Source organism: Podarcis vaucheri (genome assembly GCF_965113315.1).
Source record: "Podarcis vaucheri genome assembly, chromosome: 16".
NCBI lineage: Eukaryota > Metazoa > Chordata > Lepidosauria > Squamata > Lacertidae > Podarcis > Podarcis vaucheri.
Window position 1 is genome coordinate 22,991,043 of NC_138754.1, and position 286,290 is coordinate 23,277,332.

The following is a 286,290-nucleotide window of genomic DNA, read 5'->3' on the forward strand; positions in this document are numbered from 1 at the left end:
CACAACACCTAAGATAGGCTGGACTTGTCCGGAAAAACAGGTTGAAAATACTTATGTACGTATATACATACAATATAGGATATTACCCAGGAGTTGGCCATTACTTATTATGTCCTATCTTTTTTTAGTTAACAATGCGGTTTTAGTTCACCTACGTGGGGCAAAGAACGAGCAATGCTGGGGCTTCACCCCATTCCAGCAACATCTAGCAGCCCAAAGGTTCCTTATCTCCAATTTACACATTCCTCCCTTGGTTTTCTGCTCAAGGGAGTAAGAGGCCCAGGGCAAAACTACTCTTTGATCTGCAAAATTGCAGATCATTCCAAGTTTCCTGAGCTGGAAAAAAAATTCTGAAAGCCTTGTTACTTCAGATCAGGGAGGGCTAGAATTGTAGAAGGAAGTGGTCCCCTGAATTGTGGAAGGGAGAGGTCACTGACTGTGGACCAGGCATGCATTCAGTTGCATAGCCCTGCATTTATAACAGGTGGAGGGTCATAACCACTGAAGGAGAGAAGTTGATAGTTCCCCCTAGCAGAGGACTAACCAAGAATGATAATGCGACATGGGTGTGTAGAGAAGTACTTTTATTTTATTGTTTCATTCTGCTCCGATTGATTGGCAACAAAACTCTGAAAGTTAGTCGAAGAGACCGAATCCCATGTCTTCGTCAGACTCTTCAGACTCCTCCTTGGCCTCCACCTTGGCTGGGGCTGCTGCAGCGGGAGCTGCAACCTCAGCTGCCACAGGGGCAGCAGTCACAAAAGCAGAAGGGTCAGCCAGGAAGGCCTTTACCTGTGGAGAAATTAAAAAAAAAAAGCAAGGTCAGCTTCATACATCCCCCACTGGCACTTTGTGCCATGAATGGTTTCTGCTGGCAGGAATGTGTCACTTGAACTCGGATCATGTTTGCCTGGATGGAGAGGGGTGCACAAGTGTGTGTAGAAACTAATGTACTGCAAAGGAAGGTAAAATCTGCATTTGTTGCTCTACCTACTTTTGTCTCTTGCCCTTCCTACCACTGGTATGTGCACCACCATCAGAAGCAAATATAGCCCTACAGGTGAAAAGGGTTCCCCACCCCGATTCAAAAATAGACTTATGCTCAACTCTAAACAATCTCCCTATTTATGTTAGATCATGTTTGAAGGTGTGGGGAACTATTGACCCTCCAGGTGTGTCTGAACTACAACTCCTATCATCCCTAACCCACGCTTGATGGGGTTAATGGAATTTTGGTGCCTAAAACAGCTTGGGGGGGGGGAGGTTTGGAGGAACCAAAGAGTGATTAACTTGTGGTAGAATTTTCCCGTGGGCTTCTCCAAACTTTCTGCAAAACCTGCCTCAAAGACTACAATCACAAGAAACCAGATTAAGTTGCAGTTCACACATAAGGTTTAGTGTGGAATACTACAACTTCCACACCTGTGAATTTCAGAATCTTAAGCTGTCTGGTGTTAAACTGACAACAGAGAATTCAAGGACTTCGGGGTTTGCAGACTTATTACTATACCTTATAATTTCAAAACGAACAATATAATTGTAGCAGAGCACCTGATGTGCTTAGGTGTTAGGTAATGTTTCGAAGTTGTGCCTTGATGCACGCTAGTTAGCTTGCTCTCTATTATGTTTATATGTGAAATTGAGATAATATATGCACACATACAAAAAAGGAAAGCTGTAGCCACTGGAACCACTCTTGCCAATTCAACATTATGCACTCATCATCCAGTTCAACATATCATCATCCTTACCTTGTCAGCTAATGGGAAAGAGTAATCAGTCTCTACAGCCACAGCCAGGACTCGTTTGTACCCATTGATGATGGAGTGGGGCACAGAGGCAACTGTCGGGTAGCCAATTTGCAGGCAAACACTGGCAACATTGCGAACACCCTGGTAGGAGAAAAAGTGCACGTCTTTACTCCTGTTCATCCCAAGGCAATTCCAAAATGTTTTAGGCGCTCCCTGTACTCTCCCAAATTCACAATGCAAAATGAACAACTTCTGGCATTTTTACTTCCCAACTGTAGTCTAGTGACTTCAAACTAGGTACACATCCATACAAAGGAAGCAATTTTCAGAGTTGCTTCTGGAACACTCACAGCACAATCCTATACATGCCTTTTGAGAAGTAAAGGTAAAGGTAAAGGCACCCCTGCCCGTACGGGCCAATCGTGTCCGACTCTAGGGTTGTGTGCCCATCTCACTTAAGAGGCCGGGGGCCAGCGCTGTCCGGAGACACTTCCGGGTCACGTGGCTAGCGTGACGAAGCTGCTCTGGCGAGCCGGCACCAGCGCAGCACGCAGAAACGCCGTTTACCTTCCTGCTATAAAGCGGTACCTATTTATCTACTTGCACTTAAGGGTGCTTTCGAACTGCTAGGTGGGCAGGAGCTGGGACCGAAAGACGGGAGTTCGAACCGCCGACCATGCGATCGGCAAGCCCTAGGCGCTGAGGTTTTACCCACAGCGCCACCCGCGTAAGTCCTATCAAATTCAGTGGGGCTTACTCCTAGGATAAGTGGCTATGGGATGGCCCACTTCAGGCAAAACAAAGCTGCCTGCCACTGAATCAGACCACACCAAGCAAGGCAGACCACTTGTCCATGCAAATCAAAAGAGGCATCACTTACTTCCAAGAAGCGCCCATGCAGGGTCTCTTCAGTGATGTCCAGGACTTCAGGGCTGTAAATGCTGCCATTATCAAACACCTGCTGGATGACGAGCCCAAAGGAGAAGGGGGAGATGTTCAACATGTTCAGCAAGGTGGCTTCGCTGGCACCCACTTTGTCTCCGGTCTTGATCAACTGCACATCACTCTGAGAAAGAAGAGGGGGAGAAAAACCAGCAAATTCAACAGCAACTTCTTAACAAGAATTGTACACCATCTCATCAAGGTGATGTATGTTTAGTCCAGTTGAGTCAGAAGTGCTGAAAGGAGAAAACAAGACGCTCGCCTGCCAGGCTGGCTAAGGCCAAGTCCCTCTTGGTCCCTCTGCTTCATTCATTTCAAACAGTGAGTCATTTCAAGTCCTTTTGCAGAAAGTTGAGTATCATTCACACACACCACTTATATTTTGAAAAATTAACAAAAGGAAAGAAACAATCAGCTCATGTTATCAATAAAAACAATAAATCATTCCTGGCTTATTATTTTACACTTACATATTGCCCTTCATTCAAGGAACACAGGGTGGTTTACAATATAGAAACACAAAAATATATCACGTAATTACAAACAAAACAATAACCCCCTATACACACTTAAGACAATTCATTAATATAAGCTGCCCTACAAGCCAAACAAGATTGACAATGGTTAAGATACACGTTCAAACGTAGAAAGGTCAGTGAGATCTTCAGACCACCAAATGGGTGTTTATCCTTCCAGCCTTGGGAGTATACATTACTATTAGTGCTCCTTGTCCTGCCACCCCTTACAACTTGCCCTTCTTCTCATGACAACCTAGGGTAGCTATTTTTTAAAAAAGCAATAGAAGTGTAAGCACAATCACCATAGACAGCCACTAAGAACTCACCAGAATTTCAATGGTGCCTCTGGAGATCTTGGTGGTGATGCCCAAAGCCTGGAAAAAGGAGGTCTTCTCAGGGCCAAGGCCGGTGTTTTGAGCTGGCACAGTGACCTCACAGGGGGCAATAGCACCTGCACGAGCAGCAGCTGGTACCTGAGGGAGGGGAAAAAACCAAGTCATCCTTGGCATTGAATGTTGGGAGGATTCAGGACTGAAGAAAGTACTTCTTCAAAGAGGTGAAATTAACTATGGAATTTCGCTCCCACAGGAGGCAGTGATGGTCCCCAACGTGGGAGGCTTTTAAACACAATTTAATAAATTAATGGATAAGGCTATTAATGGCTATATGCCAGAGTGGCTGCTGTTCTTCCACTGCTGGAAACCACAGGAGGGGAGTATCCTTGCACTCAAGTCCCACTTGAGCATCTGGTTGGCAACTGTAAGAACAGGACACTGGACTATATGGGCCTAATCCAGCAAGCTCTTATTATTTCCTTATCACTGAGGTCCAGCTCCAATGGCCTTCTGGTGCTTCCATCACTGTGAGAAGTGAGGTTACAGGGAACCAGGCAGAGGGTCTTCTCAATGGTGGCGCCCACCCTGTAGAACGCCCTCCCATCAGATGTCAAGGAAATAAACAACTATCTGACCTTTAGAAGACATCTGAAGGCAGCCCTGTTTAGGGAAGTTTTTAATGACTGATGTTTTAATGTATTAATATTTTGTTGGCAGCCGCCCAGTGTGGCTGGGGAAACCCAGCCAGATGGCCGGGGTATAAATAATAAATTGTTGTTGTTATATCAGATGTACTCTACAACATCTGGAGACCACAAGGTTGGGGCAATTTGGGTGAAAAGAGCCACTCTCTTCCTCCTAAGTGGTTACCACTTACCTTGTTGGCCAACAACATGTCCCTGATTTCAGTCAGATCCTCCTTGGTGAACACGAAGCCCACATTACCACGGATATGAGGCAGAAGCCTAATGAGAAACAAGGCATGTTCTATTAGCGACATCCAATTTCTAACAATAAACAAACAAAAATTATAGGTGGGTAACAATAACATCCAGCTGTAGAATTAACAAATGTTTTACATACATGCTCTGAGACTGATAGAGGGTCATCTAGTGAATTTGCAGCTCAAGCACACTTTGAACAAAGGACTTATTGGCTCAATGTTATTTTAAAAATGTGTGTTTTTTACTGCCAATGCAAAGAAGCCTAGGAAATGCTGCATCACTAACTTTTCCAGAGCAGGGTTGTTTTCCAGATGTCCCCGGATTGCCTTGCGCATCATGGTGTTCTTCCCCATCAGGACCACGGCCTTCCCACGCAAGGACATGCGGATTTGCTGCATCTGCTTGGAACCGACATTGTCTGCTCCCACAATGAAGCATTTTGGATAGTCGTCCAAGAGTTGCTGTGGAAAGAAAGCAAACCCTGAGAGAAACTTTTCAAACTTAGGGCTGGCACACTGTCTGCTTGCATTAAGATGCAGATATCAAACAGGGGCAACATTTAAATTAAAAAATTAACTCCGAACAGAAAGTGCTGGCTTTCTCTGTGGCACACAATCAAGTTAACACATACAAATCGCTTTGAACACTTACAAAATTCTGCATATAGCCTAATTAGTAACAGTAACAATACTTAGCATTTTTGTGCATTCAGTGTTTCATATACATTATCTTGCCCATTATTACACCATTCCTGTAGACCAGGCACGTCCAAATCCCAAGAGACTGTGGTCTACTCCCAGTATAAAAAAACTGGCAGTGATCCACCCATTGCCTTGGAGGGAGGAGTGTGCATGGGGCAGGTGGATTGCCCAGTTATTGAGCTTTTTGGGGGGTAGAATTGCCCAGAGTTCTTCAGTTTTTATTTGTTAACTTTTGGTAAACTTAATTTAATCCTACGATCGATAGGGGTCCCACGATCAGCCGGGGATCTACCAGTAGATCACGATCTACTGTTTGGACATGCCTGCTGTAGACAAATTTATACTGATTATGATCTATGGGCCAACTGTGGTCACCCTTTACTGTACATGCTCAGAGGGACCATCAGATTCCTGCTTCTCATATTATGATCTCGGATACTGCAATATGATAGTATAATCTGAGCCCTGCTCCAACCATGCATCACTGAAAGGGTCTGGCTACTATACTACATTATTCTGTATGCACTGAGAGATCCTTATTCTTAAGACTCCAACATTCCAGACTTGAGCCGATGCTGCAACACAGGGACAGAGCTGTATGGTGTGTTGAGCCCACAGAATTTGCTAGACTATTCAGTGATGGCCACCAACTTTGGCTGTTTTAAATGGGGAATAAACAGATTCATGGAGAATAAGGCTAACAGCGGCCACTAATAATGGAGACAGTATCATTCAGAATAACACGTGGGCAGAGTTGTGCTTGTGTCCTGCATGCAGGCTTCCCATTAGCATCTGGCTGACCAGTATGAAAACAGTATTTTGGACAGATGGGCCTTCGGTCTTACCCAGCAGGTTTGGTCTTATACATGCAACTTAAAATAGAAAAGCATCCTGTACATACAGAAGTGTTTTTTAATTGTGTATTGTTATTCCTGCTGCTGCTTTTGAAACTTAAGTTTTTTGCAGAATATACAAAAAGGATTACTTTCACCAGAGTACTGTACTGCTTTGTGATCACTGTACTGCTTTGTGATTACAATAATTTATTACTTTTTTAAAAAGTGTTCTCTACCTGGTGGAAAGAAGCCTTCAATGAATCTCCTACTGCTTATTACTTTCTCAACTTAATATCTGTGCCCAATAGCTTTCAGGGCAAATCATACAATGTACTTATAATCATAGGCATCTCTCTTGGAATTAATTACATGATTCCTGCAAGGTGTAATGTAAGGTGCTTATGCTTATGCTCTGCCTCCAGAGTCTGAGGAAGCAATACAAATACGAGTTGTTGTAAACCACACAAGGGAAAAGGGCTGTTGTGCTCAAATCCTGCTTGAGGGTTTCATGCTTAACTAAGATGGAACATTGGCCTTCTCCAGCAAGGCTCTTTTTATGTTAGACCTATTGATGATGTCTTATCACTGTTTTAAGGGTTGTCGCTGTTTTAAAAATCAAGCACGAGATAAATTCCATGAAGTGATTAATAATAATAGCGAGCCAGTGATCTTAAATCTTATTTTATTATTCTACACGGCGCCCAAAGGATTTATTTTATGAGGCACCTAATGGGTGCTAGGAACTAATGGTACTTTGTACATGCTCAGAGAAACCCTCGCCGGCATCACTTTTTTGTCTTGTTTTTCATTTGTGCCACGGAGAAAAGGTTTCCAACGGGAGAAATAATAACATCAGCCCTGCTCCCCCTCGCCCAAGCCATCAGAAGGACTCACGATGATCTTGAGGAAGTAGTTTGACTTCCACGTGGCTCGGTCTTCCCTGGGCATCGCGGTGACCCAAGGATCGCACGGCAGCGGTTTAAAGACTCCGGTGTTTCTCTACAGAGTACAAGACAAAAGAGGCTCCGGTTAGGCCCGGCCCCACCTAGGCCTCAAAGGCCTCCCCGGCCCGCCGCCAGCAACACACCTACCTCACGAGGCCTCCGTGGAGCAAAAGAACTAGCCCCGCCCCCGCCCCACGCTTTTATAACCTCCCCGAGCGCCGCGGCCAATCGGCGGAGAGCAACAGCTTCCTCCTCCCCCTTCCTCTCGCTGCGGATTGGACAGGTCTGTCGATGACGAAAAGAAGCGGCGGGAGAGCGTGGGGAGGGGGGGACGAGAAGAGCTATTCTCAGCTCTCATTGGCGTAAAAAGCCATCCTTCCAAATACCCAGAAACTTCCTCTCCCGCCTTTTAAAGGGAGAGGAAGCTTTCGTAGCTGTGCAGGCTAAGAGAGGCATGCTCCCCCTGCTGGGGCAGAAGCGCACATAGATGTAGAGAGAAAGATATAGGCCAGTGGTTTTCAGCCAGGGTGCCTTGAATGGTCAGGGGTGCTGCGGGCAACACTGGCCTCTGTCCTTCTTTCTTTCCCTCCCTTCCTCTGATGCCCTCTTGCATCTCTGCCTCTCAAAGGCTTGCATGGCTGTGTGATAGGAATTTTGAGGTCTTAAAGGTAAAGGGTCTGTTGTAAACAAAAATCTGCCCTTTTTCCCTTATGGGGTATCCAAGAGCCCATATAAAGTCCTTACGTAGCTTCCCTGTTGGTAGGAGAAAATAACAGAGGCCAACCAGAGAATATTGAGAAGCAAAGCAGCTAGTAAGCCTGATCTTTATTGATCTGTTGCAACAGGGTCCTCACTCACCACACACGAGGTCCAGTCGTGACTGACTCTGGGGTTGCGGCGCTCATCTCGCTTTACTGGCTGAGGGAGCCGGCGTACAGCTTCCAGGTCACGTGGCCAGCATGACTAAGCTGCTTCTGGCGAACCAGAGCAGCACACAGAAATGCTGTTTACCTTCCTGCCGGAGCGATACCTATGCACTTTGACGTGCTTTCGAACTGCTAGATTGGCAGGAGCAGGGACCGAGCAACGGGAGCTCACCCCGTTGTGGGGATTTGAACCGCTGACCTTCTGATCAGCAAGTCCTAGGCTCTGTGGTTTAACCCACAACGCCACCCGCGTCCCTATTTTGAGGTCTTAGATATATGTTAAATGTTCATAAGTGTACCAACCAAGCACATAGATAGATCAGCACAGGAAGACCGACCTGGAACCATTTTTTCTTCCCAAACTGTCCCAAACTGACCAAATGTTTTCTCTGCAAGGTCAAAGGAAAATGGAAAAGCCTCCCCATTGACTTTTCCTTCACAAATCCTGTCTTAAGGTTTGAATAAGGTGAGCCTGTGACCTGACTCAGGAACTAAGTATTTATCATTACAAAGTATTTATCATTACAAAAGACTGGCCAGGCTTCCCAGGGTATCCAATCAAATAAGCAGGGCATCCAATCAAGTAACCTGCCAGACAGGAGATAAACAACATTCAAATTTCTGTTTTAGATCGCCTTTTCTGTGATGTAGATACGATGTATCAGGGGTAGTGGTCTTGATCTACAGCAGGGGTGTCAAACTCAAATTCATCGGGGGCCGCACAAGCAGTTTGGTCACCCTCAAAGGGCCGGTTGTATCTGTGGACTATGTGTCCACTCTTTATTATCACTTTCCCATCCCTCCTGAAATTGCCTTCCCTCTGCATCAGCTCCGCCTCCGCCACTTCCACCGCGCCCCCCCCCCAGGCCTGGTCGCTCTTCTTGCGCTTGTACTTGTCCTTGTACATCTTGTTGCGGTGCCTCTTGAACATCCAGGGCTTGCGCTGCTTGGCCACTTGTGTGGTGGTCTCGCTGCAGCCTTTGTAGGTGCAGCTCTTGCAGCCACCGCCTCCTCCCCCTCCCCCCGACTGGGCGCCGCCCTCCTCCCTGTCGTCCAGATCCTCCAGGCCTCCGCCGGAGCTGCCGGCGCTGTTGCCTCCGCCCCCGTCGCCGTCCGCGTTGCCCCCCGCCACCGGGCCCAGCTCGTAGAAGACCATGAGGCCCGAGGGCGCCTCCGAGGCCCCCTGCAACGGTGGCTGCAGGAAGGCGCCCACCGCCTCCCCGCCCCCGCCGCAGGGCTGCATCACCAGCAGCGTGAGTGGCTGCGGCGGGGAGGGGGAAGGCGACGAGGAGGAGAAAGCGGCCGAGCTGCCACTCGTGTTCCCAGAAGGCTCTGTCCTCCGGCAGGCCTCGCAGCCAGGGCCTCTCACAGGGCCCCTCGGCTTCCACAGCAATGGCAAACGGGTGCCACGGGCCGGGCGCTGACAGGTTGCCAGCTATTATGCACGCGCGGGGAAGGCGGCACGCACGCGACCTCCGCCTCCTTTCCCCAGAAGCTCACTTAAGCGTGCAAGCGCAGAGGCGGCGACAGCGGGGCTTTCCCCCCAATCCTTCCTGCCTGCGCATGCGCGTTGCACGCCCGACGTCGCGCATGCTCAAATAAGGCCGCTAGGGTAAGCAATCTCCTTTATGATATTGGCGTTAGCGGGAGAAATCGTCGCACGCATGCGCCGCCGCATTAGCAGCCTGCTCGATGGGCGGGTGGGAAGCGACTGGGCTTCTAATAGTGGGCTGGGGCTACACGGGCCACATGATGAGGTCTGGCGGGCCGGATTCGGCCCGCGGGCCTTGTGTTTGACACCCGTGATCTACAGGGTGGCAATTTCAAAATGTCTATATAAGGCCTTGTGCGCCATTGTTCTGGGTTCCTCCTCCCTCATGTGTGTGGTGAGTGAGGACCCTGTTGCAAGAGATCAATAAAGATCAGGCTTACTAGCTGCTTTGCTTCTCAATATTCTCTGGTTGGCCTCTGTTATTTTCTCCTACCAATAGGGAACCTACGTAAGGACTCTATATGGGCTCTTGGATACTCCATAAGGGGAAAAGGGCAGATTTTTGTTTACAACAGAGCATGGCTGTTTGTTGCAGCAGTCCTGGCTACAAACTTCCCAGGCGAATGGTGCCTCTGGGGCTGGCGTGGGAGGGCTTCCCAGGCCCTTGTGCGGCAGTGTGAGGAAGCACCTCTCTTTGCGGTGGGGGACAGCTTAGAGACCAGGGGCAGCAACTGTGGCTGTCCAGAGAACTTCCAAGGAGAGGGGAGAGGAGAGGAGGATGAGAGAACACTCCACAAGGGGAGGGTGTTCGAAAAAGGATGAGGGACTGCCAGCTCTGCAGGCAAGGGGTGACATAACTGGGCTCCCAAGTCCCACAGGGGTACCACAGAAAGAATATAGTTTGGTCACGGGAGCCATGGACCCCAAAAGGCTACTCTGTTGCTCTGATCTAGGCTACTCTGTTGCACAGTGAAGGGCCTCCCCTACAATATTGCTTGTATATGTAGGATTGAATATTGAATTCCCCAAGGCCAGTAAGTGAGCCCAAAGGAAAGATTTGAATTCAGTAAGCCACAACTTATGCAGAGTTAACTTGTGCCCATTTACAGGCTTGGCAAAAAAGTGCTTAAAAAATGGAAAGGGGGTGGAAGTACAAGAAATAAGACTTTGGCAATCCTATCCTCCATTGAACCCAATTTTGGCTTTAGGTGTGATCCCTGGAACGTAGCCCCTGTGTAAGTTGCTGGCTGGCTTTACCCCTTCCACCCAATGCAGAAATAAAATGGTAAAGTATTTTATGGTGCAACAACATCATGGGAGAGGTGTTTCCAGCTCTCCCAGCCCCATGCCTTTCAAAGCCTTGTAGGCAGCTTCAGGAGAGGGATTGGAAGCAACATCATGAGAAGGGTGTTTCTAGGTCCAAAGTGAAACTGTCAAGCCCCTTGCCAGGAGGTGCAACATAATTAATGTTATATTTACAGTACTGAAATGTTGTGGGGGTTTGTATGCTGTTATAATTGCTGTTTTATTATGAAAGTGGGGTGTTTTTTTTTACTGTTTATTTAAGAAAGGCCACAACCAATGACACTGAAAATTATCATAAAATTTATTAGCATCATCACAGGAATTTTAAAAGTGGGGTAAAAAACCAGCAGAGTTAGAAGTTTACAAAAGGGGAAAACAGGAAGAGGGGAGAGAAATGTCATTCCACAGGAGAATCTCTCCTCCTCCTCCTTCCCAGAAGATCTGTTGAAGCTTTAATAGAGACCCACTTCATTCTGATGCATTTTAAAAAGTTAAACAAAAGAAAGAAAGAAAGAAACCACGCCCCAGGCCTAAAATGTCACAAAGCTACGGTAGCGAGTGGATATTTTCAGAAAAACAATGGTGTATCTTCACCTGACACCCATCAGAGGCAGCACCAGGCCATTCCATCAGATTGCAATACCTCCTTGTGCCCAGATTCAGAAAAAAAGCAACATCCCAGACTTCCAAAAGGCCCAACTTCACACAATCCTTTATAACCTGAGCAGCCTGGTACCAGCAAAACAATGCAGGCTTTCCTCTCCCACAAAACTGAAAGACCCACTCGGCCGCTCTCAGAATCACTTTGCCAGCTGACAGACTTTTTGTCCAATATTGTTTTTCATCATTCCCCAACCAAGGCCAGCTCCGGTCGCAAAGGACAAAAAAGTGCCGCATCCCATTCCAGATAAAAAAAAGCTGACCAGAGTGGCAGCTGAATCAGACTTCAACGCTGGTGAGCGGGCGCATCTGCTGCTGCAGTTGAGGGCAGCAGGCTAGCTTATGGGATGTGGAGCTGGTGGCCCAGCACATCCAGCTCAGTCCATCCCCACCTCTCACTGTCCTCTGCCTGAGATCCTGTTCTCCACCCCCATGGGAAATTCCCAGTTTACAGAGGCAAGCAGGTGCAGAAAAGTTATGGAGACAGCTATACAAAATCATGGCTCTTCCCTGCCTGCCCCTAGTAGTTCGAGAAAAGCTCAATGTTACTTTGGCTTGCCTGGGTGCTTGGCATGGTTATGTGGTGGCGAAGCAAGCACATGTGCATAGAAGTTGAGTGATCCAGACATGAGCTTTCAGGACAGCCTGCTGGTGCCAGTGTACAAATGGCCAGCTTGCAGCGGTGGAGGGGACCACATGCAAGAGAGGCAATAGGAACTGATGGCACTCCTGGGCTGGAGTATGAGGATCCACAGGCCTGGCTACAGAGCCTCCAGCCCGCCAGGCCTCCCTCATTCATCCTACCAACCCACACCCACAGGGCAGGTAAAGGCGCACTGGGGCCAAAGGGGGTTTGCAGTGCAAAGCACAGTTGGCAGCGCTTTGAAAAATGCTGGCATCAGCAGATTGTCAGGGCTTGCAAAGCATCGCACGTGGAGTTACACATGGCCCAGAAGATCGGCAGAGACAAAAGGGTGTTTCTGCCAACACCTCCCATGCCATACTGCTGCCTGCTCCCTGGCTCAGTAGACAAGAGGTAAAGGCACCAGAGGACACATAGGTACAGCAGTGTGTGCACATACACACTGTGGAATACACTAGCACAGCAGTCTCACACTGCAAAGTTGAGTAATGGCACACTTGGGCAAAAAAAAAGGCTGGTCAACTATGTTAACAATATGTATGGGAGGGCTAAGACCACAGGCTCAGCGTCAGCTTCTGAAACAGATTATGAAGCTTGACGCCAAACGTGTAAGATTTGAGCTCTTTCTCCCTGCTGGAGTAACTTAAGACTCGCTTCAAAAAAAAATCTGCAGCTCTGATTTTGAGAGAAAGGCAAACAATTCCAAATACAGCAGTTTACAAGTTATTTTTTAAAAAAGAAATCTGTTCCAGTTGAGCTCTGATCAATAGAAAAGCTACTTAATAAGCAAAAATGAAATAAAACCACACATACACGCTCCTTGCACATTCCCCCTCTCCCGCCCCAGTTTTAAAAAGACAATACTTGTCATGTTAATAGTTGTGTTTAACAAAGCACCAAAGGCTTGCGGGTGCAGGAACCAGCACAACCAGGGCCCTGCCCAGACATTGTCAGGTATGAAAGTCATCTGTTGAAAATCATTTCAAAAAACTAAAATTTTCAATACAAGAGATTTAAAAGTCATTTTGTTATGAATTCAAGACTCAATGTAGAAATCAGCATCTCCCCCAGACACACAGTATTCAGTTTGATAGCAAAAGTCATTCGCGCTCTCTCTCTCTCACACAGACATAAAAACCACGAGAGGCAAGAAGAGAGAAAGAACACCCACACCCACACTGAGAAACTTACTATGTCAATAGAAAAAGAATTATTGCTCAGAACTGTGTTTCTCTAGGACATATTTCACATGAGTGAGAGATGTGCTTGTGATTGCAAGAGAGAGAGACAGGCAAAAGAAGTCAATGCTGTTAAATGAAGCTTCTCTTGCCTTTTGGGAGAAAATCACAACACAGGCTACATCCCTGCCTAAAACCTGGTAAGGCTGGGACGCCTTGCTTCTCTGGATTGTCATATAAAACAAAGACCACTTCCGCCCCACTGAGCACACTTTCACTCTCATGATTTCTCAGGAGTGGATGGCAGCAATGGTGGCGAAATTAACATCCCCAAATGGGGAGATGTCCTATTTGAAAAGGGTAGAAGTACAAACAAGAGTCAGCGATCCACTCTGTACATGCAGGTGGTGATAAAAAGGGGTGTTGGGCATTCTTCCAGTATCATTTGAACCTCATCTCCCTGGAGGGGGATGCAGACAGGAAGGAAGTTGCTCACCCAGTCCTAAGAGTCTTGCACAGATCAGTATCTGCCAATGTGGCCCTTGCCATGTGGAAGTGCAAGATGAGCTCTCTGCTCTCTTTTGACCCTTCACGGTGTTCTTGGGAGAGGCAACTTAGGAAAACGGGAACCTGCCTTATACTGTCAGACCATTGGTCTATCAAGCTCAGTACTGTCCACACTGACTGGCAGCAGCTCTCTATGTTTTCGGACAGGGAGTCTCTCCCAGCTCTACCTGGAGATGCCAGGGACTGAACCTGGGGCCTTCTGCATGCAAAGCAGATGCTCTACCACTGAGCTACAGCCCTTCCCATTCCCCATTTCTAAGTAGAATCCATATTGGGGTTCTCAGCCCTCCTGACTATTTTAGCATTCTTGGGGAAGAGAATTAAATTCCACTGCCCCCAAGCTGAAACCCAAACCATTTTTATTTGACTGCCTGAACCTTTGCTACCAATGCAACCAAACAACTGATCAACCAACCACCACAACCAAACAGAGCCTCCCACTCAAACCGCCTTGACTTGGCTAAGCTGTCCATCTGGTGCATCAATGGAAGTCTTAGCATCTCCTTGCTAAAGTACAGCTTCTAAGTGAATGGTCCAATGTGATTTGTTCTCTGGATTTACAACTTTTCCAGAGCAGTGGTAAGCATCTCATCCTGCCCCATCCCATCCCACCCCACCCTGACACTGACACACACACACACACACACACTCCTCCTCTTCTCCTAGAATAGCCCACCAAGGCCACAGGTTGCCAAATTGTGGCAATGTCCAAAGAGTCAAGGTTTCCTGGAAAGGCAACAAAAACGATGCTGAATGTTGGCCTTAGCAGAAGAGTTTCACGAAGCAGTTCTGACAGTAGGGCTTGTCGTTCTGCTCCTTGAAGGTTCCTTTGTTGAGCTGCTTGAGACAGAAGGCACAGACGAAGTGCTCAGGGTGAAATTTCTTGGCCATCGCAGTGATGCAGCGGCCTGTGATGGGCTTCTGGCAGCCGGAGCACAGTGAGCCACGGCGCTCGTGGTAATGCACCTCGCAGTACGGCTGCCCGTCGTGTTCAAAGAAGCTGCCATTAATGAATGGAGTAAAACATTCCTGTGGAGGAGGAGGAGAAGCAAGACCGCAATCAGGTATCAGAGATGGAAAAACATGGTGCTAGTAGCTAAGGGCAGCTCCAGATCTCAGCTCTGGAAAACCGCTCATGATAAGAGCACGACAAGAAAACATCTATAACAAAATTAAGAACAGTTGTAACAAAATAGGTCATCCAAAACAGAATAGTTTTCATCAGGCATCTGTCTAAAAGAATACAATGATGGTGGCTGCATTATATCAATAAGAAGAAGAAGAGAAGAAGAGTTTGGATTTGATATCCCGCTTTATCACTACCCGAAGGAGACTCAAAGCGGCTAACATTCTCCTTTCCCTTCCTCCCCCACAAACACTCTGTGAGGTGGGTGGGGCTGAGACACTTCAGAGAAGTGTGACTAGCCCAAGGTCACCCAGCAGCTGCATGTGGAGGAGTGGAGACGCAAACCCGGTTCACCAGATTACGAGTCTATTGCTCTTAACCACTACACCACAAGGCGTTCCAAAGTACAGTACTGTCACACTGATGGAATAAGGTATCATTTTTGCTGTTACAGATAGGCACTTGTGGATGCACTCATCCTCCTGCTTCAGAGCCCTCTAGGGTCGCCAATCTTTCCAACCCCCCAGGCATATTTCCAAACTGGAGAAACTGTTGTGAGCATCATGCAAACACTGCAAACATGCACACAAACATGCACACTCAATGCAACCATGCACGCTCATCTTCTCCCACTGCCAGGAATTAAGTTTTTTTAAAGCCTCCTATTGTCTACAATGAAAGGCTTCTTACAAGCATAATTTCAGCAGGAGAAAGAAGGAACCCTGTAGGCACCAAGAAAGGCCGTCGCTGGCACTTGTGTGCCTGAGAGCACTGCATTGGTGACCCATAAATTACACCAAGACTGGTCAGGATGATAGATGTCCTCAGCTGGCTGAATTGAAAGGAAGGGAAATGAATTACTGAAGTGCTCTTACCCGACAGACAAAACATTCAGGGTGCCAAAGGGTATTCAAGGCAGAGATATAGTTTTCCAAGATAGCCCGGGCACAGCCTCCACACTTAGGAGCAAACATATCAAAGTAATCCTTGCGACAGTAGGCCTTGCCGTCCTTCTCATGAAAACCTGCCAGGGCAGAAGGGTAAGCAGCAAAAAAAGAAAGAAGAAAATTAGTATCTGCCTGGCCTTTTTATTTTAGGAATTTATAAAATGTTTTTCCAAATCTGAATGTGGCACTCAAAAAACATAGAATTCCATTAAAATGAACAAATTTACACCCCAGAATTACTGCTGTCATAAACAGAAACAGCAGTTTAAAAATTACAAATATTTGTATGTAATAAAAAGTTGGTGGGGGGACAGAAAGGGGGGAAAGTAGAAAAATAATAATAAACAAAAATAAAAGCCTAAACATAAAAGAAAGGCATCACCAAAAGATTCTAAGAAATGGAGAGGACCATCAAAGCAGGCAAATGCAAATGCGCAATCTGGTGAGCATTTCCCTGGGAGTAAGCCCTGCTGAATGGGGTTGGGCTTGCTTCCACGTAAACATGATTGCCTGTGCTAAGCTTATTTATGCATGCCCATTACTGCCAGTGTCTGCAACATGAAGTAATGACTTGCATGGGAGAAATGGCAAATCTGAACTGAAATTCCACTCGTAGCACTTGCATGTCAGCTCACAAGACCTCAAGCTGAACACCTTGGAGACAGTTTATACATCTGAAAATAAGCAAGCCATGCAAGCCGTGGATCAGCCCTCAGGGACCATACCTTCTGGGCCGAAGAATGCTCCGCACTGGGCACAGAAGAAATGCTCGGGGTGCCATGTCCTATCCAGCGCCGTCACCACTTTCTGATATAAAGAAACCATAAACCATGAATGAGTAGCCAAAACTTTATTCTAACAAAAATTGCAAGGAAACACGGTGAGGGGATACGGATAGTAGATAAGACAAGAAGTGCATTTCAAGGAGAGGAAGGGAGGAATCCTCTGACCCCGGGAAACTGGACTACTAACATCCCAGTACAGTGGTACCTCGGGTTAAGTACATAATTCGTTCCGGAGGTCTATTCTTAACCTGAAACTGTTCTTAACCTGAAGCACCACTTTAGCTAATGGGGCCTCCTGCTGCTTCCGTGCCACCGGAGCACGATTTCTGTTCTCATCCTGAAGCAAAGTTCTTAACCCAAGGTACTATTTCTGGGTTTGTGGAGTCTGTAACCTGAAGTGTCTGTAACCCGAGGTACCACTGTAATGTGATCTCTGGGGTGGATTAAGCCCAGAATTTCATGAACATGCATTTCCGATCTCGATCTCTCTCCTGTTGCCTTTGGAAGGTCAATGAACTCCCCAGCAGACAGATAGACACCCTGGGACGTGTACAGAGATTAACTGGCTGATTGCTGTGGTATGTCTGCTCAATGGGCCCCACCCATGTAGAAAGCAAACGGATGAAACAGTACACTAAGGCATAAATGAGGATAAAACTAAGAAAAAGAGAATGGAGTGTGAAGATGTAGGTGAACAAAGCTCTTCTCCTCCCTTCAAGCACAAAATTGGGAATATAATTGATCCCTCTCCTTATCCCGCTGCAGTTTTTCAATACATCAGTTGTTGTGTTTAAAGTGGCATCTAAAATCTGCAAATATGGCCAAGGATACAATCAAAGCCTGTTGTTACGAATCAGTTCTAGTCTTCCATATTTTGCACACCCTTGGGCAAAATATGTCCGAATTACAGCCTAAGAAGTTGCAAGGGAACCCTTTACTTTTTACCCTGGATTGATCCTGAGATTCCTCAGGATCTTCCTGCCTGCTTTCCTGTCAAGCTATGCCACTCCCTCCACCAAGACTGGTTTCTGACAAACCGAAGGGCATGAGCATCACCACTAGGAATGTAGAGAATTGCATCTTGCAAGCAGGTGAGGGATGTGGCAATTTAACTAAGCGGCATCTTCTGTGCAGTGTCCACTCTGAACCCTAGTTCAGTGCCAGTAAAATTGGCAGTCATAAGGGAGAGGGGGCCTTTTCCATAGCTCAGTGGCAGAGCACCAGTTTTGAACTCAAGAGTGCACAAGTTCGATCCCTGGTCAGGAAGTGCTGAAAGTATCCCCTGCCTGAAACTCTGGAGAGCTGCTGCCAGTCGGTGTAGCAGTGCTGAGCTAGATGAACCAGTGGTTTGACCTAGCATAAGGCTCCTATGCGCCTTCTGATGAGACTGGCGGGTGAGGTGGGGAGAGAGACATATATGGGATTCTATGGTTATTTAATCTCACTTCCCTCACTTCGTTTTGATGGATCATCTCAATTTATTATATTCACAGAATCCAGCTGCTTCACATACAGTAGTACCTCGAATGCCTCCATTAACGAACATTTCGGAACCGAACGCCAAAAACCCGGAAGCAAATTCTTCCATTTTCAAACGCGCCTCGGAAGTCGAACGGCTTCTGCTGTGTGTTTTTCAATTTTCTCAACTGAATTTGCAGGTACCCCTTTGCGCCTCGGTTTTCAAATGTTTCAAAACTCGAAAGGTCTTCCGGAACGAATTACGTTCGAGAACCGAGGACAATGAGGGGGGATCTCATTGCTAACACCCAAGCTAACACTAGAATGGTGTCACTCAACCTGCCACATGGGGGCGTCTAACTCCTAGACTCGCTGTTCCCAATGTGTGTGTTGCCAGTCTCTAGTTGTGTCCGACTAGAGCATTCAATATAATACAAAAAGTAGCCACGTGTAAATAAATGTGGAAACTGGTGTAGCAGTGTTGATAACATGAACCCATGAGGTTGCTAGGAGCTCACTGACCATTTTAAGGGAATCCCATGCATGTATACAGGCAAAGGTGGAAAGTTCCACCCTCCCAGCAGCCCAAAGGCCATATTTCCTTGGGGAAAGTAGCCAGGGGCTGTATGTATAATGATACAAGCACATCCACATGCACACCCGCCCTCCCCATTCATTCACACACCCAGTTCACTTCATTTCTGTGCTGTGCAATGAGAAAGAGGCAGTAACAGTAGCACTGTATTTACTACGGAATGAAAATTTTGTATTGTATTTTTTCAAATGTTATTTTTGTTGGGATGTGGACAGGTATTTTGGTTGAAATATAAAGCATTATAAAAGTTAAACAGATAAATGATACACAGCAAGCAACCCATTAAGAAAGCAATCTCTTCCTCCATGCGCAGCTCACTCCACCAGTCAGTGCACTGCCTTGGTTAGAGTGTAGAACTAAGACTAGAGTTCAAATCCTCACTCAGCCATGAAGGCAACTGGGTGACCTTGGGCCAGTCATGCGGTCACAGTCTAACCCAAGGGTCAGCAAACTTACAGCGTCTTGGGCCGGCGTCTCCAGCGCTAATCACGCGGCAGGCCAGAGGGCAGGGAACCACGTGCCCATATGCGTGCACACACGCTATTTCCAGCGTACTTCTGGGTCGGAGGAGCACCGGAAATAGCTTGTGCACATGTGCACGGGCCTCCTCCGACCCAGATGTGCACCGGAAATAACGCTTGTGCATGCGCACAAGCTATTTCCGGTGCTCCTCCGACCCGGAAGTGGGCAGCCACGCAGCGCCAGTAACAGCGGGCAGCGGGGGTCGCTGCGGGCCAGATAAATGAGTCCCTCGGGCCTTATCCAGCCCGTGGGCCTTAGTTTGGGGACCCCTGGTCTAACCTACCTCACACAATTGTTTTAAGGACAGGAGGGAGAGAATTGTGTATGCCACCTTAAACTCCTTGGAGGAAAGGTTGGGGTAGAAAAGTAGTAATAAAATAAATACTCTAAACCTTCTCCCTTGTGATCTTATATGCACACAAAGATCAGAATTTACAAGATTGCAGCTCAGCAATGGAGAAATTAATCCCTGATCAGATGGCCAGCACAAGGTTTGGGGGAAGACTATGAGGAAGGGAGGTTTAAATGTATCCTCCCCCGTGAACCCCAACCCCACTACTCGCTGATTAGAAACTGCAGTTCAGCAGCATGGGGGTATGGGCAGGGCCTGTGGAGAGGTTGTTGGGCTGGATGCAGAGGAGACCTACATGCTGGAGGTGGGCCGAAACCCCCCACTGTGATTTAATTTTCTAAAAACTCTGCAGTCTCAATTTGTCTCCTTCTTGCTCCAAAATCTCCCAATATTTTGGCCATTTGGCCTCCATATTGGGCCTTTTCTGAGCCTTCGCCTCCATTGGTGACAACCACCTTGGGATTTTATTTTCAAGTAATTCCTTATACCTTGTCCAAACATTAAACAGTGCTCTCCTGACAATATGGTTTTTAAATGCTTTATGAGCTTTAACCCTGCCGTACCACAAGTATGCGTGCCACCCAAAAACATTATTAAATGTGGAGAGGTTGTTGGGCTGGATGCAGAGGAGACCTACATGCTGGAGGTGGGCCGAAACCCCCCACTGTGATTTAATTTTCTAAACCACAGTGACTAGGGTGGGATTACTGGCATCCACTGCACAAGCAAATGAAATGTGTGCATAGCTATGGGATCGGTAAGGTAGAAAGTGTAAGGCTGGACAGCCAGAGGAATAAGACGGCATAAACGCCATGGACTCACATCCAGGATAGGACCGTTGCAGTAGTAGCAGCGCGGAGAGAAGAGGTTGTGATAGTCCTTCTCGCAGTAGGGCTGGCCGTCACGCTCAAAGAAGTTACGTGATCCTATCTCCTCCTGGCAGTGGGTGCAGACAAAGTGTTCAGGGTGCCAAGTCTTCCCCATCGCCGTGACAACCTGGGAAAGAGAGAGGAAAAAACGGTCCTGGCTCCAGCAGATGCTCCACCTCTCAAGTATGGGCATGATATGTGTGACAAAGACATCAAAAAGCACGGAGTCTAGAACAAATGAGAGAGAACGTTCTACTAACAGGTGGATCCCTGGACTGGGGTAGCATGAAAACTGAATTACCTATCATTTCAGAAGAGGGCAGTCCCTCATGGGCAGGGTAGAGGTCACTGGAGGAGCTTACAGCGTACCTAGCCAGTGGATAAATAGAGTACTTCAGTTTCTTCAGCATCGCCAGTCCGTTCATCCATATGATTTTTTAAAGCCCTCCCAGTTGTAGCTTGAGACTCTCAACAAGTGGGGGTTGTCCTTCACACTCACCTGTCCAGCAATTGGCTTCTTGCAGGCTCCACATACACCTTTGGCAACTGTTGCTACCCCGAGTTTATGCAAGTCTGACTGGAGGCTTCCGAGCATGCTATCCAACTGGCTGCCGGGCTTTGGAGAAGTCGTGGATGGGTAGTTGTTCCCACCTTTCCCTTGGGACATGAACTGCAACAACAGAGAGTCAAAGCAGAGACTATTAAAGTTAAGAACCATGCTAGAGTTCTTCTCTACCTGTGGAAGTTCGCTGAGCCACCTCCTGCCTCCATTAACATATAACAGGAAGGACAGTGTAATTGCAGAAGCTGGTGAAGGGATCACAGTGAAGGCTAGGATGAATGGTTTCCAGCAGTTTTGTGAGAGCAAGTCTCCTCGAATCAACAGACCCATGGATTAGGTAGTCACAAGAAAAGGCTCTTCCCATAGGCAGATTAAAGAAAATGGGAAGGCTGTTTGAGCTCAGAGCATGCTTTCAAGTTTCCCAAGGTAAACACAACAAAACTGTATTCCTAAATTAGATTTCTCCGCCAGTGCCAGAATATGCAAGACATCCACACAATGACAATTCCAGCTCTAACATCAGCCCAAGGAATGTGTGACTTGGTTTAAGATCGTGAGATGTTACACCACAGTGTACTTTTGATTATAACACAGTCTATTGATGGACCACTTCCCTTCCTGCCACTCAGCACTGGGCCATCTTGCTTCTGATCTCTCACCATGGCGGCACCTCTTGACCAAGCTATTGGCATGCTGGTTGTCACCTTCCACAATTAGGATGGCGATAAGAACGCCCTAAGCAAGAAGGAATTGAAGGAGCTGATACAGAAGGAGCTCACCATTGGACCGAAACTGCAGGATGCAGAGATATATGCATTAATGAAAGATCTGGACCGCAATAGGGACCAAGTGGTGAACTTCCAGGAATACGTCACTTTCCTGGGTGCCCTGGCAATGATTTACAATGAAGCTTTGAGTTCGTAAATGTATACCCCGGTGGGGTGGGGTGTCGTGGTTCGGGATTATACCTCTGTAGGCGGTTTCATGTCAAAAAAAAAAAGTTTTGCAAAAAAACAAAACATGGTCTATTGCTGTAAATCTGTTCCAATTAACACATGGGGTGCAGGGAGGCTTGGCAGATGGGAAGCGTGTGCTATTCTACAAGTCACACCTCACACTTACAAGAGCCTTTGATCCTCGCACATGTACACACTAACTTCGCTCTGCGTTTCTAGGGTTAAAGCAGAGATGGGGAAGCTTTGGGCCCTCCAGATGCTATTGAGCTACAACTCCCATCATCTCTTAAATTTGCTTCTGATGTTTTATCGTTTTTACCAATTTTTAAATTTGGTTTTATTTTATTTTAAATTGTATTCTTATTACGGAAAGGGTTTGCCACTTCGGAGGAAAGGGCAGCGTATAAATTTAATAAAACAAATAAATTAATCAAGCATCTAGAGAACATCAGGTTGGTGAAGGCTGCTCTGTGTGATGCCAAAGGACACAGAGCCGGTATTAGTCATGTACCCAGCGGAACTTTTATTTAATACATTTGTCTTCCACATTTATTATTTATTGACTATGTTGGCTATCTAACTTTGCCTCCAGCGAGCTCAAGGTACGACATGCATCCCCTGCCCCATTTTATACTCACAATAACCCTGTGAGGTAGTGTCAGGGAACTGCCATCGGAGCTAGAGGCGGAGGGAAGGCTCCAGAGGGATGCCGGAGAGGGTCCCAGTAGGGAGAGGGGCAGCCCATTTGCTGGGGAAGGAAATCAGCGTGACACCAGTGGAGAAGGGGGGCAGATGGGGGAATCGGAGAGGAGGCTCCAAGACTCCTCGCCGGAGACCAGCGGATAGAGTACGGGTCCTCCGCTGCCCACACCCTCCCTGCGCAGAAGGCTTCCGCGCAGGGAGACTAGGCGGAGACTAGGCGTCAAAGAATTTTTGTGCTGGAAGAAGTTCAAGAAACGCCCACTGACGGATTCTGCCAGCGACTGAGACAGTCACGATGCTGGAGGCTGTTCAGTCAGAAAGGGTTCAACCAGGTAACCTAGCCAGGAGTGGCGGCAACTTACGCACAAGCAACCCCTAAACCCATTACAGGTAGGTTAGGCTAAGAAATTGTGACAGGCCAACAGTCACGCAGTGAGCTTCATGAGTGGGTGGGGATTTCAACCCAGGTCTGCCAGGTCCTAGCCCAACACTCTAACCACTACACCATATTCTTCCATGAATGAAATCAAGGTGCTGTAAATACAAGTCTCCCATCAATACACTGAATGGGCTCAGACCTGCTTAGCTCCAAAAAGGTTGCTGTATAAAATGTTTTCAAACTATTCCCCCTGGACTTTTTACTGACTTGGTTAGAATGACAGGTTTACATGCAAGTCTGCAAATATTAGTAGTCTGTTTGTTTATTTCTTACTAGCCCACCTGATCACACATGTTAGTTAGTCATGGCCTGAAAAGAGAGAGTAAGCCAGATTTTGCACATCTTTTCCTGCTTGGTTAACCTGTGGTCAGTTTTTACTCGCCATAGGTGACTGGTGATTGATAAGACTGGGGCGCAGCATGCAGTTCTCCCAGAAAATGATTCTACTTTATTCTTGTGATATACATATGTTCAAGCAACACGGCAAAAAATAAAGGACAAGTCCTAACAAACATATATTCTCTTCCCTGGGATTGTTAAATATATTTGAGCATTTGATACCTTGTTTAAAAATGCCTCGCTCAATACATGCTGGGAAGACATTCATACTTTTTACTTGGTTAACTGCATGAACATTTGTTGCTTCTTCTCCATTCTCCAGCCACTAAACTCACATCCTTGAACAGGTCATGCCACAAGCTCTCAAAAATCATGCTGGTTTCAAGAGACCTACTGTTGCTTCCCCGTACTAATTAGAAACAAGCAGGCTGAGCCTTAGGAAAAAGCACAAAATTGCATTTCTGCGGAAAACTTGCAATTCTACCAATGCAAGAATCAAATCTATGCCAAGAGAAGTGTTTCCCACACACCATGCTACAGAAAAAAAGAGAGAGAGGATTCCCTGCCTTCTCAGGAGTGGGAGGACGAACGGCAAGAACTTGGGAGCCCCAGTCCGGAGGTGGAGCATACGAGACCTGAAAAGCATAATTCACAGTGAGTCCTAGCAGGCTGAAAGCTGCAGTGATGTGAGAAAGCCAGCAGAAAGGCCACTGGACGTGGATTCAGGGAAAATCCTGCACCCCAGTCCTAGCTAAGTCATGAAGGGCTAAAGAGTCCAAACCTTCACATCTGTGACATAGAAATAATGGCTGTCCATTAAATGTATTACAAAGGTGTGTGAGATAAGGAAAGTCTATCTCGGCTTTATACATAAGGTGGGTTTACCACACATAACCTGTGTGCAGCCTTTTTTCTACAGTGAACTGGAACTGATCATTGCCACTTGATGGAGAAAGTTGAGCACTCAGCTATGTCGCATACAGGTGGTTCTGCAGCGCTTTTAAAAATAAAAACACCAGCATGGAGCAAGTATGCAACCATACTAAAACCGTGGAGCATGAGGATTTGTAGGAAAAGCTCAGGTGCTCCCAAAAACCCTTGAACAGCTCACGAAGGCAATAAGTTTCTACGAGCCACAGAGAGACACATAGTAAGCTGCCTTACACAGACCGCTTCGTGCATCTAGCTCAGTCTTCACCCAACCGCTGCCCGCAATGTGGGCCATGCACTATTCCATTTGTGGCACTACTCCCAACTCCGCACACATGGCAGAGTAGACTCATGTGTTCTTAGCACCACTATGAAAGCTAAAATGTGTTTTCTGTCCTGAGCATCCAAATAGTTGCTCTTCCCTGTGAGCTCAGAATAAGCTTACGCCCAAACATTCAGTCTAAGAGGAGGACCCCCCCCCCAAATGAACAACCTTGTATCTGCTGGGCTCACATTGGCACTATTCTAGTAAGTCAGGAGCCCAAAGAAAGGAGACCATGCCTGTTCTGGTGGGAAGAATGAATCTTCATCCGTTTGACAACCAACTGACACCACCATCTTGGGATGAGAGGCCAATTCAACTGGTTCTGCTGGGATCTGTGCCTGGGAAGGGGGGCATTCCTCCAGAAGCATTTCCCACTGGAGCAGAGGGTGAGGAGGTGGAGCTGATGGCACATAGCGCAGCTGGGGGACGTGCACAGATGGCGGTGGTGGCGGCGGCAAGGGAGGAGGTGGCGGCGGAGGGTGAGGGAGAGGAGGAGAGAAGGCAGCCTTGACAGAGGCAGCCTTTGAAACATCTTTAGGAAACTGTGGTGGGGGAGAGGGTGGAACAGCAATTGTCCTTCTTAGAGGGAGGGGTGACTCTGCAGGAATTATAACCTAGGAAGGAAGCAGGAAGAAAATATAAACAAGTCCAGAGGCACTTAGTCCAGAGGGATTGCATAGACCAAGGGGGAGAAAACATGAAATGAAAGAAGTGACTCACTCCTGAGTGTAGAGCCTTAGTCTGGACGCAAAACAAGCAGAAATTATAAAAAACTAATCCAATAATCAAGTATAATCAAACGTGAGGGGGAATAATAGCCAGAATCCGCCTTTATGGACTTTCAATCTGCAGAAACCTATGTGGCAATGAAATCATGTTTCATTTAGTAACAAATTGGAATATTGTTCTACTTCTGAGTGTGCCATACCTACAGAACAAAAATTAATAAATCCAGGGTCCCACACTCCTCATTTAAAATGCCTTCCAGTGAAAACAGGCAAGTTCCCATGTTCAAATAGAGGGATCTAGGTTACAAGCCAGCATGGAAAAACAGTAAGGGTGATCTGAGTCATCTAGACAAAAAGTAACTCTCCAGTAGGTTTCCAGCAGGTTTAACACTCAAGACACACTAAGACATTGCTGTTAATCATCTGGCCAACAAACCCATCTTGAATCCCCTTGCTTTCTCCTGGTGTTCAACGAAACAGTGGTGGTCAGGGGCAGATTCTTATTCATATAAGCATTCTGATGGCACATCTGTACTTTTCTCATTTCAGGAATTGCATGTGCTCATCTGCTACTCCAGAAGCTTGAGCTTGAGCTAGTCCCTGAGCATCCAGCATGGTTGATGCACACAGTAAGCTGTGAAGCTTACACAGCTGGCTGCTTCTCTTGGACCAAGAGGGTGAAAGGTAATTCCTGAGCATCTCGGTGATGTGGATTACCTCTCCACACTTGGAATGCTAACAAGTGCTGTACAGATGTGTTCTAAGCCATTTTCAATATACCAAATAGGAGACTCCTGGAGGAGAGACAAGAAAACCCACAAGGCATTACGCTCTCTACCTTTTCTACCTGCTGACTACCATCTTGCTCTTTCTTCTGTGGCCTGGAGATAATGATGACTCCCTCGGTCATCCAGTTGTCTGGGCTTCTCCACTCCTCCTGTTCAGGTTTGCTGATGCCCAACCTGTCTTGCAGTTCCTCAATCAAGCGGTCTTGGGAGACCGTCTTGTGAAATATGGCTGGGCCCAGCTTGCGCCGTGGCGAGAGATCGCGGCACATCGGGTGCACGTGGGAAGTCTCTTTTGTCTGCTTGATTACAGATTTTATCTTAACAGGAGGGAAATGGCAGTTTCAGTACAAGAGCTGCAGTGGTAACAAAAACACAGGATGCACACGCTTCAAGCTCAAGAACGGTTAGTGACCAGGAGCAGGAAAAACAGCAGCCATTGCCTCTTCGAGGGGAGGGATGAAAACAACAACAAATCCTTTTGGCCCATCCCCAAGCAGCAAGTCAACCTTGAGAAAGGTCTTCCAAGGTCAGCCATGTCAGCTGAACAAACAGAACTGATTACAGAGAGCAAATAATTTGTTGCAGTAGGGGAAGGGCCATGGCTCAGTAGTTTACATGCTCTGCATGCAAAAAGGTCCCTGGTTCAATCCCCAGCATATCCAGGTAGGGCTGGAAAAGCCTGACACCCTGAAGAGCTGCTCTTGCTAGACAGCATGGACAATACTGAGCCAACTGGACCAATGGCCTGACTCATTGTAAGGTGGCGTCGTATGTTCCAAGGCCAAATGTGCTAGATCAAGTGTTAGGAACAGCTTTAAAACACCACAACCAATGGCAGTATCTTCATGCACAGAGCACTGTAAATTCATGGAGGTGCTGGACTATCCCGCCCTGCCAGCTCAGTGAGAGCATCAAGGTGTACAGATTCATCAAGGTGTGAACCTCCCTGAGACCTGCGGGTATAGGGCAGGATACAAATTTAATAATTAATAATATTCATAATAATTCCATAGGTAGGAGAACAGATGCAGCATCAAAACAGTCTAGTTTATGGTGGTTTGATTTTCTTGTAGCTTGACCTTTTATAGGTAATGTTCCACCACACCAGTTGTGCAAAACAATCTAGCAAGTGGGTGGCTGTTAGGAAGAGATCCATTGAGCTCTAATTGTTATAAGCTTCCAAGGCCCTCTCTCTCTCCAGGCCACACTTTCCACTACTAAGAGGGATGAAAGTGGCTGGTATGTCTTCACAACGCTATGGGAGCATGGGGGCCAACGTGCAAAGGGTTGCCACGAAAGTTGTTTCCCTGCAGCATTTTCCCAGTTCACAGTCCCGTGCAGCTGCTACTAAGTCTCACTTCAGAGAAGCATGCAAAGCAGCTTAATTCAGAGGGCTCAAAAGCACACCATGCACAGCCAAATGAGATGCACCGGCAGAAGAAATCCACACTAGCTCACTCGCCACAACATGCACTTTGATGCCTGCCTGGCCTGACGTAGAAATCCTCTCCACAGGAATCTTGCAAGAAGGAATCAGATCCATTTCCTCTTTCCAGGTATTTCCCGTCGACCCTGGAGCAGCTGCTACGCAGGAGAGTGGCTCTTTCCATTCACCCGTTGGAGCATTCTGAAGGCTGTTTTTCCTAGGCATCCTCTCTGGACCTTGCCTCTTCTCAGCAACATCAGGACAGCTGCTTGCCCTGACTGGATCTTGGACTTCAGCACCATGCAGAATGTTCTGGCCCAAGTGGCTTCTGGTACCTGGACAGTTCTCCCATTGATCAACACTCAAAGGACCAGGTCTGTGCATTGTTGGCACGACGCCATCTCCCTCAGATTGTAGTCTTGGTGCAAAGTGAGGTGTTTTAGAGTTGTTCAGATCATCCAAAGCTCCTTTGTTGATGCCAATCCCTTTGTGAGCATCAGCTGTTGGCTCAAACACAGGTTCCAACTCTTGTGGCACTGGCACTTTCACCTTGCTACTTATGCAGGAGTTTGAAACAAGCATTGTTGCAGCCTGGGTTTCATCTCTCGGCTCATCCCTCCAAGGTCCTTTTGGCTCTGCAAGCCTCTGATTCAGGGTTCCTACATCAGAATGAAGGGGCAATGATTCCACCTTGGAAAATGAGAGAAGTTTCACATTGGAAATGGACTCTCTGCTTGGTCCGTCTGAGCTTGTGAGAGTAGCAGAGGTCTCTGGGTGCAGTGGCTCAGTCCAGAGTCTGGAAGGGGTGATGAGAGATTGCTCTTGAATCACAGCAGTGACTGGGCTGTTGCTTTCCTCTTCAATATGGAGCACCTCCAATGGGAGAGGTGCCAGAGGGAACAGAACACCCTCAGAATGGCCCATGGCTTGCTGCTTTGAGGTAGTCAGGAAAGATATACTAGGAAGCACATGGGCTGCATCTGAGCCAACTGGGCCAGGAAGTAGCTCCAGGGAGGGTTCAGAGATCAATGATATGGTAGAAGAGGTCTGTGAGAAGATAAAGAAATGTGGGAGGGGAGAAAGGATGGAAACAGAATTGAAGGAAGAGGAAGAAGAGGAAAGGAGGAGTAGGGAAGTGATGGGGAAAAGGAAAATGGCTCTAACCTAAGGCTAGCCAGAAGGAACAAGAAGGCAGAATGGAAATCTGGAAAGGGTGCTGCGATTTCTTACAATAGGCAGCCAGCAAGCACTGTTTTGTCTCTGTCCTCCCCTCTTCACAGAACTAGGTCACCCAAGTCGGTTATACCAGAAACCAACCCGGAAGCCAACAATCACTTGACATAACTGTGACACATGAGCCGCAAGCTTGCTCAAGAAGCCACCATCCCACCACACACAGACACACCACTGCTTGCTCAGGTAGCAATGAAAGTGAAGGCTTGGAGGACCTGCAACAGAAGATTCTAGGGACATGCTCATCCTCATGCAACTGGATCCACAAGAAAAGAGATACGGGCCAGAGACTGCATCCCTTTAAACCAAACAACAATGCTCTGTTCTGAATCCACATGTTCAGTCTCACGTGCACAACAAACTTTAGAGGGAATAATGAATGCCCATCATTCAGGAAGGGGAAGATCTGACAAACTTATTGACTGCAATTCAACCATTTCTTTAACTAGTACTGCATGTTTGCTGTCATCTCCACAAGCACAGAGAAAAAGGGCTAGAGATGTACAGTTCAGCTTCTCAAAAATAATTGCTTACACAGGGGCGGGGAGAGAGATATTTTTAGCTTTTAGGTTTGCAGTTATGGGTTATTTTGTATCTTATTTTGTTTGCAATTATGGACTATTTTATATCTTATTTTAATTTTGCTAGTTATGCTGAATTTCTTGTGACAATCAAGTGGGCTACAATTATCATTCTTTTAAGTTGAAATATCTGTTTTTACTGTTAGTGTTGCTGTTGCATTTTCTAAATCTGAAGGGGGAGTGTCACAGAGGACAGCAGCAACCAAACTAATCTATCAACAAAATGGGCATCTCTTTTTTTGAAAAGAAGAACAAGAAAAAGCACCAAGCTGTTCCAGCTGTTCTTCTACGGTAGTTGCAAGACACACAAGAGCACAGAAAAACATAACTGTGAGCTGTCAGAGTGATTAGCATGGGGAAGCAGCAGGGTTGTAGCTAGGGGGTGGTGAGGTGGGCCCCCGCCAGGGGCGCAGATGAGGGTTGGGTACAAAATCGGCTTTAAAATATGTCTATAAATAAAACTATTGATTACTGCCTCATAAGAAAAGGTTTTTAATAGAGGGTGAATTGAATGGGTTGGGGTTGGAGGAGAGGCGGAAAGAAGAGCTTGTCTAAGGCTAGGGGGTGCAATCTGGATGGTTATTCCAGGGACGCAAAATCACCTAGCTATGGCTCTGGGAAGCAGTTGAGTTTCTTGCAAAAATACTACTACTTATATATTTTACTTCATGTCTCAGGGTTCCATAAATGATAGAAGCTCACTCTTTTTTAAATAAAATAAAAACTGAAAGCTGGGGATCTGGCGATTATGGTTCATCTCTGCAGGTGCTCAAATCCTGAACCTCACCACTCTCCTCTGTATTCACACTTTCACAATCTCTCACCCATGTTCTCTCCTTGTGTTCTGCACCTCTACCTACCTAAAAAGGTAAAGGTATCCCTGACCATTAGGTCCAGCCGTGACCGACTCTGGGGTTGTGGCGCTCACCTCGCTTTATTGGCCAAGGGATATAGCTTCCGGGTCATGTGGCCCACATGACTAAGCCGCTTCTGGCGAACCAGAGCAGCACACGGAAACGGCGTTTACCTTCCTGCTGGAGCGGTACCTATTTATCTACTTGCACTTTGACGTGCTTTTGAACTGCTAGGTTGGCAGGAGCAGGGACCTAGCAACGGGAGCTCACCCCATTGTGCTGATTCGAACCACCGACCTTCTGATCAGCAAGTCCTAGGCTCTGTGGTTTAACCCACAGCACCACCCGCTTCCCCTAGCCTACTGCTTTTTCTTTTACAGCATCAAATGAAGCTCACACTACTCTCACCAAAGAAGGGGTCCTTCTCATGGTATTATTCTTGAAGCCTGAACCTATCCTCTTCTCTCTGTGTGTGTGTGTGTGGCTTCTCCCCCACCCCTTATCCAACAGGCATGTCTGTCTCTTCTGCTACTTCTCAGGCTGTCTCCTCTATGTTGTTCTTGGCAAGGGGCCATTCCATCCCAAAAGCTGCAAGTTCCTATATGACATGTGTTGTAGTTCTTGCCCCCTATTTGCTGGGTAAAATGTGAATTTAACACCTCATAACTTTACTTGTAATAAGTTGTTTTTCATCAATACAGAAAAGGACAATGCTGCTATGACTTCCTTGGATTTTTCACTGAATTTTAATCAGCAAAAAAGGAAGAACTGGAGGTTTGCTACATGCACACGGAAAAGATCACAAACAGGTGAAAACTGCACATATTGAAACTGTTCTATCCCAGACTTTTCTTAACAGGTTCTTTTGGACACTCAACAGAATGCTCCCACAACGGCATTATCATGGTTTTGTGTTGAACTTCGCATGTGAAAGGTTGCCATCTACTCCCTCACCCTTGTGAACTTGTGAATAGGAGAGATTAAAAATACCATTCTTAGTGGTATCTTCTTAACATATATTTTAATCTATTTTTAGTTTATCACTGATTTTATTTTTCGAAATATTTTAAACACTTGTTTTTAAACTGTTTTTACCAATTGTTTTATTATTTTAAAAATGACTTCCTGGTTGTTGGTTTTTTTGCAATCAAGCACTGCGTAAATTACACACACAATTCTGGTTTTGCATTAACGCACTTGCTCAGAATTTCTTCTCTCCCATCCTGTCTTTTGGGTTTATTTGGGGGGGGCAGGGGGCAGGGCTGAGTGTTCCTGCATATTTAGCAAGGTATGCATGAGATGTGCAAACTAGTATACGGTATGTGTGACTGAAGAAACTGTATTTCCTTGAATAGACAGCTCAGTTCTTAAATCAGTAGAAGAAAAAGATTGTGCTGTGTACAGCTTGTGAGGCATGCCACATGAGGGCAAGAATGGATCCATGAATCACAGACCCAAAAGTCCAGGGTCTTAATAGATGTGCCGCCAGTGTAGAGCTCGCTATAAGACACAAACACCAAAAGGAGGAATGGGGGTGGTCCTATATGCAGCAGGGTGAGGAGAGGGGTTCAGGAAAATAAAAGTGGAGGCGACAAACTGACAAGTGAGTGGGAAAGGAATGAATGGTATTGACTGGGTACCTTGAAGTCAGAAAGTGAAGCCATCAGCTCATCCAGTTCTCTTGTGGCTGATGAAGCAGATATGCGAGTCTGTTGCTGGCTGGAGGTGACCCGCTGGGGGCTGCTCATCTCACCCTGATTCACAGTGATAGCTGGACTAAGGGAAAGACGGAAGACAGTCACACACTGCTAAGAAGAGGGAGGTGGCCATTTCTTCCCAAGGACACTCAGCAAGGCTTCCTCCCTGCCTCCCACCGAACTGTTTTATCCGCAATCTTCCTGCTTGTATCTGGCTCTTGTCACACAGAAGATAAAAACTGTGGATCCTTTTGGAGACAGGTACACTCTCCTGTTGAGGCATGCATGGGCACAACTATCTATTACGTTCAGATCTGGTTGAACCTGGGCCTGGTTTGAGGATACACAAAGCTGCCTTATACCAAGTCAAACCATTGGGTTCATTTAACTCAGTAGTTAGTTCATCTAACATGGATTGGCAGTGGGTTTTAGATGAGGTTTTCTCCCAGCCCTACCTGTAGATGCCAATGGTTGAACATGGGACCTTCTGCATGCAAATCAGCAGCTCTATCACTGAGCTATGGCCCCTTCCCTTTCATGGGAGGCTGCCTTGTACAGAGTCAGACCATGGGTCCATCTAGCCCAGTACTCTCTCCAGCTACTGGCAGCAGCTCTCCAAGTTCTCTCCGAACCCTAACTGGAGATGCTGGAAGTTGAAAGAGAGCTACTGCATATAACTGAAACAGAGCTACTCTCTCTCAAACACAGTGCCTTCTAAGAGACACTTCCATTGTTTCCTCTGCCCTCAAGCCTCTGCCTCCTGATCTTTTAATTAATTAAAAATTAATTAATTAAAAATTAATTAATTAACATTTTCTCTCTCTTTAATTAAAAATTCTCTTTTTCTTTCTTTCTCCCTCTCTCTCAACAGTCATAGCTGCGGAACCTTGTTGCTTTCAGCTCTGTAACATGTACAAAGCCCACCTTTTTCTTCTTCCTGAATGATGTAATGCTCTCGAGCACACTCATTATTTGCTTGCAGTGATTACTGCAACACTTCTCAGCTTTCCGGTTTCCTCTCAGAAACCTCTTTCCTCCCCCTTGAATTCTACAGCTTACTTAACCCATTCTGCTGACACAATATGCTCCCCTTTCCTCTACACTGGCTTCCTTTTTCCTCTCTCTAGTTAAGCTTCCACTATTGACCTCTAAATGTCGTCAGTCTCTTTATCCTTTTTCTCAGACCCACTCTTGTAAACTGCAAAATCACACCAATCCGTTCCCTGGTTGTGTTTTTTCACCCTTGCTGCTCCTGCTCATGAAAGCACTTCACCTCTTGGTGAAATTTGTTGACCCTTGACACAACCCATGGGCCCCAGTTTTCCATTTCTTCTTTGGAAAGAAGTTCCCCTTCTCTTTTGAGGAACCAGAAACTGGCCCATGTTGCATTCTCTGACGTGAGACACCACTGCTTCCTGCACCACCCTGGGAGCCCCCGCATTATAGTGGGAAGGGAGAAAGTGGTCAAGTTGTTACTCACACTGGACTGGGCACAGAGCTTTCCAGTTCATCCAAAAGGCTCTCCACGCTAGGGCACACGTCCTCAATGCCGTGCCCTCCATTCCGCTTGGGCTTCTCCTTCGGTGGGGTTGCTGATTGTGTGTTCAAAGAGGTAGTGTTCTCTGGGACACCGTAGTGAGATCCAGTCCCACCAGGCAATGAAGGGCTCCTAGTGGCTTCATCTTATAAGCAGAAAGACACAGGCAAATGGTTTTATTCATTTTATTTATTCAAAAGGAAATGCATGCATGCATGCTTGCTTGCTTGCTTGCTTGTAATAGAACCAACCTCTAAATGTTTTACAAGAAAAATTATCGAGGGGGGAAACAACCACCTTAAAAAACAAGCAATCAAAGAAGATATCTAAAAGATAATTCAGATCAAGAGTAAATTTTAGGGAGATTAAAGAACATGTCAGCATTTTCTGTGTCTGGATAGGCTTTGCTTAAAGAAAATGTTTTCAGTAGGCAGCAAAAAAATTACAATAAAAGCATCTGCCTGGTGTAAATAGGCAGGGAGCTCCGAATTATAGGTACTGTCATGCTAAAAGACCCATTTGCTACAAGTGCAGAATGAATATAATTCCTCAAATTATAACTTAAGGACAACTTGGGGACCACCAAAATGTGTGTCTTCTCCAAGTCTGCAGGCATCTCAGTTACACTGGGAGTCAGAGCGCAGCATGTGCATGGGGCAGGCAACAGATCCAGGATCAGGGGACAGGAATTTGACTCCCGCCATCCAATTTACCTATGATTGTCCTGTACTGCCAGAGCTATTGCTTCCTACCTGGTGCATAGCCGCTGGGAGGGTTGTGCTGAACGGCATTCAGTTCCAGTAGCAGTCGGTCCAGTTCTGACAGGTTATTGCCTAGCGAAGAGCTCATCAGGGTGGGAGATGGTTCTGCAGACTTCTGCTTGTTGGGGAAACTGGTGTTCAAGGGATGAAAAGGAAAGCGAATTGATCACAAATCTTCTTATTAAACCTTGTTAAGCTACTTGCATTATAGGTTTGCAGGGATGGCTGCTGCTGTTTTTACTTCTATATAAAAGCAATTCCAAGTCATCAAAAGTGATAAACCCCAAATGGCTTATTTGCATCCCATTTGTGGTTTTACTGTTGAGTTGGCAACAACGAGGGCTGATGCATCTAGAGTTCCACATGCAAAGCATGGGCTCCACCACAAAGTTATAGCCCTTCCCCAGAATATACCTGATGTGGAGCCCTCTCTTATTTCTCTCCTCAAAACCTATTGGGGGTTAGGGAACGTACAGCTTAATTCACTTGTATTTATGGTACAAGGGAATTAAAACCTAAGTACATGTAATTGTTCTTGCCGGCATCCATCCAAGCTCCTCCCCATCACCTTTGCTTGCATTGCACCTTAAAGAGCCACTCTAGCCTCTAAGAACCATCACCATGGAGCTGCAGTTAGCTGCATATTCCTGAACTCACACACACAGAGCTTCGATTTATGATGCAGTCTGAGATGCCTTGGTGGCATTTTGCTAGATTGGCTTAAATAGTGTTTTTGTTTTATAGATTTTAAAATAACTTTGATTGGGAATGACAGCCACCCAAATCTCCATTTTACAGCTGGAGACACAGTGATCAAAACCCGATTACCGAAGGCAGATCGAAAATGAATGGCAAAGCAGAAAATAAAAATCCTGATCTCTTAACTCCGCTGTGCTAGAGAAAGTTAACTACATTTCACCACCTCAAAATCCTGTTTATGGAATGTTATTCCACAAAGGCAGTAGGAAAAGATCTCCAAGAACTAGCTCTGAAGTGAAACAGGAAGTGGTATCAACATGGGTGCCCAATATTTTTGCGACCACCACAAGCGAACCAGCTCCTGGCTTCACCATAAGCTTCTGAGTGTAGGAAGGATTTGGGAGAGTAAGCATGGGAATAGTGGGCTACCTGTAGACGTGCTCCTCTTCGCTTACACGTGAAGGAGAGATGGCACACTCTCTGGACACCGAAGTGCTGGAGCTGCACACAGGAGACTGGGACTGTGGCTGCAGAAAGAACCATTTGCACATTTCATTTAAATTTATTAGGAGAGAGACAGAGAGAGTGTATATGAGTCAAAACCTCTGTTCCAGAACCAGCTCTGTGCAAGAGACTTTCACCCAACTACTGTGCTGCCCATGGATCTTAGCACAAGTCTGTAGTCCTTTTTCAAATTCAAAGCACTGAATGAGGGCTGAGGAACCTTTTTCAACCCGAGGGCCACATGTACAACTTTCTGAGGGCCTCAAGTCAGTGGTGGACAGAGCCAGAGTCAAAAGTGGGGACAGCAACAAATGTCAATTTTACCTCTGCACAGTAGGCTACTTTCTACACACACTGTACACAACCTCTCTATATTTCTTCCAGACAAGCAAAAGGCAGAGGAGGGGATGGGTGTGGCCTAGGGAGAGTTCCAAGGGCCAGACAGAGAGACCTGGAGAGCCACTGTCAGCCCCTGGTATGAGGTTCCCCACCCCCATCCTATAAAATTGTCACATTAACACACAAAACTAAATCAAAATGAGAAGGCTGAACTTGCAGACAACCCTCCTCCTGTGTCTTTGCGCCTCCCTTCCTGTTATATGAGCACTCAGACACTATGGTCAGAACAAGCCAGGATATGAAGCCACAGTTTGAAACTGGCTTAAAACCTGAATTTGTTTGGAAGCCACTGACCATAGTTTCCAGATCTGAACATAATGGGAAGATGGCTAAGATCTGAGTCTCGGATTTATGGCTTAGCACTGCAATGGAAACACAACCAATGTCACCGTAATCTTCACAGCAAGCCACCATTAAAATCCCTAGTACAGATGATGGCGAGGGAAAGGTTGGCAGGTAGTGGACTGCTAAAGGTCAGCTAGTATGTTCATGGCCAATGATGAATTTGGGTGGCTGACAGCTCACCGTCAGAGTAAAAACCAGATTTTATATGGAGCTCTTCCTGACATTTTTTTAAAAAATGAAAAGCAGCCACTGAAGACTGAAATCAAAGGCCAAGGAATGGCAAGTAACCCTTTCCCTGTCGGTTGCTGCCTCTCTCAGAATATTCTTCTCCCAAGTGCTCTTCCCACCCCCACGAAAAGCAGCTTGAGGAGAGACCGTCTAGGGGCGGGCAAGGGGGGGGCAAAGCAGAATAAGCTGGAAAGGAATAAGCAGCCCCCTTTTGAGCTCCCAAATGCAGCCCCCAGATGTTGCTTTTCCTTCAACCGTCAGGAGAGAGATACATGGAGCTCCACATAATGCACACTTTATTCTTTAGTTGTACTATAAAGCAAGGCTGGGGAACCTTTAGCCCTCCAGATGTTGTTGGACTTCAACTCTCATCAGCTCCCACCAGTGTAGGCAATGGATGAGGGATGATGGAAACTGTAGTCCGACAATGTCTGGAGGCCAAGGGTTACCCAGCCTTGCTGTAAACAAGCAAAACAAAAACAATTCAGGGTGCATGCAAAGCAATGTGGTTCAGTTAAATCTGCTGGTCTTAGCATTTGGGAGATCAGGGTTTGCAGATTAGTCTGAGCTGCAGCTTAACCCCAAGAACCCATTGTGAATTCAGCCTTTGGAACATGCAAAGTAACAAGGAAGCAAATCACAGTTTACCCCTAACACACAGGCTTCCAGATCAAACCCTAGCACCTTTTATTTTATAAAGTAGCAATAGTTACAGTTCACTTATTTCCTCAGGAATATACACAAATTAGATGGCCATGAGCCCAACTTGTACAGCTGTTAGAATACAGTGGTTCCTCGCAAGACGAAAATAATTCGTTCCGCGAGTCTTTTCGTCTTGCGATGTTTTTCGTCTTGCGAAGCACGGAACTGCGCCTCTTCAAGCGGCTTTAAGAAAAAAGCGCAAGACGTTTTCATCTTGCGAAGCAAGCCCATAGGGAAATTCGTCTAGCAAAGCAACGCAAAACCGAAAAACCCTTTCGTCTAGCGAGTTTTTCGTCTTGCGAGGCAATCGTCTTGCGGGGCACCACTGTAGTGACTTTCCTCCAGAACTGATCTAAACAAAAATCAGATCCTGCAAGAAAACTACTCTCCCCCACTCCCCAGTTTTACAAAAAGTTGCCACTTCCACATTTGCACAGGCCCAAACAGTTTTGAGAGCTCACCCTCTACTTACATGCAATGCATGACTGGGATCTTGGAATGTGGAACAAACAGGATGCAACCTGGTAACAAATTGTTCTCCCTAGAGCTAGCCTTCACCCCCCTCCAGAAACACATTTCATGCTTCCTCCAATCTGATCTATGGCTCATATACCTGTGATCTACAAAACTACAATCTCTTTTTCAAAAGCCCTAAGGTGACTGATTAAGATCTGCATCATTCCACTGTGGCTTCAGACAGGGCACTGGTGAGGAGACTGTGAGTAGTGTTTTAAGGGCGTGAACCTTCAGGTCTAGCTTTACAGACCAAAGAAAAATTGAGCAATCTTCACATTATGCTGCCAGCTAAAGCTGAGTACTGCCATGTTTACTCAGAGCTATGTGGGGAGGGGAGAGTCAGGTCCATGTAAGCATTAAAACTGAGCTGGTAACAAGCACAATGTGAAGCCAGAGGAGGTTTCTTCCAATTAAACGAGGAAGCGTCCAATCCCAATTAGAAGCATTAAACAATCAATAGCCATTTATTTTCAGTTCTTGGCAGTAAAGTTTTCATGTTATGTTATTAGAGCAAATGCTTTTATTAATGTGGCCATAAACCAGCTCTGAGCGGAAATATGGGATACAAATATTTTAACAGACAGTAAGTTGCTCCACAACACACCAGCAACTGGCTCCCTCAGTTCCATGAGCATAACTAAGACAGACAAGCAAAATTACCTGCTGGTGAATATTTCTGGGGATGCTGAGCTGCCACTGGTCTAAAGGTTCACTTACAGTCCCATTCAAGGCCTCAGTAGAAGGAGGGGGTGGCACCGGAGGAGGTATAGTGATTTCCTGGTACGTATGATTTCCAGTTGGATACGAGTAAGATGTTTCCTCTGACAGGAAGACTGGTCGCTTGGAGATGTGAGAGGTAGTGGATTCCAGGTCTGCTAACAATGCGTCTGCACAGAAGACATACAAGAGGAGAATTAGAAAAGGAGGGTTTTGTCTATATTAGGGGTAGAGAACCTCATGTCTGGGGGCCAAACAAAGCCCTCTAGGCCTCTTTATCTGACTCTCAGGACCAACCTGGCCATGTCCCAATTCCAAGCCACACACCTTATTGGCCCTGTTCCAAGCCCTTCTCTGGTGCTTTTGCTGGCTAGAATGCATACTTGAATGGTGATAATGCATCTTGCTCACCAGGAGTGAAAGGTACATGCATGTGTGATTTGGGCAGGGGTGTGTGTGTGTACGCAGAAACCTGATTTTTTGCATGGCTAGAACGAAGCCTTCTATTGCTCTGTCTTGCCTGCAGCCCTGCCCACCACTGCAGCCCCCACAAGGTCTCCTAGAAGGGAATGCAGCCCTCAGACTGAAAAACATTCCTCTGGGCCTACACACTTTCTTTCACTCCTCCCAGCCAAGTCAACAGGCATTGCTGTCCTGAATGAAGCACTTCAACGAGCTTCACTATACTGTCGGAAACGAAGTCTCTAGAAACCTGCTGTTCTTTCCAGCACAGCACCAACACAATTAATAAAACCTTCCTTACCTTTACAAAAAAGTAAACAGACCAAGACACTACAGCAGGTGATAGCAACAACAAAGCACCCTGAAGATCCAAAGAAAAGCTAGATAGTAATGACTCCTCAGCCCCTGCAGCTTTGCTAAAGAGGAACCTAAGCAAGCCTCTCTCTGAGACAAACCCACCAAAGTCTGAAGCAGACTAATTACTAGTTCTGTGTCATGAACTCATTCAAAACGTGGCCACAAGCACTGCCTTGTGCAAAGCAGAGATCTCGGGAAAGATTTTTCTTCGTCAAAATCCAAAGACATCTAGGAAAGGACTCTGTCGGCCCACAAACTTGCTTCCCAGGTGCAAAGAGTTAACACGAAATCAGTTCCCTGCCAGGTAAATGCAATTGTGCCTCCTGCAAATAGCTTTCAACATGCTGAGTCAGATCGCAAATTCCTGAAGGGGAGGAAAAGCCTCTCCCAGATAAAAATGCACCTTCAAAAAAAGGCAGAGGCAAAGTGGGGCAGGGAGAAATCTGGATACTTAAGCTAGCACAGCCTGTCCTTGCTTAGTAAGGGAGGAAGAAAAGTGCAAGAAGCGAAACTGTGCAACAGATGAGAGGTTTTGTCTGCAGCATAACAAGCTACAGCAACTTGCAGTGTATCCCAGCCAGAGTCGCTGTAAAAAGACGCTTCAAGGAAAAGAACAATGGATGACATTTGCCAAGTCAGGCTACTCTCAAAGAGAAATGGAGCACAGGAAAGGTTGAAGGCAAACCAGACAATACGCTATCAATAGACCAGTTAAGGTTTCAAAAAGAGAAGTAAGCTTTTGAGTCACACAAAGCTCATTTTCCAGCTGTGTTTCTAGGCCAGTGTCTGCCTAACTATCAATGGCATGTGGTGATTTTTTTTGTAGGATCAGAGGTGCCAGCTGGCGAGGGCGATGGGGGTGGGGAGCCACATCATGCCTGTGAGTATCACCTCCCTCCCTAAGCTTCCCAGGCTTTTGGAAGAAGGCACCAGGCCCCTGACAGGATACTGGAGCCCTCCTGCCTCCTTCCCAAAGCTTCCTGGGCTTTGGGAAGGTGGAGGGAGGGTTCTTAGACCCATCGGAGCATTGCACCTTCCTTCCTAAGCCGAGCAGAAGCTTCCCAGGCTTTGAGAAGGAAGTCCTAGGGAACAATTAGGGGACTCTTAGGGTTACCACACGCCCCCGTTTCCCGGGGACAGTCCCAGGATTTGCAAATAAGTCCCCAGACAAATTGCATCCCCGGAATGTCCCCGGATTTCATCTAATGTCCCTGGGAAACGCAGCAGCGGCAGTCTCAGCAACCCGGAGCAGTTCACTCTGGCTGGCTTCAGAAGCTGCTCGGAAGTCCCCATATGAACTCAAATTTCTGGACATTTTGATTATGAACTCCCTCTTATGTTGCTATCACAGCCATAAAGGAAACTATGGGCACAAAACTGCATGTGATGTCGGCATACACGTATTTTGCTGTACATAGCAGATGGAAAGTCTTCATGTTCATCACTTGTTAAGGTCTATGTGCAATTTCCTATGCAGAAATAGCACCTATTAACGAAAGATGTTGTGCATAAAGCAATCTTTAGATGTTCAGAGTTGGGAGAAAAAACATTATTGCCCTCTTAGGTTACTCTTCACCCAATTATGAAGACGATACTCAGCATACACACACCTACGTGGCCCGATCAGGAGAGTGCCTCAACACTGCATACCCATGTCTCTGTACTGCATACAAAACTGAACACTCAGACAAGGAGATTTTGCAATGGGGTATCTGCTTCTGCATGCTTTATTTATCTCCCTTGGCTCTCTCTAAAAGAGATTTCAATAAACAAGTAAGTTGATGGTTGGAGGACCCTGCAACCTACGGATTCATTTCTAGGTGAATAACACATTGGTGAATAAATATACCAGCTCGTCTGATGAAGCTGTCACAGGTTATTAAATTCTTCTTTAAAGTATACACCAACTCAAGGCTTCAGCCCACATATAAAATCTTGCCATGTATAGCGAAGAGTGGTGAAGTAACGTCTGAGCACCTTGCATGTCTTTCAAGACAAGGATGTTGTAGGCGTTGTTTTAATTAGATTACTAAAAGAGTGCCTCCAGGGACACAGTAGAACGCTCCCTTCGGGAGTAAGGAGTACTGCCTGTATAAACCACACGCTGCATGTGTGTGAAGGAAAAAATCAGAAATACAGTGGTACCTCAGGTTAAGAACTTAATTCATTCCGGAGGTCCGTTCTTAACCTGAAACTGTTATTAACCTGAGATACCACTTTAGCTAATGGGGCCTCCCACTGCCACTGCGCTGCCGCCATGCAATTTCTGTTCTCATCCTGAAGCAAAGTTCTTAACCCGAGGTACTATTTCTGGGTTAGCAGAGACTGTAACCTGAAGTGTCTGTAACCCGAGGTACCACTGTACACAGGCATTTTTACATGTTGGTGTCAATGTGTTTGTCTATAAGACAAACAAAGGAAACAGTCATAAACAGAGTCCAATATTAGTTGATCAACTATCAGACTTGTCTACACTGACTGGCAGAGGTTCTCTGGGGGTTCAGATGGGAGACATGCACAGCCCTACTTGGAGATGCCAGAGAATGGACCTGAGATCTTCTGCATGCAAAGCAGATGCTCTACCACTGAGCCACAGTCCTTCCCCACAAGAGGTCATCTCAGTACACAACATACCTTTCAAACAACCAGGCTAACACGATTACTGCCATCCTCATATTAACGACAAGTGAACATAACCTAAGCCTAAAGGGGCTCCAAGTTATTTAGAAGAACTCTAAGGTCATCTGTGAACCCCTCAGTTCCCTCAGGGTACATAACTGGAAAACAGCCTAGAAAGAGGACTTGTTTTTAAGGAACACGATATGCAGCAAGGATTCCCAAGGCGCAGAATACATACCTCAGAGAAGAGGGCAAGAAGCTGCAGTTGTTCTAATACTGTTGCTCTTTGAATGTGTGACTATGTGTACACAGTTTATGATTCAAGCTCTATCAGAGAAGGTGTGGCTCTGAATGACAAAAACTTTCCTCGTGAAATGATTATCAAATCATGTTTTCTTGCGCTCATGCTCTCTCTCACACGCACACCCCACTCTGTGAATTACCGAAGGAGGAATTCTCGATTGCAAAGGTCAACAGTCCAGAGAAAGAGGGGAATGGAGTTGCCTGGCCTGTATGCAGTCTTGTTGATGCAGGCACATTTTCCCACTCCACTGCCCTTTTCCCTTATTTTTTAAACAAATGCTTAATATTGTCTCTGAAAAGGATGAAACTTAGTTCCCAGTGAGTGTTTGTTCACATTGTTAGGTTTCTGCTGCAGCTACAGCTGGACACACCTCTATGGCAGTTTATGCACTGTTTCCTTCTAGGGTGCCTGAAAGATAAGAATTCTGGAATAAACTGCAATTATTTCTGTCTTCCTGGGCATAAGATACTGTAGTCAGATGGAGTGCCCTTTTCAAATACAATATCCCACATATTCAACACAAGTCCTCATTATTGGATAGTTGCTTTTCTTCCCTTTTCAGTCAGAGGTAAATCAAAGAGGAACAGCTGTCTTAGCAGTAAAAACAGCCAACATCTGTTGAGACCATGGTCACAACACCATACATTTGAAGCATGCATGCTCACCACCACCCCCAAAGAATCCTGGGAACTGTTTTTCTTAAGGGTGCTGGGAACTGTGGCTCTGTAAGATGTCCACTACAGCACCCAGGATTCGGGGGGGGGGGGGAGCCATTTGCTTTAAATGTATGGCACGGATGTGACCCAAGCTCTTACTAAGAAGTACTTGACATATGATGAACTCTGGCGATTGACACTGCTTTGCTTTGACCTTTTTAGTGATTAATGACTCTGTAATACGTCACACAGGCTTGCTTGGAACTGGAAGTGATGCACAATAGACAATTTGCTTGACTCCCTAACTTTTTTTCAAAAAGTTACTTACCAAGTTTTTCACATTTGTTCATGAATGATTTCTGAAGGGTGCAGTGCCTTATCAATAGCTTTGGGTGATACTGCTGCAATTCTCAGAGTCCAAAGGGTAAGGTAGGCTAGACGTATAATGTTTTCCCCCCAGTATAGACAATTAGAATTTACTGCTTAAGTTAATGTGGCGGGCAAGAAATGACTATTGCTTAAAAGGCAGTTGTGAACATGCATTATATAGTAAAAGTTAGGGGGCACAGCTGTGTCCCTTAAGAGGCACCATCTCTAAACAGGCATCCTGTGTAGGTAGGTAGGTAAGCTCCAAGATCAACAGATGAGGCCCTCCTGGTGGTTCCTCCTCAGTACAGTATAAAGTAAGTAGTGTGGGGGCCTGGGAAGCAGCTTTTTAAGTTGCAGCTTAAAAAGGAGGGAACTTCCTCCCTACTGACACATCTTTTATACTTTAAGGTAGCTAGTGAAGGCAATTCTCTAAGCAGTGGTTTGGAACAGAAGGCCTGACTGCTAATGCTATTAGTAACTGTTCTTCAGTGATTTGTTATTAGTTTGAAGGATTGTTTTATTTTATTGGATTTATATAATTTAAATGTAAATGACTTGTGCAAATGAATATATATATATATATATATATATATATATATATATATATATATATATGTGGTTGCTTCCAAGTAAGTTTTATTCAGACTTGACTTATTGAGATTGGTGGATCTAATTTTGTAAAGTCCATTAATCTCGCTGGATGTACTTTATGTATGGCTATTATTGGATGCAACTCTATGTAAATAAAAAAGTACTGTAGAGGGTTTTTGGTGTAGTAGGATTTAGGCCACATGGCAACCTAGACTAGTTTGTGTTCCAAGCAGCTGTCTCTAGGTTTTCATTCATTTTATGATACAACTTACTTTCTCCTCCAGCAAGCAGATCTTCTATATAAATGCATTATATATAACATTATAAACAAATGCAAAGTAATGGTCTTCAGCCAGAAACAAAGCTAGATCTGCAATCTCAGCCAGTAGAAAAGTGTGGTGAGCAAAGATGGATTCTTAAGCAACATGTTTTCCACTGAAGAGAAAATCTCCTTCCTTTGGTCTTGGCAATCTGGCACGCAGGCAAAGTAAAGCAGGAGAGGTTTCTAAGTGAACACTGAAAGCCCAGCCTATGAAACAGTTAAGTGGCGGAGATCACAGGTTTATTCATTAACTTCCTCCACCCCACATCCTTTGCCTTCCTGACTTTAGCAGCATGCTCCACTGTTAAGGAATAGGAAGTAAAAGAGGACAGAAGAAATACTGGGTGCTGATCTCTCACGTGGGATCTGATCAAAAGGGCTAGTGACAAATTATGCTGAAGCATAACCAGTGACTGCAATGTTAATAGTCCTGAAGGAGCCAACTGATACAGTCTGTGTTCACTATGAGAAGAAAATATGCGGCACGGCAGCTGAAGGACAGACAACCAGTGCCAACAGGGGCAAATTACCTGGATCAAATGCAAATTCTAGCTATGCTAGGTCATAGGCTGCAGCCAAACCTTTCCAAAAAAAACACAAAACCACAACATCAGCCATGTATGGATTCACAAATGACAAAGTTAGGCTAACTCTGAAAATGCTTGTAGGGAATGCAGACCAGTTTGCTTAACCAAATAAAGAGTTCTGTGCATTTGCACATTTTTCAGCACAATATAGATTGGTTTGGTGATGATATCCCCCATTTATTTTGAAAGCGTTTATATTTCCCATATCATTAAAGCAATAATGGCTTAGAGGTTTTCCTGATAAAAGGTTTTGATGAGCAAAATATCCCCAAAAATATGCCTCTGCCCAAGCATCTAGACCTTAATTTATCCCACCATTATGAAATTAATCTTTTATTGCAGCAATAATTTCTATATAATTTTTTTGCATGGGAAATATATTAAATACAGTTCCTATTTATTCTCATAACCCCAAGGTGGGTCAGTGGTTTTTTTCTCTTTTACAGAGAGAGAGAACTGACCATGAGAGGCAGTGATAGACAAAAGGTAATCCAGAGCATTACATGACTGACTGAGCATGGAGCCTGGCGCCCTTGTTTAAAGTCTTAGTTTATTTGTTCTTGCCAGCTCCTAGTCTTTGAACCGGATGTTGCTCAACTGTACAAAATCAATATGCAATTGAGCTACCTCCAGATAATATCCAGGTAATGCTAGGGCTCTGGTAGCAGGTGCAATATATGTTTCATGTACCATGAAGCAGATTCTACCATTGTTTTAGAACAATGTATCTGGCTGATCATACAGTGGGAAAGTTGTGAAATAGTGCTGCGCCTGGCATAAAACCATCCCTATATTAAGACGAGGGCATGTTACAAAAATGTGGGGGAACAAGTTTCAGGTGAAGTAAGAGGTGCCTTACTTAAACTCAACAAGTGACCCCAAGTTATACAGTAAACATTCCTTCACTATGTTCCTAGTTGCACACATTCCCTCATATCAGACAGGGGAAGAGCTCATTCATTCTAGGCACTTCGCTGCAGGCTTTTCAGTAATCCTTGCATGTTGGTTCTTGCCAGCCAAGAATGCAGGCACCTTAGGCAGAATAAGCAAGGAAAAGGCGTTTTCCTACATTTCCCAGATTTCTCTATAAAAGCAGTGAAGCCAAACACAGAGAAAAATAGTGCCAATGATAGCTATTTCATTTCTAACAAATTATTAGCAGCATTTACAGACCAGTTCTCTGAAGAATGACCGTATGCAGCATGCAAGAGACACACACAGTGTATTGTATTCTGTGAATGTAGAGGAATTACATGAAGGTTAATAAAAAGATAAAGAAAGAAATTCAAGGACTTGTTGCCCTCCTCTCATCTTACCTTTATAGATATACAGTGGTACCTCGGTTTAAGAACAGCCCTGTTTACGAACTATTCGGTTTACGAACTCCGCAAAACCGGAAGTAGTGTCCTGGTTTACAAACTTTACCTTGGTCTAAGAATGGAAGCCGAACGGTGGAAGGGCACCGGCGGCGGGAGGTCTCATTAGGGAAAGGGTGCCTCAGTTTAAGAACAGTTTCGGTTTAAAAACAGACTTCCAGAACAGATTAAGTTTGTAAACTGAGGTACCACTGTATATGTGTTTGTGTATATGGGAGGCTCCCAGAATGTAGTGACTACCTTTTGAATGGCGCCTTCTACAGGACTCAAAAGGGAGAGCCAATGAGAAGGGACAGTGATGCTTGGTCCAGGCACACAAGACAGCTCCCTGCAGGGCAGCCACAGAAGATCCTCTACTGAAAGTTTTAACATATGGGTAGGCACGTAGTTGCCCTGGTCCTAAGCCATGAACAGCTTTAAAGACCAAGACCAGCACTCAGAATTGAACTAAGAAACAGAGAACCACTGCAGCTGGTATAGCACATGTGTGATATAATTGCAATATTCTGTCCCAGTTAGTAATCTAGATAGCCAATGCATTCTGCATTAGCTGCTGTTTCTAGACTATTTTCATGGATAACTGACTCCAGGCTACGTGGGCCCTTTCAGATAATTACGTAATTATGTTTCTCCAGGAGCCTTGAGTTGAAACACTACTACAGTGGTACCTTGGGTTACATACGCCTCAGGTTACATACACTTCAGGTTACAGACTCCGCTAACCCAGAAATAGTACCTCGGGTTAAGAACTTTGCTTCAGGATGAGAACAGAAATCGTGCTCCAGCAGCGCGGCGGCAGCAGGAGGCCCCATTAGCTAAAGTGGTGCTTCAGGTTAAGAACAGTTTCAGGTTAAGAACGGACCTCCGGAACGAATTAAGTACTTAACCCGTGGTACCACTGTACAGTGGAACCTCATGTTACGGACGGGATCCATTCCGGAGGCCCGTCCATAACATGGAACTGACGCAAGCTGAAGCGCTGCATCTGTGCACGCGTGCAGTGCGATTTTGCACTTCTGCGCATGCACGAGCGGCGAAACCCAGAAGTAACCCGTTCCGGTACTTCTGGGTTGCTGCAGGACGCAACACGAAAACACATAACCTGAAGCGGACGCAACATGAGGCATGACTGTAACGGGGTGGTTTGCCTTTATGCTGACACACAGCTTGAAGGCTGTACTTGCTACAGTGTTTTAAACTCCCGCCCCAGAGCAGAAACCTCCTATGCATCCTTGGAATGCCCTTGCTAGAAGGACAAGATGAGTGCAATGAAGGAGCATAATGGAGCCCACCCTACACTGCACAGGCTCAGCCAGCATAAATAATAAGCTGTCTGCCTCCTACCCACTCAGCTGGCTTATAACATAAAGCCATTGTCTTACTCACACAAAAATGCTGGAAATTGCCCCCTCCCACGTTAACCATATTCCTCCACCCATCATTTATAGAAACAGATCAGAGGAGTTTCAGGCTGTGTGCATACCTAGCTGTCAACTCAATTCACTCCAACAATTATTTTGTTAACACTCCAGGAAGAGCCCCACACATTATCAAAGGATATGCCTGGAGGGGTGGGAGGAGAATGGATGATGTCAACCCAAACCCCAGTGAGACCAGAACACATGACTGGAGGCCACACGATTCACATGCATAGTGTAGCGTTGTCCACTTGTGGTGGGTAGATGGTGATATCCACCAGACTTGGATTGCTTTAAAAGCTTCAGAGACAAATTCATGGAGAAGAAGTCTATTAATGGCAGTGGTCATTATACTATATGCGACCTCTAGGTTTGGAGACAATATACCACTGAAGACCAGTAGCTGGAAGAGTGCTCTTGTGTTTGGGTCCTGCTTGCAGGTTTCTCACAGGTATCTGAGTGGCTACTGTGAGAACAGGATGCAGTACTAGATGGGCCTAATCCAGCAGACTCTTCTTATGTTCTCACCAGTTGCTGGGGAGCAACAGCATGAAAAGGCTATTGTCCTCATGTCCTGCTTATGGGATTCCCAGAAGCATCTAACTGGACAGTGTGGCAAACAAGTAGAGCTAGGCGATATCTGGTTTTCAACATTGTGATATATCACCAGCTAAATATACCAATATATCACAATAACTGAAATAAGGATGGAGCTATGTAGAGCATAGCTGTCAACGTTTCCCTTTTATTAAGGGAAATTCCCTTATTCCAAATAGGATTCCTTGCAAGAAAAGGGAAAAGTTGACAGCTATGTATGTAGAGGCATTGGCTGGTTTCACAGTTTTCCCCACATCGTGATTTGTTCCAGTACCTGCTCTTGTGATTCACTGCCCACTGCAGGAAGTAGGGGATTGCAGAGCCAGCAGTGTTAACAGAGGCTGCAGAAGCACTGGCTGCCTTCATCTTTTTTTCACACATTGTGATTTTTGTATACGATTTGCAATATTTTGCCAGGTCAAAAATTATGAAACCAATATTATGATATGGACTTCAAGCTGGTTTAGGACAACATATCCATATATCACCCAGCCCTACCAACAAGCATTTGATTGATCTGTAGTCTGATCCAATAGGGTTCTTCTTATGTGTTGTGGAATACAGGAGGAACAGAAAGTGGAAATATACCAGGCTTCTACAAGTTTGTCTGTAACATGTGAAGCAGAATCTGTGCATCTAACTGCAGTGAGGGGAAAAAGGAATGCTCACAATATATATGCCCCCACCCCACAAAAAAGAATGGCTGAAGAATTGTCTGCACTATAGATTCATTCATTACAGGCTTAACAGAATGAATGCAAACAGCTTTCTACAGCTTCAACTCCCAACACTTAGCACAAGTCCTGAAAGCACAGAAGCATTTAGAATGGCATCTTTTTGGTAGACTGAATTTAAGAAGTCCTTGTGAGCAAAGAAGAGACCCTCAGACAGAAATAGACCCTCACATTAAAAAAGGCAGACTCCATCAGCCTACTCCCCACCCCTTTTGCACAAAGTAAATTGGCCCTCCCCAGCTCTCACTACTCATTTAAGGAGGACACAATCCCAGGCAGTAACCCAATCCCCGGCAAGACAGTTTTACTTGGTGAGCAACTGTTCAGGAATGGGAGGCGTGGGTATATTTATCACTTTAAGCATTCGTTCAGGACGGACACTTGCTGCCTCTGCTAAAAGAACCAACCCAGATGAAGAGATGCTGGATCCTCTCCTACCTGAAAGGAGTAGGCTTGCCCAGAGAGGATTACTCAAATCAGAATGGAAACCTAGGACCCTGGGATAGAATGAAAGTAGAAAGGGACAGTAGCTATCCAAACCAAGTTGGAAGCTGAATTTCCACATGGAAAAGTAGTAGCAGTCATCTCTATATATAAACCAACCAGTTCTAAACATTGTCTCTTTGTCATGTCCTTGAGCTCTCACAAAAAGAAAAACAGAGAGAGAGAGAGAATTCAGGGAACTAACAAGGCCTCCTCCAACACAGAAGAGGAGTGAAGTTAACTCAGACAGCAGCATAGCTAGTGGTGGGGCGCACTGGGTGCCAGTTACCCAGGGGGCGGCACTTACCACAGGACCTGCAGCACGCCTGAGCCACGCGCCACTGGGTAACGCAAGAAGGCTGTGGATTAAAAAATAAAAAGTGTGTTCCCTGCCAAACTGTAGAGCCAGTGATGAAATGGTGCTTTTCACCAGGTGGCACAGCAACATGATGGATACAGCACACAGTTCTTTCCTCAATGCCTATGCTTCACAGCAAACCCAGCTAGGGCAGCTCTCACCTGGAGTTAATAGCAATCAAGAAGCAGACTGTAATTTATAGAAGGAAGTGACAACGCCTGAGTTAGGAACTTTAATTTGCATCAAAAATCACCCTGAAAGCCAGTGTAGAGTACAGTGGTACGTCGGGTTAAGTACTTAATTCATTCCGGAAGTCTGTTCTTAACCTGAAACTGTTCTTAACCTGAAGTACCACTTTTTTCTGCTGCTGCTGCGCCGCCAGACCACGGTTTCTGTTCTCATCCTGAAGCAAAGTTCTTAACCTGAGTTACTATTTCTGGGTTAGCAGAGTCTGTAACCTGAAGCATATGTAACCGAGGTACCACTGTAGTAGTTAGAGTCCTGGACTAGGACCTGGGAAACCAGAGTTCAAATCCTCACTCAGCCATGAAGCTTATTGGGTGACCTCGGGCCAGTCACTGTCTCCCAGCTTAACCTACTTCACAGGGTTATTGTGAGGATAAAATGGAGAGGGGAAGACGCACGAGCGCCACCACGAGCACTTTGGATAAAAGGTGGGATATAAATGTAATAATAAAAATAAATGAAAAATATCCCCAATCTACTGAAAGCCTGACTGTGAGTGAGATAACTTTCTCCAACTCTGGGACATCTGAAAGGATCAACAAGCTGATGTGAGAAAAGTTCCCTTGTCCTGCTCCTCTTTCCACACAGTTGCTGTCTGTCCCCCACCCTCTTCATCCTTGCTTAAAGGAAGTCCAGTTTGCACCCTCCCCTTCTTACCTCAGCACTTCCTTCCTGCACAAAAACAGAGTTATCCCCAACAAGCAACAGCAATAAACTGCAGCAGCCCTCCCATTTCCTGCACACTTTCTGCCTTGCTCAGTTCACTCTGTAAAGAAGACGTTCTACATACACACAAACAAGGGCTCGTGAGACAGGCAGGGAATCAGGGCTTTACATTGCATCCCAGGGAGAGCTGAGAGCTAATGCCCCCCCCCCCGAATATTAACAGCAACTGTCATATTCACACAGCAGCCACTGGTAATCACCACTGGGAACTAGGCAGTTACACAGAAAAATAAACAACCAGTTGCCAACATCCAGTTGCACTGAGCTAACAAGGCAAAGATGAATTCTGTGCAGGTAAGGTCAGGTCCCTTCCAGTCTAACAATCTCACTCCATGGCAGATTCCAGATAATGCCCCAGTTCTTAAGGAGTTAAAGAGAGAAAAGTGAGGGATGTTTGGAATAGAATCTACCTGCCATGCCATGACAAAGGGTGTCCTTGCAATCATAGGTGATGTTACAGAGATGCTCTTGGACCACATGTGGAGTATTATTTAAAACAGAGTTGCACATTAACTTGCCCTGGATATCATAACTATGTATATTCCACTAGCCCTGCTATTGTTAAAGTAGCTTGAAACTTGTCTTAAGAAGCAATTGCTTGACTCAAGTTAACATTTCTAACATGGCATTCTATCCCTACTAAAAAAACAAAACAGCCTGCACCTGCTACTTCATTAGCCCTGGATAAACTTTCTAATTCTTGTTAATGAAGAAACAAATATGCTTCTGTCATCATTTTTAATATAAATTATTGTAATGTAAGAATAATGCCTGAGATTAAATTTTTTTCCTGTATCTGAAAGGATGCTCACTACCATCTTTTTGATCTGCTTAACTTTAAAAGTTTGAAGCTTTTAAATTTAGAATATTTACCCACTTATAGAAAGGTCAACACTGGGTAGCACTCTTGGTTCAGCATCAGAAGGTCTCTAGTTTATTTCTAAGCACAAGGAACTGTATTGTGGGATACAGTTAAGAGGACTGGCTGTACCAATGCAGCTGCAGCAGACGTGGCTTTTTGCCCAAAGTCATGCTGGGGTTCTGCCAGGTCTGCTGAAAGGATGTGTTGCACTGGTTACAGCCAACCCTTGCAAAGTGAGGCCAGAAATACAAAACAGGTAAAACAGTAGCCACATCCAGTCCCTCGTACTGACACTGTCAAGTGCATAGAGAGGGACCCCCCCCAAAAAAACCCCAGAGCTTTCTCCCTCTCCTGCCAAACCTTGACCAGGAACACAATGTGCCCAGGGCATGGCAGCGTACATCACTATTACCTTGAAGGGGGACCCTGCAATAAAATAACAAGCAATGCATCCTCTTCATGCTCATAATACGAGAAACACTCAGGATTATTCAACAAAGCTGAACGTTGGAAGAGCCAAAACAGACAAAAGGAAGGACTTATTCACTTCCATAAGATGTAGTGATGACTATCACCTTGGAAGGCTTCAAAAGAGGGTAAGATACATTCATAAAGCAGAATAAAGGTACCAGCAGCTACTAAACATGATGACTATGTTCTTGCTCCACTGTGGGAGGCAGTCAGCCTCAGTTGTAAGAAATTGCAGGTGAGAAGAGTGCTGATGAGCTCAGGTCCTGCTGGCAGGTTTCCCATTGGGGCATCTGGCTGGCAACTGTGAGAATATAATGCTGGATTGGATCGGCCTCTGGCCTGATCCAACAGAGCTTTTATTAAGCTCTTCTCCTAGGAGAAGTGTTCCTGCCAGCCATACTTTTCTCCAAGATACTATAATCTGTAAGGAGCTCTAGGTCATTCTACTTCTGCTCTCCTTACGATAAATTCCTTACGATAAACTGATGTTCAACATTCCATGGCTACTGAGCATACTCAGCCCCCTCTGTGGAACTTTATTTTGGTGGGGGGAAGCCCTCTTAGATTTCCAGGCGGTGGTAGTTTCTTCCTTCTGAAACCTCAGGACTTCCCTGAGCATTACTACCTCAGCAGCCCCCTTTGGCTCCATTTCTCTTGGCACTCTCCACCTGAATTAAGTTTTGTCCGCATGCCCCACAAGGTTCAATCCCTCCACTGCTTCACAGGGCTGTGTGCTCACTTACAAGAAACAAAATGTTTGTTTATTCTACTAGGTTCTTTTGGACAGAGATTTATAAACAAAATGTGCCCAGGAAACAGTTTCAAGACCCACCTCTTGCACAGAAACATTATTTAGTCTTGCAGAAAGACACCTCTCTCCAAGAGCTGGTGCTCATTTCTCACTCAATAGATGGAGGCCATCTAATATAGTTGAGGGGGACATCAGGTCCCAGGGTTGAATGCGGCCAACTAGGTCTCCCTATCTGGCCCCTGTGAGTCTATAAACAAACATTAGTTCCTCATTTGTAAAATCAGAACCATTATCTTACCCCACAGTTTTTACCGAAGACTTTAATTGCAGGTTGCTGTGCCAGTCTAATAGGACAGGGGAATATAAATGTAGCCATAGTACAATACTTTTTTTAGGACCACCTAAAACATCACAGAGGAAGCTTGTGAGTCCCCTGTAACATTAGACCAGTGTTTCCCAACCTTTTTTGGGCAACGGCACACCTGTTTAATGAAAAAAAATCTTGCGGCACACCACCATTACAGCCCCGTGACGTCAGCGCGCAGCGTCACGCCGGGAGGGAAGCACGAAAGTGAAAGTTTTTTCCCTCCCCCTTGCCGGGGAACCTCCAAGCTTTGGGGGTGGGAGGAGGCAGCAGAGCGAGGGACTGAGGGACGGCGGCAACTGAGGCGGCGGCGGCTGTTGTGGTGGTGGCGGCGATAGCGGGCGGAGGAGGGGGCGGCGGCGGGGCTTGAGGAGCCGTCGCCGGGAGTTGCTGCTGCTGTTGTTGCTGCTGCTGCCCGGACATGCCGGCCTCCTCCTCCTCCGCTGTCTCGCGCTCCTCCCTTTTGCACGCGCTGCCCTGCCGCTCGGCGGCACCACCGCGGAGCCGCCCCCGGCTCGACGCGGATCCTCGCCACCGCCGCCTCTCACCGCCCGACTCGCCCGCCTCCCTCCCACGGCACACCAGCCAACGTCTCACGGCACAGTAGTGTGCCGCGGAACACCGGTTGGGAAACACTGCATTAGACAGTATACCAAACCAAAAGACTTTTTGACATCCTAAGGACTAGCACATTAACAGAAATATACTGCGTGTGCACACACATGCTCACAAGGATTTCCACATGAGCACCGGCAGGATAGATTCAAAGGTTTGCAGGGGGAGTGGGCGATGTTTAAGCAGTGAAAAATGCTGGTTTAAATGTCAAAAACCCTCTGTTTTTCTTGGCTGGAAATCTCCTGCTCTTTAGCCTACATTAGTCTCAAAGACTCTTAAAAATTGACACATATTTTTAGACCGACTACTTTACCAATGCAAGTCGATAAGGATTACAACAGGTTGTCTGAGTAAAGGTTGCCTTTGATCAGTAAAGTAGGGTCATCAAATGTTAGGCCACCAACAGGGTAACTAGTGTTTTGTGGGCTGCATTGTTCTGTATTCTGTGAATGGTTTCTTAGTTTTCAGCATATTAACAGGGAATGCAATGAAATTTTAACTTTGTTATTTTAATGACAGTGATTTGACAATTTTGATTTAAAAGAGCATTATACAGAATCATTTCAAATAAGGCTATCAGTGGCCTCACAATAATCACATGTTACCTTCAACATCAAAGGCTTGGAATACCAGATGCCGAGATTAAGATGGAGAGTGTGTTCTCATACCTGCTGGTAGGCTTCCCAGAGGGATCTGTTCCTGGCAAACCTGAGATCATTGGCTGAAAGTTTGTAGCCGTTTTTTAAAAAACTGGTTTTATTACAGATACATTTGCTGCCCTGGGCTCCTTTGGGAGGAAGGGCGGATATAAATTTAATACATCTACTACTACATCATCATCATCATCATCAGGCTGGCTGGTGCTGGACTAGATGGGCCTTTTGATCTGATCCAGCTGCACTCTGCTTAAGCTCTTAACAATACATGAACCTTAAAGCACGCACATAGCCCCTGTAAAAGCTAGGGGGAAGCTGTGTAAAAAGGGGAAAGTGTTCTCATTTAAGGGAAAGTCTGCACCTCCTCTTTTCCTTTCTGTCCAGCCTCACTAAGAGGAAGGCAAGGGCTCACCACAGATCTCCATCCCACCCAATGAACAAATGGCAGGAAGCAACAGTACAGAAAGTCATCGACAAAACTGTGGCTTCATAAGCAGTACTTAGTTCGAAATTGGGAAACAGAGTTCAAGAAGTCACAGCTCACACCATATCCTGCAAAAACAACATTTGGTCAGGAAAAGTGGCTCTCTCTCTCTCTGCCTCCCCATAAATGCCGGGTGTTTCACTGGCAGCAAAGAACATGTAAGGAAGTGACCTTAGAGTCATACAGGGACTCTGAATGAAAAGCAGTGGATTTGGGGCAAAGATTGGGCATGTGCTATATTTTGTAAGTGGAATATTCATCCATATTTCACAAGCAGAGAAGAAGCTTTTTTAAAAAAAAATTCAAGCAATTATATAAAAATCTACTTGAAGTAACATGACAGTACAAAGTAAATCAGGGTGTCCAGGCAAGTTAGACTCAAAACGCAGCTCACAGCCAGGAAAAGTACCATCTCAAGTTCCCTGCCTTTTTGTAGTTTCCCCCAACATGTTCTTTATGCTAAATTTTATATGTGGGCCACAGAAAAATAAGCACACCAGTCGACTCTCACATTATGACATCACAATTCTTTGGGCCTCCTCTTGACATGCGTCTTAAGAAAACACATAAAAAGTGTCTGAAGAAGGTTCTCTCTGTTCTTAATCTGTAACAAGGGCATTACAATAACATCACTAATAGGTGTTGTTGTTAGGATAAAAGGAACATTGAAACATTACCAGAACATAAGCCATTTCACACAAATGGCACAGGGTGTTTATTTATCTATTTAGCGCATTTGTAGCCTACCCTTCATCCAAAAAATTCTCTCAGAGTGACTTACCGTATTTTTTGCTCTATAAGACTCACTTTTTCCCTCCTAAAAAGTAAGGGGAAATGTGTGTGCGTCTTATGGAGCGAATGCAGGCTGCGCAGCTATCCCAGAAGCCAGAACAGCAAAAGGGATCGCTGCTTTCGCTGCGCAGCAATCCCTCTTGTTGTTCTGGCTTCTGAGATTCAGAATATTTTTTTTCTTGTTTTCCTCCTCCAAAAATTGGGTGCGTCTTATGGTCTGGTACGTCTTATAGAGCGAAAAATACGGTACACAAAAACAGTTAAACCAAGACCTGCTTACAATCTAAAGAACAAGACACACAAGGTGGATGGGACAGGGAGGGAAGAAGAAAAAAGCAAGCTCAGGCTCAGGCACCAATTCTTAAATAGTAGTTCGTATAACGATCAGCTGGCACAGAAACCATTCAGGGGTATGAGGTGCTTGATGGAGCTGGTCTTTTGGCAGAGCTGATAGAACGTATTTTTAATATTTTGTTGGAAGCCACCCTGAGTGGCTGGGGAAACCCAGTCAGATGGGCGGGGGTATAAATAATAATAATATATTATTATTATTATTATTATTATTATTATTATTATTATTATTATTATTATCATCCCTCCCATTGAGGGAAAGGCTGCTGTCAGGTGCCAAGTGAAGAGGGGAGGTCTGATAGAGCTAGTCTATGAAACACAAACCTTAAATTAGACCTTTGCTATACATGGAACACTTCAGGGATGTTTCCTGGACCAAGGAAAACATTAGCTACCTTTATAGGGGTGTTATAACAACAAATATTATTTCTTTCTGCCTCTAGGCACAGCAGAAGACTACGGAGCCACAAGCATTCTCAGACCTTCTTGAGGAGAAGCAGGCCACCAACACAAGACACAGAAATCTCCAAAAGGGGCTTCATGAAGCAACCAAAATTCATTGGACAGCATTATGAAGGATTAGCAAAGGTGGAATTATTAGGCTATACAGATAAGAATTACAAACAGCATCTATTGCTTTCAGAAATTAGCAGGGTAGTCAGCATTTGAGTAAAGGAAAATCATACCAACCATTAACCATAGATTAATACACACACACAAACACACACACACACACACACACACACACACACACACACATGAAATGCAAGAATCCATTGGTAAAAAATAAGAATCAGATGCACTATTAATAGCTCAAAGCAAGAATTCAAACCACCTCTATAAATAAAGATGAGCAGTATTTCCTGAAATCATAAAGAGGAGAACCAAAAAGAGATGTGCATGGTCTATAATTTTAGAGCCATTTTTTTCATTACATTCTTGTAAGAATATCTATTTATAATATGAAATATACATGTATATTTCAGCTGCACTGCAAGGAAATCCATGTGCCAGAAAGGTATCTGAAATACACTCAAGTTGCAGTCTTAAATACATTTATCTGGAACTAAGTCCCATTCAACACAACAACTGTTATGGGGTGGGGCGGAATTGGGTGGAAATTTGGATTTATGGACCAAAGATCACACTTTGAAAGAGATTTATTAGAGAATAATGAAAAACTATTATCTAAAATGTATAAGTTATTATTAGAATGGGAAACAAAAGATGAGCTGGTAAAAAGCCTCAATGATACAAGTGACATTGGGCATAATATAGAATTTGATCTCTGGGAGAAATTGTAGAAGGATCTGAAATTCACTGCATGCTGCACCCTGAAGGAAAACTATATGAAAATGATGCACAGATGCATAAACCAAGTAGATTAGCTAGGATGTATAAATCTGAAATGTAAGGAAAATGAAGGAACCTTTTTCCACATGTGGTGGGCATGCAAATAAGTCAAGGAGTACTGGGAAATGGTTTATAACGAGATGAAAAAAATGTTCAAACTACCCTTCCCAAAGAACCCAGATGCATTCCTGTTAGGAATATTTCAGACAGAGGTACCCAGAAGTCAGAAAACATTATTTATGTATGCGATAACAGCAGCTTGGATCCTCTTAGCCAAAAAAGGAGGATTGGCAACTTAAGATGCAGAGGTTGCAGGCCTAATAAGTAGGGTAAGAGACCAAGAGGAACGAGTATTCAAAGAAGAGTGGAATTTTTTTGTTGAATATGTAGAAAATAATTGTACACAGATGAAAACGCTGGCAGCATTAAGGTAAATTCAACAGTATAACATATCTAAAGGATATAATAAAGGGGGGAAATTGAATCAAATGGATATATAAGAATATGCAGGAACTGTGGTTAAATTAAAGGTGCCTTGGGAGGGGAAGAAGGGAAGTCATTGAATGCATTGGTATACTGAAATACTTCAATATGGAAATGTATATCTGAAAATGTTTTGTCAGGGAACTGACATCGGAGCTAGAGGCGGAGGGAAGGCTCTCCAATGATGCTGGAGAAGGGCCCAGCAGGGAGAGAGGCAGCTCCGCAGATGGGGAAGCAAATCAGCGCAACACCAGGGATATAGAGGAGCTGATGGGGGAATCGGTGAGAGGGCTCCAGGACTCTTCACCGGACACCAGCGGGGAGAGCACGGGTCCTCCGCTACCCACGCCCACCCTGCGCAGAGAGACTTCCGAGCAGAGAGAGTAGGAGGAGACTGGGTGTCAAACAACTTTTATGTTGGAAAAGATTTAAGAAACGCCCACTGATGGATTCTGCTAGCGACTGAGGCAGCCACGAAGTGAAGGGCTGCCCAGACTGAAAGGTTTAGCAAGGCAACAAAGCCTGGAGAGGCGGCAACCTACGCACGAGCAACCCATACACATTACACGTTTCAATAAAAATAGTTATTTAAAAACCTGTTATGCTTTGTTTGCAATACTAATTAGTACAAGTAGATTATGGTTAAATTCCTTAGAATTTTGTTTATATTTAGCTGGTATTTGTATAAGGCTCTTTCCAACAGAAGTGATTGAACGCTAAGAGAGCACAGCAACTGTTGTGTTTTTTTTATTTATACCCTGCCCATCTGGCTAGGTTTCCCCAGCCACTCTGGGTGGCTTCCAGCAGAATACAAAAACATAATAAAACGTCAAATGTTAAAAACTTCCCAATACAGGACTGCCTTTCACTTTGCAAAGTGAAATTAACCACACACAAAGCTTTAAGAGAGACCACTTTTGTTAACCATAGACTGCAAAGCAAAAAAAAATTTGGACAGAGAAGGGAAGCTTTTTAAAAACAAAAAGATTAAACAATTTATAAGTAATCATCAGACAAGAAACTGGCACTGGATAAGAAGGATGTGGTTTTTAAAAGCGTTAAAGCTCTATGATTATTGGACAGATTAAAAGTGGTCATTTTGAAAAGCTGAGAATTGTAACCACTGAAATCGGGGCCAGCAACCATCAGCCTGGATGGACCGAGATAATCAAAGTCCCAACAACTAGCAGGATATGGCGGAAATAAGATACATTCTTGTGACCTCAGTTGCATAAAATTGTTATGTTCCAGACTTTATCCCCATGACCCAGCATGCCCGCTAGTTAAGAGAACACCTCTGAATGGAGGGCAAAAGCCTAAACCTGAGTGCACAATGGAGATAAATAACCTCCGGCCCTCTCGATGCTGTTGGGACTTGGACTCCCATCAGTGTTAGGGAAGGTGTGAGCTGTTTTTAAGTCCCTACAGCAGGGTTGGTGCTTTTTATTTTACAATGCTGGTGCGTTTGAGCTTTAACACACGTTGCCTCTTAAGCATATGGTGTTGCTGCTTTTTGTAGCATTGCGGTTTTATTTATCAAACTTTTATAATGTGACCTTCAGCTCTGTATGCTACACAGAATCGGCTGAGTGGGACAGTAGACCCACTGTTCATATGATGCATAAAATCTCCCTGCACCACAAATACTTTTAAGCAGCTTTTCTCAACCTCTTGTCCTGCCTGTCTACGATCACGTTTCTCCACAACACCGAGGGCATGCAGCTTGCTAATCTTTTAAATGAAAAATGGAAATTCTCAAGAGCTGAAGACTCACTTTCCATGGATCTCCTCCTCACTACAACCCTGAGAGATAGTATATGCAGTGTGTGTGGCTGATGACTCAAGAGAGCTTTGTGTCTGAATGAGCCTAGGTCTTCCCAATCCTAGCCTGGCACTATTACACCACCCTGACTCTCTCCAGCTCTTCGGAACAGAATACATGTCCTTTCCTCATTACTGCCTAGCCCTCTTCTGTTGTACTCCCTTCCCTGAAACACATGTCCAAATCTCACCACTTGGAGAACAAACAAGAACGTACCCAGATCCAAAATCTAACAAGCGGGAGGAGGGAACATGGTTATTTCTGCTAAGCAAGCCCTGGACTATGCTGCATTCCATTTGATTAAAACAATTACCAGAAAGGCAGCCAAGAATTACATAAAACTTCCTCTCTGCACCACCCCAGCTCCTTTCCTCCACCCGCATATTTCATACTGTTTTCCAGCCCTATTTGTACCATGCACAGATTATGCACGCCACCCTATGAAAACAGGGCTGAAGGAGGCAACACAAGGCCCTTTAAGCGTCAAATGCAGAAAAATATATAAAGCAACCAGGATGTGAAATGCAGGCATGCCTTACTGACCCAAGAATCCTAGGCAACAACCAAGAGTAGTGTAAACGAGGGTGGGGTTGCCCCTGAATACTGCTTCCATGGGTGCAGTTGTTCATTTCCTTGTGCCTGTATCTCTACATCATGGATATGCCTCTCTTGTCCCCCATTACAGGTAATGTGGCTCAATGTAGACAATGCACAGCAGCATACATCCATTAAGTACCACGGGAGGGGAGAGTGCTCTTGTGTTTGAGTTGCGCTTGTAGATTTCCCACAGGCATCTGGTTGGCCACTGTGAGAACAGGATGTTGGACCAAATGGTTCAACAAGCAGGTTCATGTGTTATTGAGGTGGGGAAAGCTCTTCATTTTGTCAAGCTACATTCTCTGCTTGACTTCTGACTTGAGCACATAAGTAATGGACCAACACCCAGGGTTAGCACTCAGAATCACCAGGGCGATAACTAATTACAGTGGTACCTCAGGTTACATATGCTTCAGGTTACATACACTTCAGGTTACAGACTCCGCAGAAATAGTGCTTCAGGTTAAGAACTTTGATTCAGGATGAGAACGGAAATCTTGCTCCAGCGGCACAGCAGCAGCAGGAGGCCCCATTAGCTAAAGTGGTGCTTCAGGTTAAGAACAGTTTCAGGTTAAGAACAGACCTCCGGAACGAATTAAGTACTTAACCGGAGATACCACTGTTCTTCAGCATTTGAGGAAGTTTCCTCTAATGTCGACCCCACTTCCAAGAATCAGTAGCAAGGCAAGTTAAGAATAGTGGTGAATCTTTGACAGCAGCACTGCTGAAATGCCAAGCCCCCACAGCTCCAACAACTGAACCTATTTAATTTTAAATATTTTATTCATTAATTCCATTTATATATCCCGCCCTTCCTATTTTGTAAAAAATCTGACAGCTGATGTTGTCCAATGTCATTATTTCTCCAGTTTTCTCCTTCTCCACTAGAATGGCTGGAACTTTTTTGTGTGCTGCAGGGCACAGGGCTAATGAGAAGGTGCTATAGTACAACTCTGCGTGGCCTGTTGGCACTCCTCAATACCTTGCCTCTGAGCAGGCTAGCATCTGGCTTCTCATCTAACACCTTGAAAACTTGCTTAATTATTCCATTCTGAAAACAAAATGTTACATAATACAACCTGCTTTTAATAAATCAGGACTTGATACCTTCCTGCTTGCAGCAGAGATCTGAACGTAGGGAGCTGCTATACACCAAGTCAAACCCTTGATCCATCAGTTCAATCAACACTAACTGGCAGCAGCTCTCTAAAATTTTCAGCCCTTTCTGGAGATGCTGGAAATTTATAACCTAAGAACTTTTGCATGCAGACCTTGTGCTCTGCCAGTGAGCTACAGTTGCAGAGCCCTTATCAGCTACACAAAAGAAAACCCTAAAAGAAACACTAGTTAAAGGAGCATGTCCATCAAAAAGCAGTTCCAGCCCTTGAATTAAAATTATCCAATTGTAGGACAATGACTGTCTTCGGTTTGACTGGCAGACGAGACTTTCTTGCATTTTACAGGAGTGAAAAGAGACCAGTTGTCCTTGGTTATGCCTTACCCACGTGCACAACTGGAGGCACTGATAAGAGATGATATGATGTCAAAGAGATGGTATTTCTTCCCCTCCTACTCCTTATGCAGAGTTTCTTTTGAAATGCCAGAGAGACCTGCAGCTAGTAGGAACAGCTCCAGCTTTATAAATGCCAAGGACCATGAAGCCCACACAGCAGGAAAAGGAAACAGAGGCCCTGGGGCCAAATCTAGCCCTCCAATCAACGTGCTAAACATCCATTTGCCAACTTGAGGACAAGAGAGATGGTGTCAGGGACGTGGCTGTGGCAATGGGACTTGCTTGAAGTTTATTAAGGGCAGGGATAGGGAACCTGCGACCCTCCATATGCTGTTGGAACTACAGCTCCCATCATCCCTGACCACTGACTGTGGCCGATGGGAGTTGAAATCCCCCCATCTCAGATTTAGGGGCTGGTAAGTGGGCCCCTGGCTCAACCCCTCTCCTTCAACCCGCCTCAAAGTGGCCCTCCCATAAAACGACCTGCCACCAGATGTACCAGAACAATAAGATCTCCTGTCCCTTTTCTATTCCCCCACCCCTCAAATCTGCTCTGGAGGGGAGGGAGAACACCTACAACAGATCTGGAGGTAGGCAAAGAAAGAGGAAGACCTGTTGCATAGGGAAAAGTCATTGTGTTAACAGGACAGCTTTGTTAGATACAACCCAGTCTCCTGAGTCTATTCATTGCTTAGACAAGCTCAGCAGTTAATTTCTAAAATAAGAGCGAATTGCCACATCTCTGAACCATAAAGTGCTTTCACCAATCATAGACTTGTGTGAAGTAGACAGCTATGGTTTCTTAGTGGCATGGGAAAGGCACACCGTGCATTTATTAGATAAATTCATGGAGGATAATGCTATCAATGGCTACTAACAATGCTGGCAATGTTCTACATCTGCTGTCAGAGGCAGTATGTCCCTGAATGCCAGTTCCTGGGAATCACACGTGGGTAGACCACATATCCTTCCCACTGATCAAAATCAGGATGCTAGGGTTTTGGTCCCAAGTTCTAGCGGGAGCCAGCTGATTCAAATGACACCAAAAAAGAGTGTCTTTTGGTCTGGTATTCTGACATGAGTCAGCTGATTTGTGTGTGAGCGCAAGACCCCCCAAAAGAGCATGTTTTGGTTCTGTGCTCTGGTGCGAGCCAGCTAATTTGTACCAGAGCGTGAGACCAAAACACCGGATGGCTTCTGTAATTCTGGGATATTTCACATAAACTGGGACTGTTGAAGGATATGAGAGTGCTGTTGCACTCTCAGATACCGTATTTTTCCGTGTATAAAATGCCCCCATGTATAACACGACCCCTATTTTTTGGGACTCCAAATAAAGAAATCCCCCATATGCACTATCCGTGTTTAAAACGACCCCCAATTTTAAACTTGAAAAAATAGGGGGGAAATATAGTCTTATACATGGAAAAACACGGTACTTCTTTTGGTTGGACCCTGTGAAAACAGGATGAAGGGACTAGATGGGCCACTGGTCTTTTTTTAAAAGGCACTAGTTACAGACAGCTTAAGCCCTTGTGCTTTAAATATGTTACCAAGCTCAGTTCTGAGCTCTGGCTCAGACTAAAGCTTGTTTGGGGCCATCAGGTGTGCGTTTCTTTGGATGAAAAGGAATTTAAGGACACAATGTTGAGATACAAGCTTTCTAAATGGACCACAGGGACGTGAGTCTGAGGGTTTTTTTCTCTCTGAGAAGACTAAGTACCCACTTGATACTCCCACTTGTGCTATTTGTTCATGCCAGACAGAACTGCAATCTCAAATCGCATTAAGGTTTGGTACACCATGGTATTTGTCTACTAAAATCCTTCATTAAAAACAAAACAAAACCTTTTGTAGTCATCCCAGCGCCGTGTTTACACAGTCGGTTATTGTGCTGCAATAAACACCCCTGTAATCACTTCAGCCTGATTTGTTTACATGTTCAAAGGACGAATTTGAGGTTGAAGTAAGCAGACAGCCTACCATCCCTCATGACAGCAGGGAGACTCCTAACTCACCCTGCATTAATCCTGGGGTTCCAGGTGAACAATAATTCAAGTTAGCATCTCCAGTGGGTGGAATTCCTATTTTCCCTGCAGGGAAAGGCAATGACCCGAAAAAGAACCAACAGAGTCAGCAAAGGGTGACGGGGTGGGAAAGCCGAACAGTGTCTGCCCTGTTCACATTTAAAGCAGGGAGGAGCATCTATTTTTATTTTTTACACAGAAAGGAGTGGGAAGATCAGGATCGCTAAACGCTCCCCCTCTTCCTAGTGGTGCAGCAACAAACCTACTAGCACATTTGCGAAGCTAAGCAGGGTCCGGTATGGTTTCAAACTGGATGGAAGACTGTGTTATGAGGTTCCTGCATTGCAGGGGGTTGGACTAGATTACCCTTGGGGTCCCAACTCTACAATTCTATTATTTCAGCTTACCTCCATTCTTCAAATAACTTTCGTCCCAAATAAAATTCAGTAAAGAGCCAGCTAGGGAGAAAACCACTTAAAGCAATAAAGCATGGCCTGGGGGTGAGGGGGAGCGAATTGTTACCTTCATCTGCATGCTCTTTTTCTTATTTTTATTTTTTTGAAGGACTGTATTCCCCTGTGTTATATGTCAACAGCACAGTCATGTACATAAATGACCACTGTGAGAACAGGATGCTGGAATAGATTGGCCATTGACCCAATCAAGCCAGCTCTTCGTATGTTCTTATAAACATGCATCTGCCCCCATCACATCTAGAAGAGTACTGAAATACTATGGAATTCATGAACCATGAATAATACCAGGACAGAAGATAACCACTTGGATTCCTAGCTGCTTGGATTCCTAGCTGTGTCAACAAGTGGGGTAGAAGTGGAAAGAAGTGGGGTAGAAGTGGAAGGATCATTAGGCACGAGTGATCATGCTCTTCTGAAGTTTACTATACAGCGGAAAGGAGCAGCCAAGCATACTAGGACTCAATTTCTTGACTTTAAGAAAGCCGACTTCATAAAACTTAGGGAAGTGCTGGGTGAGATCCCATGGTCAGTAATACTAAAAGGAAAGGGAGTTCATGATGGCTGGGAGTTTGTTAAGAGGGAGATAGTAAAAGCACAATGTCAGGCAATACCAATGAGACGGAAACATGGAAGGTGCCTAAAGAAGCCAGGGTGGCTATCTAAAGAACTTTTAACTGAGTTAAGATTAAAAAAGGATGTGTACAAAAAATGGGAAGGGGGGGAACCACCAAAGAGGAATTCAAACAAATAGCCAGCATGTGTAGACACAAAGTCAGAAAAGCTAAAGCACAGAATGAACTCAGGCTTGCTAGAGAGGTTAAAAGCAACAAAAATGGCTTTTATGGGTATGTTCGTAGCAAAAGGAAGAACACAGAAACAGTGGGGTCACTCAGAGGAGAAGATGGTGAAATGCAAACAGGGGACACAGAAAGGGCTGAACTCCTCAATGCCTTCTTTGCCTCAGTCTTCTCCGATAAAGAAAACAATGCCCGACCTGAAGAATTTGAAGCAAATGATTCAGCAAAGGAAACACAGCCCAGAATAACTAAGGAGATAGTACAAGAATACTTGGCTAGTTTAGATGTATTCAAGTCTCCAGGGCCAGATGAACTGCATCCAAGAGTATTAAAAGAACTGGCAGATGTGATCTCAGAACCACTGGCAGTCATCTTTGAGAATTCCTGGAGAACAGGCGAAGTCCTGGCAGACTGGAGGAGGGCAAATGTTGTCCCTATTTTCAAAAAGGGGAAAAGAGAGGACCCAAATAATTACCGCCCAGTCAGTCTGACATCAATACCAGGGAAGATTCTGGAGCAGATCATTAAGAAAACAGTCTGTGAGCACCTAGAAAGAAATGCTGTGATCACCAATAGTCAGCATGGATTTCTGAAAAATAAGTCATGTCAGACTAACCTGATCTCATTTTTTGACAGAATTACAAGCCTGGTAGATGAAGGGAACGAAGTGGATGTAGCCTATCTTGATTTCAGCAAGGCATTTGACAAGGTGCCCCATGATATTCTTGTAAAGAAGCTGGTAAAATGCGGTCTTGACTATGCTACCACTCAGTGGATTTGTGACTGGCTGACTGACCGAACCCAAAGGGTGCTCATCAATGGTTCCTCTTCATCCTGGAGAAGAGTAACAAGTAGGGTGCCACAGGGTTCTGTCTTGGGCCCGGTCTTATTCAACATCTTTATCAACGACTTGGATGATGGACTCAAGGGCATCCTGATCAAATTTGCAGATGACACCAAACTGGGAGGGGTGGCTAACACCCCAGAGGACAGGATCACACTTCAAAACGACCTAGACAGATTACAGAACTGGGCCAAAACAAACAAGATGAATTTTAGCAGGGAGAAATGTAAAGTATTGCACTTGGGCAAAAAAAAATGAGAGGCACAAATACAAGATGGGTGACATCTGGCTTGAGAGCAGTACATGTGAAAAGGATCTAGGAGTCTTGGTTGACCACAAACTTGACATGAGCCAACAGTGTGACGCGGCAGCTAAAAGAGCCAATGCAATTCTGGGCCTCATCAATAGGAGTATAGCATCTAGATCAAGGGAAGTAATAGTGCCACTGTATTCTGCTCTGGTCAGACCTCACCTGGAGTACTGTGTCCAGTTCTGGGCACCACAGTTCAAGAAGGACACTGACAAACTGGAACGTGTCCAGAGGAGGGCAACCAAAATGGTCAAAGGCCTGGAAACGATACCTTATGAGGAACGGCTAAGGGAGCTGGGCATGTTTAGCCTGGAGAAGAGGAGGTTAAGGGGTGATATGATAGCCATGTTCAAATATATAAAAGGATGTCACATAGAGGAGGGAGAAAGGTTGCTTTCTGCTGCTCCAGAGAAGCGGACACGGAGCAATGGATCCAAACTACAAGAAAGAAGATTCCACCTAAACATTAGGAAGAACTTCCTGACAGTAAGAGCTGTTCAATAGTGGAATTTGCTGCCAAGGAGTGTGGTGGAGTCTCCTACTTTGGAGGTCTTTAAGCAGAGGCTTGACAACCATATGTCAGGAGTGCTCTGATGCTGTTTCCTGCTTGGCAGGGGGTTGGACTCGATGGCCCTTGTGGTCTCTTCCAACTCTATGACAAGCCTACATTCCACCCTCTGCTTATGTTCCTAGCATTCAGGGTTGCAGAAGTTCACATCTGTAGGAATTATGGTGTTATTGGCTCTGAATGACAGAGCCAAGTGAATTACATAGCCAATACAAAATGTGAGCTGCAGTCCTTGCGCCGGCTGTATGTGCACCCACACCCTGCCCTGCCTCCAATGCTACAGTAGCTAAAGAGATCCAAGCATAGCACAATAGCTTCAGGTCTCACACGCCATCAGAGTTCAGGAAAGCCATAAAGGCACCATTGTGAATTCCAAATTACATGGATGCTGGCTAAATGTCTACGCTTAAAGAGCAAACTTGTGAGCAGCGAAGCAGGCAAAGTCAGAGGAAAGCATTAAAGAAATCTGGAAGCAATTCTTCCTAGGGCTTCCCAAGGCTGTTAACTTTCCTCTTTAAATGTGCATTAAATGTGCATTCTGTAGTAGACCTCATTTGTAATGTTTTATTTTGAAATCTTTAAGATAATATTTTAAGGTTCCTATTAATTATGTTAGTTTGAATATATACTTTATATTTGACTTGTAATCTTTTATTCTGGATTGCTTTACTAGATGTATTAATTTAGGATGTAAACCGCTTTGAGATTTTTTTCTTAAAATTAGAAAAATGAAATGAATAGCAACAAATGAAATGAAATAAATAACAACAACAACAATAAATCTGAGGTTTAACTGTCCCCTAGGAGCGATGTCCTGGAGTAAGCCACACAACTCCAGAAAAGGAATGGGAAGCCTCTGAAGGACAAGGCAGAATGTATACTCCTTTCGCTTTGAAATATTCTGTCTAGCTTCATGGAGAGAAATAGGTGATGTAACAGAAAGCTAGAAGGACATGGAGAAAGCGAGCATGGGATATATATATCATGAGAGACAGAGACAGAGACAGAGACAGAGAGAGAGAGAGAGATTATTGCTCTAGGGAGAGCAGACACTTGCATACTCTGAGACACAAAGGAGTTAAAAAGTATCTGCAGAGTCCTGACTTTCCATGGAAATGCTACAGAAAGGGGGCAAGGGGGGGGGGTTGCATCACACACTGCTTCAGGCACAGGACTTCGTCCAAGTCCTGCAAGACAATAGCACCTCTGTTTTACAAGGGAATTGAAGCACTTAAGGAGGAAGGCAGTAGGAAGGGGAGAATCACTCTTCACTCTGGTGGGGTTACAGACCAATTTACATACATACCCCAGTTGGGGCAACACTTGCAGGAACCTCAGCAAGCAGAAAAACAAAGCAAAACAAAAACCCAACATTCCAAACTAAAGCCATTTCCTGGTTGTAGCTCACAAGGAGGGTGTTTCAACAACAGTCAGTTAAGTCCAGAAACAGATCACCATTCAAGCACTGCAGTGCATCTAACAATAATGAAGCCTGTGCAGACAAAGCCCACTCTCAAACAAGCAGAATGGCTTCACAGGCAGAAGATAGAGCTCTTTCTCTCTCTTTTTTCTAAGAGAAAACAGACGTATGTGAGTGTAGGTGCTCTACTTCAGACCCAAAAGAGCTCCAATCAAAGTCAACAGGCAAAGGTATTGCTGCCTTCTACAGGAGCAGGGAAAAATTCCCTACCAGGAGAGAAACCAAAATTCAAAACATACAGTAAGATTCTTTGGTGGAGAGGGAAAAGATGTTTTAAGGTGAACCACAGCACATCTACATCTGTCAGAGTACAGTGGTACCCCGCAAGACGAATGCCTCGCGAGACGAAAAACTCGCAAAACGAAAGGTTTTTTCGTTTTCGAGTTGCCTCGCAAGACGAATTTCCCTATGGGCTTGCTTCGCAAAACGAAGCTTGCCCCGGGGACAGCGGGTCTTCTCTTTTGAAGCAAGGGGCTGCGGGGAGATCGCTTCTCCCCACCGCCCCTTGCTTCAAAAGAGGTCCGGGGGCAGCGGGAAGCGACACGCTTCTTCCCCGCTTCCCCCGACGTCTTTTGCAGCAAGGGGCTGCAGGGAGATCGTCTTTTGCAGCAAGGGGCTGCTGCTGCTGGCGGAGAGGTCCGCGAAGCCTGGGAGCGCTGATGTCAGCGCGCGCAGGCTTCGGCATGGCGGCAACCCTCCGCCAGCAGCGGCAGCGCTGCCGCTGCTGGCGGAGAGGTCCACGAAGCCTTGGCCGGACAGCTTTTGAAGGCAGGCGGGGGGGAGCAAAGACTTTCGCCCCCGCCAGCCTTCAGAAGAGGTCCAGGACCTCTTCTGAAGGCTGGCGGGGGGCAAAAGTCTTTGTCCCCCCTGCCTGCCTTCCCAGGGGCTTTTAAATCGCCCCGGACAGCAGAGAAGTCCTCCGCTGTCCCTGGGCGATTTTAAAATGCCGCCCGCCAGCATTTTAAGATCGCCCCGGACAGCGGAGAAGTCCTCCGCTGTCCCAGGGTTTTTTAAAATGCTGGGGGTGGGAAGAAAAGTCCTTCCCCCCCCCCAGCCTTCAGAAGAGGTCCGGGGACAGACTGTCCCCGGACCTGGTCTGAAGGCGGTTTCCCTAGGAACGCATTAATTGATTTTCAATGCATTCCTATGGGAAACCGTGCATCGCAAGACGAAAAAACCGCAAGACGAAGAGACTTGCGGAACGAATTAATTTCGTCTTGCGAGGCACCACTGTATCTCTTCCGCCATTCTAGCTTCCCACTTCACAAGGAAGTGCTCTACCACAAGTCCGACTGATATAAATAGAAGCAGTCACAAGAGCATTGAACCCCCAAATACAGGAACGAGGAACTTGCGGACCTTCATATGGCATGGGGCCAGAACTCACAACAGCCCAAGCCAGCATAGTCAATGGTCAAGGATAATGGAATTCAATCCCAACTCAGCCATAAAACTCACTGGGTGACCCTGGATCAATCACCATCTCTCAGAATAGCCTACTTCACAAGGTTGTTGTGAGGCTAAAAATGTGGGGGCACCTTAGAAGAAATATGCAAGATAAATGTAGTAAGTAATGAATGAAGAGAGAAGCATAGGAAGCAGTGCTTGTGAACATGGTGCCTTGCAGCCTGACAGCGCTTTCCCTGTCTGCTGTGTGGGCAAGTAATCAGCAAAGGATCAGCTGGGTAGTAGGTGACCAAGTACACCAACTGAGAGCACTCACGATGCAATTAAGAAGATAAAATGTCATGTCATGTCCCAAGAATGCATTGTGTGAAATTACTACAGGTGATCACATCCATCCAAAAGTAAGTGTTGAAACTCATCTGCTTCTCTGCTATTTAGATTTTTATATTCGGATTTTCTGAATCTGAAGCTGTGGACATAGAAAAAGAAGTTTGTGGCTTTCCTAGAGGAGAAGTATTGTCCCTGAATAAAAATGAAACTCTCAGTTTCCTTTTTTGCTTGCTTCAATCATGAAATATACAGTGGTACCTCGGGTTACAAATTTAATTCGTTCTGGAGGTCCATTCTTAACCCAAAACCGTTCTTAACCTGAGGCATGCTTTTGCTAATGGGGCCTCCTGTTGCCACTGTGCCACCAGTGCACAATTTCCGTTCTCATCCTGGGGCAAAGTTCTCAACCCGAGGTACGACTTCCAGGTTAGCGGAGTTTGGAAGCCGAAGTGTTTGTAACCTGAAGCGTTTGTAACCCAAGGTACCACTGTAATATCATGTACTTTCAGAGAACCAAATGCTTTACACATGTCAGCCACAAAGTGGGGGTTTTCTCACTCTCATTTACAGATAAGGAAGTGAAAGCAGGAGCAAGAAAACTTGTGGGTGGGCTAGATGGAAGCAGGCCTATGCTAGATATCAATCTTTTCAAACACATAAGTTCATAGTTTTAACTACTACATGCTTAATCTAAGTGTGTAACAAACAGCAGGAAAAAGGGAACAATTTCAATCATCTCTCCTATGTTTTCATTGATACCACCAACCAACAAACAAGTCTAGTAATACAACTGGAAATAAATCATTTCAAATACTGCAAGTTAACAATACACATGACAAACCTACAAAAAGAAAAGAAAGAAACAGATTAAGCATCCCTCTATGGAGAATAGTCACTGGTGCAGCAGTACACCATCTGACCAGATGGCAGAGTCACAAATACCTCAGTGAATTTATGGAATGCAACAGCTGTAGCTTGTATATTTCAATACCCATGATCTTAGCACATACTGGAAAGTTTCTCTGCTCATTTCATAAACGTCATCAAATTGTGTGTGCTTAGCTAGAGAACCTCTCACGGAAAGTTGAAAACTGTTCACAAAAATGGATTGCAATTATGGGAAAACTTTTAAATCTTGGAGTTAAGAGCCCAAAGGACCCTTCAGACAGAACCACATATGCCAAGACCACATCCACACGTTTTAAGCAGTGCCATACCACTTCAAACTGTCATTGCTTCCCCAAAATAATCCTGGGAATTGTAGTTTAAGATGCTGGCAGCTATTAGGAGACACACACCCCATTTCCTCTCATGTAACTACAATTTCCACAGTTCTCTGTGGAGAAAAATTGATTGTAAAATTGTAGCTTGGAACTGTAGCTCTGTGAGGGGAATAGGGGTCTCCTACAACTCTCAGCACCCTTAAACTACAGGTCCCAAGATTCTTTGGAGGGAAACATGACTGTTAATGTGGTATGATTACCCTTCATACGTATGGAGCAGATGTGGTCTAAGATATACCCAGTCAGGGCCAACCCAAAGTATTTTACTTTCTTAGGAAGGACAAGCCCCTCCCCCCACCGCCTCACTCCACAAATTCCATCTACAGAAGCCAACCCAACTGGCAACTGACATTTCAGTGGTGGTAAAGGGGTAGCATTCTCCCATTGCCTCTAAAAACAGCAGGTTTTTAGAGCAGGGTGGTCCAAATTTTCATACCAAGTGGGTCACAAGAGTACTTTGACATGGTGACAGAACCTGTGGGCCACAGTCTTGTCGCAGTGTGAGGGCTAGAGAGAGTCCAAAATTTTACGCCTCTCCCCCTAGCCCTCACGCTGCCTTCCCAAATCAGCTGAGCAAGACACCTGTATTTGGGAAGGAGGTGTGAGCCCTCCCAGCTCCTTCTCAAAGCTGGGAAAGTGCTTAATAAGCTTTGGGAAGAAGGAAGGATTCTCATTCCCAAAGCCCAGCACCTCGCTTACTCAACTTTGGGAAGGCAACGTAAGAGTGGCAGGGCGAGTGTTGAATGTTGCCAAGGGCCATGAAAAGGCCTCAAGAGCCACATGTGGCCCTCGGGCTTTGCGTTAGACTACCCTGAGTTAAAGGGAAGGTGTGTGACACTTGCACACAAAGGACTGTCCTCTGAAACCTTGCAGCCACTTCCCTTCCCCTGCTCCTCTCTGATGCTAGGGATGTGTCAATCAGTCAATTTTGGCTTCTCTCAGTTTCTCATTTGTCTAATCTTAAAATCAGCTCTCCATATTTCCACATAAACTTGCAATTTACAAAAAAAATCAGCACTTTAGTGCAAATTTATTTTAATCTACACGTTTGCATGCAATTTTGCCTAATGCACACATTTTTGCAAAGCAATGTTCCCCAACATCATGCATTTTTATGTTATTTTCACTAATCTATGCATTTTAATGAACACTTTGCCTCCAGCATATGCATTTTTGTACACATTACTCGTCTGGAGAACTGCACTGCAAAGTTTGGACAAGTGTGAATGCCAGAGGATGACTGGGTTTTGATTCACATATTGTTTCAGACAGTGCAAATTAGGTAGCTTTTAAATACAAACTGAATCAAATTTCTCCTCCCTCCTGCCTAAGGCAGTCACCTCAGTCTGCCTACCAAAGGGGCTGGCCTTACAACCCAACAGGTTCTCGGGAAGGAGAAATACATCAGAGGAAAACATGGACTTCTATACTCCAATGAGAACTTAACTTTTTTGAGAATTGTTTTATCACATTACTGAGATTCTCAGTCATTTTAAGCAGTCTGCACCCTCCCATATGAAGGGTGCAGAGCATAGTCTCAGGTAGTCAGCTGGCTGATGGACACAGTGTCTTGGTGCATTTGTCACAGGCTCAGTTTAGACTTCCTCTTCTGTAGGTGTTATTGCCGAATTTAAATTAGCACGGTAATTGAATACTCTAAGTCTAGTAATAAAACAGAGATTTTCTTGGAGCACATCTGAACAGAACATTTGGTTGCTATTAGAGGAACGATGAAGATGCCATAAATGGATCTTAGGTTACTTGTGATAGAGATTATTTCTCCAATGAGAGTTGTAGGGAGCAAATACTTTCCAGGGCCCTTCACTCAAAGAGTTTTTTCAACTCTTGTTCAAACCTGAGGAGCTGAAGATGACTTGAGAAGGGCACTCAGAATCCATGCATTGGGAGAAAGGATGACATGGTAGTAGGAGCCTCCAACGTCAACATGGTTGTATTTTAGTTTTGTTGTAAAATCAGATGGCTCATTTCAGGTCCAAGGGGATCATTTTACAAATGCAAAAATGACAAGCCAAAACTAAATATAGGAGCCAGGTCTTGTTAATATCAGCGCCAAGAAAAGGCAATGTGTGATGCCTAGAAGTCTAATGGTATAAATGGAATTGCAGGGCTGAAACAAAAAGTTCCAGACAGGCTATGAATGGAAAGTGTGGCTGGATAAGAGGATAAATCCATTTCAGAAACTGATGCATGTGACTCAGGTGGTTATTATTATAGGTGAGAGAATCCTAGAAGAATAAGGCTGAAATTCTAACCTCACTTCCCTGGGGAAACATAGGAACTGTTGCAGACCAAGTCTGATCAATGGTGAATCTAGCACAGCATTTTTTAAACTGCAGTGGCTCTTTGGGATTTCATGCAGGGGACAAGCACAGCTCTACCTGGAGATGCCAGGGACTGAGCCAAGGACCTTCTGCATTCAAATCAAGTGCCCTACTAATGAGCTCTGTTCCCTCCCCTAGGGAGAATTCAGCTTAATTCCACAGAATGTCTGAGCAGCTATTTTGGATTGTGCTATAAGCATACATGGTAAGCACCCTTCCCAGCCTGCCTTTGAATATTCACATCAAGTACATAGAATTATCAGCAACTTTCCACACATGAACCATAAGAAAGAAGACAGGCAGTCAACTTAGGGCAGAAAGCAAGAAAAATGGAGTACAAAAAGAATAGCATGTATGCCATCTCAGGTTGCACCAGATGTTGCTGCTGGTAAAAGGATGTGTGCTAGAAAACAATAAAGTAAACAGGCTATAACATGAAGGGAACTCAACAGTCAATATAAGCCCACATCCATATCCAAACAATGAATAATTCAGGGTTGAACGAGGAAATTGGAAAGCAGGTATGTTACATATATATTATACCACATACGACATGCAGATGTTTGGGGGAGCATGCAGTGATCTTAAACAAGCACATGGCAACAGGAATCAATAACATGGAGGGATAGGTTAGGTAAGGGAGCAGCTCAATAAGAAATGTGGTTTGATGGGGTAGAGATGGAGGATTCGTAAGTAGAATATTATCAGAAAGCAGTGTGCCTGGTTTTTACAGTAGATATGATATGCAGAAGATATGATATGGATTTCCACTAGGTTCTGAGCATACAGGAGACAGTCAATAATCACACACAGGCTTCATACATGCCATACATTTAAACTACATTAATTCCACCCATAGGATTCTGGGAAGTGTAGTTTACCCCTCACAAACCTACAATTCCCAGCACCCTTAAAAAAATACAGTTCACAAGGTTCTTTAAGTGCTTTAAATGTATTCTGGTGAACAAAGCCTATAATTTGGTGTGGGGCCGTCAATATGTAGAAAGCATAAGGTGTGCAAAGATAACAGTAAATGCAGTAACCATTTTACGAGTATAAGCTTTGGTTGCCTTGCCAACTTCTTGCCACTCCCACATAAAAATGTGACATTTACTGCAACATGTGCAGGTAGCAGAAACATTTAAACAAATCTTATAAGAAACTGAAAATATACTGTGACATTCAGGTTATGACTTGGGCACATTTTCAGTTATCCCAACCAAGAATTTCCCCTCCATGGGGTGGGGGGTGGGGGGTGGGGAATGCAGCCAACAAAGGGAAATGATCAACCAAGAGTCTGATGCAGGAAGAGCCATGAGAAAAACTTGGCCCATACAGAGGCTATGAAAGGATGAAGCAGCAAGGAAAAGAGGCTAGGTGAATTGTAACCTAGACTGGGAAAGGGTAGCTAGAATGCAAGTGAAAGCTGGAAAACTGGAGAGGAACCAAGAAAATCAGGTGATTGGAAGTTTTAACTTTTAAAAAGCCTAACTTATACTTATTGCTTATTTTTGTACAGAAAACAAAAAACCTGAGTTCCTAAAAATGCTATATTGAGACATGTGACAAATGGAAGCATATTTATGTTAAAATAAATAAAAGCCCAGAACAACATGAAAAAACATCATCAGAAGAGTCCTGCTAACTGAGAAGACATGCAAAATAATATGTTAAAGACAAGGGGTTGTATCCCCTGTTGGTCATACTCAAAGTAGACCTAAATTAAAGGACATGACTGATTGAAGTCCCTTAGTGTCAATGGGTCTCCTTTGAGGTGATTTTAGTTGGCAATAACCCAAGCTGCATAGCTTAAATATAGCTGAGGTGTAACACTGCGATCCTAAACATGCTTACGCAATTGCCCAAGGAACTGTGCAGACTTAATCACAGACTTAATATCCAAAGGGGCAGCCAGGCTTTACACAACTTTCACAGTCAGCAAAACCTATAAATAAAATAAAACCTCAAAGCAACAGGAAGAGTTTGAATACCTTTATTAAGACTAAAAAGGATGCACAAAGTAGGACACAAGCTCACAACTTCCCTTGCACACTTCTTCAGGCTGTTTTGTAAAGCAAAACATTTGTGCTTTGGGATGTTTAAAAAGTTTGTCAACTACTTTGTGTGGCATTTTAGCAGGCATAATAATAAAATGCTGCGTGCTGCTGCTGCTGAGCTTTGGGGTTTTCTTAGTGGACAGAAACAGCTCCCTGCCTTTCTTGTGCACATGCAAGATTCAGAAAAGGACGACCTCCAAATTGTATCTGAATGTACTTGAAGGTACACTTGTGTCAAGCACTTCTCTCAAATATGGCCAGAAAATTGGGGTGGGAGATTGCTTCCTTACTGACTTCTGAGAGAGACTCAAGTGGGGTGTGTGAAGAAGTTAAAGACACCACTTAGAGAAGGGGAGAAGCAGAGAGAACACAGAAGGTGCACAGGGTGAAGAGGAGATATAGCAAATAGGTGAGGGTTTCGCAGGGAGGGAGCAAGAAAGAATCGATTCAACAACAAAAGGAATAGAAAGAATCAATTTAACAACAAAAGGAATTTATGCAAAGTGAGAGGAAGGAGGCGTGAAGTTAGGCTTAGCAGAGAGGCTTTTATGGAGGGTGATGTTACAATATAGAAATTCATTTTTGGGGGGGGGGGAGGAAATGGCAAGAGCCCAGTTAAGGTGGAGAGGAAGCTGGTAGGGAGGGAAGGGGAAAAAGCTGGAGGAGAGAAGGGGAAGAAGTTGGAGGATGCAACAGTTAGGGACCAGCGGGGACTCACCCCCCCAAAAAAGCCAGCAATGGAAGCACATAATAAACTACTGGGACCCTTCCTACCCCACGAAAAGGAAAGATAATGGATCCGTGGGACTCCCTCCCAAGACCTCCGGGTATAGGGCTGTACTGTATATAAATTCAAAAAATAATAAAAATCTCAAAATGGGCCAGTGATAGATCCCCACCAGACACCTCCCACACACCCCAAGTACAGTAAAGGTAAATCAAAGTAGACCAGCGGGCCCCGCCAAACAAGCAAAGGGGGACCTCCCAAAAAAGGAACAACAAGGGGGGGCATAACGGACCTACACGCCTCTTTCCCCCCACCCTAAAAAAAAAATCCCTGAACGGTGTTGAGAGGACATAATGGAAGGCACCATTGGGGGTCCCGCCCCCAAAGAAAAAGTAAAGAAAGGTGAAGTTGTGAGAAAGGGGGGGGGGGTAGTGTCCGAAGAGGAAAAGGGAGACAAAATTGTGAGGGAAATTGGCGGCGGTTTGGGGAGGGAGTCCGACCCTGAGGGGAAGGGGAAGTTGCCCCATGTCGGACCTCCTGCCTGCCTGCCTGCCTCCTTCCCTCCCTCGCCCTCCCGCCCTTCAAGCTCACCGAGGTCGTCCATGTTGCCGCCTGGCCGCCACTCCCCGCTCGACTGGAGGGAAGCGCAGCCGCAACTTTCCCCTCTTCTTCTTCCCTTCGCTCGCGCAGGCAGCGCGTCCCGGAGAAGCCCCGCTCGCTTCTCTCTCTCTCTCTCTCTCTCTCTCTCTCTCTCTCTCTCTCTCTCGCGCGCGCGCACACACACACAAACCGCCCTCCCGCCGCCGCCGTAGCAGCAGCAAACCACCTCACGCGGGCGCGAGCTCGAACTCAGGTACGCGCACGCCTCCCCCCCCCCCCGCCACACTCCCAACCAACCCGCGACATAAATCTATACAGAGAGAGGGAGAGAAAGAGAGACCCCCGAATAGGCTTAGAAGCGCCACCGCCTCCTAGCGGCCACCCGCGGGATGTGTGTGAGGCTAATATTCGACCCTCCGGGGTAGGAAGAAAGGAACGCACGCCGTCATTAGGCTGGGTCATACAGTCACAAGCTCGCCTACCTCGCAGGGTTGTTGTGGGGATGATTTTTGCGGTTTTATGTTTTGATTTTGCTCTGCGAAGCGCCCTGAGGCCTCTGGGTGTAGGGCGGTATATAAATTCTAATTCTAATAATAATAAAATGGGAGACGTGGGGGTCATGGCGCTGTCCATGAGCTCCGGGATTGGAAGGTGGGATATAAATGTAAATAATGGGACAGCTCCTTCCATTCCAGCATAACTTTTTAAAAATGTATTTTTATTAAAGGTTTTCTTGATTTTCTTGATTTACAAAAGTATATGCAATGTCTCTCTCTCGTGTCCCCCCCCCCCATGTAACATTTTTACAATTTCAGTTGTTGAGACATTAGGAAGTAAAGGGGGAAAGAGGTGGGGGTGGGGTCGGGTGGCGATGTTTCTATTTTACTTAATATATGTAGGGTTTGGTGTCGGTGTTGCTCGTGCAGGTTCTTTGCTGTTCACTTGCGTTTCTTTGGTGGTGAGAGCAGTGGCGTAGCGTGGGTTGTCAGCACCCAGGGCAAGGCAAGTAATTTGTGCCCCCTAACCCGTGGATTTGCGCCCCCTAACCCTAACCCCCAGATGTTGCGCCCGGTACGGCCGGCCCCCCCTGCACCCCCCACGCTACGCCACTGGGTGAGAGAGGTTGAAGGGACCTCTTGAAATGTGTGCCTGCCATCCCCCATCCCCCCCACTTCAGATATCCTTGTTGTTTACTGGGAGGTCAACCATCACAAGAGCCCTGGCCATGTGTTCTTAAGTGTTATAACATACCTTCCGAATAACTCAGCTGGGTGGCTGCTGATAACCCTGAGGTTGCAGGTTCGATCCCTGTGTGGGACAGCTGCATATTCCTGCGTTGCTGGGGGTTGAACTAGATGGTCCTCAGGATCATTTCCAACTGTACAGTTCTATAATTTGTATTCCGGCCTTCCTCAAGGTGACTTACATTATTCTCCCCCTCCCTGTTTTAATCTTCGCTGCAGCCCCTATGTGGTAGGTTAGGCTGAGAGATGGGCGTCTGCTCCAAGGTCAGCCAGTGAGCTCCTCATGGTGCCTGAGAGGAGCCTTGAACTCCCAAGGCCTTCATTCGACACTCAGCACAACTTCCGCAGTACGCTGTCACTCATAGCTCAGTGGTGCAGCATCTGCTTTGAATGCAGAAGGTCCCAGGTTCAATCCCCAGCTACTCTGGGTAAGGATGGGAATGTAGGTAAAGGTAAAGGGACCCCTGACCATTAGGTCCAGTCGTGGCCGACTCTGGGGCTGCGGCGCTCATCTCGCTTTATTGGCCGAGGGAGCCGGCGTACAGCTTTCGGGTCATGTGACCAGCATGACTAAACCACTTCTGGCGAACCAGAGCAGCGCATGGAAACGCCGTTTACCTTCCCGCCGGAGCGGTACCTGTTTATCTACTTGCACTTTGACGTGCTTTTGAACTGCTAGGTTGTCAGGAGCAGGGACCGAGCAACGGGAGCTCACCCCGTCACGGGGATTCGAACCGCCAACCTCCTGATCGGCAAGTCCTAGGCTCTGTGGTTTAACCCACAGCGCCACCCACGTCCCTTAAGGATGGGAATGTATCCCATCTGAAAACCTGGAGAGCCACTGCCAGACAATACTGAGCTAGATGAACTCGTGGTCTGACTTGGTACTACACACAAAAATACAAGAAACTACGTATGTGCAAATCTAGAGTGGAGGCCCTAAGATGGTCGGGTGGAATCTTGTACGCTTCCCTCTGGCAGCTCCAGCAGCCAAGCTGGTGCCAAACGTATTGCTCTGGTTTCCTTTGGACCACAACAGCAAGGCCGAGACCCCCCTCTTAGTCTTGTCGTCTGGGCAGCCCAGGACTTCCATACACACCGCCCAGGCTTGAGCCCTGGAGAGGTCACCTCAGGCGCTGTGACGGTTTGACTTGGCTCCCAAGACAGACTGATGCCAACAAACAGACAACCAATTTATATATAGAACCGCAGAGTTGGAAGGGAACAGGAGGGACATCTAGTCCAATCCCCTGCAATGCAGGAATTACATATTTACAGTCAGAAAATGCCACTTTATCAGTATTTCCTTCTACAACTCTATTATCCTAAAACTGAGCCAACATCTATACAACAAATGCTTTGCATCTGCCTCTTCCACCCAGGAAATATAACCCTCCAAATATTTGGGCTACAACTCCCATTATCTCTCACCTGGAGCCGTGATCCAAAACAAACAGGGGTTGGAAAAAATCTACTTCCTTTGTATGATTACCTTTTTTTCAGGATTTTACAAAACTTTTTTCTTAAGAATACTCAGCTACAACTTTAAACCTAAAGCACAAACCAGCACACTAAACAGAAAGCAATACTACATTGATAATTAAAGAGCACTACATCTTCTTATACCACAAGACTCGCAACTAAAGAGAAACTAAATTAATCTATTTTTACACCAGAAAATTCAGTCTCCGTAGAGACTGTCAAAAATTGCCATTGCCGACTATATTTCAAGTCGTCATGGCGGGGTATTGGGAAAAGTTTTCAATTAGCAATAATCGCGCCTCGGATTAACCTCATTGGCTACGATACTGCCACTGCGCAAAGCTAACGTTCGTCTGCAAGGCCCTTCGGCCCCCAAGCAAGCAACAATTAATCAGACTATGGTGAGCAGCCAACCAGGCAAAAGATGGGGTGCCGATCAGTTGATACCCTGCATCTCAAAATATCCACAGCCACACTTTCATTCAATGGGGCGGGGGTTCCCCCTTTTCTTAGTTACAAAGCTGACATGCAGTCGCAAAGGCTTCTGGTTGCCTTATGTTAATCGCCTGTGATGTCATACGCGGAAGTCTGAGCAGTTTTCGAGAAAAGAGGTGGGTGCAACGATTCTTTGACTGGCTTCGCTACTCCTATTACAATATAATTCAATTGAGAAGGAGTGTGGTTTAAAGATTTTTTATTTTTATTTTTTACATAAACGGTGAACTGCTCTCAATAGAACAGCTAACAACAGGCATTGGGGATTTGGATGGCTACAAACAGTCTGTGTCACCTTTTGTGGGATTAGGGACTGAAAGCACAGGCATACAGATCACTAAAGTGGTGAGAAGGCACAAATGTTGAAAAAAAATGATCCTTTACACAGCACTTTAATCTAACCATAGTCTTATCACGAGCCCTTCTGATGTACACGCTTGCCCAGATACAAATTGAACTGTTGAAGGCAATGGAGCTGAGCGTAAATACATTGGAGAGAGGATGCTTTCAGAACACTGTTCCAAAAAGCAAAGACAATGGACCAAGTCTGCCTTGGAAACCCGCGTCTTTCTAGACCACCCTGACAGCCATTCCCTCCGACCCAAAACTTGTTTAGGATAGTTGGGGCAGTGACAATGAGCATTCATCCTGATTTCTTTCTTTTGTGGCTATGTTTTCCCATTTATCATTTATCCCCCACTTTTCAGTGCATTTCCCCCATGCAAAATCTGTTGCTGTTTAGTTTTATTTTTTAAGCAAATTTGTTGCACTGGGGTGACAGAGCACTTTGACTGGGCAAACACAAAATAGTGAGAGTCTGGAGGCAACTTGAGTCCCACTTTTATCTCTGTGTGGCCAGTCATCAGGCCTAAAACTTGGTAGCAGGGCACTAAGGTTCTCAAAAACATTGGTTCTCAAACACCGAAAACCCGGAAGTAAGTGTTCCGGTTTTTGAAGGTTTTTCGGAAGCCAAATGGCCGTTGCAGTTGTCAGCTATTGTTTCCAGGGCACCTGCACCAATCAGAAGCTGCGCCTTGGTTTTTGAACATTTCGGAAGTCAAACGGACTTCCAGAATGGATTAAGTTTGGCACTTTTGTTTTTGCTATTTATTTTGCGTTTTTGTTTCTGAGGCTTTTCTGGTTAATTTGTTTTTGTGACTGTGTGGATGATGATTTTTATCATCTACAATACTGCCTTATTTATTTTATAGTACATAGATTTTTTTTTCATTTTATGGATCAATGGTGTCGTTAGATAGTAAAATTCATGTTAAATTGCTGTTTTAGGAAAAGTCTGGAATGGATTAATCTGTTTTGCATTACAGTCATACCTCATGTTACGACCGCTTCAGGTTACGTGTTTTTGGGTTGCGGACCATGGGAAACCCGGAGTACCGGACCGGGTTACTTCCGGGTTTCGCCGCTCACGCAGAAGCACTAAACCACGCTTCGCGCATGTGCAGAAGCACCAAATCACATCTGCGCAGAAGCGGTGCTTCAGGATGCGAATGCTGCGGGTTGCGGGTGTGCCTCCATCACGGATTATGTCTGCAACCCGAGGTTCCACTGTACTTTCAATGTACTTGGTTTGGAACACATTGGTTTTGGAAAAGACTTCCGGAACTGATTAAGTTTGAGAACCAAGGTACCACTGTACAACTCTCAACCCTTAACAGACTACAATTCCCAGGATTTTTTGGGGAAAACAATAACTGTTCAAAGTGGTATTACAGGGCTTTAAATGCATGTTGTGAATGTGGCCACTGTCAGTAGGAGCTGTCAGTGTATGACGTGCCCCTGCCTCATCCCGGCCCCCATAGTGATCCCACTTTAGAAGATGTGGGTACCGATGTAGCCTTTGGCTTCAGGACCTGTTTTTGAAATGCTGGTCTTGATGAGCCATTGGCCTGATCCAGCAGACTCTTCTTATGTTCTCAGGAGCGCAGTGTCATGATGGTTCATCCCACCTTGACTGGCAGCTCCCTGATGTGGTGAAGTGAAGGCACTCTGCACACCCTCAGGGGCACTCTCCCCTCCGCACACTATACAGTTAACAGAGTTTCCAGAAGCTACGTTCGGTGAACTAGATCCTGTCAAGACGCTCTCTTACCCCTGTCAGGGAAACCTGTCAGGTGAGCTGACAGAGGCGTCCGCAGGCGGCGCATGCGCAAGATGCCAACCCACTCTCCTTGCCGCTTGCCATTAGGTGACTCCCCCCCCCCCTGCACCCGCTTCCCGTTCCGTGCGCACGCGTATTAATACGCCGAGCAAGAAAGAAGTACGGGAATGGTCGCTCCGGCCGCCATGTCGAGCAAGGGCAGAGGAAGCGAATGAGAGCGAGGTAAGGGGAGGAAGAAGAAAGGAAGCGGCAGGGCAGGGCCAAAGGGGGCGGAGCCGCGCGTGCGCTGCGAGCCGCGCTCGAGCAGCTGGCGGTTTTTCCAGCTGCCCGGGCGGCGCGGCGCGCATGCGCCTTGGTGCGGAAGAGCGAGACGGCGGACTAAGGGGAGGGGGCGGGTGTCGCCGTCGCTTGCTTTGCCGCCGCTTCTGTCAGTTCCGGCTGCTGGGTCGGCTTCGTGAGGAGGAGGCGCCGCTGTTGCCGCTGCCGCTGCCGCCGCCGCCTGAGGAGAACTCGGCCTTCCCGCGACGGCACCAGGGGCGCCCGGCGGTCCTCCCCTCCCCCAGCCTCGCCGGCCATGGCCCGGGACTACGACCACCTCTTCAAGCTCCTCATCATCGGCGACAGCGGTGAGGCAGAGTGGGGGAGGGGGAGAGGGAGAGGAGGGGGCGGGGCACGGGCCGGGGGTGGGAGGTAGGGTAGGAAGTTCGGCCCGGCCCGCGCGGAGGGAGGGAGCGGAAGAGCCTCGAAGGAAGGAAAAGCGGAGAGGAGGATGTGTGAGGCGGAAGAGCCGGGGGGGCATCTGGGCAAAGGGGGGGGCGGCATCAGCTTTGGGGAGAGTGGGGAAGTCAGGGAAGGGGAGAGGGGGTTTATTTATTGCATTGCATTTTGTATACCGCCCTTTTTCTCCAAGGAGCTCAAGGTGGCGTGCGTAACTTCTCCCCATTTGATCCTCACAACAGCCCCCTGAGGTAGGCTAGCCTGAGAGGGAGCGTGCCTGGCCCAAGGTCATCCAGTGAGCTTCATCGTGGCCGAGTAGGGATTTGATCCCCAAGGGGTGGGGGAAGTGAGAATAATAATATCTGTTTACCCCCTCCCCCTCTTCATTTTCTATTTATTAATGTATGTATCTGTACCCTGGAGCTTTTAAGAGTATTGTTTGTAAGGTGCGGGGGGGACCCCAGAGGTTTCTTTGAGGAAGCAGGGTGACTCTAGAGCTAGTGTTTCCTAGTGGTTAAAGCACTCTGAATGCTGTTGGACTACAGCTCCCATCAACCCCATCCAGCAAGGGTGGGAGATGTAAAACATCTGGAGAACCAAAGTTTCCCATCCCTGGGACAGAACACAGTATAAGAAACAATGAGCTAGTATAGTAGGAATACAGTAGTTGGCCGGGATTGATAGGAGTTGTAGTTCAACAACATCTGGAGGGTGCCAGGTTGGCTACAGCTGGGTTAGGACCTGAGGTGGTCAGGTTTCAAATCCCCTGTTCAGTCAGGGTGAGACTCAATCAGTGACCTTGGGTCAGTCATTGTACCTCTCAGCCTAACTTACCTTGCAAGGTTGTTGTGAGGATAAACTGTTGGGGGTGGGAAGCTACAAACTCCAACTTGAGTTCCTTGGATGAAAAGTTGGATATAAATGTTCGTAATTAATTAATAAAGAAACTGGAATGGGAAGAGCTAGCCTGTGGAAGATTGGAGGGGGCATGTCAGAGAAATGAATGTATGTTTCTACTGCAAAACAATATTCTATTTATGTATGTGTGTATTTCCTGGAGCTCTTGTTTGGAATGTCAAGGAGAGGTAGCAGAGTATTTCTTTGTAAAGCAGCAATCTATTATTATTATTATTATTATTATGCTTATTCTGTTCCTCCTTTATGTTATTTGTTTCTAAGCAAAGGGTAGGTAACCGTAATACAAAAATACAGTACAGTTTTAGAATCAGTTAAAACAGTTGCCTCCTTCTGTCCTCTGTTCTAACTGCTCAGCCCCTCTCTGTGGGCTCTGCTGCCTAGTAAACAGAGGCCTGAAGGACAATGCCATGGAAGCCCAAGGATGAGGGCAGGCAATGCCACTCAAATAATCTTGGCACCCTAGAGGGAACCATACTATTTCTTTTCCTGATACCAGACTTGATTATTTTTATGAGAAACTTTTCTAAATTGCTTTGAGAGCTGCTCAGGCCCATAAAGCAGAATATAAGTATTGTAAATAAATAAATGTTACATTTTTATATCCCCCCCTTTTCCCCCAAGGAGGTCAGTGTGGCATGCATATTTATATCTTGTCTGCTGTATTCTCACAGCAATCTTGTGAGGTAGCTTAGACAAAGTGACCTGCCCTATGTCACTTAGCGGGTGAATGAAGACTTGGAGCTCTGATAGCTCTTGTATTTGACTGTCTAATCCCAATGTGGCATCCTCCAGATGTTTTGGACTACAACTCCCATCAGCCCCATCCAATGGTAGAGGATTATAGGAGTTGTAGACCAAAACATTTGAAGGGCACATTGTTGACTATTCCTGGACCACTACACCACACAGACTCTGGTTACCTCGTGCATGGTCTTGTTGTAACAGTCTTGAAAGGTAGGTCAGTGGTATCTCCAAGTTGCAAGTCTTAAAGAAAGGAAACAGCTTGCCTTAGGTTACCTAGTGTGTTTGTGGTAGAGGATACATTCTGAACCAAGAGCTTCCTGATTTGTAAATGAGGTTTCAATCCTATGATTACTTTCCTCTGAGTAAGACCCTTCAAAAACAGTGGGGCATGTATGAGTAAACTGCTGGGCTACAACTCTCTTAGACGCTATGCCATGCCAGCTGTCTGCATGTTGTCGAACATCTCATGGGTGAAAACAAGGATACTTGAACACAGGTGTAGTTCAAGACAGGTTTTCACTGGGTTCATCCCCACTTGCCACTGGTGAGAAGTCTACTGCATAGCTTGAGCCAGTTGTGCTCTTAACCCTCAGCATACTTTCAAGGCTTGTGGTGAGAATAAAATAGGCGCAGGGGAGACTGTTATTTATTATGCCCTGAGCTCCTTGGAGGGAGAGGGTAGATTTGAATGTGAGGAATAATAATTAATGAAAGACTGTAAAATATTTTGCAGATTTTTTAAAAAAGTATCTTATAGATGTTATAAGAGGAGACCAAGTAACTGGAAATAACAAGTAAATTTTAAATACGCTTCCTCCTAATCTCCATGGCCACCAAACATTTACCCAAAGGTTAGAATCGCCTACGCGTTGTCATTTCTATTCATGGAGCACCATTCATATACACGACACCTTAGAGCGTGGTGTTGCAAAAAGGATAGGTCTCTGTCCCAGCTAGATTGCATTTTAAATGCTGAAATGGTGGAGACTTTGGAGGACAAGCACAGGTGACAAGGTCCAAGTACTGGCAGCGACGTTACATGTAATTTGGCTTAATATCGATTGTTTCCTGCCCTTCCTCCCAAAGAGCTTAGAGTAGTGGCCTCACAATAATTGAGCTGAGCAGGTTGGAGGGAAAGGGAATTATTTTCTCTGTGAGTTTCAAAACTGAATGTGGATTTGAGCACCGGCTTCCCAAGCAAGCAGCCCTTCAACCACAACTAGCTTAAAAACCAGGAAGGTCTTGCCCTGCCTCTGAACTATTTTCAGTTTGGTGGTCCTTCAGAGAAAGGACATTCTATAAAACTGGAACAGCCTATGAGAATTCTCTCTGTAATGATTGCACGACATACAGTTTGCATTGTGAATGTAAGGTACCTGGTTGATGGGATGGGGAAGGAGGCAACTGTGAAATGTAGGTGTTTAGATTTGTAGGCCATCCTATGAGAGCTTAGAGACCTCTGGTGTTGGTTAATTAAAAGCAATTCTCTGTTCCCAGAGCTAACATTTGTAAGAGCTGTTTTACATTTCCCCGTTCCTTTTGTGTCTAGACTTACTTAGACTGTAAACCCAAGGGCAGAGCCTGCCCCCCTTTTCTTCTTCTTTTGCATACAGTTTATAAATGCCTCTAGAAAACATTTTAAGGATTTAATATTAGCAATAGTAGCTGTGTATGAGCCAGGAAATGCTCCTTTGCAATCTCACCTAAACCACAAACTCACTAGGGGGCTAGAGGCAAGATTATATTATTTCAGCCCACTCCTCACCTGCTGTATACAGATAATACTAGCCTACCTCCTCAGATAGTTGTTGGGATTACTGAGATAATGTACGTGAAAGGTTTTGAATGCTTGACATGTGCTGTGTAAAATGCTTCACGCTGTTTAATTCATACATGAAAATGCTGCCTGTGTAGGGAATGCATAATGTATGAAGTGGCACTAATCTGTGCAAGTTTTCCATCTGCTCCCTTGGCTCTGCGGTGGGAGATCTTTCTGCAGTTTACAGTTTAGCCACTCTTCATCCATTTTCTGCTCTAAAATGTCTTAAAAACTGGTGCATCTAGATGACCAGTTACCAAATGGTAGCTTAGCACAGAGCCCATGCAACACTGTAGTAAAACAGTTGTCTGTATTGCCCCACCAAGCACTGGAACGCTATTATAACAGCATCTGGCATTTCCAGTTACAAAAGGATCAGACAGTGGGTGATGACAACATACCTCTGAGAGCTGCTGCCAGCCATCATTGTTGTTGTTGTTGTTAATAATAATAATATTAATAATTGTATTTATATACCTCCCTATATCTGGAGGTCTCAGGGTGGTTCACAGAATATAATCAAAATACAAAACCACAAAATACATAATAAAAATAAAAACAACCCAATAATCCACCCCAACCCCAAATTTTAAAAGGGCAAAGGCCTGGTTGGGATAGACCATTTTGGGCTAGATCAACTAATGGCCTGACAGGATAAGGCAGCTTCATATGCCCATGTTCATTTTTTCCAGGCTTCTGCACAAAAAATTGAAAGATGACAGAAAAGCAGGAGGCTTCTTTTCAGTGCTTGCAGGAGCTTTTCAGGGGTGGCTCCTTGCATGTGAGACTCCCTTCATGATGAAGTGCATCTGGCCTCAGTTCCTTGCCAGTTAGTTAAGACATAATTTTTTGTGTGGACCATTTGGGGACCCAATGAGACAAATGAATTAGTTGTTGCCACTATTTAGTAATTGTTGTTTAGTGATTTGTTACGAATGGTGGTGGTTTGAAGGATTGTGTTGTTTATGGATTTTATGTACTATTATATTATTTGATTTTATTGTAAACTTCCCCCGCCCCCGTGGCTTGTGCAAAGGGTGGTATGACGGGCTTCCCAAATCATTACAGGTACAGTGGTTAGGTAGTATTCAGTGGTTGGTCATTATCTGGCAAAATGTAATCCAGTATTAGAAATTCCATTTAATCCCAATTAGGTAAAAACAAAAGGTGTACCATTTAATCCCAATATTAATGTTACCAGTTCTCTTGAAAAAATGGTTTGTAGGCCTTAGGAACACATGCTTATGTAATGTACATTGTATGCTGCTTGTCCTAGTCCACAGAAACTATACACTTCTTATCTTGTTTATCCTTTGCAATCGATCCTGTAAGGGGTAAACCTTCTGAACCAGAAAAGGTAACATGGAGAGATTTCCATGATATAATGAGGACTCGTATGTGGTTCCTGCATGAACTATAGCAGCTATTCTTCCTGTCCCTTCCCACCCCAGTAATGCTGTTCATTTATTCATTTAGAATGTTTTTTTGCATTGCTCTTCAAGACTCCAGTCTTGCCAAGGTAGCTTATAAATAGAAAATAGTATATATAACAAAACTTTAATTACAAGAGTTAAAATGAATCATTCATTGAGCCTCTGTCCTGAGTTCTTCACTTTTTCCTTTTTTGTTGGCAACATACAATGTCATTAAGAACCAGCTCATATAATGATATCCTAGTGGCCCCTTCCCATGGCTTTTTAGCCAACCATTATTCATAGACACTACCCAGTTCCCTCCCCTATCTGGCACCTGCAGAGGACTCAAGTTAGAGATCTGCTCATTTGTGTTGGGGGCTTGTATGATGTAGGGGATTGGTAGAATCTGTCCTGCTGCTTAAGAAGGATTCCTGTTTCTTAATCTTCTCCAAACTGTAGCCAAATAAGAGCTCCTGGGTGTGATTATCTATGTTACCTGCTCACCAGAAAACCTAAAGCATTTGCCTCTAGTAAGCAGATTTGGGTACACCTAAGAGATAAATAGATACTGCTCCGGCGGGAAGGTAAACGGCATTTCCATGAGCTGCTCTGGTTCGCCAGAAGCGACTTAGTCACGCTGGCCATGTCTGTGGACAAAAGCCAGCTCCCTCGGCCTATAGAGCGAGATGAGCACGCAACCCCAGAGTCTTCCGCAACTGGACCTAACGGTCAGGGGTACCTTTACCTTTAAAAGTCCCAGATATGTGAAGCTACTGTTGCTAGATGTATCCCAACAAAAAGAGCATTACATGCTTTGTGTTCTAAAGTGGTTGAAATAAAGCATAAAATACACTACTCTGGTTCAGTTTGCATCCTTGAGCATTCCCTCTTTTCTCTTTCAGGTGTTGGCAAGAGCAGTCTGCTGCTACGTTTTGCAGACAACACTTTCTCAGGTAAGCTGGCTCCAGAACAACTCCAGAGGAGCTTTCCATCCAAGGAGCCCCAGAAGAGAAGGGGGCTTGAAGGCAGGGAAGCCGGTGGCAAGTCACCTTGCTCATCACCCTAGATCCTGGGGATAACAGGTCAAGTGGGACAAGGATGCCCCCCCCCATTTGCCCATACATACTCACAGAACTAATAATAATAATAAATATTTCAACTTGTTAGCTGCTTGTTACTTGAAGGTCTCCAAGTGACTTGCAACACATTTCTCTCTCTCTCTCTCTCTCTCACACACACACACACACACACACACACACACACATATATATATATATATGTAAAAGTTCTGAATGTCATGCTTTAAAGTCTTTTAGGGAGAAGGTTTCCATTCAAAATAGTGCATGAGCTCAACACAATTTTCTTCTCCCTGTTAAATGCTCTTGGGTTTGCAGTCTTTATTTCTGAACAAAACATAAAGTTTTATTTTCATTTTTCGGGGTTTGAAGCTTGAATGTTTTCTGGTGAGAAAACAGGGCCCTCCCTTTCGTTGGCCGTTGAAGTTCTGTATGTACAGCTGAGCTTATTAGCTTGACTGCTTCTTGTTTGTGCTGCTTCCCTCAACAGGCAGCTACATCACCACAATTGGAGTAGACTTCAAAATCCGAACAGTTGAGATTAATGGAGAAAAGGTCAAGCTGCAGATCTGGGATACTGCTGGACAGGAGCGCTTCCGGACCATCACGTCTACGTGAGTTTATTTCAGTAGGATTGTCAGTTGACCTAAGGACTTGATTTCATCCTGTCTTTTAATGATTAGTTGCTTAAATAAGTTTGCCTATTATTAGCTAAGGTACCTTTCCACAATACCAGAAGAAGTATATGAGAACTTGCCACCTAATAAACACATGGTGCTATTTAATAACAACAATAACAGTAATATTTATTTTTATTGCTACTACTACCTAGCTTTTCTGCCAAGATTGTCTTCCAAAGCATTTGACAGTTAAGATACACAGAAAGGTATATTATAAGGGTATGAGGATTCTGTGATTCTACTCCAGAGGTTGCTAACCTGTGGCCTGTGAGATGTTGCTGTGCTGTGTGGTGGTTAGACCAAGGTGATGCCCTCCAGATTCTTTGGACTCCAACTCCCATCATCCTTGACCATTGGTCCTGCTGGGTGGGGCTGATGGAGTTTGGAACTCAACATCATCTAGAGCAGTGTTTCTCAACCTGTGGGTCCCCAGATGTTGTTGGACTACAACTCCCATAATTCCTAGACAGCATGACCAGTGGTCAGAGATGATGGGAGTTGTAGTCCAACAACATCTGGGGACCCACAGGTTGAGAACCGCTGATCTAGAAGGTTGCCAGTTCCTTACCCCTCCCAACATGATCTAATGTTAAGAGTATAGGCTGGAATCGCAGCTTGGTAGGAGGGTTGTCTTTCTGTTGGTCCCAGTTCCTTTTTGCACTTGTTCTGTTCTTGAGGATGTCGTCATAGCATTCTGGCAGGACTTGCTCACAAAAAGAAATGTGTGGCTAGCTGCAAATAGGCGTATGCTTGAGAAGAGGAAGTGCCCTACAGAAGTAATTTGGATGACTTGAGTCCAGATTCTGTGTGTATTTTGAATGGGGATTATTTGCCTGCCAGCTTTTAGTCTTTAAATTCCTGTTGTCTGTTGTCTCAAGTGGGTTGTTTACTATAGAGCAAGGAAGGGTGTACTGCCACCTCATGACTTGAACTACTTCAGTAGTCCTACCCTCCCCCCAAGGAATCCTGGGAAGTGTGTAAGGCAGATAAGGATCACTGACAGAAAATCCCCAGCACCTTTTGCAAACTACAGTTCCCAGGATTCTTTGAGGTAAGCCATGGCAGTTAGTGGCATTAAACCAATACAGTGGTACCTCGAGTTACATATGCTTCAGGTTACACACGCTTCAGGTTACACACTCCGCTAACCTAGAAATAGTGCTTCAGGTTAAGAACTTTGCTTCAGGATGAGAACAGAAACTGTGCTCCGGCGGTGCGGAAGCAGCAGGAGGCCCCATTAGCTAAAGTGGTGCTTCAGGTTAAGAACAGTTTCAGGTTAAGTACGGACCACCGGAACAAATTAAGTACTTAACCCGAGGTACCACTGAATAAGTTTGCAGTGTTGATAAGCCTTTAATGCGTAGTGTGTATACAAGACGACGGCTTTTCTTCAACCAATGGGTGCTTAAAAAAAATATTGGCTGAAGGGCTTTGCACTGCCCAGAACACAGGAGGCGTGCTTGTTCACAGAACAGGAGCAAATCAGGGCAGGAAATCAGCTTTGCTTTATTAGGCTGATTCCATGTCTGCTGTTTTTTCAGGGCAGAGGAAGAGGTTAATGTTGGCATGTTACTTAGATTATAATATGAGATTTGCAGATGAAATTCATTTTACATAAAGCGTATCTGCAGGGGAAATCAATTATTGTTCAAATACAAATATTTTGGAAATGAGACAAATGCATGTCTTAACTAGACGGTATACCTTGAGGTGCAGTGGGGGTCTCCCCAATTGACATGAAAGCCTGTTTGGAAACTGCTATCTTGCATTTCTTTATCGCTGCAGGAAGTAGTATGTACAGCAAGCTTTCAGCATGCTGCTTGAACTGGCCCCTGACTTCCTTCAAGTCCTGAGGCATATCCTCTGAGGGTTGTGCTGCGTGGGCCAGATTCATACAGGAAAATGTGTTGGGGGTAAAACAGCCAGGCACTGCGGAATATCTGGTAAATGGGCAGTGTGGGTCAGCTGCAGCATGTCTCACTGGTGCTGTGTCAGCAGAGCTCTTCCTGTGTGTGATTGTGTGAGTGTGCATGTGTGTGTGCGCGCACGCGCAAACACACCACATTGTGACTTGGACTTAGGGCTCTTTTGGAATTGAACCAGTACCCTGTGTGGAATACCCAGAAGAAGATGTCGGGTGCAAACAAGAAAAGTTGCTGAATGCCTTTGCCCCTAATCCACTTGGTAAATAAAGGGCAATGCCCAGGACTGGGTGTGTGCACTCAAGTTCCTCAGAATTGCACAGGGAAGCCATCCAATGTGGTATTCCGTTCCCTCAGAATCTCAGCTTTTTGCATAAAGACTGGGTTGAGCAAGAGGAAATCTCAGAAGTCAGAGGAAATGCTGAACAAGACATTGCAGGATCAGAGAGTGGGGCTTCAGGGCTCTGTACGTCACTTGGCCCCTCCCAGTGGCATGCAAGCTCAGCCAAAATAATGCACATGAGCAGAGTTCAGGTTGCAGCATTTAGTTGGTATTGTTCCAGGATTTGTGTGCACTCGTGCATCTGTGTGTTGCACCCTGAAGAGGGACTGAAGGCTTAAATGCTGCAGGCCGCATAGTAGGTTTGAACCAGCATGTGAGATACACTTGCTGATTTACAATTGTCTAGTTCTGTGTTTTGTTATTCTATTTGTTACAACAAAGAAACATAGTTGTGTGGTCCAGTTGATGTTCTTAAGACTGTATCTGGTAAATTCTACTGAAATGGAACCAAGGGAGTGTGCAGGGTGACGTCAGGTGACCAGTCCAGATGCTGTTTAATGCACAATAAGCTTATTAACATTTAAAGCCGACTTCTATTCCTACCCTTTCCCCCTTTTGTGCCATTTGCTTGGTGGTAAGCCTGCCTACAGGTTGCTCTTGCTTTTACTACACCATCTAATGTTCATGGCAGCAAATAAACAGGTCCCTGCCCAAAGGTCTTACAACCCATCTTTTAGCACATCAGGTTGACTTACACACCATTTGAGACTATTAGTTTATCTGGTGGTGGATTGTCTTCCTCCAGGGTGGGGAACCTTTGATCCTGCAAATGTTGTTGGGTTGCAGTTCCTGCCAACCCTGACTATTGGCCATGCTGGCTGGGGCTGATAGGATATGTGGTTCAGCAGTATCTGAAGGGCTAAAGGTTTCCCCGTCCTGGTCTACACTGACTGACAGGCAGAGAATTTTTTCCCACCCAGACATGTTGGGGTTTGCACCTGGGACCTTCTGCGTGCCAGGCCTTAATGTTGAACTGTGGTCCCTTCCCCACAAAATAGCAGCTGTGAATGCCACAATCGTTCCACCAAAAAAGCTGTCCATCAAATCTTTCCATGGGCCTTGCATGTCTCAGTTCTGTTGGATTCCTATCATGCTCGGAAACTTCCTACCCAAGTATGGCTTCCTGGCCGGTAACATTACTGGTTCAGCAAACATCATTCCTTCTGTAACATCTTCCTCTTGTTCCAGTAGTAGATAGGTAGCCGTGTTGGTCTGCCATAGTCAAAATAAAAAAAAAAATTTCTTCCAGTAGCACCTTAAAGACCAACTAAGTTAGTTCTTGGTATGAGCTTTCGTGTGTATCTGAAGAAGTGTGCATGCACACGAAAGCTCATACCAAGAACTAACTTAGTTGGTCTTTAAGGTGCTACTGGAAGAAAAAAATTTTTTTATCTTCCTCTTGTGTTCATCTCTCTTTTCTGAATTTCTAATCCATTTCAAGCTCATGGTGACAGCAGTTGTCCATGGCTCACAGAGTCTTCTCCATGGTAATCTGAGATTCTGAACCATCTCTGCCAACACTGCATCCCACAGAATCTTGCTTCTACTTCCTGCATCATGTGCTTCCCCCACAGTGCTGAAGCCTAGGCAGCCTATCATTGTCTGTTTGTGTGGTTCCCCTCTCCCCACTTCAAAGGCTCCAGTTTTTGCCCTTATATTCCTATCACAATTTCTATTTGCCCAGTCCAAGCAGTTAAAGGCAACCCCAAGCCTTTCACAGCCATCTTGCTTGCTTCAGGTATACTGGTGTTCTCTCTCCTTGTCACCCCCTCCCCCCCAATAAGCAAGCATGTGAAGCATCTCAAAGTGTCACAGACACATGCCTTAACACACCTCTTTCTCTCCGCAGGTACTACAGAGGGACACACGGGGTTATTGTGGTTTATGATGTTACGAGCGCTGAGTCCTTTGTGAACGTCAAGCGGTGGTTGCATGAAATAAACCAGAATTGCGACGATGTGTGCCGGATATTAGGTAAGCTGCCTGGTTTGAGCAGCCTTTGAGTCATGTTAGTGTGGCCAGCTGTTGGCTGATTCATAGGACTGCACTTTCCCATGGTAGCTAAAGAATCCTAGTGGCAGATTGAGCTGTGAACCAGCTTAAATTTCTCAGTTTAAGTCCCAGTTGATGTCACACTTCAGCCATGAGCTTTTCAGGTGGTCTTACGCAAGCAAGATTCTGTCTCTCAGCCTCTGTCTATTCCCCACCCCAGCCTACAACGTGGGCATCATCATATGGCTCTACCTCATAAGGCTGTTGTCTGAATTACTGAGAATATGAAGGGTTTGATCACCTTGAAGAGCTGTATAAATGCTAAATATGACTTCTTGGTACTTGCAGTTGGTAATAAGAATGATGACCCAGAACGGAAAGTGGTGGAGACGGAAGACGCCTATAAATTTGCTGGGCAGATGGGGATCCAACTGTTTGAGACCAGCGCCAAAGAGAATATTAATGTGGAAGAAGTAAGTGATAACCAAGGAAAAGATGGGAGGTGGCGGCTTACGTTTAATCCCACAGGGGACATGTTGCTTCTGATGAGCACATTGCTGATCCCTTGACTGTTCTAGGCTACATACCAAAGAAGGCGTTGACATGGTTGTGAAGAAAGCATCCCTCTCTCTGCTGAGTGCCTGATATGTAGGAAGTAGAAAGCAATAGACTTGCTTCTGGAGGCTGGTGAAGAGAGTCCTTTGGCATAACCAGCGGGGCCGATGGTCAGGGGGATGGGAGTTGCAGCCCTACAGCATGTGAAAGGCCACATATTTCCTTTCCTTACCTTGGGGGCTGATGGGAGTTGTGGTTCAAAAGTTACCTCTTATTCTGGTCCCCTCCCCATTTAGTATCCTTAAGGCTTTTATCCAGAACCACGTCACTTGCCCCTCGCAGCTTGTTTAAAGCAGGTTAGGGCCTTCCACGGGTTGGACTACCCCTTCCCTTGTCTCCCTTGATCATTGGCCCTGGGGCTGGGGCTGATGGGAATCTGTCAACATCTGGAGCTTCTGCATCCCTGTTCTTAAAGCTTGTTCAATAGCACCCATCAATTTGTGTTCAGCAGGGACAACATTGTTCAGCTGCCATGCTGAACAAGAGGGGCGAGAGGGGTGAGGAGCTTGGGACGGAACATGTGATCCCATTATCCAAGCTCTTAACTCTAGTTAGTGGCCAGCTAACATAATGTCTTCAGTACCCCTGATTCTAGAACTGGCCACTTCTGGTGTAGCCAGAGACTGCTGCTGGTCTGCTTTCCGGCGTGTTGCTTATTGTTGTTCAGAGTTCTCCACTCTCATCTTGCATTTTTCTTTTTCAGATGTTCAACTGCATCACAGAGTTGGTTCTGCGAGCCAAAAAAGACAACCTAGCGAAGCAGCAGCAGCAGCAACAGAACGATGTGGTGAAGCTAACGAAGAACAGTAAACGGAAGAAGGCCCGGTGTTGCTAATGCCCTTTTCTTTTGCGGCAGAGACTGCACCCTCAGACAGCTCAGCCCTTCCAGCCAGATGCAGGCGGCGATTCCACTGGGCTAGGCCACGGGAGGACTCTTCCCTGCCCCCCCGCACACCCCTCAGTTTGTGCCGTTATTTAAATGAGTTCTCTCCACATTTTTTTTCGGTCAGGAGGCACCTTACCACAATAGTGCCAAGGAGGTATTGGATGGAGGTGATTCTGCCCCCTCTTTCCTACCTTATTCCCCCCCCCCAAGAACATCTTGTAGACAAAAATGACTTTGCCTACCAAGTGGACTTTTGATCTCAAGAGTTTTGTACATAATGTATATTGTGCTTTAACCAGCTGCGCCTCCCTCGTTGTCGCTTCTGCCTTCTTAATTATCGACCAATCATGACTTCTTCAGAGTTCACCATTTTTTCTCTCCCTCCAAAGAGTACAGTACAATGTCCTTAAGTGAAGCTGCCCCTTGTTGGCATTCATTCCTCTTCAGCCTTTGTTAACCTTCAGGCTAGGATGGAGGCCTTAGCTACTTTTTCAGGCTGTGTGGGCAACCTTCCGAGATTCCTTTTTCCCCAGTCTCCAGAATAGCCAATGTTGCTGGAGCTTTGTCACTTCTTGGAATAGCCGTGCTCTCTTTCTTCTCCACACTCCCTGGCAGGGGGTGAGAGAGGCTTCCCCCACCCCCATCCCAATTTAACTTCTCTGGCCAGTTGAAATGAAATTTTTGGCAATTAGATGTGAGACTTAAAACTAGTATTATCCCCACCCCGGTGGAATCTCTCTCCCATTACATTGTTAAGAGCTACCAAAGTGTAAATCTCTCAAAAACTATTCCCCACCCCTGCACTCATCATTCTGCACACAGTTACGTGATGTGCATTTCTCAAAAGTGCATTTCTGGCTGCCAACATTCTCTGTGACTCTTGCTTTGTTCCCTTTTCCCACAAATTAAGAGCTGAAGGGGTATCTGGCTCTTCCAAATGGTGCTTGCACCCAACAGGTGTCAACAGGCTATTTTCTGTGTCCTTTATCAGACCCAGAGGTGGTCTCTTAGGTATTGGATGGGGCTTCTTGCTGTGGTTTGTGCAGTTTTGACTGGATTTCTGATCTGGTTATGCTGAAAGTAAAAGGTTTTTATCCCCCTTGTTCTTTTTTAAATGGCTATGGTGGGCTTTAGGAGGGAAATAACCAGAGGCTTACCTCCTCATTGTTTCAAAATGAGCTCACCTAGCATATTAAGATGGCTCAAGCTATAGGAGAGCACATGTTTTTCAACCAAAATGATTCCTTCCTCCCCCTGAATATGAAATTGATAGGAGGCTCTCCAGCGTCACTGACCCTTTGGACATTGAATTATGCAAGAAGGGCTAAGTTGAAAACCCTTATTGTTTTGCTTGCCTTGAATAACAAAAATCAACAATTATGGTTGCATAAAGCCCTCGTGCAATCGCATTGCAAGTAGTCTGACTGCAGGCTTTTCCCACGCAAGCGGCGAATGTGACAGGTTTCGGCCGGTGAAATTGTTCTCAAAGACAACATCCATCCCAGCTGCCCATCTTCCACAGCTGTCTGCTCTGTGCGTCTCTTGTAAGTTAACTTCTCACTAATTCCAGAATTGAGAATGTGAGCTGAGCAAACCAATTGGGAAGGAATGGCTAGCGTTAAGAGGCCCGCAGAAAATGATGGAACGTGCTGTTTTGGAACTCACGGGCTGAAGCAACGGTGGATCCTCATTGTGTGACAGGGAGGGGGGATGGTTCTCATATTGCAGTGGTCTTTTGTGAAGGGGGGGGGCGTGGGTGTGAGCTTTGCCAATGCAGCAGTCCTGGTTTCCAATGTTGAAGCATGGGATGCTTCTCCCAAGGATGCCGTTAGCAGCACCTCTCCCGGTTCTTGTCTTTTCTCAGTGCTGCTGCATAAATCCAGTCGTTAAAGGATGCTTCACGGTGGTAGATTTACTTGGTGGACAGTGCTAGTGGGTGGTGCCTGTGGAGTATTAAATGGGGGGGGGAGAGCTGCGTTTTTAGCGGTGCTGATGTCAAGCGGTGGAATGTCTAACTGGTTTGCTAGGACTATTTCTGTATATTGAAACTTTCTAATTATGCTTTTTAAATAATTTTAAAAAACTAAAAATAAAGGTGCCAAGCTGCCAAATCTTCCTTTGAGGCTCCTGTCTTTTGCTTCTCCCCCAATACCAGGTGTGCACATTTCTTCTCTGGCTTCCTTGACTCTTCCCCCCCCCCCCCCAGTTAGGCTCCATATGCCCGTCAGAAAAATGTATTGTATGCAGATGTCTTGTATGTAGCCTCTTTTGGAAAGGGATCTGCTAGATTATATTTCTTCACAAAGTGGAGGGGAGAGACTTGTTGGGCCCGCCAACTTCATTGGGGCCAACCAAAATTCCCTAAATGTGGCAGGTTTCTGAGTTGTCTAGAACTCTTCATTGGACTAGATGTTACACAAAGCAGGGGGCAAGAGGGTAGAGTACAAAAATGTGGTTATACACTTAAGATTTTTGGATAAAAAGCAATGGCTGCTCCTCATCTCTAGGAAAATGAAAGCTGGTTTATAATCCAGAAGAGACACATCTGGGATGGAGTCTACAAGCTGAACAGTTCAGTAAGCCGCCCTGAGTGTCAGCATCACCATCAGGTACTAGGTTAGGACATTTTTATTCTCCTAGGTGCTTTAAATAGAAATCCTATGGAAAATGAAGGTGTTTTTTTTTAAATAGCACAATTGGATCATTCATTCTGTCTGAATTGGTTTTGGAGCTGTTGAGAAGTGCTTTTGTTTTTAACCTGTAGTATTTCAATTATGTAATTGGCATTGTGAACAACTGGCATATATTTGTATAAAGAGCACTAAACGAACACCACAAATTATTATTTTTAACATGCTACTATCGTTTGAAGTCGGGAACAGGGAAACCAGTGGGCCTCCAGATGTTGCTGGACTCCCAACTCCCATCATGCCTGGCCACTGGCTGTGCTGGCTGGAGGCTGATGGGCGTTGGAGTCCAACAATGTCAGTATGCCAAGCAGTTCTCCAGTACTGGCTTAAATGCAGCAAGGGAGTGCTTTTCCCTGTTGGAACTCCCAAAGAAGGTCTCCCCCCCCCGCCTGCAATGTTGCTGGACTCCAACTCCCATCAGCCTCAGCCAACATGACCAGTGGTCAAGGCTGATGGGAGTTGGAGTCTAGCAATGTTTGCAGGGTACAGCTTCTCTTCTTCCCCTCTACAACAGTGAGCAATTCACAGTACCCATAGAAAGACAGTACCCATAGAAAGGACCCATTTTATTCTGACGAGAACTATTTACAAAAGAAGCAGTAGAGCGGCGTTTTCTACTAAAATATGCCTTTATAGAATATCTTATATATATTTATATAAAAAGTACATTTATTTACATTACTGCTACATACAAAAATTACTGCACTGTGTAATATGTACATATACCTCTATAGATACATTCTGTCTGTTCATCCCTGCTGTGTGCTTGGTTTCCAAGGGCTTTGGGCAGGGTGGGGGAAGCCTATTGATGCAGCTCCCAGGCACATCTCGCTTTACTTTTGGGTAAGCGGTTTGAGCTGCTGAAGTGGAGAACGCTGACAGATCCAGATCCAAGGGCCTCTGGAGGTGCGAACTTTCCCCAGAACCTGCCATGGTTTGTGGGAATACTCATTGCTAGTAGGTTCCTAGTTCCCTTATGGTGGGCTGGGCAACCTCTGGCCCTCCAGCTGTTGTTAGACTCCAGTTCCCATTAGCCCCACCAGCATGGCCAGTGGGTGACGGATGATGGGCACTGAGACTCCAGAAACGTCTGAAGGACTGTAGGCTTGCCCCAGCTCTGGCTTACAGCTTAGATCAAATCGTGTGTGAAAAAGGCTGGTTGGCTACCGTGAGAACAGGATACTGGAAGAGATGGGCCTGATTCGGCAAGAAGGTTCTTCCAATGTTCTTAAAAAGGCTATGTACTGCTCACTTCCTGGTCTATATTACTTCGGGCTCTATAATGGGGAATTGAGCGACTGCAGTGGCGTAGCGTGGGGGGTGCAGGGGGGGCCGGCCGCACTGGGCGCAACATCTGGGGGTTAGGGTTAGGGTGCGCAAATCCACGGGTTAGGGGGCACAAATCCACGGGTTAGGGGGCGCAAATTCATGGGTTAGGGGGCGCAAATTACTTGCCTTGCCCCAGGTGCTGACAACCCACGCTACACCACTGAGCGACTGAATGCTCCTTATTTCTCTTCTTATTAATTGCACATAAAATAAAACTTGCAGAAATGTTCTAGAATTGCTGCCTTTCTTGGTAGGCAAGTTTTTGATGTGCAGGGATTTATTTTATTACAGACAGGCATTCACCCATGCAATCTCTCTTGCCCTCCTCCAAATGGTAAAAATGAGGATCAGTTTTGCCATGTGGAACTGGGCCTCTCTGGATCCTGATGTGCCCCCCCCCATTACTTTCTTTTTTGCTATAGGCAATAGACTTGGTGGCCCATTGCACCTCCCATGTGAAGTGTACCCATGGGACTTGCTAGCTCTGCTTCCTTCTTGACAATGCTGAGCCTGCCCAACCCACAGCCAGAGAAAGCTGAAAAGGATCCCAGATAGCCAAACACAGGGAAAGCAGGAGCTGTGGGCCATCTCTGTCCTGCCACTGTTTTACTGTAGCTTTCTTTGCTCCTCCTAAGGAAAGGTTAGCTACTTGGCAGTGATCAATGATGGAGGGAGCCAGAGGCTCTACAAGTGCCCCTCTTGCATTATCAGTCTGCCTCTTGCTTACAGGCAAAACGCACGTCAGGCTGTAAAACACAGGGGCAGGGACTGCAGCCCTTGGGCTGTTGTTGGACTCCAGCTGGATCACATTGGCTGAGGCTGACGGGAGTCGCAGTCCCCAGAATGGGGGTGGCGGGTGGAAGAGGACACAGTTTTCCCTTTCCTGTTCCAAAATATACCATGGTGTACTTTTAGGTGCAAGAATTAACTGAATGAATCTGTGCAATGTTTTGTCTGGTCTGATCTTTAGGTAGTGATACCACTACTGATGCCCCTAGTGAGGATTCTCAGCTAATGCGGGGAGGGGGGAGATAAAACGGGCAGTGTGGCTCCTTGCAATTGCTCTGCAGCCACCGGCTTCTCCCAAATTAATGGAGCTCCCCACTCCTGTCACGAAGCTCCATCACCCCTGGCTGTGTAGTTCAATAATATCACAATATGATGTGGCTGGAGGTGGGGGGGGGCATGGAGCTGTGCTGTTATGACAGATGGCAATGCTCCACAGAGAGCGTGGGTGGGGGACTGGCAACTCCTGGAAACAGTCTACAAGTGTGGCTGTCAGGTTTCTCAAGGCGGGGGGGGGGGGAGAGAGAGACCAGCCCTCCCTGTTCTCTCGTTATTGCTTTCAGTTCACTATCCCATAATGCAATGGGCAGCAGCTAACCTTTCAGGAGAAGGCGGCAAAATATGGTGTATCACATTTTAGGAAAGACGCTGCTTTCCTCCCCCCCCCCCTAAGATTTCAGCCTCACCCTATGCATGGTTTTACTCAAAAGGAAGACCCACAGTGCTCAAGGATGCTGTCTGCCAAACCAGTGTATGGATATAGATAACAGGTTCTGTTACACACTATTTTAACCAGAATACCTTTATGAATGTTGCCACTCATGTTCTGTTGCAGACTGGTGTAATGCAGGGATCAGGAACCTATGGGCACTCTAGATATTGCTGAAGTACAACGCCTATCATCCCCTGACCATTGGCCAGGCTGGCTAGGGGCAGATGGGATTCCAGTAACAACAGGTTCCCCACCCCTGGTGTAATAGAACTCACAGCGCAGGGATTCCTTTCTACATAAACCAGAGCTATCTGTCCCATGGTCCTCCAAATGTTGGACTGCCATGCCCATCAACCCCAGACTACAGGTTCCCCATCCTTTTCATAAGCAATTGTCTTTCCCTTGCAAGCAATCTGCTCTAACAGCCAGTTACCAGATTAAGGCTATAACACACTATATCTTTAAAATACATTCTTTCCCTTAAATAATTCTGGGCACTGTAGTTTATCCCTTACAGAGTTACAATTCCCAGCAACTCTTAACAAACTTTAGTGCCCAGAATTTTAAGGGGGAAATGTGCTTCAAATGTATAGTGTGCACTAAGTCTAAATCTATATGGGACAAGTTTATTTCTGCTGGCTGTTCCAGCTGTGAAGGGCATCTGCAGCAGGTGCAAGAGTTGGGTTCCTGTTTTTGGGGGGCCAAGAGAAGATATAACAGCAGACTGGGCGTTCATACACCACCTACTGTCTATGGTTGGAAAAGGATTTGTTCCCATAGAGTCCACCTGCATCTCAGCTCTGCCACTTCTAGATTGGAGCTCCCCCAAACCTTCCTCCAATTCGAAGAGGAATAGCTAAATGTGCTGCCCTGCACCTGTTGATGGATTCTCAACAGGCCCAATAGTCAAGATGTTGGGTGTCCAACAGCAACCACAGGGCATCATGTTGGCTACCCCTAGCCTAGAACACTACCATGCCAAGAAAAGATGGAATCTGGTTTAACCTATGCTGGGATGAGGAACATGTGACCCCAACTCCTAGTATCCCAGACCACTGACCATGCTGGTTGGGAGTCAGTGAGAATCAAGCTGAAGTCTCGGCAGCTCCTGCATCTACCCCTTTGTGAAAATGCCACGCTCCTGTCATTTCTATTCTTCCATGAGCCTCACTCCCAATTTAACCTCACAATAGCAGCAATGGGGAGGGGTTTAGCACCTAGGCAGGGATAGCCAACATCAGGGCTGGTGGGGTGCGGCCACTGCCTCAGAGAAGCAGCACAGGCATTGGTGCTGATTTCAGAATTACATGCAAGATTTCTCCCAAAATGGGCACCCGCCGAGGGTGGAGCCGCTTCTCCGTCACTGGCGGGGCAGGGTGGTGCCCTCCAGATCTTGTTGGACTCCCATCAGCCCCTGCCAGCATGGCCAAAGGTTCATGATAGTGGGAACTGTAGTCCAACAAGATCTGGACGGCACCACGTAGCCAGTCCTGGCCTAAGGTTTAGAAGACAGCAAGTGGTCTCATTTTGCTGGAGGACAAACTTGGGAGGGGAGGTGGGGGAATACTGTGAATTCCGAGGATTTGCAAAAACCTGGGCTCTGGTTCTCACAAGCAGAGGCAGCAGGATTTGTCCAGGGATTCTTCTGCTTGTTGGGTATGGTGCTTGTTTAGGCACAGGAGCAGCTGCCCCTCTTAGACTCTTGCTGCAGCATACTTGCAACTTCCAGCTGGCTAGAGACTTGCCCATTTCCTTGCAGCCACAACCTCTGGGAAAGGAGAGCAGGGGAACAGAGCTGACGCGGAAGCTGAACTGCCTTCAGCGTGCTTACATTTTTGCTTAGTCACCCACCCTGAGAGAGACCAGGACAGAGAACAAACACTCCTCCGTCTGTTGAGTTCTGTCTGGCTCTGCCCAAACCAGGAGCCACGACTGCTCTCTCTCTCTCTCTCTCTCTCTCTCTCTCTCTCTTGAGAAATGGACAGATAAGCATGACCCGCCTTTGCCAACCTGGTGCCCTCTGGTCTGATGAAAAGAATGGAAACTCAGCCAATAAAATGAATGGGTATTTTCCCCTTTCTCTCTCTTCCCCATCTCCCCCCCCCCCGGCCCCCGGCCCTTCCTTGGCTCCTACATCTCAACTGGTCCTTTAAAGTTTCCTCTTTTTGCAGAAGAGAATGACTTTTAAGACATCTGGATTACTCACAGCAGAAACAGAGTGGACCTAACAAGAGACCCTGAAGGTTGTGTGTTTTCTTATCATGTTGCTTTAAGGTATCAAAGAGTGTCCTTTTCAATTGCTATCGCGCAGAAGACCGGCGATTGGACTATGACGCATGTAAACATTGAGTTCAGACCACGCAGCCTGCAAGATTAGTGCAGTGTTCTTAAGGGTGGGGGACGGGACTCCTTGCCCCCCTTTTTTTCTTTTCTTTTTTGGCGGCTTCTGTGACCGGAATTGGAGACCGTCATCCATCACAAGCTGGGCTTGCTGAATCTCTCTCCAGCATCCTTCATCTCAAAAAATAAAATAAAAAAAGGAAAAAGGAAGGGGGAAAAAAGGAATTGAGAGTGGTTGCTCTTGTCCAATTAATTTTTCTTGAAAAAAGAAAAGAGGCGGTTGCCTTCTGCCCCACTGGGCTCTGACCCCTGCTGCTCTGGCCTCAGCAAGGGGGAGGGTCTAGTGCGCCGCTTTGCCCCGTGACCGCTGGAGAAGGAATAGGTGGGCTGGCTCCACTCCTTTGGATGTTTGTCCATCAGCTGCTGGTCAATGACCCTCTGCATGTCATCCTGCAGCAGGAAGGAAAGAAGGAACGCTGTTAACAGGAAGGACAAAGAGAGAGCAGGAGGGATAAAACAAACATAAAGGGGCCAAATTCTTGGACGGTTGAGAAGCAGCAAAACCTGGGCCATCCTCAGGCTCTGGGGTCCCCCTCTCCCTTCAGTCATGCTGCCAAAAATGTTATTTTTTACTCCCTCCCACCCATATAAATAAATGGCTGTGCCAGCTTCTGCAAACAAAGTCACAAACGCAGAATAGCAGGCAGCCCAGCCTCCACAAACACAGCGCTCCTGTAGGCAGAGAGCTCACCAGGAGAGGGAGAGATCGGACTCTGTACATTGGCTCAACTGAAAACCAGCAACTTTTGCCTCCTCTGCCAATTTTATTTCCCATTACTCTTCCCGTTGCAAAATATCTGTAACTAATAACTAGGGCCTGAGCCTGCTTTTTTCCTCTCCCCTCCCTAACTCGTTTTCCTCTTGTGTCATGAATTCTTAGATTGTGAGAACATGTCTTCCCACTGATTATTTGTAAGCTGCTCTGGGAGCCTTTATTGGCTGAAGAGTGGGATAAAAATGTCTAATAATAAAAAGTAGTAGTAGAAGAAGTACTAGTGGTAGCAGTATTATACACAGATAGGCATACTAAGTTCTGCCTCTGCACAGAAACACATTCCTTGTGCATCATGGCAAAGGGCAATTTGGGTACCATTATTTAAACTGTAGTGCCTGTAGATCACTTAAATGCTAAATTGAGGTGAAATAGCTCCAAGAATCTTGCCATGAGTTCTCTCTCAGCCATCAAAGCTTTTTGCACTCGGGGCTTATGTAATGGGAGGAATGAGCTGCATGACAAGCAGACTCTGGCACTAAAAGGAGGGTTGGGGGGAATCATTATTAACCAGAAATCAGTGAAGCCAAGAGGAAAGAAACAAGAATTTCCATCTGACACATGGATTATCATCACAGCAAGGGCTCGGTTGCTAGGAACAACCATCAAATGCACATGGACACAGCGAAGACGTCTGTGCACTCATGCAGAAACACACACACTTCACTCCTACCATATCACCGCCAGCATCAGTAAAACAGACATAGCCAGTCACCTAGCTCTGAGGCCTCATCTTACACCAGCAGAGAGGATGGTCCATTAGGCTGACCAGGGCATTATCCCACCAATCTCAGCCTGCCCTTTGCCAGCCCTCACCTGCCTTCTTACTTGCACCCAGTCCAGGGGATGTCTTTGCCTGCCTCCTCTGTCTCTCTGTTGCCCTTGTACAACTCAGCAGGGAGGAGGATGGGAACAAACCTAGAACTAGTTGGTTCTGCCCATCATTGGCTCTGGCGCCACCTACTGTCAGGCTCCCTGCCTGCCGCTCCACCAGTCTCAAAGGGCACCAGCCACCACTGTTTTACATGTCTGGTAAGCAGCCAGTTGGCTATCATCTATATCAGGGGGCGGCCAGGTTTACCTGGCCTGGGCTGGTTCACTCCAGCAGAGATCCCTCTGTGCGCTGGATTGCACGTGTGAGCGAGCATGACTGTGATTTCCTGTGTCTGCACAGACGTGATTTCCGGCGCCGCGGAAGGGAGTCCCAATGGCGCGCTGCACCGGTTTAGCGCAGAGCGCGGGGACTCACTAAGCGGGCGGCTCAGTTTGGGGGTGGCTCATGGGCTGGTTAAACGACCCCCATGGGCCACCTGTGGCCCATGGGCCTTAGGTTGCCAACCCCTGATCTATAGTCATACCTCGGGTTGAAGTAGCTTTGGGTTGAGCGTTTTCGGGTTGCGCTCTGCGGCGACCCGGAAGTAACGGAACGCGTTACTTCCGGGTTTTGCCACTCGAGCATGCGCAGACGCTCAAAATGACATCATGCACATGCACGGAAGTGGTGAATTGTGACCCGCGCATGCACAGACGTGGGCTGCTTTTGCTTCAGGATGCGAACGGGGCTCAGGAACGGATCCAGAGGTACCACTGTATATGCAAATCCCCTTTGGCCTAGCAATTTCAAAGAGCATGCCAAGGAAGGGGTCATTTCTAGAATACCCCTGCCCCCCCCCCCAAGAATAATGGAAGTGATTTATTTTTAAAAAAAGAACGCACACAAAAGCTATTTCAGGCTTTAACATCAGGGATGTGGAACCTGTGGACCTCCCAAGGTTGTGGGACTACCATTCCCACCATCCCTGATGATGGCTGGTGATGATGGAAGTTGGAAGCCAACAACCTCTGCATTCCTTCCAACTTTTTCTGATGCAAAACCAAGACATGCATCTTCCGGGACGCATTCCCAGGGGAGTCATGTGACCTGCACCTCACTCGCTCTCCAAAAAAGTGCTTTTTCGAGGCAAGAGCGCAGCACGAGAGCATGCAAGATCGCAGCACCCAAAATGGCTACCGAGATCTCGCAAGAGAAAACGAGATGCCCCTTTTTTCCAGGTCACTTGAAAGGTATGCCTCTGGATAATGGGTAGGCAAACTAAGGGCCGGATCCAGTCCAATCACCTTCTAAATCCGGCCCACGGATGGTCCGGGAATCAGCATGTTTTTACATGAGTAGAATGTGTCCTTTTATAGTGGTACGTTGGGTTAAGTACTTAATTCGTTCCAGAGGTCCGTACTTAACCTGAAACTGTTCTTAACCTGAAGCACCACTTTAGCTAATGGGGCCTCCTGCTGCTGCTGCGCCGCCAGAGCACGATTTCTGTTCTCATCCTAAAGCAAAGTTCTTAACCTGAAGCACTATTTCTGGGTTAGCAGAGTCTGTAACCTGAAGCGTATGTAACCTGGTGCGTATGTAACCTGAGGTACCACTGTATTTAAAATGCATCTCTGGGTTATTTGTGGGGCATAGGAATTCGTTCCATTTTTTTCATCAAAATATCATCTGGTCCCCCACAAGGTCTGAGGGACATTGGACCAGCCCCCTGCTGAAAAAGTTTGCTGACCCCTGCTCTGGAGGGTCACAGATTCCCCATCCCTGCGTTAAAGCAAGTTGTTTTGGTCATGGGAGCAGGCCTGGCTGTTCTCATTTCTACTGAGCGATTGAGTCAGAAGTGAGGGCTGGAGAAGGCAAGACAAGCTGGGGAGAGAAAGAGGAGACAGGAAATTCAAATGGAAGAGACTGGAGGGGTTGCTTATAGGAAGGGGTGCACAGGAATAGAAATATACCAAGCACGGCGGACCACCCGTGAGGTGGGGTGATGCAGCTGCCTCAGGCAGCAGAAACCAAAGAAGCAGAGACCCCATGTATACTCTCTGCCACTTGTGCTGACCAAGAAGCAGTGCTGGCTTCCGGTGAGATCTTGCAGAGAGCACAAGGTCTCGCTGGAACCCGCCATCACCTCCATTTTGTAGCCACCACCAAGCAACCCAGCTAAGTAAGGCTACAGCACAGCATGCTCCCATTTCGCCTCAGGGGGGAAACGGGACTCCTGACACCAAGTCGGATCACTGGTCTATCTGGCCCAGTACTGTCCGCCGTATCTTTCCAGGGTTTCAAAGAAGGGGGGCTTTTTCCATCAGTACCTGCTCTCCCACTGAGCTACAGGCCAGTGTTCATATAAGCAGCAATGGGCAGCAGCTCTCCAGGGATTCTGGCAGGAGTCTATCCCAGCCTTACCTAGAGATGCTGGGGACTGAAACCTGGGAGTTTCTGCATGCAAAGCAGATGCTTGACCCGTTTGCTTTGGCCTTTACACTGAAAGTAAAGATCCCCGTCGTCATGGCTGTGAATAAAGGGCTGATCTAAACAGGAAGACAGGGAGCGGTTTGAAGTTCTCCATTCCACGTTCTTCTTATACAATGTTTTCAGCTTGTGATTATGAGTCATCTTGCTGGGGAGAGGGGCACATGGGGCCAAAACAAAACAACATGCATCTCTCTGCCAGCTGAGCAAAGTGCTCCACAGCACCAGGGCAGTGTAGTGGTTAGGGTGTTAAACTGGGTCCAGGGAGGTAAAGGGACCCCTGACCATTAGGTCCAGTCGTGGCCGACTCTGGGGTTGCGGCGCTCTTCACGCTTTATTGGCCGAGGGAGCCCAGCGTACAGCTTCTGGGTCATGTGGCCAGCATGACTAAGCTGCTTCTGGCGAACCAGAGCAGCGCACAGAAATGCCGTTTGCCTTCCCACTGGAGTGGTACCTATTTATCTACTTGCACTTTGAGGTGCTTTCGAACTGCTAGGTTGGCAGGAGCAGGGTCCGAGCAACAGGAGCTCACCCCATTGCGGGGATTCGAACCACCGACCTTCTGATCAGCAAGTCCTAGGCTCTGTGGTTTAACCTGCAGCGCCACCCGCATCCCTGGGACCAGGGAGACCACGGTTCAAATGCCTGCTCTGCTCACTGGCTGACCCCAGGCCAATCACAGTCAGTGGCAGAGCTTCATGCTCCGGCACCGGGGAGGGGGCGCAGAGTGCGGTTGGGGGTGGGGCTGGTGCGCATCCCAGAGGCGTGACACGCCTCCCACAGGGGCATGACAGGCGTCCTGGGGGTGTGGCAAGCCGCCTGGGGGCAGGCGGGGGGGGCAGCCACGATAGCACCCTACTGGGATTGAGCTGCCCCCACACTCCTCTTCCTCCATCACAGTCCCTCAGCCTAAGCTACCTCACAGGGCTGTTGTGAGATATTAAAGGGAAGAGCCATATGCACCACTGAGAGGTCTTTGGAGGAAAAATCATCATTGGTCCATGAAGTTCAATATTATCAACACTGACTGGCAGCAGCTCTCTAGGATATAGGGCAGGCTTCCTCAACCTCGGCCCTCCAGATTTTTTTGAGACTACAATTCCCATCATCCCTGACCACTGGTCCTGCGAGCTAGGGATCATGGGAGTTGTAGGCCAAAAACATCTGGAGGGCCAAGGTTGAGGAAGCCTTTCCCTACCTGGAGAGGCCGGGGATTGAACCAGGGACCTTCTGCATGGAAATCAAGAGCTCCCCACCCTGGAACTATATGTGCTCAGTGATTTAGTTCTAAACAGTGCTTGGAATGAACTAGGGTGGTTTAACAAAGTTTACTGAATTAGTTTTGAAAAGCTATGTTCCCCCCACCATTTCCAGATGAACTGAATGTGAATTAAATTCATGAGCAATTTCTAGTTCATTTTCAAGTTCATTCTATGGCACTCCCCCACCCTCTTTAGACTCTTTGGGCCTTTTGGGCCAGGACAGATTTTGAAAAAGGAGCTTCTTCACACAGTGCGCAGTTAAACTAGGGACCTCGCGCAGGATGCAGGAATGGCCACCAGCTTGGATGGCTTTAAAGGAGGATCAGATAACCTCGCTGAGGAGAACAAGGCCAGGGCTCAGTTCCGGTACTTCTCAGGTGGGCCCCATTGCCATTCTAAGAGAACGAGGGAGACATTCGTGGTGAGTTCTGGCACCTCTTTTTCTAGAAAAATAGCACTAGATAAGGCTATCAATGGCTACTAGCCATGATGGCTACGCTAGACCTCCACCTTTGAAGGTATCGATGCTTCTGCATTCTAATTGCTGGAATAAGAATAATAATGCAAGATATTTGTTATGTACAGAGTTGAATAGGATCCAAAATGCAGCAGTCTGATTGGTCCTAGAACAATAGGATCCAAAATGCAGCAGTCTGATTGGTCCTAGAACAATGCAGCAGTCTGATTGGTCCGCAGGAGCCACCCAATCCAGCTCCAGGTGGAAATGAATCCGCAACCTGATTGGCCTACAGGAGAATCCAGGAATTAGCCAATCATGTGCGGCCCATTGTGTAAATAATGTACCGTATTTTTCGCCCCATAGGGCGCACCGCCCCATAGGACGCACCTAGGTTTTTGAGGGGGGGGGGAAATAAAGAAAAAAAATTTTATTCCCCCCCCGGTGCGGGGCTGGCACGGGGGAAGCCCGAGCTTCCCCCAACCCCAGCCCCGAGAACAGCCTGCTATCTGCAAGCCTAGGGAGCCCGGCGAGAAGTCAACTTCGTGCCGGGCTCCCTAGGGTTGCGCAGAGCTGCGCAAAGCCCGGGGCTGCAGGCAGCTCTGTGCAACCCTCGGGAGACCGACGTGAAGTCGCGCCGGCCTCCCTAGGGTTGCGCAGAGCTGCCTGAAGCCTGGAGAGCGAGAGGGGTCGGTGCGCACTGACCCCTCTCGCTCTCCAGGCTTCAGCGAAAGCCTGCATTCACCCCATAGGATGCACACACATTTCCCCTCCATTTTTGGATGGGAAAAAGTGTGTCCTATAGGGTGAAAAATACGGTATATAAAGCAAATATTTTGGGGAAACTTTCATTCCTCACTACTATGAGCTGAATAAAGAGCATGAAATCCACACTCGACTCCGAGTATATTTCAATGTTACTACAAGTCCATGCTCTGGAAAGGAAAGCATGTGTTTAAAAAGAGAGACACTAGTCCACAAGACAGGCAAGCAAATTCAGAAAGGTACTTTTGAGAAGAGAGAGAGAGAGAGAAACTGTGACATGCTCATGGAAGATGAGAAGAGTGACGTGCCCACAGAGTTGATTCTGTGGGTGCCTATGAGATGCTCACATTCTCCCCCCCCCCCCGAGGATGAAGTGAGACTGAACTGGGATGAGATGAAGCAGGATGAGGTGGGTAAGGAGAGAGGTGGGTGGGCGCTCACCTTAAAGGCAGGAGGGGTGTACGACTAAAGCTGTTGTTACGGGAACTGAGAAAGGCCACACTAGATCAGAAACCAAAGGAGCCATATTGTAAAAAGGCCTGAGGAAGCAAACTGGAAGCAGAGGAGAGAAGAGAGAGAGAGAAAGAGAGAGGAGAAGACGGAGAAGTTGAAAACTGGGGTGGGAAAAGGTCAACCAGGGGGAGGTTTCTGTCGATCACAGGGAAGTAGGAAAATCAGGCCTAGTTCAATAACACATGCATGTATGTCACCGCTGTGCAAGGTTTAGGCAAGTGAATCAGGATGAGTGCACAAAAAAGGGACTTCTGGTGGAATCCGCAAAGCATTTCTGACTTAAGATCATCGGGGCTGGGGAGGAGGGCTCTGTGCTGCTACTCCACACTCCCCTTTCCCTCTTACCTGCCACGCCTCCAGCTGCTGCGAAAGGTTCAGCTTCTGCTGAATAGCATCCAAGAGCTGACTATTCAGTGACATCATGTCCATCTTGCATTTGGCTAGCTCCATTTCGACAGCGTTCTTCCTGAAAAGCAAAAGCAGAAGACGGTCATTTCTCGGGAGACCCTCTGCCATTGCTTGCTTTTTGGATTTAGAAACAGCCCGAGCAACGTGGCAATTCATGGACAATAAAGGACGGTCCATGTGTGAACAGAGAGGAAGGCAATATGGTGCCCCCCGGATGTCATTGCACGCCAACTCCCATCACCCCTAACCATTGGTCATGCTGGCTGAGTCTCATGGAAGTTGGGAGTCCAACTGGCATTCTGCCAGCTTTTGAAGATGTGACTGTTATTTTCCGTTGATCTCTTCCTATTTTAATTATGGCATGTATTGTTTTTATTTATTTATTTTTCTCCATGGTAAATCTTTATTGGTTTAAAATACAAATATACAACGAAGATAAGTATAGAAGAGTTAAATACAAAAAAAAGAAAACATCAAGACATAAAAGTAAGAAATTTTACTTTTTTACTTAATTACGGCATGTTTTAATGGGGTTGTTTTATCATGTACTTTAATTAGGGAGGTTTATATATTCACACGTGTAATCAATTTTTATACATGTAAACTGCTTGGAAGCCGAAGTTGGCAGTAAGAGATAGACAGACAGACAGACAGACAGATAGATAGATAGATAGATAGATAGATAACATAACATCAGCTAACCCCACCAAACAAATCAGAATGAATGCCACTGCGGTCAAATCTTCTTGCAAACCAATCAGGACAAGTGCTCAATAAACAGGTAATCTGGAAGCACCCCGAGTCACCAGATGGCCCTCTACAAATTGGGGATGAGGCTGCCTGGAAAGACCTCTTCCACCCACCCACTGATCTGGCTGAAAAGAGTTCAAAACACCGCAGAAGCAGAACAGCAGAAGGACTGAAAGGGGGAAGGAAGGCTGGGAGCCTTAATAAGGACTGTGCTAACAAAAGTGGCCCAGGGAGTCAGGGGAGGTGATCATTATACAGTGGTACCTCTGGTTACGAACTTAATTCGTTCCAGAGGTCCGTTCTTAACCTGAAACCGTTCTTAACCTGAGGTACCACTTTAGCTAATGGGGCCTCCCACAGCTGCCAGGACACGATTTCTGTTCTCATCCTGAGGTAAAGTTCTTAACCTGAGGTACTACTTCCGGGTTAGCAGAGTCTGTAACCCGAAGTGTTTGTAACCCAAGGTGTTTGCAACCCGAAGTACCACTGTACTGGACTGTATGAAATACAAGAGGGTGAACTTGCGTACAGTGGTGTCTGGGGTTAAGAACTTAATTCGTTCTGGAGGTCTGTTCTTAACCTGAGGTACCACTTTAGCTAATGGGGCCTCCTGCCGCTGCACGATTTCTGTTCTCACCTTGAAGCAAAGTTCTTAAACCAAGGTACTATTTCTGGGTTAGCGGAGTCTGTAACCTGAAGCGTCTGTAACCTGAAGTGTCAGTAACCTGAGGTACCACTGTACATGGCATTTCACAGAATCATAGAGATGTAAGAGATCCTCAAAGGTAATCAAGTCCAACCCCCCAGTCAATGCAGGAATTCCATTATTATAGCATTTCTGATAGGTGGCAACACAGCTATCTGCTTGATAAAAGGAAAGCTCTGCTGGACCAGGCCAGTGGCCCATCTAGTCCAGCCTTCTGTTCACACAGTGGCCCACCGGATGCATACAGAAAGTCTGCAAGCAGGATTTGAGTGCAGCAGGATTTGAAGGAACTTGGGACCTTCTACATGCCAAGCAGCTGCTCTATCACTGAGTTACAGATCTTCCCCTATGTGGAACAGCACTGGAATCAAAGCTAAACCTGTCTGCTGCCTTGAACCATCCCAGAGCCTGGAAAGAGGGATAGGTAAAGGTAAAGGGACCCCTGACCATTAGGCCCAGTCGTGGCCGACTCTGGGGTTGCGGCGCTCATCTCGCTTTACTGGCCGAGGGAGCCGGCGTACAGCCTCCGGGTCATGTGGCCAGCATGACTAAGCCGCTTCTGGCGAACAAGAGCAGCACACGGAAACGCCGTTTACCTTCCCGCTGGAGTGGTACCTATTTATCTACTTGCACTTTGACGTGCTTTCAAACTGCTAGGCTGCAGGAGCAGGGACCGAGCAATGGGAGCTCACCCCGTCGCAGGGATTCGAACCGCCGACCTTCTGATCGGCAAGTCCTAGGCTCTGTGGTTTAACCCACAGCGCCACCCACGTCCCTGGAAAGAGGGATAGGTTTGTTTAAATTAATATATCCGTATTTTAAGATGTATCACGGATCACGTTTCAGCAAAATATACCTGCGGCTTCCAAGATAGACGACCAGAACAAGTAAGTCCTGCACTGCATAATCCCCTTACTGCTGAATGAATATTAAAAACACTGGGACTCGTACAGCCCCAGAACGGCAGCTGGTTTCCATGGATACAGGAGAGCCAGTAACCCACACACATACTAAAATATCAAAAGCTGCCTTTTGCATCCAAAACTCAGCAGTTGGCAGTTCCTTCCCTTAGCCAACAGGTGGCAGCGCTACAATGGCTCTTTAAACAGAGATCTGTATGCTTCCTGTTCTACGTGCTAAAAAGGTCCCCTTGAGTGATGATGGTGACAGAGTCCTTGAAGATAAGGAGATTGAGCCATTGCATAGCTTCCCCCAATACAAATCTGGTTGTGTCCCCGTTTTTGGCAAATATAAGAAATGATTTATATTTGGGGAAGTATAAATATATTTATATAAGAAATAATTTATATTTTGGGAAAGGACCATAGCTCCATGGGAGAGCATCTGCTTTGCATACAGAAAGTCCCAGGATCAATTCATACCCTCTCCAGGTAGGGACAGGAGAGAGACACCTCTGAAATCCTGGAGGACCACTAAAAAGGTAAAGGGACCCCTGACCATTAGGTCCAGTCGTGGCCGACTCTGGGGTTGTGGCGCTCATCTCGCTTTATTGGCCGAGGGAGCCAGCATACAGCTTCCGGGTCATGTGGCCAGCATGACTAAGCTGCTTCTGGCGAACCAGAGCAGCACACGGAAACGCTGTTTACCTTCCCGCCGGAGCGGTACCTATTTATCTACTTGCACCTTGACATGCTTTCAAACTGCTAGGTTGGCAGGAGCAACGGGAGCTCACCCCGTTGCAGGGATTCGAACCACCGACCTTCTGATTGGCAAGTCCTAGGGGAGGATCACTACCAGTTGGTATAAACAAAACTAAGCTAGGTGGACCCATGATCTGACTCAGAATAAGACAGCTTCCTATGTTCGTAACTGGCAAGGAGGCTAAATCACCACTGAGTGGCAATTAGGATAATGGATCAATAATTTTAAAAAGACAGATTTAACAATATCGCTTTGGCATTCCTACCAGTGCTCTGTAACGACAGCTATACATCAGTGTGGGTGGTCCAGAGGCAAAATGGCTGAAGACCTGGCAAAAAGCCTGTTGATAAGCTGCTGTTGTTGGCATCCATCTGTCTCAGACAATGGAGTGTGCCTCCGGGGGTGAAGTCAAGCCAAACATGACTTCTCTGGGGTGCAAAACCTGGGCAGTGTGTATGGAGGTCCTGGGCCATACAGTGGTACCTCGGGTTAAGAACTTAATTCATTCTGGAGGTCCGTTCTTAACCTGAAACTGTTCTTAACCTGAAGCACCACTTTAGCTAATGGGGCCTCCTGCTGCTGCCACGCCACTGGAGCACGATTTCTGTTCTCATCCTGAAGCAAAGTTCTTAACCTGAGGTACTATTTCTGGGTTAGCGGAGTCTGTAACCTGAAGCATCTGTAACCCGTGGTACCACTGTACAGACGATAAGAGCCCTCTCTCAGTATACAAGGCACCACCCAACTGTCTCAGGGACTCCACTCTAGATTTTTTTTCTCCCCAAAATATCCCATAAGGCAGCAGAGGATTAGGATTAGAGTTTTCCTTCTCCTAGATGGGCTCCTTTCCCAGGCTGTTGAGCCCCATCTGCCTCTCATCTCCCTCTATGGCAAGTGCAGAAACCACCTTCTTGACTGTTGGAGAAACTATTGGTATCGTCCGCTCAATCTGCCAGAGCCTGTCTGTGCATGCAAAGGAAGTCCCTAACTAACAACAAGGGTTTGAGACCCAGATAAACTGTAATATTCTGTAAATGGGAAGGGTGGTGGCTCAGTGGTAGAACATCTGCTTTGTATGTAGAAAGTCTCTTGTTTCGATTCCTGGCATCTCCAGGTAGGGCTGGGAATGTCCCGCATTTGAAACTCTAAATAGCTGCTACCAATAAGCTGGACAATACAATAAGCTGAGTTAGATGGACCAATGGCATTTGTTGTTTAGACTTTTAGTCGTGTCCAACTCTTCGTGACCCCATGGATCAGAGCAGGCTAGGCACTCCTGTCTTCCACTGCCTCCCGCAGTTTGGTCAGACTCATGCTGGTAGCTTCGAGAACACTGTCCAACCATCTCGTCCTCTGTCGTCCCCTTCTCCTTGTGCCCTCCATCTTTCCCAATGGAATAAGGTGTAAATATAAGGCAGTTTGCTATGACTCCAGCTCCCTGACCATTGGCTGCGCTGGCTGGGCCTTATGGAAGCTGCAGCCAAAAACATCTAGAGGGGACCTAGCTAAGGAAGGCTGCCATAATCAAACTAAGCAGCAGATTAATTTTGGTGCATTTTGGGGTTTTGATTTCGCCCTTCTCCATGGATTCAAAACAATACACATTCACATGCATGATGGAGGTTTTGCATCTGCTTGACGTACACTGTTTCTGACAACCTGCTACATTCCCCAGCTCTGCAGGATTGCAAATTAATTGTTCTATATAGAAAAGAACAGGGATGCGGGTGGCGCTGTGGGTTAAACCACAGAGCCTAGGACTTGCCGATCAGAAGGTCAGCGGTTCGAATCCCCGCGACGGGGTGAGCTCCTGTTGCTCGGTCCCTGCTCCTGCCAACCTAGCAGTTGGAAAGCACCTCAAAGTGCAAGTAGATAAATAGGTACCGCTCCAGCAGGAAGGTAAACGGCATTTCCGTTCGCTGCTCTCGTTCACCAGAAGCAGCTTAGTCATGCTGGCCACATGACCTGGAAGCTGTACGCCAGCTCCCTCAGCCAATAAAACAAGATGAGCGCCGCAACCCCAGAGTCGGTCACTGGACTGGACCTAATGGTCAGGGGTCCCTTTACCTTTCTAGAAAAGAACAGTGATGTTTTTGCAGGACACCTGGGGAGCCTGTGGCCCTCCAGGATTCCAAGGTACAATTCCAATCACCCCAACCGTTGATCATGCTGGCTGGGGATGATGGGAGTTGGAGTCCAATGACGTTTGAAGAGCCACTGGTTCTCCACCCCTGGCTGACTTTTCACTGAGCTTCTTGTCACACACAAAGCCATCACGATGCAGCTGCCCCTTTCCCTGGGTGTCACAACCCCACACGTCTTTAAAAAATAATCCATCTTACTTGGCGATTGCTTCATCCCGATCCCTGATAGCCTTCAAGAGTTGTTCGCTCATATCCTTATCATCTACTGATCCCCGGAGTCTGTCCCGTTCCTCTTTCAGGGAAGTCATCTCTACACTCAGTAGCGTCACCTGATAAGAAGCAGAAGAAAAATTAACCTTTGATTGCCACTCATTGAATGGCAAGAATAAGGGACTGGACTGACGCTCTGGAGGTGCCGCAAGGAAAAGATTGTGGATAGGGAACTGTGCTTGTCATATCACAACCACAGTTATAAATGGGGTATTTTGAGGGGGGAGACAGGAACAAAAATGGTCGCAATCTTGAGACACTGCATTCTGGAGGTTTTATGTAAGCCAGATCACATGGCTGTAGGAATAAATATTAAAACCTTAAATTCCTAAAAAGAACCTACAGCGGAGAAAAACTTGAAAAAGCCACCATGCTGGTTTTCAAACCTCATGTTTTTAAACCAGACTGGTGGTCCTCCAAATGTTTTGGACTACATCTCTCTTCGGTGCTGGGCTAACAATCTGGAAGGCACCAGGTTAGAGTGAGGCTGTTTTAAGTAATTCCCATCAGTGAAAGGAACCACATTAGGATTTTTGAACATTTCAAGGTCACTAATACAGAATTCGTGGTTACCACAGCTAGCTGAAACACTATAAAAAATCATGTCCTCAGCACCACCCTTCAGTTACAAGAGAAATTGAAAATTGGCCACTGCAGAGTTTTGAGGACCACATAGCTTTGCTTACTTTTTGCAGCTAGTCTTCTCCATATATTTAGGGCTTATCTCCTACAATTAGGCTCAGCAAATATAACAGCAGCTTAATTTAACATGGATTAAGTTTGTGCGCGCACACACGTGTCCATGTTCCTTAAGGATTTACAATCAATCAATTAAAAAAACACCACGTAAATGGATCCAGACGGAAAAAGTATAGCTGGGGAGGGGAAGAGGGGAGTGGGTTTTAAACCCATTTAATATATAGAGATAACTCAAGAAAAACAATAAAGTCCGCCACATATAGAGAATGATCAGTTCACAGGAACATGGGGAAGCGGATTACAGTGGTACCTCGGGCTACATACACTTCAGGTTACAGACTCCGCTAACCCAGAAATAGTACCTCGGGTTAAGAACTTTGCTTCAGGATGAGAACAGAAATCGTGCTCTGGCGGCGCGGCGGCAGCAGGAGGCCCCATTAGCTAAAGTGGTGCTTCAGGTTAAGAACAGTTTCAGGTTAAGAATGGACCTCCTGAACGAATTAAGTACGTAACCAGAGGTACCACTGTATAGGATTCAGGACTGGGCACACATACCAGTGCATTTGCTTGCTGGCCTCCCTCCTCAGGCTCCAGGGGCAGCTGGCACCCATTGGGACTGGTGTGGGAGAAGGCAAGGATGCCCAACAGTAGGTGGTGCCAGAGCCAATGAAAGACAGAGTCAACCAAATCTACTTTTGTCTCCATCTTGCTCCCTGCTGTGCCACAGAAGGGCAACACTGAGACTAAGCGGATGGAAGATGGAGCAAGGTTGTTTTCTGCTGCTGCAAAAGCTCAGACTCGAACCAGTGGATTCAAAATACAAGAAATGAGATTCCAACTAAACATTAGGAGGGACTTTCTGATGGTAAGAGCTGTCTGATGGTGGAACAGACTCCCTCAGAAAGTGGTGCCCTCTCCCTCTTTGGAGGTTTATAAACAGAGGCTGGACAGCCATCTGTCAGGAATTCTTCAGTTGTGATTCCTGCATTGCGGAGAGTTGGACTAGATTCCTCTTTAGTGACTTCCTCTTGGGTGAGAAAATAGGCAGGTGAGCCTGGCTGAGGGCAGAATGAGCTTGATGGGACAGACCCCCATTCACCCTAATGGGCAATCATTCAATGGCAGGCCCTCTCTCAGAGGCCTGATGCTTATCAGTTTTTATAGTCTGCCTTTCCAGGCCGACTCTTTTTTTATTAATATACTTGTGCCCAGCTCTGCTTGGAAATTCTAAGAAACAAACAAACATCAGTGGAGTTTTGAAATCAGAAGTTAAAACGATTGTGCTTTAGAAAGGTTCAGTCCACCATTCAAAATGGTGTCCAACTGCATCCAAATATAGAGGGAAAACCTGTTCCTCAATCTCAGCAACCAAAACTGGTGTACAATATCCCCAAACAAAAATTAACAATTAAACAAAAATTAAACCAAGGGTGGGAAACCTCTGGCCCTTCAGATGTTCTTGGCCAAGGTATCAGGAGGAATTTTGAGAGTTATAGTCCAGCAATACTGAAACAGCCACAAGCCTCTCCTCCCTTTAACTGGACAGTAAGATTGAAACGATGTAAACAAGCTACGTAATTCCATGACAACTCAAACCAGCAACAGAAAACAAATGAGCTCAAAGGAGTTTAGTCAGGGTAGTATGCAACTGAATTGCTGGGAAGCGCCAACGAAAGAGGAATGGCAGACAAAATTAATGGACAAGGCAGAATTGGATAAAATGGCAGGAAGGATTTGAAACCTGCGGGACCAGAGATTTACAGAAGATTGGAAGAAATATACAAACTATTTGAAGAGCAACTGTAATCAACAAATTACGCTAGTAGGACTACAAGAAGTTTTGTAAGGAGAAATATATGAAATATTGCAAAGTAGAGAAAGAATAGAGATATTAGTTATGCGATTTAAATGTAATAGTGAAAGTAAGAAATGTAAATTAAGTGAAAATTTTCAGATGTGATTGATGGAAGTAAAAGAATTGTATAAGATATAAAAGTATGTTTAATTATGGTTGAAAATGATATGTTAAAAAAGCTAATAAAAATTTATATAGTAAAAAAAAGAATTGCTGGGAAGTGCTGGTGAGGGTAGTGTTGCTGTGGTCAGATCTTGTTTCGGTTTCTCATTGGCATATGACTGGCCAGAGTGAAAAGAGGTTGCTGGGATAGATAGACCTTTGGATAGTCAGAGGTGCATGCTTACCTGGCTATGGAGCTGCTGCAGCTCTTCCAGGCTCTGCCTCAGTTTCCCCCTTTCGCCTTCCATCAACTCCCTCAAGGCTCTCGAATCTTCGCTCGTCTGCTTGATCTGTTCTTCTAAGGCATCATCATCACTTCGCCGTGAGCTCTGGGAACCATAATGAAACAAAGAAAGAAAAGTGAAATCAGCAGAGGTTTGGCAGTGGAAGAAAGGAGAGATCCAGGAGGGACCACACAAAGTTCAGTTAGGGACAGGTGACTCTGAAGGTTAATTCTTCTCAGTTTCACCTTTTCCCAGTTTTAAGTCTGGTTCTCCACATTTCCACACCAGTTTGCAAATTTTTAATAGAAGTCCTCATAGAAACTCATCAGCATTTTAGCGCCAATTTCTTCCCATATACAGTGGGACCTTGGTTCTCAAACTTAATCCGTTCCAGAAGTCCAAAACAAAGGCCTGCTTTCCCTTAGAAAGTAATGTAAAACTGAACAATCCATTCCAGACTTTTAAAAAGAACCCCTAAAACAGCAATTTGACATGAATTTGACTATCTAACAAGACCGTTGATCCATAAAATGAAAGCGATAAACAATGTACTTCAGGCACACAATCAATCAATCAATCAATCAATCAATCAGTAACTGAACAGGATTCCACACAGTCACAAAAACAAAAATGAGCTGCAAATACAAAAATGCAAAAAAAGAAGAAGCAAAAACAGACAGACCTCAGCGTAACACTCAAAACAGAAGCGTGGCACTCAAACTGGAGAACGTTCAGCTTCCAAAAATAGTTCGCAAACCGGAAAACTTACTTCCGGGTTTGCAGTGTTTGGGTTCCAAGTTGTTTGAGTACCAAGGCGTTTGAGAACCAAGGTACCACTGTACACAGTTTTGCAAAGCAACTTTCTCTGCTATAATGCACCTGTATGCTATTTCTATGCACACTATACCCTTGTATGTGCATTTTTATCCCATTAGTTGGCAGCATTGCAAAATTTAGAGAAGTGCAAATTGGGATGGCAGTGTTTGGGTTGGGTGTTTCATTCTGGAAAGTGCAAATTAGGTACTGTGGCGATCACACAGGGTCCCCGGACGTTTGACGGTCTACTGATCCCTGTGCCATCACTGTGATTGCTTCCCCGCTGCCACCAACCCGTTTCTCTCGGGTACACACGGAGTCCAGACAGTTGTTAACATTAACAAATAATCAAGTTTATTTTATAGGCATGAACAAGCTTGTGGTTTCAGTTAATTTTTCTTGGCAGTTTCTTAATGTTAGTTTCTTTACTGACCTATACGTTCCTAACAACTTCAAACTTCAACTATCTATCTGATTCCACCTAACAGTTCCTCTCACTCTCTCACAACACAACTTGACCAACCCACAGACTTATCCTCCCTCTTCCTTCTCCAACTCCCAACTCTCAACTGACTTTCACACAACTCTAACTCCTCCCCTTGGGTTCCCACTGGCCAATCACTTCACCCTCATTTAACCCTTTCCTTATGACCCACCTAGGAGGGCAAACACCACAGGTACATTTGCTTCAAATGTGAGCTTCAAATCTCTCCCCCTTACCGTGGAGTCTGTGCCATCTATAACACTTTGGATCAGCCTCTTCAACTCGCTGAGGGCAGCCCGCAAACTACCAGCCGGCACATCTTTGGCCGAGGAGGTTTCCGATGACTCGTCCATGGAAGAGTCCGTGGACACCGCAGAATCCGCACTGTCGTTTCCTCGAAGGTGAGTGCACAAGTATCGGACCTGGCAGTAGGCCTCCCAGAGCTGGAGTCTGAGCTGTGATGAGAATGCAGAAAGGACTGTTCTAGGGAGTTGTGACAGGTGCTGATTGGGACTAATAGGGTGGAAAGCAGGGAGTCCAACAGTAGGTGGCGCCAGAGCCAATGGCAGGCAGCGCCAAAGAACCCTACTCTTGCCCCCATCTTCCTCCCTGCTGAGTTCTAGAAGGACAACACTGAGTCTAAGGAAGAGGCAAGCAATTGGGGCCGGCTGAGGACAGACTGAGGTTGGTGGGGCAGTACCCCTGTTTCCCTAATGGACCAAGTCTCCATTTGACCTGGGGTGGCACTTTTCCATATATTTCGAACAAAGAAGCACACTTGGGGCCAAGCTAGGCATGACTTTTGACACATAGCTTGTCCTTGTGGAATTGATTACCCTTCTGCCCCCAGCAAATAAATTATTAGTATTAAATATTATTGTGTGCCAACCATAAAAGAGCAAATCGTGAGAAATCAAGTTGATGACTGGATGTCAAATGCAGATCAGGAACATTCAGGGAACACCGGAGTATTCGGAGAATGTGCAACACAAACGTTTGCGGACGGAGGATTTTAGGAAGGAAGTCCACTATGGTTCTACCACACACATTTAAACACACCTGTGCTGCACCCAATTCTTCTGGAGCCAAGAGTTTTGATGCTACCTGTTCTCTCTCTTGCTCCAGTTCCTCGGCCTCCATGCTCTGCTCAATCTCTGACAGCAAAGACGTGCTGGTAGAGTTGAAATTCTGGAGGCTTCTCTCCTCGCTGAGTTCATCTACCTTTAGCTGCAGTTGCCGATAAGACAGTCTCACCTCCTGAAGTTCTAACTGGTTCTGATGCAACTGGCACAAGAAATTATAAAGATATATTTTTCATTTATATATTATTATTAATCATCATCATCATCCTCCACCCTTCACCATAAGGTCACAGAGCAGGCTTCAGCAATATAAAATACAAGATAAAAAACAGTTAAAACAATTTACAATCAGAAGAATAGGGTGGGTCTTAAAATATATATGTGCATTTCATGAAAACTGCATTGTGAATGTGCCAGACACACCTCTGTGGGGAGGGATTCCCACAGCTTCACATGCCTGCATGATGCCAGTATTTTATTAGTTAAAATTAGCATGCCTTTACACCTGTTCACTGTATTCACAACATTGTGTTTTTGTTTTTAGGTAAACAATTAAAAAAACATAAATGAGGCTTTTACAACACAATCCTACATGTCTTTTAAAAACATTGTGCAGCTCCAAAACAGCTCAAATGCCGTTTATTTCAGTCTGTTTTCTATTCACTGTTTTTATTCATTGCTAATGTTTTAACAGCTATTGTTCATGTTTAAGGGAGAATAATGTGGTTTTAACTGGATGATCATACCCTTTTGTTTAATCATCATTATTGTATTTTACAAAGATTTAAGCTGTATCCAGTTAATCTTACTCAGAGTAGACTCATTAAAAATAATGGGCATGGCTGCCTTGGATCCATTAATTTCAGCGAGTCCCACTTAGGTTGGATAGAAAGCTTTGAATGCTGCTTCGAAGGGACAATTAAACACTAAGAGACAGAAAATACCATATTTTTCTGTGTATGACTAGCCTTTTCCCCTAAAAATAATGACAAAAATTAGGGGGTGTCTTATACACAGATACATCTCCCCCCATTTTCTTAAACCTGAGTCCCCCAAAATATACATGGGGGCGTCTTATAGACGAAAAAATACAGTAAATTGGGCACATAAACAAATCAATGCTACCCATAATAAATATAACTCAATACAATTTTAATGCATATTTTATATTCTCTGTAAACCACTTTAGAGGTTATAGTTACTGTTCAGTGGCATACACGTTTTTGTTAAGTATAATAATAAACTAAAATACATGTTTTCTGAACAGGAAGTCCCACTGAATTCAATGGGGCTCACTACCAGGGAAGCAGGTCTAGGATTGCAGCAGCAGCTTTCGAGAATATGCAGCAGGGAAGGGGAATCTGTAGCCCTCCAGATTTCATTGGAGTTCAGCTCCCATTAACTCTGACCCACATGGTGAATGGTCAAGAATGATGGGAGCTGTAGTCCAGGGACATCCGGCGGGCCATGGGCTCCCCTTTCCTCCCACTGACGACATACTGGTTCCTAGTGTTAACGGAGAAATCTGAGGGCTCCCTTGGACAAAAAACAAGGACACCAGCCAGGAATACCAGAGCAAAACAGCAGCCAGTAGGCTTAGTCTTTATTGAAGATTGTCGCAGCAGGACTCCCACCTGCCACAAGGTGGTACAAGATGGAAGCCCTGAACAAAAGAGCCCCCAAACTTTTATTAGTTGCTAATCCCCATGTTACACCCCCCCAAACTACATCACTCATACATCACTGTTACATCATGGAAGGGGAGGTCTGGTGGCAGTAATCTGAGCATCCTGGACCCTGCCTCATGTTCCCCTTGCCCCCCACCAAACACCCATCAAATGTAACAAAAAAGATATTTACATTTCCCTGTAAATTAATCAAGTCAATCACACCCTTTTGCCTTCATCTGGGTTTGTTAATTCTGGAATGGCTACCTGTCTGGCACTCGGGTATCAGGATGCCAGGGATTATGCCAGGCAGAGGGGCTGCTGAGTAGCTGAGCTCACGTGTCTATATGAGTTTCCGAAGTTTTCCCAGTGAGCCAGTACATAGAGACATTTATCAGTGAATTGTTACATTTGGTATCGTGCAGCAAAGGCCCTTTGAATAGATAGGAAGAAACTGTGATGAAGTGTTTTGTAGGGACAAATCACAAAAGTCACAAAAGTGATTGTGCTGGTTTTGGTAGTGGGCTGCATGTGCATGATATCTGCTGGAGGGGCAACCCCCCCCACCTATACATAAATTCCTGAAACACTAGTAAAAGTCCAATATTCAGGTTGCTCAAGCCTCACAATGTTACCTTCCTGTTCCCAAACTGGTGATCTGGCAGCATCGCTCAATCATCATCATAATATTTTAAATCAGTCCCTTCCTTCCAGCTGTCTCCCCCTTTCCCCAAGCCCCTGTTCCCCCATACCTGCAGGTCCTTCTCGTGACTCTGCCGCTCCAAAATCAACACGCGATCTTGAAGCTCCTCCACCGTCCCCTGAAGAAGGTTGTTTTCTTCCATCATGGCACTCAGCCGACGCTCCAGCTCATGCTTCCTATCCGTAAGCATCTTAATCTGAAAGCGGAGGAGGGGGGGGAGGAAAAGGAACCCCCAAAGTAAGTCTCAAGAGTTTGTGATTTCCCAGCCTGGAGAGAATGAGAACTCCGCCAGGTGTAGAGAAGGAGAGAAATGAATGCAAAATCTACCTGCACCTGTAGTCAAAAGGGGAGTCCGCTTTCCCCCTGGCCAGAAACTTGTCTGGAGAGGCAAGAAAGAGAGAGTGTGGGGGAGGAATTTAAACTCTTAGAGAGCTGGAATGTGGGTTGCCAGGCAAAGGAGGAGGGAGGGAAGGAGGGAAGCCAGGCCGCTGTGTTCTCTGGAATTCCCAAGAGAGATAAAAACGCCAGGAAAGGACGCCTTGCCCCTCTCTCAGTCTGCCCACGGAGCACCTTGCTTACACCTTCAAAGCACAAACAGATTTGTTTATGCAACTGCTTTCCACACTGGGCCTTTCCCCCTTTTTCTTTTAGGTAGTCAAATGTGGGGGAATTTCCATGGTCTGGATTACAGGTACCTAAACAGCCCCGTCAGATTTGGGGAAGAGGCCTTCTTGCTGCTTCAGGCCAAAGACTGTTGCTTCTTTTCTTTTACTTTTACGCCAATATCTATTTGAACTCCTCCAAGGACTTTAATGGAGTTCAAATAGATATTGAACTCCACCAAGGACTTTTAAGGGACGCGGGTGGCGCTGTGGGCTAAACCACAGAGCCTAGGACTTGCCGATCAGAAGGTCGGTGGTTCGAATCCCCGCAACGGGGTGAGCTCCCGTTGCTCGGTCCCTGCTCCTGCCAACCTACCAGTTCGAAAGCACATCAAAGTGCAAGTAGATAAATAGGTACCGCTCTGGCGGGAAGGTAAACGGCGTTTACATGCGCTGCTCTGGTTCGTCAGAAGCGGCTTAGTCATGCTGGCCACATGACCTGGAAGCTGTACGCCGGCTCCCTCGGCCAATAAAGCGAGATGAGTGCCGCAACCCCAGAGTCGGTCACGACCGGACCTAATGGTCAGGGGTCCCTTTACCTTTACCTTTACCTTTACCTTTAAGGACTTTAAAGTACAGTGGTACCTCGGGTTAAGTACTTAATTCATTCCGGAGGTTTGTTCTTAACCTGAAACTGTTCTTAACCTGAGGTACCACTTTAGCTAATGGGGCCTCCCGCCGCTGCCGCCCGATTTCTGTTCTCATCCTGAAGCAAAGTTCTTAACCTGAGGTATTGTTTCTGGATTAGCGGAGTCTGTAACCTGAAGCATCTGTAACCCGAGGTACCACTGTAGTGTGCATGGTTCACCCCTCCCCCTTTTCCCCATTGTGTCTTGACAACAACCCTGTGAGGTCGGTTAGACTGAAAGATTGACTGGTTCAAAGTCACCCATGGAGTGGAGATTTGAGCTCTCCTTTTCTCCAAGCGATTCAAAACAGAGAACACATTTCTCCCCTACCCAAATCAAATTCTCAGAGGTTCCGTACAATAAAATCCCCCATCAAAACCTGCAGCTAACACTTAAGTTAATGCTGTATAATGTTCACGAATCCTCACTGTGTGTTGCAGAAACTCATTTTTATATCCATAGAAGCTGAGAGGGAAGGCGTTTGGCCCAAGGTCAATCGGTGAGGTTCACAGCTGTGTGGGGATTTGAACCTGGGTCCCCCCAGTCCATGGCCAGCACTTCAACTGAGGGGTAGCCATTGTGGTGCCCTCCAGATTTTCCCACTCTGTAACTTCTGTTAAGTTGTGGGTGAACATATCAGACGACACAGCGATTCTTCAAACAGCTCTTGTTTATTCACAGGTCAGACCAGAACTGAACTGAAGGGTTCAGCCAGCCTGCTTATATAGAGCTCCACTACAACGCAACTGTAACCACTTTCTGTAACTATCCAATCACTGAACGTCACTTTCAATCCCTTATTTGCATATGTGGACCTGAGTGATAACTATCTACAATATCCCCCTGCTGGCCCAGGGTGAGAACTTCAGTACATAACAACTCCCATAATATCTGACCATTGGCCATGCTGGCTGGGGTTGATGGGAGCTGGAGTCCAACAACATCTGGAGGGCACCAGGTTGGCTACCCGTGTTCTATCCATTACATTACCCTGGCTCATTTACCAGCAACAGCCACCAAGTTGCCTCTGGAAGCTCACCAGGCGGACCCCTTTCTTCTATTTGTCCCCAAGCACCCAGTATTCAGAGATTCTAGTGTGGTACAGAAACATTTATAGATCTCACATAAATCCATAACATTAATTTAGGTATAATACAGTCTATTTATTTTCTTTGAACAAATTACACTGAGATTTACTATTGATTGTTATTCAGTTTCCCCCCCTCTAAATGTATATTATTATTTATTTTACTATTATTATATAAAAGAATAATTTTTTTTTAAAAAAAGTAAAACTCAGTACTGTAAAAAAAGAGAGAAAAGATCCCTCTCTCTGTTAAAAAGCTTTAATTTAATGTTTAAATTGTCAATGGTTTGTAGTGGAATGATTGCATTTTGTGACTGTTGCAGCTAAGTCAGCTTGGAAATCCCAATATGTGTCTGTGTGCACCATATTCAATCAAAGCCCAGAACCTGAACCAGTTCTGGGCAATTCCTAGTCAAATTTGGCTGGGTTGGGTTGACACAACCCCAGATCACTCCCATGGGGGCACCTGGTTGGTCACTGTGAGAAAAAGATGCTGGAGTAGTTTGTTCTCATCCAGCAAGGCTATTCCTATGTAGATATGCTCCGACAGGCACATGACGTGAAGGAATTTCCTTTGTCAAAACAATGAAGTCTTGTGGCATCTTAAAAACTACTTTGAATATTTTTTTTTTGTTCAAGGATGGTATACCTCAAGGTCAGTCACAGGGTGTTCTTCGAAAGTTTCAATGTCCCCACACTGGTTTGGGGCTATTGCTGTTTCTAAAATAAAATTTGGGTCCATTTATTCTGTTGCATAAAAGGGACGCGGGTGGCGCTGTGGGTTCGAATCCCCGCAACGGGGTGAGCTCCCATTGCTCGGTCCCTGCTCCTGCCAACCTAGCAGTTTGAAAGCATGTCAAAGAGCAAGTAGATAAATAGGTACCACTCCAGCGGGAAGGTAAACAGTGTTTCCGTGCGTTGCTCTAGTTCGCCATAAGCGGCTTAGTCATGCTGGCCACATGACCTGGAAGCTGTTCGCCGGCTCCCTCAGCCAATAAAGTGAGATGAGCGCTGCAACCCCAGAGTCGTCCACGACTGGATCTAATGGTCAGGGGTCCCTTTACCTATTCTGTTGCATAGAAGAGTCTGGCCTATTTGTCCTAATGCAGAAGGCGCTTCTGGCAGATGACAGCATATATACCACATTGAAAGATGAGCAGCGAAGGAGCCCCTAATGTTGTAAGTGATATTATTAGGTTCTGTGACAGTCCTGGCAGAGTTGGGATCTGGGCCTGTCCCTGTAACTCTGTTCTTTATTTATTGATAAAAGTGTTTTCATTCTGCCATATAATAAAGTACTAGGATAGTGCTGAACGTTGAAACATAAAACATCACTGACAAAAATAAAAATGCAGATAACCATTGAGGTAACTGGCTAATCCAAAAACAAAAATTAGGCAGCTACAAAGGCCTGCTAGCATAGAAAGGAGATGCGTAGAAGTCACAGGGTGCGTGCCAAATCTCTGCTGGAAGAGCATTCCACAGCATGGGACCCGCAGTACTAAATGCCCGCAGTACTAAATGCCTGATCTATATACAGTGGTGCCCCGCAAGACGAATGCCTCGCAAGACGGAAAACTCGCTAGACGAAAGAGTTTTCCATTTTGGAGGTGCTTCGCAAAACGAATTTCCTATGGGCTTGCTTCGCAAGACGACAATGTCTTGCGAGTTCCTGCTGGGGTTTTTTCCTCCCCCCCCTTTTTCTAAACCGCTAAGCCGCTTATCAGCTGATCCGATCAGCAGATAAGCCGCGAAAAGCCGCTAATAGCGCTAATCCGCTAATCCTTCAATGGGCTTGCTTCGCAAGACGAAAAAACCGCTAGACGAAGAGAATCACAGAACGGATTCTTTTCGTCTTGCGAGGCACCACTGTACAACGAACAGCACTCCTCTACATGATCTCAGAGACCAAGCAGGGGTGTGATGGTATCGATCCCCAAACCGTGGGTTACTTGGTTTGTGTATTTTGAGTAGCAGCTCAATGCCTGCTTAAGGCTCTCTCGAGGTGCATCTATACACATAGTGTCTTGTACCTCTGTAGAAAATGGGATCAGAGAATAAGGGCCTGTGCAATGCAGCATTGGAGAAAGTTGCCACTCAAACGCCTGCACCTTCTCCAGTTTGTTAATGGTGATGACAGCTCCTCCTTTCTCAACCTCCATTTTGTTTCTCAGGCTATGGACGGCAGTGCACTCTGTGTGGCTGAGATTGTGAGGAATGCTGCGGTTTCCTGAGGACCTCTGCTTGGGCACGGAGCATGCCAGTCTTGTCTAATTGACCTCCCATCAATTAGGCCTGCTGGATGATCACCACATTTTGTGCTAGCCTTCTCCCAAACTGGTGCATTCCAGATGTTTCAGAAGACAATTCTTATCAACCACAGCACTATGTGGCGGTGCTGTTTGAGGCCGATGGAAACTGTAGTCCAAAACATCTGGAGGCATCAAGTTGGGAAAGGCTGTTTAACACTCACACTTGTTTTAACTGAGGTAATTACTTCTGATTCTACAGAAACTATTTTGCTTTATCAGCAAAACACAATTACTCCCTGTTTGCATTCCCTGCCACCCCCTCTTTCCTCCCACTGGGTACCACATATGACTCATATACTATTTTGCTCTGAGATAAGGACAAATCAGAGGAGAATGACCACACTGAGGAGTATCCTCTGTTGACTTTGATAAAATTGCCTTCTGCAATGGATCAAGAGAATCAAGAATGGAGAAACCACCCTCTCTTTTGGGCTCGGTAGAAACAGAAGTAGTTCATAGGGACAGTCAATGTGCCAAGGGAAGGGTTTAAAAACCATTAGAAGCATAAGAAGCTTATACTGATTTAGACCAGCGATGTCCAACCAGTAGATCGCGATCTACCAGTAGATCCCCCGGCTGATCCTGGCAGATCATGGGATCCTTATCATGTACAAAAAGTTACGGGGGGGAGGTAAAAAACTCTGGGCAATCCTTCCCCCAAAAAACTCAACAACTCTGGGCAATCCACCCACCCCACGCACACTCCTCCCTCCAATGACAATGGGTAGATCACTGCACAATGGATAGATCACTGTCAGTTTTTTTTAATACTGGGAGTAGATCACAGTCTCTTGGGAGTTGGACATGCCTGACTACTGGTCCATCTAGCTCAGAATTGTCTATGCCAGGGGTCAGCAACCTTTTCCAGCCATGGGCCGGTCCACTGTCCCTCAGACCACGTGGTGGGCTGGACTATATTGGGGGCGGGGGGGGGGGAATGAACGAATTCCTATGCCCCACAAATAACCCAGAGATGCATTTTAAATAAAAGGACACATTCTACTCATGTAAAAACACGCTGATTCCCAAACCTTCCATGGGCAGGATTGAGAAGGCGATTGGGCCGCATCTGGCCCCCGGGCCTTAGGTTGCCTACCCCTGGTCTACGCTGCCTGGTAGTGGTTCTCCAGGGATTCAGGCAACTGTCTTTCCTTGCAGTACCTGGAGATGCCTGGGATTGTATCTGGGGCCTTCTACATCCAAAGCAGATGCTCTGCCACTGAGCTATGTCCTTATTGGAGTTGTTGGGGTTAAACACCTCTCTTTGCTTGAACTACTCTTGAGACGATGACTTCTAGTCCACACAAAAGTGCTCTCTAGCTTACATTAGTTCTTGTTTAAACATTTTTGGCCATTCTGTTGATCGCTTGGGAATTTCTGCTTACAAAAGAGCTGCTCTACCAGTGAGCTACTGCCCTTTCCCTTGACATCAGTAACGGTCCTGGCCATGATCTGAAGGCACATCTGAGGGTACCACCTTAACAAAGCTAAGCAGCTCTGGCCAGGGCCTGGATGGAGGACTGCCTGGAAACCACATGGTATGATGCCTGGGTTCCATGGTGAGAAAGACAGGATGAAGAAGCAAGAAAATAAATTTTAAAATAATTAATGTTTAAGGAAGGCAATTAAAAACAGCAGCTTTCAGAGAACAAGTAGTGTTATGTACTGAAGTTCTCACCCTTGGGCCAGCAGGGGGATACTGTAGATAGTTATGCAAATAAGGGATCGAAAGTGACGTTCTGTGATTGGATAGTTTTAGAAAATTGTTACAGTTACGTTGTACTGGAGCTCTATATAAGCAGGCTGACTGAACCCTTCAGTTCAGTTCTGTCCTGGCCTGTGAATAAACAAGAGCTATTTGAAGAATTGCTTTTTCGTCTGATATGTCCACCCACAACTTAACAAGTAGGATTCAACTGATGTTGATATGGGCCCATTGGGACTGGTAGGGCAGTAGCCAAGGAGCCCAACAGTAGGTGGCGCCAGAGCTGATGACAGGCAATGGCAACACATGCTAATTTTGTTCCCATCCTCCAACTCCCTGCTGAGCTTTACAAGGGCAACCCTGAGACTAAGGAGGAGGAACTTGACAGCCAGGGCTGATTATAAGAAGGTAGGCAAGTAGGGGCTGTGGCTGAAGGCAGACTGAGATTAGTGGGGCAGTGCCCTATTTGCCCCAATGGATCAGTCTCCACTTTCTTGATGTTTCCTGTTGAGACCCTTTTCTGTCTGTGCAACCTCCACCAGAGGCAGGTAAACAAAACCCTGTCCCAGCAAATATGCTGCAAGTGGACGCCAGACTTTTTAAAGCAAAGGTCCGAGAGTAGCGTTCTCAGTACCCGTGGGGGAGTGTTAGGGAAATTTTCAGCATCCCCCAAGGTGCCACTGAAGGGATTTTCTGCCCGTACGTTTTATGTTTTCTTACTCACATCCGTCCTGTGGTCTGTAATTCTTTAGTACACAAATATCAGTTCACCAGTTCCAGACCTTTCCCGTTATCCAGTCTGTTTCTCACACAAGAAGGTCAAAAGGCCCCATAAAGAATTTTTTTAAAAAAACCCTCAGAAATATGTAAGTCTGAGAAAGGCTAGGTGCAATATAGAGTGCAGACATGCTTTAAAAGAACCTAAAAAATGTTTTGAGACATTCGGAGCTCTTCTTCAGCAGAAAGAAAAACCCAATTTCTAGATACACAAGGTGTACAGCAACTGTGAAAAAGGCGTCTTCCATGTTAGAGATCATTAGGAAAGGGATCAAAAATAAAATCAGCTGAGTTTTAGATGTCTAGTTAAAACTGTTTTATTTCAGGTCTTTGAACGGTGTTCTGATTTTTTAAATAAACAATCTTATATTTTATGTTTACATTTCCGAGATTTCCAATTTCGGAGAATTAGGTTTAATTTATATTTTAAATTTTGAATGTTTTCTTTTTTTATCACTGTAAGCCACTGTGAGACTTAAGACAATGAAAAGTGGTATATAAAATTGCAAATTAGATAAATTCAATTTTATGGTGCAACCACACTTGGAATGCTGTGTACAGCAGGGGTCATACTATGTACGCGCACCCGCCAACCACCTCAGATCACCACAACATCAGTAGAAACATTTTCCTTTGCCAGCGTGGTTTGATTTCAAATCACACAGGCAAAGGAGGTGGGATTTGTAGTCATCACTGATGAGCAGCTCCCAAGTGGAACCAATCCGAGTGAGGCATGCATTTGTTGCCAGATTCAAGCCTCTCCTTGCCAAGGAACTATTAAGAGGGCACTTAAAGCTCCCAGTTGCTCCTTGGCAGCCGTGTGGGAAAGAGGTGCAACTTGGGTTTGGTGGTCTCAGAAGCCAAATTAGGTCCCCTGCAGGGCGTAATGAGACCTGTGGACTAGAGGTTCCCCATTACTGCGGTACCTCAGTTGACAAACAGTCCTGTTTATGAACTATTCGGTTTACGAATTCCGCAAAACTGGAAGTAGTGTGCTGGTTTGTGAACTTTACCTCGGTCTAAGAACGGAATCCGAACGGTGGAAGGGCACTGGCGGCGGGAGGCCTCATTAGGGAAAGCACGCCTCAGTTTAAGAACAGTTTCGCTTTAAGAACGGACTTCCAGAATGGATTAAGTTCGTAAACGGAGGTACCACTGTACTGATGTACAATTCTGGTTTTAAAAAGGTTTAGAAAAGGGCAGTCAAAATGATCCTATGAGGAAAGGCTACCACGTTTGGGGCTTTTTAGTTTTGAAAGAAGGCAAGTAAGGGGGGATATTATAGAGATGTAGAAAACTACTGCATTTTTTGCTCTATAAGACGCACCTTTTCCCTCCTAAAAAGTAAGGGGAAATGTGTGTGCGTCTTATGGAGCTAATGCAGGCTGTGCGGCTAAACCAGAAACCAGAACTTGCTGTTCTAGCTTCTGGCTTAGCCACGCAAAGCCTCCACAGGGCATGGGGAGCCTTCATCCCGCTGCCCTGTGGAGGCTGCGCATGGCTATCTCTGGCTTTTGTGGGAGGTGGGGGAGGGACAGAGCACGCGGCTCTGTTCCTTCCCCCACCTCCCACAGAAGCCGCACTCCCTTTAAAGGGCTGCGTGGAGCGTGTGTGTGGCTCTTGGGGGCTTTTCCCTGAGGAGGGAGAAGGGCAGACCATCAGTGAAGGGCTGCCCTTCTCCATCCTCGGTGAAAAGCCCCCAAGAGCCACACACACGCTCCACGCAGCTTGTGAAAGGGAGCACTGAGCAGAGCCTGGGATGCAGACAGGCTCTGCTCAGCACTCCCTTTAAAGAATATTTTTTTCTTGCATTCCCCCTCTAAAAACTAGGTGTGTCTTATGGTCAGGTGTGTCTTATGGAGCCAAAAATACTGTATGTCCCCTTCATGGATGACTGCCTTGTCGTGGTGAAGAAACTATGCCGTGCAGGGCCACCCAAGACGGACAGGTCATAGCTGAGAGTTTAGACTAAATGTGATCCACCTGGAGAAGGAACTGCCAGACCACTCCAGTATTTTGCCAAGAAAACTCCATGGACATAAAAAAGGAGAAGCTTTGAGAAGAAAGGGAGAGCTTCTAAGACATGCTCTGGTTCATGGGGTCACGGAGAGTCGAATACGACTAAGACGGCTAAACAACAAAGAAAACTCTGTATAAAAAGATATATGAAATAGCTTTATCCAGCCTGGCAATTTTTAATGGCAGGGGTGGGAACCAGTGACCAGCGAGATGTTATTGGATTTCAACTCCCATTAGCCCCAGCAGCCAACATGATCAGGGATGGTGGCAGGTGGAGTCAAGCAACACCCTGGGTTTTCCTGCCATTGTCTTAAGGTCTTTGGAAGAGAGAAATATCAACACAGATACCAAGACTTAAAAGCAATGCATATGTCAATGATGAAAGCATCCTTTATCAATGAATGATTGTACCCAGTGGTGGCTGGTGCCCATTGGGACTGGTGGGGCAGAAGGAAGGGAGACCAACAGTAGGTGGTGCTAGAGTCAATAAGAGGCAGAGCCAACCAATTCTAGTTTTGTCCCCATCCTCCCCCCTGCTAAGTTCTATGGGGGCAACATTGAGACTAAGGAGGAGGAGGAAACTGATAGGCAGTGCCACCCTCTGGACTGGATACAAGTCAGAAGCCAGGCAGAAGGGAGCTGACTGAAGGTAGACTGGGATTCGTGAGTAGTGGACCAGCCTCCACTGAGGGTACCAAATCCCCAACTCTTCTTGCAGACCAGCAGAGACAAGAAGATGGAGGAAGCCAAGAACCCAGAGAGCTAGAGACATGAAGAGCATCACAAGCATGGCATGCAAGAAATGGAGGTAGTGGACCAGCCCTAACGGACCAGCCTCCACTGAGGGTACCAACTCCCCAACTCTTCTTGCAGACCAGCAGAGACAAGAAAAAGATGAAGCCAAGAACCCAGAGAGCTAGAGACATGAAGAGCATCACAAGCATGGCATGCAAGACGTGGAGGCTGATGGACATGCATTTCGCACCCTAGGACCACTTCTGTACTTACTTCAAGGATTTGCTGCTCCACAGTCAAGTAGGAAGGGAACGGGGAAGGAGAGAAAGGGGACAAGTCAGGATTGACGAGGAGAAACCAAGAAACCTAAAAGCTCAAGGTGAGGAGGGGAAACCTTTTCTAAAACAAGAAAACAAAATGATTATCCCAGCCCTCCAACCTTTTTTTTAATAAACAGAGTGGGGCGGGAGCCTGTGGCCCTCTATACTATTGGACTCTAACATTCTCAGCAAGGGCTACTATAGCAGATGTTGAGTTTTAATGTTGTACAACAGGGGTCAGCAAACTTTTTCCACAGGGGGCCAGTCCACTGTCCCTCAGACCTTGTGGGGTGCCAGACTATATTGGGGGGGAATCCCCCCCACGACTCTCTCCACAGCGCCAGATGAGCCCCGGTGGCTGCTTACCTGTGCCTTGTGAGCAGCAGGGGCTGGCGGCGGCAAACGGATGATGAGCGGAACAAAAGGGCTGGTTCCAGAGAGGGGCTGCTTAAAATGGCACTCAGCCAACCCTGGCTCAACAAAGCCCAGCCCCCTTCCTCCTCTATGCAGGGCAGGAAGAAGCCAGGAGGAGGGAGGAAGGAGGCGCTGTCGCGGCGTGGGGGAGGAATGGCACAGCCCGAATGATCAGAATCCCCATGCCGATTCACGCAGCGATTCCCGGACCATCCATGGACCAAATCCAGAAGGCAATCGGGCCAAATCTGCCTCCCGGGCCTTAGTTTGCCAACCCATGTTGTACAAGGTTGCACTAGCAGAAGCTATTTACACAAAGCTACCAGCAACCTGCCTATGCATTTGGTTGCACAACCTTCCTTCGGCACAAAACAGTTCACCTGCAGAACAAATATACTGATGCGTGACTTCAGCTTAGCCCCACTGCAGGTGCAATCATGGTACAAAGCACAAATTATAGACAAAACCATCTCTGCATTTATGCCAATGATGGCCAACCTACTTGGCCAGGAGGATCAAGTAGGGCAAGACAAAGAGACATTTTTGCTGCCCCAGGAAGAGTGGGGAAATAATTCTATGCTAGAAATGGCAGACACTCACCCCCACAAGTGGAATAAATTATGCAAAATGCAACAAATATTTATCCACTTCGTTTCACTTTGCTCCAATATTGGACGGTTTTGTAGCTTTTTTGTTTTGTTTAGTAAGAGGGAAAGGGAAGAAAGACAAGGACAGAAAATAATAGACACATGGGTCATTGGGAAAACAGGAGTCTCAACATGGTGGGCAGGATCTGGGGGCCCAAAGGAAGCTAAAAGAGAAGAGAGAAATATAGAAGCTTCTGTTCCTGCTCAAAGTTGCATTGATCCAGCCTCTGGGTTCTTTGAGCAGGTATTTTATATTTGCCTGTGCCATATGTTATTTCTATAACCGTAAGGCCTAGAAACATGAATTAAAGAGGAAATCTGGAGAATTTTGCCAATGGAGCAAGAACTCCAAATCTAGTTCTACAAACACCCACATCTTACGTTTAAAGCACATTCAACACACATTGAAAGCATGTGGCAAACCCCCAAAGAATAGTAGGAACTGTATTTTTTATCCTTCACAAAGCTACACTTCCAGCACCCTTAACAAACTACAGTTCCCATGTTTCCTTGCCATTGGTGGGAACCAATGGGCTTTAAATGTATGGTGTGAATGTGTCCTCAGAATCCAGAAAGCAGCAGGCTGGATGTCAATAATAATAATAATAATAATAATAATAATAATACATAATAATAATAATAATAATAAATTTATATCCCGCCCATCTGGCTGGGTTTCCCCCCAACTAAAAATACTCCCTGTACATTCATGAAAACTCCAACTCTAAGTGGTCTAGAAGGAAGATTCAATCTATTTTAAGCTTTCCCCCATCATTCTATGTAAAGGGAGTTATTCCACCCCAGCCAGCAAGGCTGACATGGAACATTCCAGAAAGAGCTTCACCATTTAATGGTGCTAAATGCATAATTGGTCTTAATTGCAATGGTGGCCTCGCCATTTCTGGAATCCTTGCAAAATGGACCATAGACCGGGGTTTGTGGATGATTCCCCCCCCCCCAATTGAAGAACATATTACTTCAGGGGGTATCAATTAGGGGATGAAATCAATGGTGGGAGGTGTTTGGAGGATTGCATAGCACTCCCTGCACCACCTCATTATCTCTCACACCCTCATACACACACACACACACACACACACACACACACATACACTTTGCAGATAAAGCAAACAATTCTTAGAGGAATGCAGTCCAATTATGGGACGCGGGTGGCACTGTGGTCTAAACCACAGAGCCTAGGGCTTGCCGATCAGAAGGTTGGCAGTTCAAATCCCCACGATGGGGTAAGCGCCCATTGCTCTGTCCCAGCTCCTGCCAACCTAGCAGTTCAAAAGCACGTCAAAGTGCAAGTAGATAAATAGGTACCGCTCTGGCAGGAAGGGAAACGGCGTTTCCGTGCGCTGCTCTGGTTCGCCAGAAGTGGCTTAGTCATGCTGGCCACATGACCCAGAAGCTGTATGCTGGCTCCCTCGGCCAATAAAGCAAGATGAGCACCACAACCCCAGAGTCATCCGTGACTGGACCTAATGGTCAGGGGCCCCTTTACCTTTTTTATAGTCCAATTCTTAATGGGGTAGAGGAAATATGGGCCTGCTGTGTCAGGGTAGGGCGTGTGTGTTTGCCTGCAGCCTTTGGACCGACTTAGGAGCATAGGAAGCTGCCTTATACTGAATAAGACCAGTGGATCCATCTAGCCCAGTACTGTTCACACTGACTGGCAACGGCTCTCCAGCGGCTCTTCCCAGCCCTACCTGGAGATGCCATTGGGAACTGAACCTTGGACCCTCTACCATTTTGCTATGAGCCTTCCCCTCCAGCTTCTCTACCACTGCCATAGACCATTCCAGCCATGGGGGGAACTCACCTCTGCTTGAAGGCTCTCGAGTCGTACAATGTGCTGGCTGGTCGATGACTTCTTCTCCCTGAAGTCCTCTTGGAGGACATGAACCTGCATAGAGAGCTGTTTTTCCACCTCCGATGCCTGCAAAAGATGGAAGGGCTGGGCAATCAATCAATCATCGAAGGCACCAACAGTTTTAATGTAGAACTCTGCCTTGTTTTGGTCTCGCCACTGAACACTGGTGTCTCTCTGCTGGCAGAATGGCTCTGTCATCATAGCTGGGCAGCTTCATGTAGGACAGTGACAAATCCCACGTTCCACCAGGTTAGCATTTCCAAAAAATACAACTGGGATTCATGATGTGCTTAAATAAGTAATTCCATCGGATGCTAGAACTTACTACACCTTATCGATATGTGCTGCTATAGATGGGGAATTAATGCTCTTCCATTGGGCAATGATCAAAAATCTTATAGCTGTAAACAGGTGAGCTTTCAGATCTGTACTCAAAGCAGGCACATGCAGTTGGTGTAAGTCACCTAACAATACCACCAGAGGACAAAAGAGAACAGCATAATTTGTGATGGAGCAGGTGGAGGACCTGTAGCTCTCCAACTGCCCTCAGCCCTGGCAAGCATAGGACAGATGGGAGTTGTAGTGCCATAGGTTCCTCATTCCTACTGTAATGGAAGTGTCTTCCAAATTCTAAGTTCCCTTGGCTGACTGATCTAAAGTACAGGGTTGCATCCTAATTTCAGTTTACCATTGGGTCTGTCTAACTCTAATTGTGCATTAGACGAGGTGTGGGGAACCTCGTCTAATGCACAATTCGCGTCGTCTCCCGGGCGAAAAGGGGCGAGCCGAGGGCTGCCCCGACCTTAAGTGGCCTTTCTAAGGCCCGCCCCTGCCGCCAGCCGATTGGCTGGCGCCAAGGGGATGTTAATTGGGGGAATCCCGGCGGCCTCCCGCGAGGCTGGCACCAGCCTCGCGAGGGCGAGTGTGGGTGGTGTCGTGATCCCGCAACCCCCCCTCCTCCTGACGATCGGAAGGGGCATTGTGCATTAGACGAGGTGTGGGGAACCTCTGACCCGCAAGGTATTGCTGGACTACAATTCCCATCAGCACCAGCAAGTGTGGGCAATGGCCAGGGATGATGGGAGTTGTAGTTCAGCAATATTTGGAGGGCTAAAGCTTCCTCACATCTGCATTAGACACTTAAGCAACCTATCACACTTGATAAACACATGTGGAGAAATGTCTTCCACCTCAGAGTGCAGAAGCAATGAAGTCCCCCAATGTTGGAGGTTCACAGGAATAAAGCTTCAGGGATAGCCACTTTCCTGCAAGGCTGATGTTGCTTTTTAAAAAGGAAACAAAAAGTGAGACCGGGAATTGGTTCCAGTTATTCACAAATTGCCCTAGGATGTTCCCAAAGGAAATCATTACCATTCTGTTTTGCAAAAAGTAAAAATAGACCTCGTTTAGTGCCAGAGGCACCCATCTCCCAGCAACTGAAAATGAGATCTGCTGAATGAAGGAGGAAGCCTGGGCATTTGAAATAATCCATTGATAAAGAGTTGCCTGCTATATATTTTAAAGAAAAGGCATTCCCACATCAAACATGGAACCAGCCTCATAGCTGCAGAAGGCTACCCAGTGTGTTTATAGCTAGGTAACATTTCAGCTGGGACATCAGGTTAAAAGCTTACATTTTTTATCTGGTACAGTGGTGGTGGGGAGAACCTCAGGCATGAGGTTGCTCATTACTCCCCCACTTGCCCCAATTTGCAAAAACACACTTTCTTTATTGTTTTTGACTAGCTGAAGGGCGTGTGAGAGTGCGTGGAAATCGGCCTACTGCACAAAAGTAGAATTTACACTCAATGCTCTGCCTGCTTTTTCCCCTGGCTCCTCCTGCCACTGGTATGTAGTCCCAGAAGGCTGCTCAGTAGGGAATACAGTTCTTGAGCTGAAAAAGATTCAGAATCCTGAGGGTACTATTTCCCTTGCTGGAACTAATTCCCACTTCCTGCCCACAAACATAGGATGCTTTGCAGTAGGGAAAGTGACAGGAAAGAGTGGGAGAAACTATTGCTTGGCGCAACATCCTATAACTGTCTGGCAAACAAATCAGAATGGCTGCTCAAAAAAACAGCTGATGATGTCGCATAACCTCCCCACAAACTTTGTGCAAGCAAATCAAGATGAATACTCAATGCGCAGGTCATCTGGAAGTGACCTTGCTCAGTATTGTCTAAACTTTCTCTTCCACTTATCCTTTCTGGAGATGATGATAATGATGATGATGATGATATTATTATTATTATTATTATTATTATTATTATTATTATTATTATTATTTATTTATATCCTGCCCTCCCCAGCCAAACTGTGCTCAGGGCGGCTAACATCAAAGTATATAATACATTAAAACATAAAATCCAGCAATCGACTGAAATACAGATTAAAATCAGATTAAAATCAGAATAAATCAGATGCCTCAGATGCCAACCCAAAATTTATAACTATAACTGTAAGGGTTGGAGATTGAAGCTGCAGATGATCTACCACTGAATTATGCCATTCCTCCACACCACAGATCCTGCAGTGACATTTAAAGCACTCTTATATAGTGGTACCTTGGGTTAAGAACTTAATTCGTTCTGGAGGTCTGTCCTTAACCTGAAACTGTTCTTAACCTGAGGTACCACTTTAGCTAATGGGGGCTCCCGCTGCCACTGCACCGCCGGAGCACGATTTCTGTTCTTAACCCGAAGTACCACTGTAAGGTGTGGAGTGTGACCTGTGCTTCTTAAATTGGTGTGCATGCAGTGCTCCCCCTGCTGGCAACAAAAATGCATTGCAGCAAGAACTGAGGATGTGCACTGTGCTACTAAGGAGGGCAAGGCATGGGGCCTGGAAAAGAGCTTCACTCTGACCCCAGGAAAGTGGCTTATGCACAAGTGACCTCAGTGGCTTTGTTTGTTGTACTGCAGGCAGGTGGGGGAGAGAGAGTGCCATGTGTCATGATGATGAGCTAAGTGACCATCTGCTTGCTTCTTGTGTAGATGCCAGTGTGAGTGTGCAGGTCTGTGCAGACTCAGAGTTAATAAGATTATGGTCCTGATACAGGGCTACGTCTAAGCCATCTACCATCTGTCCTCTGACACCTTAAAGAAGAATCTCTGTTCCCATTTAGATGGGATATAGATATAGGATATAGGATATAGGATATAGGATATAGGATATAGGATATAGGATATAGGATATAGGATATACACTACTGGGTCAGGTATCAAGGTTCTTTTCTCATCTTGGCTGTGAGCCCTGGAAGACCTGTTCCTTGTCTTGTAGGCCTTTTCCCACCTGGCTTTGGAGGGTGGGGCCCGGACTGACTCCAGCTACGAAAGCTGAAGCTGCTGAATAAACTATTGGGTTGGGGTATTCTTTAAGGGTTTTGTTGCAGGCAGGGTTGTTGCTGTTTTTGATTTATTTATTTTTGCAACTTCATTTTAGATCTTATGATTTATGTGTTAATTGTTTAATTTGGTTGTGTTTAGGGAAGTTTTTAATGACTGATGTTTTTATGTATTTTTAATCTTTTGTTGCAAGCTGCCCAGAGTGGCTGGGGAAACCCAGCCAGATGGGCAGGGTATAAGTTGTTGTTGTTGTTGTTGTTGTTGTTGTTGTTGTTGTTGTTGTTTACTTACTTTTTGATGTTTTATATATTGTTTATGGCCATTTTGTTATGCTGGTAATTAAGTATTTTTTTCATGTTGTAAGCCCCCTTGAGCATAGTTTTAACTATGGAAAGGCAGCATACAAATAAAATTATGTATGTGTGTATGAAATTTACAAGGTCATTAAGAATTTGGTTCCAGGATACCTCAAGGGCAGCCTGATTCCTTATATCCTTGCCTGATCACTGAAGTCTTCAGGGGAGGCACCGCTCTGATTTTTAATGCCCATACAGCCTGGGACTGAGATATCTACCTTTGGCTATATAAACCTTTATAGGAAAGGCCATAGTTCAATGGCAGAACATCTGCTCTGCATGCAGAAAATTTAATCCCCAGCTCTCCAAGTAGGGTTGGGGTTGTCACCTGCCCCAAACCTTGGAGAGCCCCTGCCATTGTGTAGAAAATACTGAGCTAGATGGACTAAGAGTCTGTCTCGGTATAAGGTAGCTTCTGCTGTTCCTATGAAAATTGGGACATATGCTATAAAATAATAATAATAATAATAATAATAGTAGTAGTAGTAATAATAATAATAATTATTATTATTATTATTATTATTATTATTATTATTATTATTATTATTTATACCCCACCCTCCCCGGCCAAGACCGGGCTCAGGGCGGCTAACACCAAATATAAAATACAGTAAAAACATTTCAGACAAACAAACAGTTAATTAAAATATAGGTTAAAATACAGTTTAAAATACAGCTTGAAATACAGCCTCGTTTTAGTGGTAGCCCATAAATCAAGTCCATAAGGGGGGGAAACGTCAAATATTCACCAGGGCCAACTATCCGTGCTGGTCCTACATGGGCCAGCAAAAAGAGCCGAGGGAAAATTTATATACAAAATCCCATATAAGGGGTTCCATCAAAAAATAAATAAAAAATGAGAGGGGGGTCAGACTGAGTCCAGCCCAAAGGCCAGGCGGAACTGCTCCATCTTGCATTATGCATTATGCATTATGATATTCTGTGAAGGCTGTTTTATGCATCCTACCTAAATTCGAATGTCTGAATGCAAGGTACTTATGAGCAACTCCAAGACCACTTCCTGTTCTTAGGATTCCTCATCTTAAAAAAACAACTTGGGACCAGGTGGCCTTTCAAACAGAGGAAAGTAGGTTTTCTAGATCTGCCTCACTCCCCAGCAGCCTTCTGCTACTTGCTGAAGCTCTTCGTTTAGACAGGTATTTACGAAGCATCCTGACCTCTTAATTTTAATTCTATTGGTGTGTGAAACCTTGGGTTTAAGCCATCGATTGTCCATCTTCCTTTTAAAACTATCACTGCTGATTATTGATTTGCCTTTTGTTGCAATTTAAGAGTGCGGGTTGAGCTGCCGTGGAACATTTTATCGGGAAAGTGAGATGATAAATAAATAAATGCAATTTCCCCACAAGACAGGAACAGTACACTTGAGCCTCTCAGGCAGTATTTTAATTTGCCACTTCTGGGATTGTTGGGAAAGCAGAAGGCACTGTGATAACCCATTCAAGCCAATGTAGGCTTTGTAGTTGCACCGCAACACCCACACAGCAGCATTTAGCAACTCTTGTGTGATACCGGCCTGTGCCACAGCCAGACCCACAAGTGATAATGTTGGGGGCCCCCTGTGGCGATCACACAGGATCCCCGGACGTTTGACGGTCTACTGATCCCTGTGCCACCACTGTGATTGCTTCCCCGCTGCCACCAACCCGTTTCTCTCGGGTACACACGGAGTCCAGACAGCTGTTAACATTAAACCAAATAAACAAGTTTATTTTATAAGCCTTAACAAGTTTATGGTTTCAGGTAATTTTTCTTGTCAGTTTCTTAATCTAAGTTTCTTTACTGACCTATACCTTCCTAATAACTCCTGATTATCCCAACTGTCTATCTGACTCCTCCTAACAGTTTCTCTCTCACACACACATCAAAACTAGACCAAACCACAGACTTATCCTCCCTCTCCCTTCTCCAACTCCCAACTGACTTCCAAACAATTCCAACTCTTAACTCTAACTCCTCCCCTTGGTTCCCACTGGCCAATCACTTCATACTCATTTAACCCTTTCCTTATGACCCACCTAAGAGGGCAAACACCACACCCCCATACAAGTGTTCAAAGTAGTTTCCCCCACATAATGGGTGGTGCCCATTGGGACTGGTAGAGTGGAAGGTAGGTGGGGCCGGAGACAATGACAGAGAGGGCCAACGGATTCTTGCCTCCATCCTACTGAGTTCCACAGAGGAAATGCAGAGACTGTGGAAAAGGAAGTTGATGGCCAGGGCTAAACCCTGTCCTGGTTGTAAGCAAAAAGGTCAAGTGGGACTGAGGTTGGTGGGGCAGTGCCCCATTCTTCCCAGCGGACCAGCCTCCATGGCTACACAGTGTGCCACTCATGGCATCCAGACCACAAGTAAGCCCAACCGCCTTGTTGCTTGCGAAAGAAAAACAAAACCATTGAACCAATTCCACTGGGGGACATAGCCTCACTGTTCCATAATAACCCCCGACTGTGTGCTAAAGCTATTTTAAAACAGGATTACTTGCAAGGTAAGCTGTTCATTGAACAGCCTTTTGTGGATTGCCAAGATAGTGGAATATACAGTGGATGCTCGGGTTGCGAACGTGATCCGTGCAGGATGCACATTCGCAACCCACAGTGTCCCCAACCTGCAGCGGCACATCTGCGCACATGAGGGTTGTGATTCGGTACTTCTGCACATGCGCAAAGCATAATTAACCAAAAAAATGCAACCTGAAGCGTCTGTAACCTAAGGTATGACTGTACAGTGGTACCTCGGGTTAAGTACTTAATTCGTTCCGGAGGTCTGTTCTTAACCTGAAACTGTTCTTGACCTGAAGACCACTTTAGCTAATGGGGCCTCCTGCTGCTGCCGCGCCGCTGGAGCCTGATTTCTGTTCTTATCCTGAAGCAAAGTTCTTAACCTGAAGCACTATTTCTGGGTTAGCAGAGTCTGTAACCTGAAGCATATGTAACCTGAAGCATATGTAACCCGAGGTACCACTGTATCCTCAAACCAAAAACACCAGGTATTGAGTTTACAAGAAGGCTTTCAGAAACAGCCCTGTTGTTTCATGGCTGCCAGAGCATCCATGGAGAGAATGGTTTCAGTGTTTATTTTTATCCAAAGGGCATGCTAAGGATCAGAGTTGTAGTGGGGGTTTTTAAAGTAATGTTCTCAACGAGGTAGGCCCCAAGAAGGGCAGCCACATCCAGGAATCGCAACTGGGTCCTGTAATGAAAAGTTGCTGCATGTTTTATACTTGTGCAAACCCCTGGATCACCCCAAACCTGCCAGTAGCTCCCCATCATATACAAATTGTGCATTTCATCTAAGGTATCATTCCTGTGCTTGATAATGGGAAATTATTTAAATAGCCAATCATCTGTATGTTCGTGTAAAGTTGCCTAAAAGAAAAGGTGAGCAATGGTGGAATGTGTGCATAAAATTATGCATTGTGAAGGTGTGGAGAAAATGCTAGAACTCATTAGTCATCTGTTGAAGCTGAATGTTAGGAGATACAAGACAGACAACAGAAAGTACCGTATTTTTCGCTCTATAGGACGCACCAGACCACAAGACGCACCTAGTTTTTGGAGGAGGAAAACAAGAAAAAAAATATTCTTAATCTCAGAAGCCAGAACAGCAAGAGGGATCGCTGCGCAGTGAAAGCAGCAATCCCTCTTGTTGTTCTGGCTTCTGGGATAGCTGTGCAGCCTGCATTCGCTCCATAAGACACACACACATTTCCCCTTACTTTTTAGGAAGGAAAAAGTGAGTCTTATAGAGCAAAAAATATGGTACTTCTTCCCACAGCGCAAAGTTATATGCAGTTCACTCCCTTATGAGGTAGTGATGGCCAACAACTGGGCTGGCTTTAAAAGATTAGACAAATTCATGCAGGATAAGACTATCAAACGCTTTTAGCCATGATGGCTTCTTTCTGCCTCTCTCTCCATTGTCAGAGGCAGTATGCCTCAGAATACCAGTTGCTGAAAATCACAATGTGGGAGAGGGCTGTTGTGCTCAGGTCCTGATTGTGGGATTGTTTTATTAATCTGTATTTTATTATGATGTTTTTAAATATTGGAAGCTACCTTGAATCCCAGCTTTTGAGACAGGTGGGGTATAAATACATTAAATAAATAATAATAATAGATAATCTAATAAAGCAGAGTGATGTGTAGATGATCCAGGATAAGCCCACCATTAATGCACTATTATTGCTTCAATGACTTGTTGCAGAATAGCCCCCTCCAACCAAAACAGGTGACCCTGTGACTATATGGACACCTCGCTTCTGAAAAACATCACAAAATGATATGTGCTCAAACAGCTGAATTTGCTTTTGCTGTTGTTCCAAAATAATAAAAATATAGGGTAAAAAAGGTCTGTTCCCTGTAACATCCCTACTGCGCAACACCTATTTCTTTTTAAAAGGACATTCGCTGAGCCCCCAGTGGCCACTTGCAGACGTCACTGCCGTGTCTCCCACGGTATCTGCAGCCTCACGGTAACAGAATTGCAGGGGGGGAAATCCAGGAACTACCATACTTGTTTCCGTGGCAACACCAGCCGACTGGGACACTGTGATATACAGTCGCCTAGCAACCAGCGACAAGAGCTCCTGAGCCGCTCTGGAAATTGCAAATAAGCCATCCAGGCTGAGATTGATCGTCCTGAAGCAAAGGAGGGGTGAGGCACATTGCTGTGCAAGCCGCAGCGCTGACTGTTCTGGTACAAGAATGATGAGGGGAAATGCACACGTCATCCCCGGCTTCTGGGGACAGGAGGGATACGGGAGCTGAAGGAAGGGGATGTATGCCTTCCGAAGCAGCAAGAAGAGCCAAAGATAGGAAACTACCTTATACTGAGACACATCAGTGGTCCTTTTAACTCAATATTGTCTACACTGTCTGGCCACAGCTCTCCAGGGTTTAAGCTAAGGAGTCTATCCCAGCAATACATGGAGATGTTGGGAATTGAATGTGGAACCGTCTACAGTGGTAGCTCAGGTTAAGTACTTAATTCGTTCCGGATGCCCGTACCTAACCTGAAACTGTTCTTAACCTGAAGCACCACTTTAGCTAATGGGGCCTCCTGCTGCCGCCACGCCGCCGGAATACAATTTCTGTTCTCATCCTGAAGCAAAGTTCTTAACCTGAAACACTATTTCTGGGTTACTGGAGTCTGTAACCTGAAGCGTCTGTAACCTGAAGCATATGTAACCTGAAGCGTACGTAACCCGAGGTACCACTGTACATGCAAAACAGATGCTGTACAACAGGCATGTCCAACTCCCCAGAGACTGTGATCTACTCCCCATATTAAAAAAAAACTGGCAGTGATCTATCCATGGTCATTGGATGGAGGAGGAGCATGCATGAGGTGGGTGGATTGCCTAGAGTTCTTTAGCTTTTTTGTGGAGGATTGGCCAGAGTTCTTCAGCTTTTATTTGTTAACTTCCGGTAAACTTTATTTAATCCCACGATCAATAAGGGTCCCACAATCTACCAGGATCAGCCAGGGATCTCCCAGTAGATCGTGATCTACTGGTTGGACATGCCTGCTGTACATGGTTCTTCACTATACTGAGTCAGAACATTGGTCCATCTAACTCAATATTGTCAGAGGTCAACAAACCTTTTCAGCAGGGGGCTGGTCCACTGTCCCTCAAACCTTGTGAGGGGCCGGACAATATTTTGAAGGGGGAAAAATAACAATTTCCTATGCCTCACAAATAACCCAGTTTTAATAAAAGCACATATTCTACTCATGTGAAAACACCAGGCAGGCCCCACAAATAACCCAGAGATGCATTTTAAATAAAAGGACACATTCTACTCATGTGAAAACATGCTGATTCCCGGACTGTCCACGGGCCGGATTTAGAAGGCGATTGGGCCAGATCCAGCCCCCGGGCCTTAGTTTGCCTACCCATGGTCTACACCAGGGGTTGTCAACCTGGTCCCTACCACCCACTAGTGGGCATTGCAGGATTCTAGGTGGGCGGCGGAGGGTTCTACGGCACAAGCTGAAATCCTCCTTCCATCGAGGACTGGTGGGCAGTAAGGAAATTTTACCATCAAGAAAGATGCATCAGTGGGCAGTAGGTATTAAAAGGTTGACTACCCCTGGTCTACGTTGCCTGGCAGTAGCTCTTCAGGGCTTCAGATAGGGGGTCTCTCTCCCAGCCCTGCCTGATGTTAGGGATTGAACCTGCAACCTTATGAATACAAAACAGATGTTCCAGCACTGAGCCGCAGTCCTTTCCAAGAAGACATTTTCAGGCAACCTTTCCAGTTTGTGTTAACTTCAAGAACCTCATGCTGAATAATGAGATCCTTCTCAGGTCTCATTGTTCATTTGCAAAGCAGACATAGCAAAAGTATAAATGCACACAGAGAAGGGCTGCAATTAGGGATGGAGGAGTGTCAACCTACCTAATGAGCAGCTTCTGAAACACAGCTAACCTTTGATATTTGCCCTTTTTCAAAAATTGTGATTCAGCTCTCCAACCAAATTAGCATGACCCTAAATGCAACTATTAGGGGGAAGAATGCCTAAAATGCATATATTATATGTGGAAATAATATGCAAAAACCAGCTTGCAGAATGGTGGATATAACAGGGGAAATGACGTACAAAAACGTGTCAGTTGGGGAAAGCTTGCACTAAAATGCTGGCAAATTTTCACTTGCAAAAATGTACGTTAGGCAAAACTGCACACAAACATGTGAATGCTAGAAATTTGACAGAAAAACTGGTGAATATTTTTAAATATTTTAAAATTTTAAATAATAAAAAATCGTGAACTGATGCAAAAATGCAGAGAGTTGAACATAAGACTGGAAAAACGAGAAACAGAGAAAAAAGTGAAATTGACATAGGAAGGTTGGGAAAGGATGAGGTTTTCTTCAGGTATTTGGGTCCCAAGACATTTAGGTCTTTGACAGAGCCGTAGCTACGGGGGGGGGGGGTTGCCCCAGGTGAAGCCTCCAGAGGGGCGCTACTCAGAGGGGTCCTACTCAGAGTAGTCCCACTGAAATGATCAGACATGACTAATTCAGGTACATTCATCTTAATGGCCTACACAGAGTAGGATTAACACTGGATGCAACTCTCTGCATGGAAGAAGAGCCTATTGGAACAGGCCAATAGCCCATCTAGGCCAGCATCCTGTTCTCACAGTGGCCAAGCAGATGCCTTGAAAGGAAATTCGCACGCAGGACTCAAGCTCCACACCATTCTAGCCTCCTCTGGAATTTTGATTGTGGAGGTAGAGCATAGCCATCATGGCTAGCAACCATTGACAACCTTATACTCCATGAATTTGTCTAATCCTCTTTTAAAGCCATCTAAGTTGGTGGCCATCAAAGCCTCCTTTGGGAGCGAGTTCTGCAGTTTATATGTTATATGAAAAGTCCTTTTTTAAACTTCCAACACTGAGCTTAATTGGATGTCCACGAGTTCTACTGTTCAGAGAGATGGGGAAAAGCTTTTCTCTATCCACTTTTTCCATGACATGCAAAATTTTATAAACTTCGAGCATCTCACCTCTCACTCATCTTTTCTCTAAACCCTTTTCTTAATCTTTTCCAACTCTGCAATATCCTAATAAAAAAAAAAAATTCCTTCCAGTAGCACCTTAGAGACCAACTAAGTTTGTTATTGGTATGAGCTTCCGTGTGCATGCACACTTCTTCAGATACAGTGGTACCTCAGGTTACATACGCTTCAGGTTACATACACTTCAGGTTACAGACTCCGCTAACCCAGAAATAGTACCTTGGGTTAAGAACTTTGCTTCAGGATGAGAACAGAAATCGTGCTCCGGCGGCAGTGGCAGCAGGAGGCCCCATTAACTAAAGTGGTGCTTCAGGTTAATAACATTTTCAGGTTAAGAACGGACCTCCGGAACGAATTAAGTACTTAACCCAAGGTACCACTGTACTGATTGTTCAGATTTGCTGATCAGCCAGACGCCCATTCCCACCACCCTTCTGAGTAATACCCCTCCCCACCCTCTCACTATATATAAGGGTCTGGTGACTTCTGTTTCAGTGTATCTGAAGAAGTGTGCATGCACATGAAAGTTCATACCAATAACAAACTTAGTTGGTCTCTAAGGTGCTACTGGAAGAATTTTTTGTTTTGTTTTGACTATGGCAGACCAACATGGCTACCTACCTGTATCTACAATATCCTTTGTGAGGTGATGTGACCAGAATTGTACACAACAGATGTGTATAACAGCACTTTTAACAGGGATGATATCAGCAATTTTATTTTCAATTCCTTTCCTAATGATCATTAGCATGTAATTTGCCCTTTTCACAGCTGCTGCACACATCTTAACTGAGCTATCTACTATAATCCCAGCCAAGGCCTTTTTCCTGGTGTGTCACATGAATCAAACCCCCTGAAAGTATATATAAAATTAAGATTTTTTTTGTCTCAACATGCATCGCTTTATACTTTGCTCTGTCATACATCACTCTGATTTTTGTGTGGCTGGAATGCAGCCTTGCCTACAAAGAGTAACATCTGTTGCCCTGTCCACATTCCCCTCTAGTCCCACCCACCATCGCGTGGCCCCCAAAATCCTGCTTGCAAAGTAATGTGGCCCCCATGCTGAAAACAGCTCCAAATCACTAAACTCCACTTACACACATCAGAACCAAAGAGAAAACGAAGCAATGTCAGGTGAAGGAGCATGGACTTCAAAAGAAATATTGAGCTGTTTGAGCAGTTCTGACAACCACGGGAGACTCACTCACCCTGCTGAGCTGATCTAAGAGTCTTTGGTTCTGTTCAGAGAGTTCCTGGACTGCCCGCGTTTTCTCTCGATCAGCTTCTCGGAGGTGAACCTGTTGCTTCTCCAGCTCATCCTGGAGTTGCTTCACATCGCTTTCCAGTTCCGACACTCGTCCTTCCCATTCTCCTTCTTTGTTCTCAAACCGTCGCCTTAGTTCATGCTTCTCTTGTTCCAAGTGCTGTGTAACAGGGGAGAGGGAGGGGAAAAGGGTCAAAATGTCACTGTTCCAACCCTTCGCGCTTTCCTGCTGCCATGCACGTTTTTTAATTTTAAAAATGCACGACTTAAGTCACATCAATTCCAGCCAGGGCTGTCCAAAGACATTTTGCTTCTCTGGGGGTCAAGTACTAGATGGTGCCCTTTCTCAGTCCCACGTAAGGAAGCCAGAAAAACTTCTGTATTTTTCTCTCTATAAGACACACCAGACCACAAGACGCACCTAGTTTTTGGAGGAGGAAAACAAGAAAAAAAATTTTCTGAATCTCAGAAGCCAGAACAGCAAGAGGGATCGCTGCGCAGTGAAAGCAGCAATCTCTCTTGCTGTTCTGGCTTCTGGGATAGCTGCACAGCCTGCATTCGCCCCATAAGACGCACACACATTTCCCCTTACTTTTTAGGAGGGAAAAAGTGAGTCTTATAGAGCAACAAATACGGTTGTTATCTGAATCCTCTTCGAGGCATCTCGAGATTGTAAGCATCTTCCAGCAGCAATTCAACTGCATTCCAGAACTTTGGTTTGCACCTAAAGTTGTTATTATCATTATTGTGCATTCATGATTATTTGTACTCATTGTGGTTTTGTGGCAGTGAGGTGGGATCCTGCTTTTTAATACTCTTTGGGCCTGCAAAGGTTTTGGGGCAGACATACAGCTTCATTTCCAATCAGTGCATGTCCGATAAATTCCCTCTGATAAACCCAGTGCAGACTGATTCATTATTTTTTTTTAAGATTTTTATTGATACAGCAAGAAAAAAGAAAAAAACACAAATACCAAATTACACACATAGCCACATAATTTTCTTAGCAAACAATAAAACATATATTGGTCTTAACACTAAAGACCCAACCTCCCGTCTATTCCATATTTCAATTTCATATTACTTATTGCCAATACACACTTTTATCATAATTAAACTTTTTCTTAATATATCTAATTTCTTATACCTACCTTGCGACTATTACTGAAGTTCCTTAAGTGCTGCAACAGAATTTAAACTACTATATTTATTTTTCAGATACTCTTTGAAAACCTCCCATTGTGAAAAAAATGCCTGTTTCGATTTATTCTTTATTTTTTTCTGATAGACCACGGATCCAAAACCTGACAGAATATGCCAAATTAGATGGTCTAGCAGACTGATTCATTTTGGCAAATGGGGTACTGCCCCACCAACCTTGGTCTGCCCTCAACCAGCCCCCAACTCCCTGCCTTCCTACTCACATTCAGCCCACGGAGTGGCACTGCCTGTCAGCGTCCTTCTCTTTAGTCTTATTGTTGCCTTTGTAGGACTCAACAATGAGAAAAATGGGGACAAATCTAGAATTACAGGCCGGATTCGGCTAAATATTATACTTGTGGAAGTCTGTGCAAGGATACCCACTAGCACAACAGAGCTTTATAACTTCTTCTCCCCTGTGCTCCCCCAAATTGGCTCCAGGGAATTAATAATAATAATACTAATACTAATAATAACAATTTATTATTTATACCCTGCCCATCTGGCTGGGCTTCCCCAGCCACTCTGGGTGGCTTCCAACAAATTATTAAAATACAGTAATGCACCAAACATTAAAAGCTTTCCTAAACAGGGCTGCCTTCAGATGTCTTCTAAAAGTCTGGTAGTTGTTGTTCTCTGACATCTGGTGGGAGGGCGTTCCACAGGGTGGGTGCCACTACCGAGAAGGCCCTCTGCCTAATTCCCTGTAACTTGGCTTCTTGCAGTGAGGGAACCGCCAGAAGGCCCTCGGCGCTGGGCCTCAGTGTCCAGGTAAAACGATGGGGGTGGAGGCGCTCCTTCAGATATACTGGGCCGAGGCTGTTTAGGGCTTTAAAGGTCAGCACCAACACTTTGAATTGTGCTGGGAAACGTACTGGGAGCCAATGTAGCTCTTTCAAGACGGGTGTTATGTGGTCTCGGCGTCCGCTCCCAGTCACCAAGGGGATTTGAGGAGTGCAGAGGGAGACGAGGAGAGATAATTCTATCAGGAATGACATGCTTGTGCTGACATCATTATTGTAATAGCATGGTGCTGAATTCCACCCTACCGGTCCCATGGGCATCAGCCACCAGTGTGATATCCTGTAAGTTTTTATACCACTAATGTCCTGGTGTATGTGTCCTACTTTGCTGCATTATAGCACACAGCATCACAGAAAAATTAATAAAGAGGAATTATGTGCAGAAACTGTAGTGTAAATCTACCACTAATCCACTATTATTGCATCAATGACAATTTGCTGAATATCCCCACAAAAAGATCCATCTTGCTGAATGCTGTTGACACTGACTGGCAGCAGTTCTCAGTGTTTCAGACGGAAACCTGTCTAAGCCTTTGGAGAGCTGCTGCCAGTCAGTGTCAACAGTTCTGTGGTTCAAATGAACAACCACACCCTAGGCCAGAGGTCAGCAAACTTTTTCAGCAGGGAGCCGGTCCACTGTCCTTCAGACCTTGCGGCGGGCCGGACTATATTGTGAAGGAAAAAAATGAACGAATTTCTATTCCCCACAAATAACCCAGAGATGCATTTTAAATAAAAGCACACATTCTACTCAGGTAAAAACATGCTGATTCCTGGACCATCCGCGGGCCAGATTTCGAAGGCGATTGGGCCGGATCCGGCCCCCGGGCCTTGGTTTGCCTACCCCTGCCCTAGGCTAACCCCAACCTCTCTCACCACCAAAGGAACACAAGTGAACAGCAGAGAACCTGCACAAGCAACGCTGACACCAAACCCCACATATATTATTAAAATAGAAACATCGCCACCCGACCCCACCCCCACCATCTTCCCCCCCCTCCACCTCTTTCCCCCTTTGCTTCCTAATGTCTCAACAAATGAAACCGATTTGTAAAAAATGTTACATGGGGGGGGGGAATAAGAGAAGCATTGCACATACTTTTGTAAATAATTTATTTAATAAAAATACATTAAAAAAAACAGTTCTGTGGTAAATAGATCAAGGGTTCAGCCCAGTGTAAAGCAGCTTTCTATGCTTCTCATGGATTTTAGGCAGGGGGTGTTCCCAGCCCTACCTGCAGACGCCAACAATTGAACCTGGGATATTCTGCATGCAAAGCAGTTGCCCCACCACTGTGCTTTGACCCTTCTCCTAAAAGTAAACATCTCTGTCCTCATGGTTGGGAACAAAGGGTTAACTTAAACGGGAAAATGGAGCAGCTTTATACCAAGTCAGTATTGTCGGTGGGATTCAATCACATACCAGCAAATTCAGGTCACACAATTATGGCTAATTAGGAGGCCTTTTGCAGCATACCTGCTTCTTGCAAAAGACGAGACATTCCGAGCTAAGGAAAGCATTGGGACAATGCTGTGAAAAGTATGGAATAACACCTGCTTTGATGCAATGTCATCTAACCTCCCTGCAAACAAATCAGAATGAATGCTCATTAAATAGCCACCGTTGTCCAGTCTCACTGAAAACAAATCAAGATGAATCTTTCTTTCGCCAAACCTTTATTATGCATTACAGGTACAGACCATCTAAAAACATCCATATACAATCATACACACACACACACACAGCCATATAAGATATATAGTAACAAAAATTATCATTAGGATTGTCTTTCATTCTTTTATCAAGATGAATGCTCAATAAACAGATAATCTGGGACAACACCCAAAGTTCCGTGTTCTCTTACATAAAAACATAAGAATAGCATGCTGGATCAGGCCAGCAGGCAGAGCATAGCCACCATGGCTAGCAGTCACTGATATCCTTATCCTTAACTGCCATTCCTCCCTTGCTTTCACCTCTGCCTAAAACCATTCCCTACAACACCTGTACGATAGCATCTCTCCTTCCTTCAAATTCCTCCTGATGAACAAAGGAAGTTGATTTATACCAAGTCAGACTCATTGGTCAATCTAGCTCAGTGTGGTCCACACTGACTGGCAGTCACTCTCTAGAGTTTCAGATAGTGATTTGTCCCAGCCTTTCCTGGAGACCTTCTGAATGCATCTACCACACAGTAAGCTTTTAAAGCATCCTTATTACATTTTTAGCGCCTCATCTCCAAGTAGATTCAAGGATAAAAAAATGCATAGCATTTATACAATTCTGATTGTCCAAAGTGCTTCAGGCACACGATTTTAGCATGACCATGCTGCCTGAGATTTGTAATCAAAATATCTGGAGGGCATCAGGCCACTTGCATTATTATTATTATTATTATTATTATTATTATTATTATTATTATTATTTACCCACCCTTCACCCTAAGGTCCCAGGGCAGGTTACAGCATTGAAACACAATATAAAAACTATTTAGCATTAGTTTGGTTTTTTTACTGCAGAGGGACTGAGTGAGTTCATATCTCAGGTCATAACTCAGGTCATATCTCTGAGTTTATATCGGAGGCAAGAGTTGAACAAAGGGATTCTAGATTCAGGCTCCATCTCTCAGGTTGCCATGCTGTGTGCCTTTAGAGGGGGAAAAAGGCCATAGTGTTCAATGGGCCTTACTCCCAAGAAAGTCTGTGAGTGCATACAGGATTGAAGCTATTGAATCTAGTGCAGTTGCAATCGAGACAACTGAGAGCTCAATGACTACATATTGTCACGGAAATAAACTCATGAAGGGCCAGAGACCAGTGTGGCCTACATATTTGTGGAAGGTGAGAGAAACTTGAAATATGGGGAAGCAGAAGATGGTGCCCAGTGGGGAACTGCTGTAGCTTAGTGGTAGAGCACCTGCTCTGCATGCAGAATGTCTTAGGGCTGGAGTGACCGCTGCCCCAAATCCTGGAAAGGTACTGCCAGTCAGGATAGAAAATACTGAGCTAGATGGACCAATAGTGTGACTCAATATAGTGAAGGGCCATAGCTCAGTGGTAGACCACCTGCTTAGCATGCAGGAAATCCCAGGTTCAGCTACTGGCATCTCCAGGAAGAGTTGGGAACATTCCCTGTGTGGAATCCATAAGGAAGCATAGGAAGCTGCTTTATACTGAGCTGAACTCCTGATCCATCTTGCTGTTCAGGGATGCAGGAGGGGATATATTGTTTGGTTATAGCCTTTCCAGCTTGTGTTAACAAGTTCACAATTTAGCAGAGTAACATTCCCCCTTTTAAACTCACAGCAGAGGCGTTTGCTCAGGCTCACTAAAGCCTCTTTAATAGCTGCTCTGGTATTTTCCCCTTATTCCCTCATAAAAGATAAGACACGACACAGTCTTCTATAAAAGTATTAAAAAAAATTTACTCACTCACATTCTGTTCACAATCAGATCCCAGAAGGCAGACTTAGCTTAGAAAAGTAACATACACCTCTAAACTATCTCATAAGGAGACAGTTCCTTTGTCCTCTCTTGGCTGAAAGCATCTTTGGCTAAGCAGATGTTGCTTCTTCGATGAAAATAGTCATAGAGAGAGAGTTGACTGTCCTGCCCTGTGCTTTTGTCGTTACCTGCACAGGTGAGGCCACACCCACCTCTAGTCACATGCAGAGGAAGTCTGTCCCAGCCCAGAGGGAAACAGGAAGTTTACCTGCTGGCTGGACAAACATTCCTCCCATGTGTAAACATGTTCACTCTAGGAATGTTGTACTTGACTGCTCTTGTGTTTCACACCCCACACTTGCTGAGTACAGTGGTACCTCGGGTTAAGTACTTAATTCGTTCCGGAGGTCCATTCTTAACCTGAAGCACCACTTTAGCTAATGGAGCCTCCCGCTGCCGCTGTGCCACCAGAGCCCGATTTCTGTTCTTATCCTGAAGCAAAGTTCTTAACCTGAAGCACTATTTTTGGCTTAGTGGAGTGTGTAACCTGAAGCGTATGTAACCTGAAGTGTATGTAACCTGAGGTACCACTGTACTATTGACACTGACTGGTGGCAGCAGCTCTCCAAAGGTTTCTGTCTGAAACTCTGGAGAACTGCTGCCAGTCAGCGTCAACAGCACTCAGGAGGGTGGAGCATGGGTCAGACTCAAGACAAGGCAGCTTTCTATGTTCTTCATTGGCCTTTAAGAAAAAGGTTGTTGCTAGATGTATGCAAAGCAGTTTAGACTAGAAGCAATTTATAGAATGCTCCATCACTCCTGGATATATAAAGGGTCTCTCAGTGGTTTCCTTGTGTTTCCTAAAGCATTAATGCTGGAGGTCATGAAAAGCTCATTTGGAGGATTTAGTGCAGTCATTTCCAGGCATGGAAGAATTAAGGTCATTTTATATAGAAAGAGGGTGGGGGAGAATACAGCACCACACTAGGGCTAATAGATGGAATTTCAGGAAAATGGTCATTTTGTGCTTTTTTTCATAGACGTTACAGACTAGAGACAGAACACTCTCCCTGTCTAAGAGTCAAAAGCAGTTTGAAAGCGGAATTGATGATGTGGTGAATATTTATTTATTTTATTTATATCCCACCTTCCCTTCAATGAGCTCAAGGTGGCATCCACGGCTGTCCCCCTCCCCAGGGTGGCTGATCTCATCCCACCTCACTGTCTAGGGCCAGCAGGGGCTGATGGAAGTTGTAGTCAAAAATATCAGCAGGGCACGAGGACAGCTGCTGTAAACTCTATAGTATTGAATTGCCTCTACCTGCTCTGGAGGCTAGGAGCCGAACCAATGGATTCAAGTTACAATAAAGAAGATTCTGACTAAACATCAGGAAGAATTTTCTGACAGTAAGAGCTATTCAACAGTGGAACAGACTTCTGCAAGAGATGGTAAACCGTGGGTCAGCAAACTAAGGCCCTGGGGTCAGATCCGGCCCAACGGCCTTCTAAATCTGGCCTGTGAACGGTCTGGGAATCTGCATGTTTTTACATGAGTAGAATGTGTGCTTTTATTTAAAATGCATCTCTGGGTTATTTGTGGAGCATAGGAATTCATTCATTTTTTTCCTTCAAAATATAGTCCGCCCCCCCCCCCCAAGGTCTGAGAGGCAGTGGAAAAAGTTTGCTGACCTCTGTGGTGGACTCTCCTTTCTTGGAGGTTTTTAAGTACAGTATATAAATCAAACTCAAAACAGCCTAGTAGGTATCTGTATTAAAGTTGTTTGCAATGTGCTCTAAGTGGGGCATCCCTTGGGGCTTAACTTGGAAACTACAGCTGGTATAGAATGCAGCAACTAGGTTGTTGACTGGGGCATTTCTTTAACACCGTATGACACCTCTGAGAGTACTGCACTGGCTGCCAATATGCTACCAGGAACATTTCTCTTTGTAAACTACTTTGAGGGTTTTTTTAAACAGTCAACTGGTGTATCAATTTTATGAAATGAAAAGGAACATTTAAAGGTTTCTACTTTTAGCATTGGGACCAACTTACCTAAGGGACCGCCTCACCCAATATATACCTGCCTAGCAGCTGCAATTCTCAGATAGGCACTCTTGAGGGTATGCTTAGCTTGCCCTAGAAACTAGGATTTCAGGATTGTAAGTCCAGCCCTCTGCAATCAATTACCAGCCAGAATTGCACAGGTGCATCACATCATGTTGTTTAGCTCCCTAATTAATACCTTTTTAGGCTTTCCTTGATGGCTGACCCAGTCACTTACACAATACTGATTGCCTATTTGCAAAAACAGTTTTGTTGTTTTCTAGAATTGGTAAGATAGGGTTTTAGAGATGGGTTTTGTGTTTTATCCTGTACACTGCTCCGGTGGCTTCTGTTAACTAAGTAACTAAATGCTTAGTGGGAAGGAGAGAATGTAGATTAAGGACCTAGCCAGACATCCTTGTTACTGAGCATTCATTATCATTCGGTGCTCATGGCAATATCAGGGAAGTTATATATGATCCTGCCTTCAGTATTGTTTACACCTGCAGAACTCTTGGGGCAAGTGTCCTGTTTTGTTTTGTCCTGCTTTTGTTGCGCTATTGAGCAAGGGTGTTCCTCTGGACGACAAAATGCAGTAACACTGGGAAAGTTTCACAGAGAATATAATAAAATAGAATGGTACGTGAACGGTCCAGTATAAACCTATACTCTTAAACCATGGTGCCCAGAATTAGTTCAAGGAAAGAATGTGCTTGAACGTGCTTTAATGATATATAGTGTGTACACAGCATAGCTGTCAACGTTTCTATTTGGAATAAGGGAATTTCCCTTAAAAAAAGGGGATTCCTCACAAGAGAAGGGAAAAGTTGACAGCTGTGGTACACAGCCTACATGGGACGCGGGTGGCGTTGTGGGTTAAACCACAGAGCCTAGGACTTGCTGATCAGAAGGTCAGCGGTTCGAATCCCCGCGACGGGGTGAGCTCCCGTTGCTCGGTCCCTGCTCCTGCCAACCTAGCAGTTCGAAAGCACCTCAAAGTGCAAGTAGATAAATAGGTACCACTCCGGCGGGAAGGTAAACGGTGTTTCTGTGCGCTGCTCTGGTTCGCCAGAAACGGCTTAGTCATGCTGGCCACATGACCCGGAAGCTGTACGCTGGCTCCCTCGGCCAATAAAGCGAGATGAGCGCCGCAACCCCAGAGTCAGCCACAACTGGACCTAATGGTCAGGGGTCCCTTTACCTTTACCTTTACACAGCCTACAGTTTCATCATCCCTGATCATTGGCTGCACTGGCTAAGCCTGGTGGGACCAGGAGTCAGACAACTTTTGAAGTGTTACTTGAACCACACCCCTGCCCTAAAGGGAAGAAATCCACAGAAATAAAAAAGGCATCAAGAAAGCGTGAGTGGTGACAGGGATATTACACCCATTCTCCCCCAGATCTGTCAGCCTCAGCACTGTAGGATGCCAGTGTCATTCAGGGCACACTGATTGGAGAGTGCATAGGCTAGCATGCTGTCTCCTCATCCAATCAGCATGCCCAAAGAACTAGGCTAGGAAGGGCCTACTGTGGCATTTTATCCCTCCCCCTGACAACTGCCTGTGCTTGTTTAGGGAGGCCCTCTCACTCTGAGAATCAAGGCTTCAAAATAAGTTATGAAACCATGGAAAGTGCAAGTGGGACAGAGCATCGTCCTTAGAGCACGGCATAACTGCTGCTGATCATCTGGGCAACTGTGAGCATGTTGCTTCCTGCAAACTTATCCTCCTATTTGCAAAATTTGCTTTTTGTGTGTGTGTGTGTGTGTGTGTGTGTGTAAACAAAAATGACACAGTCCAAATACTAACAGGAAAAGACCAAGGAGTTACACGTGGAGCCTACCCAGGGTAAGACCACACGGAACTCCAACTCTCATGTACATAAAAAGTGAGAAACCCGTGGACCTCCAAATGTCGTTGGACTAAAGTTCCAACAATCCCTGACAATTGCCCATACTGGCTGGGGCTGGTGGAACTTGCAGCCCAAGAACATCTAAAACAGGGAAGGGGAACCTGTGTCTCTCTAGATGCAACCCAATGCCATGTCCCATCACATCATCAATGGTCGGGGATTATGGAAGCTGGAACACAGCCACCTCTGGAGGGTTACAGGTTAGCCCCACACACTCCCTGATGTGCAGGATAGTTAACCTGCTCTCATCTCTACTGCTTAGGTGGCAATCCTTGGTCTCTCTCCCCCATGCCATTCTTTCTCAACTCCCTTTGAATGGGTAAAAGTAAGAGACCTATAGAGGGGCTAGGAAATCTTTTTTCAGTGCAAGGGCCACACGCCCTTGCAGGGAGTCGCCTGCTGTTGGTGGGTGGGGTCAGAGGCAAAAGCAGATGGAACAATGTATGTTAATGTGCCTTTGTACAGTGGGTTAGATTCTCTGCACACCTCTCCGTCTCTAGACTCCATCGAGACAAGCAAGAGGCATTACCAGAGTTTAAGGACATGTTTCCATCAGCCCTAGCTAGCATGGCCATGCTGGCTGGGGATGATGGGAGCTGTGGTACAGGACATTTGGAAGGACACCAAGTTGAAGACTGTTTTCTGTTGTATTTTAACGATTTTTTCCCCCACCTTTCATATGCTACTGTGATTTTAAAATAACTGTAAGCCACACTGAGCATTACATAGGCCCTAGAAATGGAGAATACACATTTCTTTCTTTATGAAAATTCCAGACAGACAACAACACTCACAAGGGTGCAAAGCAGGGCCAGAAAGAGTTGTGGCTTGGGAAGAGTGGGTGTGGCACAGGAGAGTCCCAAGGGCCAGACAGAGAGGCCTGGAGGTCCTCAGGCTTCCCTGACTCTGAGCTTACCACAAATAGGGGCAATATGTTGATGGGGCTCCCAGTGCTAGAGCCTGGTCAGACGAAGGACATTTCTATGTTGGGTGCATGTAGTTTCTATATTTCATCCCATGCTGGCACTAAATATGTCTTCTGTAGCATTAGAAATGATTAAGGGACATCTGGCAAATGTACAGGGCCTTCCCCTCTCCTCTCAGGACTGCACCTTTCAGATACTTCAGGTTAGTTCGATATTACACAGAAGTTCTGCTCTTCCTCTGCTCCACTGCTCAAACCTTCTCTGTGGCCTTAGCTAGAGCCACCATGACTTGCTAGGCCCTGGCAGCACAATCTATTTGCCAGTACCCTGAATTCAGTCCTCTCAAATGAGGTTAGGTTCCCACAAATGGCAGTCCTGAGCATGGGCAGAATACTTCCCCCCACACTACAAACAGGAGATCCCGAGACCCAAACCTGAAGTCATAAACCCTTATTAGCAATGACAAATTAGAAAGTCACAATCCAAGATGCAAGGGGGAAAGAAAGGGGGCGGCTGGAGTTAGCTGATGGGAGAGGCTCTCTGCACATGCTCAGAAACTCTTCATCATCCCCAAAAGATGTTCTCTGCACATGGTCAGATGCCCTTTGGTTGAATATTCACACCCAGGGCCTAGACTGTAGACCCAAAAACACACACATACACACAAAAATGTGTTTTGGAACCTGCCACCTTGGTTCTGGGTCGAGGCCTTCTGTAAACCCGAGTTCACATTAACTGTCCCCTGCTTGCCCATCTGGGGTTATGGGGTAGGAGGAAGCTCCTCGGCCCCAATCTCCGGGCAGGCCACCTGAGTCATAGACACGCAGCTCTCTCCCTTCCAGAATCAGCCCCAGCGAGGGGCGGCTTCCCCTTCCCCTCCCCTCCTCGCCCTCTTCGCCCGGGCCGCCTCACCTCCAGCTTATCCGTCAGCTCCTTGTGCATCCTCTCGTACTGGCGGCTCATATCCTGGTTGCGCTCCAGCAGCGCCTTCCCGAGCCGAGCGGCTAACAGCAAATCCTTCTCCTTCTGCCTCATCAGAGAGAGCAGCTCCGGCTGCGGAGCCGCCTCCGCCGGGCCCATGGACTCGGGCTCCCCGGGCGCAGCATCCCCGGCGGCGGCTAGCAGAGCCAGCTCTTCCTCCAGCTCCAGCTCTCCTTCCGAGCCGCCCACCTCGAAGGCCGAGGAAGAGGAAGAGGAAGCGGCGGCGGCGGGCCCGGCTGTGGGCGAGCTCCGGCTGTCCTTGGCTCCCCCCTCCGACGTCGACTGGGGCGGCCCTTGCAGTTCCATGCGGCAGGCGCTGTCCAGTTCCGATGGTGCTGAAACGGGCCCCAAGCAGAAAGCGGACATGGCCGGGCCCCGGGCCACTCCAGGCTACGAAAGCCAGCGGAGCAGGGAGCCCGGAGCCCGCAGCGGGGAGGGAGCCGCGTTTCTCCTCTCCTGCCTCTTCCGTGCGCCCCTGCGCGGAGGCGAGCCGAGCCGCCCTGGGCTTGCGCGCGGGGGCCGCCGCCGCCGCCGCCTACTCTGTCTCGCCGCCCCGCTGGAGCCGCGCGCTCTCAAGGCGATCGGGACGTCCCTCCCTCGGCCGAGTTAAAGCAGCAGCAGCAGTCGTCGTCGTCGTCGTCGTGGCTTTTCTTCCTGCTGCTGCCGCCGGCCCAGCTTTGCAGCGCCGCTCCCCGAGCCCCATCTCCGCCGAGGCGCCTGCAAAACATCGCGCGGCCCCGGGAAGCTCGCGGAAGGCCGCCGCCGCCGGCTGCTGCTGCACAAACAGCCAGCCGACTCGCAAGCCCGGCCCCGCCGCCCCGCCCCTCGCCCCTGACGGCAGCAAACACCTGTTTGGCGGCCTGCTCTGATTCGCTTAGCCCGGTAGCTCCACACAAACTGGCCCACAGGTGCGGCCCCCTCCCCACCTCCCCGCACCCCTGCCTTGACTTAACCCCCTGCATGCCCGGGAACTTTCCCTTCGCTCTTCTTGGCCTGGGCTGGCGCTGGGCCCAATTGTTTGATTTGCTAAGAAATTATCTCTTGCAGCTTCTGCCTTCTGGAAGAAGGTACTGTACAGGGTTATAAAGACTAGGACTAGCCGCCTGAGAAACAGTTTCTATCCAAATGCGATTTTGGTTTGAAATGCAGTGTACTCTCTGTGGGAGTATACTGTATTTAAAAATGGGGTATCAGAGTTTTTAGGGGGCTAACCCGGTTGGGATAGCTGGCATAGCAGGTTTTTGAATGTCTTATGTAGATTTTTTTCAATTTCGTTGTTCTGTATGGGACAATGACAATAAAGATTATCGTATCATATTTGTAGGCAGCTGCATCAAACAGCACATCTCTAAGGGCATTGCTCTTCTGCTCTCGCCAGCAGACTCTGTGTTCAGGAATCCGGCATGTTGGAGCCGACCCCTATAAAACGTCTCCTCAGAAGTAAGGCCCATGCAGTTCAATTACGTCCCAGGTGGGTGGTGATAGCCTCTGGCTGCAATCCTAAAGGCGCTGGTTGGAGAGTAAGTCCGATTGAATTTGGCAGGATTTACTTCTCAGTAAACTGAGCTTTGGTTTGTGGTGTTAAATAGCTTCCCTCCCACACCTTCTTCACAGCCACTATAACGAATTAGCAGATCCTCCCTGAATTCAAGGAAGGGTCCCCTGGCAACTTAAAGACTTCAGTGTTGTAGCAAACTAAGTTCTATTCAGAGTAGACCGGCTGAAATTAATTGGATCAAAGTTGCTGTTTTTACTACTACTACTAATAATAATAATAATTATAATACTACTAATAATTATACTAATTATTGGGATGCGGGTGGCGCTGTGAGTTAAACCACAGAGCCTAGGACTTGCCGATCAGAAGGCCGGCAGTTCGAATTCCCGCGACGGGGTGAGCTCCCGTTGCTCGGTCCCTGCTCCTGCCAACCTAGCAGTTTGAAAGCACGTCAGAGTGCAGGTAGATAAATAGGTACCGCTCTGGCGGGAAGGTAAACGGCGTTTCCGTGCACTGCTCTGGTTCACCAGAAGCGGCTTAGTCATGCTGGCCACATGACCCGGAAGCTGTACGCCGGCTCCCTTGGCCAGTAAAGCAAGATGAGCGCCGCAACCCCAGAGTCAGTCATGACAACCTAATTACCTTTTACTAATAATTATTATTTTATTTATTGGGACGCGGGTGGCGCTGTGGGTAAAGGTAAACGGCGTTCCGTGTGCTGCTCTGGTGCCGGTTCGCCAGAGCAGCTTCATCACGCTGGCCACGTGACCTGGAAGTGTCTGCAGACAGCGCTGGCTCCCAGCCTCTAGAGTGAGATGAGCGCACAACCCTAGAGTCTGTCAAGAATGGCCCGTACGGGCAGGGGTACCTTTACCTTTACCTTTTTTATTATTATTTATACTCCATCCATCTGGCTGGGTTGCCCCAGAGACAAATTTGATCTGTTAGTTACTCAGAGGTCTCCAAGCAACTTACAGTACTGTTAAAACACAATCAGAAAAAAAACAACACAACAGTCACAGGAAACTTTAGTAGCACACTATTAACAATGTCAGAAATTAATAAACATAACTCCCTCTGAGGGAGGCTCAGAGGGTGGCGGTGACCCTGAAGCAGAGCGGGGCGGGCATTTTTCAGTTGTGGCTTTCCATTTGCAGAATGTATTCCCCAGAGAGGAGGTGCCTTCTTTGAAATCTTTTCTGGCACAAGTTCCTCTTGCACACCCTTTTCTCCAGCAGGCTCCCGAGGGGCAGAGAGATCAATTAGCAGCACTTATTGTATGCCCTTGGGCACCTCCATTTTGTCCTCTACAGCAGTCTCCCAGGAAGTGGTGAAATCAATGTGAAGCAGCTCTGCCTGCCAGCCCTTCTTGTCTTGTACACCCTTTCCCACAGCAGGCTCCCTGGAAGTAGGAAGATTGATCAGTAGCCCCTCAGCTCTAGATCTCTTTGGCTACCTTCTTCATCTGGATGCCTGGAAGCTGGGCTTCTAGGTCATTTCGAACCCATTGCAAGGTGATCACCTCACATGGAGTCTCACTTTGCTCTCCACTGAGGCTTCTCACTCTGCTCATCCACTCTGGTTGTGGTTATTCTGTTATGTTGAACAGCTGTCTCTACTATTTATGTGACTGCAGAAGCTGCTCCAGCCTTTGCTCCAGCCTTAAGGGAGCTGGGCATGTTTAGCCTGGAGAAGAGGAGGATAAGGGGTGATATGATAGCCATGTTCAAATATATAAAAGGATGTCACATAGAGGAGGGAGAAAGGTTGTTTTCTGCTGCTCCAGAGAAGCGGACACGGAGCAATGGATCCAAACTACAAGAAAGAAGATTCCACCTAAACATTAGGAAGAACTTCCTGACAGTAAGAGCTGTTCGACAGTGGAATTTGCTGCCAAGGAGTGTGGTGGAGTCTCCTTCTTTGGAGGTCTTTAAGCAGAGGCTTGACAACCATATGTCAGGAGTGCTCTGATGGTGTTTCCTGCTTGGCAGGGGGTTGGACTCGACGGCCCTTGTGGTCTATTCCAACTCTGTGATTCTATGATTCTATGGTTACTTCGCTGCCTATACTGCTCCATTTGCCGATTGTGGTCTCCTTCACCCACTTGAACTGCTCAAGGGGTGCTGCTGCTTCTCCCTCCATTTTGACTTCAGGCACACTTTGCTTCTTGGCCCTTTCCACCAGGGAACACAGATCCCACTACTGACACCAGTGTTACGAAGGTTGAATGCCACTTCCAATCTCTTCCAATCTTGTAGTAGCGAGATTTCAGGAGGTTTCACATGCTTACCCAGGGTTGTGTTTCCATTGGGAGTCAACACATGGCCAAGACTGTGGTGTCTTAAAGAAGTATGATTTACACCTGGGTGTAGATGGAGCGAGTGCAGGGTTTACAGCATTCAAATCTCAAAAGGGGCTTGTTCCCCACAAGCTGTGCAGCATCAGATTCCAAGACATCTCCATGCCTCTGTCCCGGTCTCTCTTCAGCCAGCCCACCAAGATGGTTCTGACTCTCAGTCCCTGCATGGAATTCTACTGATTTCCTCCTCCTTGTTCCCAGAACATCTTGCTCCAATCTTCTGTGTGGAAGGGCACTTTTTTCTCTGTGGGCACAGCCTGCTCCTGTCTGTTTTCAGTCCTAACCCTTTTTCTGCCCATGCTAGCAATGCCAACTCTGTTTTGCACAGACCCAAGGATCCTTCTCTGATGTGTAGATTACTGGCCATTGTCTCAGAATGGTTCACATTCAACCAGCTGGAAGAGACTAGATTGCATAGGCTAAATCCAGGAATCTTTCAGGAGAACTGCTGCACCCTTTATTTTCCCTTCAATATCCCCAATATTATCTAAATTCTACCATTTTACTAATTTCTAGCATTCACTACTTCTAGATCTGCAAAATAATAATTTGAGTCATCCTCCAACTCGCCCTGTCAGAAGTCTGGCCACAGCATCATAGGCCAGTTGCAGTTTCTGAATTCTGTTCCAGAGCAACCCCATGTAAAGCCCCAATAATTCAGCCTACAGTAATTCACACACTCCAGCCACTGCTCTCGAAGTGAAAGATTTCCCCACATTGATTTTCTATGTCTGTAGACTCTGAAGCAGCCACAGACAGTTTGTTCTGCTCGAACTCAATTTGTCTTTCACAGAGCCTATGAGATTGTTTCCAGTCACTCTCCTTTCTCTTCACCAAGAGGAAATGAGCATCCACAATATTACGCCTTCTGCTGGTAGAGCCCGTTATAATCCTCCTGGCCTGATTAGCAAAAGCCACTGTGCTGTTATCATTAATCTCTAATGCCTCTTTCCAGAGCATGGCACACAAAGGGATTATATGGAGCAGGATTTAATCCACTCCAAACAAAGCCATGCCCCAAAACTGTTGGAGCTCAGAGGACTGGGTGGGAGAAAGGGCATACCCACCTCCCCACATATGTCAGTGTTGCTTTCGCACCTTCCTTGCACATAAGTGATACACACAGACACAGACACATGGCTTCTGTCTAGTTCCACTCAAGTGCATTGGCTTGCAAACCCGGAACAATGTGCTCACCCCTGCCCCAGACATGCCAGCCCATCCCCCACCCCATGTCCCACTTCACATGCTCCCTCTGTCGGATATTAATGCTTTGTTTACTTCAAGGTCATCCATTAATCTCCAGTTCAGAAACAACTCTGTCATCGTCCTCTGAATTAAATTATTGAATGCCATTTCCAGAAGCAGGCTGGGAGCTTGCTTTGAACTCCTTCATGTCATCATCCAGCCATTGACTGTGGTATGCACAGAAGCAGATCAAAGTAGTGCACCGATCCAAATCTATGAATGAAAGGCATTTAATTGAGGGCAAATATGAATGCATTGGAAGCTGTCCATGAAACTGTCTCTTGCTACATCAGTCATCCTAAATTATTTTGAGCTGTATACCCTGCAACCCACCGGCCGGCCAGGACATTAGAAGAAGTGAGGTAGGTGGAAAATACAGGGAAATGGCAGGAAGATGTTGGAGCACACAATAGTGTGAGCCACACAGCCTATCTGGCATCCCACAAATGATGTTGCTACCAGAGAACTAACAGCTACTGCACCTTTCCTGGAGGAAGTACTGTACGGTATATTAGTGTAATTCCCTTCTCCCACCTGTAGAGGGTTAAGACATGAGCACTCAGGTGACACCGCTCCCCTCTCCATCAGCAACACCTGCTAAGCATCCAAGGCAAAGGACTGCAAGCTTCAGCTGCTGCCAAGTGCTCACTGCTCTCAGTAGTGGCTGGTGCTCATTGAGACTGGTAGGGTGAAATGCAAGGAGCCCAGATAGTGGGGAGAACCAGAGACAACAGACAGAGCCAACTGATACTAGTTTCATTCCCATTCCATCTTCTTCCCTGTGGAGTTGTACAAGGGCAACACTGAGGTTAGGGAAGAGGAAATTACAGCCAAGGCCACCCATCAAGCTCATTGTAATAATAATAATAATAATAATAATAATAATAATAATAATAATTTTTTATTTATATCCCACCCTCCCCAGCTGAGGCCAGGCTCAGGGCGGCTAACAACAATAAAATAATACAGCATTCTAAAATCATTTCATTAAAAAATTACTTCAAATCAAATTGATGGCAACCATTGAGCTAGAGTTCTGTGAAGATTGCCAAAGGAGGGAGTCAGGCTGTGCCCTGGCCAAAGGTTTGGCGGAACAGCTCTGTCTTGCAGGCCCTGCGGAAAGATGTCAAGTCCCGCAGGGCCCTAATCTCTTGTGGCAGAGCGTTCCACCAGATCAGAGCCACAGCCGAAAAAGCCCTGGCTCTGGTTGAGGACAGCCTAACCTCTCTGTGGCCTGGGACCTCCAAGATGTTTTTGTTTGAAGATCGTAAGTTCCTCTGTGGGACATACTAGGAGAGGCGGTCCCTTGGTACGAGGGTCCTAGGCCGTATAGGGCTTTAAAGGTGGGCGTGGGTTAGTTATGGGTAGGTGGAGCTAGGGTGAATGAGCACTGCCCCACCAAATGGACTAGCCTTCACTGGTTGCTGTCTGTCTACATCTCCTTTTGTTCTCCCTAAGCTGCTTTCCCCCAGGGACAAGATCAACCCCATACTCATTTATTATTATTATTATTAATAATAATAATAATAACAATAATTTTATACCCCGCCCATCTGGCTGGGTTTCCACAGCCACTCTGAGCGGCTTCCAACAAAATATTAAAATACAATAATTCATCAAATATTAAAAGCTTCCCTAAACAGGGCTGCCTTCAGATGTTTTCTAAAAGTCAGATAGTTGTTTATTTCCTTGACATCTAATGGGATGGCATTCCACAGGGCGGGTGCCACTACCGAGAAGGCCCTCTGCCTGGTTCCCCGTAACTTCGCTTCTCGCGGTGAGGGAACTGCCAGAAGGCCCTTGGAGCTGGACCTCAGTGTCTGGGCAGAATGATGGGGGTGGAGATGCTCCTTCAGGTATACTGGGCCGATGCCGTTTAGGGCATTCCATGCATACCCCATGGCCAAGATGTTCCCAGTTGTTCCTCCATTGGGTTGTTAATCTACATGATCCACTACCAGCCTGAGAGCCTCAAGCAAGTGGTAGGTGGGGCCAGAGTCAAAAGTGGGTGGAGCAACAAATGTAAATGTCACCTTTGTACAGTAGGCTAGTTTCTACTCAAACAGCCTTCTTTAATCTCCATCAAGCAAGGAAGAGACATTATCAGAGTTCAAGGACACATCCCAGTCAGGTGAAAATAGGGGGAGGGGGGAGAGAGAGAGTTCTGAGGGCAAACTAGACCATGGGTAGGCAAAGTAAGGCCCAGGGATCGGATCCGGCCCAATCTCCTTCTAAATGTGGTCCGGGAATCAGCGTGTTTTTACATAAGTAGAATGTGTCCTTTTATTTAAAATGCATCTCTGGGTTATTTGTGGGGCATAGGAATTCGTTCATTCCCCCCCCCCCAAAAAAAATATAGTCCAGCCCCCCACAAAGTCTGAGAGACAGTGAAAAAGTTTGCTGACTCCTGGACTATACCAAGATGATAAAGGGTCTGGAAAACAAACCTTATGAGGAACAGTTGAGGGAACTTGGCATGTTAGCTTGGCAAAGAGGAGATACGCAATGTTCTTATATCTGAAAGGCTGTCACACGGAAGATGGAGCAAGCTTGTTTTCTCCTGCTCTGGAGGCTAGAACCTGAACCAAGGGACTCAAGAAACAAGAAAGGAGATTCTGACTAAACATCAGGAATACCTTTCCGACAGTAAGAGCTGTTCGACAGTGCAACAGACTCCCTAAGGAGGTGATGGACTCTCCTTCCTTGGAGGTTTTAAAGAGAGGTTGGATGGCAATCTGTTATGTATGATCTAGTTAATATTCATGCATCATGGGGGTTGGAATAGATGCCCCTTAGGGTCCCTTCCAACTCCACAATACAGTGGTGCCCCGCAAGACGAATGCCTCGCAAGACGGAAAACTCGCTAGACGAAAGAGTTTTCCGTTTTGGAGGTGCTTCGCAAAACGAATTTCCTATGGGCTTGCTTCACAAGACGACAATGTCTTGCGAGTTCCTGCTGGGTTTTTTTCCTCCCCCCCCCCTTTTTCTAAGCTGCTAAGCCGCTTATCAGCTGATCCGATCAGTTGGCAGGAGCAGGGACCGAGCAACGGGAGCTCACCCCATTGCGGGGATTCGAACCGCCGACCTTCTGATTGGCAAGTCCTAGGCTCTGTGGTTTAACCCACAGTGCCACCCACATCCCTTTTAATTCAAAGTAGTGTTCCCTTTATTATATAGCAGGACCTGGGGGGAAGGGGAGTCTTGACTTTGTGAATTGTTCCTGCATGACTGGTTTTATAAGATGCTTCTCTATGGAAAACAGCAGATCAACACAAAACGTTTTACTATATAGCATGAGCTTTAGTTACTTATCAGTGTCATCAATTGTTCCTTGACAATTTCAACCTTACTGGCTATATATGCCTCATTTAAACAATGGTGTTGCTATGGTGACTAGGGTTCGAATACAAGGCTTAAAAAAATGGGCCAAGTGTTTCTCTTCCCTCAGGAACCCAAAGTTGGTAGCTGCAGAAGATCCAGGCAACATGCAATCAGGGCCTACTTACAACACACCCAGTGATAAGCATTTTATTGGCATTAGCTATATGATAGCATTAACGTACAAGGTGTTGAACAGAATAACAAAGCAAAAATAGAAAAGTACAGGACCCTTTCTAACAATCAGGGTAACTAATACGGTGTCCTCCAGACGTTAAGACTCCACTTCTCATTGTCCATGACTATTGGACACTACACTGTCTAACCCTGATCTAAATTTAAACAGGGACAGAAGTACTGTAGTGTTCTATTCCAGGCAAGGAATCCCAGAGCTTCAAGCCCAAAGATGGAGTTTCCATTGGATTTCAGGTTCATAAAAGGTAAAGGTAAAGGGACCCCTGACCATTAGGTCCAGTCGTGACCGACTCTGGGGTTGCGGCGCTCATCTCGCTTTATTGGCCGAGGGAGCCAGCGTACAGCTTCTGGGTCATGTGGCCAGCATGACTAAGCCGCTTCTGGCGAACCAGAGCAGTGCACGGAAACGCCGTTTACCTTCCCATCGGAGTGGTACCTATTTATCTACTTGCACTTTTACGTGCTTTCGAACTGCTAGGTTGGCAGGAGCAGGGACCAAGCAATGGGAGCTCACCCCATCGCAGGGATTTGAACCGCCGACCTTCTGGTCAGCAAGTCCTAGGCTCTGTGGTTTAACCCACAGCGCCACCCGCGTTCCTGCATTAAGTCAAATATGATCCTGGACAGCTCCAACAAAAGTGCACACTGAAGAGTCACACACAAGCTTCACAGCCGTACATGTTGCTTTAGTAAGTAAGTAAGTAAATTTTTATTTATACACCGCCCTCCCCAGCCAAGACCGGGCTCAGGGTGCCTAACATCAAATATCAAATACATTAAGACACAATCAAACAATTGATTAAAATACAGCTTAAAAATTAGAATCAGGATAAAATTAAATGACTGCCCATGAATTACAACCATAGGGGTTGGGAACCTCAAGTATTAATCAGGACCAGCTATCCATGTTGGTCCCACATGAGCTGATAAAAGGGCCAAAGAGGTAACTTACAGGGTCCATAGAGGGGAGTCAAACTGGGCCCGGACCGAAGGCCAGGAGGAACAGCTCTGTCTTGCAGGCCCCGCAGAAGGATGTCAAGTCCCACCGACACGTCAACTGTGGACTTTAGTAGAAGTCTAGAGTTTCCTGCAACTTTAACAGACTTGCAGCTTGGGCTGGGTAGTTCCATTCGACTAGGGAAAGCCTTCTGTAATTATAGGGGCCTTGCTCCATTGAGCAAACTTTGGACCCAATAAGAGTGGGTGTATCTGTGGCTGTATTGCACATTCTGGGCTGAAGTCCTCAAACTAAAGGCAGCCCCACCCCCCAATATCTCTGCCTCACCCTCCGGACTCTCTCTAAGCTACAACCCTCACAGGCCCTTTTTCACATCCTCCTTGAGTGTTTTTGTTTCCTTGAATGTGTCTTTGAACTCTGATAAAGCCATTTCCCAGGGAAATGATGTTGTAGGCTGGAAACAAGCCCTTACCACGTGTGCAGGGTAGGGTCGGACAGTCTGGGGGCATGGAGCAGGCTATTTAAACTGCCTGCGGCTGAGGACTCACCTCTGTTTTTCTCCCTACTCAGCCAGTTCTTCCTCCCTCCCTCCCTTAGGTTAGGCTCTTTTATTTCTTGACATGCTATGGACCTCAGTTGGTCGCCTTGGTTGTCCAAGGGGCCTGGTCAGGATTCTTCCACTTGGGAAATTGGCACCGGCCATTTGGTTTTGTCGCCTACCTCGTAGCAAATCATCACAACTTTGTAAGGTTAGGTGGTTAGGCATTGGAGTATTAGGTTGAAGGGGAGGGGAGGTAGTGGCCATCACCTACCCCTCCTAATTCAAGGGTATTCTGTTAAAGAAATCCAAGGGGGTGTAGTTTCTGTCTGAAGCCCCAGACTGGGGGGTTGGGCCATGACACGACCCCTAGCGGTGACCCTGGGGAAGTCCTAGTTGATGTGCATCAGCAGGGCTCCCCCTTACTGGTGGTTAACCCTTCCAAGACTCCTGCAGATGGGCAGGAGTCAGATACAGTGGTACCTCGGGTTACAGATGCTTGAGGTTACAGATACTTCAGGTTACAGACTCCGCTAACCCAGAAATAGTACCTTGGGTTAAGAACTTTGCTTCAGGATGAGAACAGAAATCGTGCTCCGGCGGTGCGGCAGCAGCAGGAGGCCCCATTAGCTAAATTGGTACCTCAGGTTCAGAACAGTTTCAGGTTAAGAACGGACCTCCAGAAGGAATTAGTTCTTAACCCGAGGTACCACTATATACTGTAGTCGTGTGGTTTCAAATGCCTAAGCCAATACCACTCACATTCTGTAACCAATAAAGTTGTGGCCTTTTTCACCCATTAACCTAAAATACTGTTTCATGTGTCTTTCTTCCACTTCCCGGGAGGGTATGGGACCTTGAAATGCAATAACTCTTGCTTGCCCAGATGGAAGATAGAGGCAAGTGTGTGTGTGCACACAGAAATCTGTTAAGTGAACACAGGTAAAATGCACACTAATTGTGTGGCCCACTTTTGAATCTGACCGCACCCACCATGTGGCTCTCACAATGTTGCCCAGAAGGAAATGAAAATCGCGGGCTGTGAAAGGTTCCCCACTCTTGCCCTCTTGTAACTGGAAGCCCTTTCCTAAAGCAAGTGATATATGTAGAAAGGAAGAGGAAGCTAGTGTACAGAACTGAAGAGGGGGGTCAAGACTATCCAAGCTCAAGAGGTGATTTTTTGGCAACTGGAGGTTTAGACAGTGCTGTTGTAAACAAAATCTGCCCCTTTCCCCTTATGGGGTATCCAAGAGCCCGTATAGAGTACTTACGTGGGTTCCGTATTGGTAGGAGAAAATAACAGAGGCCAACCAGAGAATATTGAGAAGCATAGTAAGCCTGATCTTTATTAAAGCTGTTGCAACAGGGTGCTCCCCTCACCCACAGGAGGACGGAGGAGGACCCAGAACAAAGGTGTGCCTGCCCTTATATAGACATTTTTAATTCCCTGCCCTGGAGCTCAAGACCACCCCTCCATACATCATACATACATCACAGAAGCGGTGTAGCCCAAGACCACCCCCCACAAACATCATACCTGCATCACAGAAAAGGTGGTCTACAACAGAAATTTGAATGTTGTTTTTCCTGTCTGCTGGGTTATCTCATAATGCCTTATCTGATTGCCTTTCCTGGTAGTCTGCCCATTCCTTTGAAATGGTGATTTCCCAATTTCTGAGACAATGGGAAGGTTCCCTCACACCCCCTCCCTCCTTGCAGAGAAAAATATTTGGTCAGTTTGGGAGTCAAAATGGTTTCAGGACGGTCTTCCTGTGCTGCTCCAGATATGTGGTCCACGTATCTGTGTTTGTGCTTGGTTGGTACATTTATGAACATTTATGATATATATATAAGACCTTAATTTTTTTATTACAACAGCAGTGAGAAAAGAAGACAGAACAAGTTTAAACCAATTGGCCTACCTCTGAAGTATAGAATCTTAGTAGTTGGGTGGTAAGTGACCAGAAAGCTGTTGTGTTGGTCTTCAGAAGTGACCCGGTGCAGGTTTAACTGCTATATATGGAGCTAGTACAACTACCTGTTCCTTTGCCTATAAAAAATTGAAAGGAAGCTGGTGATTAAAGCTTCCCCAACATAGCTGGAAAAGTAGCCCACACTGGAACATTTCTAAGAGGATTTTCAAGGGGCAATTCATCACTAATCCCCTGCCTGTGCTAATCAGAAAGCAATAAAATAGGTAAAACATACCTGGGGGGAACATTATTATTATTATTATTATTATTATTATTATTATTATTATTATTATTATTTACAAATTAGAAAAAATACAAATATACAAAAAAAGGAAAATACATGTAACCAAGAGAAAATTAGAAAACATTTTACCTCTTCTCATAGTTACAATTATTTAAACCTCTACAAAACAATATTCACAATAAAGAAAAGAAATGAAAGGTAAAATATAAAAGAAAAGAACAAGAAGATAAAGAAAAGGAAGAAATAAGATCAAGAATGAGAATTTTAAAAGTAGATAAGTATTCACTATACACAGCCATTTCCAATCTATATTTATGTACAATTATGTATTTTCATCATATCCTGGGGAAAACTTTTTAATTAACATTCCTGAGAAGCTTTGCTTGCCTGTGAGTAAACCAAGAAGGATTTTGATCAGAGCAGTGGGCATTGCTGGATAGTACAGTGCAAAACTTGTGTCAAAACTTCAGTTTAATTCCTCTTCAATAGCTAAAGGGCTCAGGTGCAGAAGCAACTCTTATAAAAAAGGACTAGGCTAGCTTTCTTTCTCCTGCTACAGCCATACATTTTTCATTGGAAAGCATTCAAATCTGCATGTACAGACTCCTGCAGCCTAAAAGGATACTATTTAGGAAAAGCTTTATCACATGCTGTAATGTGTTTTATTAGCCACGTTGCAGCAAAAATCCTCAAAAACACACCCAAAGAATTTGAGGTATTTTGTCAGGAGTGGGAGTCAGGAGCAAGCCAGCAATAAATCGCACGGTGTCAGTGAAGTTACAGGCATCTCCCACTTATATGCGGTCACGTGTGAGTCAAACGCACATATGTGCTGCGCCAGGAAATAATTAAATAAATTTATTTAAACTGCCAAAAGGCACGAAAAGGGCAAAAGCAGCCTCCAAACTGCAAAATGGTGCAAAAATAGCAGAGCAATTGGCTAGCAATCCCAGAGGCCTTTGCAACTGCAATCCCACAAGCCTCTGCACCAATCTTTCAGGCCTGTGGAGAGCTGGAGTTTGAGAAAGGAGCTTTGGAGGGAGTGATGGTGGTGGAGTCTGGCAGATTTTGGGCTGAGTTTTTGGAGGATTTTTTTGAGATGACACCTAAACACAAGGCGTCGTCACCTTCCTTGGGTGCTGAGAAACCCAAGAAGCAGCGAATTGTGCCCATGCTGAAGGATACCACTTTGGGGTATCGATCTAGCTCTGAATCATAGCCACGTACGTCAGGATACCAGTTTACCCAACTTGTCATTTCCACATTGTCCTCCAGCAATGAGGAAGACTGAGAGCCCCCATTCCAACCATTCATGCCAGTCTGATAAGTGCTGCTGGTTTTTTAAAAGCATTTTTCAAGGGTTTCCAGACGTTTACGGGCTTTTTAGATGGGGTTCCCCACTATACCCAATTTCACATGTGTGGTACCCAGGAACATAACCCCTGCATAAGTGGGGAGATACCTGCAACTCTTTATTCAGGGAAGCAAGGTTGACCCAGGAGGCCATGCCTAGAGATCACAGCAATTCTTCCTGGTAGACCTTTCCCCCATGAGGCAATTGTGGGGAATGAAGGTTTCTGCGTTCCAGCAGTTGTCTAAGTCTCCTCCTCCCCTGGGTCCTTCCCAAGCAACCTGAGACTTTGTCAGGTGTGCGTGCAGGAGCCAGGCCCTGTGACCAATAGGACTCTGCAGGACTGGGGCCTTCCTAAGTTTGTTCTGAAGAGGCACAGGTGAGGCCGATTGGTAACTCACAGCACTTGGTGGCAAGAGCCGGGAAGAGATATAAGGTCAGCATTTCCCCTTCGGCTCTTTGCCACAGCAACATGTTCCCTGCCTTGCTGCGTTTGGTTCCTTGACTCCTTGCTTCTTGGTCCTCAGACCCCTGACTTCGTGACTCCTTGCTTCTTGATCCTTGGACCCGTGGCCTTTTAACTCCTTGCTTCCTGACCCTCAGACTCTTGGCTTCCTGACTCCTGGCTTCTGGACTCCCGTTCCTGCTCCCACCCCGCCATCTTGCCCCCAGTCCAACATCCCCAGCTGGGACTTTGATCGCCCATGAACCGGACTGTGACAGACTTCATCACTGTGCCTATCTATGCTCCACGCTCTTCATACCTCTTTTGGTTCTTTGAGAATAGGAAAGAGTGAATCTGGTCGCAGCAGGAGGGAGAAACTTCCTGGCTTCTCTAGCAGCCTGCCTCATCTCTGCCTTTTGCCCCCCCCCCTCCTCTCCAGCCTCTACTTCTGCCTCTGATTCTGGACAGCTCTCTGCCACACCGTCTTCCTTCTCACTATACCCTGTTACCTCTACAGCTTCTGACACCTCCACCCAGTTTGCTTCCTTTTTCCGCTGACCACTCATTGCTGTCCCACCACTAATCCCCTGGCTCTGAGCGTTCTTCCCTTGGGGGTTCCCCACCTGCTGCCTCCCCCACTCTTGTTCATCCATCCAGTCCATGACAAATGTATATTACTCTTTTATAATGAAGATCAATTAATGGTGTTATTAAGCAGGCACAGGTAGAATGGTTGGCTGTTAACTGGACAGAAGCTGCATTCACACCATACATTTAAATCATATAATAATAATAATAATAATAATAATAATAATAATAATAATAATTTATTATTTGTACCCCACCCATCTGGCTGGGTTTCCCCAGCCACTCAGGGTGGCTTCCAACAAAGACCAAAAATACTCTAAGATGTCACACATTAAAAACTTCCCTGATGTCTTCTGAATGTCAGGTAGTTGTTTATCTCTTTGACATCTGATGGGAGGGCGTTCCACAGGGCGGGCGCCACTACCGAGAAGGCCCCCTGCCTGGTTCCCTGTAGCTTTGCTTCTCGCAATAAGGGAACCGTCAGAAGGCCCTCGGCGCTGGACCTCAGCGTCCTGGCAGAACGATGGGGGTAGAGATGCTGCTTCAGGTATACTGGGCCGAGGCCATTTATCTCACACACCCCACCACTGCCAAAAAAGAATGTTGGAAAATGTAGTTTAGGCCTTACCTTGCAGAGCTATAATTTCCAGCATCATTAACAAACCACAGTTACCATTATTCTTTTTTAGGGAGGGGGGAAAATCTTTTTTAAATGTATGATACATATGCTACCAGAGGTCAGTCCTGCTGCCCTCCATCCCCTGGAAGATGGTAGAATTCAGTGACACACCTGTCGTCTCTTTGGCAGCTTGATCTATTCCACCAACTGGGGGAGAAAATCCTGGCAGTCTACAGGGTGTTTTATAGATAGATATATATATACAGTTTGTTGCCAAGATTTCACCATCACATGTGTTTTGAGGACTGGCAACAAGCTTCTGAAACAGATTGACATTTTGGGCTCATTAATCTTGGGAAATGAACAGGTTTGGTGGAGGAGTTGTAGGTAAAGTTCATCCCCCTTCTTCTAGATGAAAAAAAAAAGTTTTAAAAGGTAAGAAGTTCTCTATACGAGTCGCTTTCCTCACCCACTACATTAGACTGTATATTTCCAGATATTTTAGGAAGTGCACAGGCCTTGGTTTTTCACTGATATGTTCTATATCAATTATCTATTTCAACACCCATTTTGTGTGGGTGAATTTTAGATTCAAAGACTTTGTTAGCAAGAGAGATTCTACACTGACACCCCTGCTAAGTTCACTTCTGTAATAGCAGAATAACAAGATGACTGTTTCTCCTATTGAAAAGAAAAAAGAAACTAAATGCCCTAAAAAAAGACTTCTTGAACTCGGTAGCTAATATCTCTAAAAAGTACATTTAAATTTTATCTAGAGTGTTTTTCTAATTTCCTGCTTTCAACTCCTCCGTGGAAAAACCCTTCAAATGACTGTAACAGAACCCATGCACACTGCAGCAGATTCTCTTAACACAGATTTCCTTAGCCTAGGTGCCTTCAGGGTGTTTGGGACTACAACTCCCATCAGCCTTAGCCTGGCTAGCCAGGAAACAGGACTACAGTTAGCACAGGAGAATTTTGCAGTACAGTGGTACCTCTGGTTAAGGACTTAATTTGTTCCGGAGGTCCGTTCTTAACCTGAGGTACCACTTTAGCTAATGAGGCCTCCTGCTGCCGCCGCAATGCCAGAGCACAATTTCTGTTCTCAAGCTGAAGCAAAGTTCTGAACCCAAGATACTATTTCTAGGTTAGCGGAGTCTGTAACCTGAAGCGTCTGTAACCCGAGGTACCACTGTAGTTTTGACAGCATACATGCTGCATGGTTCTGGAAACCACAAGAGACATGGGTATTCAAGAGTCACAATCACAGTTGCAATATAGTGTGAAAATCACAGCCTCCAGGCCACCCACAGGGGCAGCTCCATATCTGAGGGGTCCCTGGGCAGCATGTTCTGTTAGGCTTAACCTAACTGGGGTGGCATTACACCATAGCTGAATAAAGCCACCATTTAAAATATTCTTCAATGCCCCAGAATGTTAGGTCAGGGGCATTGTGGGAAATGAAAATGGAGGTCGGTGCCCATTGGGACTGGTAGAATGGAAGGCAGGGAGGTCACCAGCAGGTGAGGCTAGAGTTTCCTCCGTGCATGGTGGTAGCTAGTGGCGGGTGCTGCTCATTGGAACTGATGGGTTGGAAGGCAGAGATGTCCACAGTAGGTAGAGTCGGAGCCAATGATAGGCAGGACCAGAGACAATGACAGGTGGAGCCAACTATTTCTAGTTTTGTCCCATTCTCCTCCCTATCTAGGCAATGCTAATAGATCTAGCTGCTTGGAGTACCAGGCCAGAAAAAATATAAAGAGGAGTGAAATATACTCTGAGTTGAGAGTGGATTTCATGCTCTTTATTCAGCTCATAGTGGTGAGGAAGAATGGAAGTTCCCCCAGAATGACCTCTTTATATACATTATTTACACAATGGGCCCCACATGATTGGCTCTTCTGGGATTCTCCTGTAGGCCAATCAGGTTGTGGACTCACTTCTACCTGGAACTGGATTGGGTGGCTCTTGTGGACCAATCAGACTGCTGCATTCTGGAACCTATTGTTCTAGGACCAATCAGACTGCTGCATTCTGAATCCTATTGTTCTAGGACCAATCAGACTGCGGCATTTTGGATCCTATTCAACACAGTACATAACAAGGAGCCTGGGGCAGGAATCAGTAGGGGACCCTCCAGAGCCCTGTCAGCTGCTTAAGGATGCTGATACCAACTGTGGCTACCATGATGGTGAGGAAGCAGACTAGTGGACTGTGGAATGACAACATAAAAGTCTGGGACTACAAAAGCACTCACATTTAAAATGGCTGCTGTGCCAGAGTTGCAAGTGATTACTATAAATAGCTGACACTTCAACAAATAGAAACAACATTAAGATTGGAATAAACAGCCAACAAAATATTGGCTAGGCTAGGCTAAGGGCTGAGGAAGAATAGGTTGGCAGGGAAAGGCCATATCACAAAAGTGACACGATTGCCAGGATAAATTTCTCCTCTCTAAGTCCGACATAAATGGGCAGGACTTTCTATAAAGTGCAAGAAATAAGGTGTGTGCATGAGGGTCATGAATCAGGGCAAGCCTTCCAAATTGACCTCTGTGCTTCAGTACCACTGTGTTGTAGTACCAGCTGGCCTCGGCATTCTGTCAGCTGATTCCTAAAAGCTAATCCGTTCCCATTGGGCCTTATAAAAGTCTAGCGCCAAAAGCTATCTCCTCAGTCTGAGCAACTTGCCTTGGATGTGAGGATGGTGGCTTAGTTAGGGGGGAGCAGAACCTCAATTTGTATTGATTGTCCCCCCGGCTACGTCCATGTATATTTGTGTGTGTTTATACTGTAAATTACAGGGACGTGGGTGCTGTGAGTTAAACCACAGAGCCTAGGACTTGCAGATCAGAAGGTCGGTGGTTCGAATCCCCGCGATGGGGTGAGCTCCCATTGCTCGGTCCCTGCTCCTGCCCACCTAGCAGTTCAAAAGCACGTCAAAGTGCAAGTAGATAAATAGGTACTGCTCCGGCAGGAGGGTAAATGGTGTTTCCGTGCGCTGCTCTGGTTCGCCAGAAGTGGCTTGGTCATGCAGGCCACATGACCCGGAAGCTGTACGCCAGCTCGCTCGGCCAATAAAGCGAGATGAGCGCCGCAACCCCAGAGTCGGCCATGACTGGACCTAATGGTCAGGAGTCCCTTTACCTTTACCTATAATGTAAATTGCCCTGTTATCCTTGGATGAACAGCAGTATATAAATCAATGAAACAATACAATCCTATGGTGACCTGTCATTGATAAAAAACTAATGCTAGGATTTTGACCTCTTTTTATGAGGTGTTTTTATTTTTGCTTTTGCTGCCCCTTATGCTACTGCTATGTTTAGATTATGGTTGTGTTTTTTTAAAGTATGTTTATAAAACAGCACAAACATCAGTGGGGAGAACTGGTTACAAGAGACTTAACTAGCTATTTATTACTGAAGAAACAACAACAATAATCTAAAGGATTTCAGAGCCAAGTCTGACAAAGGCAGCAGCAGCACATAATTATTAATTTAGGGGAGAAATAAAATAACATGTAGGAGGCTCTGCCAAGCTTTACTGAAACAGAAATACGTTCAGCCACTTAGGAAGGGGACATCTTAACTGTGTGCAGAACCCAAATGCTATGATTCAGAATAACAACTATGGGCAATCATATCTGTAGTCTTTCTGCGATTTTGTCTGGAAAAGAATTCACTGCATCATATACCTGTCACAGTTGACTTGCCTACACTAAAAACAAAGTACCTGCATTAGTCATTTGTGTTCTTTTCATGCTTCTCATCATACAGGCATTCTTGTTTTTGCACAGCCAGCTCTGAACAATGCAGTGTGTGGACTCAGCCCACTGCAATCATTCCCAATTTTGCATCATGTGCTGTGTTTTTGCTTGGAAGTTGTCAGCCGCACTATACAGGAAAATTAAAGATTAGGGTGTCTTTCTTGATTTATATAGCTTAAAAACTAAGTATACCTTCTGTCCGTGTTCTTTGAAATTAGCTTCATAACGTATTATTAAGGCTGCAAGCGTTACTTGGTAGGTTAATACAGTAAACCAAAAGCTATAGCTGATTAAACGGTGGGACAGATCTGAATAGGAGCAGCTGCAAGTTTAGGGATCTAGGTTTTGTGTGTGTGTTTAATCAATTTATTTATTTTTTTCAGGTTACTTTTCAGGCTAAATGCAACTTTAATCCCATAAGAAAATGTAAACATGTAATAAGGGGATAAATAACATTATTAAAATACAATAATATATAATATTGTTCAAAATTTTCTAATGTACAGCTTCACTGGATTACTCTGAGTTCTAGTATAATGAGAGAAGAAAAACCTTCAGCCTCTCAGCTTTCTCCACACCATGCATTCTTTTCTTTGTCTCCCCTTCCTTGCATGATTTACTACACTAAACTGTGAATCAGGGTTCAAATCTGCACTGTGATGGGAAAGGCAGAACCAGTAACATGGTTGCAAATTAAATGGATGAATGTTTTGTTGACATAGAACACTCAAGATTAGTGGAAAAAATATTGTAGGGGGCATCTGAAGGCAGCCCTGTTTAGGGAAGTTTTTAATGTTTGATGTATCATAGTATTTTAATATTCTTTTGGAAGCCGCCCAGAGTGGCTGGGGAAACCCAGCCATATGGACGGGGTATAAATAATAAATTATTATTATTATTATTTATTATTATTGTAGGTCCAAAATATCATGCAAAAGAACATAAGGCAAGATCTTGTTCTAGATCCAGTATTTGAGATTTTGAGGAATAAAGATTTTAAGAATTTAGTTTAAAGACCAGTTAACAAGTTGAGACTATCTTCAATTATCTTTGGGAGCATCTAAATCTGCATAGGATTGGGCTATAAGGTTCTCCTGTCCTTCAACAGTGTGTGCATATGTGTATAAAAAAGAAAAGAAAAATCCAATCCATTTTTTAGTCCTTTCTTTTCAATTAGTAATCTTTTTTTGTAAAAGAAAAGATTAGCAAACTTGGCTGAATTCCTGAAACTGACAGGGTATAATCAAAGGAACTTCAGTTGCAATTCAATGCCATCCTTCGCTTTTGCCCTGTACTCTGGCTGGGACCCAAAGGAGTATTTTAGCTGTCTGAGGGGTTCAGACATGACCACTGGGTTGTTATTTTAAAAACAACAACACTATTTCATTTCTTTGAAGAGTATACAGTGGTACCTCGGGTTACATACACTTCAGGTTACACACTCCGCTAACCCAGAAATATTGCTTCAGGTTAAGAACTTTGCTTCAGGATAAGAGCAGAAATCGGGCTCCAGCGGCGCGGCGGCAGCAGCAGCAGCAGCAGGAGGCCCCATTAGCTAAAGTGGTACCTCAGGTTAAGAACAGTTTCAAGTTAAGAACGGACCTCTGGAACGAATTAAGTACTTAACCTGAGGTACCACTGTAGATCCTTATGCCATTTCAGGATGAAGACTCCGCATCTTTGCTTTCAAAGTCTTTAATGTTCTTGCCTTCATTTGTTCTCACTCTGCCGTAATATCCTGATGCAGCAGGGATAGAAGGTCAAGACCCTCCAGGTCTCTCAGTCTGACCCTCACCACATCACACCCCTCCCCAGCTACTCCCCTTCTCACCAGGCCACACTTCTCAGTGGCCCTCCTTTGCAGCATCCTTGCGATTTTTTTGCCCAGCTGGAATGTGTCTTCAGACCCTTGCTCTTCTAGATGGAAGATAGAGAGGTATGCAGAAACCAGCCTACTGGTGTTGTTTGTTGTATATTACTGAAGCATTTTTTTTTTTACTGGACCTAAAGTAATAAGGAAATTAAATAAAAGCATTTATTATTATTTTTTAAAATCATTGAATTGTAGAGTTGGAAGGGACCTTAAGAGTCATCTAGTTCAGCCCTCTAACTACTGCACAAAGGTAGTGTACATTCATTGCTCTGCCCATTTTTGCCTCTGGACACGTCCTCTTCCATATGGTCCCTGGAAAGTTGTTCAGAAGGTTATGCAGTCCTCAGACTGAAAAAGTATCATCACCCCTATGATATAACCATCCTAATGTATTTCCCCAACACTCAGTTTTCCTAAGGCTTCGTGCTTCCTTAAATGACTCTACACTTTCTCCTTTATGCCTGGAATTACCACACAGACAGTTTTTGTGAGGCCGCCTTATTGCTTCTTCCAAATCATTGTAATTTTAACCATGTATTCTTAGGGATGCAGGTGGCGCTGTGGGTTAAACTACAGAGCCTAGGAGTTGTTGATCAGAAAGTCGGTGGTTCAAATCCCCGCAACGGGGTGAGCTCCCATTGCTCGGTCCTGGCTCCTGCCAACCTAGCAGTTTGAAAGCACGTCAAAGTGCAAGTAGATAAATAGGTACCGCTCCAGCGGGAAGGTAAACGGCATTTCCGTGTGCTGCTCTGGTTTGCCAGAAGCGGCTTAGTCATGCTGGCCACATGACCTGGAAGCTGTAGTGCCGCAACCCCAGAGTCGGCCACGACTGGACCTAATGGTTAGGGGTCCCTTTACGCTTAGCAGTCCTACTGAATTAAGTAGGACTTGCTCCCAGGTGTGGGGTTAGCACGGCAGCCTTGGTCACCACACCCACCTGTAGTTATGCCTTAATCTCCACACATGGTGTGTAATTGAACTGTATGTATTTTCTCCATTGTTCACCCTTTGTCTTTATGTTTTGTAGAATGTCTATTTCGTTCTACAGGTTTGTTTAATTACTGGGTTAATACCGATCAATCCCAATGCTGGAACTTCTTACAGATTAATGAGAACCCTACCTCTAACTACAGGGACAAGTTTGATTAGAAACATGTACACCGTGATCCTATAAATGTTTATTCAGAAATAAGAACCACTGAGATTGATGGGGATTACTGTTGAGTTAGAAAGGCTGTAGCTCAGTGGCAGAGTCCATGCTTTGCATGCAGAAGTTCCAGGTTTAATCCCTGCCATCTCTAGGTAAGCTGGACAATAGCCCTGTCTGAAACCCTGGATACACACAGTCAGTGTAGACAATACTGAGTTAGATAGACTAATGACAACTTCATATGTTCCTACACTCAGGTAAGCAGTGGTAGCTGGTGCTCATTGGGACCTGGAACAGCAGAATACAGGGATCCTGACAGTAGGAGGAGCTGCAACCAATGACAGGCAGAGCCAACTAATTTTACTTTTGTCCCATCCTCCTCCCTGCTGAATTGTACAAGGGCAATACAGTGGTACCTCGGGTTACATACACTTCAGGTTACAGACTCCGCTAACCCAGAAATAGTACCTCGGGTTAAGAACTTTGCTTGAGGATGAGAACAGAAATCGTGCTCCGGCGGCGTGGCAGCAGCAGGAGGCCCCATTAGCTAAAGTGGTGCTTCAGGTTAAGAACAGTTTCAGGTTAAGAACGGACCTCCAGAATGAATTAAGTACTTAACCCGAGGTACCACTGTACTGAGACTAAGGAGAAGGAAGCTAATGGGCAATGCTGTCACCCTCTGGACTGTAAGTTAGAAGGCAGACAGATGGGAACTGCCTGAGAGCAGACTGAGATTGGTTGGGCAGTGTCTGCATTTGCCCTAATAAACCCGCCTCCACTGCAGGCAAATGTATGTATGATTGCAGCATTAATCTGGGTTTTCTTGACACTATCTTATAAATTCCTTTGTTAGAATCTTGCTGATTATGTTTGTCAAGCTCTGCTGAAGTGAGAAATGAAATAGCCTCTCTCCTCTTCTATTCACTTTTAAAAAAATTTATTGATGATCTTCCTTGATCTCTTTGCAGGCTGTTTAGAAGACACAGCTTATTGACAGAATGATCATCTAGGGCTCTTCTTTAGGCACCAGAACAGTTGAAAGTTGAAGTACTGCTGTCCTGAGATACTGTTTCTGCTGCTGAATCAGAAGGGTTGGGTTTCTGAGGGAAATTCGCAGGGGTTAGCGCATGCTGGAATCCGGCGGCATATTTCTGAAGGTCACAACTCAGCCAGTTCACCACATTGCCTTTCTCACAGCGGCCTTGCTTGAAAAAGCAGACAGCTCCTTCAGTGTTGGCTGAATTTTTGTTTTCATCTTTTATTATAACTATCTCCTTCTCCTCCAGATCAAATCCACCAATAGGTTCCATGTCACTGGACTCGCTAGTAGACGGCTTGGAATTCTGACCTCTCTCTTTTGCGTTCAGGCTGGAGACATCCACAAAGCAGACCAGTTTCCGCTCCTTGTCACTTTTCAGTTTTTCACTGCTGAAGAGGTTAACTTTACACAGGCTTGCCCGACAGTGCAACCAGTCAATATCTGGAGCCATCATGGTTGGAATAAGAGACTCAAACTCAGAATGTTCTTTCTGCTGAACCCGTGCCATGTTCCTGTGAGACTCAAGATGTGTGTCTCCTCTTTCACTTTTCCATACCCTTCTACTGACAGACGGCACCTTCACAGATGTGGACACACAGTTGCTCTGGCAGCAATGACATCACAAAGCATCAGCCACAAACCAGTGATGTGTCAGCAGTGTTTTTAAAAAGAGACTGTATTATGGTTGTGTAAAACTTCCAATGTCAGAGGCAGTATGCCTCTGAATACCAGTTGCTGAGAATCACAAATGGGGAGAGTGTTGTTATGCTCAGGCCTTGATTGCAGGATTCTCAATAGCATTTGCTTGGCTTTTGTGAGAACAAGATGTTGGACTAGAATGGACCTTTGGTCTGATCCAGCAGGGCTCTTCTTATGTTCTAATAACAGAAGGTCCCTTGTTTGGCTTTTACTGAATAAAGTGGGGAGGCATTTTCAGGCTTCTTTTTCTTTTTTTAAGTTGTAAGCAAGAACCCAATCAAGTAAACCATATTTATCAGAGCTGATTTTAAAAAAAACGTTTTTACGAACTTGCGGTAATCCGTTCCAGAAGTCCATTCTTAAACCAAAGCGTTCTTAAACCAAGGTGTGCTTTCCCATAGAAAGTAATGGAAAATGGATTCATCCATTCCAGACGTTGAAAAACAACCCCTAAAACAGCAATTTAACATGAATTTTACTATCTAACGAGACCATTGATCCATAAAATGAAGGCAATAATCAATGTACTGTACTATAAAATAAATAAGACAGTATTGTAGATGATTAAAATTATTATTTTTTCTTACGTGCACTGGTGATAGTCATTGTTTGGATGGGTTTTTTTATCCATTTCTGCAGTCACACTATCAACCAGGAGCTGAACTGGGTTCCACAAAAACAAGTCACAAAAATGAAGTAACAAGCCACAGCCACAAAAACGAAGTCACAAGCCACAGTCCCATAAAATGAAGAACAAGTCACAGTGAAAAAAAAATGAAAATGCCACACAAACAAAAATGCAAAAAAATTGCAAAAACAAAAGCTCCAAATATCACTTCTGTGTTGTGTGGGTGCTTGGTACTCAACAGCCGGCAGACTCAACAGGAAGCCTCTGATTAGCAGCGGGGGACTCAATTTACAAATGGAACACACTCAACAGGAAGCGGAACATGTTCTGCTTCCAAGGCAAAGTTCACAAACCAAAACACATACTTCTGGGTTTGCAGCATTCTTATTCCAAGTTGTTCATAAACTAAGCTGTTCTTAAACCAAGGTACCACTGTACTTGCTCTCTCAAGAATACTCAGAAATGTGAGGCGTTAGGAGTCCAACGTTGTTTATTGCAAAGCAATAGGTTACAGTCGGATTGTTCTGCAAAACTGCAGTCCTGCCCAGTGATCCAGGCAGTGGTATTTATAAAATTTCAAACAAAGCATTTAAATTCCCACCAATCATATACATCATTACCTCATTTCATGTTTAATACACATGTGCAATAAGCACTGGCAATTTCTGCTGATTAAGTTTTGATTCCGTGTTCTGTTACATTGTGTTAGTTGTGCATGTTGGGAACCTGTGTTACATGTAGCCATTTGCACCATGTAGCAGCTTATGTTCTAGCTTGGAGCTGTATGTTTGTAATTCACATATTAGCTGTATTTCTGCCCCAGTGGGGAGTAAGAGGCTACCATAACTTCTGTATTAGAAGCGCACTCAAGGATTTACAGGGGTACACATTATTACATTTATTGTGGCCACTGCCACACCATCATCCGTGAACCCAGTGGAGGCTGGTCTATGAGGGCAATTGCCCCACCATCCTCAATCTGCTGCCTGTCAACCCTGCTTCCATATTTACAACTTAGTTGTGGGAACTTTGTCAATCATTCGCTCTGGCGCCACTGACTGCTGGGCCTCCCTGCCTTCTACTCTGCTAGTCCCAATGGACACCAGCCACCACGTCTGGTACATTCACGATTGAGGGCTATGTTCATTCAATGGCAACATTCCAGGGGCTGCATGCTGGGGTGTGTGTGACCAGAGGCAAAAGTCGGCGGGGCAACAGTTGGGACTCTTAATTTTGCTACACGATGCAAACAGTATGAGGGGGCTTCCTAGCTGTTATCTGTGTGGTGGAGCATTTGCCACATGTTATGTTCTGAGTTGAATAGGATCCAAAATGCAGCAGTCTGATTGGTCCTAGAACAATAGGATCCAGAATGCAGCAGTCTGATTGGTCCGCAGGAGCCACCCAATCCAACTCCAGGGGACAGTGAATCCGCAACCTGATTGGCCTACAAGAGAATCCCATTAAAGAGCATGAAATCCACACTCGACTCCGAGTATATTTCACCACATGAAGACAAATCCAGGACAGGAGGGGGGAATTGTGTTTGTGACGCTCCCTGAAATAGTTGTGTCTTATTACAGTATTCAAGCACTACAGCCTTTTGTATTATATGCAGGGTGTGGGAATACGAGCTCTGACAGGATGAGAGGAAAAAGCCGTTAGGACACTTTTTGAGCTGGCCACGCCCCATCTCGCCCCGTGGCCACGCCTCTCCCTGCTGTTTCGAAAGGGGAGCGTTGGAGACAGAAGGGCGCGCACCCGTCTACGCGTGACGTCATCCGGCGAGCGGATTGGCGGAGGGTGTTCGGATCACGTGGCTTAGGGAAGCAGGTGACGCCCCTTCTCCGCTTCGTCCATTCAAACGCGGATGGCGGGAAAGGCGGAGGAGGCGCTTTTCTGAGGCGACGGCAGTAGCGGCGGGTGTGGCTCGTTGCGTTTGGGGGAAAAGGGCGCCGAAGCTTCTTGCTGACATGCCGTTGGGTAATGATGATTTATTAAATGTCTGTCCTGCCCTTTTATCCAAAGTGGTGGTCGATGCAAGTGCTTTATACATTATAGTAACGTGATATATGTGTGTGTGTGAGAGAGAGAGAGAGAGAGCCGGGTGGGGAGGAGGATTTCAAATCGTGGCTCAACTCTGCCTTGGAAGTCGCGTACACGTCAAGGTTGCGGGTAACTGGCGAAAGGCACACTGCACATGCCCAGGGACGCGAGGAACCTGGAGAGTTTGGAAATTGAGCCCGGGACCTTCTGTGTGCCACGCAGATGCTCCAACTTTTGAGCTCCAACTAAAGGCAATAGGGAACTGATCCATCCAGCTTAGTATTGTACAGTGACAGTGAGCCCTACCTCAAATTGCCAAGCATTGAACTGTACAGTGGTACCTCAGGTTATATACGCTTCAGGTTACAGATTCCGCTAACCCAGAAATATTACCTCAGGTTAAGAACTTTGCTTCAGGATGAGAACAGAAATTGCACAGCGGCAGCAGGAGGCCCCATTAGCTAAAGTGGTGCTTCAGGTTAAGAACAGTTTCAGGTTAAGAACGGACTTCCGGAACGAATTATGTACGTAGCCAGAGGTACCACTGTAAAGGCATAGGGAACTGATCCATCCAGCTTAGTATTGTTTACAGTGACAATGAGCCCTACCTCAAATTGCCAAGGATTGAACTGTACAGTGGTACCTCGGGTTACATACGCTTCAGGTTACATACGCTTTAGGTTACATACTCCGCTAACCCAGAAATATTGCTTCAGGTTAAGAACTTTGTTTCAGGATGAGAACAGAAATTGTGCTCCGGCGGCGTGGCAGCAGCAGGAGGCCCCATTAGCTAAAGTGGTGCTTCAGGTTAAGAACAGTTTCAGGTTAAGAACTGACCTCCGGAACGAATTAAGTACTTAACCCGAAGTACCACTGTACTATAAAAAGGTAAAGGGACCCCTGACCATTAGGTCCAGTTGTGGCCGACTCTGGGGTTGCGGCGCTCTTCTCGTTTCATTGGCTGAGGGAGCCGGCGTTCAACTTCTGGGTCATGTGGCCAGCCTGACTAAGTAGCTTCTGGCGAACCAGAGCAGCACACGGAAACGCCATTTACCTTCCCGCCAGAGCGGTACCTATTTATCTACTTGCACTTTGAGGTGCTTTCAAGCTGCTAGGTTGGCAGGAGCAGGGACCGAGCAACGGGAGCTGATCCCGTCGCAGGGATTCAAACCGCCAACCTTCTGATCGGCAAGCCCTAGGCTCTGTGGTTTAGACCACAGTGCTATCCATGTCCCAAACTGAACTATAGTCCTCTTTAAAAAGGAAAAAGAAAAAAGCCGGGGGGGGGGAGTTTCAAGCACTAGTAGGAGAAACTTGGGATCAAACATGAGACCTCTGCATGCAAAGCAGATGAACTGTAACCAGGAACATAGTGAGCTGCTTTATACTGAGTTGAATCCACCTTAGCTTAGTGTGCTGACTGGTTGCAGTTCTCTCAGAGTTTCAGACAAGAGTTTCTCCCAGCCTTAGCTGCAGATGCCAAGGAATGAACCTGGGGCCTTCTGCATGCAAAGCAGATGTTCTACCACCGAACGGTGACCTTTCGTTACACAGATGTTGTTGCTTCACATCTTATTCAGGGCTCAACCTTGCATATGAGTGGCCAAATAAATATTATTTATTTTTCCATTTCAATCCCACTTTTCTTCCAATGTGTGTTGTATGTGGTTCTCTCTCTCCCTATTTTGCTCTCATAGCAACCCTGTGAGGCTAGGCTAGGTGGCAGTGACTAACCCAAGATTACCCAGTGAGACGCATGGCTGAGAAGGGATTTGAACCCTGGACTCCCAGGGCAGGGAATTCAGGGGTCGGTAAACCGTAGTCTTTTAAATCCTCCTGTCAACCCTGACACATTGGTCATGCTAGCTGGGGCCGATCGAAGTTGAGTCCATTAACATCTGAAGGGCCACAGCTTCCCCGTCCTGTTCTATGACATTCAATGATACCTTTAGAATTGTGTGATTTGAAGGAAGCCCAAACTTCTTATAACTTCTTGAAATTAATAATTCTAATACAGATTGAAAACAAACTACAGCATCCATCTTGGGAGGTGTCTGTTGGTGGTGAATTTTGAAGATGTTGAAGTTTAAGTATGGTGTGCGTAATCCTTCGGAGATAGGCATGATGGAGCCCATTGCCAGCCGTGTCTCTAGACTTAACCTGCTTTTACAGGTAAATGTTTATTTTGTCCCAGATTGTGTAAACTATACTGGTTTCACATAAGCATCTGCAATTCATATTCAACTCTCTGTTGTGTTGAAGGAGTAACATTTATTGTAGCCAAATATTTGTGGCTGTCTTCAAAGTTCTGTACGTCCCATGCAGTAAGGAGGGGCCAACAACTGCTTCACCCTCTGGGACCCCACTGACTGGTATCATCAGCCACCAGCTGATCACAAAAGCTGGGTGTAGTTGGGCAATATCTGATGCATTGGAGCTTGGTCAATTTGGTCAGGGGGTCACAGGTAAACATCTTAGAGGTTCTATTTATAGTTAAACAGTTTACAAATGTTGTTAAATAAAGAAAAATAAATGGTACCTCCCGGAATTCTGTACATTCTACAGTTTGTTTACATAGTTTATATTATAACTTCTCTTTATCTTTATTTTTTTAGTATCTCTTAAAAGTCTTCTGTTAAAGGGAGTACAGGAGGCAGAGACAGCAGTGGTGACACTTTTTTCCTTTCTTCTTCATTACACAGGGTGGTCTTATTAATGATTGCCTTTCAAAATTGCCATCTGTAACTAGTGTGACAGTACACTGTTGTCGTTAAAGCAGTGCTGTGTAGTGGTTAGAGTGTTGGAACAGGAACCAGGAGACAAAGGTTCAAATAGTCACTGGGTGACATTGGGCCTGTCACTGCCTCTCAGCCTGACTCACCTCCACAGGTTTGTGAGGATAAACTTGAGAGTGCAGGAACCATATATGTTACCCAGAGCTCTTTAGGGAAAAGGTGGGAAATATAACTGTAACTAGCACACACACACACACACACACACACACACACACAATTCAACTATTCACCCTAAAAGTAGAAAAAGAAATTGAGCAGTTCTATATATACACATAGTGACCTGTTGTAACATATGCTTCTAATTTTGCTAGCAACTATGAATTGTCTACAATGTTCTTCCATTCTTGTCTCTCACTGGTATTTGTCTTCGTTACCAGGGGAAGCTACCCTCTGTGGCACAGCAGCAGATGTCTCCATTTTCCAGGGAAGGCATTTTGGACTCCCTAATGGTGCTTTTCGAAGAATGCAGCAACCCTGTTTTAATGAAAATCAAGCATGTGGGCAATTTCATTAAAAAGTGTATGTATTGTTGGCTTTCTTACAGCTTTTTTATGCAAGAGTGAATTTATTCTGTGAAGAACCTGTTCAGCATATACATTAGGAACATAGGAAGCTGCCTTATTCTGAGCCAGACCATCAGTACATCTTACTTAATATTGCCCACACTGATGGGCAGAAGTTCTCCAGGGTTTCACATAGGAGTTTTTGCCAGTCTTATTTAGGGATGCTAGTGAATGAACCTGGGACTTTCTGCCTGCAAAGCAGATACTTTATCATTGAGCTGCAGCCCCACTGCAACAAAGGAAATCCATGTAGTAACAGCAGGATATTGTATTGGGCTTGTATGTGCATCCTTCCTTTTTACCCAGTGTAGAAAATAAGATTCCCAAATGGAAGAGTCTGGTGAATTGAAGAGTTGGGCAGATGCTACCTGGCAGCTGTTGTGCATAGTTTTGGCATGATATATGCATTGACTGTTGTGCACAAAGGGGCATCACAATTAAGTGATATATGAACAGTATTAGGAACTGAGATATGAAAACTAGGAACGAAATGGCACCTTAAGGCTAGGTTATGAGTGCAACAATGGAATGTTTATGCACAGTTTTTTTTAACAAGCAAAGCTGAAAATGCAGCTAAAATACTACGTTCATTTTTCACATGATCGTCCTTCCCCTGTCTACCCCTCTAATATTCTCTCTAAGAGGGTCTTTTTTCCAGTCTTCAGAGAGTGGCTGGAAGTGGGGAGGCAGAAAAAGGTCCTCCTTTCCTTCCACTCTGCAGTTCTAATCTGAAATCTTAGGCGCAGTACTGTGCCCAGAGCTCAGAAACGTGCTTGTAATAATGAAATTTCCTGTGCAAAATGCGTCTAGAACAATGGGAGTTTTGAACACTGTATATGAATGTTATGAAATAAGATTATTAAAAAGAGACATGAGCAGTTTTAGTCCCCTGGATCTGGACTGAGGAGAGGACATGGGAACAATTTTATTGATGGGTTGGCCGTGGCTGTTTAAGTTAAATTCTGCATTGCACTTCACTGTTTGCTTCTCCCCAACGTAAAGTGTCTAATATTGCACAGATTCGGACTCCGTAGCAGCATTCCGAGAACTTCAGCCCAGTGTGAATGACTTTGAAGTCAGAAGTCTGGTGGGATGTGGTCACTTTGCAGAAGTGCAGGTAGTGAGAGAGAAGGCAACTGGCGATGTGTACGCCATGAAGGTGATGAGCAAGGAGAGGCTGCTGGCACAGGATCATGTAAGTTCCTGTTTCGATTTTATAATCTTCAAATTGCTCATAACCTTTTCATAGCGAGAAAGTGTGTTAACAGGGTATGGAATCAGGAGTTCCAGTTGTGATCCAGATACAAATATACAGTTGCCCCAGAGCAGGATCAAATAACCTGTGCCCATAGAAGTGGTAGAGAACGGGCTTCTTTGGCATCTGTGTGAAGTGCAAAACTCTAAAGTGCTTGACTGCTGTGGGGCTTGCAACACCCCAACTTACATTTGCCACCACCTCCTGCTTCATCCTAACTTCTGAGTAAGAGGAGCTCAGAAGAGTAGCAGGTTAAATTTCTGCCTGGGAGGGGACAATTTCCCACTCATAATGGAGTGAGTTACCTCGCCTTGGTCAAAGCATATAGCGTGAAAATACGGTCTGACAAGCAGCAGAAGATCTGAGTTGTCAAAAATTGTATGGTCAAATCCCAGGTTCCAAATTTAGAGGCGTCATTGAGATTAGAATGGAGGGGAAACAGGTAGCATAAGCCCCGCCCCCTGTTTCCTCTAAGTAACATAAGCTAAGTAGTCTTAAAAAGGAAGCTCAAACTTTCAGGAACTATACACGACCCTCCTGAAAGCAGGATGCTACATGACACAGAAGCTGACAGCATTTCCATGGGGAATAATAACCCTCCTCTTTTTAACTGTAGAATTGCAGGAGAGGGTTGTCAGGGAGGGCGATGGCTCCTCTGATCAGGTTTGGCTGTGTGGCCTTGGGCACACCTGTAGAGACAGAGTTTTGATGCATGGGACACCTGACGCCCAACATTTAGACAGCGAAAGATAGGCCACCCACACCTTTCAACAACCCAGGAAGATAAAAGGTGAGAGCTGAGAGAGCTTTCTCATCTACTAATACGCCGAGCGATCAGTGCATTCTGGAATAGGCCGTATGGAGGCTGCTGGAAACATAACAGGTAGGTTGTTATGTAATGGAGAAGCTTGGTCATTCAGCCAGGTTCATCAGATTTTTTAAAAAAGAGATAGGCAGTTGAATTCTTTAAGCTCTGTGTTAAGGAAATAATTCCCAGAAAAGTCATTCTGTATTCAAATGTTGTAGATTAGTACGATCTGTGCAAATGATGTGTTGTGAATCATATAGTATTTTATCAAAGAGCACAAAAGATGCTCTTTAGGAGGGAGAAACATTGTGTGAAAAAGTGAGTAACAGGGTGTGTGGGGAGGGAAAATGTAATTGGAGACCATGAATGCTGGAACTTTGAACATGCAACTTTTCAAAATATATAGCTTTCTCCATGATGGCTAGGAACTTGGTTTTTAAAATCCGAAGGCTGACAGTTTTGGAAAAGGAAAGCTAGATCCATACTAGATGAAAGACTTTAGATGTGAGTGACTGTTGCTGCTGAATCTTCAAAATGCAAATCTGCACTCACTTTATTGTTCCTCCGAGGAGTTGATGATTTATTAATATTTACTTCTCACAGGTATTATTCTTTGAGGAAGAAAGGAATATATTATCCCAGAGTACCAGCCCTTGGATTCCACAGTTGCATTATGCATTTCAAGACAAAAAGAATCTTTATTTGGTGAGTTTTGTATTTGCAGCATCACTTCAAGTGGGCTGACAGCTTTTACTTTCACATGCCAGGCAAGTTGCTCGCTGCTGGAGACCACTGGGTAGAGTTTGATTTTACCACATTCACTTCAAAGCAATTACAGGAGGAAACTAGTCATTAAATCTTCCTGTTAGGAAAGGTTGGGAGCCTTTCTGCAGAACAGTGAATACTTCAATCCGAGAATGAAGAATCCTTGACAGTTAATTAACTTTTTTTTTCAATTATCAAACTATTTAAATGTTAACATTTTAAGAAGAAGGGGAAAAGCATGATTGATAAAGAATTTGATACCTTCGGGCCTGCGTGGGTAATACTTCTCCCCTTCCGCTGTACACAGTGAGGTGGAGAGTGAATTTATTCTCTTCTGTGCATACAGAAGCCACTATTGAACTATGCTGAAATACTTGTGGGCTGCTCTGGTTCAAGCCACACTCTACAGTAAACCCTCCTATGACTCAAGCATGTGCTTTTAGCATTGTGGCTGGACTTCTCTTCCCATTGAAACAAAGCAAGCTCAACATTGCTATGTTTTGGGACACCTGACTGTAAACTTTTCTTTTTTCCTAAGGCTTCTCAAATGAATCTATTTTATTTCTGCAGTTTTTAATTCTTCTTGGTTTTTAAGTTTTAATACTGTTTTTATTATCTATATCTTACAGTTTGTTTTATACTTCACTTTTTAATGCTGGTATATTGCTTTATCCAGGCATGGCCAAACTTGGCCCTCCAGCTGTTTTGGGACTACAACTCCCATCATCCCTAGCTAACAGGACCAGTAGTCAGGGATGATGGGAATTGTAGTCCCAAAACAGCTGGAGGGCCAAGTTTGGCCATGCCTGGAATCGTACTGTGTTTTTTTTGTTTCTATATTTTGATTGGCTGGTGAAGCTTGTTATTGTGGGAGATGTAAGGAAGTGGGGGGTGCACATTTTTTTTTAAAAAAAGCATTACCTGCTATGCACAAAGAAGCCAAAGGGAGCAGGGCAGTGTATCATCTTGAGCCCTGTTCCACATCTTGTTTCATGTGTTTGTGTTTGTATTTCTTGCGTTGATACCCTGCCTTTTTCTTCAGGGAGCTCAAGGTGATGTCCTTGGTTCTTCCCCATTTCCTTTAATCCCCACAACAGCCCTGTGAGGTAGGTTAGGCTGAGATGCAGTGACTGGCCCACGGCCACCCAGTGAGTTTCATGGCCCAGTGAGGTTTGAACCCTGGTCTCTCCTAGTCCACCATTATGCCACACTGGTGAATGTGGTGAGAAGAGACTGAGCAAGCCATCAGTGTACAGTGGTACCTCGGGTTACAGACGTTTCAGGTTACAGACGCTTCAGGTTACAGACTCCGCTAACACAGAAATAGTACCTCGGGTTAAGAACTTTGCTTCAGGATGAGAACAGAAATCGCGCATCAACGGTGCGGTGGCAGCGGGAGGCCCCATTAGCTAAAGTGGTACCTCAGGTTAAGAACGGACCTTCGGAACCGTATTTTTCGCTCTATAAGATGCACTTTTCCCCTCCTAAAAAGTAAGGGAAAATGTGTGCGCGTCTTATGGAGCGAATGCAGGCTGCGCAGCTATCCCAGAAGCCAGAACAGCAAGAGGGATCGCTGTGCAACGAAAGCAGTGATCCCTCTTGCTGTTCTGGCTTCTGGGATTCAGAATATTTTTTTTCTTGTTTTCCTCCTCCAAAAACTAGGTGCACCTTATGGTCTGGTGCGTCTTACAGAGCGAAAAATACGGTACGTTATTAACCCGAGGTACCACTGTATGTGGTACTTCACAAAGGTTTGACAGGACCTTCCCTAAGAAGCTTAAAATTTAAAATAGACACAGGGAAAGAACAGAGGAGATTGTGCAGGGGAACAGGCGTGGGGGTGTTCTACCCCAGCCTTCTCCAAACCAGTGCCCTCCAGCACTTTTGGATGACAATTCCTATCAGCCATAGCCAGCATGGCATTGCCCCCAAGCCTATCTTTAGAACCACATCCTGAAAAACATATAGGTACCTCAGACATAAATGAATGGGGCAAGACTGCAATCCTATGGAGGCCTGCATGGAGTTAGAACCAGCCTTCTCCAATCTGGTGCCCTCCAACTCTTTTGGACTACAAAGCCCATCAGCTATATCATCATAAACTTTCATCATCATCATAATAAACTTTATTGCACTAGCCAAAGACCATGGCATCATTCATAAAGGGAACAAAAAGAAAAGCAACAATAACCATAAAAACCATAAAAACATCAGCCACTGCAGATACAATAAACCACGATCACGTCTCCTAAGAATTATTTGTTGCATACGATAGAATAGCAGGGGGTTCTCAGGTAGAGTGTGCCCGCTTAAATGTCCGAATCACCTTTGCAATTGACCACTATTTTATCTAGTTCTTTTCTCCTGATCCTCTTAGCTGCCAACGCATACAGTGTTACTTTATAAGTTATGAAGTCATCAGTACCCATCAGCTATAGTTAACACAGCAATTTTCCAAGGAACAGCCATTTTTGTAGTCAAGCCACATTAAAAAGAAATACTTTTTGATTCATCTAGGGTCCCGTACTCCAACTTTAATTACTGGATTGGAGGAAAGATTAGTGCTTTTGAATTTCTTTTGTTGTAGCAAAGCTGAATATATTGAGAACACATAAAATGTTCTTTAAATTATTGTTTGTTCGCTGATGCTGTGTGCTTTTCATAGTAGAAGAGCTTCACAAAGCTTTGCTTTCTTTTTGTCTGTTTACTTTGAAATTGCATGAAGGTTATGGAATATGAGCCTGGAGGAGATCTTCTGTCTTTCCTAAACAGATACGAGGATCAACTTGATGAAAGCACTATTCAGTTTTATCTAGCGGAGTTAGTTCTGGCCATCCATAGTGTCCATCAAATGGGCTATGCCCACCGGTAAGTGTTGCTGTGCCTCACACCAGTAGGCTTAATTCAACACTGGGAATAATGAATCGTTTTGGAAATCAGTGAAGGGAACAGTTTTGGAAACTCTTGATACTTTCTTCTAACTGTATTTGGAGACATCACCCTTAAGATACTACTAAGATCGCTGGAGTCAAACATCTGTTTTAGGCAGTGGGTTTCTAGAATTTGAACACCCTGTTGCAATATCGTCATCGGCTTTTGAAACTCTCCTGAGTTCACTGAAGAATTATCAGTAGCTTTATTGCCTAAGAAGAAGAGTTTGGATTTGATACCCCGCTTTATCACTACTCTAAGGAGTCTCAAAGCGGCTAACAATCTCCTTTCCCTTCCTCCCCCACAACAAACACTCTGTGAGCTGAGTGGGGCTGAGAGACTTCAGAGAAGTGTGACTAGCCCAAGGTCACCCAGCAGCTGCATGTGGAGGAGTGGGGAATCGAACCCGGTTCACCAGATTACAAGTCTACCGCTCTTAACCACTACACCATGCTGGCTCTCTAAGATGTGGTGGGGGACAGGACAGGACACCAAAGCTAAAGAAAGGAATGTGAGCAGTGCAGGTTCTTCCATGAGGAACTCCAGTTTGGACCTTCCAACTTCAGTTGGAGTTGGAATATAGTTCCAGGTTGAGTATTTCCAGGTTGACTTGCTTGAGTATTTGCTTTCTAAATACACACACTCTCTCTCTGTGAGATGCATGTGGTATTGTAAAGTGTTAGTCTAACTAGTTTGAGAACTAGCGTTTGACTACATCCCTTTTGGATTATTTTTTTACCACTCTAATACATTGTGCAATACATTAGTGCAGCAATGGGAAACCTCCAGTCTGTGAACCAAATTAGGCCAGGCAAGGGTTCTCTTTGGCCTGTGAAGCTGTTTTCTGCAAACCAAGCCCACCTGATCCTCACCTCACATCGTATGTGAAACGAGGATGTGGCAGGTAAAGACATGGCTGTAAGGGAACAATCAGGATCCTTAAAGTGTACTACTCTGGATACTTTCTTGGCAAACAGTATGTATTAGGGAAGCATTTATGGTCTTGTGAAAAGCTTTTATTGATTGCTTTGGGTTTTTTATTTACAGAGATATTAAGCCAGAGAATATTCTTATTGACCGAACAGGACACATCAAGCTGGTGGACTTTGGGTCTGCCGCCAAACTGACTGCGGATAAAAAGGTAATAAAGATCTAGAATGGATGGGAAAGTAAACATCTTAGCTTTTTTAGTTTTGGCTCCGGGTGCCTATTTGTAGTTGTCACTAATTTAATACAGATTATTAGTAATGAGGCAAGAGTGTACTGTTTCTTTAAAAGAAATGTAAGCAATGCTAGCATGGGTGAAAGTATTTAATCTGCCAAATTGCTTATGTCTAGCCTTACTGTTCTTTGAGTGTGTGCGTAGTTCCTCTGTATCTGGATCTTTTGGCATCGCAGAATCACAGCAGGGAGCTGTGTGATTGGTTGGTAAGGAAAACACTAGCAACCTTTTTAAGAACGACAACTTTTGGGAGTGGCACAAAAAAACCTTGGACAGCTCACAGGGCATGGGTCAGCCATCCCTTCTATATGGATAACTGTGTGGCAGACAACAAAAGTAATTATTAATAATGCCCCAGTGCAGATTGTCTATGAAGGCATATTCAGGAAACTGCAGGCTCTTACAATTCCTTACCTATGAGTTTTGAGTGTTTTACATATTCATCATTAGTATGGATTTCTGCTTAAGTTGATGTGTTTTTCTCAAATTGCTGTACTTCCAAAGAGAGAGCTGTGCCTTTCAGTTAAAAAAACTGAAGTAGTGGATAGCACTGAAAGGCAGCTAGCGTGTACCCTGGTTCTTGAGTTTAATGATGTTCCTGCTAATTTGGGAAGAAACTGAAATGGGTAATTAAGTAGCTGAGGTCTGGTGGATGGTGAGTAATGGTCTTTTTGATTACAGTTAGAACTGTTTGTCTCTTGTGATGCTAACAAGTGCTTCTTGATTAAACTAATTCAACGGATGTGATTCGATCTAGAAATGAATATTGGCTAATTACTCATCTTGTTACATTTGCCAGTCCTGGCCTTGGATATATAATATTATTACATTCTTTTGTTAATTTTTCGTTTTAAAGCCAGTTGGAAATGTGTGCTGCTTAAACTAACAGCATTTATTAATGCATATTTAATCTAAAAAACAGTGGTCTTCAGACTGTGTTCCCAGAAATGTCAAATACAGTGGTACCTTGAGTTACATACGCTTCAGGTTACAGACTCCGTTAACCCAGAAATAGTGCTTCAGGTTAAGAACTTTGCTTCAGGATAAGAACAGAAATCATGCTCCGACGGTGCGGTGGCAGCAGGAGGCCCCATTAGCTAAAGTGGTGCTTCAGGTTAAGAACAGTTTCAGGTTAAGAATGGACCTCCGGAACGAATTAAGTATGGTACTTAACCCGAGGTACCACAGTAAGCTTCTTTTAAAGGAAATAATATTCCCCTTCCATCTAGGAGAGTGTTTGGTGTGTTCTTACATGCAGCTCAAGTTGGCCGAGTGAGGCCAGTGTTCTTGAGTCTATTGGTCATTGTGCTTGTTGGTTTAACCAAAAATAATTACATGTCCCAGAATCCTTTGCAACACACAGGCTCAATGTGCATGGGTTCCTTGGTAAAGGAGTTGATGTGGAAGGAATTACGATAGTGGGAAATCTGTAAACAATTGATACCCAACATAGTGCTAAATAAATGGTTCCATTAGCGCAAGGCTTTATGCTTGTGCAACCTTCCCTTCCCTTCCCTTCCCTATGTGCTTCTTAGATATGTCCGGGGAAGGGTACCCCCAATCCTTCAGAGCAGACTTGGGGAGCAGAAGGGCAGAAGTTCTGTTGTCCAAGCATGAATCCTTGCACTAACAGAACAAGTGCAATCACAATACTGTACGAATGGGACCTGTAACAAAATCTTGCAAGGCATTCTTACTGTAATGCACTCTGTGTGAGGTAAGCAGTCTGGAAACATCAACTGGGGCAAAATGGAACAGCAAGGACGCTTGGCAGGAGACAGATACCCTAACCATATGACATCCGTTATGCTGGTTGCCTGTCTGCTTCAGGGTCCAATTTAAGGTGCTGTACAGTGGTACTTCGGGTTACATATGCTTCAGGTTACAGACTCCGCTAACCCAGAAATAGTACCTCGGTTTAAGAACTTTGCTTCAGGGTGAGAACAGAAATCGTGCTCCGGTGGCACAGAGGCAGCGGGAGGCCCCATTAGCTAAAGTGGTGCTTCAGGTTAAGAACAGTTTCAGGTTAAGAACGGACCATAGGAACGAATTAAGTACGTAACCAGAGGTACTACTGTATTGGCCTTTGAATTGTGGTGCTGGAGGAGACTCTTGAGCAGGGGTCAGCAAGGTTTACCTCGCCTGGGTCAGTTCACTCTAGCAGAGATTCCTCCGTGGGCCAGATCGTGTGTGTGTGTGAGAGAGAGAGCGTGCGCGCCCACGATTTCCAGTGTCTGCATCTGCGCAGACGCGATTTCCGGCGGTGCGGAAGCGAGTCCCCGCAGTGCACTGTGCCTGTTTAGTGCAGTGCGTGGGGACTTGCCGAGTGGGTGGTTCAGTTCGGGGGCGGCTCACGGCCAGTTAAATGACCCCCACTTGCGGGCTGCTTGTGGCCCATGGGCCTTAGGTTGCCGCCCCCTGCTCTTGAGAGTCCCATGGACTGCAAGAAGATCAAACTTATCAATTCTTAAGGAAATGAGCCTTGAGTGCTCACGGGAAGGACAGATCCTGAACCTGAGGCTCCAATACTTTGGCCACCTCATGAGAAGAGAAGACTCCCTGGAAAAGACCCTGATGTTGGGAAAGATGGAGGGCACAAGGAGAAGGGGACGACAGAGGACGCGATGGTTGGACAGTGTTCTCAAAGCTCCTAACATAATAATAATAATAATAATAATAATAATAATAATAATAATAATAAATTTTATTTATATCCCGCCCTCCCCAAACATGAGTTTGACCAAGATGTGGGAGGCAGTGGAAGACAGGAGTGCCTGGCGTGCTCTGGTCCATGGCGTCACGAAGAGTCAGACACAACTAAACAGCAACAACATTGGCTTTTAAAGCCCTAAACAGTTTGGGCCAAAGGCATCTAAAGAACTGTTGTCCTTTAGGAAAACCCTAGAGTGTGTGCTTTTGTTACAGTTTTTAATTGTTTTGTCAGTCTTGCCATTTTCTTCTTGCATATTATTTGTTGTAGTCTTTCTTGGGAAAGGTAGGCTAGAGGGCCACTCAATAATAAATAGTGGTTGTGCTCCTATTCTTAGCTTCAGGCATATTGGAGTAGGAGCCTTGTAGTGCTGTTCAGACTCTTAGTATTGGGAAAGGCATTAAAAAATAGCTCCCGCTCCGCAACCTCCATCTGCTACGCTATATAGTGCTAGGGGGTAGCCACCTCCAAACCAGGGCTGCTTTTGGAGGAAGGGTGTGATATGCAATAATTTTTTTTAAAAAAATGTATTTTGCTGCTATACAGCAAGTCGTAGGGGACACAGATCAGGAGATAGGAGAATCATCCTCCCCCATCCTTGCTTCTAGAAGCTTGTTTATATCAATTGGTAGACTCAAGTGCTTCAGTTTCTGTCAGCTCCCAGGCAGTTTATGTGAGTGCTAAAATTTTTCACTTAATTCATAAGCCTGTGTGCCTACTTGGAGGATGCCTTGAATCCTCTATTACGTAGAAGCCACTGCTTATTTCGGGCGGGATAGGCATCTAGCAACCTAAGCTTATTGAAGGGAATGGTAGCATGGCAATTTTCACACATTGGAAAGGAGAGATGCAGCTAAATTTGACTGAATGAAATGAGCTGCCATTTCTTCTGCTGTTAGCTAAAGGCATTTAGTTGATTAAAGGCATTTTTGAGTGGACGAAGTTCTTGTTTCCTATTACAAACCTCTTCTGATACATTGGGCGCTATGTGAAGTGACAAAGAGGAAATTATGGTTAGCATTAACCATGACTAAAGTTGGTGCTGACAAAAGCATTAACTGCGGATAATTCATGCGAGGCATTTTTGCTGTTGAGGCAAATGCCTGGGAGGAAGGAATGTGTGATATCACAATCTTTTCAAAATCTGTTATCCATGGTAAAAAGATTTGGCTTTGTTATGACTCAAAAGACTTGAAATACAGACTCCTCCCATGTAACACACATTTCCATTTTCCTCCTTGGTTCATCATGTTAATGTTGTATTAAGCATGCAATCCATTATTTTCTTGTTCAGGGATGTACACAGAAAATGTTATCTTAAATTCCTTTCATAAGTAATGTGATGAATGCTTGGTTTCCAGCGTATATTAACAATAGAATAAGCTATAACTGCACCCATTGTGTTCTACTTTCCAGGTGGATGCCAAACTGCCAGTTGGCACCCCAGATTATATGGCTCCAGAGATGCTAACAGTTCTGAATAGCAATGGCAAGGGTTCATATGGATCAGAATGTGACTGGTGGTCTCTAGGGGTGGTTGCTTATGAAATGATGTATGGAAAATCACCATTTACGGAAGGAACCTCAAGCAAAACCTTCAATAACATAATGAACTTTCAGGTACGAACAACGTTCTCAGTACATGTGAAGGTGGAATTTGCCAGAACAAAACTGCTCCAAGCGTTTGTCTGTATGGTCCTGCGTCCTGCATAGCTTTTGCTAGTTATTTCCTGCTGTACTAGTGCTTTGGGCATTATTGACAGATGTATTATTAGCTACAGGAACTTTGTGAAATTAGTGCTGATTAGCCAATACTAAAACTTCGTTCAATCATACATTTTATTCTACCTAGAACTGTGTGCATTTTGCATGATTAAAAGCAAGATACTCTGTGCCATTGACCCAAATTCTGTGGCAAATAAGTGAGTTTCTATGATGGGTATTTATGCATTTCTCATCATTTATCTTGCATTATTTAGTCTGCTTCTGTTAGTCTTGGGAAGGGGCAGTAAAGCCCCATCCAGAGTCACTGGCAAAGTCTCCATCATCAGGAATTGTCAACATGCTTTCAAACATTGCTTTGCATGGCGCAGGAATAGGGAACCTGCAGCCCTCCAGATATGGGACTACATTTCCCATCACCCCTGACCACTGACTATTAAATCTATGACTGATGGAAGTTGGGACTTCAGCAACATCTGGAGACCCACAGATTCCCCATCCTTGGCATAAGGGCTAGAAACTTTCATTACTAAAAAATGAAATCTGATGTTCTGTATGCTGCACCTAATAAGAATAGCTAATATAGCAGCAACAACAACATCACCATCAGCTAATAATAATATTTTTTGCTTTCCTGTGCTTTTGTGAAGTTGCTGCATGTGCATATCCCTTTCATTAACTACTTTTTTTTGGGATGTTTTGAAGGATACTGAAACCCTTTGGCTGGGGTCCAAAGAACTGTGCTGCTCATCCCATGTACCTGAAAGGACTCTGGGCTGTCGTCTCTCCAAACAGCTGCCTCCTTATTTTGTTTTCAGGTGTGGAGGAAGTTTCAAAAGCAGTTTGCGGTATAGCTTAATGGGATGTTGTGTTAAAATAAATACAAATCCACATGGCCCACTTCAGGGTATGCAAGCTTTTTGGCTTGGCGAAAGTAGTTCTTTGGATCCCAGCTCTCAGCTTTTGGTTTCTTTACTACTGAGTAAGATTTATTTTTGCTTCAACTTCAGAGGTTCCTGAAGTTCCCTGAGGATGTGAAAGTCAGCAAAGAATTCCTTGATCTAGTGCAGAGCTTACTGTGTGGGCAGAAAGAGAGACTAGATTATGAAAGCCTCTGCTGTCATCCATTCTTTTCTACAGTTGACTGGAGTTGCATCCGTAACTGTGAGTAACATGTTCCTGATGAAATTTAGGGCCTTGGTTGGTGGCTAATTCCCAGGGCACACTCCAAAGGAACATTATGCAGCAACTTTCTGGGGTGTTCCCTTCGTTCACTTCCATCATGTATGCCACCATGAGTACTATCATGGCAGAGAGAGCGTATGAATGGAATAAAGAGAGACAATAATTTACAAAGGGAATTTTGTTGATGTTTGCACTGAACTGCCACAAATGTCGTCGTACAAAATGAGATGCAGGGAAAATGATTTGCTTTGCTATGTGCTTGAAATGTGCTATACTTATTTGAGATACTTGGTAAGGATGCAAGTAGTGGGTGAAATTTTGTCAAGTGGTGCATTGAGAAGGCTGCTTGGACCTCCCTAAATGCTATTAAGACAAAGACACACAAGACTTCCTTTACGTATTTAAACTTGGCTAGCAAATTAAGTCAAGTCGTTAGCTTACAAATACTTCCATGAATGCATCTGCCAACACATGTACGTTATCGCTGTTAATTAAGATCAAGATCTGAAGTCCTGATCTGGATTCTGTTGCTGACCTGGGGTTCACCTGATGAGTAAAAGGTGCAGGACCTTTTTATCTGTGACATCATGAAATGCCTTCCCCCAAGGAAACATGCCTGACTATCTCCCCCTCCCCCCCTTTTTTTGCTGCTTTCTCAAAATATGGCTCTTCATAGGGACTTATGCAGATGACTACTGGAATCATCTTCTGTTTCTTTTAATAGGTTTTCTTTCCCTCTTTTAAATCCTGCTGACTTTCTGTTTTTTCCTGTTAGGTGTTTGGTTGAGGGTGTTTAATGCTGTTTTGTGTATGATTTTATAGTTTAAGCTGCTTTAAGTCATTTCCATAAGAAAAGTGGGAGAAGTCATTTGTTGCTTAAAATGACCTCCCCCCAGCTTTCATGAATCTTATTTTCCTGTTCACCTGGAGAAGATTATTATTAATCACGGGTGACCAATGAATAGTTCTTTACAAGCCAGAATGAAGATACTTTATTTTTGAGAGTATAGAGGGTAGGGGTGCCCAACTGCTGCCCTGCGGACAACGAGCACCCAAGCTGATTTCTTCCAGTCAACAGTAGTCATTGCAATGGAACAGAGTTTGTGAGTGTGTGTTTAAAGCACTGTTGGGGGACCTGTGGCCTCTGGCTGCTGTTGGACTCTGTGGCGATCACACAGGGTCCCTGGACATTTAACGGTCTGTTGATCCCTGTGCCACCACTGTGCTCGCTTCCCCGCTGCCACCAACCCGTTACTCTCAGGTAAAACACTGAGTCCAGACAGTTGTTAAAAGTGAACCAAATAAACAAGTTTATTTTATAAACATTAACAAGTTTATGGTTTCTCAGATAATATTCCTGTCATTATCTTAACTTTAGTTTCTTTACCGGCCTATACCTTCCTAATACCTTCTGACTGATTATCTCAACTGTTTGACTGACTCCTCTTAACAAATTCTCTCACTCTCTCTCATCAGACTAGCCCAACCCACAGACTTATCCTCTCTGTCTCTTCTAACTCCAGACTGACTTCTCAACCACTCTAACTCTCCCTTCTAACTCCACCCCTTGGGTTCCCATTGGTTAGTCATTTTATAATTAGTTAACCCTTTCCCTATGAACCCAGTATGATGTCACACACCTAGGAGGGCAAACGCCACATACTCCAATTCCCATCAACCCCAGTCAGCATGGCCACTGATCAGGGATGATGTGAGTTGTACAGTGGCAACATTTGGAGGGCCACAGTTTCCCTAACACTGGTGGAAAGGGAAAGTGCTTTGGGACCATGAATGGAAGAGCCATATACTCTTAATTTCCCTCTATACACTGCCAGCTTCCTTGTATAACATGGACAACTCATCCCTTGCAGTTCATGAAGGGACTAGCCTCGAGTTGCCGGGTCCACAAATGCTTGTGGGCCTTTCTGTTTGAAATGGTTGTCAATTGGGCTAGGGTTGGTAGCTTGAACACCAATGCCATATTTTTAGTCTTGTGGATAAAAAAATCAGAAAATATTTCAATGCTAAACAATCACGGCATTATTTTTAGATGATGTCACAGTTTGACTTCTTCGTCACTGTCCTAAAGTTATTTTGCCACCCCTCCCTTTGCTTTTTGTTGCACTTTCATTCTGAGACTTCCTTGGTGTTCTTTTTAATTCTGCCAGTGTTGTTGCATTTGAAGTGTTAGCCATATCATTTTTTTGAGGAAGGTCAGGGTAAAAATCTTCAACAGATAAATAAGCAAGAGAATCCAAGACCTTGAAAGGGATGTCTTGTATTCTCGTTTTTCAAATAATTTATTCATTTATAAACCATTTAATGTTTTAAGGCCCTTTGAAAGTGTCTCAGATGAATCCATCTACTGAAGAGAAATGGAAAGGAGCATTCATTTCTCAAGGAGAGAATCTAATTAACCTAAGTGCAAATGACCTCTCCCTTGAGCAAACAGTTGTTTGCTGTTTTTCTGTTATGTTTATCTCCTGCTTTCTCAGAAGAGATTCCTTCTTAGCTGTGATGCACGATAACATCTAAAATGTTGTCCCATGCCGCCTCCACAGTGCCTTCAAGAGCAAGCTCCAGGGGTCAGAGTTCTGATTCTAGCACCCACCCATCCTTACATCTTGCCCTTGCCAGTTTCTCTTAGCCTGTTCGCATCCCTGGTTAATCAGAAGGATTTCTTGCTTCCAAGAGTAGATGAAATTGCCATGAAGTGACTTAAGTCTTGCCAGGAAAGGAGGATCTGCATCCCAGGCCTCAGGTGGAATACTGGGTTTTTGATTCGAATTTCTATGCTGCTTTTCATTCACATGAATTGCAAATTAGCTTACAAATGATGAATAACAATAACACAATACTGTAGAACATCACGAGTACAACATGTCATGGAATTCTACACAATATTGATCCAGAGCAGATTCCAACGTATAGTTAGCAGAGTAAAAACTTAAACACATTGCAGGATTCCCCAAAAATAGTCCAGAGGCAATTAATATTTCATCCAGCAGAGCTTTACTGCTACTAAATGCAAATGAGCATAATGGTCACAAATCCAATACATTCAGGATTGGCACTGTCCATAAGAAATCCAGTTGCAGCAGACTTAACTTAAACTTACAATAACTTATAATAAGCCTAAACCTTAACACTAAGCATATTATGTACAGAACACCACACCAGAAGGAAAAGAGATAGAAAGAAAGACACACCCAGGCTCTTCTTGTTATAGTCAGCATGACCTTGACACAGAAGAGATAACAGAACCAGTTTCAGCCAGCTGTACTCAGCTTCTCTGAAGGAATAACCCAAACATCATGAACGTTCTGCTTTGTTTCTTTCATACATACAGAGAAGCTTCCAGAACCCTTTTGAATTAAGTAGAACAGGAAAATCTCTACACATCAGATCAATACTTTCTGCACTAAGAAATGCAAACCGACACAACATAAATCATAGAATATTTAACAAATCACCAGTAAGTGACTGTGCTATTAGCTGTTCTTATTAGGTGCGACTGTTTGTCAGTGACTGTGGAGACCAAATCTGAATCCACACTTCTTTCCACAGTGGGGACATAGGTTTTCGAGTGGGAGTTGATCACCATGATCAACTCCCTCTCCTCACCTCACACATACACATACAGTGGTACCTCGGGTTACAGATGCTTCAGGTTAAAGACTCCGCTAACCCAGAAATAGTACCTCGGGTTAAGAACTTTGCTTCAAGATGAAAACAGAAATTGCGTGGTGGCGGCGTAGCAGCAGGCCCCATTAGCTAAAGTGGTACCTCAGGTTAAGAACGGCCTCCAGAATGAATTAAGTTCCTAACCCGAGGTACCACTGTAATGCCTTTGGCAGCAACTCCATTCTAAAGGCTCCTACGGCTGGAAGGTGGGGCAAGGCAGGTGGGAAAAGCCATTGCCTGGTGGCCAGCACAAACTCTCTCCCACCTCACAGTTCTTCCTTTGGAAACAGCTCCCTGATTTGCTTTGCAACTTCAAGGGACTTGCGTTGGACTGGATTCAGAAACCAGGGAAAGGGGAACAGCTGTGCAAGTTTAGGACAGTAGCCAAATATTTCAAGCAGTTATGCCTTGATAACAGGGCTGGGGAATTGTGGCCCTCCAGAAGTTGGACCCGACTCCCATCAACCCAGTGTGGTGTAGTGGTTAAGAGCGGTAGACTCGTAATCTGGTGAACCGGGTTCGCTTCCCTGCTCCTCCACATGCAGCTGCTGGGTGACCTTGGGCTAGTCACACTTCTCTGAAGTCTCTCAGCCCCACTCAGCTCACGGAGTGTTTGTTGTGGGGGAGGAAGGGAAAGGAGAATGTTAGCTGCTTTGAAACTCCTTCGGGTAGTGATAAAGCAGGATATCAAATCCAAACTCTTCTTCTTCTTCAACCCTAGCCAGCATGCTCAATGCCCAGGGTTGATAGAGTCCAGCAACATCTGGAGGCCTACAGGTTCCCCATCCTTGCTTTATAAAAATCAGTCTCTAGGTTGTCCTGGGAGATCAGGTGCTTGTGTCTTTGGAAGATAAGTCAGCAGTGTGTCAGGTGCTTAGCCTTGAGGGTGGGCAAGTGCCTTTGAGACAAACGGGTTGGCAGGAGGCCAATCACCAGGCAACATGGTGTGAGAACTCAGTGGTTCCCACAATGACAGATTGCTCATACTGAAATAAGTCAGTACGTCTGAGAGTCTTTATGCCAGTTAGTGACACCAGATTGGCTCTCTAGTGTCCTTTGACTTCCCAGATTAGGTGCACTGTGGCTGTGATGTGCACCTTCAGGCTGGAATTGCCTGCAGTTCTGTCGTTTGACCAAAACCCAGAGCTGGAACAGAGAGACAGTGCTTGATCCACAGGGGTTCATGCTCAAGTTCTCAGGCAGCTGAATAATGAAGACTAGCAAGGGGATAAGGAAGCTGGTTGCCTTCAGGCAGCAGAAGGAATTCAAGGCTCATTCTACTGGCAAGCACTTAAGGGGGCTGCTGAACTCAACATGTTTTCAAAGATACAAGTAGAATAAATTTTACAGGACAGGGAAAATCTCTGTAGAAAGAAAATTCTTTAACCAACTTTCAGAAGTTGATTGTGTCCAGGCACCAGAAAAAAGACATTCTGATGTACAGTCATACCTCGGGTTGAATGTGCTTCTGGATGAGCGCGTTCGAGTTGCATTCCGCGGCAACCCGGAAGTAACAGTGCGTTACTTCCGGGTTTCGCTGCATGCACAGATGCTCAAAATGACGTCATGCGCAGAAGTGGCTCAAAGCGACACGTGCGCAGACGTGCCGTTGCTGGTTATGTCTGCTTCTAGATGCGAACGGGGCTCTGGAACGGATTCCGTTCGCATCTAGAGGTACCACTGTATTTTCCTAATACAGAGCTGCTAAAAACTGCACCTGTTATTTCCTTAGGTCATAGACTATTTCAACTCGAGTGCAGATTAATATTGCTTTTTGGTTAGCAGCACCAAGATTGTTTCCCAATCTTTAACCATGGTTAAGAAATTACAGAACATTCCACGGGCTTGTTCCCTCCTTTCTTCCATTGTTAGCATTAAACTACAGGGTATTTTTCCGTTGGCTACCAACTCTAAATCTGGGTAAGAAGGTAGTCGTGGATTGGGCATTGCCTTGTTCCAGGCATTTTTACACCGTGGTTAAGGCTGAAAACTGAGGGAGCACATAAGCCCATATGTTAAGAGGTCATGAAGCAAGTAGTCTGCAATGGGCCTTTTGCGTTTCAAAAGAATACAAAGATACTTTCATCATTTTATCCTTGTTTTATCAACTAACAGTGGAGGAAAATTTATGCAAGATTGACTTCCCTCCCTGGAAAAAGCTGAACAACTTTTACCTCACCCCCCGCCCCCCCAAAAAGGTAGATCACTGCCACTTTTTTATTCTGTGAGTAGATCGCAGTCTCTTGGGTGTTGGACGCCCCTGCCATACACCTATTGAAGAGGGAAAATAAAATCTAATTTAACCAACTTTTAAAAACAATGCTTTAAAAAACCCATTCTTTACATCCCTGTATGTAAACTTGTTAGGCTGTATCTTATAATATAAATCTCCTCATTGCGTTATCCACCCTGCCGTTTACTCTTAGTTACTTTTAACCTCTGAGAAAATCAGCTTGCTCATCTATTTGTGAAAGCGGTGTCAGCATTTTCTCTATGAAAGGCTGCCAATATGTGTTCTGGGTGATTTGAATTAGGAAGACGTGGTTTTTTGTTTTTTTTTTGGCTTATTAATTCTGGCCATTCACTTGTGATGGTTTAAAAGTATGTATAAAAAAGCAAAGAGTTAAAAAAACCTGGGCTGCAAAAGGCTCTGGCAGCCTAGAGGGAGCTAGTAAGCTCCAGTAGTGACTCATGTTTTGCCTGTGTCAGTCAGATAAGTATCAGCATCTGTCAGGAATAGAGGGAGTCAGGCAGGCTTTACACTCTGGAGCATGCACAAAGTGAGGAGCAGGGAGTCTGCACTGCAGGGACTGTAATGCTGGCTCCCAGCATTCATTTCCCATCAGCCCTTCAGCTGCCGGAGATCTATACGGAATCCATGGTAACGGCATTAGCACACTATACATTCATCAGCTTGTGATGAGGAGCGAGCTGGCTGAAGGGATTCTGCTTCACAGAGCAAAAAGAGAACCTGGCTGATTTGCATTTTGCGATGATTTGCATTGATTGATTAAATGCATATTTGAAACGAACGAAGGTGCATAATTCTAATGAGCAGGGCTTCGTTCTGTATACATGCAGACCAGCAAGCAACTCTGCTGCTGAACGTGGTTTTTAGGGAAAGCTTATCTCTTCAAGATTTTGTAGCTCTGCTGCTTTATTTAAACCTTTAAAGGAAGGCTAAAATGAAGCAGTTTGAGAGCAGAAGCTTTAAGGGTGCCAGCTAAAGGGGGAGAAATTATTCTTACTGTTGCCTACTTGATAGAGTTGATAGCACTGAAGCTAGACTGCGGTGGAGTCCCATCAGTAGTGTTTTAGCAAAGCTGGGAACATGAATTCTCAAAAGGGCTGAGGTTTATCAGCTGCAGTGCTTCCACAGACAAGATTAATTTAGTAAAGGGAGGCGAGGGTCTGCTATCCAGGCTGCGGGTGCTACTGGTTCTGTTTGGCACGACCCCATCTGTAGGCAGAGCAGCCGGTTTGCTTCATTGATTCAGGTTGCTTAGATGGATCTCCCTTGTCCAAAGAGATCAGGAGGAAGCATCCTGCAGACAGACAAGATTGAAACTTGACATATTGTCATCGTTGGCTTGTTCTTGAAGGTGCAAGGCTGGTTCAAAAGCAGCAAGAGATTCTCTGCCTGCAGAATGGTAGCCATGTTGGCAGACGAAGGGTTAATCTCTTGTTGCTGTAATAGGTTGGAGAGCAGTGGCTCAGCCTGCTGGTGTTAGCAAGATTAAAAGCAGGAGCTGCAGTGCCATTGACAATGCTGAACGAGAGGGACTTTGACAGCAAACTGCAGCTAAAAATTTTCTGTCCCTTCTTCTTTATGTTTTTTTACGAAATAACCAGCTCCTCCCCCCTTTGTGCCTACCATCAAGTCTGATGATGACACCTCAAATTTCGATGAACCAGACAAGAATTCACGAATTGTATCCTCTCTGTGCCAGCTGAACCCCGCAGGTTTCTCAGGAGAAGATTTGCCGTTTGTAGGGTTCTCCTTCATCAAGGCATTGGGGATTCTCCGAACAGAGTAAGTAGGAATTGCTGTTTTGTAGAGAATGAATAGGGGAAAATCAGTGCTTGATGTACTTGGCGGTGGAACGGGGAGTGGGGGGGGGGTTAGGTTGGGGAAATGTGAATACCCAGCTTTTGACTGGTCTTCCCTCTGCTATAGGAAGATGATTCAGGCTTTGCTTTAGCTGTGATTCATGTCATTGGCTCTCACCCCCCTTCCCAATATTGTTGCATGAAAGGAATGCTTCATTCTGAGTCTAACGTTCCTCGTCTTAGAATCTGTCTGCTACATCCTAGAGGGAAGTGAGTGGTTTTGACTGAATTCTCTCTGTGTGGCTTTGCAGGAATTTAGGAGAAATTTAGAAGAGTTTCAGATCTTGAGGGATGGGGGTGTGTTTGATTGGTGTGAAATGGCTAGGGCATTGCTAAGCACTCTAGGTCTACAAGGTTGGTCCGGTGAGGCACAGAGGTGTGGAGTTCATTTTCCTAGGAGCAAACTAGCAGCTCAGGTTACGCATTGAAACTGGGAGCAAGGTATCGACAAAACTCATGGTCAAAAGAGGCATTGGAGCTGCAGGATGGATGATGCAGAGGTCCATAGCTATTGGATGTCTTAGGGGAAGATAGAAGGTCCTATATGACAGTGGCACAGGGAAGAGTATCAGTTGTATAATGATGCCCCTTCTGCTCTGGTGGGCCCTTAATTTTTTTTGCTGCTCCTGCCCAGAAGTAAAGCATGAGTATATAGCACGTCCAATTGAAGAACAGCTATAGGGTTGCCGGTCAGATAAATGCAGAGACTTTCCTTGGGATTCCACGTACAGTGTGCTGTTAGCCGCCCCCGATGTCTCAGTATAAAGCAAGTTGTATTATGGGGTGGAAAGTCTAACCAAATCAGGTCTCTATATTTCTTAAATGTGAACTCTTGGGGCATGTGTGGAAGATGATCTGTTTAAAAGAGAAGCCTGGAAACCAAATCTGATTTCTCTCCTGGCACCAACGATGTTCCCAGTGTTATGAGTCAGAGAGGAACCTTAAATAGGCCAGCAATTATAAGGGAGCTTCTTGACTGCCTGTGGTGTCCTCCTACTCGCAGGTGTCTCTTTTCTGGAGGGGGAGGAAGACAAGGGAGTACCAAACAGGAATTGGAAGGTGGTGCTGTTGCCTCTGCGCCAGTGAGACAATCCTCTCTTGATGTCTTTTGTGCTCAATTTTGGCATTGTCGCTCCTGAAAAGCTTTTTAAAATGTTCCGATAAGAACTAGGAAGATGGTTGCTAGACTGGAGATCTTCCTTTTCACACTAGGCGTCTTGAGCTGCTGCTACCTATGTGATGGAACGGTGGGGTTTATATTGGCTAATTCGTGGAGGTTATCCATGGCTATTGGCTGAAACCTCCATGCTCAGAGGCAGTATACCTCTGTGAATACCTAAAGCTGGGGGCATAAAATAAAATAGAGGCTGTCGCCTTCACATCCGACTGCCCAGAGACTTCTAGTCATTTTAGTCTGATCCAGCAGGGCAATTCCCCAGGGCTTTTACTGTTTCTTACAAATGAACCTTTAATCAAGGAGGTAATTTATATTTTTTTAAAAATGTAAATTTTGGAAGCTGAAGATTAGACTAGGAATAGTGATCAAATTAACAATTAAGATCTTGAAATAAAAGATCAGAGACTTTTTCTGAGACTTTAAATGGTGCTCCAGAACATCTGCTCCGATTGCAATAGAAATAAAGAGTGGCTAAGGCATTGGTTTGAATCTTGCCTCTTCCATAAAATCATGTACTGGCTTTGGGCAAGCATCTCCCTCTCAGCCTGTGGCCCCCATCTGCCTTGTGCAGCTAATTGCATCAGCTTACCTCGCAGGATTGTTGTAAGGATTGCAACACGATAATGTATAGGGAGTGCTTTGAACATTTGAAAGCATTGTACGAATGCTGCTATTAATATTTAGCACTGAGTTGGAGACTAATAGATGAAACTCTTTGGTATGATCTTGTCCAGAAAATTAGTCCATAACCGAGATTATAGATCTCAGTACAGAGACATATAGACCATTGTTGCCAGGATACTTGAGCCATTTTAGTTGAACTGGAAGTCCAGATTGCATACTGTGTTCATTGACTTACGGATCATGTTTTATGGCATTACTTTATTGATGACCCATGGGATAGCTTGGCTGTCAGATGGATTTTTTTCACCTCCGACATGGGCATGCAACTTGGTGAAGACTATCTTGGATGTGTGAGAAGGCAGTGCCTGTACAGTAAAGGGTTGTGGTTGATTTGCTTTGGCTTGGATGCTGGACAGTTTCTGTGGTTACCTTATAATTTTTAGGATACATTGAAAATGATTTCATTCAGATTTAGTAAGATTTTTTTGCAATAGCAGATATTTCTTAAAGAGAAACATTAACAAACATATTGCACTAATTCCATGTACATCTGGTAGATACTGTTTATTTATTGTCGTTTATTGTCAGAACCAGAGGATTAATTGTCTGTTCTGGCTAGGTGCAGCATCCTCAAATGACATAATTAAAAAGTAGCAAGGTCAGTTATGATAGTTTTAGGAAGCCTCTCAAGATTCCAAGTCGTGTTGCTGAATATGCCTGGACATTCTGATTCTCTGGATTTATTTTATACTGCAGACCAGGGCTTTTTTCAGCCGGAACTCAGTTCTGGCACCTCTCAGGTGGGTGCCATTGCCATTCTAAGAGAACGAGGGAGGTGTTCATGCTGAGTTCCGGCACCTCTTTTTCCAGAAAAAAAGCACTGCTGCAGACCGTTATAGAGTTTTATATTGGTTTAAGTGAAATGGCTTCCCCCAAAGAATCATGGGGATTGTAGTGTTGTGCAGTTGCTGCAAATTCTCTGGTGGAAAGCTTTACTCCCTCCTCACAGAACTAGTTCCCAGAATTCCCTAAGGAGAGGAAATGACAATAGTGTGTGCCACACTACTTATGTGGTGTTGATATGCTCTGTATTTTTAAAATTCGGGGAACCATTTTTCTTAACTGTGGAGTATGGCAGGTACTTCTCAGTCAACAGGGTCTTCCAGCTATTGAGATGAAACAAGAGCCTAGACACTGTGCACAGAAATGGTTGATAAGCTTGCCCTTTAAAATAATGAGAGAGGTGCTTATGAGATGGCCACACATCTGGAAGCAATGATTTTAATTGCCCTTCTCATCTTTCGGTCTTGAATACCATTATCATTTTTGATGTCTTATAAGAATGGCTATATATTTCATGTAGAAAAGATAAAGTGAATTTCAGAAGATTAGGATGCTTCTGTGAGTGCTTGGGTCACCTGGAATAATAAGGAACGGTGTCCTTCTGCTTGTTAACTGACATTTCTCAACAGCAGGCTTGTCAACTGGGGTATTTTAGATAAATATATTGTGTGGGAGAAGAAGGGTTCTACCCAATCAGTCCTACTCAGCATTAGACTAATTGAAATTAATTTATCAAAGTTAATAATAATTTTATTATTTATTCCCTGCCCAACTGGCTGGGTTGCTCCAGACACTCTGGGTGGCTTCCAACACATTTAAAAACATAATAAGTTAGCCAGGTCTACCAATTTCAACAGACCTACTGTGAGCTAGACAGACATTGGATACAAGGACTGAACTCTCCACTGAGATCCAACTGAGTTGCTTCGGGTCTCAGATGCCTGTCAGTGACCAGAATTTCATAATTCCACATTCAGAAAATCTGTGTGGCATTCCGGTTGATAAAGAAAATTCTGGGTTGTAACACAGTCCATTGCTTATAGACTTCATCTTGCAAATCACAAGGCCATGTGCATGCCTTGATTTATTTTGATCGATAACTGCTTGTTTAGTAGACACTAGACATGGATTGAATTAGCGAGCGTGGATGTGACACAGTGCCACCCATGCTGGAGTGTGAAATCTCCCGTCTTAATAACACATTAGTGCACTTCTAAGGAAAGTGATGGCATTTGCAGGGTTGCTGTTGCCATAAAGTATAGGAGGGGGATGAGAGAGGGCAGCAAGCTCTGAAGTTGAATCCTGACCCTTAAAGCACCTTGTGCAATCTTGGGCCTTGCTTTCACAGAGGTGGTGGTAACCTGTGTCTGGGGTGTACCACTCTGGAATGCTGGTACAAGGAGTCTTGCCTACAAAAGAAGTAACTAAAAAAAAAAAAGACTGTTGTCGACATTCTCGTTTTCTACAAGCAGGGAATTTATTTTGGTATCACTTGATAGGGGCATTCTGTCATGTGATTCCCCCACCTACAGTCTGAAGTGGTACATCTTCCTGTGAGCTGTGTGTGGAGTTCGTCTCTGCTTCAACCAGTGAGATGTCTTGGGCAAGGACTGCTGAGAACTAATTACCAAACTAAGTACTTTAATGAGCTGAGAACTGGTGGGAGAATGTCTATATGGGCTGATTTTTCGTGTCATGAGAGAACCACCCACAGTCTTGATTCAAGCCTTGAAAAATGTCATCAGCTGGTCTGCTAAGTTCCTTAAACATCTGAGGCTTCCTGTTCAGTGACCCTCTAAAAGCTGCTGTTTATGTGTTGCTGTAACTGAGGGACATTGATGAGGGATAGAAAATGGAATTTCTTTTTAAGCAGGAACTGGGGTTCTCAAGAATTTGGTAAATAAAACACTTTCTGCATTGGAAACTGGTTTCTGGCTTTGGAGAAAACCAGCATTTACTCAGCCTATTAATGTGTATGTAAAGCAGGGATGGGGACACGGGTGGCGCTGTGGGTAAAAGCCTCAGCGCCTAGGGCTTGCCGATCGAAAGGTCGGCGGTTCGAATCCCCGCGGCGGGGCGCGCTCCCGCTGCTCGGTCCCAGCGCCTGCCAACCTAGCAGTTCGAAAGCACCCCCGGGTGCAAGTAGATAAATAGGTACCGCTTACCAGCGGGAAGGTAAACGGCGTTCCGTGTGCTGCGCTGGCTCGCCAGATGCAGCATTGTCACGCTGGCCACGTGACCCAGAAGTGTCTCCGGACAGCGCTGGCCCCCGGCCTATAGATGTGAGATGGGCGCACAAACCCCAGAGTCTGTCAAGACTGGCCCGTTCGGGCAGGGGTACCTTTACCTTTTAAAGCAGGGATGAGGAACCTGTGGTCCCTTTCTGAAGGTGTTGAACAACAACTTCCAGCATCTCTGACCATTGGTCATGCTGATGAACATCTGGAAGGCCACAGGTTCCCGACATCAATGGTGTAAACTAAGGTATTACATTGGGATCACCTCTTTTCCTCCATCCCGTGCCATATTGCCTCATTGGCTCTAATGCATGATCATTGCATCTCGGCATTAGGAGTTGTGACAATGTCCAAAGTCACATGCATTCTTAAGCCTATGCATCTGGAATTCTGCCCTGTGTACTGTAGAGATTGCATCAGATGCACACAAAGGAAGCTGAAGTTGTAGACAGGGCTGGTGGGTGCTGTTGTGCTCGCCTGCCACAAGCTCAAGCTTATTTATTTATTTTATTTATTTCTGTCCGACTCTTCCTCCCAAAGTAGCCCAAGGTGGCAAACATCCATGGTTCAAGCAATGCAATAGTTTGCATGCTTTTGCAAATATATGATAATATTGGTTAGTTATTGTTTTGACAGAGACTGTAGAAGATGCTCTTGCATGAAAGCCCTCTTGAGGATTTAGAGCAAGCCTTTGCAGGAGATGGCTAATTTTTATTTTTGTTTCCTAACTGCCTTTCTGCCCACAAATAGACCAACCGGGTTGTTTACAAGCAATGTAAACAGTGACATCTACAACACCATTTAGTAACAGTTGGGACCCGTTAAAAACTTTCAAGGCAGCAAAAGGATTTTTTTTAAAAAAAAGATTGGCTATAGCTCATCAAACCTTTCATCAAAAAACCACAGGAATGGGCCCACCTTGTGGACTTCAAGGGGAACACTGGTGGCAGGTGATATTCCATTACTTAAAAAGGCCCATTTTGAGTGGTAAACCATAGCAGGGTCTCATCCAAAGACCTTAACACCTTGCAAGGGGTGGGGAGCTTGTATGGGAGTGGGTTTTTTCTGAAACACCCTTAATCAAGACTCTCTAGTCTAGGGTTTTCATGGTCCTGAAACAGCTTCACAGCTAATGAAATTCTTCTAAGATGGGCAGAATGTGGTTCCAAAAGGTACTCGTCTTTAGCTTGGACATTGACAGCTAAGTTTTTGTGTGATTTATTTATTTGTGTGTGTGAGAGAGAGACCATCTCTATTGTCTGGTATATATTCTTTAGTTTGTTCCAAGTAGTTCTATTAGGTTTTAATACTATATGATTCTTACCTGGCCTGGGACCTTGTGGTGAAGGGTGGGTAAGAATTCACTCTTAAAAAAGTAAAAAAAAAATTTCCCAACCATGCACAAAAAATAACACAAGAGGAAGAAACTCAAATAAAGGACCATCAGTTTCTTTCTTAAGTACAAGGTGAGAAAACATGAGCAAACACCTGTAAATAAGCTTTTAAGATTGCCACACTTCCACATTGGTGGTGACAAAGAGTCCTGAGATAAGTATTTTAGCATTAGAAATGAAATCGGACTATACCACATAAACATGTTCTGTGGTTTCTAAACCTTTGGAGGCTTTTATATTGTTGCACGCCACCCCCAAACTCTGCCTAGCAGCGACAAGATTCCAGGTGGGCTTGGAAAATTGGGTACGGCAGAGACTAATATCTTTAAGTTACAGGGTTTTATTTGCACTTATATACACCTGGATCTACTGTGGAGAGTTCAAAGCATTCACATCTCTAGTGGCCTTGCTTCCTGCAGGAGTGCAGTATTGGATTCCAGGGCAGCCAAAACACCATCTCCCCGTGTCTCTTAGTTCCAGCCTGTCATTCCCAGCTCACATGGAGCTTTGCCCCTCTTCCTCCTTTTCACTGCTGTCTGACTCCAAGGAGCTCCCAAAGCCTACGGCAGGGATGTCCAACTCCCAAGAGACTGTATAAAAAAACCTGGTAAATCGCAATCTACTGGTTGGACATCCCTGGCCCTACAGCATTCCTATTAGAAATCCTAAACCTGGCCTTTGCCTCTGTCTACTAGCACTCAGCAAAGAAGGCCCCCCCCCCGTAACCTTGGAAACCGCCCTCCTCTGTTGACTGGCTGGGAGTCTTCTGCCCTGGTGATGGTTTCCATTGATGGCCATTTACTCTGCTTTATTCCTTAAAGCAGGCATGGCCAAACTTGGCCCACCAGCTGTTTTGGGACTACAACGCCCATCATCCCTAGCTAACAGGACCAGTGGTCAGGGATGATGGGAATTGTAGTCCTAAAACAACTGGAGGGCCAAGTTTGGCCATGCCAGCCTTAAAGGCTTGCACTCAGCTGGCCCTGCCCTGCTAGCCTGGTTTGTTTGCATACGCTAAACGTAGGAATTTCCGTGTTTGGCCCGGTGTAATCAAACTTTGTTTAATTCTGACTTTTACTAAAGCCAAGAATTATGGGGAGGATCTGGCACAAACCCACAACACATTTAGGGGGCTCTAGCCTTCCCCCCTGCAAAGTTCATAACAATATTATGCATTATCTTTTCCGCGATGGCCAGGTTCCCAATGTTTTCATGCCATAAAGATATTAGCTGGCCCTGTGACGTCCTCCACACTTGTGCTATAAGCATCCTAGCTGCTGCTATTCATTTAAAATAATTTAAAAATAAATAAATAGAATAGAATAAAAAAATGAAAGAACACCAGTTAGGGAACGTACTGGGTGACTGGAAGTTTCTGGATTGTCTCCACAAGCAGCTCCACACGGAGCAAACCACAAATAGTCTTAAACCTACAGGATGCCAGGTGTGTAGCCTTCCTCAAATATACTGCAGTAGAAAAAAATCTAATTAGTTCTTAAATGTAGGGGGAAAAACAAATTTGCTATACTTTTATTAAATGGAAGACATTTTAAAAACTCTAGGCAGCCTGTGGAAAAAAATACTTCCTCAGCAGGCTTAGGCACTTAAATTATATTGTACTGAAGAGTTATTAAATGTGAAAAGGGTTCTAGGGAAAACTGAGATGGGCTGTTACTTAAGCTAGTACTACCAAAATTGGTGGTCTCAGAGGGTTAAATTAGTTAATTCTCCCCTTCTAATTAGTTAACAGATAAATGACCTCCTTCCCTACTGGCCTTCTTGGGCTTTATGATCTGCAGAGGGGGCTTTTTGGTAGTTCCATCAACAGAGTATATAGAGTTCTGAGGAAGAGAAAAAATTCTGTAGGAAGAGAAAGAAACCAGGGATCAGTCCCCAATTTAAGCAGTTCATATCAATAGCCTATAGGGTGGTAAAGTTCACAAACGTTTCCCCACTAGCAACTGGAAGTGGTATTGCATGACCGAGAGGGACTGTAACTCGGTGGGTAGAGCTGTGCATACATATGAACATAAGGAGAGCCTGCTGAATCAGGCCAATGGTCCACCTAGTCTAACATCCTGATCTTACAGCGCCTCTGGCAGCACTTGCCTCTGGGACTCGAGCACAAGAGTACTCTCCCCTCCTTTGGTTTCTAGCAACTGATATTAAGAAGCATTGCTGCCTCTCTCTATGGAGGCAGAGCATAGCCATTGTGGCTAGTAGCCATCAGTAGCCCTCTCCTCCATGAATTTGTCTAATCTTCTTTTAAAGCCAAGAGGATTTGGAAGTTCAGAAGTTTCCAGACTCAATACCCGGTCTCTCCAGGTAGGGTTGGGAAAAGACTCCTACAGTTGCCTACTGGAAGTCTGATAGGATATAGTCTAGAAACAGTCCTACTGCTGCATTTGTTTGTATGAACTAGGCCAATACGTCGATACCTCTATAAATGAAGATGGCTGAAGAGAAGCAGCAACAGTCTTGCAGTTTCCTGATCCTATGTGACTTGGATAGCTTTTATTTTTCATGCCACACCTCAGTGGTGCTACTGCCCATTAATCTGAGTTCTTGTTTTCAGTGAACAGAGCTGTCAAAACTGTTTAGTGATGATGTACATGAGAGTCAGTGGTGGGGTAGTGGTTAGAGTGTCAGACTATGACCTTGGAGACCAGGTTTCAAGTCCCCGCTCAGCCATGAAGTTCACTGGGTGTGACATTGGGCCACTTGCTGTCTCTCAGCCTAACCTACTTCACAGGGTTGTTGTGAGAGTAAAATGGAGAGGGGAGAACCATATATACCTCCTTGAGCTCCTGGGGCGTGGGAGTAGTTATATAAATGTAAGAAATAAGAAATGGGTCGGTGTTTGGGGGAAGGGCATAGCTCAGTGGTAGTGTGTCTGGTTTGCATAAAGGTCCTAGGTTCAACCCCCCAGCATCTTCAGATAGGTCTGGGAATGTCCCCTACCTGAAATCTGGGAGAGTTGGTGCCAGCCAGTGTAGATTGCATTGAGCAAAATGGACCAATGGTCTGACTCAATGTATGGCAGCTTCCCATGTGTTGCATAAAGCTGGATTCAGCATATTGAAGTAAGTGCTTGTTTGGGAACAAAGTTATGGCCCAGGTTCATTTCACGCTTTAATATGACCTGTTATGTGCCTTTTCTTAGTTTGGGTTATGTTAGAAGACTTTTGTCTCTTGATTGTTTTTTAAATTCTTCTTTATCTGGAACAGGCTCTCCTAATTATGTAGTGCAGGGTAATCACTGGAATACATATTACTAAATGCTCTCGTAGTTGGGCATATTGTAGTTCCTTAGTAACTGGCTTTCAGATTAGAAAGTCTGTTGATGATGGGTATGTACTTCTAAAAATGGGATGAAATGCTTTTTCATTCATTCATTAATTCAGTCAGTCAGTTGTACCTTCCAAAATAAAATGTTTCCAAGGTGTCCTACAACACAGGCAATACAAAGAATTTAAGGGGCCATCCTAAACAGACACTAAGGATTAAGCATAGAAAGGATTTCTGAGCAGAGAGTTTTTTGCAGCACGGCTAAAGTCAGCAAGAGGTGTGTAGCAGATGTCCATAGGGCTGTAGCACCAGCTTTGAATAGGCCCTGTCCTTGGTACCCACCAGTCTGATTTGAGAAATGGTGGGCCAGGGAGAAGAGTTAGCGAATCTAAGCTCAGTTAGTTAGAGCATGGTACTGATAACACTAAGGTTGCAGGTTTGATTCCTGCATGGGACAGCTTCATTGCATTGCAGGGGGTTGAACTAGATGATCCTCAGGGTCCCATCCAACTCTGATTCTATAAAATCTATAATCTTGAAGTCAGTTTCCTAGGGCTGCTATGGGTGCAAGTGGCATTTGTGGTGGTGAAACTACATTGACTGCCTGAGATGAGTCAAAGTACAATAGAGTACAATAAGGAGAAGGAATGCTGGCTCCTTAGATCCTTGACAGGAATAACATTTTGAAGGCTAGATAAGGAAGGTGGAAGCAGGAGCTTAGGAAAGCAGGAGCTGGAAGTCTTGAGAAACCAGCAAACAGGTGCAGAAGGAATTATCCAGAGAAATAAGAAGAAAGAAATTTGGTAATATTGGTAGAGAGAAAAGATAAATATGACTAGGTTACAGAGGCTATGTTGGCTATGTTCTCCCTCAACTGTTGAAGGCAGCATGCCTCTGTACTCATACTGGTGGGAATCACAAGAGGGAAGAGTAATACTTGGGGGTTTGTGTCCTGCTTATGGACTTCCCATGGGCATCTGATTGGCCACTGTAAGAACAAGATGCTGGACTAGGTGGGTCTTTGGCTCAATCCAGTAGGGCCGCTCTTACATACTTGTGCATAAGCAGGATAACAGTAACACAATGATATCACCAAAGCAGCAACTAAGATAAAAATCTCAAGTTGCCTAGCACCCAAAAGTTAAGCTGGGGTATGGTTTGGCAGGCCTTCATGGGGAAAACATTCTATTTCACCAAATTACAGATAGCAATTGGTTCTGTTAACCAACCAAAGTGCTTTCACCGTTGGTTCTGTCCATTCCTCCGAGAGAGCAAAGCAAGGTCTTGTTTGTAATGCCATAGGTAAACTTTGAAGGCTTGGTGTGGCAGGTGTCCCGTCCCCCCCCCCATTCATAGTTGTGTGGAAAGGAGACTGGGACTTGTGTCCCTGTTACGTAGAGCCATGGGGAGGGTCAGAAAATGTCAGTATGACTTGCTGTCAGTCAAGCCCAACTGGAGTCTGGAGAAAGGCAGGGACTCTCCCTAATGTTGCAGTAAGCCTTGTAGAAACTCCAAAGTCAGGGAAACCTTGAAGTTGGGGGAGCTGCCACACTTTTGGGGTGCTGTTATCTGACAAAAAGAAGGTAGTGACCAATGGCACCTTGGCAAGTGTATGTGTATGGACAGGTGACCTGCTTTTTCTTTGCATTTGTGCTTCTGCAAATTCCTCTAGTAGTAAGCATTTGCTATTCAAACTACCCCAAGGTATTTATTTCCATGGCTGGCTTCCCTCTTCGCTCCAGGAATCTACAACCAGTTTATTAATTGCCTAGTTAAATAGACTGTGCTGCTGTGAATAGCTTTTGTGTGTGCATGTTGTGGTTTTCTTTTTCTTTTATTATGGTAAGCATTCAAGGATAGGTGGGGGTGGGGGAGTATAAACATGTTTTATCAATCTAGTTCTTAATATATAAAGTGTCTAACAACAAATAGCTCCAGTTCCAGAAAGAATATTTCAGTGTTTGCCCTCTACAGTGTTGGCATGTAGAGTAGGTTTTGATTTTGATTTTTTTAGACAACAACGTTGTATAGGGGTTGGGATAGCTAGTATTATTTTGAGCCAGAGGATCACATTCTTACATGGGCAACCTTCTGGGAGCTGCATGCTAGGTTGTAAGGGGCAAGAGGGTCTTACTCTGCCTTTTGTCTCTCATAGTTGTGGAGAAATGAACTACAACTCCCATCAGCCCCAACAAGCATGGCCAGTGGCCAGGGATAATGGGAGTTGTAGTTCAGTAGCATCTGGAGGGCCAGTGGTCTATCACACTGAGATGGTGATGTCTGAACCAGGCCAGTCTTTCTCAAGCCATCAAGCACATCTCTGGATGTTTCTTTTCCCCCATGAAGAGTTTTAACACTTTGCTCTTCTAATGCTAACAAACACTGTGCAAGCTACTAGTAATGCCTCTAGGTTAGACCTCAATTATGTACTCTAAGTGGAGGTTGTGCTTAATGGTTGAAAACCCCATGGGGTCTTTCTATCTTAGCAACACCTTTTTCATGTCTTTCCCATTACTTCCTTTGACTGGCTTCTAAATTGCAGCCATAAAGATTGCCATGTATTGTGATGGCCATTGTGAAAATAATAATATACCCACCTTTCCCAGGAAAAAAAGTCTTTATGTGATGCTTAATAGCAACATAAAGTGGCTCAGCTCTTGTAACTAGGGCATTCTCATATTCATCTTGCAACCTATCCCAACAATGTTCTGGTGGGTTTTTGCATCCTCTGGGGTGGGGTGAGGAAGGACCTGTGGGTCCTCCAGGGGTTTTGGACTCCAACTCCCATCAGGCCCAGCCAGCATGGCCAATGGCCAAGGATTATGGGAGTTGGGAATGTCTGGGAGGAAACAGCTCCCGGCTCCCAGCTCATATCCATAAGTAATCTTCCATAAATAATGTCTCTTATAGTCCGTCCACAACAAAAAGTATGTGGTGGCCAGGTTACTAAGTAATTTACCTGACTGTAAAGGTATTATCAAAATGTGCTGCTATGTTTTTGCTTTTGTTGTATTATCTGCTATTCAGAGTTGCATTCAATGATAATCATATATAGAGTAGAGCCATTGAAAATAGTCTGACTAACTCGGATCCATTAATTTCAATGGGCCTGCTCTGAGTTGAAGTTAGATAACACCAGTTTTTGGGTGTGTGTGTGTGTGTGTGTGTGTGTATGATCTTTTTATAAACCATTTAGACTGCTCTGGTGTGGTGGTACATAAATATGTGCAAATTATTATTATTTGGGGTTCTTTTTTTCCCTTTAAAGGTCTGCTTTGGGTTTGGATTCTCCAGCCAAGATTAACTCCATGGAAAAGAAAATCCTTCTTAAGAGTAAAGAGCTGCAAGACACCCAGGATAAGTGCCACAAGGTATTTATTTACATGGCCAGCCTCCCACCTTGCTCCAGGGATCTTCAACCTGTGTATGCCAAAGGACCTACCAGATGCTGCTGATGGGTCCACAGCTTCGGTGGATCAGTTTCCTCCTCACCAGTTAGATGAGGGAGATGAGTTTAGGTCATGTCTGTTTCTAGATCCGTTAATTTTATAACAAAAGGAGGCTCTGGATTTTCTCTAGACCTTTGCTTGGCCTGGCGGTGACGGCAGTGGTTTCCAGCAGGTGGCATTTCTTCTTCCATCAAATGCTCAGCAGCTTCGGTTCTGTTCTGAATGCTACGAAGTCTCTCTTCTTCTGCTTCTTCTTTTCCTCTTTTCGTCCTTCGGTTTCTGCTTATGTAACTGTTGCCGCTTCATTGATTTGACAGTGAGAACTGTTGCTGAAAGAAAACTCACTGGGATATACATTTTAAACCCCTCTCTTTGTTTTGAGAGACTTTAAAGAGTGTGCAGTTCCTTCTCTTTCTGTTCCGTGCTGGACTTGACATTTGATCCCTCAGAAGGACATGGGGGGGAGCCCTCCTCTGGTCCAACATGGATTTGGGATAAAGCTAAAGTGACCCATCTCTGGAGAAAAAAAAATAATCAGGTGAAAAAATGATTGTGGCTTCTTTGCTAACTGGGGTTCGAAGAATGACTGAATGTGAACAAGCGGCTTGAATGAATGGGGTGACTTAGACTTACTGCCTTTCCTTGAGAAGGAACTGTGAATTCCCAGGAGCAGAACCATGGTATTTGAATTTAAACAGAATTCTAGCCTAGTCTCTCTTCCAGAGACAGATTTTCCTCCCGAGTTGTGCATCGACCCTTTGTCTGCTCGTAGACCCTTGGAAAATGCTTTTAAACCTTTTAATGTTTGTTGCAGATGGAGCAGGAAATGACGCGCTTGCACCGCAGAGTATCGGAGGTGGAGGCTGTACTTAGCCAAAAGGAGGTGGAACTGAAAGCCTCCGAGACCCAGCGATCCCTCCTTGAGCAGGACCTGGCTACCTACATCACAGAATGCAGTGTGAGCCTCTACCTGTTCCCCCTGAAGTCACTGACTTCCGTTGGTCTAAAACCTTTCTGTTATGGATGTCTCCGTAAGGCATATGGCAGAGGGAGCTTAAGAAGGACAGCTGTCTTAATTAAATAGGGGTGGTTAATTGGCAAAGCACTGTAAGCCTGTTACATGGTTTTAATTCATTAATGACCTGATAAGTTGACAGCGTGGCAGAGAAGGCAAAGGAAATTTAGCTTGAGTCTTCCATGCAGAAGATAGCAGCGGATATGGTGCTTGTTGGAGTTTACATACTTTGGACTATTTCCTTAACCATATCTGAAGCAAGGTAGTCATGATTCAGAAGCATTTATTTGACACTGGTAGAGAAGTCTATGCAAAGAATCTTCTTACATTGATCCTTTTCTTTCTGTAGTATTAGCATATCTGAAACTGCCTATACTTTGACTTTCCAAGGAATTCTTGGTCTAACTGGAGGTGTCAAGAGATTGGACCTTGTGTTCATAAATAGGCCACAGCTCAATAGCAGATCCTTTCTCCATTCTGTGCTTTAACAGGGATAGTTGCCGGTGTCCTCCTTGCTCATGTAGGTCTTTAAATTGCACTCCAATTTATTTTTTTTAAAAAAACAACATACCATATTTCATTCAAGTGGACGTGTTCTTTTGTTGCTGTCGAGGCAGGAGACTGGAGCTGAACAGAAGCTAAGATGCAAGCTTTGGGTTTTGCTGTCCTGTTGGTGTGTTTTTTATCCATAACTGATAACATTTTCCTTGGTACAGCTGCATGCAAAGTGGCTGTGTATTAAACGTTGCACTTTTGCAGAGCTTAAAGCGAAGTCTGGAGCAGGCTCGGATGGAAGTGTCTCAGGAGGATGACAAGGCACTGCAGCTCCTTCACGATATCAGGGAACAGAGCCGGAAGCTTCAGGAAATCAAAGAACAGGTGTGTGTAGCTACTTCTCAGAGGAATGTAGTGGCTGATGATAGCTTTGGCTTTGGCTTGTGCTAGCCAGTCCTCACACTAGGAATAGATCCAGGGTGTTGGTGGAGTTTAAAAACTTTTTTCTCTTTCATGTGTGGCTTTCCATATATACACATTTTTTTTAAATGAAAGGGGACACAACCTTTGTGTTTGGCAAAAATGTGTTTCACTCTGTGTGGTTTTGTGTGCTTCCTCCCTCTGTGTTTTTCCTTACACAACTGCCTGGTTGCCATTTTTTCCTTTGTTCTTTCTAAAGTGTGTGACACCCCACTTCCTCCCACAGGAGTATCAGGCTCAGGTAGAAGAGATGAGGCTAATGATGAATCAGTTAGAAGAAGACCTCATTTCAGCTCGCAGACGGAGTGATCTTTATGAATCGGAATTGAGAGAGTCCCGATTGGCTGCTGAAGAGTTCAAACGTAAAGCCACAGAATGTCACAACAGGCTCCAGAAGGTAGCTAAGGTCAGGGAGCTATAATTCTGTTTTGGGGGTTAATTTTGGCAGTCTTGCTCCTCACACCAATGTATTGAGAATAGATTCAACTTCATTAGGTTTTGTTTGCATGCCATGATTGCTCTGCTCTGCTTCCAAAGGTGGAGGCAGCAGTGTTTCCAAATACAGTGGTACCTCGAGTTACAAACGCTTCAGGTTACAAACTCCGCTAACCTGGAAGAGTTACCTCGAGTTGAGAATTTTGCCCCAGGGTGAGAACGGAAATCGTGTTCCGGCGGCGCAACGGCAGCAAGAGGCCCCATTAATGAAAGCACGCCTCTAGTTAAGAACAGTTTCAGGTTAAGAACGGACCTCCAGAACAAATTAAGTTCGTAACTAGAGGTACCAGTTGCTGGAAACTGCAGGAGGGCAGAATGGTCTTGTTCTTGAATCCTGCTTGTGGGCTTCCCACAGGCATTTGGTTGGCCACTGTGAGAACAGGATGCTGGACTAGATGGGCTATTGGCCTGATCCAGCAGCCTCTTCATATGGTTGCAAATAAAAAAGCATGGCTTTGGTAGAAATTCAGACTTGTTATTTTGTTAATGAGTAGAAAAATAGCATGATATGGGGCAGCAATGGTTAAAAAAAAATACCCAAGAAATCTGATAGTCATGAATAATCTACATTTTTTCTCTGTTACCAAACAGTTTTTCTTGCTTGCCTATCAAGGGTTCATGGGGGAAAAGTTTTGTGCAAATTAATTGGAACAGATGCATCTATTCCAGAATTCCTGTTCTCCAAAAGGAAAGAGTCCATTCACACCACTCTTTATCAATTTACCCCCTTCCTCTCAGCATAATTTAATAATGAATCTACAGGCATGATTCATTGGCAGTTTGGAACTGCAGCACTTTTATTTTGACCCCATTTATTCATTTTAAATATCAGTAATATTTTTTTAAAAAAAACATGACCCATTTAGAGCTGCACTTTTTAATGTTCGTTTGAAGAAAGAATAGATTGAGATAGCTTTGAAACTGAGGAACTGCTGCTCATACTGCGGTGTCTGATCTGAATCCTGTGGCTGGGTGGTTCATCTTTCTTTCATCTTTGCTTTTAAAGGTTAAAGATCAAGGGAAAACGGAAGTAGGAGAGCTGTATTCCAAACTGGAGAAGGTATGTTCCTCTGGGCGTTTTGTACTGATAGAACCCCAGAATGAATTCAATGGGCTTTTAATTTAGTGATTTTGTGGTTTGATTTTGAAGTAGGCCTGATCAATAGGTGGTGTCCAACCGTCCCCGGCACTTGGGAGATGTATATACTTAAGAAAATGTATACAGTGGTACCTTGGGTTACATACACTTCAGCTTACAGATGCTTCAGGTTACAGACTCCGCTAACCCAGAAATAATACCTCGGGTTAAGAACTTTGCTTCAGGATGAGAATAGAAATCGTGCTCCGGTGGCGCAGAAGCAGCAGGAGGCCCCATTAGCTAAAGTGGTGCTTCAGGTTAAGAACAGTTTCAGGTTAAGAACGGACCTCCAGAACGAATTAAGTACTTAACCCGAGGTACCACTGTATTCTAATGCATGGGGATTTTGTGGTAAGCAGTGTGGGTGATGAAACATCTTAACCCTCCACGCTGTGTTGATGCCCTGTAGTGATGTCTTCATGAAAACTTGAGCTGCTTAAGAGCACTTGCCCGTCTTGTACTCTTTGTGGCATTTCAACGTTTGTGAGTTGAAATGAACTTGCAGCAGCTGGCTTAGGGCCAGGCACAAGCTGTGTGGGCAAGTCAGGGCAGAAGACTGGAAAGTTCAAGAGAAAGAAATGTCCAAGTTAGGGATACTTAGTGGGTAGGAGAACCCAGAGGCAGAGTAGGTGGATGAGAGAAGCAAGCTATACTTGACAATTTACTGAGAAATGGAGAGCTATCCATCTAAACAGCTCTTCTAATACAATGAGTTTTAGGCGACTTCCGTGCCCTTTCTTCCCTTTGCCTACCCCATAAATCTGCTCTGGGGGGTTGGGAGAGCTCATGGAACAAGTTTAGGGGCACACAAGGAGAAAAGGGGGCAGGGTCGTTCCATTGCACAGCTGAAACTCACGATGCTAGTGGAGCTGTTTAGATGGGTATCACCCAGGAACCTTAAGGAAGGGTAGGCATATGAAACAGAGATCTGGAGTTGAGAAAATGAGGTGCTATAGGGTGAAACCCCTGTATGCCAGTGTGTTAGCAGGAAGGGATGGAGGCAAGAGTGCTGCTTCTGAATTGATAGGGAAGCTGGCTGAAAGCTGGGGTGGTAAAGGGTACGGCAGTAGACTGAAACCCTGAGGCCAGAGAAAACGGGCAGGGAGATGAAGAAAGGAGCGTCCAAGGAGAAAGCTGAACTGTGAATTGAATGCCAGAAATAAGGGGCCAGTAGTACTGGAGTCCTAGGGACGCGGGTGGCACTGTGGTCTAAACCATAGAGCCTAGGGCCTGCCGATCAGAAGGTCGGAGGTTCGAATCCCCACGACAGCTCCCGTTGAGCTCCCGTTGCTCAGTCCCTGTTCCTGCCAACCTAGCAGTTCAAAAGCACGTCAAAGTGCAAGTAGATAAATAGGTACCACTCTGGCGGGAAGGTAAATGGCGTTTCGGTGTGCTGCTCTGGTTCGCCAGAAGCAGCTTAGTCATGCTGGCCACATGACCCGGAAGCTGTCTGTGGACAAACGCCGGCTCCCTCGGCCTATAGAGTGAGATGAGCGCCACAACCCCAGAGTCGTCCGCGACTGGACCTAATAGTCAGGGGTACCTTTACCTTTAGTACTGGAGTACTGTGGTCTGCAGTGCCAAGGAGACATAGGTTTGTGCCAAAGGCGCTTCCCAGCCAAAGGAGTGGACACAGCAGATAGTTAACTCCTTATTATCAAAGCTGACACATACTCATTTCTATGGATCTGAATGCCCACGCATAGGACTAGTGTCTAGGCCTCTATTCCCAGGTCATCACTCAATGGAGCAGTTGCAGCGACAGGGGGGCTCTCCCTCTCCCAGTTTATATACCTCCCCCCGATGGACTGTGCACATGTAGCCAAAGTCTATCCCTATGTGGAAGCTTCCTCTGCTCACCCCTCTTCAATCCCCTCCTGGTTCTAGGAAACAATGGGTAGAGAATCTCCTGGATCTTCGCTTGCCTGACTTGCCTCTTCCTCCTTTTCTTCTGAGCCATCCTGTGCTCCACCCTCCAGCTCTGAAGCCTTCCCAGCCTCCGACTCTTGCCTCCTGGCAGCAACAGTTCCCCACAACTCACTGCCCCCTCTCCTGAGTCAGATTTCAACCCCGCTTCCCCCAGTGCACACTCATCAGTGTCTTGTCAATCCCTGGCATCTTGCTAGGCATCGTTGAGCCTCTGGCTCTACTGCTATTCCTTTTCACATTTGCCTCCTATTCTCTTCCCCTGGTCAAGAAGGGAGAGCAAAGTAGATCAAGCAATGGGAGTGAGAAAGAGCGGCAGCCATCTCTGCCAGCTCACTTGGCTGTCATTTTCTTTCCTTGGTTGAAGTGAGGATTGGGCCCAGGGGCAGCAGGAGAACAAGTGGACAGTGTGGTTGATAGATAAGGAACCAGCCAAACCCTATTTTCCTTAGACCTCTGCTCCTTCTAGGTGTTTCTTTCCATACATGACTTATTGCCAGAAAAGCAATGAATGCTCTATATTTCCAAATGGCTTTTCACCAACCCTCGGTCCACCTTGCAAAGAGAAACTTTGTACCATTCCCAGAAATATTTTGCTAGCCAACCAGAATCAAACTGGGTTCCTTTTCATTCTCCATATTTCATTGGTCAACTGGGGTAGCTGACACGGTACTCTCCAGATATTGCTGAACTTCAGCCCCCATCATCCCTGACCGTTGGCTATGTCGGCTGGGATTGATGGGAGTTGTAATTCAACAGCACCCAGGAGGAGGATGTCTTAGTCAAGAGGACCTGCTTTAAGAAAGCGTCATGTGAAAGTGCGGGGGGACTGCAGTCATTGGATTGAAGTGATTCAATGTAGCATTACACTACCTAGTATTTCCACGCCTCTCTCTTCCTTGTAGGTGAATGCGGAACAGCAGGTCAAAATCCAGGAGCTACAGGAGAAGCTGACAAAGGTAAGGTTTGGATAGGTGCGTGTTAAGAGAATTGATTGCTTTTGCGTGTGAGTTAAAAGTTGTGAGTCGCTTCTTATGCAGTTTATACATCTCCTCCTTCGACTTACCAGCAAGCCGTAATGCAGAGGAGGGGAGGAGTGGTGTCTCGTGTTCAAAAACAGAATTAGTCATTGTGCTTTGGGTAGGAAAGGGAGAAGAAGGGTGGGGGATTGGGATCCAAAATCGTGATGATCTCAGTGCTTTCTCCTCTTCACAACATGTCATCCTATGTTTATTTTTAAAACCGAAGCTGAGCCAGAATTGGAATGTTTGGTAGAGATTTAACTTTGGAAAGCCGGATCAGGCGCTCTGCACCAGGTGTGAGCTTTTTCAGTACTGGGGGCCACATTATAAAAATAGAATGAACCCTGAAGCAGCAACAGATTGCGACTGCTTAATTTGGATCTACTTTTCATGAATGGGGTGGGTGCCAAATCATAATTTGTGGACGATGTTGCATCTGTTCTGGAACTTTGCATACAAAGTGTGAAGCCTTTTAGAGCAGCCCCTGAGCAATCTGAGACACGTCCAGCACTAATGAGATACTAAAACTGAACTTAATTTCTCTTGTAAAGTGTGTGTTTCATGTAGGGGGGGTGGACCTTTTTCAGGATTAACTCTGCATTGGGCTGGTGGAAAGCTATCGGGGGCACACAGAGAGAGTCACTTCCCATGGAAACAAAGGCACACAAACCACTCACAATGAACCTTCTATTTTCTCCATATACTTTTTTAAAGGTTTTTTTTTTTAAAAAAAAGGAAAAAAGTTCCCCATCTCCTTTTAGAACTCCTGTAATCCCATGCAAATAACACACCGGTTTACAGCTGAACAGCAAACCTTGCCTCAAACTTCATAATGCAATTGTACACATGTAGTTGAAAGATGCATGGACACTTTTTGCCACCAACATAAGCCTACCTCTCTGCTGAGTGTTTCCCCTTTGCATTAGGCTTTTTGCAGAGGAAGGAACTGCCATTAAACAGTAGATATGTGTAGAGACATAGGCTAAGGAGTCCTGGCTGTTCTTGCCTGAGACAAGCCGCTAATTTCCTAACCTGCTTCATGAGTTAGAGATGTTGCTGCTTATCACCTGTAGAGCATCCAAAATATTTCGAAGTGCTGTGTACATGTTGAAAGATAAGGCATGGCATAGCGTGGTAGTGGGTGTGGCTGGATCAGAGCCGCAGCTCATTCTCACTTGTGCATTGGGGGGGGGCATGGCAAGGACACACAGGGAAGGCTGGATTGGGCTTTGACTCCCCCATTGCAACTCTGCTCTCACTTCGGTCATGCCTTCCTCCTCAAAATCTGAACACAGAACACCAAGCTGTGATGCTGTCTGACCATACAGCATACCAGGAGTGCTCTGGGCCTGGAAACAGGAAATGTAGCTTTCTAGATTAGTTAGACCACAAGAGGGCGGGTAGGGCAGGTGCACTGAAATCAGTAGCTGTTGCTTTGGAGCTACATTGGGCACCCACAAGAGTTAAATATGGGCCACGGATTGGCCACATGTGCTTCCAGTTGTCAAACGGACAGTAAGATTTCAGCCTAACTTTCGTTGCCCAGAGTAATTTCGGGTGTTTGGGGGATATTTTCCCAGCTATGCAAAGATGAAAAGATACAATATCAGAATGTCAAAACATACATGTGGGGAATGTCAAAACATACATGTGTCTGCTATTTTACAGCTATATTTTTCCAGTTCTGCAAAAGGGATGCTCTTAGTTGTAGTACTTCAGATTTAATTACTTTCTGGTTAGTCGTTCATTTACTGTGGGCAAGCTGACCAGAATATTCACAAAGGTTTTTTGTTGGATTACATGAGCTTCATTATCAGGCAGGAGGAGCAAGAGCACCTGTCACACTAATGAGTAATTAAGTAGATGTGCAGTATTGCACTTTTGCAGGGGTGTGTTGCTGGCTGCTTCAGGTTGAGCAGAAACGCTACAATCTTATTTGAAGGTGGGCATTGCCCCATGGAAGGATTGGCTGTGAGTTGTTCTGGTATTAGGTGTAGACGCACTTTGCACTGCAGTCATTCAGTGGAGGTTTAAGAAGCCTTGTCATGCTTTGCTTAATATGTGTTTGGTTTAGCTAGGGCCTTCCCAAAACTAGCCGCTCCACCAACCTACGTCAGAGCCTAGCAGTTAGTTGCCTTCTCTTCTCCATGCCACTTTTCCATTGGTGCCTCCCTCTCCCAGACAAATGAAAGCAAAGGCAATTGCCATAAATTGCAGCAAGCATAACAGGTGAACACTGAGTAAATTGGAAAGTCTGCTCATCTGCCATGCAATTATATTAATGCTCCCATTAAGGTTTTCTTAAGGTTCTAACCTAAATGTGTGTACTACTACTTGGGTCAAGAAGTCTAGTTCAATTTCTGGAAACTTGTGTGGATATATATATATCATAAAATGTAGACAATTCTAGACTGTAAAAACCTTAAAGTGGTTTACAAAAGATGTAACAGTAAGATCAATAAAAAATTACTTTAAAACATGTGAAAGTTAAAATACTAAAACAGATTAGAATTACCTCAACTTTCTAAGCATCTGTCAGTAATATTCTACTACAGTGTTCAGAGTTTGAGAGTAATGCAGAGAGCAATGCTTTGACTGCTTATTACACACACACACACACACACACACACACACACACACACACACAAATTCTGTCACTGATTAGCTGCTTCATTAAGTTGTTACTGGAATGCTGGATATTGGCGCTTGCAATCTTATACACGTTAAAAACTTTAGCATTATTCTCCCTATTCTTCAAGGCAATGAAAGCCAGCTCGGAGGCCACTGAACTCCTTCAGAACATACGCCAAGCGAAAGAAAGAGCCGAAAAAGAACTGGAGAAGTTGCAAAACCGGGAAGACTCTAACGAAGGCATGAGAAAGAAATTGCTCGAAGCAGAGGTTGGCAAAAGCGTTTAACTTTTAAGTTGTTTGAGTAACCGGAAAGTCCACTTCAGGCATACCAAATCCCATCCTTGGTTTGATATCCTGGCTTATTTAACTCCCTGTGGGTTGTACAGGTCAGGCTTCTTGAGTCTGGTTGAAATGGGAAGCTGCTGTTTAGACTAAACCAGGAATGGAAGGTTTATTAAACCCCTCTTCTGTGTGAGTCTGAGACTTAGATGAGGGGTGAGGAACCACTGACCCTCCAGAACTACTACCTACAATGGTTATGCTTTACCTGCCCAGTTGGAGGCAATAATGCTTCTGAAGGCCAGTTGCTGGAAATGAGGGATGGGGAGCTCTGTGGTCCTGCTTGTGGGTGTCCCATAGGCATCCGGTTGGCTATTGTGAGAACAGGATGCTGTACCAGATGGACCTTTGGCCTGATCCATCAGGCTCTTCCTTTGTTTTAGGAAAGCATGGTCAATGACCAGAGATTATGGGAGTTGTAGTTCAGCAACAGGGATGCGGGTGGCGCTGTGGGTTAAACCACAGAGCCTAGGACTTGCCAATCAGAAGGTCGGCGGTTCGAATCCCCACGACGGGGTGAGCTCCTGTTGCTTGGTCCCTGCTTCTGCCAACCTAGCAGTTTGAAAGCACGTCAAAGTGCAAGTAGATAAATAGGTACCGCTCCGGCGGGAAGGTAAACGGCGTTTCTGTGCGCTGCTCTGGGTCGCCAGAAGCGGCTTAGTCATGCTGGCCACATGACCCGGAAGCTGTACGCCGGCTCCCTCGGCCAATAAAGCGAGATGAGCGCCGCAACCCCAGAGTCGGTCACGACTGGACCTAATGGTCAGGGGTCCCTTTACCTTTACTAGTTCAGCAACATGTCCCCCACACCTGCCATAAACCACCCTTTATTTTTATATCTGAACTGGACTATGTTCTGTCAAATGAAAGAATTGGGGTTTTTTGTTTGTTTTTAAAGCAAACAATATTTATCCTTGTTTCTGTGTTCAAGTACTGTTTTTTTCTCTAAAGAATATATATATATATATTGCTGGATTTGCTTTTTAAATTAAACTTTAAGGGGGGTGGGTATGTAATTTAGGGAGTGGTACTGAAATGGTTCTACTGTGACTGCTACTTGCTGTGTGAACACCCAGGGCTCCTTTAGCCTCAATTCTGCTTTCCTGAATGTCGGACAGGAAAGGCGCCATTCTCTGGAGAACCAAGTGAAGCGATTGGAAACGGTTGAACGTAGAGAGAACCGACTGAAGGAAGATATCCAGACGAAATCTCAGCAGATCCAGCAGATGGCGGATAAAATTTTGGTGGGTAATGATTACAAAATGGTAGACTGGAGCGGAATAGTGGGCACAGTTTCTGGCTCCATAAGATGCAGTGGGAAGTGTTAACATTTTGAAAAGTTTTTTTCCTAGATGTTAAAATGCGTAGCCGGAGCCAGGTGAAACCAAATGAAGGGATTTCATGCAGATTCTTGGGCTCTTGGTTCAGGACTGAACATTTAGTGTAGGGGGCCTTTTGTGTAGATGTAACACGACTGTGGTTCTGTGGCAGAAAGAAGAGTCCAGCTGGCTTCTCAGTGGCTGACAGCAAACTGTAGACACATGGAAGCTGGTAGAAGGCCTTAGATAGTTTTTTCCCAATTAACCTATAGCTGCTTTTTGTAACAAGGCAGGGCCTGTTCTCTGTCTCTTCTGGGCTGACACATAGACTGACATTATTTATTATTAGGATTATATGGTTCCCAGATTCTCTTAGCATTGATTCATTAGTGCCTAATTCTCAATGAGATCTGTGTATGGGATGTACCACTTCACACCGTGGTTCACGTGATGGAATGTTCTTTAGTACAAAAATAAAGAAATTGCTCCACATAGCAAACTATCATGTTAGGGACAAGGTTGTGCCAGTGTCCTCCTTCCCTGCAAATCTGGTTTTAGATGCTTTTAATCCCACTTTAAACCCAAGTACATGTCTCAAGATGTGCCTCTGAATGTCAGCTGTTGAGTAGCAGCACAGAGAGGCCTGTTACTTTCATGTTCTTATGAAAGGAACCTTATTGAATGGAGGAACATGCAACCATGTGAGCCCTGACCTGGAGACTGTGCCTGGGCTGTCCCCAAGACATAGGCCGAAATCATCTACATCCTGTCACAGGTAATCTGCAGTACACTATAGTGCCCATGCTGCAATGCAACCAGGCAAATTGCACCCATGCGAGATAGCTGTGGCACAGCTAAGTGAAATGCACATAAATTTATCTTATTCGTGCTCTGCTGGCTTTTGATGTGGCAACATTGAGGGAACTAGGCAGAGCTGGTCAGAAGTAATATAGGTTCCATGAGACTCTTGAGAGTCCCATGGACTGCAAGAAGATCAAACCTATCCATTCTTAAGGAAATCAGCCCTGAGTCCTCACTGGAAGGACAGATCATGAATCTGAGGCTCCAATACTCATGAGAAGAGAAGACTCCCTGGAAAAGACCCTGATGTTGGGAAAGATGGAGGGCACAAGGAGAAGGGGACGACAGAGGACGAGATGGTTGGACAGTGTTCACGAAGCTACGAGCATGAGTTTGACCAAACTGCGGGAGGCAGTGGAAGACAGGAGTGCCTGGCATGCTCTGGTCCACGGGGTCACGAAGAGTCAGACACGACTAAACGACTAAACAACAACAGTGAAATCCCTGCCCGCTCACCTCGTAGCTCTCTCACATTCCATTATAAGTGGAATTTGATGAGAACCCTTTCTGCAGTGTTATTTCAAAACGCCTGCTTGCCACGTCAGAGAGACTTAAAATTTCCATTTGCTTCGACAGAAGCTCTAGAACTCAAATAAAACATGTTTCGGAAACTCCGTACCCATCCTGTGTTTTGAGTTGTGTGACAATAAAATCTGCAGAGCCCAGCTTGGGAAGTCTTGGCAACCTCTCCTGTGTTGCAATGTCTGCTGCATCTTCCCTGTTGAAGAACCAAATGAGTCATTGTAACTGTTTCCTCTCCAAATATAAATGGTTGGATGCTTTTCAGTGCATGGGAGAGAAAGGATTTCCTCCTTTGCTGTACATGAGTTTTACTTTTTGTTTATGATGCTTATGATTGTTATTTATGAATTTTGTTCACTGGGGAGCCAGGCAGAGGGACTTGCAGCTGTTGTTGCAGGACCAACCCAGGGCCATTTCAGCAGTTTCAGATTCATTCGTTTTGCATCAGTCTTGTTGTCCAAAAACTGTGTGTGTGTGTGTGTGTGTGTGTGTGTGTGTGTGTGTGTAGGTACGTATGCTGCACTCTCACCCATTCATATCCTTAAGACATGCATCTGTTTGTGCACATAATCCTCCATTTGCTTATGCGTGCATCCATATATACATTGTGGTTGTATGCCTGTCTGCACTCAGGCACATGCATATAAGACTGCTCATTTTTGTTTGTTTATAGAAACAGTTATACTGTCTTTTCCCCCCTGTGAGGGCCCCCAAGGTATATGAACGCCTACACATGCTCTTAGCTTCCATAGCAGGGCTTTACTAATCCCAATCACACAAGCACCCCAAAACAATTTACAACCAAGCAAAAAATACAATGATAAAACCACATAAACAGGTTTAAAAACAGATTGAATGAGACAGTGTATCATTTGTGAGGCCGAAATGCCCAGGAAAACAAAAACATATTTGCTTGGCACTGAAACGATGGCAAGATTAGTGCCAGGCGGGCCTCCCTGGGGAGAGGGGTGGGAAGGGAACAGAACATTATTTATTTAAAAAAACCTGCTTAATTGTAGAGAAGCTATTTCAGCAGATCACTGCCATCATTCTCCAAAGGCTGCTGCAAAAACAAAACCAGATGATGATGATGATGATGATGATGATGTTAATTTGAGAAAATTCAGGGTGAGGGAGGGCTAAGCTTGAGGAATTTGTGCACCCTCTACTTTTCTCTTCAAACCTCAGATTATATAGCTCTCAATAGTATGAAACCTGCTTAGGCTTATAAATAAAGCCTTTTGCAATAAGACAGTTTGAAAAGTCTAAAATAAATCCAGAACATCTTTATTTATAAAAGAGGTAGCTGCTTCCAAGTAGGCAGTCAAATGAAAAAACAACAACAACGTTATCTATACCTTCTTGTAATTAAAGGTTCAGCAGTAGGTGTCTGAACTGCTTAAACCTTTCCAGAGGGGAGGGTACTGTAGTTTCATGTCCTTGTATCATTAGTGTGGGGTTGCAGGCTGCTTCTCGACCCATGTGATTCAGTGATATTCCAGGCTGGACAGCTCAGAACAGAATTCAGTTAAGTCCAGTGCACCAGATTGAGACAAAAGCTGCACCTTTAAACCTCTCATTGCATTAGTTGGAACTAAAAAAAGGTGTGTGTGTGGGCGGGGGGGGGCAAGTCTCCCTGGGGAAATCAGCCAATCAGTTTCCTGGATTTTGTTTACCTATTCTGGACTGAAATGTGAAGCCTCTTATGTATTAGATCATAATACATGGAGCATTCAGGGATGTTGCATGCTGCAAAATAGGCATGGTAATATCCATGCAAAGTTTCTATGCTTCTGCCTACAAAGAGGTGCTTTTCAAAGAGGAAATGGGTCACATCTGAAGTGGCCCTTGAAGGATGAGGCACTGGCGACATTAGGAAGGGCACAAGAGATGAATGGTGGCGTTAGAAAAGGACACATCAGAGAAATGAAAGGCCCCTCTTGCTTAATGAACCACTGGATCAGCCAGATGGATCAGCCTCAGCGCTGCCTTGTAGCATAGGAAATTATCCTCACTCTCTCTAGTTGATTCTGACAACATCCTTGCAAGCTGGTGCATATAGTAGATAGGCCATAGCGGTTGTTGATGACAGCAGTCGAGAAAACGGAAGTTCCCTTTTAAAGCCGCCACGCTTATAGTGCAAGCTGTGGTTTTGGGGATCTATCCAAACTGGCAAAGAAATGTGTCTCGTTTGCAAGCAGCTTTAGACACACTTTTTTTTTAAAGGTGGGATTCCCTTTCAATATATTTTCACATGCCTCTAGATGAGCTGTCCCATATCAGGGTATCTTCCTATCTCCTCTTGAGCAAACTCAAGACCTGGGAACTGGGGATCCCTTTGGAGGAAACGGTGAGGAAGTAAATTCCTAAATTATTGGAAAAATGGGCACCATACCGTTTCTCTTGACTAAGAAAAGATCCCGCTCAAACTGGGATCTGCTCTGAAAAAGACTAAAGCTAGACAAGCGAGACAATTGCCAAATATACATTTTGTCTGAGGTTTTTTGGAAGTGTAGGTGGATGCTGTCAGTGGCTATGGTAACGGGCGAAGAACAATCCTTTAAAATTATTTATATTTGCCTCTGAGCTTATATTGACTTTTAAGTGGCTACTCCTCGACTCGGGACGGATCCAGACACACCCAGAAGCACACAGATACACACTATAATACTGATTGTAAGTTAAATATGAAGCTGCACTCTGTGGCCTAGAAGGAGATGCTCTGGATTTATTTATTGAAATAAGGGCATTACATTCCAGGCCTTAGATTCAAATATCTCACTTAGATTGTTGAGTTATTTATAAAAGTATTTAAATACCACCCTCGCATAAAATTTCAGGTTGACATACAGCAATAGAAAACCATAAAAGCCATTAGAAATACTGCAAAACAATCATTAAAGTGGCTGGCTTCTCAAGAAAACGTTTAAACAGCTGCATACTATTTATATACTTTCATGAATATGCATTTCAGGCATTTGCTTCTCATGAATGCAAGTGGATTCAGTAATGTTTCGAACCATTCAGTGACTTCTTGATGGCATCACTTGCCAAAGGCCTTGAAAGCTGTTTCAACCCTTCTTTTGTGTGTGCAGGCTGTTGAATCAAGAGAGTGACTGAAATCAGTTTTGACCTGTGCCCGAGCAAAATAATTGTAGCCTAAGTCTCTTTAAAAATGTGTACTTGTGTGACAGCGTGTGTTGTTGCTGCAGCATCTGGAAAGAGCCATCCAAAGGGGCGTTTGTCTGATGAGGCCTGACCCGTAATTGTCTCCCCCGGAGCAAGAAATGCGTAGTTTGTGGTGTGCATTTCATGAGTGTGCTTGCGGTGCCATTCCCCCTCTTCCTTAATCTTTGATACGTTTAAACCTTTGTTTCCAGGAATTAGAAGAGAAGCATCGGGAGGCACAGCTCTCCGCACAGCACCTGGAGTTGCATCTGAAACAGAAAGAGCAGATGTATGAAGAAAGGATCAAAGTAAAGATACCTTTTTTATCTTCAGGCGTGCTTAAAAGATGCATGGCCCTCTGCACAAAACCCCTAGTAGTTGTGCTTTTAAAATTTCCAGCTTCCTTCTCCCTCGCTCCTGCACTTCTGAGGCATTGTCTCTGTCTCTCTCAGTGTTTGGAGTGGGTAAACATGCTTAGTTGACTTGTTCTGTCATGCTGGTGGTGCCTTGTGGTCGGAGATGGTTGCTTTGCAGGTGTCAGAAGTAGTTTTGCAATGCTATTTAATAAAGTATTGCTTATTTGTGAAGTCTTAAAAGGCCAAAAATCAGAAAGGGGGAGTGAGAAAAGAGTTGCTGTGTTTGGGTCACATAACTACAATGGTACCTTGGTTCTCAAACTTAATCCGTTCCGGAAGTCCGTTCCAAAACCAAAGCCCGCTTTCTCATAGAAAGTAATGCGAAATGGATTCATCTGGTCCAGACTTTTAAAAACAACCCATTAAACAGCAGTTTAACATGAATTTTTCTCTCATTGACCCATAAAATGAAGGCAATAAACAATGTACTGCAGTCACACAATCAATCAGTCAGTCAGTCAGTAGCTGAACTGGGTTCCGCAGAGTCACAAAAATGAAACAAAAAAGAGCTACAAAAACCAAAATAAATAGCAAAAACAGAGCAACCTCAGCGTAACACTCAAAACAGAAGTGTGGCACTCAAAATGGAGCACACTCGGCTTCTGAAAAAAGTTTGTAAACTGGAACACTAACTTCCGGGTTTGCAGTGTTTGGGTTCCAAGTTGTATTAGTACCAAGGCACCACTGTACCACTGTAGTCAAGTTTTTTTTTTCAGAGCAGTGTTGTCTGCCAGTGATTCAAGGGATGCATCTGCTGCCACTGTTTTTTTTTTTTTTTTTGGGGGGGGGGGACACGAGTGAAATTATGCTGCACCATCTCAATTAAATGATAGGTGCCACTTATTGGGGAAACTCAAATTGCACAATTTTTGTCCTTTGGTTTCCCCACCCCAGCTCACCCTTTATGATGTGAGCAGCACTACTGTCCATTTACACAGTAGTCTGATATGTGAAGGAAACTCCTTAGAATTGCTGAAAACACCTTTGCTTAAAGCATGATTCAAGATTTTTAAAGATGTTTCTTAAATACCACGGAAAGGGGGGGAAAGTTATATGGATGTCAGGCTGTTATTATTTATTACTAAAATCTCTTATATGCTGCCTTTAAATTGAAGCAGGTACTTGAAAACAAGGCATAGAGTAAAATGGGCGCTGAAGTATTTGACTGTAGCAGCAATAGAAGCCTGAACAGTTGGACTCCAACCTCAATTATCTTAGGTTCCCCTTCAAACTTAAAAATACAAACATTTTTATATTGTGAAACACACAAACTATGTGACTGTGGGGGGGGGGTGAGGTAGATTAATTCCAAATTGCCAAATGCTCGTATTTTAGTAGTGGTTAAAAACAATTTTCAGATACCAATACACGCATACCACTACTAGAAGTTAGTTTGCTATGTAATTTCTGGTGATTGTCAGAAATGGAATTCGAACCCACACCTCTAGGGTGTAATTTCTGGTGATGTAACAAAAAGGCAATCTTTGTATTTTATTCTGGGAACCCCGTTGATATTCCTGTTAACAGCCAATATGGCATATTGTGCCGCTTTGCTCTACGTAATCAAAACACCTTTCGATATATTTGTGAAGGAAAAATGAATTGCATCGAAACACTTTATCTAGCAGACCTGAGCATAGCTAGTAACCGGAGGGAGTGTGACCTCTTTAACAGAGGTGGCCCCAAGCTGCTTTGTGCAGTGGGTTTTGGGAATTCTTACTGGCAGAGTGAGAGGCAGTTCTGGTCCATGGAGCACAAATTGCTGGTGGGAATTTTGAGCAGCTTCAGTTCTCCCAAGTCAGCTCCAGTAGGTCAAATCTGTCTCCTACTTCACATTTATTAGTTCCCAGTAGTGTCCCATGTTCATTAAGGGCCCAACTACTCGAAAGTATAGACTCTTTGTCACCCAACCCTCGCCTTGTCTTAGGAGGCGACTTCAATGCCTGGATCGGCATTGTTTCCCCACAAAATACAATATTATCTGGACTAAACTTGGAGGACGAACCTGAAATCTGTCAGAGGGCAGCAATGGACACCACCTCTAACCGCGCTTGGAAATATCTTTGTGAACATAACCTTTTGTTCTGCAATGGGCACGGTCAAGGGGATCAAGAGGGTAATTTTACTTTTATCTCCCCCAGAGGTTTTACTAGCACCATAGATTATATCCTAGCTTCTAATAATGTGCCAATTAACCGAGATACCATCAGGATAATTCCCAGAGCTGAAAGTGACCACTTTCCACTTGAGTTATCTCTGACATCATTAGTTTCTCCTGTCTTTCCCAAATTATTGGATGTTCATTAAGGGAAGAATGTTTCATTTAACATAACATATGTGAGCAGAAGAAGCTGCTTTAAGCTGCATTAGGCCACTGGCCCGCCTGGTCAAGTAACTGTCTACTTTGGCTAACAACGAGTATCCAGGGGTTGAGGCAGTTGTCATTACTGGTCCTGCTACTTCAGTTCCTTTAACTGACAATGGCGAGGACTGAACTTGGGACCTTTTCGTACACAAGGTTTGTGCTCTGCCTCCATGCTACGGCCCTTTTCTTTGAAGCGAGAAAGGAGGAAGGGCATAGTGCTTTGCATAAGACTCCTGCCCCAAATCCTAGAGAACTGCTGCCAGTCAGTGTAATATAGACAGCCCTGTGCTAGATAGACCAGTGGTTAGACTTGGTGTAGGTCAGCTCCCTTATATTCCCAATGTTTGCCATAGGAAAAGATTCAGGCAACAAAATGTCTTGTGCCAGCCTTAATTCTGGAACCGTCCCCTTGATGACGACTGGCAATAGGCACGAAGGAAGAAAGTAAGCATGTATTTCTTTTTCTTTTAGGTGCTTGACCATCAGATGAAAAAAGATCTTGCAGACAAGGATGCGCTCGAGAACTTGTTGAGAAAGCATGAGGAAGAAGCCCATGAAAAATGCAAAATTCTTGCAGAACAGAAGGCAGTATGTGAAGCTCCGATTTACTTACAAACACAAACAAGCCGGGATATGTTGTGGTTTAAAGTTGGCTTTCAAATCCTGGCTTGTTTGGAAGCTGTGAACCACAGTTCTTGGTTTGCATGTAATGGGAAGCTATGGTTAACTTGCAGCTTCCTGGCTTGTCTCCCCATTCATTTTGATGGGACATTGTGGGTGAATGGAGCTTGTGCGTATCTTGGCTTTTTAAGCCAGAATTTGATTTCCACGAACTGGGCCTCTGTCAGTCAGTGTCACTAAGGTGACAGTGTGAGAGAAAAATATATCCCTCTCAACTCTCCCCATGCCATTCATAATTACATAAACCTTGTCATATCACTGCCTTGCTCGCCTCTACCTTAACCTGTGCTGCACAAGAGCTTGTGTTGAAAGACGCCCTTATATTGCAGTGTGGTGTCCTAGATCAGCTTTGCTTGAGATGCAGTCAGTGCACTCATCCTAAATGCTTATTTCTAGAGCAGCAACTCCTAGAATTGGGCCATTGAAGAGCTTCCTAAGAGCACTTTGAGAGAACTGCATTGTAAACAGCTTCTGTGTGGTCCTTAGCCAAAGGGCTTGTTTGTGCTAAATTGGGATCCCTTGAAATATGTCCACAAATATCCAAGGGGTAGTGTGCTCTTAATCTAGTTTTAATTTCCTGTAAAAATAAATATGAGCAGATTATTGTTGGTGCCTCTGTATGGGAATCCCCGTTTGGCTTTGCTAAACCAGACATGCTCCATATAACTGTGACTGCATTCCCCAGCTTGAATAATTTGATCTGTTTCAGCAAGACACCATGCTATATATTCATATCTGGAGAGAATTGCTTTGTTCTGAAAGAAGCACACACAGCATTTTTCAAATCCCCATGACATCAGCTTGTCTGCAGGAGCCCTGTGCACATGTGCCGTGGAATGCCTGCATACAGCAGAAGTTTCTGGGGAGTGCTGTAGGGTGAACACACAACTAACATGAAGTGATGAGTAGCTTCTGAGCCCTTCTCCAAATTAAGAATGTGTCCCAGTTTTGCATGGCAAAGGAAGTTCAGTAATGGTAAGTGAGCTTGTCAGCCACCACTAAACTTATTATGTAAGGAATCCTTGCTTAAGCCTCCAAGGAACCCCTGGGCTCTTCCGAACATAGTTTGAAAGCCACCCTTAAGTCATATTAACTGTAGGTATCTTTCTTTCAGATGCTCAATGCCATGGATTCAAAGATTAGGTCTCTGGAACAGAGAATAGTGGAACTGTCTGAAGCTAATAAGCTTGCAGCAAATAGCAGCCTATTTACGCAGAGGAACATGTAAGCATGAAGCTGTCCTTTGGCTCACAGCCCCCTGGGGAAGTTTGGAGTGCCTGTAACTGCTAGTGAAACAAGCCCTTTTCTGTGCTTTTCATAAAGAACCGATGACTCGAGGGCATTTTTCTAGCTGGAGAGAAATTCCCTGAAATCTCCACTGCCTCCTGTTCGGCTACTGTGTCTATTAGCTCTTGCTAGTCAGAAATGTCCCTTTGGTGTGAGGTGCCTTAGTAACCTTTCCCTCTTTTTTATTTTTTGGCATGCCACTTGATTAATTTTTGCTTTAAATTTTTATTTTCAGTTCCCGAACCTCTGAGACATTTTCTGAGTGAGGAAAATTGAGATTACGCAAATTTCTTGTGCGTGCAATGATAGCTTTAGGTAGGAGAATTAACAGCTGTGACTTGTCTCCAACTAAAGTTCTCTTCAGAGGAGACCCATTGAAATTAAAGGACATAGTCAAGCTCATTCGTTTCAGTGGGTCTACTCTTGAGTAGGATAGGAACTGGATACAACAGGACAAACTCCTGAGGCTTATAGTTATAAAGCAGGGGGAAAGCAGATACTGTATACTACTGTTTCCAGGTGTGTTGTCAGTATTGTGGTTGTGAGCAGCATTAGGTCACAAGGGGGAGCAGCTCTTAAGGGTTGCTCTTAACTTTGAACATAAGAACCATTGGCCCATCTAGTCCGGCATCCTGTTCTCACAGTGACTGACCAGATGTCTATGGGAAACCCTCAAGCCAGGACCCAGGCACAAGAGCACTCCCCTCCCACTTCTATTCAGTTAGCTTTTTGTCCTAAAGCCCAGTTGTAAAGGTAAAGGGACCCCTGACCATTAGGTCCAGTTGTGACCGACTCTGGGGTTGCAGCGCTCATCTCGCTTTACTGGCCGAGGGAGCCGGCGTACAGCTTCCAGGTCATGTGGCCAGCATGACTAATCCGCTTCTGGCAAACCAGAGCAGCGCACGGAAACGCCGTTTACCTTCCTGCCAGAGTGATACCTATTTATCTACTTGCACTTTGACGTGCTTTTGAACTGCTAGGTTGGCAGGAGCAGGGACCAGCAACAGGAGCTCACCCCGTCGTGGGGATTCGTCCAGTTCAGATATAAAAATAGTCCAGTTCAGATATAAAAATAAAGGGTGGTTTATGGCAGGTGTGGGGGACATGTTGCTGAACTAGTAAAGGTAAAGGGACCCCTGACCATTAGGTCCAGTCGTGACCGACTCTGGGGTTGCGGCGCTCATCTCGCTTTATTGGCCGAGGGAGCCGGCGTACAGCTTCCGGGTCATGTGGCCAGCATGACTAAGCCGCTTCTGGCGACCCAGAGCAGCGCACAGAAACGCCGTTTACCTTCCCGCCGGAGCGGTACCTATTTATCTACTTGCACTTTGACGTGCTTTCAAACTGCTAGGTTGGCAGAAGCAGGGACCAAGCAACAGGAGCTCACCCCGTCGTGGGGATTCGAATCGCCGACCTTCTGATCGGCAAGTCCTAGGCTCTGTGGTTTAACCCACAGCACCACCTGCGTCCAGTTGTAGGATTAGCCAATTTTCATTTGTAATTAGGGAGAAGACTCAAGTCACATCCGTGCTCTATAGTCGCAGTTTTGGTGATAAATGTGACCTTTTCAAAATAAAAGTGTTCATATGATTGGATGGGGTTGATTGCTGATGCATCAGCACTCCTGGCCTAGGGAGCCATTTCTTCTGCACCCCAATGTAAGAAAAGGCTTTTGGCCAGGACTAGAGTACATCTTCCCCCCCACTTTTCAGGAAAGCCCAAGAAGAAATGATTTCTGAGCTCAGGCAGCAGAAATTTTATCTGGAAACTCAAGCTGGAAAATTGGAGGCCCAGAACAGTAAGCTGGAGGAACAGTTGGAGAAAATCAGTCATCAGGACCACAATGACAAGGCTCGCTTGTTGGAGCTGGAGACTAGATTGCGAGAGGTAAAAGTTTGCTTGCCAATGTCGGTATTGCTGCTGCTTCTATAAATGAAACTGAATTGTCTAGCTGGCACTGGCAAAATGGCAGTGTGGCAGATTTTCTCTGTCCCTGTGGTAGCTCCAGGTGAATGAAGGTGAAGCTTCTCAACCCCCTTGAACAGGATGATAACTGTGGAGTGTCTGTTCATAATTTCAAGATGAAACTGCCTCTTGTCATAGGAGAAAGTGGGGTGACTGCTCAACATGATTATTTTAGGTCTCATTGGAATGGCTTTCACAGGGCTGTTTGGGCATAGTTTTCAGTGGTACGCAGAGTAGATCAGTCTGTAATTTGGGTCTGAAGACTAACTAGACAAGTGACTCTTTTCCTCATTGCATATTTTAATGTTGGCCTCCTTCAGAATGGTACGTGAAGCTTTTTCTAGGATGACATCCTTAAAACTGCATGTTAACCTACTTGGTTGCCATAAACATCTGACAGGCTTAATTATTCAGAAGTGGCAATGCTTACAGCAGATGGAAGATCAGTTTTGGATTTTGAAAATGTGTTGCTGACGCTTTTTGAACTGCAGCCGAAACAAGAAATGACAGAGAGAGAAACTCAACAGCCTGCTTAGCTGGACGTTTAGACAACTACAGGCGGCACCCCAGTTATGTGTGATCAGTTCACTTCTGACTTATATACTCATGGTGCTGGAAAATAAATAATTCAGTTCAAACCCAGAAATGGCGGGAGAGAGCCGGTGAGTCCTTGTGGCCTCCCCAGAGCCCAAAGAGGACGTCAGTGTGGGCAGAGGAAACCCCAAAGACTTTGTTTATGCTGCTCAGCCTCCCCGCCTAACAGCTGGTGTGCAGGGTATTGCAGCAGCAGCAGCCGCTTTCCTGTGCATCCTCCAGCCTCCTGCCAGCCCCAGAGTTTCAATTCTAGTTGTGGATATTTTTGGATACAGTATTTTTGGTATGGGTTGAAGAGAAAGTGGCATAGAGGGTGTTTAAAGGTTATTTAGACGGTGCTCCCCACTTTACACGATCTATGCACACAGTGTGTGGTGGAGAATGTAACCTCTGCGTAAGTGGGGAGCCACCTGTATTAGATTATATCCTCGCTGTCAAAAATGTAAATTTATTAAGAAACTGGTGTCCCATAGTATTAGGAAGGAAGAAGTGAAAATTAATGTTGATCTGTGTATGGAGAGAGGCAAATATTCTGAGGGTGGTTTTCACTGGAGGAATGAGCTGCAAGGAATGCAGGTGTTGTTGAAAAGGGATATGAGAGTGAGTTAAGGTGGTGGTGGGGGGGGAAGCTTTCCAAATGAAAGCCTGTCCTTGCATGCAGTTGAGCAATTCATGTACATCTGGCCACATGGGTGGTGGGTTGTGATTGTCACGGCATAAGCTTTTGTGGACCAGAGGCCACTTCAATAGAGGTGTAGTATGATCCTCTACCACAAAGCAATTTGTGACCATTCAGTTAGAGTTTCAATGTTTGCAAAATAAGCCCATTGAACATGCATGGCAGTGGTAGTTCATGATAATTCACTCAGCAGTGCTAGGATGATTGTGTTCAGGCCTGTAGCAGGACAGGAAACCACTGTCTCATTTCAGACCCAAATAAATTCAGCTATTTCACCCTTTCAAATTCCTCCGGAGAATGACAACCGCCAGGTCAGAAGCAGAGTATCCAGGGAGATTAAAATGTTCTCCTTCTGCTTTGTGAATATTATCCTATCTGATATCAGATTTATGTCCAGGTGTTCCTCTGCATGGAGATGACTTTTTTTGTCCTACATAAACAGCAGAAGGACATTGCTGAAAGATCTTAAGCAAACTTCCATTTTGAAGTTCATACGTATCAATACTGTATTTAAACTCTTCAGGTTAGCCTTGAACACGAAGAACAAAAATTGGAGTTGAAGCGGCAGCTTACAGAATTGCAGCTCACCCTCCAGGAGAGGGAATCTCAGATTTCGGGGTTGCAGGCTGCCCGCGCAGCCCTGGAAAGTCAACTCCGGGAGGCTAAAACTGAGCTAGAGGAGACCACGGCTGAGGCAGAAGAGGAGATCCAAGCTCTGACGGTAAGCTCCAGAATTCTGGGCTGGTGTGAGGAGCTGTGCCCTTGAAGCATACAATCCAGTGATGCTCTTGAGTGGCTTGAAATTGTAATATTGAAATATACCCTTGGTTGAGAATGATCATCTGCAGATGGCTTAGCTTGATATGTTTTGCTTTGCTTCATCTTATGTCTCTGATGTTTGTTGAAAATGTGCTCCTAACAGATCTACACTTACTTTTTTTCATATGGATCAGCCTCCATAGATGTGATGTTTTTCTTTGTCTGGGTTTGTCTCTTCAGAGTAAAGGAAATATGCCTGATCAGGCATGGGGACTTCCTTTTAAGGAGTAGAACGTTGCCATTGTTTTACTTTCTACTTGTCATCTGGCATGTTCAAGATTTAGACAGTCATTTTGGGTTCAGTGAAAGTACCCATATATGGTGTCTTCAAATTCCTCCTTTGGGGCACCAGTCTCATTCCTTCTACCTGTTTCTTTGAAACAGGAGCACAGCTAAGTGACATTGAGAAGAAGTATAACTCCATTTCTGTTGCCATTTTGAAACCCAGTCCAGACAACAAAGGCTTTTACATCCAGGCCTTTTTAGAGGAGGGGAAGATGATCCGTTGGTGAATGATCTTTCGGAAGAGTTTACCCAGCATAACATGAGGATTGTAACCAGCTAAGCTTTGTACTCCGAGTAGACCCATCGAAATTAATGGACCTAAATTAGCCACGTCTATTATTTTCAGTGGGTTTACAAGCAGTGGACTAACATTGGAGTGCTCTGTTTTAAAGAGTGCACCAAGAGCACCTAAAGTCCTTACGTGAGTTGAGATGCTGTCATGAAGCTGTAGAAGGAAAAGTTGGGAGAGTGAATGATCAAGGCTTCTGAAAGGGGGAAGAAATGCCTGCAGTAGACTTCTTCTCTGTGCTCTGAATCATGCCTTGATATCAGAATATAAACTAACAGTGAACTCAAGCTGGGGCCTGCTCTTATCCAGCATTCCTTGGATTCTGAAATACCATATGCTCTGCCTTTCATAACTACTTTAGGATTGTACAGCATTGGCATTGAATTATCCTGGTTTAGAGGCAAGAAGTGCGACAAAAGGGTCCCTCTGTAACCCTATTCAACCCCCAAAAGGGCAGTAGCTCTGAGAATTGATGCCAGCTTCGTGTGGATTTCCCTTGAGATAACCCAGTATAGGGCATAGATTCCTCAGCCTCCAAATACAGCATATTATTGAAGTACACTGTCTTTATTTTCATAGAAGTTTGGTGACATTCTGCCAATATATATAAAAATTAATGGTCAGATTTAACTTATAAAAAGGCTGGTTACAGGTAAGTAACTGATGTTTCAGAACCATCATTCCTGTGGATTTGTGTCCCTTTTTTCACAGAAGTACTGAGATTTTGTTTGGGTGGGTGAGGATTCTCTTTAATATTGTAGTTTCATGCTGCTGTGCTGCCCCGTTTTTAAAGGAAGCTGGTGAAATAAATGTTGCCTTATACTTGTTCCCTAACAAAGGTGTCAGTTGTATATCTTACTATGCAGAAATAGTGAATCCTTCATTAAGGTACTCTTTCATTTTTTATCCCCTCCCCTGAACTGAACCTAAATGTATACTATATGCTACTGATTTTTTAAAAAAAGATCTTGCCCTTGCAAAACAAAAACCCAAATAAACAACTATGTGCTTTATGAAGCTGGATCTTCACTTTAAGGTTTGCCAAATTGTTGGGTGGTAGATATTATTAACTCCTGCTTTGGCTGCCAGCTGTGGCTTCGTGCATCCAGCAGTGCTGGAAGTGGGCTTGTGTCTCAGTGGATGCTAATGAAAGGAACAGTGTCTTTCATTAGGGACCCCTTTAACCGCTTTTGCAGCTGTACCTTGGGGCTTGAGGGATTAAGCAGTAGACCTGTGCATGTATTGCTTGTGGTATTGGTATCCTGTGGAAGGAAAGCCCGACCTCTTCTGCGTTCAGAGATGCACATAAGCTGAGTGCTAACCATTAGGAAATGCAACTATACTAGCGCAGGAAACTTGTGAGTAATGAATGCCGTGCTCTATCCCATGAGTGGTCAACCTGAGGCATGGGTGCCATAAGTGGCACAGGCAGTAGGAGTTTGTGACGCTCCTGGACTGAAGCCCAAGGCTCCGTGGGTCATGCTAGAGAGCATAGGGTGACTTTTCACATGGGTGGTTGTACTGTAATGCTTTCTGTAATGCGATTGTCCAAAGTTACCTAGAATCTATAATTGCATTGCCTGCTCCCAAACTAATGGAACTTGGGGCTCCAGAGAGACGCTGATGCTCAGAGTAGAAAATGCTGGGCCAGTTCGACAAATCTATAAGGAAGCTTTCCATGGGAAAGGGTCACAGTGTGGCTTGGAAACGCCCATAGTGCCAACCTCTGCCATGCTGTGCTGCTGCCTGCTCTCTGGCTCAGTGGATGCGAGGCAAAACCTAGCCCAATGGTTTCTTCGGGGGTTTTTTGGAGGGTGGTGGGAGAGATCTACACATGCGCTGTAGTGCCTGTTAGAATAGCAATGTCTTGTACGTTGGACTTCTGACACACTTGCGAAAGGTTGGCCACTGCTCTGCTTCTCTATCCGATCTTTTCCAGTGCAGATACGGAAATGTGGAATATTTGGCTTCTAGGCCAATAGAAACAGGGGCATGCTGTATGAGATGATTTTACTTAGCACTAAAATGACAACCTGCATTTCCTCAAAAGAGCTCCTGTTTCAGTCTAATGATTCAAACACCCCATTAAGAATTGGGTATTAAATCTAGTGGAATGCTGGGAAGGGGGGAGGGGGGTCTCGTTTGAGCCTCTTTCAGCTGATTGGTGGAAGAAAAAGTTCATTTTCTAGTCATTCACTTCAGACTTGGGTTGAGCAGCTTTTCCGCCTTGGGTGTCTTGGGAATGAATGGGTTGGCTTGAATAAAGAAGAAATATCCAATGAGCAACCAGTAACCTGAGAGTCCCTTTGCTGCGGCTTGAGACTGCCTCAATCGGACTGATGGGAGAGGGTCCAGTGGCTGGAAGATGAGCTTTGTCTTTGTGTCACACTTTGCTTGCAAAAACACTTAAAACGGTGCATGCCTTTTCGCAGTTGTCTTGAAACGAAATGCTTCATGTCTTTGAATGTTAGACTTCCATGATCCAAGCAATAATAAGCATAAAATTATTAGTTGGTTTGGTCACTCCTTGGGGAAGGCATCAGGCTGCTTGTTAGGCTTGTGGTTGTGTGGCTGAATTGCTTGGTAAATTTGCCTAATCTCCATGATAGGCTTTTCTAACACTTTGTGTTTGTGTGTGGACTCTTAAATACATGTGTAGGGTTTATTTATTTATTTATTTTTAAATCCCATGAAGTAGCAGCTCAGATGTGGAAATAAAAAATGCAAGGCAAACCATTTCAAAACTCTTATTAAATGGCTACCTTCTGAAGGCCGCTGAAAAGGAATATTTTGGCATTTGCCACGAAGCAGTGCATTCAGTTGTACATTTAGCTCCAGTAGCTGAGAACACGGAAGCATGAGGATGCCTTAAGTCGACACAACGTTTGGTTCTTTTGTCCTGGTAGCATTCATAGCCTGCAGCATCTGCCTTTTTAACTTTGCTTGCTGGTAGATTGTTCTGCAGTTCATTTAGAAAGAAAGAAAGAAAACAGCTGTTGGATTCTAAAAGTAATGTATGAAAAAATTGATGATCAACTTCTTACCTCCTTTAGGCTCATAGAGATGAAATCCAGCGTAAATTTGAAGCCCTTCGTAATAGCTGCACAGTGAGTATTAAATACGGATCATTGAATTATTTTGAAATTAAGGAGAAGGAAGGAAAACAATCTTAATTTTGCTCCTTGAAGACAAGGGTTCATGACATGGCCTTTTGCTTTCAAGGAGTTAGCAGGACCAAGACTGATTGGATTGCTTCTTTAGATCTCAGGTGAATCTCAGCTTAGAGATTTTATCCTGATTTAAAATTGACAGTGTTTCTCAAGTTTTTGAAGAAGCCAGTATGAAATCTCATTGTAGTGCAGCTAATAAGAATGGTGTAGCAGCTGCAACAAGTGATGTATATATAGAGATAACATTTCCCCCCTTACAGGTGAAGGGAACTATCATAGTACAGTAGAATGGAAAGGCGAAGGAGGGCATTTAGCTAGGCTCAAATGTTCCTAATATGTAGCCTGACTACCAAATGACCTGTAGGCTGCAGCAGTGGCAGTATTTCATCTGTATGTAATAAACGGTACGTACACTTGTCACATTCGAAGTATGACATGGGTGTGCCAATAAACAGATCAAGCAATTGTTGCATGTAGTCTTATTTTCCATTACTGAGATGTGTAACGGGAAGTAGCCCTAAAGTTTCCCACAGAACCATGCATGTAGATTATTGTTTTCAGTTTCCTTTTCCTGCCATCAGCATTTTGGTGAGCCTCTTAAGGCTCCTTGACTGCTTTTCAAGACCTCTACATTTTGTGCAATTGAACAACACACACACACACACACACAGAGAGAGAGAGAGAGAGAGAGAGAGAGAGAATTTTCCTCGTAGTTTGCCTTCAAGATACAGATCCAAAGTGGTCTGCCTTGAAATAAATATTTTTTAGGAGTTGAAATGTCTCTAGTGTTTTAGATTTTTAAATCAGAAAGCAAGTAAGTAAAAGGAGGAAAGGCTTATGGCTAAGCACTCTCTGTAAAAGAGGTAAGTGTACCCCAAAAGTAGTAACTAGGCAGCTTTTAGAATTGGAAGATTCCCTCCTTTATCATCTTGGCTGCTTCATGTACTGGATTTCTTCATAAAATACATGCCACCAAAGGATCTCCTTTCACACATCATTCAGTATGATAGAAAGAGCTATACTACAGCCATGTGGCTCCAAATATCTCTTGCCAGTTTGTGTGTAACCTTTAGCTGTTCTTTAAGTTAGCAAAAAAAGTGCTGGTTTATGCATGCATATTCATCATTTGATGACCACAACATCAGGTGGTGATTTCAACCTGTGGAAGGGTCTATTGCAGGTACTACACCACAAACTGAACTGTCACATCAGTGTATCACCTCAAATACAATGCTTTCCCGTTCACACATTCAGCTGCTTTGTTGTCTAGTGTACATTTCAAGTATTGGAGGTTATCCTCGCTAAAGATGCTGAAGAATTTGGAAGGAGTGCTGTTGTGAGCAAAAGCATGAATGGAAACTTTTTTTGTTCTCGTTGTAGGGAACTAGATAGTTGCATAGGTTTTGCGTGTCCTTATGCAGAAGTCATAATGTTGTAACAATAGTGAGAGAAGCTACTGGAGTTAGGCAAATAATAGGGAAGGTGAAATAAATGGCTCAGAGTGTCATTGGTACCAACGCTCCCTTGGTTTATAAGGACATAACCTTACACCATAGAGGAGGCCAAGGCTAGAGGTTGAAGGCTTTGTTTTTGCAGCAAAGCCATATTGCTTTTTCTTTAAAAAAATAATCAAGGAACGGGTGTGTGTGTTAAAAATCCATTCCCTGCTGCTAATAATCACCAAAGAACCCTGGACCTGGATCAAAGAACCCTGGAGGAGCAAAAAGGACATGAAAATGAAAGCCTATTGGAAGAAATTGGGCGTTTTCTTCAATGCAAGTTGATTTTCTGTTGTATTGTGGAATAGTCACCAAATAAGTTGCCGTTTCTGGGATTTCTCTGGGAGCCTCCTTCATGTTCACCTGAGTTTTCCAAGAAGGTTGAGAAGACTTCTGGAGGTTTTAAGGGTTATGGGTTTTAAGGGTTCACGTGATAGGAAAAATGAGGTTTCAAATAACAGATCTCATCAAGTGTGCCTGTACCACTATAGTAATTCATTTGTCATTTCACATACTTGATGAGAATTGCTTCTTTAAACCTGCCCCTGAAGAAGGACTATATCCCAAAACCTCTTGGGACTGTATTAAACATTTCCCCAAGCAACTGGTATTTTCTCCTCTCCCTGTGAGCTTCAGCTTGGGTGTACATGCTTGTTTTGCATAAATGGGAAACCAAAACTGCAGCTGAAATTGGTGTGGTTTCCTTTGTGCTGGAGGGACAACTTTTTTTTCCTGTCGATCCATTGCGTGCAATTTTTTATTCAAATTCAAAACAGACTGCAACCCCACTAAGTGTCTCTTTGTTTTATTCATGCGCAGTCTGCCAAGTTCAGAAATAGGATAGAGGTGCACGTGTAAAAATTGAAAATACAAACATGGAAAGCTAAGGAGTTTGCCATGACTTCTCATAAACCCAAACCTCTTTCATCGCTTTTGGTCTATGCTCATTTCAGCCATATAAGCAATTGCTTCTTTGCATCAGCTCGGCTAATAGACAACTGTGTGTGGGTTGCTTCCTTAGGAAGTTGGAGCATAGTCTTCCAGTTAGGCCCTCACTGTTTTATCTCTTGTGCCTAAGCTTTTGGTGCCTTGATACTGGAGGTTTTGCTTCCAGATCCCATCTGTGATGATTCTTGATGGAGAACTGGAAGCTGCATATTGCAGTTGCTTTCCTAGATGAAGGAATTAGATGAACAAGCCAAGGGTTGTTTGGAGTTTGGAAAAGATGAATGGTTTGTGCTACCATATTTTGCTGTTTATGTATATAGAGACCATACTGCATCAAGACTCCTAGACTGTTTTTATGCTTCATCCTAAAGCAAAGGGTGCAATATGTCTGTTGTCATGCTTATTCCCAGGAGACAGGAGGAAACGGGGGCATACCCGAAATAATTGCTTCACACCTTTTATATAGTCAGCCACCTGCTGCGATACCTGCCCTTTGGAATCCCCTCCCCTTGGCAGGCGCTGTCTCTGTTGTCTTTTCCGTGCCTACTGACACTCTTCTTCCAACAAGCATTTTAAGTAGGGATCTTTTCTAGCCTGTATTGGAATGTATGTAAGTATTGTATCTGTGCTCCCTCGCTCCTGCCTTTACTCAAGCCTCTCCAGGCTGCAGAGCAGGTGTGGAAGGAGCTGCCCCAACAGTTCCATCAGACCATTGGTGGTTCTTTGAGGATCTGATGGTATGTGTGCTCCCTGGTCTGGGCTCACTTGGATTACTGTTGCTTCTGAGCAGAGTCATGGTGTTTTGTCTTGCACTGTAAAGTATGGATCGCTATGCACTTGTAGTTATGATGCACATGGGAAATGCCTTTATTAACTATCTGTCAAGGGAAGGGTTTGGGGGATGAGTCAGTGGACAAGAACTTTTACCCAAAGTCTTTCCTTGGTGGATCAGACCAATGGCCCACTTAATCTAGCAATTGTCTACAGTAGAGATCAGCCCAAACAGCACAGAGAAACTCAAAAAGAAGATATCAGGATGGAAGTGATACATTGCTGCTTTTGTCCTCTGCACACCTTGCTAATTGGGGTCATGTCACCTCAATATAATCCGTTCCATTTTATTTATCATACCTGATTGAGCCACTGTTAGATATATGCACAGGGGCTAGTTGCCATGACAACTTCCTGTGGCAATGAGTTTCATAATTGATTATACATTGAAATAGGAAGTGCTTCCTTTTGTATGCCTTCTCTCTGATGTCTGCTTTGCTAGTTAAATGAGTTCCAGTGTATTCAGAGTGATTTTCAACATATTGTTTTAGGTTCTTTAAATTCCTTCTTAGCTAGTAGCAACATGATGAGAGATCTGCCAACACATATTCATGTTTTCTTTTAGTCCACGCTATTTAGAAACTGAATAAAATCTGGGTCCACGTATAAAGGAACATTTGTAAAGGAAGCAAGTGCTCTGTGCCACTGTTGGTCATGATAAAAGAATATTCTTGGCCTGATGTTTCAGAGTTATGTGTGTAATATGTTAACAGAAATCCCCAACACCCTATTTAATCAACTGCTCACCTAACCTTTGATAAGTCACAAGCAGTTGGACTAGGACAGGATTAGGTAACATCGTGCCTGCCAGATTTAATGGGCTAAAACTGCTACCAGCCCCAGCCAGCATTGGCTAATGATCAGGGATGATGGGAGTTGTAGTTCAGCAGCATCTAGAGGGCACCATGTTGACTATTCCTGGATCAAAATATCTAGAAGAAAAAGCCGTGTACTCCACAGTGATTTTGTTTTAACACAGACACCTTCCTCTTAAAAAGAGAAGAGGGGAAGAAGTCCTCCTGGATGGTACTAGAAATCAGCAATTTATTTTGTGAGATCAGATTAAATGTCCTCTTTGGGAGCAAAGGGTATTTTGGTGGGATCCTATTTCAAACAGCTTAAGCAAGTGCAGCAGGATAAAATGTACAGATCCTTTTACCCCGTGATGAAGACCTTCAGTCCAAACCAGTATTCGTTTACAACGCTGAAGAAGCACTTTCCCCTAATTTCTCACCCCCACCCGCTGTTGCCCCTCATCCTCTCCCAGCAACTTTTCCAAACCACCAGTTGGAAGATATTATCAGCGTTATATGTTTTCTAAAGAATAAAATTTCCACCCATACCTATTCTACTATACCTTTTTTGTTGTGCAACATTACAGTAGTGTGCTTTAAGTTACACATAAGAAAAGGAATTGTCTGCTTTTTAAAATGGAGGAGGTCCACATTTAAGTGGTAATATGGGGCATACTTTCCTGTTAAATATTCCCACCCTCACTTCTTTCTTTCCTCTTCATTTTCTTCTATCTCTCTCCCCCTTAAACTCTTTCCCTTAAACTTCACTTCCAAAAAAGAATTTTAAAAAAATGCTGCGGTTGTGCTTTAGAAGACTAGTAGGTGGCCAGTGTCTTTTAGAACAGCTTTTTTTAATCTGTTCCCGTGGTTATAGCGAGTGTTGCCTCTGTCTGTAGTGGAATAGTGTGAGCAGGTGTTAAAAGAAAGCCATGCTTTTCTTATTCCAGAGTTACTGTGACTTTCTGTGTTTTTTGTTTGGTTTCTGTCTCTCTCTCCCCAATCCCAACCCCTGTCCCAATATAGCTGTGTACTAACATGGGATAGTTGAATTCAGCATTTTGCTGGGAGTGGGGAGATGTTTCCAGATTGCTACAGTACTGCTTAAAATAGTGGACATCACTTGTTTGCACAAAAGCATTGTTTCCTGGTTCTTATTTTAACGCTGATATTGACTTTCCTCTTATAATCTGTTGTGCTGCCAAACATTTTCCCTCACGTTTCATCTTGCTGTCCTTAACTCTGCTGACATTAGAAATCCAGTCTTTGTTAAATCAGTGTGTGTGGCTTTTTCTAGCGGTTTGCAAGTTCTGCTTGGTTTTCTTTTTTTCTTTTTTTAACATGCTTTAAGAGAGTGGCATTCCAGATAATGCACCTCTCTTCAAAGAGCTCTCTGTTGGGTATTAAGAAAATCTCTCTTTTGAAAGCTAGCATCACCTTTCTTCAGATAGCATAGTGTAAGGTTTGGAGAGAGAAACCAATCTGCTTATGCCCTTTTATCACCATGCAGCAAGTTTGGGGAGAAGACCATTAACTGTGGACTCCCAGTTCCTGGATTTTGCCACAACGATGCGCTCTCAAAGTCATGCCATAGGACACAAAAATTTTACAATGCAATGTATTTTGTACCTTAAGGCTGAGTTAAGCTAAGCTCTTCTGGCGACAAAGGTCCGTATCCAACGTTCTCTATCTGCTAGGGTGGGATCCCTTGTGCTAGCAGATGACAAAGTTTAAAAGTTGCCCAAGGGAAGAATGGATGTTCCTAAAGCCAAGAAGTATGAACCTGAACAGTGTGGTGATGCTCAATAGTGAAGCAAGTTGAGTTACATCAGCTTAAAACTGGGTAGGTGCAGACTTAGTATGAGCAATTTTTACTTGGTGAAAAATCCTCTACTTGATGTTTTTAGACGCAGCCATTTAGGGCTGTATCCGACATGCTCTTGTTTGCTGGTGCAAGAGCTCTTGTGCTAGCAGACAGCAGAGTTTAAAGGTTGCGCAACAAAGGAATCAAACGCAACAGTTGTGCTAGCAGAAGCTTGTGCAACAGCTGGCTCTTGTACAATCAGTTGCACGACAATCTTTTGGCAATGTGCTCATGGCTTTATCAGAGCATCAGAGGTTAATCCCCTGTTCACTCATCTCCAGAGTGAATTCAATAGCCAAGATTTGTCTTAATTATCTCACATCAGCAACTTGCCGGCAGAAGATGTTCAGTCTGCTGTGTTCCTCTCCCTGAAGTCCCCAGATTTTCAAAGTGTGCATCTGTTAGGTATGTATCAGCCTACAAGACTGTATACTGAGCTTTACAGGAACCCATTCTTTAGGGTTTGAAGTTTGACTTTCAAAAAAGACTTGGCTAGTCCCCATTTAACTTAAGAATCTTGGCCTTATTAACCTTTTTTCCTTAGTCCCCATTTATCTTAGGTTCTCTGGCTTATTATTTTTATTTAGGTGATTACAGACTTGGAAGAGCAGCTGAATCAGTTGAGTGAGGACAACGCTGAGCTGAACAACCAGAATTTCTTCCTGTCCAAACAACTAGATGAGGCTTCGGGGGCAAATGATGAGGTCGTGCAGCTGCGAAGCGAGGTAGACCACCTCCGTCGCGAGATCACGGAGCGAGAGATGCAGCTGACCAGCCAGAAGCAAGTAGGTGTTCAGAATTTGCATTGTAAAGTCCAACTTTCTCAAGGCTTTTGTCAAAGTGTGATACTAAATATTCAGTCACTGGAGGTCTTTGTAGGGCTTTGATGGTTTGCCTCCTCCTCAGGGTCAGGACTCTCCTATCACCAGCTCTCATCTCACAATTAAAAGCACACAGTCCTGAATCAGATTGTACCAGAATTGGACAACAGAAGCAGAATAACCTAAAGAATTGCCTGTTGGACTGGAGTGTAGGCCAAATATGTGACCAAAATATAGGGTCGGGGGAGAGGAAAACAGAGGAGGGGGATCCCAAAAGTATAAGTAACCAAAGGATGAAGTCACAGGAATCGAAGTGACAATGAAATGATATAAAAAGCATTGTTGTTAAAGCAAATGTACATGCAAACACGCATGAGTGTGTGCATGCAAAACACAAAAATACAAATTATCTAAGCTAAAACTACTATATAAGAATACAAATTATCTGTATAATTTGGAGAACTTCATTTTTTCCCCTTCTAAAGTTAGACAGTGGAACAGATGGAATCTGCTAAGACAAAACTCACATTTTATTGATACAGTGTGGTATACAGCCGTCAAGTACTACACAGAACTTGGCAGGTTTAGGACTGGTCAACATGAAGGCAGAGACTAGAAGCTTTCCAGAGGGGTTGCTTGATAGCAGGCACCATCATTGCCATCTAATCTTGTCCGACTTCCTCTTTTTCCAGTTGATTTTTTTTTTACCTTTTAAAGTTGTAATGGGTTTGCATACAAAGTAGCAGTTCCCTTCACTATACCATTATTTTGAGCATGTGCAAAGTTTCTAGTTAACAAGAAGTAAATATTTCACTTAAATCACAGGTCCTGACTTTGGCTTGCTTTAATCTTTCACCTAATTAACCGAGACAGTTTTATATACGGTATAGTGCTTTTGTAAGTGAAAAAATGAGGTGCTGGTACACATACATTGATAAAAGTGCCATTGGTGCCAGCACAAAACGACTGCCATAGGCAGCAAAAAGCGAGATGCCAGTACTCTGTACCAGTAAGTACTGTCATGGGGAGGGGGAGCCAGAGAGTGAACACCTTATTTACTAATCTTGATGGCGGCAAGATTTTACTGAGCCTCTTTGCTTGGTGAATTTCACACATCTGTTCTATTGAGGGGTATTTGAAAATCTGGTTTTTATTTTTATTTTTTAAAAATATTAGCTTCTAAAATGGTTGTCTTGAAGCTTTTATTTATCCATAGTCTGAACCTTACCCAGAAAGATACAGGAGGAGCATCCAAAATGTTGCCGGCTGCTATTAAGGCATGTGGCAAACTGATAGCGGAACATCACTTAGAGTCAACAGCAAGTTGTCTAGTCAACTGTCTGAATGGCAGTAGACTTTGTGCGCAGTAAAATTGAATGGAAAAGAAATATGTATGAGACATTGCTAATGAACACAAGAGATTTCATCCGTAAGCACCAGAGCCTGCCACAAGGAGACATGTCCCCATTGACATAGCTCACCATCTCATGTTCCTGTTTCCTCAGCCTTAGGGTCAGAGGAAGGCACTGAAGGGGAGCCATTTAGCCTATTCAAGCATTTGTCTTCACACCACCACATCACTCAGTTCTACACACTTGAAAAATTTTCTCCCCAAGGGGGCTTGCCTTGTTGTGCTTTTCATTTTTTCAAACCAGGCTTTGAAATTGCTGGTGGGATTTTGGTGTCGGGTTGTTTGCTTTAATGTGTTTCTTGTTTTATCGCTTGCTATATTTTTGCCAATTTGTTTATAAACCAACCTGATCCTGGTTTTAACTGAAGGGCAGAAGACAGATACAATTTCATGGAGTTTTTTGACTTAAAATAACGACCATATTTGATGTCAGAGCAGTAAAGATTATACGGCACAACACAAATGGTTTTTTGTACGTACTTCTGGAGGATTCTGCAGTTTCTCTGAAGCTTATCAGAGATACCTGAAAAATCATTCCTTAAATACCCAACTGATCACTGTGATCTGCAAGTGAGGGCCTTATCAAGAGGACAGGCCTTTAGTGTGGTGGCCCCTCCCTTTTGGAATTCCCTCCCATTAAATATCAGGCACTGTCTTTTGAAGACCTTCCTGTTCTCACAAGCTTTTCAAGCACAGGTCTTTCTTTGTCTGCATCTATACTGGAATTCCCTCAAATGTGTTTTAAATGTTTTATCACTTCTGTGTCTGTTGCCTAGGGCTCCTTTGGAAGGAAGGGCAGAAAATAAATTAACTAAAGGGGATTTCCACAAGGGACGCGGGTGGTGCTGTGGGTTAAACCACAGAGCCTAGCACTTGCCAATCAGAAGGTTGGCGGTTTGAATCCCCACAACGGGGTGAGCTCCCGTTGCTTGGTCCCTGCTCCTGCCAACCTAGCAGTTCGAAAGCACGTCAGAGTGCAAGTAGATAAATAGGTACCACTCCAGTGGGAAGGTAAATGGCATTTCCGTGCGCTGCTCTGGTTCTCCAGAAGTGGCTTAGTCATGCTGGCCACATGACCCGGAAGCTGTACGCCGGCTTCCTCGGCCAATAAAACGAGATGAGCGCCGCAACCCCAGAGTCGGCCACGACTGCCTTAATGGTCAGGGGTCCCTTTACCTTTAACTTAAAGGGGATTTCCAACAAGAAGCCAGTTGGGGTAGCCATTTCCTTGAAAGGCAGATTGGCCACACCACTACCATAGTTCTTTGCCACATAGAGCTGCAGGAAGAGCACGCTGGGTGTGTTTTATGTCATTTTTTCAGGCAAAAAGGGAACAGACATTTGCCTGCGAGCCCTCCCTTTCTTTTGCAGAAGTCTCAAAATTAAAGTTTCTCTTCTGAGTTAATCAATGGGACGTCACAGTGAACACCATTACAGTAAAAGTACTGTGATTCTGCTTTTTGTTGTTTTTCTGTTCAGAAAACTATTCAATAGAAATATTTACCAACAAATAGTCTCAGTTCAGTTAGGTCAGATTCCCACCCCACCCCTGGAAGTCAGGGGTACAGCTGCATCAGTTGCTCCATTCTGGACCACTTCCTATTGCAGTCATACCTTGGATCTCAAACGTCTTGGCTCCCGAACAAAACAGCTCCCAAACGTTCGAAACCCAGAAGTGAGTGTTCTGGATTTTGAACGATTTTCAGAAGCCGAACGTCAGGTGCGGCTTCCTATTGGCTGAAGGACACTCCTGCAGTCAATCAGAAGCCGCACCTTGGTTTTCAAACGGTTCCGAGAGTCGAACAGACTCCTGGAATACATTCTGTTCGAGAACCAAGCTACAACTGTAGTCTGTTTTACTTGTTCTCATGGCACCCCTTCTTGGTTTGACCTTGAAGAACACCACCGGCCCCCATAGCCCTGATCCTTCCTTTTCCTTTGTTTTAGCTGCCTCTGGGCCGAGGACAAGAGTGAGTACAACCAGCCAAACTGTCTGTCTGTGTTCTTGTATTATACTTGGAGAAGCTCGGACTGTGCATATATAAACATATTTCTTGATCTAGGAAGGTTTCGCTCTAGAAGTCCATCATGGAGGCTTATTTTTGCAGTGGTTCAGAGGCAGAGATTAGAAAAAGTGATGAAAGGCTTTGTTTTTAGACGATGGAGGCCTTAAAGACAACCTGCACGATGCTTGAAGAGCAAGTGATGGATCTGGAGGCTCTGAATGACGAACTGCTTGAGAAGGAGCGCCAATGGGAGGCTTGGCGGAGTGTTCTGGGGGACGAGAAAACCCAGTTCGAATGTCGGGTTCGAGAGCTGCAGAGAATGCTGGATACAGAGAAACAAAGCAGGTATAGACTTTTGTTTCTGCACGCTTTGTTGGAGAGCTCTGCATTATATAAAGCAATAAGTAAATGCAGTGGCACCTCGGAAGTCGAACGGAATCTGTTGCAGACGTCTGCTCAACTTGATCATGGTGTGGATTTGCCAAACGTACCTTCCTCTTAGCAAGTTTCTCCCTTGCATCCTGAGTTCGAGTGTCTTCAAAGCCCATGACCCCTTTGGTAGAGGTTGTTCTCCAACTGGAGCGCTTGCAGGCCAGTGTTTCCCAGTTGTCAGTGTTTATACTACATTTTTTTAGATTTGCCTTGAGACAGTCTCTAAACCTCTTTTGTTGACCACCAGCATTACGCTTTCCATTTTTAAGTTCGGAATAGCGTAGTTGCTTTGAAAGATGATCATCAGGCATCCGCACAACATGACCAGTCCAACGAAGTTGATGCTGAAGAATCATTGCTTCAACACTGGTGATCTTTGCTTCTTCCAGTACACTAATATTAGTTTGCCTGTCTTCCCAAGTAATGTATAAGATTTTTTGGAGACACCGTTGATGGAATCTTTCGAGGAGTTGGAGATGGCGTTTATAAGTGGTCCATGTTTCACAAGCATATAGTAAGGTTGGTAGTACAATAGCTTTGTAAACAAGCATTTTGGTTTCCCTGCAAACGTCCCAGTCCTCAAACACTCTGCACTTCAATTGGGAGAAAGCTGCACTCGCAGAGCTCAGGCGATGCTGGATTTTGGCATCAATGTTGGCCCTTGTGGAAAGATAACTGCCTAGGTAGGAGAAGTGATTGACATTTTCCAATGTTACACCATTGAGTTGGATTTGTGGCGCTGCAGAGGGGTTATTTTGTACTTGTTGGTGCAGCACTTTGGTTTTTTGGATGTTGAGTGATAGGCCGATCTTTTCGTAAGCTTCTGCAAAGATATTTAGGATGGTTTGGAGGTCATCCTCTGAGCGTGCGCACACTACGTTGTCATCAGCATACTGAAACTCTTTCAGCCTGCTCAGATTGAAGAGCTTTCCATCTGTTCAATATATGATTTCTACTCCGGTAGGTAGTTTCCTTTTTACAAAGTGTAGGATCGTGGCAATGAAAATAATGAATAGAGTTGGGGCAATATCACAACCCTGTTTAGCACCTGATCCCACTGTGAATGGTTCACTTTGAGAACGATTGTTATCTGTGATTGTTGCTGTCATATTATCATGGAGGAGCCGAATGATGATTATATATTTATCTGGGCAGCCAATTTTCAGAAGGACAGTTCACAGGGCATTGCGATTTACAGTGTCGAAAGCCTTAGTCAGGTCAATAAACGCCATATACAGGGGTTGGTTTTGCTCTCTGCATTTTTCTTGAAGCTGTCGAGTGGTGAAAATCATGTCCACTGTCCCCCAGAAGGCCTAAAACCATTTTGGGATTCAGGAAGGGTCACCTCGGATATTGTCACAAGACAGTTTGCTAAGATCTTTGGAAGAATTTTGGTGGCCGTAGCTAATAGAGCAATGCCTCGATAGTTTCCACAATCAGTTCTGTCACCTTTTTAAAAGAGATTGATAATTTTGGCATCCCTAAAGTCTGCTGGGATTTCTTCTCTTTCCCAGATTTTTTTGATGAACTTGTGAAGTTCTTGTGTAAGTTCAATTCCACCCACTTTGAAAATTTCGACAGGTATCCCATCAGGTCCACTGGCTTTGTTGTTTTTCATTTGGTTAATAGCTGTACACAACTCTCCCAGATTTGGAGATACTGCAAGCTCTTCTGTAACTTGTTTTTGCAGAATTTGTGAGAGGACCTCAGCAGCTACAGGGGAATTGCAGTTAAGGAGATGTTGGTAATGTTCTTTCCAGCACAGTGTAATAGCTTCTTTATATTTTAGAAGTGTGGTACCGTCTGCTGAGCGTAGGGGGCATATGCCATGATTTATTGGCCCATAGATGGTCTTTGTGGCTTGAAAGAAACTCTGTACATCATGAGTGTTGGCTAAGTGCTGGATCTCTTGAGCTTTTTTTATCCCCCAGGTGTTTTTTAGTTCTCTGGTTCTTCTTTGAACCTCAGCCTTAGCGTTGGCATAGGGCTTTTTCTTAGTGGCACAGTTTCTATCTCTTTGCCAGATCTGAAAGGCCTTCCTTTTCTTGTCAATCATGCGTTCAATCTGTCATTCTCATCAAACAAGTCCTGGTGTTTCTTGGTTTGGTATCCAATAGTTTGTTCACAGGCTGCAATAATGGATGTTTTTAGCTTGGTCCAGTGTTCCTCGATGTTATCAGGGAATTCTGAAAGCAGATGGTCCTTAAGAGTCGTTTGGAAGCAGTCCCGCTTAATGGGATCTTGAAGGGCTTGAGTGTTCATTTTGTGCCTTGGTTTCCTTCCTTGAAGCCTGTGTTGAGGTATAATCTTGATAGCCATCGTGGAGCGTATTAGGACTTTTGGGGTTTGGGTTGGGTTTTTGGAAGACGCTTGTGTGTGAATTTGTTTTATGTGTGTATATGCAAGCCGACCAATGCATAGTCTTCGTAGTAGGGCTCTGTTCCGATGGCATGAAGTACTCATGACAAACCGGTAGATTCTTATCTACTGCAGCTTTCATCCGCCTTCACAGCCGTTGTAACATACCGCTTGTTATCATCTGCCTGTTCTGCCATTGAGGACTTCTTGGATCATTCTTTGTCTAGCTCCTTCCCTTTGACCTTACTGTCTTGGGTGACCCTGCTGGGAGTATGAGATTCCCGACAGCTTCACTCACAAGGGTCATAGGAACATGCAAGCGCACTCACCACGACAAGGTGATGATCCAGCGAGTGGGACAACTGGTCCATAATGGTGGCCTGACTACTGGTTGAGGACTTGTTATGCTTAAGCACGTTGAGCTTAAATATTCACATTAGCTTCCAATTTCCTTTGGGTGAAATCCAAATGGATCTACAGAGCTGCAAACTAGGAATCTTTTAACTAGGGCTTTGAAATGTCAGAAGACCTGCCTGAGTTCAGAAGGAGGGTTCTGATGAAAGTGTGGGGAAAATTTCACCTTTTGGGGGAAGAAGGCAGTGCTACAGTCTTCTTCCTTTTGCTGGCCAACATGTTTATTTTCCCTAAATGTCTCTCAGAGAGAAATTGCAACACATTGTTCTGAGGCAATATAAATGGCAACCGGCAGCAGCAGGCATCCCGGAAGCCATCCCCACTCACATCTCTACTTTCACAGCTCACGAGTGGGGGCCATGAAAGCTGGGGAGAAAGATTAAAGTCCAGGCCTGCCCTAGTTTTAATATGGATTATACTGAGTTACAGATCCCTTTTTATGCTTATACAAGGGATGTGGAGTTGGAAAACGGCCACTCTGGTGATTTGCCAACTGTCTTCTTCTGTACTGCCATATGGCGCTAGGCTTTGATTCCAGATTCTCACTGTGGCAACTTGGATCTCTCTCAGCACAGCAGGTGTGGATAAGTTATGTGGTATGGGGAGCGCCATATAATGATGACTTTCTTTAAAGCAGAAGTTTGGAACAGTTCCTACCCATTGATCCCATCTGATGCCATGGCATCCTTGGAAGAAATCAGTTCCCAGGAAAGGAGTCTTTAAGAAAACATATTTCTCGTTTTTCATGCAGGGTGCGAGCAGATCAGCGCATCACTGAATCCCGTCAGGTGGTAGAGCTTGCTGTTAAAGAACATAAAGCAGAAATCTTGGCTCTCCAGCAAGCGTTAAAGGAGCAAAAACTCAAGGCTGAGAGCCTTTCCGACAAGGTTAGTTAGTTGTTTTTTTAAGCACCTTTCCATCATACAGCGTTGACAAAATCAGTTGTTCCAGAGGCTACATCACAGCCAAAAAATCTTTTAGCATGTTATAATTACGGCTCTGAAATGCCCAAAGTCTGGCCAGCGTTCACCTTAATTTGGCTTAGATGCAATGAATGCAAATCGCTCTTTTCATGTGTGACAGTTACTGTTTCTTTGATACGTTGCATTGAATATATAATATGTTTTGTAGAGTAGAGACATGTCCCTATTCGCATGGAGCTTTATAGTCTAAAATTTAAAGAGGCGGGGAGTGGGCAGCAGAAGGAAGGGGACATAGGAGCCGCTTGAGAGTGGAACTGAATGTCTAGGGAGGTGATCTTGGCTGGAGATGTTTAATAAGAAGGCCATCTGCCAGGCAGCGAAGTTGTATTGAGCTGAAGGCCTCTTAGAAAAGATGACGCATAAGATCATAAGAAGAGCCTGCTGGATCAGCCAGTGGCCCATCTAGTCCAGCATCCCCACAGTGGCTGACCAGATGCCTGTCAAATACATGCAAGCAGGACCTGAGCACAAGAGCCCTCTCCCCTCCTGCGAATCTCAGGAAGCGATATTCAGAAGCCTTGCTGCCCCCAGCCGTGGAGGCAGAGCATAGCCATCACGGCTACTAGCCACTGATAGCCTTGACCTCCGTGAATTTGTCTGATCCTCTTTTAAAGCTATCCAGTGGAAGTGAGAAATGAAGCTACTTAGGTGTTCCCAAAGGGATACGGGCGGCGCTGTGGGTTAAACCAGAGCCTAGGAGCTGCCGATCAGAAGGTCGGCGGTTCGAATCCCTGCCACGGGGTGAGCCCCTGTTGCTCAGTCCCTGCTCCTGCCAACCTAGCAGTTCGAAAACACGTCAAAGTGCAAGTAGATAAATAGGTACCGCTCTGGCGGGAAGGTAAACAGCATTTTCATGCGCTGCTCTGGTTCGCCAGAAGCGGCTTAGTTATGCTGGCCACATGACCCGGAAGCTGTACGCCAGCTCCCTCGGCCAAGAAAGCGAGATGAGCGCCGCAACCCCAGAGTCAGCCACGACTGGACCTAATAGTCAGGGGTCCCTTTACCCTTTACCTTTTAGGTGTTCCCAGAGGGAGTTAAACAGGTCAGCAAGGGAGAAAGGGTGGAGTCCTCTAAGAAATTAGGAGACTTTTGAGCAGCTGAGTGTGGTAGAGCTGAAGGAGCCAAGGGGAGGACCATAGCTCAGTGGCTGGAGCATTCATCTTGCAGGCCAAAGGTCCCAGGTACAGTTCCCTCCATCTTCAGGTATGGCTGTGAGAAAGACTCCCTACTTGAACCCCTCAAGAACTGTTGCCAGCTATGATAGATAATGCCCCGCTAGATGGACTTGATGGTCCGAATCTGTACAGTGGTACCTTGGTTGTCGAACTAAATCCGTTCCCTTCCGTTCGACTCCCGGAACCGTTCGAAAATCAAAGGGCGGCTTCCGATTGGCTGCAGGAGCTGCTTGCACTCAAGCAGAAGTCGCATTGGACGTTCTGCTTCCAAAAAACGTTCACAAACCAGAACACTCACTTCTGGGTTTGTGGCGTTCGGGAGCCGATTTGTTCGGGAGCCAAGCCGTTCGACAACCAAGGTACCACTGTATAAGGCAGCTTTGTTTGCCTGTTGGGAGATAAGAAAAATGACTGAGATCCTTTAAAAATAAGGATCAGTTTGTTCCCAGTGGGGAAGGAAGTGTTAATGTTAGTGTATCTGTTCTATCTAGCTTAATGATTTGGAGAAGAAGCATGCTATGCTGGAGATGAACGCGCGTAGCCTGCAACAGAAGCTTGAGACGGAGCGTGAACTCAAGCAGAGGCTTCTGGAAGAGGTAATAATACTCAACTCATAATGAGATGGCATTCATCCGTATTGGGAGAGATTATGAAATCACCCAGCTTCACACAGCGGGTATTTTACACCACAGACTTTACTGGTTTAATAATAACTCCATCTTCCCTGGGAATTACAATTTTTATGCATGCACATATTTGCTTGCTGTTATATCCTGCTTTGCTTTCATCATAGTGGTCCCCAGGCAGTCAGCCATCCAGGCACTGATCAATCCCAGGCTCACTTAGCTTCATATAAGGTGGTGTTTGTCATTTGCCTTCAGTCTGTACTCTGAAATTCTCTGATGGCGGGTGGGAGATGCAGGCTTGAGTTACTTAGCAGGGAATTCTCAACATCTCACCAAACTTCAGCTCCTAATATTTTTTGAGAGAAGCCATCCCAGATAGTGATGCATAACTGTTTTAGGCTGTATACACCTCCCTGGAAGTAGATCCTATTGAACTCAATGGGGTTTGCTTATGAGTAGACATGTAGAGGATTGCACTGTTAGGTTTTGAGGTAAAGAACTGCTCTCAGTTGGCTTGGAAGCTGATTTTAACCCCCAAGTGTTGCCTCCCCTCTCTTCCTTAATAAAGAAGTCTGCCACTGGAAAGGCAAATAAAATGACACTGTTGTGTATTTATGCCAGTTAATAATACTCTATTGCCAAGTCACAACCACCTTGACCTTTTCCATGTATCAGTCTTTAGATTCTTTTGGTTTTTTTTGTGCATTTGGAAAAGCAGAGGATTCTATTTAAAATGCAGACTGCATGGGCATAGTTTTAAGGCCAAAAGGGATTTAGAACACCGGAATATTGCCAGATCCTCTAATAGGAATATATTCTCTCCACTAACTAAATACTGCATAAATATACTACTTGATCTGCACAATTTGTTTTCAATGACTTCTTAATAGATTTTTGGATTTTTGACTCTTTCATGATTGTGGACAAGGAAGGGGTAGATGAATATCTTCGAATACTCCCGCACCACAAAAGCCCATGTTCCACATCCAATAATTCTGTATACTTCATGCATATTTTTTCTTAATCCTTACTTCATTTATTCTGAAACCTTTTTTTTAGTATTTTGTAAAAGTTTCTGGTCTCAGGGAAGGGAGACCAAGCCACTACAAAACCCACTGAACTCACCTCCCCCCATTTATATACCCACTCGACCGCTTTAATCTGCAGGCCATATAGAGAGGCCTAGAGGGCCCCATTCAACACCTGCCCTCCCCAGTCTGAAGTTCACTACCCCTGACTTAAAGAATCTGGATTTCTCCTTCTTACCAACAGCAAGCAAAGCTGCAGCAACAAATGGATCTACAGAAAAATCACATATTCCGCCTGACTCAAGGCCTGCAAGAGGCTTTGGATAGGGCAGATCTTCTGAAGACTGAAAGAAGTGACCTGGAGTACCAGCTAGAAAATATCCAGGTGAGAAGAGGCGATGCCTTACGCTCTGGATTTCACACATCCTCCACTGGGATTGTTTTGCTGTCTACATGGACATGTGTCACAATATATGGGTTTTTTCCCCTATCTTTCCTTTTCATCCTTTTTTTGTACTTCATAGGTTCTCTATTCCCATGAAAAGGTGAAAATGGAGGGCACCATTTCACAACAAACCAAGCTCATTGACTTTCTGCAAGCAAAGATGGACCAGCCAGCCAAAAAGAAAAAGGTGAGGAATCAGGCGGTTTGTTACACATGGTGTTTAAAAAATAAATAAACCTAAGGCTGGAGTCCAAAGAACACTTGCAGCTAGTTCCGTGTGCCCCAGAATCCTGCTGGGTGTGTGCAAGCCCCCTGCGTGTGCCTGAAGTCTGTCTTTGGATCCTGGCCTAAATGATTAGCTGCGGTGTCTTGATATTAAGCCATAACCCAAAGGAAAAACATGCCCAAGCTATAAGAGGATGCTGTAAAGACAGTTTTGGCACATGACAGTGGAGTATTTTGCTCTTTCTTCTCTGAGCGAACCCACTTGGAACAATTTGGGGAAAGTGCACACTTTCCCTGCTTTTATGCTGAAACGTGGGAACAAACCGTGGAAATAAATGTTTGCAAATAAGGGCAGGAGTGGCTGTTCAGGTTCATCACGGCCGGGTGTCGCCTTTGTTACTAGCAAGCTCTTAGACAGAGACGAGGCGGCAGTGGAGATGGGAGGGCTATATGCAGCTTTATCCATCCGCTGACGCAATTCCGCACAACAGATAGCTCAATCTATTGTGAAATAAAGTTGTGAAAACATTTCACCAGCGGAACAAACATGCCACTAAGCGTCTTCAGCTTTTAGCGCCAGTTGGATGCCCCCCCCACAGAATTCTCCGTCGAGCTAGATGGAAAATGTTAGCAATTGCCCGGATAAGCTTCTCGAAAACAATTAGAGTGGGGGGAGAGCTACAGGTTCTCCCCGCTGCCACGCCTTAACCTCTTTCTTTATCGAGATGAGGAATACCATCAGACCCTCTGGTCTGCAGTTAGTGAGGTTTCCCTTCCCCTAGTTTAAACCATCACTTACTAGGAGTTAGGAGCTGTCTGTGTGTTTCTGTTGCTAGGGCCTGTTTAGTCGACGGAAAGAGGACCCTTGTTTACCCACACAGGTTCCTCTGCAATACAATGAGCTGAAGGTGGCGCTGGAGAAGGAGAAGGCCCGTTCGGCTGAGCTGGAGGAGGCCCTTCAGAAAACCCGCATCGAGCTCAGATCTGCTCGAGAGGAAGGTAGGGGGCTACTGAAAAGTTGCATCTGCAGAGAAGGGCCGTTTTTAGTCCAAACGCGTGTCTCATATTTTTGTGTTTTCTGTAGCAGTGAAATGTTTTTCTCTTCCCCCCCCCCCATCCTCTCCCCCCTTCCCCCCTGTTTGCTGTTGAGGATCCAATAGAGCAACACCTTTGCTGCAGGCTGTAACTCTTAAGGCTGCCTTAGAACCACGGCTGCTCCTCGTGCCGGGGAGGAGTTGACTAACTATTTATGTGTATCTGTAGCTGCCCATAGGAAAATTACAGACCACCCTCACCCATCCACTCCTGCCACGGCCAGGCAGCAGATCATCATGTCTGCCATAGTCCGGTCACCAGAACACCAGCCCACGCCCATCAGTCTGCTTGCTCCTCCCTCAAGCCGCAGAAAGGAGTCTTCCACACCAGAGGGTAAGGCTTCGAGGGGGCGGGTTGGGTATGGGAAGAGTCCCTATCCCTTGATTCAACTCAACACCCTCCTTTCATCTATGCACATTCTAACCAAGCATACCCATGAGTTTGGTGACCTTAAGGGAATCGGGAGGCTTGGAGACTTGTTAGAGAGAGAAATATATATATATATTCCCATGAAAATGAAAATGTCCCCCGTCCCCGTCCCAATCACTTCCTCTTCTATTGTGACCCAAGGCTTCATAATTATTCTTTTTATATTATTCTTCAACCTGAAAGTCTGACTTGACCAAGCAACAAATAACTTAAATGGAAATTGGTTGAAAGGGAGAGAACAAGTAGAGTCTTCTTAAAATAAAGGAAAAAAATAAAGGCTGCTATAAGATTCATTCTGCAAACTACAAGTTCCAGAGAAAATGAAAAGTTTCTTCTTCTTCTTTTCATTTCAAGAACCCTCGTCGCTTTGTCACACAGCAAAATTATTTTCACGTAGGAGGTGCCAGGCTCAGTCTTATGCATTTCCCTATTAAGAGAGACTTGGTAGCAGGGCCTGGGGTAGGCTTCAGAGCTGCTCAATATGAAGATCATAATAAAGAAATAGTGAAAATGTCAATTTGGAAACACAAATCAGCTGGGATGATGGCGGGTGTAGGCTGGAGTGGCAGAAAATTCTTTGCTTTGCTGCTTAAAAGTACAAGTGTTATATGTAAGGGTGATCTCTTTATTTTAATCATAAGCACACTTACTAGGGAGCAAGCCCCACTAAACACATAGGGACTTGATTCTTGGCAAATATGCATAGAACTGCTCAGTTTGTCCATGGAAGGAGACTTAACTCTTCTGTTCCCTTTCCTTTTCAAGTGTATATAGAAATGCTCAGCGCTTTGGGGATGGTCCTGCCTCTTTGCAGGATGCTTACTTTATTCCAAAGTGCCACATACCGTGATGGAGCTGTATACATAATAAGCAGAAGATTTTAGTTCCAACAGAAACAACAACATAAAGAAAGGGTTTCTTCCTAGTAGAAATATGCTGAAGGAGCACCTCTTTACCCTGGCCTTTGACACTTGAGAAACATGTTAGGACCCACCCTGTTCTCTTGATAGTGATCTGTTTTAATACTTTTCAGTACTGCCCTTTTCTTCTGAAAAATTGAACTTTCTACTTCCAACAATTTGGTTTTTTCCCTAATTATTGGTGATAAGTTTGAATAAGAGGCTTTCCATCTTACCCAGCTGTGGTTATCCTAATATCCTGTTCTGGTCCGAACTCGTTCTACAGCTTCCAAGTCTCTTTCGTGAGCACTTCCTCCTACTTGCACCCTTGGGCATTATCTTGGGTTATTCTAATTTAACCATTGAAAATCTGGGGTCCTCCTTCTTTTGCCTAGGGTAGGCAATTTCCTGTTGAGCCATCTTTTCTCAAATGCTGAGCCATCTCTCCCCCTGCCCCCCAAACCCCCCAATAATAATAATGCGGCTTTCGGGAACCCTTTTCAGACAACCTGCTTCTGCAGCTACTTGGCTGTCTTCCATGCCCATCCGTGACTATCCCAGTGTCTCATGCCACTAAGATTTCTTTTAGCTTTCCAGATCTGTTTAGCCATTAGCACTTGAACGCTTTGCCCTCTAAAAAAACGACATTCAGCGTAAGTTTTCAGCTCTCCAGCGTGTGTTACTTCTCCATGTTTCTTCTGCAGTGCTTGTCTCCCTTTTATTGATGTCTGAAGTACGTACGGCTTGTCTGCCATCCCTGCAGGTCTGTTGGTGTACTTGTCGGTGTGATTCAGTCGTGTGGTCTAGAGCTGGTGTACTGTTGTGCCCGGTCTAGAGGCCTTGCAGGTCTAGGGCTATTGTGTACTCTTGAGCTGAGGGAAAGGCCCCCAACTTAAGCCTCTTATCGGTTGTGAATATGACGTATGCCTTTTACAAAAGCCGTGTCTCTTAGCATCAACCCCCCATTTAAAATGTAGGAATAATTCTGGCATACCTTATAACATGGGTGGTGAACAACAGGCCTTATCTGGCCCATCAAACCTTCTCCAACGGCTTGCCAGCCCCAGTGCAATTTATCTGCCCCACTACCCCGGTGGCATTGGGAATTATCCCTCTCCAAGTGCTCAGGTAATAGAAAGGAGTTCCTGGCAAAGAAGAAGAAAGATTTACGTGGCTCTCCTATCTGGAAAACCAAGGAGTCAGAGAGCCCAATGATATACCCGCTGAGCAAGAGGGAGGAGAGTTTTATCCTTTCTCTGCAACCTCTCTCCCCAGAGAGGGGCTATGGTGTGTGCATAAGTGTGGGGTGGGCACACCCACCACTAGCATTCAGCCCCCCAAGGGCCTTTCAGAAAGGCAGCGTGGCCCTTTGGCCGGAAGATGTTAGCCTCCTGTGCTTTACACAATAATCAGGATCGCTGAGATAATTACGTGACGTGCTTTGAACCCTCCGAGCACTATAAGTGCTAGTTGTTCTTTCATCTGCAAAAGTTAAAATTAACTGGCTGGCCTGTGATTTTAAACTCCGGTGTGCCCCAATTCTAAACACTTGGTACGTATTAACTTTCCTGCCAAAACCCGAGTATATATCTTGAGTGCTAACAGCAGCGCTGCTTGAGTCTCGCTGCTGTTAAATCATCATCCTTTCTTACTCCATGTTGCCGCATAAAACCCTTTCATTTAGCACTTATTTCCACAGTGCGTTGTTGTTGTTTTTTTGTAGAATTGGCCTGATCTCTCTGCCAAACCTCTGAAAAACAACAAGTGGATTAGGTATCGCTGTTTAAACAAGCAAGCAACTGCGTCCGCATTCAGTTATTTGCGCTTAGGGGTGGGAGCAGCCTGTTTCAACTGAAATCGAAGGGCGGCTTTTCTGCCTCACACAAGCGTTCTTTTGCTACACCCTTGCTGGTGGTGGCAGTGCTTGGTGAAATGGGAAGGGGGCAGCTAACTCAGTAGTAGGGTGTGTGCCTCGGCTGCAGGTCCCCAGCTCAATTCCTGAAGCCTCCAGTTCAAGCCATCAGATAGCTGGGGACAGGAAGGACCTTTAATAATAATAATAATAATAATAATAATAATAATAATAATAATAATTTATTATTTATACCCCGCCCATCTGGCTGGGCTTCCCCAGCCACTCTGGGCAGCTTCAAAAAATAATAATATTAAAATACTGTAATACATCAAACATTAAAAGCTTCCCTAAACAGGGCTGCCTTCAGATGTCTTCTAAAAGTCTGGTAGTTGTTGTTCTTTTTGACATCTGGTGGGAGGGCGTTCCACAGGGCGGGTGCCACTACCGAGAAGGCCCTCTGCCTGGCTCCCTGTAGCTTGGCTTCTCGCAGTGAGGGAACCGCTAGAAGGCCCTTGGCGCTGGATCTCAGTGTCTGGGCTGAATGATGGGGGTGGAGACGCTCCTTCAGGTACACAGGACCGAGGCCGTTTAGGGCTTTAAAGGTCAGCACCAACACTTTGAATTGTGCTCGGAAACGTACTGTGACAATAGAAAGCCACTCCCAAACAGGATTGGGCAAATAGTCTGAACCAGCAAAAAGCACCTTCTTACGTTCCTAAGGTCTCCTTTTCACATGCGTTGGTCAGTTGAGTTCCGAGTATGTGTGCTGCTTCTGCCACCACCGGCCATATGCTTGCTGGTGGCATATGCATATTAAGTGCCTTAGGATTGTGAGATATACCTCTCTGCGCAGCCCTGCCTAAAAGACCTTTTAGTTAGGTACCAACCAAACCAGCCAAGGGAGAAGGACGTGCTGATAGCTGCTGAGCTGCTTTTAACTGTGCTTTGCCACTTGCTCCTTCCCCCCAGAGTTTAACCGGCGTCTGAAAGAACGGATGCATCACAATATCCCTCACCGGTTCAATGTGGGGCTGAACATGAGAGCAACTAAATGTGCAGTTTGCTTGGATACAGTTCACTTTGGACGACAGGCGTCTAAATGTCTTGGTAAGAATGGCAAGGAAACAAAGGTGGTAACAGGGCCGAACTGGAAGAGTAATAATACCTAATGTTATGTCCATATTGTCTAATTTTTTGTTCTCTTGGCCAATTTAGCTTGTTATCTGTGTTCCCTTTCCTGTCCTCTCTGCCTCAAGAAAGGTTTCCACTTATATAGCCCTATTAGTCCTTGGGCCTTGTAGGCTGACAATTAAAAAAATTATTTATTTATTTTTAAAAGAGTTCCTTAGAATGTTAGTAAACGTTCCATAACACCACAACAGCTACACCAATGCCTGGTAATGGCTCATTTCCATCAGTTGGAGCCAGTCTCTCTTAATCACTAGATAAAGCAGCTTCAAAGACTGCAGCCCAAATTTACCTCAGAGTTTGGGGAGTTTGGAGTTGGCTTTTCTGCAAATTCACACTTTCTTAATTTAATTCATTACTGTTCTAAGACTGCAGCCCAAATTTACCTCAGAGTTTGGGGAGTTTGGAGTTGGCTTTTCTGCAAATTCACACTTTCTCAATTTAATTCATTACTGTTCTAAGATGACAATAAGCACACACCCCACCCCACCCCGCCACCAAATTATCGCAAACTGCTTTAGAGACTTCATGATTTTTATATATTTTTTGTAATAGACTTCATGATTTAGCAGTATTCATCCTGTATTCCTTAGGTCAATCCTTTTCTACTTAAAAAATTCCTTCCAGTAGCACCTTAAAGACCAACTAAGTTAGTTCTTGGTATGAGCTTTCGTGTGCATGCACACTTCTTCAGATACACAGAAGTGTGTATGCACACGAAAGCTCATACCAAGAACTACTTAGTTGGTCTTTAAGGTGCTACTGGAAGGAATTTTTTTATTTTGACTATGGCAGACCAACACGGCTACCTATCTGTAACTGGAACCTTTTCTACTTATCGTGCCAAAATAAAAAGGCAGTGGAAAATGATGCTGAAAGCACAGCACCTCCTCTCTCTCCCTACAAAATGGGGTCCTAGGCCTCAACAGTAATGCCATAAGGTTCTCAGCTTTTTGGGAAAGGGACATGGATGGATTTCAAGCATTTTAGGAAAACCTTGGCGACCTTTATTAAGCAGGCTTTATCTTGGAGGACAAAGCTGATCATGTCTCCTGCAGAAGTACTCATTTCACAACTAGCACAGAACAGGTTCTTAGCTTTTACTTGCTGCCTTGTTGTTAGCATCCATCTGTCTTGAAAGACAATGGAGTGTGCCTCCAGGGGTGGAAGTCAAACCGCTGGAGAATCACAGCGCCTGCTGTGGCTGCAGAGACCAGTAGCTCATAACAGCTGCCTCCCACGTGTACCAAAGCAACCTCTCTGGGTGCAATCAAGTATGTTTTGCTGTCATTAAATGTTTTACTAGTGTTCTTTAACATTATTTTTAGTTCCAGTGTCTTGTTGTTTCACTGGAGCCTAAAAGGTGTGGTTTATAAGTTTAACTTACAAACCTTTTGTTCCATAGAATAATAAAATGAAACGAGACTAAAGGTGGGAAGGCCTGGGGGAAAACTGGAAAAATTTGGGGGGGGCAACCAGTTTCCCCCGTTTTTTTCCAAAGCTGTATTTTTCCAGAAAAAATGGCTTTGGAAATAAACAGAAAAAAACCTGGTTGTTTTTTTCTAATTTTCCCGGTTTTTTCCAGGCCTTCCCATCTCTAAACATGACCCAAGGCAAGCTTTCTACAGCCTATGTAGGCATAGTAATTCCAGATCCCTGAATTTTGCTTTCCTGTCAAGCAGCTGGTCTGATTTCAACTGTATGTTAGGTCAGTCTGAGGCTCCAGTAGCCAGTATGGCACATTCCAGAGGCTTTGGACTACAGTGGTATCTTGGAACTCTTAATGCCTCTGTTCTTGAATGTTTTGGCTCCCAAACGCTGAAATCCCAGAAGTGCTTCGGTTTCTGAACATTCCTCAGGACACAAACATCCAACGTGGCTTCCGCTGTGCAAAAACCTAGCTGTTTTGGCCAATCAGAAGCCACACCTCGGAACTCAAACATTTCAGAAGCCAGACGGTCTTCCGGAACAGATTACGTTCAAGTTCCGAGGTACCACTGTACATCTCTGTTCAGCCCCTGCCGGCAAGGACAATGATCAGAGATGATGAGAGTTGTAGTCCTCAACTTCTGAAGGACTACAAGTTGGCTACTCCTGATTTAAAGTCATGTCAGTAACAAGTCAACTTTCTTTCATAAACTGACAGTTTTACATTAAGCATGAATTAGTATATGACATGACTCCCTTCAAAAATTGCTGCAGGAAAAGAATGTACAGTGGTACCTTGGGTTAAGTACTTAATTCATTCCGGAGGTCCGTTCTTAACCTGAAACTGTTCTTAACCTGAAGCACCACTTTAGCTAATGGGGCCTCCTGCTGCTGCCGCGCCGCCGGAGCCCAATTTCTGTTCTTATCCTGAAGCAAAGTTCTTAATCTGAAGTACTATTTCTGGGTTAGTGGAGTGTGTAACCTGAAGCGTATGTAACCCGAGGTACCAGTGTATTGGAATTGGTTATCAATAGACCTTGGAAAGCAGCTTGGATAGGGCACCAGAAAGGGAAGAATGGATGTACTGTACCTAACACCAAGAAGTTGTGAGCCAGAACATGTGGTGATACTCAGTTGGGAAGTTAGTTGAGATTCTTCAGCTTAATACTGGGTCGGTGCAGACTTGAGTCCGAGCAGTTCTGATTTTGTGAAAAATCCTTTACCTGAAGTTTTTAAATGCAGGGCTCTATCCAACATTCATTGTCTGCTATCACAAGAGCCTTTGCACTAGCAGGTTGTGGAGTTTAAAGGTTGAGCAATGAAGAAATCCAGCACAGCAGTTACATTAGCAGAAGCTTGTTGGGCAACAAGTATACCGCTAAGCAACTAATATAGTACTACATTTGATAGCCCTTAAATCCTAATGTTTCTATAAGGTTTCCCCCTCTTCCCTTTCTACCCTCCCCCTGCCAGAATGCCAGATGATGTGCCATCCAAAGTGCTCAACCTGTTTGCCGGCTACTTGTGGCTTGCCTGCCGAATACGCCACGCATTTCTCCGAAGCCTTCTGCCGGGACAAACTGAACTCTCCGGGTCTGCAGCTGAAAGAGCCAAGCAGCAGTTTACGGCTAGAAGGATGGATGAAGGTGCCAAGGTACAAACGTGAGTCTCTGCGCTAAAATTGCTTGCCCAGAGCTGCTGGTGCTGCCGCCGCCGCCGGAGGAGCCGCTCCGTAGACTGTAGCTGTGAAGCCGATTCTCTTGTTTGCTGGTGAAGACTCCTACGGGAGGTTGGCTGACCACGCTAATCGGGAACCTTTGACGCAACCCTCTAACGCAGTTTTGTCCTTTTTCTGTGTTTTCAGAAATAATAAGCGTGGGCAGCAGGGCTGGGACAGGAAGTATATAGTTCTGGAAGGAACTAAAGTGCTTGTTTATGACACAGAAGCAAGAGAAGGTAACCTCTTAACATCTGACTCGCTTTCCCCGTCTCCTCTGACATGGCCTCTCAATGCATAACTTTGTCTGAACAAAAACCTTTGAACTTTGTGGAAGTGGGGAGATTGGCTTAATACTCTAGGACTTCACTCTTTGTAACGCCTCGCCCTTGGAGAACCCTTTCTGCATCTGACCGCCAAGGAGCTGCCACTGGGCGCCTCCAGTATAATCCCTACGATTGGCAAAGGAACCTGAGTGCATTCTAGGCTGCATTTGCCGCACATATGGGGCGCTGATTGCTGTTGCGCCACACAAACTGACCATGCCCCCAACATTCTCTGTGGCTGAGCCATTGATCAGAAGATCAGTAGTGACAGGTACGTTATCTTTCAGGGGCGCTTCTCTGCCATTACTGATCTTCTCCCCTCTGAGGTGCCCCAGAGCCTCCCCACCGCTTAGGAACAAAGCGCAATTTGAAAACTTCTGCTCTAGTTGTCTTAGTGCCCCTCCAGGCTGGTGCTTTATTGTGGGTTTAGTTGGCAACATCCTTTTGAGACGGTAAAGAGTTCCTTAGCGGCAGATTGGTTCCGCTTTAGTCCCTTCCGCAATTCTTCCCCAAGGCTACACCGTTATTGCTGTCTAGAGGGCCTATAGTGCAATGAAAGCGGGATAAAAATGATGCTGATTTTAGCAGGGATGCGCATTAGCTGGAAATGAAGCAGTGTGATGATGCCCCCTCCCCACCCCACCCCCCAAAAAAACCATTCTGCAAGTGCAAACAGTATTGAAAGTGGAATTGTGTATGACTGCCCCGATAGCATTTTGCACACAAATCACTGTGAATGCGCAATCAAAAGTACATCTGTAGGGGCCTTTTGCCTTACATTTGTTCCAGCCCTCAAGAATGACGTGAAATTGAATGTGTGAAGTGCCTTCTCCCCAGACACCTGTTTTTGTCTCTGATTTATTTGTCATCCAAGTTTCCATTCCCCCTTCATACTCTTGTCCTCCCACTTATATCTTTGCCAAAGCAGGACAGAGGCCTTCAGAGGAGTTTGAGCTCTGTCCTCCAGACGGAGATGTGACCGTCCATGGAGCTGTGGGCGCAACTGAACTCCTAAACACAGCCAAGACAGGTGAGGTCAATTGTGTTTCATCTGATGTGTGGACACATCAGCTGGCTGTGGCAGAGCCCTGGCTTTTTCAGATATCTTTTTTAAAGAAAATAACAGTGTGGTCCCATCATTCGTTATTTAAATTTACAAATTTTTACAAACCTGAGCCATACAATGCAGGAAGATGCCATATACTGAGTTACACCCTTGGTCCATCTAGCTGCATGATGTCAGGGATAAGGGGAAACCCCAGAGGAGGAAGGCTCAGGGCCAGGGGATTGGGTGGTGGGATGCTAAGGAGAGGTCAGAGGTAAAGGTTTGGGAGGAGAGGCTGGATGCTGAAGGGGCAACAGTATTTAGTGAACAGGAAGAGCAAGGAAGGTACACTCTGTGGAACGTCCTCCCATCAGATGTCAAGGAAATAAACAACTATCTGACTTTTAGAAGACATCTGAAGGCAGACCTGTTTAGGGAAATTTATAATGTTTGCTGTTTTATCGTGTTTTTAATATTCTGTTGAGAGTCGCACAGAGTGCCTGGGGAAACCCAGCCAGATGGGCGGTGTATAAATAATAATAATAATAATTATTATTATTATTATTATTATTATTATTATTATTATTATTAATAATAATAATGATGATGATGATGATGTCTGTGACCTTGATTTCTGAGGCTCATAGTTCCTGATTGCACTTTTCTCAAGATACCTTGAAGACTTCTTTTCCACCCTAAGCCGTTTTTGACCTCTAGGTCTTTATTCACCACCCCCCACCCCATTTCCTAAACCTCTGTCTGTGTTTTTTGGTAACAGATGTGCCATATATATTGAAGCTGGAATCTCATCCTCATACCACGTGTTGGCCTGGCCGGACTCTCTACTTACTCACACCCACTTTTCCTGATAAGCAACGCTGGGTCAGTGCGCTGGAATCCATAGTTGCTGGAGGAAGAGTCTCCAGGGAAAAGGCTGAGGCTGATGCTGTAAGTCAAAACATTGAGGGTTGCGGGGGGGGGGTCCTCTTTCATTTTAAAAAGAGGGACATTTCTAGACTTTTTAACATAGTCCTCTAAGAAAAGAAAATAGACAAGGGGAATTCTGTCCCATTTGCTCAGTAAGTAAATCTCCACCCTTCCTGCATCCTAACTAATTATGTGGGATGATTAATAAGCTCTTGGACAGGCACTATCTGATTTTGTTAAAACTTAATTCAAGCTGTTTTAATTAACCGAAACAGAATATTATTTGCATTTAGGCAATTCCTGTTTCCCGTTGATTTACAGCCATCACCACCCAGCGTACCCTAACCTAGGTGCTCGCCATTTGCACCACATTTCTGACCAAGGGCCTAAAGCACAAAATAAATCTAATAACCACAACACTCTAGGCCTTTTATCAAGCAATCAAAATGGAAATATATATTTTTAAGGTGTGGCTTGAGTTTTGCAGGTGCATCCAGACACACACAATTTCAAAGGTGAGCCTGCTGTGGAAGCATATTGTCCATGTTTTGGACATGCATCTTTTAATCTAGCCCTGGGGAAACATGGTGTTTTGGTTTGCAGCTGAAGGAGCAATGCACAGTTCTGATTTGGCGTGCCATTCAGGAAGATATTTTCTTTCCTTCTCGGAATGCAAACATTTAAGTTTGCTAGGGGCGTGGGGGAAGGAAAGAACCAGAGAGCCTGTGTGATCCATGGGAGGAGGGACAAAGAGGTACTGGGTGTATGATTGGAGGCTGCGTATGTGTCCCTTGAGGAGCATGGAATACCGTCCACTGTCAAAGAAAGTCTGCTTCTGAATACCAGTTTCTGGAAACTGCAGGAGGAGAGTGCTGTTGTTGTAGGCTTCCCATAGGCATCTGACTGGTTACTTTCAGAGTTCTTGACCAGATGGGCCACTGGTCTGATCCAGCAGGCTCTTCTTATATTCTTAGCAAAAGGAACCCTGGCATCTACTCTTGCATGCAACTAGTTTTGTGGGGCTGGCAAGAAAGTATGTGCTTGCATCACTTTTTCCTTTATGGAGTGAAGATCTGCTGTCACAGGGTGAGATCTGTACCTGAAGGCTCTTCTCTCATGTGCTTCTGTGAAGAAGGTGGGAAAGTACAATCATACCTCATGTTGCGTTAGGTTCATGTTGCGTCTTTTCGGCTTGCGAACATGGCAAACCCGGAAGTGTATACTTCCGGGTTTTGCCACACGGGCAGAAGCGTTCTATCGCGCTCTGCACTTGCGCAGAAGCGCCGCTCTAGTTGCAGACTTTTCGGGGTGCAAACGGCACCCCAGAACGGATCGTGTCTGCAACTAGAGGTACAACTGTATTTTTTATTATTGTTGTTGTTATTCTTAGTAGCCATGCAGAATTACTGGCACATGTCCACCCCATGGCAAAATGGACTAGGTTAGAAAGAAAGGATTGTGCCACTGCGGTCTTTCGGACTCAGCCATCCTTAGTCTTAGCCTGCTCCTGGTGATGTCTTTGGCAAATATAGCTTTTCATTGGTGGGTTTAAGAAGTTTCCATTGTATCGTTCCTGTGCACCATGCTAGTTCTCCCTTTCTCTCCCTCATGCACAGAAGCTCCTTGGAAATTCTCTCCTGAAGCTGGAGGGAGAGGACCGTTTGGATATCAACTGCACACTGCCCTTCAGTGACCAGGTAATGGGGGATTTTACCAACTCTAGCTTTGCCATGCTGTGGAATAAGCAAACTGAACAAGGAACCTATTTAGTTTTGGACCTTCTGGGATTTCTTCCTTAGGTGGTGGTGGTGGTGGTTTTTAATAGCATCCCTGTAGCCTTTCTCTCTCTGTGTGTTGACTCTTCATAAACCCCTTTTGTAGGTGGTCCTAGTGGGTGCTGAGGAAGGCCTTTATGCCCTGAATGTGCTGAAGAACTCTTTAACACATGTCCCAGGAATTGGTGCCGTCTTCCAAGTGCACCTCATCAAGGATCTGGAGAAGCTGCTCATGATAGCAGGTAGAGTTCGGGAAACCATGTATTCTGCTATAATGGAACTCTTATATGTCAATTTGAATCTTTCCTCATCAGCCTTCCTCATCAGGCTCCTGAAACTTCAGTGGGCATTGCCTGCACTCTTACAGGCACACCTTACCCCAACCATAATAGCTGGAAACTTACTTTTAGAAAAAGAGAAAAAACCATACAAACATCATAGTTTATGTGATGGCAGATTTTGTGGCTAATGCTACATTCTGTGTGGCATTTCTGCACTCTCAGGACTGCAGTGTGTGTGTGTACCTTGGTAACGCTCTCCTTGGAGAGTTTTATTTTTGTTTTCTTTTGTTTGCATTTAGTCATATAGAATTGCGTCGGCAATTTTGTCCTTGTTTTGAAACACCTTTCAATGATTTTGGATGGTTTATTTTGTATGCAACCACCTTCAACTATCTTTTGCATCATCGAATTTAGGAAATTGGGGAGTTGCCTTACACAGCACTTAGTATTCTCAGTATTGTCTACACTGGCTGGCAGCAGCACTCCAGGTTTCCAGGCAGGGAATATTCTCAGTCCGACCAGGGATTGTACCTGATAACTTTCTACATGCAGAGCAGGTGTTCTGCTGTTGAGCTATGGTCCCTCCTCCATTAAGTTAATAAACAGAAGTTGATAAAAGTGTATTAAGCTTTCTTTGATGACCCTTCTGACTTGTGAAGTAGGACGTAACCCATTTTCAGTGAACGGAACAAGTTCCAGTGCTGTTTAGACATAAAATATTTCTAGAAACCAGCTCTTAGTGATTTGGTGCCATTAAGTGCGGGAGCAGCATGAAGCTTTTACTTCTGTAATTTTGCTCCTTTGGCTTAGCTAGAAATGTTTCTCTGCTCCTTTGTGTCTTTCCTCAGGGGATGAGAGGGCACTGTGTCTTGTTGACGTGAAGAAAGTTAAGCAGTCTCTAGCCCAGTCCCACCTGCCAGCCCAGCCTGATGTCTCTCCAAACGTTTTCGAGGCTGTGAAAGGATGTCATCTTTTTGCTGCTGGCAAGGTAGGGCCCACAAGCTTTGCATTTGCCTCTTAATGCAGTGATCCCTGGAACACAGGGTATGATGATCAAAAGGTTGTTAGGCCCCATATCAAGACCATGCATCCACTATTTGTTTACGACATTTGTATGTCATATTAGATTTCAAGGCGGTGTACAACAAAATAGCACTATTTGTTATCTTTCACATGCAGATTGAGAATGGGCTGTGCATCTGTGCAGCGATGCCCAACAAAGTGGTGGTTCTGCGCTATAATGAGAGCCTCAGCAAGTTCTGCATCAGGAAGGTAAAGTTTGCAATTGCAATGCAGTCCCCTTTTGCCCACAAGAGGCTGGCAACAGTTGGTCCCAACCCTGACATGGCAAATAACCTGCCCACTCTTCCATTAGTTATGACTAGACCTGCCTTCCACCCATTTTTGCCTTTGCGTTGACCAAGCTGCAACCGTATAGTGTCTTCATCATAAATATTCAGTAGTGAATATTTCACCACACTACAGTGTGCTGTAGTGGTTAAGAGCAGCAGCCTCATAATCTGGTGAACTGGGTTCGCTTCTCTGCTCCTCCACATGCAGCTGCTGGGTGACCTTGGGCTAGTCACACTTCTCTGAAGTCTCTCAGCCTCACTCACCTCACAGAGTGTTTGTTGTGGGGGAGGAAGGGAAAGGAGAATGTTAGCCGCTTTGAGACTCCTTAGGGTAGTGATAAAGCAGGATATCAAATCCAAACTCCTCTTCTTCTTCTAAGTTACTCCCCTGGACATTACACATTGCCACACAGAATCAGACTGATGCAAAAGTACGTAGTGGTGATCCTATACTGGCCTGTCAGTGTAGTTTAGGATATGCAGCCCCGTTTGAGATTTACTCTGTGCTACAAGAATCCCACAGATGCTTACTAGCGATCCATCAGTTTGGAGAACAGTAACGGTGGACATGCATGCCTGAAAGCCAGCCGGTCTCCTGAAACGTACAGCTGCAGTGGAGAGTGTGGTCCACAATGTGGCCTGGTTTTATGCAGGGCATTGGTGAGACTTAACACGGGGTAAACAAGAACGTGGTAGTCTAGTTGCAAGGGGCTAAATGCAGCAACTGGGTTTATAATTCTGTACCTTGAATGCTGAGGTCTGTTCTGGACCCCATAATTCAAGAAAGAGACTAAAACCGACAAGCTGGAAGGATGCTGATGGGCAGCTGCATTATTATTTGTTCCTGCAGAGCAAGGATTTTAATCCCTATCCCAGCAGTGTTACCCAGAATCCTCTACCACTCTCCTCAAAGTGAGACTGAACAAGCCAATGCAGTTGTCACATTCCCAAGCCCTGAAACTCCAGACCTATCTTGGATTTTGTGACTGCAGCCAGACAGATTCCTAGGATCTTCTTAATCCTAACCACCCTTACCTGCTCCGGTCAGGGTGCTGTATAATCTAAGTAGTGCAACTCATGCAACACGTTGGCGATTAATATACACAGAACAATAATTATACATACTTTATCAACCTTCTGAGAAAAATACAAAACATTAAACAAAGCCACAAAGACTTGCGAACTACCCAGCCTAAATGAAATTATCAGAAGGTTGATACAGTATGTATAATTATTGTTCTGTGTATATTAATTGCCAACGTGTTGCATGAGTCGCACTACTTCTATCAGCAGCAGAGGTTGCATTTTTCTAGTATAATCCAAGTAGGCTAACTGAGGCTTGTATGTCTGTGCTTTTCTTTCTGTCATCGCAGGAGATTGAAACCTCGGAGCCCTGCAGCTGCATTCATTTCACCAGTTACAGCATCATCATTGGAACAAATAAGTTCTATGAAATTGAGATGAAGCAGTACACCCTTGAGGGTAGGTGTCACTTCCTAACTATGCTTTGGAGAGCTAGTGCTTTAAGTCCTCAGCGGGATGTATGGCAGAGTTGGGCTGTCGCTTTCATGCCTGCCCTACTTTGGTCATAGGAGTGTAGGAAATCTTCCTTAAACAAAATCAGACCATTGGTCTATCTAGCTCAGCACTGTCTACACCAGGGTCAGCAGACTTTTTCAGCAGGGGACCAGTCCCTCAGACCTTGTGGGGGGCCGGACTATATTTATTTTTATTTTTGGGTGGGGGGGATGAATGAATTCCT

The 286,290-nt window shown here is 45.1% G+C and overlaps 5 protein-coding genes, 1 long non-coding RNA gene and 2 pseudogenes across 25 annotated transcripts in view; 3 read left to right on the plus strand and 5 right to left on the minus strand.

Moving 5' to 3' along the window:
• Positions 1–569: 569 nt before the first annotated feature.
• Positions 570–7,162, minus strand: RPLP0 (ribosomal protein lateral stalk subunit P0). The gene is made up of 8 exons (XM_082203419.1): positions 7,119–7,162; positions 6,922–7,026; positions 4,776–4,951; positions 4,424–4,511; positions 3,538–3,684; positions 2,632–2,817; positions 1,752–1,892; positions 570–792 (listed from the first exon to the last, which is right to left on the minus strand). The coding sequence occupies exons 2-8, from the start codon at positions 6,973–6,975 to the stop codon at positions 637–639; spliced, it is 948 nt and encodes a 315-aa protein (XP_082059545.1). The 5' UTR covers positions 6,976–7,026; positions 7,119–7,162; the 3' UTR covers positions 570–636.
• Positions 7,163–7,711: 549 nt separating this feature from the next.
• On the minus strand, positions 7,712–9,140 carry LOC309521680 (annotated as a pseudogene). Its single transcript has 2 exons — positions 8,711–9,140; positions 7,712–7,724 (listed from the first exon to the last, which is right to left on the minus strand). The product of its transcript is annotated as an uncharacterized misc_RNA (transcript).
• Positions 9,141–10,971: 1,831 nt separating this feature from the next.
• On the minus strand, positions 10,972–77,141 carry PXN (paxillin). Of its 4 annotated transcripts, XM_082203050.1 has the most exons (15): positions 76,923–77,088; positions 38,308–38,534; positions 35,383–35,480; positions 34,246–34,385; positions 33,437–33,638; positions 31,900–32,035; positions 27,652–28,638; positions 26,216–26,482; positions 24,886–25,263; positions 23,961–24,029; positions 20,896–21,066; positions 20,350–20,523; positions 16,541–16,622; positions 15,744–15,892; positions 10,972–14,771 (listed from the first exon to the last, which is right to left on the minus strand). In XM_082203050.1, exons 1-15 carry the CDS (start codon positions 76,933–76,935, stop codon positions 14,505–14,507), a joined length of 3,360 nt encoding a protein of 1,119 aa, XP_082059176.1. In that variant the 5' UTR covers positions 76,936–77,088; the 3' UTR covers positions 10,972–14,504. The 4 variants fall into 4 exon arrangements, with proteins under 4 accessions (XP_082059176.1, XP_082059177.1, XP_082059179.1 ...); XM_082203051.1 differs by lacking the exons at positions 38,308–38,534; positions 76,923–77,088 and adding an exon at positions 37,604–37,838; XM_082203052.1 differs by lacking the exons at positions 10,972–14,771; positions 15,744–15,892; positions 16,541–16,622 and adding an exon at positions 20,698–20,765 and having other exon boundaries at positions 20,398–20,523; positions 76,923–77,141.
• Positions 21,118–21,977, plus strand: LOC309521160 (protein S100-A6 pseudogene; annotated as a pseudogene). Its single transcript has one exon. The product of its transcript is annotated as a protein S100-A6 pseudogene (transcript).
• A 5,481-nt stretch (positions 77,142–82,622) lies between the features above and the next one.
• On the plus strand, positions 82,623–97,514 carry RAB35 (RAB35, member RAS oncogene family). Of its 2 annotated transcripts, XM_082203514.1 has the most exons (6): positions 82,629–82,897; positions 88,787–88,837; positions 89,451–89,574; positions 93,755–93,879; positions 94,246–94,370; positions 95,216–97,514. In XM_082203514.1, exons 1-6 carry the CDS (start codon positions 82,846–82,848, stop codon positions 95,345–95,347), a joined length of 609 nt encoding a protein of 202 aa, XP_082059640.1. In that variant the 5' UTR covers positions 82,629–82,845; the 3' UTR covers positions 95,348–97,514. The 2 variants fall into 2 exon arrangements, with proteins under 2 accessions (XP_082059641.1, XP_082059640.1); XM_082203515.1 differs by lacking the exon at positions 94,246–94,370 and having other exon boundaries at positions 82,623–82,897.
• A 1,184-nt stretch (positions 97,515–98,698) lies between these two features.
• Positions 98,699–101,275, minus strand: LOC309521202. Its single transcript, XR_014214559.1, has 2 exons — positions 99,565–101,275; positions 98,699–99,365 (listed from the first exon to the last, which is right to left on the minus strand). It is a non-coding gene; the product is annotated as an uncharacterized lncRNA (long non-coding RNA).
• Positions 101,276–103,159: 1,884 nt separating this feature from the next.
• Positions 103,160–161,835, minus strand: BICDL1 (BICD family like cargo adaptor 1). Of its 5 annotated transcripts, XR_014214494.1 has the most exons (12): positions 160,961–161,835; positions 149,663–149,878; positions 137,150–137,266; positions 134,217–134,228; positions 124,067–124,213; positions 121,625–121,849; positions 120,802–121,020; positions 119,227–119,370; positions 116,254–116,384; positions 110,731–110,851; positions 110,314–110,424; positions 103,576–103,705 (listed from the first exon to the last, which is right to left on the minus strand). XR_014214494.1 is itself a non-coding variant. In XM_082203199.1 (11 exons), the coding sequence occupies exons 1-11, from the start codon at positions 161,393–161,395 to the stop codon at positions 103,505–103,507; spliced, it is 1,968 nt and encodes a 655-aa protein (XP_082059325.1). In that variant the 5' UTR covers positions 161,396–161,833; the 3' UTR covers positions 103,160–103,504. The 5 variants fall into 5 exon arrangements, 4 of the variants coding, with proteins under 4 accessions (XP_082059325.1, XP_082059327.1, XP_082059326.1 ...); XM_082203199.1 differs by lacking the exon at positions 110,314–110,424 and having other exon boundaries at positions 103,160–103,705; positions 160,961–161,833; XM_082203201.1 differs by lacking the exon at positions 110,314–110,424 and having other exon boundaries at positions 103,160–103,705; positions 121,670–121,849; positions 160,961–161,831.
• A 25,606-nt stretch (positions 161,836–187,441) lies between these two features.
• Positions 187,442–286,290, plus strand: part of CIT (citron rho-interacting serine/threonine kinase) — a 117,528-nt gene continuing 18,679 nt past the window's right edge. For 2 of the 10 annotated variants that reach the window (XM_082202974.1, XM_082202978.1), the window contains exons 1-42: positions 187,442–187,566; positions 189,647–189,801; positions 190,802–190,943; positions 192,007–192,182; positions 193,654–193,755; positions 196,541–196,683; positions 197,794–197,887; positions 202,095–202,298; positions 203,411–203,564; positions 211,122–211,302; positions 224,211–224,313; positions 225,206–225,349; positions 226,166–226,285; positions 226,608–226,787; positions 227,883–227,936; positions 230,846–230,899; positions 233,722–233,862; positions 235,053–235,178; positions 240,017–240,112; positions 243,057–243,173; positions 244,381–244,490; positions 246,266–246,440; positions 248,315–248,512; positions 252,238–252,291; positions 258,875–259,072; positions 262,677–262,870; positions 266,481–266,616; positions 268,379–268,483; positions 269,786–269,926; positions 270,066–270,173; positions 271,048–271,210; positions 271,475–271,639; positions 275,459–275,596; positions 278,579–278,759; positions 278,970–279,061; positions 280,074–280,178; positions 280,972–281,141; positions 282,737–282,817; positions 283,002–283,137; positions 284,025–284,164; positions 284,356–284,448; positions 285,902–286,010. In XM_082202974.1, coding sequence (XP_082059100.1) covers positions 189,706–189,801; positions 190,802–190,943; positions 192,007–192,182; positions 193,654–193,755; positions 196,541–196,683; positions 197,794–197,887; positions 202,095–202,298; positions 203,411–203,564; positions 211,122–211,302; positions 224,211–224,313; positions 225,206–225,349; positions 226,166–226,285; positions 226,608–226,787; positions 227,883–227,936; positions 230,846–230,899; positions 233,722–233,862; positions 235,053–235,178; positions 240,017–240,112; positions 243,057–243,173; positions 244,381–244,490; positions 246,266–246,440; positions 248,315–248,512; positions 252,238–252,291; positions 258,875–259,072; positions 262,677–262,870; positions 266,481–266,616; positions 268,379–268,483; positions 269,786–269,926; positions 270,066–270,173; positions 271,048–271,210; positions 271,475–271,639; positions 275,459–275,596; positions 278,579–278,759; positions 278,970–279,061; positions 280,074–280,178; positions 280,972–281,141; positions 282,737–282,817; positions 283,002–283,137; positions 284,025–284,164; positions 284,356–284,448; positions 285,902–286,010 — 5,419 coding nt within the window. In that variant the 5' untranslated portion in view covers positions 187,442–187,566; positions 189,647–189,705. Of the gene's footprint in view, positions 187,567–189,646; positions 189,802–190,801; positions 190,944–192,006; positions 192,183–193,653; positions 193,756–196,540; positions 196,684–197,793; positions 197,888–202,094; positions 202,299–203,410; positions 203,565–210,010; positions 210,151–210,187; positions 210,307–211,121; positions 211,303–224,210; positions 224,314–225,205; positions 225,350–226,165; positions 226,286–226,607; positions 226,788–227,882; positions 227,937–230,845; positions 230,900–233,721; positions 233,863–235,052; positions 235,179–240,016; positions 240,113–243,056; positions 243,174–244,380; positions 244,491–246,265; positions 246,441–248,314; positions 248,513–252,237; positions 252,292–258,874; positions 259,073–262,676; positions 262,871–266,480; positions 266,617–268,378; positions 268,484–269,785; positions 269,927–270,065; positions 270,174–271,047; positions 271,211–271,474; positions 271,640–275,458; positions 275,597–278,578; positions 278,760–278,969; positions 279,062–280,073; positions 280,179–280,971; positions 281,142–282,736; positions 282,818–283,001; positions 283,138–284,024; positions 284,165–284,355; positions 284,449–285,901; positions 286,011–286,290 lie in introns of those variants that run through there. The other 8 variants (XM_082202977.1, XM_082202979.1, XM_082202976.1 and 5 more) reach the window with 7 other exon arrangements.

What these genes read in the sequence shown, in the direction of transcription:
- PXN (XM_082203050.1), bottom strand. An exon ending in TCCCAGCGGCTATGCACCAG is followed by an intron (nt 33,639 to 34,245) that starts GTAGGAAGCAAT and finishes TCTGCTTATAAG; the next exon opens with ATGAAGCCACTAGGAGCCCT. An exon ending in GTAGTCAGCAGGTAGAAAAG is followed by an intron (nt 25,264 to 26,215) that starts GTAGAGAGCGTA and finishes CTTCCTTCCTAG; the next exon opens with GTTATAATTCCTGCAGAGTC.
- RAB35 (XM_082203514.1), top strand. Translation starts at nt 82,846, where the DNA reads ATGGCCCGGGACTACGACCACCTCTTCAAGCTCCTCATCATCGGCGAC. An exon ending in TTCCGGACCATCACGTCTAC is followed by an intron (nt 89,575 to 93,754) that starts GTGAGTTTATTT and finishes TTCTCTCCGCAG; the next exon opens with GTACTACAGAGGGACACACG. An exon ending in CGATGTGTGCCGGATATTAG is followed by an intron (nt 93,880 to 94,245) that starts GTAAGCTGCCTG and finishes TGGTACTTGCAG; the next exon opens with TTGGTAATAAGAATGATGAC.
- RPLP0 (XM_082203419.1), bottom strand. Translation starts at nt 6,975, where the DNA reads ATGCCCAGGGAAGACCGAGCCACGTGGAAGTCAAACTACTTCCTCAAG. An exon ending in TGCATGGGCGCTTCTTGGAA is followed by an intron (nt 1,893 to 2,631) that starts GTAAGTGATGCC and finishes TTCTCCTACCAG; the next exon opens with GGTGTTCGCAATGTTGCCAG. An exon ending in CTTTCCCATTAGCTGACAAG is followed by an intron (nt 793 to 1,751) that starts GTAAGGATGATG and finishes ATTTCTCCACAG; the next exon opens with GTAAAGGCCTTCCTGGCTGA.
- BICDL1 (XM_082203199.1), bottom strand. Translation starts at nt 161,395, where the DNA reads ATGTCCGCTTTCTGCTTGGGGCCCGTTTCAGCACCATCGGAACTGGAC. An exon ending in CGGGATGAAGCAATCGCCAA is followed by an intron (nt 110,852 to 116,253) that starts GTAAGATGGATT and finishes TTTGCTTTTCAG; the next exon opens with GAAGAACGCTGTCGAAATGG. An exon ending in AGCAGCTGGAGGCGTGGCAG is followed by an intron (nt 103,706 to 110,730) that starts GTAAGAGGGAAA and finishes TTCCTGCTGCAG; the next exon opens with GATGACATGCAGAGGGTCAT.